Raw genomic sequence first — 288,358 nt, 5'->3', positions numbered from 1 at the left:
GAGCTCTCATTTCCTCCCGTTTAAATTTTATGAAGCCAGAATTTTGTTTTATTAAGTGATCTTTATCTCACTTATATCTCAAGGGTGTAATCTGCCTTTTACTGTAGTTTTAGTACAACCTGTAGTTCATGTAGTTCATGTACTGAACTAATCATGTTTTCAGCATGGGCAAGCTGAAAAACTAGTTCATGCATTTATTACTTCCAGGCTGGACGACTGTGATTCATTATTATCAGGATGTCCAAAAAACTCACTGAAAAGCCTTCAGTTAATCCAAAATGCTGCAGCAAGAGTCCTGACAGGAACTAGAAAGAGAGAGCAGATTTCTCCTGTTTTGGCTTCCTGTTAAATCCAGAATTCAAAATCCTGCTGCTCACATACAAGGTCTTAAATAATCAGGCCCCATCTTATCTTAATGACCTTGTAGTACCATATCACCCTATTAGAGCACTTCGCTCTCGCTCTGCAGGCCTACTTGTTGTTCCTAGAGTATTTAAAAGTAGAATGGGAGGGAGAGCCTTCAGTTTTCAGGCCCCTCTTCTGTGGAACCAGCTTCCAGTTTGGATTCAGGAGACAGACACTATCTCTACTTTTAAGATTAGGCTTAAGATTAAAGCTTATATCTACTTAAATTAAGCCTTTATTACAAATAAATCTTTATTTATACAAATATACAAAATGCAGAAAGACATTAAAAAACAGTTTGATTATAAAATAGACTGTATCCGATTCATATCACGATCAGCAGATATCCAAATTTATGATATCTGTATCTGATATAAAAAGTGGTATCATGCCATCTCTACTGTAGTATTTACAAAATGGTACATTTTAGGCTAGAATATCAAATAGGAACCTGTTAGTAGAGGACCAGAAGAGAAGGAACCAAGATTATTAAAAAAGAAGGAGATACAAAATGAATAGCCAGCCAGAGAAGAAGGAAGAGTTTCTCAGACAGGAAAGCGAAAGGTGGAGCAACAGAGTGAAACAGGGAAAAATAAAGAACATCACTCATCTTAAATAAAGAGAAGAGAATGTTTTGAAAACAAGTACACGGAGAATAAGGAGGAAAGCAGAGGAAGCATCTTAACATGCCAACGTAAATAAGTCCTTTAGAGATTAGTTTTGGCATGTGAATGCAAAAATAGAATTATTATGTAGTGTTTTAGCCATGTATCGCAATATTTCATACGTTTTTAAAGTTTAATATTCATTTTGAATTCAACAATTTCTTGTTTTCTACCAGTTTGTCACCACAGTCAACAACTTGTCAACTCCTCATATGGATTTTCTGTTTATTTTTCTCTTTTAATGGAGGATATGTGTTGTTCCCTTATGATCACCCGATAAAAATATGTCATTTTGTTTATACTTCAAATGTTTTGGTTTTATGCTTCTAAATGTGACTCTTTCTTATGGAGATTAAACACAAGCTTCTGTAAATGTATCTGACTGAAGCTGTAATAATTAAAAGCTGAATAATAAGTTTTCAACAAAAGAGTCAAAAGATTACCAAAACATGTTAAAACAGCCCAACTTTGTATAACAATAATATCCAAATATGGTACAGAAGGATCAAAATATATTATTTAGAAAATAAAAATCTTTTTTTGTCCTTGATCTCAGGAATTACTTATCTTTGTTTTTAACCATTATGTCCTGTATTGTTTTCTAAAAAATAATACTGCCATGTACTTTGCATTAACTGGTCATGACATAATTTCTTTGTTTGTTTAGGGGTTTTTTGTGATGTCTTTAATTTTGTCAGATTTTATGATACTTGCAGGCCCATGCTGAGATTAGCAGGAAATGATGAATCTACTGATTGATTATGTAAACTAATATTACCAGTTAATCCATCCATTCTTCCCTCCTTCCTTACTTCCTCACATAATTTGGCCTAATGTCTCTGTGTTTCCCCTCATTACAAACAAGTGTGACCTTCAATGTTTCATATTTAAAATAATTAAATCTGATAATGAATCACATTTCATTTGTTTCATAACACAGGTCTTAAAAAACTAGGCGTGGAGTCTCCACAGGTCTTCCTGGTGTCGAGCTTTGAGTTCCACCTGTATGATTTCTCTCTCTTACAAAAGACCTTAGAGAGAGAACTTCCTGCACACAAGAGAGATGCTCTGCTGTTTGCTACATCCAGCATCAGCTTGGAGATCATCAACAAGAAGAAAGCAGCTTTTCAGTCCAGAATAAAATACAACGCTCTTCTGTCTGCAGCTGCAGGAGGTGTTCCAATTCCTTTACTTCCTGCAACGATTGACCTCAGCATGATGGCTGCTGTTGTCACAGAGTATGTAAATGGGTTTGGTCTTGATAAACCATCACTGGAGACACTTGCTAAGAACACAGGTGTGCCATACTCTGATCTGTGTGATGTCATGAAATCCTCACTGGCTAAACAAGAAATAGATAAAGGTCACATTATGAAGGTGTTGACCTCCTTTGCAGAGACAGCTGTACTACAAGCAACAGGGGAAGCAGCCAAATGGATTCCAGTATTTGGAATCGCAGCAGGAATGAGCTTGTCTTTTTCCACAACCTACAAAGCTCTGAATTATTTCCTTGACATGCTTGCTGAGGATGCTCTGAAAGTCTTTGAAAGGGCTCTGAGTGGAAATAAGTAAATGGCAAAAAACAATCAACTTCAACTTAGACACAGCCTCAGCAGAGCTCATTTCCTTAACTTCCTTAATGTAACTTCTCCCAGCTTCATGTACTCAAATTTCCTTTCCTTCACATCAATACAAAAACAAAGCCGATCATATTAAAATTGAGTGATGACAACTGTTGAGTGGCCATGACCTTCAAAGTGAACTACATTCTTATTAGTAGCAGATGTAGTAGATAATCTTCATGTGGGTGTTTTTCATGTTTTAATGAAGAGTTTATGGTGTAATGTGATTTTTTTGTGTCTTGTTGACTTTAAATTATCGTGTTCACTTCCCTCCAGTGCTCACAGTGAGGAACACAAATAATAGAGATAGGAAAAGTAATGTATAGCACCATCATTCCTGTTTGTTATTAATAAAATGTTATTGATGAACATATATTTGGTTATTTTATTTCTCTCTTAATCAAACCATAGTTTCCATCAAAATCCAACTGATTTATATAGCACATTTAGAAACAGCAGGTTTGCCCAAAACTCTGTCCAAAAACAAAACAAGACATGAAAGAAAAGAAAACCACTTACACATTCACATTAAATGAAATGCAATAAAAAGAGCATATAAACCTACACTGGTCCAAACACTATTGATGACGTGTTTTCAAAAGAGACTTAAAAACAGGAAGCGGAGATGCCTGTCTAATATATAAAGGCACCCTTCCAGGGCTTAAATCTGGGACTCTCCACCATTTGACCTCAGAACTGAAGAAGCTTCTCGGATAAGAAGTGAAACTGTCAGGGTTTGCAAGGCAAGCCGTGTGGAGATGAGAGAAGGACCCAAGGACTGAACTTACAGAAACAGAGTAGAGCGACCAGAGTGACATGAGGAGCAAAGGAATCCAAAACCTAAGAACTAGAAGTACAAAATAGAAACACTAGTAAACATGAACCAAGTAGAAACCACAGATTAATAAAAAAATAATAATACAAAATCAAAACACTGGGTCACAGACCCAGGACCATGACAGTAACACCATCCAAGGGCTGGAAGCCAATGAAGGGAGGACAGGATGGGTGAGACATGTTCATGCCTGTGTACCAGTTAAGAGACGGCAGCAGCTTTTTGAACAAGCAGAAGACATGAGAGGGATGCTTGGCTGACTCCAGCATGAAGTGCATTGCAATTGTCGAGCCGAGTTGAGATTAAGCATGTATTATTTTCTTCAAGTAACGCGTTACTGCCCATCTCTGGTTGTCACACATGGAAATCAAATGTGTGATAAGCTGCAGGATTCAAACACAAGTGTAACTTATAAACACATGTTCATACTTTTATTACACAATCAGAGAGAAAGAAACAGAGAGAGAGTGCAGGACAGACAGACAGGTGACAGTCTCAGGTGTACACACTGCTACAAACAGGAGGATTTAGTATTTGTGTTATTACGAGTGCTGAACAAGAAGAGTTCCAGATGGTACAGTGGACACATGTGTGACTGCTGTGATTATTATTTTTATATATACACACAATACACTGTGCCCACAAATGAGTTGGTGCTATGTGTTTTGAGGGTCCAGCAGTATGTTTGGGTTAAAATTTTTAGGGTTGACGTAAGAACTTAGAGGGTTTTGCAGCATGCTTACACGTCACACTTGATAATGGTTAGAAGGATATTCTCTGGACCAAAGGGAGGAGGATGGCATGTTGTTGGTTAGATCCCCGTCTGCTGCTGTCTGCCTGCCAGATATCCAAGTTGCTCTCCGAGGCATCCATTGGATGTATAAATACATGTTCACAGGTGTGAATGGCTGCTTGTTCTTGTGTTCAAATTTCAACATGACATGTAATCGGATTGTTCTGTGTCTGAAGTTTTATACAGTTAAACTGTTAAACTGAAAGATTTAATTTTGTTGTGCCCAGCCTACTCTGGAGTTTTAAAGCTCCTTATTACCTGCCTGTGTTGAATCATATTGAAGATGCATGTGTAACATATGTGGACTTTGACAGTGTTTTAAAAGGGTCACGGTTAAAAATGTGCTAAAAGTGTGTTAAACTTTCAAAATAAAGTCTCCACAAATGTAGTTGCAATAAATATTACTGGATTTCCTATATAAACATCCACTGTCCTTCAGTGGGTTTCATTTCTGACAATTATGGTGTAAACACAATACCTATATTATCTTACAAAATAAAATCCCCCAAATCAACCAGTCTTTAGAAGATCTCTTTCCTTCACTGGCAAACAACCAATTACAGCACAAAAATAAACATCTCTAAGCATAAGGGTCTTCTAGGCCAAAACAACAAACAAAACCCTATCTAGCTTAAAAAACAACAACAACATTAAATGACTGTTTGCTTGTAGACAGAACAAAGTACAAAGGCTGAGCTCCCAGTTTAAACACAAAACAGGAGAAAAAGGTGTAAGACAAAAAAGGCAGAGAACCTCTACCTGCTTCCACTGTGAATCACTACAATTGCCTTTGTAAAGACACACCTTTACTCACACACCCAAAAACAACACACCAAGCTTCACAAGTTTACACAGTTTACGGGAAAAGGTGTGGCATTTTGAGATCTGCAGTAGCTGACGAGCTGCAACTCATCTCAGCTGTGGTAATAAGGCAGACCTGAAACACAAGAGGAAAAAAACCCTCACATTTGGAGATGCCCAGAGGTCAGTGACCATAACAGGCAAGCTGTAAACACTTGAGATGTTAAATATTATTCTGCACTCACTAGGGTGTAAAGCTAGTTCCTGGCTTTGCAGATTACGTAACAGGTCCACAGAAAACATTCGGGAGTCAGAGCTGTGATACTGAAATGAAAAATACAATGTTACATTTCTGATGTAACTGACTTGCTTTTACAATATCCAACACTGAGTCATGAATTATATTCTAAAAAACACACAAAAACATAAACCAATCTCAAACCCTTCACTCACTATTTGTCCCAGGTATCTAGTAGTTAGCTCAATTACATTGGAAATGCCATAGACGGACTAACGTGTCAGCACCGTGGCTGTGTTCCTCACACATCAAAGTGACTCAACACACTCAGAGCAGTTTCTGTTCTACACACCTGTGCTTATCACATTACATCAAACACTGCATTAAAATTATTTATGCTGGAAGATACAAAAAGTCTTTTTCATCATTTTATTAAATATGATAAATATAATTTTCAATGAAGACGCCACATCAAAAAGTGCTAGGTCCCTTTGCTACGGTTCGGAGCCGCGGACCTGTTTTATAAACGCGTGGAATAGTTTTCTACACGAGATCGCTGCAAAAAGGTGCAGCCTTACCTAATGTCCACCTACTGTTACTCATTTATATTAAGATTTAAACATCTAGTTTGTGTTGGTATCTGGTACTGTCATAGAGTAACGTATGGAATATGTTACAAAATACATTTTGGGCATGTATTCTGTAATCTGGTGGAATAGATTTTAAAAGTAACCTTCCCGACATTGGCTGTAATATTCTTTCTTAGACTTACAGAAACAATCAGAAAGGAAGGATGTGGGTAAGTGTTTCATTGTGAACAGCAGAGCATAACAATCTCCAACTTTTTGTTTTTAATTTTGTTATAGGTTGGTCAACCATGAACTCGCCCTGTAACAGGCACTTCTGCATTTTTACCACTAGGGGGACAACAATTCAATAAATTCACTCAATTACATTTACAGTGGTCATATGCTCCATATGGTGGTCACACAAATACCAATATCTAATGATCACGCACAGTGCTGTGATCTACAACACATCTCAGGCTCGTCCCTTATAATATGGCAATGTTTTAATGCTGCCTGTGGAATTTATTCACAATTTATGAGAGAGGATGCCACCAAGCCAATAAATGTTACAGTACACAAATACATTGTGGTTAATATGGTAAGTGGAAACACAGACAACATAAACACTGTCATCACAGACAATGGGCTGCACGTCAACAGCCTTTACTGTCACCAGACCATTACACCATGACTGTACTGAGTCAGGTGATCCGTATCAACCCAAATCCCTTTTCTGCTTTCTCTCTTCACTCTTTTCCCACTAATCCAATGGAATTGTCTACATAAAACAATTCATGCCATTTTAATCAGCATTGCCTGTTGTGTTGTTTTTCTTATATTATATATATATATATATATATATATATATATATATATATATATATAGTTATAAAGAGCTTGTGATTTGAAAACATTTGACTGTAAAATTGAAAGCTAAACAAATAAAAATAGCCAGAGTTCCTCCTCTGTTTTTAAAAGTCACATTTCAGGTAGAACCAGTCTTTCACCCTTGCAACAAACAGAACATTATTAGCTGGAAGCTAAAACTCACTGACTTAAAACTGAGTTCCATCTGAAAAAGGAGTTCATTCTTCTATGAAAGATCTGTGTAATTGCTATTTAATCACTCAGGAATTTACAGGAAAGCATTATCTGAGGTCTAGTCTATTCAGGAAGGAAGACATTTGAGTGAGTATCTGCTATTATTATGATTTATATATTATAGCAACAATCAGTGACAGTTCTTCAGCTAATTCACTGGCTGTAAGCATGTGATATCCAGAAGGTTCATGTTGTGTAATCAGAAAATTACAGTTCTGTGTTTTTCAGTCTGTTTCATTCATGGTGCCCACCTGTAATAAAGAGTAATAAAGCTCACTGTAATTTTGTGACCAGTCAGTCTTAAAGATTTGTAGTTGAGTTGTAATTTTTTTTTTTTTTAACATTTTCACTACTATTACATATTAACGAATATATTATATGTGAGATATGAAAGAAAGAGTCAGAAATTGAATGCATGGGACAATCGTTCATTTGATGATGTTACTTTAAGGTAGAATGGTTTCTTTTCTTTTTTATGAACCGTTTCCAGTGATGGGAATAACAGCCTTACTTTTTTCAGTAACGACTAATCTAACTAATTACTATTAACCGCCGTTACAACAAACAGACGGTTGAAGCTGTGTTCAGCTTACTGCACCTTATATCAGTTGCACGGAAGTAGCTGTAAGTAATCTGAGCGCTACAGCTTTAAGCAGCTGCGCGCTTCTGCGGGCGGCGATCACTTTTTGACACAACACCTGGAGCTCAGGAGGCAAAACAATCACTGCTGCTGTTTGACTGAGGAAGAAAAAAGTAGTCGTGGTAAACAATCACATGACCACTTAAAGACAAAGCAACAAGGTGACATATACCAGTTTATAAATTGTGTTGATAGGCCACGTAAAACCAGAGTCATGATAAACAAAATATACGCGGCGTTTTTTCCTGAATAGTTTCGCCAAGTTTACTGTCTAAGGACAGCGAGCACTCTCTGCTTATGAGCAAGAAAAAAAACAACAAAAAACAGCCCTTTCGTGCTGGTGGAAAAATGCACCATGTCGACCAATAAAAAAATGATATGGCGACATGACATTTGGCTGTTTAGGAGAGAGAGAGAGAGGGAGAGAGAGAGAGAGCAGAAAAAGGGAGAGCGAGAGTTTTGAGATGTGAGAGATTTGTGACGTTTAGCGTGTTTGTAGTGCAGGTATCAGGCTGTGATGTTTCCTTTATAGTGGACAGAAATTATTTTTTGGAGTGGCACAAATAATTTGTGTGACATCTTATTGAAGAACAGCTGATTGTTCTGTAAATAGTTTGAAATGGTTCTTTAAAAAAGGGTAAAAGGTAAATGACTGCAAATAACTTTGTTGTTTGCAAAACTTGTGTGTATGATTTTAAAATTGACAATTTATATTTGAATTTAAAGTTATGAAACATGATTCATTAAACATGTTTGTGGTTGTTACAGTAAAAAAATGTAACTTTTTCTACTCGGATTTAGTTTTTTTTGTCTGATTTTAGATCAATTGTGTTAATACAGTCTGTCAAGAAAGTCATGCTGAAAAGATTGAGACCAAACAAGGCAAAGTAAATAGTTTTTAAAGGTGAAATGTAGAGGAAACATCAAAAGTAGTTAAAATGGCCAATTATACCCTGGACCCCAGAAGTTTTTAAGTAACGCAATAGTTAATTTTCAAGTAATTAATTACTTTTAGAATCTTGTAATTCAGTTACTTTTTTGAAGAAGTAACTAGTAACTATAATTAATTAATTTTTCAAAGTAACTTGCCCAACACTGATCATTTCATTGTTGGATTGTAATGTATATACACCACTCAGAAATTAAGGAACAGTTGGAAAGCATCTCAGAGCTCAATGGGGGAAAAAATGACCAATAATCATCCCACAGATGTAATATTATCTACAGCTACTCTTAGTACCATTGATGTTAAGTTAGACTCTTTTTCTCCAATCGATCTTTCTGAGTTAACTTCAATAATTACTTCCTCCAAACCATCAACGTGTCTTTTAGACCCCATTCCTACAAAACTGCTCAAAGAAGTCCTGCCATTGATTAATTCTTCGATCTTAAATATGATCAACCTATCTCTAATAATCGGCTATGTACCACAGGCCTTCAAGGTGGCTGCAGTTAAACCTTTACTCAAAAAGCCATCTCTAGACCCAGCAGTCTTAGCTAATTATAGGCCAATCTCCAACCTTCCTTTATATCAAACATCCTTGAAAGAGTAGTTGTCAAACAGCTAACAGATCATCTGCAGAGGAATGGTTTATTTGAAGAGTTTCAGTCAGGTTTCAGAGTTCATCACAGCACAGAAACAGCTTTAGTGAAGGTTACAAATGATCTTCTTATGGCCTCTGACAGTGGACTCATCTCTGTGCTTGTCCTGCTAGACCTCAGTGCAGCGTTCGATACTGTCGACCATAATATCCTATTAGAGCGATTAGAACATGCTGTAGGTATTACAGGTACTGTGCCAGATGTCAGATGTGCATTTACATTGTGTGTATTTATATTGTGTATATACAAGATGGTGTATGAATAGTCCGGAGTAAAAAACAATATGAAAATGGTTTTAACAGTTTCTTCTATTTAAGGATCAGCATGGATGATCAAAATGCTGCAGTAAAAGAAGTTTTGAACAACAATGATGCTGCAGCAGTTGCAGAAATCCAGAAATATTTAGAAGAACAAAAGAATATTCCACTGAATATCGCCATCACAGGAGAAAGTGGTGCTGGTAAATCCACCTTTGTTAACGCCTTCAGAGGCATAAAAGTTGGAGATGAGGGAGCGGCCCTGACCGGTGTTGTAGAAACAACCTCAGAGGTCACAGCGTACCCCCATCCAAACTATCCCAAGGTTACTTTGTGGGATCTTCCAGGAATCGGCACCACCAGGTTTCCAGCTGATAAGTACCTGAAGCTTGTTGGATTTGAGATGTTTGACTTCTTCATCATCATCTCAGCTGATCGCTTCACAGAAAATGACGTAAAACTGGCTCAGGAGATTCAGAGGATGGAGAAGAAGTTCTACTTTGTTCGTTCAAAGGTTGACAACGATTTACGAGCTGACAGAAGAAAGAGAGACTTCAGTGAAGAGAGGACTCTTACAAAGATCAGAGAAGACTGCGTTCAAGGCGAGTTTACCTTTTTATTATTCATATTTTGAAAAGTGTAACTTTCATCAGCTTCATTAAATTTCCACTGTTGTCCACAAGTTTGTCATGGTCTGAAATCACTGACCCAGTACCTTGAGTTCTTTCTAATTTTTTTAATTTTCTGATTATTATTTGTTTGCCTTATTTGCCTCTTCTAAAGTCACTGGTAAATTTTTGGTTATATTATTCTTTTCTGTATTTTGCTGTTTAGCCCTGTTCTTAGTTTGTGGTTATTTTGAGTTCAGGTAAATCTTCTGATGTCAGTTCCACTGTATTAAGTTAATTCACATCTGTAGTTATCACACTACACTTTGTTTTATTTTGGTAGGTAGTTGTCTCTTGTGCTTTGTGTTTATTTTTACTTCCTTTCACCTTGTTTTCGTCATCGTTTGCACCTGTGTCTTGTTCCCATCATCCCTCAGTGTGTATTTGAGTCCAGTCTGTCCTCCGTTCCTTTTCATGGTTAAAGTGGGATTTGGCAGATGGGGAACACAAAGACTGGGTGTAGTGGTGCATTGTGGAGCAGAGAATCACTCAGAAATAACTCACATAATATTGCTTTTCTGTGAGCTACCAATAATAATCTGTTGTATCTGCATGAAAAGCTACAGATTTTGTATGTCATCTTTGCAACATGTTAACTTTTTGAAAGAGTTTGGGTTTTATCCAGCCACAGTGATGTGTGCAAGTAAAATCTCAGTTTTAAATCTAAGGAACTTGGAAAGAAAAGCATCTGGACTTCTTTCAATTTCTTGAAGATGCTTCACATCTTCCAGACGCCTTAACCCCGACTCACATCTTAGATCATTTGATCTTCGTGAGTCACATGATAAGTTGGGCAAGATCTCACAACGGGTTCAACCGAAACCTTGGCTGATTGTGATCCATACCAGTTTTCACACCTTGCCTCGTTTGATTAGGCAGATGATCAATAGTTGGTCAGCGACCCTCTAAGGGACATTCCCAATAAGGCTTAAAAATCTTGCACTCTCCACCATTTGCTCTTAGAACTAAAGACGCTTCTGGAAAGAAACAATTTCAAAAAACTTAAAGAAATCAAGACGCTTGTCTTCCCTCCTTAGAGTACCATGACCTGAATGACTGAGAACCTTCACAGACCTGTTTTGCCTCTTTCTTGTTTAAATCAATTTTTTTCATCAGTCTCTCTGCTTTATACCTCAGTGCAAAGAAGTGCATCACTATTTATTGATTAAATTGGTAAAGTTAAACTTTGAACTATTTTTTTTTAATCTTTTATAACACAGGTCTTCGGAGAGAAGGTTTTGAGGATCCACAGGTGTTCCTGGTGTCCAGCTTTGAGCTCTACCTGTACGACTTCTCTCTCTTACATGAGACCTTAGAGAGAGACCTTCCTGCACACAAGAGAGATGCTCTGCTGTTTGCCATGCCCAACATCAGCCTGGAGATCATCAAGAAGAAAAAAGAAGCTTTTCAGTCTAAAATAAAATGCTGGGCTGCTCTGTCTGCAGTTGGAGCAGCTGTTCCAGTTCCTGGACTTTCTGCCGCTGTTGATCTGAGCTTGATAGTTACAGTTGTCACAGGTTACGCAGCTGGATTTGAGCTGGATAAGTCATCTTTAGAGAGACTCGCTCACAAAGCAGGTTTGCGGTACACTGATCTGAGTGCTGTCATTAAATCAGAACTAGCTTCAGTGCAAATAACCAAAGAGCTCATCATGAAGGTTTTGAGCTCACTTGCAGGGCCAGTTACATCAATGGCAGCAGAGGAAGTGAGCAGATGGATTCCAGTAATTGGAACCATAACAGCTATGGGCCTCTCTTTTATTACAACCTACAAAGTTCTCAACTATTTCCTTAATGAGCTTGCTGATGATTCTGTGATGGTGTTTGAAAAGGCTCTGACTTTGATGCCCTCACCATGATATTATAAACTAAATGGTAATATCATTTAGTGACGCATTTAAAGTTGAAATGGACAAGCAAGCTTTGACCTTTTTATTATGACTAGAGTAATTTCTTGTATCTAAATAAAAACTACTGTCTTCATGTAATCAGTTTTATTGTTTTGTGGACATCAGATGATATGATGGCTACTGCTGAGAAATATTGTCGACATAAATGTGTTTAATCTACTTTCAAATCCATTCATCATAAATGTAACAAATAAAGTGTTTTTATGTGTCCATCTATAGAACGCTGCGTGTTATATTCTAAATCTGCCTGTTCTTTTTTTGTTTTGTTTTTTTAAATCTACCAGCAGAGAACGAACCTAAAGTATGTAATGCGAGGATGCAATCACTTCAAGATGGAGAAAGCATAAAGTTTGACTTGAAGTTACAATTACGAATCACTCAATATGATAAGGAGATTCTGCAGGCCATTGACCAATGTATTGTTAAATCCTCAGTTAACAACACTCGGTGTAGAAATGCTCAATCAACAATCATTTTATTCCATACAACACTTTTGCGCAATACATCCGGATGGGAGGGTCACAGCAGATCTCAATGTGTCTGACCATTTCTCACATTCTTATAGCTTCAGGAGGCCCCCACCTAGTAAAAGCTAAACATCCACATTCTTTCTCTCTAAGTTATGACCTTGGCTTCCTGTGCAGTAGGTTCTGTTTTTTTCTAATCAGACAAATAAGGCCACGATTCTCTGAAAACTGAGTTTCTTATAACACAGCAGTATCATGCATCATAAAACAACATCATTCATCCACAATAAATCAGCAGTCTAATAAATGTAATAGTTATCACATTCTTCTAAGTCAGGAGGCAAACTAAAACTACATAATACTTTCACAAATTAGGGGAATAAGGTGGCATAAGATAATATAATAATCTCACAGTGTAAAACTAAAATATTTGTAGTGACAAACAAAGATGTGTAATGAGGATTATTTATAGTGAATATGAAGTAATTAGTGCAATTTCTTTAACCATAGAGAATGACTAAATCCTTCAGGACAATCAGTGCACTGAACTCACTATGTTATCCATCTAACAGAGCCTCCACAAGTTCTCACTGTAATTTCCCCCTCATGAATGAATTTATGCTGCACTAACCCTTCAAGCTAAATTTGGATGACGACGTATTCGCGACGTGGAGGCTTGAAAATAGCCAAATCTTGTACCCAATCCTCGGTGAATTGGATGTGCGCCTCCAGACATTTATAATTGCGAAACTGGTTCGCTGTGTATGCGCTGACTACACAGACAAGGTACGAAAATATATCAGGCTAAGTCAATAGCGGTTGGTCTTCAGTCTCCACTGCCGTTATTTCATACGGGTCCACAATTCCACTGCACGCTATTTTTTGCAAGTACCGTCTCTTTGCATCCAGACGCAATCTGTCTCTGTACCGTCCTTTTCTTCTGAGCTGCTTCTATGGTTCGTAGCAATCTTCCTTCCAACAGAGTGTTTATTTTGATTCATGGCCTGCTAAAATGGTGCTGCCCTCCCACAATGTTTATTGGAACTCCTGGATGTTTTGGGTCGCTGGAAGGATCGCGACCCCGGAAGTGCCCCCACACCCGGTTCTCCCTTTTCTGGAGGTTTCCTTAAGCTTTTATTTTGGTATTTCCATTGATATCTAAATATCTGTTGGTGTGCTCCAGACATTTTCACTCAGGTAAATTCTAAATAAGTTTATATCACTCTCTATAGTCTACTTGGGCGCGCCCGGAACGGCGGCAACGCCCAGACTGCTGGCAATGACCGCCGCTCAAGCCACTGCTCAGGCCGCCGCTCAGGCAGTGAGGAGGGGTCATTTCACCCCTGATGGTCACACAATCTTTGTTGTATATCAAAGATTCAATGGAGAGCTACTTTGACAGCTGGGACAGTTACAGGAATTTTTTCCCTCCACCCTTTGTGTGTTCCTCACCTGAGTGCATGTTTCCAAACATATCGGTGGGATTTAACACGAAGAAAAGAAGGAGTAGGGGAACCAGGGCCGGTGTCCAGGTGCGACTGAGAAGGTCCCGAAGATTCGCTTTTTGGACCAATTCATCTACTGTCACCTTGTGTCGACGTTACACTTCAGTTCCCAGCCGGGAATCTATGGTCTGATGTTCACCTTGCGTCCCTCCTTCGACCACCGTTTTGATGGCAGAGGTGATGTACCACTATGGATACTAGCTTCAGCTAGCCCTGAAGTCACTGCCCGGCGTAACAGGTGTAGAGGTGCGCACAGGTGTTTAATTCGAGTGCCTCTGCAGTCAGCTGTTGACTGCACCAACCAAACGTCATCAATCAGGTTTGCCCTGCTCAACACTCGCTCAATCACAAACAAATCGTTTATTTTAAACAATCTTTTTATAAAGGAATCTCTCAACTTCATGTGTTTAACTGAGACGTGGCAACAAAACATGGATTATATACATCTGAAGGAAATTTGTTCGACTGGCTGCTCAGTCATCGGAACTCCACGTCTTTCGGGACGTGGCGGAGGTCTCGCTGTTGTGCACCAGGACAGATTCACATGCAGACTGATGAACTCGGATTCTTTTATCTCATTTGAACTTCAGATGATCAAGGTCTGCTCTTTGCACACCGTTTATTGTATTTTAATCTACCGACCTCCTGGCCCTGCCGGAGTCTTTTTAACTGAATTTAACGACCTCCTATCATCCATTATTAAATTAGAGAAGGTGGTAATGTTGGGAGATTTTAACCTTCATATCAATATGGCTGCTGACTTCATGACTATCACAGTCTTAACTTTAGGCAGCATGTTTCTGGCCCTACACATGTAAAGGGTCACACACTGGATCTTGTTTTCTCCTTGGGTTTAAATATAAATGACATTGGTGTGAAAGATGTCCAGGTTGACCATAGCTGTTATAGCCCGTCAACGACGTTGATTAGCTGCGTTTAAACTAATGTGAATCGCGTGATTGGCTGGACTTTGGGATAAGGTGGCATTGTTCTGATCCCATACAGGAGCAGCCAGTCACTGACTAACACTGAAGAACAGAATTGTTAAAGTTTCAATTTTAATTTCAATTCAGGTTAGATTTTTTTTCTTTGTTGTTGTTGTGCGCAACGCAGATTTTCTGTGCGCAGAGACCGTGTCAGCAGTACGCAATTGCGCATGCGCGCAGCTTAGAGGGAACATTGGTCCTGGGTCTTCCCCGGGGCCTCCTCCCGGTAGGACATGCCTGGAAAACCTCGCCCAGGAGGCTTCTGAGTGCTTCTTCGTTATCAAGTAAAACCCTGTGCCAGCTGTATGCACTCATGTTATTCTCAGAGCAGAAAAGGAATGGGCGTTCAACATAATCACCATCCCGCTGTATTTATCGCTTCCTTTTAGGCAGGGAAGTCTGTAGAGCAGCGCCAGTCATGCCTCTCTAATAACTCAGAGTCCCGAGTCAATTTTTGGAACTTTCTGTTTTTCTTTCCAGACGAAGCAGTAATTTCAGCAAGCAAACCAGCTTGTAAAAAACGATGTTTCCAAAATCGGCTCATGTGAAGTCAGCAATAAATTAACCACACTCAGTGGTGACATGAGCATATGAGCAAACATCACCATGTTTCTGTCTCCACATCATTAAGTGTAAAAAGCTTGTATCGCTCGTTATTGGTGTCATCTACTGTCACCTTGTGTCGACGTTACACTTCAGCCTATGTGAATAACAGAGAAAGTTGTGCTGGGGGAAATGGCTCCAATACACTACTATACATAAGCCAAATTTCAATTCAATTTTATTTATATAGCGCCAAATCACAACAAAAGTCACCTCAAGGCGCTTCATAGATACAGAGAAAAACCCAACATATGACCCCCTATGAGCAGCACTTTAAATTTAGCATTTAAATCAGCTGTGCTGGATCAAGGACACATCTAAAACCTTCGGGACCTGAGGCCTGGAGTTCCCCCACCTCTGTGTTAAAGGGATGGTTGGCTCAACAGAGCTCTGACTGTTTGTCAGCCTGGTTACAGAGCTGAAGAGAAACCTGGGGTTGTTCTTAGGGTTGTAGTGAGATGTTCTGGCTTTGTGGAGGGCTTTCTTATAAAGCAACAAACTATTTCTCCAGGCTAAATGATGATCCTCTAAATTTGTGACACGTCATTTCCTCTCCAGCTTACGAGTCATCTGCTTTAACTCAGTAACCAGTAGGTGGCAGACAGTCACTCTGACAAATAAGTGACTGGCCCAGTAATCCCTTACAAAAGTAACACAGGCCAGTTATGGTAACAGAAGCCGTCAGTAACACAGAACGGCTGTTTTGCTGTGTTTCAGAGCAATAAACCTCAGTGTGCACCTGGATGAACCTCGTCCTCCTTCAGTGTGTAACAGTGACAGTGAAACTAAGGCACAGCAGTGAATGTTTGGAGGGGGCTCGATGAACAGAGGGAGAGGTTGGTTAATGGAGGTGTGGAGAAGCTGCAGTTGGGGACGGTGAAACAGATTGACTCCTCTTCTAGTCTTAAATACTGCCTGCAGATTGGCCTGGATCTCCCACAGGTGAGTATAACAGGTGTAGTGACGAGGGCTCCGCCCAGAGGCGGGACCACAGGGACACCATGGAAAAATCCAGATGACTCAGCCGGCCCATGACCACTTCTCATTTGAGACTTTTTTTAACAGCAGATCCTTAAACGTAGTTACAGCACTTTCAGAAAGACACCTGCTGTGATGAGTCCTCATGTGTAATCCATTATTCTAAATGTAAAGGCTACTGTAACTGATTTTCAACATCTGGATGTTAAAATCATCTAATATTTTTATCAGAACTGAGCACTAAATGAGATAAAAGTATGACAATCAGAAACTCTAAGGCCCAGATGGACGATCGATAACAACAAGACAAATGTTTATTTTTTGCAAATTGTAATATTTTACCTACAAATTGATGTGAAATATGATGCCTGCAAAGACCTAAGTTGTGGATTTTAGCTAGAACAGCATAATTAATATCTGTGTTATTCCTCTGACCCTTTCTGTTGACAGGTCCTGAGGTGCTGAGGTGGATTCCTCCTGTGATTTAGCCCACTTACTTACAGAGACAGAGAGACGGATTTCCCTCTTTTCCACTGTCTCATCCACACTTTCACACACAGCTGGTGATGCTTAAGACCACGGATTCACATTTTTGGATTCTTATTTTCTTTTGAACCCCAGAAATGTTTGGCTCTACCCTTCAGATAAGTTTTTACTGTGTACAATAAGCTGCTGTGTCGGATGTTCTCCTCGTGTGAATGGTGTTTGGGATTTTCATGGAAATTCAACTTGTGTAATCTGATTTTTCTGGAATCGTTTCAAAGTCAGGTTATCAGGGTGCACCCGACATTGAGACCTGAGGACTAACACGTGGCCAAGTCTTTATGTTGGTAGTTTTATGTATTAAATGTTTTTGTCATTTTCTTTTTCATCATTGTGGCATAAAAACCTGTGGTTGTCAAATCTGTGGTTCGGTTCACTAAAGCTGGTTTGTTCTTTTAAATCTCTGTGTCTCATTTAAACACACGGCTGTGCTCCTGTAATCAAACCTGTTGGTCCATTAATATAATCTATTCAATAATTGTCACCACTGTGTGACAAGAATAAAACAAACCTGCAGCAGGAGAATAAAAACTGTTCAGGGTTCAAGGAAACTAGATGAAAACATGAGGAATGTTTAATTTTCCTGTAAACCTTTCCTCTATTTATTGTCCTTATATAGTTTGCTATTATTAACACACACAGCATCACAAATAATTGTTAAATTTAAAAACTGCAGTCACAGTTTCTCAGATTTCAGACCGGGCCACCAACTGCATTTTATTTTATTTTATCCACTTTATTCTACTGCTGACCATCATCCACCTTTTACCAGCTTGTCCTTCATTTGCTTTTTGTATTTCCAGCGTCTAAAATTTCTTCCCGTCTTGTTTTGTGTGTTTGCTCCTTGAATTCAGAGCTCTGACCTTCTGTCCTTCTCTCTGCTGCGATTCTGTCACAGCCACTTCTCTCTGACTGGGATTCATCAGTAAATCTGTGAAATACTGACATGTCTGAGTCCAGCTTTCGCTCACGGATGATGTGATGTTTCACTGCTATCATGGTCCTGCTCTGTGATAGAGCCAAGACTCATATTTCTGATGACTGTAAAATGACTGTAGGTTGATTTTTAGAACAAGTCACTGAAAGTCGCTCAGTTTAGTTTTAGATTATAATTATAGATCTGTATACATGTACCAAATAAATCATTGCGTTATGGAGTAAATGGGGACCTCTATATTACATTTACCTGTAATGATCCATTTTAATGAAGCTGAGAGTTCAGTGATTCACCAGGTTTACTTGAAGTATGCTGAAATACATTTTATTAAGAACAGACAGCAATAAGGAAGACAAACATTACTGTTCATAGTGTTGAAACTCATTACACAAAAAAATAAAAAATAAAAAAACAATAACACTATTCAGCAGCTCTTCTACATTTTACAAAGTTTATAATGTTGACACAGTTCATATCTGAGTAATGAGATCACATTTGTTCCTGTGTTGATGTGAGGAAGAGTTAACTTTCAGTGTGTGAAGCTGGGAGAAGTTAATCTGTTTCTGCTCTGATCAGAGGAAATGAGACCTGCTGACGCCTCTGACACACTGATCAGTTTCACCGCCTTTTATTTTTATAGCTCCAGAGCTTTTTCAAACACCCTCTGAGCATCTTCAGCGAGCTGATTGAGGATAACATTCAGAACTTTGTAAGTTGTGATGAAAGAGAGACCCATGGCTACTGGAATTCCAATAAACGGAATAAATCTGGATGCTTCCTCTGCTGCAGTTAATGCAGCTGTGTGTCCCACTTGGGTCATGACCTTCAAGAGGAGCTCTTCAGTTATTTGTGCTGCAGCCAGTGGTGAAATGATGACAGCACACAGATCAGCGTAGGGCACACCTGTTCTGGCAGAAAGTCTCTGCAGAGACGGGATATTGAGACTAAACGCACGAACATACTCTATGACAACATCAACCAGCAGAGCAGCATCAACATTAACAGAAAGACCAGGAACTGGAAGAGCTGCTCCAGCTGCAGACGCAGTGGCGTAGTATTTTATTTCGGACTGAAAAGCTTTTTTCTTCCTGATGATCTCTGAGTTGATGTTGAGCATGGCACACAGCAGAGCATCTCTCTTCTTCATAGGAAGTTCTCTCTCTAAGGTCTCTTGTAAAAGAGAGAAATCACACCAGCGCTGCTTAAAACTCGACACCAGGAAGACCCGTGGAGACTCGATGCCTTGTAGACCTGTGTGATAGAGAAACATGTTGACATGGTTAAATTTATAAAATAATATCATAGGATCCTGTGTGGAAGGAAGAGTCGTGGATCCAATATGCAGGACGAGAAGCTTTGATGCTGGATTTACAGGTCAGAAGATAAACTGCAGCAGAAACCTAAGAATCAGGGAACTCTCCAAACAGAGCTCACAGCTGGAGCAGATATGATGACAACATGACAAAGAACAGTGGGAGAAACAGTAACTACAGTAGTTATCTGAAGATACAGGAAGTAAACACACATATGAGACTGTCACATATGAGGAAATAACACACTGACTCTGACAAAGACACGTGAGCTTGACACCGGGACTGGGAATGAACAGACATGCAGACACATGACAGACTGGGTAGACAGGCGCTGTGTCCCATTTCAGGGTCTGCACGCTTGAAGTACGCATTTTAAGTGCGGTTACGTCACCGCCACGCGACGACGGCTGTCCCAATTTGAAGTGTACTTCAAATGCATACTCCAAATGCGCCGTCGATTTCCCCAAATATCAAGCGTGGTCCGGTGCACGCTTCGTGGTCCCATATATCCCACAATTCATAGCGCGACGGTGGGTGTGGATAATTTTGCCACAAAATACGGCAGAAGGGAGCGGCCGAAAAGTGAACTGTCAAAAGTAAGTACTGAATATGACGTCACTTATTTATGTGCGAATGTTTAATAATGAAGAACATTAAAACATTGCTGTTGGCCACATGTCGGCAAAGTTATGTGACACTAGTGACGTTTGTACTTTCAGCATTAACTTGGTTTTAAAGCCTCTACTTCTAAATATACATATAGTCGACCTTAATCTTACAGAGAATCTGATGATTTTATGGATAATTAAAGTCAGTCATATATCCACAAACACAACAAGCTGAAAGTCAGTGATATAGATTATATATATATATATATATATATATATATATCATAATAATCTGACAATACTATAATATTGGCCATATTATATTTACATTACCATAGTGAGATGACTTTAGTCTCATGAACAACATTAACTAATTATTATTTACTAGCTAATCTTAAATGACTGTGCAGTACAGAAATGAAGCCCTTGAATCATGTTTTACAGTCCTGTGGTCTCAGCCTCAGATACTCAACTAATCACAGTGATGTCATGACAAAAATGATTGACCAACAAAACAATTTTCTCCTTCATTTCTGTCAAACAAAGCTGTTGTAACGTGTCTCGCGGTTAGTATCATGGTTGCTAGGCAACCTGAACAGCGCGACGAAGCATATACCGTCCCATTTGACACGCCTCTCACTTCCGCACTTCTCGTACTTATAGTACGCACCGTATGTAGTATGCGTAGTGCGCGTACTTCAAGCGTGCAGACCTTGAAATGGGACACAGCAAAAGGATGAAACACAGAGAGAAGAACATGGGAACAGGAAAGGGAGAAACAAAGAGTAGGACTAGAGACGTACTAACAAGACAAGAGAGGGAACATGGAGACACAAGGACACACCTGAGGAGACCACGACCACAAAGGGAACAAACACCCACGGCAGGAAACTAGAAGCATGGATAACTGAACGAGGGAGCACGAGGAAATAATACCAAGCAAACAGACTAAACAATACAGAACACATAAATCTAGAAATAAATGAGGAACTCATACAAACTCAAAACACTGTGTCACTGACCCGGGAACCAAGACAAAGAATAAATAATTTAAAACTAGGATATGTTTAAAAAGTGAATCCAGGTCTCACTCAGCTGTGATCAGACACTCACTGTGAACGCAGTCGTCTCTGATTACTTTGAGAGTTCTCTCTTCACTGAAGTTTCTCTTTCTCCTCTCAGCATTTATATCGTTGTCGATCTTTGAGCGAACAAAGTAGAACTTTTTCTTCATCTTCTGAATCTCCTGAGCGAGTTTCACGTCATTGTCTGTGAAGCGAGTGGCTGAGATGATGATGAAAAAGTCAAACTTCTCAAATCCAACAAGCTTCAGGTACTTATCTGCCGGAAACTTGGTGGTGCCGATTCCAGGAAGATCCCACAAAGTAACATTGGAATAGTTGGGATGGGGGTACGGTGTGACCTCTGAGGTGGTTTGTTTCACACCAGTAGGAGCAGCTCCCTCCTCATCATCACTCACACCTCTGAAAGCATTAACAAAGGTGGATTTACCAGAACCAGATTCTCCTGTGATGGCGATATTTAGTGGAATATTATCTTGTTTTTCTAAATGTTGTTGAATCTTTGCAACTGCTGCAGCAGTGTCGTTGTGCTGCAGGTCTTCTTTATGTCCAGGAATTTCTTCTGATTCATTGAATCCTCTGGCTCCTCCGTGCTGATCCTAAATAATAGAAAAATTTGGAAAATTCAAACATTATGTTGGACTGAAGAATTTGTAAATATTACATTTCTTAAGTTTATTTTCTTTATAAAGATAACTTACTGCTGCCTCGTAGAGCGTTCCATTTTCAGTCATGCTAAGAAGCTGGTCTTCAGTGGTCTTCATGTTACTCCTCAGCTCTGAGGTCTGCTTAATGGCCAGGACCTCCAGTTTTTTGTACAGTACAACTTCGGGTGTGTTCTTGAAACTGAAAACAAAGTTCTCACTGAGGAGGGCGTTCCACAGGTCCTGAATTTTGGTTCTGAGCTGTGAGAGAGTGATCCCAGCAGACTTTGAAGCTTTAGAGAGGATGGTGTTCTTCACTTCTTGGAGGCTCTCGCTGTAAGCTGGATTAGGAGCAGCCGTGGGTGGATTGCCCTCCCACAGCTGCCCACAGTATTTCACATCTTCCTGAACATCAAAGTCAATGACATCACTGAAGCGCTCAGCATCACAAAGCTCCTCTTCAGCTGCTAGTTTGGTCATCTGGTCCAGATGTTCCTGCAGGCGTCTCTTTCCGTCCACGTTCTTCTCTGCTGCTGCAACATCTGGAACATCCTGAACAAACACACATCTGGGAGAAAGCTGAACTTTCTTCATCCTCATCAAAGCCTGAACAACAATCTGCAGAATATCTTGGATCTTCAACAGATCATCTCCAAAGATGCTGATCAGAGTCACGTTTCCCAGAGCAACGACAAATGTCACCAGTTCGTTGTCACGGTAACGAGTGGTGTTACCGTCCAGCTCAGGAGCCTGCAGACCTTCAGTGTCCACCACTAGAACATAGTCAAAGTCTGTCTTCATCTCCTCTGATACTCTGAGCAGCTGCATGAAGGAACCCTTGGTACTCCTGCCAGCACCTACTGCAGGCTGCAGTCCAAACATGGAGCTCAGCAGTGATGATTTCCCACTGCTCTGGAGGCCCAACACTGACAACACAAAAACTCTCTGGTCCCCCAGTTTCTGGATGACTTCCTCTAAGAGGCTGGAGATCCAAATGAAAGGCAGGTGACCTGCATCCCCGTCCATCAGCTCCACTGGGTGTCCTGATATCATCAGCTGTGCAGCCAGCTCAGGGTATTTACACCAGCCAGCGTCTCTGCTCTCTCCGGCTGTTGTTCTGTGGGCTTCATAGATGTGTCCCATCTCTCTGAACATGTGCTCCAAGCCGAAGGATGCAGACTGCAGTTTGTGGGACAAGGCCTGGAGCTCAGTTTGTTTCATTAATAACAGACCAGATTTGTCATGTTTGTTCTTCAGAGCTAAGACCTCCGACCACTTTTCATCATAACTTTGGAGAACAGAAGAAACGTTCTCTGTGGAGAGAGCATCCATGAAGATCTGAGTCCATTTCAGGAAATACTCTCTGTCTGTTGGTGGCAGTGCTGAGAGGCTGTTAGTGAACAGCTCCATCAGTTTACTGCAGCAAGCAGCACGTTGTTTCTGACGCATGTCCATCAGTTTCTGCTGCTTTTCACTGTCTCCTCTGAGATGTTTCAGTTCTTTGTGTATTTTGATCCACTGATGCCACAGATGGTTTTGATAAGGGAGGAATTCCTCTTTGATCTTTGAGATATCCAGGTTATCCTTTGTAATCAGCTGCATTATTTCCAGAGCAGCAGATCTGCCTCTCTGACAGGCTGGGTCACTTTCATCCACTCTGAGTCCAGAGAGCTCAGCCAGGGTTTCCAGCTGGAAGGATGGTTTCACACTGGAAGCTTCTAGAGAAGATAAAACTTCTCTAATTATCTTTTTCAGCTCTTCAGATACATCTGACTGGTTTCTGCCTTTGAGACCCATTTTGTATTTGCCCTTTTTAGTCCTGAGAGCATCACAGCTGTCATCAACACTGAGACAAATTAAAGGTTTATGAGACTTAAAGAGGGCGGCTATAAGTGATCTGCTTTCTTCATCTTTTTGCAGGGATGCAACAAGGAAAACGTTGATGGAGGATTTTTCAATCAGTATGTCGCGCTGTTTCTCAATCTGCAGAGCATCGCCGTGAAGATTACAGAAAGCCATGCAGTCCCTGAAGGCATCAGTGGGTTTCCCAGCAGGGCAGTACCAGGCTATCTCTGCCACACCATCCATCAGATGGCGAGACCTGGTGCTTCCTGGGCAGTTCCTGTGGAAGAAGGTGCTGTGGCGGTCGTTGATCAAAGCGTTCATCAGCTGAGATTTAGACACTGACAGAGAACCCAGGCGGAAAAATGACACCAAAGGTGTCTGAGCTTTGCAGACTGGAACACTCTTCATGGTGACGACGGGTGAGCCATCTTTGATCTGAGTCACCGTCCAGGTTTTTGTTATCTGTCTGAAAGTCCACAGAGGACACTCCATCTCCATTGTGACTGGGTCAGGGACCAGCAAAGGTAAAGCGTACTGACACTGAGAGAGCTTTGTGACCATCGTCTGTTTAAGGAAGCTGTCTGAGCAGTGAAACACGGCCATCTGAACATCCATTGGATGCACACGAGTCTGTTCTGTGTCGACGCTGCTGTTCAGAAAAACCTCCCAATCACTGTAATCCTTCTCAGGGATGTCAGTCACCGGCCTGGGCTTTGGCTCTGTCCCCTCAGCACTGTCTGCTCTTACAGGAATATATCTGGCCCTGCAGTCTAACATCATCAGCCTGCGGACAAACATGTGAGCCAGATGTTTCTCAGATGTGACATGGTGCTGTGTCACAGGTGGACGGATCTGAAGAAAATCCTCTGGTGAGAATTTCTGCTGCAGTTTGTCTTGAAGCTGAAGTCTATCAATCAGTGTCTCAGTTTGTCTTTGACATGGATACTTGGTGAGTTCATCAGAAACATTCACTGACTGCAGGAAACAAGCAAAGAAACAGTTTGTTAAGGACTGATACTGTCATAGAAACTATCTCTAAGATCTTTGGAAAAATTTGGACTTTCCTACCATGTTTCCACTCACGTCCTCACCTGAGGAACCTGCGAGATAAAAACAAACCAGGAGAACAGATCATGTGACTGGACTGAACCAATAAAACAGTAAAACAGGTAACATGAACGATACAGTCCTATACAGACTGAGTGAATCCAAACTGCTGTGCCGTGACAGACAGTCACTGTGTGGAGCACACAGGGCATCACTAGGTTTATGTATGCTGTATGAATCATTACTGTGAAAGTCAGACATGAATCTGAGTCACTTTCAATCAGTTTGACGCACATTGATACGTTTGTGTAACAGACGTGATATAGATACAGAAAAACTACGTGAAGGTTTACTGACAGTCAAACAGAGGACTTTGTGTTCTTTTCATTTACATTATAAACCCTCAGTGGTCACCAAGGTTATTATCGTTAACGAAAACTAACGAAATAACGAAAACTAGAAGTGAAAAAACATTTTCGTTAACGGAAATAAAAATAAAAACAAAAAAAGGAAAACTAACTAAAACTGGAATGAGTGTTCACAAAACGAACTAAAATTAACTGAATTTATAGCAAAAATGTGTTTAGTTTTCATTGATGTGTGCGTGTCATACAAGAGTCAAGGGTGAAAATGAAGTTTAGTTTCCAGATTTTTTTCTTGCTGTGTCTCATTATGCCAGCAGGTGGCAGCACGTTAGTCGAGTCGTCTGTGTTGCTGCTCCGTCCACGCGCAGAATCATGTCAGGAAAAGTTGGGAGCCAGAGTCCAATTTGGGATTACTTTGAATATGACTGTGTTTTGGATAAAGCAAGTGTCTTGTAGTGGAAACAGACAAATTATGAGGGACATTTCTAAAGGGAAAAAATCCCACAAACCTTAAAGTGCACTTGAAAAGCTCACACAAGAAGGCTAACCTAGCTTACCTTGAGAAGGTAAGGGAGCACACTCAACCCTCATCCCCAGAAAACAGAAGCTAACCCCAGGCAAGGCAGCGTGATGCATCCCGAGACAACAGGACGGGGATATCTACACAACTGTGTGAGTCAATTACCTTCAAAAAGTTTATCAATTCACTTGAACCAAAATTACGAACACCCGGTGCTGCGAGAGTTAATAGTCTCATTGGGGCCAAGATATACATTTTATAGTTGCCTGGTATCAATGATTGTTCATCTGCCTTTATTTATTTATTTAAAGAACCCATAGGTGGGAATGTGAGTTGTCTGTCTCTGCGTGTTAGCCCTGCGACAGACAGGCGACCTGGCCAGGGTGCAGTATGGTAGCTGGAATAGCAACATACCCAAGGATGAGCAGAATGATTGATATGATGAAACTGGGATTTTGTTACACTTAATTATTGCAAACACAACTAAAACTATAACTGAAACTAATCAAAACTAAACTGAAACTAAGGATTTTCAAAAAAATAAAAACTAAACTAAACTAGCAAACAATTGGTAAAAACTAATTAAAACTGATATAAAATTGAAAATCTGAAGTCAAAACTAAATAAAAATAAAAACTAATGAAAATTGCAAAACTATTAAAACCCTGGTGGTCACAATAAAAACACAATTATTCACTGATTATTGAAATGAAACCGTCCTGCAGACACACAGCATCCCCTCTCAGCTGTACCATCATTTCTGTCTCAGCAGCACAAAACAGCTGTTTGACCAACAAGGAGACAAAAATTCATCCAACAAGAGCTCCGATTATATTCAAGCTCTTTGGAAAAACTCCCGGAGGAAACATGACTGAGCTGGTTGGAGAATGAAGAGAGTGGAACGCTTTGAAAGCAAAATGAAGCTGCGAACAATCATCAAACTATTTTCTTCTCTGAAGATTCCCAATCAGGAGAAACACATTTACAATCACATCATCAGTAAAATAATAACAACAATAACAAAGCTGAGCGAGTCAATCTGTTCAAACCTTTGAGACTTTACTGAAGGTGTGAAATCAAACCTTGAGATTCTCCTGCAGACAGCATGTGTACAACAACATGTTCATAGAAACATATTTTCCTGCTGATCAGCTGAGAAGATTTTACCTTTGTTGGAGCGTTCCTCGTTCTCATCTTCTTCACCTTCATGGAGGAAGAAACAGAAAACAGGATCTTTGTCAGAGTTTTCTTTAATAACCAAACTTCATTCATGAATGTCTGATTTATTACTTCTAATGACCTTTGTCAGGTTTCAAAGACGAGACCTCAGATCTGATCTCAGCCTCTCCTCCACCTGCTGCTGTGCTGTGAAGGTTCTCCATCTCATCTGCTCCTCATCTTCACAAAGGATCCACACATCATGTTGTTTTGTTATCTATCAAAACAGAAAATAGAAATATTTAAAAGTAGAAAAAAGAGTCTGGGTCCTGAGAGCAGACATCTGAGATCTTCGTGAGCAGAAAGGTGGAAACGTCAGAGCTCATAGATGCTGAATGGACGTCAGATCTTATATCTGCTGCTGATACGACCGTGCTTCACATTTCCACCTCTGAATATGAACCTGACTGTAATGCAAATATTCAGGCTTTGGATAAACGTTGGATAAAGTTTCACATTTTCATTATTTAACTGTAACATCTGCTGGCATCAGCGACGGTTTATAAAGACATGAAATTCATATTGAGGATAACTGAGTTCATCTTGTTGGTGCAGCGCTCCACAGCAGTCCCAGTTACTCATGTGACACCATGAGGAAAGCAATTACCCACCTGGCTTATGTTGAAGAGACATCAGTGGTTAACAACAGTTTAACACAGTCAGGTAACTGAGTGATGATGAACCAAAGTCAGGGTGTTTTTTCTAATACTTATTTAATTTCTTTCATTTTTGTGCGGAACATTTAAAAGTTACACATGTATAAGTTTGAAATATTCAAAACCCCAAACAACAACAAAGTGATGATTATGTTTTCACGAGAAATGAACCACCTTTTAACAACATCACCAGCTATTTGTGCAGATTATGGCGTTTACCAGGCGCACTTAAATGCATCACAGTCGTTGCTTTTTACCGTACCAGACCGTAACATGAGTAACGTCTCAGCACCTTCTTTGCCTACAACTAAAACAAGGCTTAAACTGAAGAGTGTAACACTGATCTAAGTGTGTGTGTGTGTGTGTGTGTCTGTGTGTGTGTGTGTCAGCGCAGACATGAAAACCTCTTCCTCAGGTCAGAGCTGTCACATTTACTTTTATCTTTAAGTCAGAGTTTCATAACTGAACGGTTTAATGAAGCGTTTACGCACCACAGAAATACAAACTCTTACCTGCGTGTCTCTCGAGCTCTTCCTGGTTTTTAGTTTAGTTTCGGTTTCTAAGGACGGTCGTCAGAAGTGGAACTTCCTGTGGACCTCCAACCAATCAGAGCGTGATATTTTTACGGTACCGTGATCGTGTCCATGATGAAGCTGTCATCAGGACATCAGCAGCACATTGCTGACTAAGAAGTATATTGATAGATACATGTGAACTAAATTAAAAAGTCAGATTTAGAAAAAACCCTCACTGCTCAAAATAATAAAGTCACATTAAGTCTGCCTTAAATGAGTTGAGACAAATTTCGTGGTCAAAAACACGTTTCCTCACAGTGTTACTGGAGGCCAAGGTAATGCCATCCAGAGTAAGAATCTGGTTAGATACCATATTTCTAAGATTTTCAGCGCCGAGTACAATAACCTCAGTTTGATCTGAATTAAGAAGCAGAAAGTTAGCGGCCATCCAAGTCTTTATGTCTTTAAGACATTCCTGCAGTTTAACTCATTGGTGTGTGTTATCTGGCTTCATGGACAGATAGAGCTGGGTGTCATCTGCATAGCAGTGAAAATGTATGCTATGTCTTCTAATGATGCTGCCTAGGGGAAGCATGTATAATGTAAACAGAATTGGTCCTAGCACTGAACCCTGTGGAACTCCATAATTAACCTCAGTGTGTGAAGAGGACTCTCCATTTACATGCACAAACTGGAGTCTATTAGATAGATATGATACAAACCACTGCAGTGCAATACCTGTAATACCTACAGCATGTTCTAATCACTCTAATAGGATATTATGGTCGATAGTATCGAACGCTGCACTGAGGTCTAGCAGGACAAGCACAGAGATGAGTCCACTGTCAGAGGCCATAAGAAGATCATTTCTAACCTTCACTAAAGCTGTTTCTGTGCTGTGATAAGCTCTGAAACCTGACTGAAACTCTTCAAATAAGCCATTCCTCTGCAGATGATCTGTTAGCTGTTTGACAACTACTCTTTCAAGGATGTTTGATATGAAAGGAAGGTTGGAGATTGGCCTATAATTAGCTAAGACTGCTGGGTCTAGAGATGCTTTTTGAGTAAAGGTTTAACTACAGCCACCTTGAAGGCCTGTGGTACATAGCCGATTATTAGAGATAGGTTGATCATATTTAAGATCGAAGAATTAATTAATGGCAGGACTTCTTTGAGCAGTTTTGTAGGAATGGGGTCTAAAAGACACGTTGATGGTTTGGAGGAAATAATTATTGAAGTTAACTCAGAAATATCAGAGAGAAAGAGTCTAAAATATCAACAGTTATCAAATTTGGGATTTTTTTTCCCAGTAATGGTTACATTTTATTTATAAAGAAGTTCATGAAATCATTACTAGTGTGAGGAATTAGAGAAATTATTTTACTGCTATTGTTAATAATCATCATCATTACCATTGCATTAATAATACAATCTGCAGTATTGATATTGTATTCAGATGTTTAAACATATTGGTACCCAATTAGCCTTTATTACAGGTGCAGTTATAACCACTCTAAACTGTTGAGTTGAATCTATAATCTTAAATGCTTTTGAATGCTTGTTATAATCTGAAATGTGTACGTGCTGGCCTTCTGTCTGGTGGAAAAGGTTACAAGTTTCAGCTGGTGAAGGGAGAGGTGAAACTGAGTGCATTTCATGATGACACACACACATACTCACACATTAGATAGACTCATTTATAGGTGAGAGGTTAATCATGTTTGCTTGTAACTCTAAAATTGTCTCTGTAAAAGAGGAATAGTTTCTTGCTGTCTCTGCAAAAAGAGGAACAGTTTCTTGCAGGGTGTGGGTCTGGTTTTCCTGACAAGAAGTGAAAGTCAGAAGGCTGACAGGAAGCATCTGTCGTGGAGACGGAGACAATGTTATTTTAAACTGTGTTAAGTCATTGTGGTTTTGAAACCTATGTATGAACTGTATCTGAGTGACGTTGAAGGGGCGTCAGTAAATTTAAGCCCTGAAAGGTATAAAACACCTGCTTATGCTCTGTAAGTCGGGGATCGGCGCTGTCTGCGTACAGCGGCGGTCTTCCCCACACGTGTCATTAAAAATCATTGTTTGACTCCACCCGGCCGGACCAGTGTTGTTATTATGGAAGGTGATTACCTCCTGTATCCCTCCTCAATATTGAACCCAACATTTGGGAGGCTCGTCCGGTTATTGAGGAGAGAGGGTGAGTTGGAGGTGTAGACAGAGAAATCTGGGGTCCGAGGTGGTCAGACGGGCAGGCACGAATAACAGTGGTCAAAGTGAGTGGGCATAAGCCGGCTTATCCAAAGGTAAGGCACTACTACCTGTTGAATTATTTCCAAAATGTGCCAAATTGGACATGAAAAAAGTCTACTCACTGAAACTACTTTTTTTTTTTTTTTTTGTTTTTTTTTTGCCTGTCCCGTTTGGCTCTTTTGCCATCAGAATTATTGTCTAAAGGCGAAGAAAGATGCCCAACGGATTTTCTTTACCAAACTGGCCATCCCAGCTTTGCCGTAATGGTCCATTTGATTCACCTTTTATTATTTATTTTATTTTCACTTGCTGAATACGGGACAGACTTGACTGGGGGAAAGAAAAGGGAGAAAGAAGGAGGGAAAGAAAAACAGTTGAGAAGAGGGACGGGGGAGAAGGGCAAAAAACAAAAGCCAACAGAATAAGCAGAAAAAAAAAATACATATATCGATCACCTGGATCACCTGTTGAGAAAGAAAAAAGAAAACAAGCAGAAGAAAACGAGAATAATAGAATAAACAACATCACAATGATATATGGGAATATGACAGTAAATACTAAATATTAAACATTATTGTGCAGCACGTAAAATGGACAGCACAGTGTGCTTTGAGGTAGGAGCCAAAAAGGGTGTAGTTTGCGTGTGTGATCACCCGTGTGTACACCTGTGAGCATGGACGCGCTTGTTTTTTTTAAAAGGTTCCTTCATGTAATGATCTGCTAGAGGGTGTGGGGGGCCACTGCCCCGTCCTCCAGGGCATGAAGCAGGTATGGAGGAGATCAAAACTCCAGACATCCAGAGGCCCCCAGAACACAAGAGACCAAGGAAGACCAACAGAGGGGCAGCCGTGCCACTGTCCCAGAAAGAGCTGAGGAGAGTCCCAGATGAGGGGTCATTCAGCAGCCACGGAGCAGAAGCCAGGGGGGTTGCAGTGACGTGCCCGTGAGCTCCGCCGGCAGCCAGCTGTGCCTGAGTGACCGAGCCCCAGGCCGAGAGGCCGGGGGCACCCCACCTCCGAAGTGGCCCGAGCGAGCCCCAGGCTCCAGGCCCCGATAAGCAGCCGCCAAGGAGTGAGCCAGAGTGTACCTGGACACCCATCCCCGGACACAAAGAACCACCAACGCACCGATGTCTGAGGGAGTCCGCCCCCGGCAGGGGGAGTGGTGGGGGGAGATAGGCCTCCAAACCTTGGAGGGCCTGAGATGTCCTCAGAGAGGTGGCGTCTGATACCCAACCTGACATATAGACACAGACATACAGGCACACACAGATACAAACATCCATTCCCACCCTCATGCTCTCATATGCACTTACTCCACACTCAACCAACGTGGAGACAGACATAAAGAGACGCTGTACACACAATCACACTCCCCAAGCATACTCTACAAACTGGGTCTAGGTACCCTTGCCCCTGGAGGGGGGAACTGCACCCAGACCCAGGTGGTGCTACCCTTTTCCCTGCAGTGGGGAGAAGCAGACCGCCCCAACTCCGCAGCAGCAGGGAGGCCCCACATTCCGGACCCCAGTCGGACGGCCAACTCCTCCTCCTAGCCCCCCCGCTCCAGCAGGCCGCAGAGAACGAGGGTGAGAGAAGAATACCCAGGAGGGCATGGAGCTACCTGCCAGAGAGCAGCAGGTAAGCGCATAGTCCCTCCTGCTAGCCCTCAATGTCTACGTGTATTTAAAATTGAGAGGTGGGCAATGACGCCAGGGGTGAGGTGTACACCCTGATGGTAATTGGGATTCCGTGTAGCGTGCCCACCCCCAAGATCCTATATGTATGTGTAATGAGAGTGTGAGTAATGTGAATGTCTAAGTTGTGGGATAAAATTGAGGCAGAGGCAGCCAGAAGGGGACAGAGGGGGGGATTACCTCCTCTGCACCCTGGTGACACACCCCTACTCCAAGGCCCTGCATGTGTGGGTGGTTGTGGTGGAGCGGGAAGAGGGAGGCAGCTGGAGATGGGGAGGGAAGGAAGGGAGGGGCAAGTGACCCCTCCCTGGGGCCAGCTCCCCCGCTGACCCCAGTAGGCACCCCCATACTCCGCGACCCGCCAGGGAAGGGGGGCCCAGGCCCATCCGAACCGGGGCCCAGCGCAGCGGCGCCGCCCGGCCCCACAGAGCCCGGGGCAGTCCACCCAACCCCACCACAGAGAAAACTGCACCCACCCATCATCCACTCATCTTCCAGACTACATAAGACAACAGACGCCCAGGCTGAGATCTTCCTCCACCTCTCCTGTATCTCCCCCTCTTGCAGAGAGAGTTCCTGAAGAGAGGAAAGCTCCTGCAAGATGTGACAACCCCCCCCCCCCCACCAGTTGAAGAGCCCCCCAGGTGGCTCGACGCACCGGCGGCACCCTGCGCCAGGGCTGGGCCCCCATACACCCACCCGCCCACAACCCCGGCAACACACCAACCAGGACCCAAGCCCCCGAGGCCCGGCCAGGGCCCCAGGCCAGAGCCGGAGCGCCCCCAGAACCTCACGCCCGTCCCGGACCCACCCAGGGGCAGCCAGGCTACCAGGTCAGTAACCCCCGTCCGTCAGCACAGACCCTCCCCTAGCCCTGCTGCACGCACCCATGAGGAAACCGTCACCTAAGAGCCAACAGAGCCCCTAATTGGCCATGACCGCTACCCTGGGTTGAGCCCCCCAAGGAAGATGCTCCCGGGGAACCCCCTGACGCCCTAAGCCTGACCCTACCCCCACACCACACCAATCACAACAGTGAAGGCGAGACCAAAATATGACCCCCCACCCCCACTAGGTGATGGAGCTGATCAGAGGAGCCCAGAGCGATTGATCTGATGTGGTGGCAGAGGCTGTATCAAGACTAATGTAATCTAATAGATCATTTCTATATTGGTTAGAATTAAGATTGTTTTTATTTTTCCAGTTCATGAGGACTGTTTTCTTGGCTATGCATAGGGCAGTGAAAACCATATGGGCTATATTCTTTTCTGAAGTGACATTATCTAAGCTGCCCAACAAACACACTAAGGGGGAAGTTGGAATGTTACATTTCAGACACTTTGATAAGTCTTCACATATCTCGCACCAAAACTTCTGAACTGGTGGACAGAACCAAAGAGCGTGGATATAATTGTCCGGTGAATTGGTTTGGCAGTGTGAGCAGTTGTTGGTAGACGCAAAGCCCATCTTGAACATCTGATGACCTGTATAGTGCACTCTATGTAGTATTATGTATTGAATTAATTGAAGACTCGGATTTCTGATGAGATGAAATGTTTTTAAGCAAATCTGAGACCAGAAGTTTTGGTCTAAGTTAACTGATAAATCCGCTTCCCATTTTGCAATAGGAAGTGATATTGATTCATCTGTTTTAGAAAGCATTCTGTATATTTTGGATAGTAATTTGGGGGTTTTAAGAGTAAGAAATTGAACCACACTTGGTGGTGTTTGTAGTTCAACTTGACCCGGTTTAAATTTCTTTTTTATTATGGATTTAATTTGTTGATATTCTAAAAATCTTTTCTTGTTGATCCCATATTTTGTAACTAGTCTGTCAAATGAAATAAATTCTGTTCCTTCTAGTATATGTACTACATATTTGATTCCTTTACCACTCCAATCTGAAAAGTTTATCATATTATTGTTTTGTAATATGTCAGGATTGTTCCAGATAGGTGTACGTTTGCATGGGAATAATGAAGACTCTGTCAACTTCAGAAACTCCCACCATGCTGTCAGAGAAGAGCTGATGTTGATGCTTTTGAAGCATTCATGTCGTTGGATGTTTGAGCTGATAAATGGTAGATCTGAAATCTCTAGATTATTGCAAAGTGCTTGTTCTACATCTAGCCAAGGTTCGTCTAAGAGGGTATGTTTTAGCCATCCTGAGATAAACTGAAGCCTGTTGGCTAAGAAGTAGTGCTGAAAGTTAGGTAGTTCTAATCCTCCTTTATCCTTGGTCTTTTGTAGTGTTTTTAAGCTTATACGTGGGGGCTTATTTTTCCAAAGGAATTTGGACATATATGAATCTAGAGATCTGAACCAATCTTGCGGCGGTTTAGTTGGGATCATTGAGAATAAATAATTTATTTTTGGTAATACCATCATTTTTATAGCAGCAACCCTTCCCATGAGTGATATGGGTAGACATTTCCATCTAGCCAGATCACCTTCTACTTTCTTTAAAAGTGGCGTATGGTTTAATTTAGTTAGATCTGCAAGCTTGGGAGAAATATTAATACCTAAATATTTTATATTTCCCGATTGCAGTGGAGTAGAAGAGGAATTATGGAAGCAGCAATTAATCGGAAGGACTGTAGATTTTGACCAGTTAATTGAGTTATCTGATATTCTTGCAAAAGAGTTTATCAATTCAATCACCCCAGAGATATTGGTTTGTGAATTTTGGAGAAAGAGTAACACATCATCAGCATAAAGGCTGATTTTATGTTCCACGTTCTTGCATTTTATGCCCTTAATTGCTGAATTCTGTCTAATTGCTGCTGCTAGTGGTTCGATAAAAATTGCAAACAGTGAAGGGGAAAGTGGGCATCCCTGCCTGGTGCCCCTCAGGAGACATAAGCTGGAGGATGTCTGGTCATTTGTTCTGACACAAGCTGTTGGGGAATTATATAATATTTTTAACCAGTTGATGAAAGAAGATCCAAAACCAAATTTGTGTAAAGTTGCAAATAGAAATTTCCAGTTAACTCTGTCAAACGCTTTTTCTGCATCTAAGGAAAATATTGTAGTTTCAAGGTTTTTACTGTATGAGTAGTCTATCAAATTAAGTAATCTACGTGTATTTGTTGATGAGTGCCTACCTTTTATGAAACCAGTTTGGTCAGGATGAATTAAGAGGGGGGTTATTTTCTCTAGTCTCTTCGAGAGAGCTTTGCAGATTATTTTGAGGTCTACATTAATAAGGGATATTGGACGATAGCTTGAGGGATATACAGGGTCTTTGCCTGGTTTTAGCAGGAGATTAATGTTTGCAGAATTCATATTTGATGGAAGTCTGCCCTTTTCTTTGATTTCTAACAACGTTCTGTAAAAAACTGGTGCTAGAATCGTCCAGAATTCTTTGTAGAATTCTGCAGGAAAGCCGTCTGGACCTGGAGCCTTATTATTGGACATACTTATCAGGGCTTCCTGGAGTTCACCTGATGTCAGTGGCGAATCCAGTGCCATTGCTTGAGAGTCTAATAATTTTGGGAGAGTTATGTTGTCTAAAAACTGATCAATTTCCTTTTTAGATGGGTTTATTTGTGGTGAATACAACGTTTTATAGAAATCCCTGAAAATGTTGTTTATTTGTTTCGGTTCATATATTGTGTTCCCAGATGAATCTTGAACAGCACATATAGTTGTTTTTTCTTTATTTATTTTTAGCTGGTTTGCTAGAAATTGACCGGTACTCACTGAAATTACTGGTGGGTGTCTGTTTTGATTTTGATGAAAATCTCATGAGAGTTGAAAGTTGAAGTTTGAAAGGGTTAAAGTCCCTTAAAGAAAGGAAAAAAGGAAAACAGTGAACGGGTTAAAGTCCCTAAACGGTTAAAGTCCCAAGTAGGAAAGTAGGGAATTTGGTCATTTTATGGGTTTGAGTCCCAAATTGGTCAGACAGGTTGGACCTGGGTCAGTCATACACTTGTTTTGGGTGTTGATTGTTGTTTCAAAGTATTATAAATTTTTGAAGGATGGTGGTTGGACCACTAGGAGGCGCATTTCTCGGAGGTGACGCTCCCTCTTGGCCAAGGACGCTCGGCCTTGACCTATCGGCGAATAGGGATAGTACGGTTGGCAACCGGGGAGAACTTGGGAACCTCCAGAATAGCTAGGAGTTTGAGTCTCCTGACCATTTGGAATGGTAGTCTGCGCTTTTTTGGCCAGCAGAAGTTGGACTTCGGGCGTGTAACTTTAACTTAAAACTTCGGGGTAAGCCTTGGCTGTGAAATGCCAAAAATAGAGCTTCAGGCAAAGTTTGGGTTGGTTGACGCTTTTAAATTGAGTTAGGGATTTTAGAAATTAGACCAGAAACAGTTAGAGTCTGATACTGGTTAATTGAGCACAAAAAAGTTGGACCGTTAACTTAAATTTGTCGAAATTGTTTAGGCGCTAAAGCTGTGAGGCCTGACAGTGGTTGTAAATATAAGACATCTTTGTAATATAGAATAAGAGATCTCTGTGTGAAAGGAGTCTGAGTCTGTGCTGGAGCTATTTGTGACTGTGTGTGTGTGAATGGGAAAATGCAAATTAGTAAGCAGTGAACTGCTTAAACCACAGTTGGTTTTACAAATACTGCTGCAAACACTGTTGAATGCGTGGGTTTAAGACACCATTTATGTTTATTAGAGGGCTATAAATAAAGTTTTGAGTTGCCGTAGTGGATGTATAGTAATTGACTGAGTTTGGATATATATATATATATATATATATATATATATATATATTTATATATAAATATATTGAGTGCATTGTATATACTTAAGACTAACATATTACTTTCAGTAGTAACTTCTCTCCAGCAATAAATGCTGGTGTGTTTTATTTTTTAATTTTTTGTGTGTGCTGTGAGAATTAATAGAGGTTTCAATTTTTTTGACTTGCTCTTTCTGATTATGAAAGGCATGTCTAAAAGACTCTTAGGAAAGCGTATTTTGAGTTATATTCCTCAACTTCTGTCATAGTTTAAGTGTGTGAATGCTGTGAGAAGCAGGTTTTGAGTGATTGGGGGTGATTTGTACAAAAATAATAAGTAAGAAAAGCACTACGAAAGTTGATAGTAGAGTGGGTGAAAAGTGGAAGTTTGAGAGAAAAGGCGGTGTATGTGAGACGATTCCTGATGTCTGAAAGAGCTCTAGTTAAAAGTGTGCGTGAAATAAGGGTGCATTGTTTTTAGATCAAGACTTAGTAGAACTAAAGAGTTTGATTAGGCTGTAAAATAGGAAAGAGGAACAGAAAATATGGCTCTGAGCAGCTGCATGAGTGACAGGAAATGGTGTGTGACAGGAACTCTACATAAAATGAACTCACTGTGACAAGTGAGCACCCACAGAGAGAGAAACAGATGAGTTAAAAACTCTAGGAAGAATAAGCAAATGGAGGTTTTAAGAAAAGAAATGAAAAGGATATTAACTGTATGCTTTAGCGTGTCAAAGAGGTGGACTTCTCTCAACCTGGAATCTTGAGTACACCGGCAAAAGGATAGATTAACAGAATTGGGAGGAAATCAGGCCAGGTTTTGGCTTTAAATTTTACAGCTTGACCTCTCACTTTGTCCCCATCCTGAGAAGAAGCTTAAAGGACAGTCAATCGCCTAATGAAGACCGACAGAACATCATGGACTTGAAGAATTAACAGCAGGCAAAAGACAGTGCAACTGAATCATTAACACTGACGACGACTGACGACACCAGCAGCAGCATGTAAGAAAAGCAAGTGATGCAACATGTACTGTGAATTACAGGCTGGACAGTGGGATAAAGAACTGTGGGAAAGCACTGGACACTGATTTTCAGATTTGCCATGCTTGGAGCAATCTTGAAAGAGACGACTGAAAGTATCAACAGAGAAGCAGAAACCACGTAATGAAAACATGCACGGTGAACTGCAGGCTGGTAAGAGCAGTGTGACATGACTGTCTGAAGGCACTGAATGTGATATTTTGCCAGGCTGGGACTTGATCTTCTTTGGCTCTCGGAGGAGGCGGACGCACTTTTTCTCCTCTCCCTTATCTTCCCTGCTTAGTCTCGTATTACTTTTTCCCTGGAACAGTCTCTCACTGTCGTTCTCTAAAACCTAAAAGAGAATTATGGAATTATGGATTTGATCAACTGGTCTCTGAATGCTATTGACACCCTCTTCTCAACGAGAAGTCTGGGCTCGGGAGAGCCCGAGTGCCCTGGAGGGACTTTCCCTGCCGGTTACACGATGGACGGGTGGCAGAACTGGAGAGTCATGTGCCTGGCGGGACTGTCGATTGAGGACGCTGAAGATATCTACCTATTCGGAACCATGATAACAGGGTTCTTGCTGATCGGAGCTGGCATGGCCCTGACTTATCGGAGAATTGAGAGAGCGGAACCGGCTGTTCAAACCCCCCCAAGGCTGCCCGCTGGAATCGAAGCGACGGGACGAGTCGCGACCTCTCACAACGAACGCAGCATGGTTAACACCTTGGAGACGCTTACAGCTGCTGTGAAGGCTCAAAACAACACCATTGAGCGTATGGTGAGATACATCAGAGAGGGCCCTGCTCAAAATGACAACCTTGAGCGAAAGTTGGATCACATCACAGAACGGATCACTGCAGTTGTGAGGTCTCAGAATCAAAAGGATGATAACACCACGGATCAGAAGTTTGATACCATCATGGGGAGGCTCGCGGCTCTCCAACGGGAGATCGAGAGACCAGCATCAGAGTGTTAAAAGATCAGCTTTGAAAATTCTCGTGAGCTGAAAGAAAATCAACAAAATCAACAAATTCGGGATCAAAATGCAGACACCACCACGGCGCCAGCTGCACAGGCCCAAGGCTGAAGCCGGACAAAACACTCCCTGATAACGACTGTGTGATGACTATTCTCCCCATCCCATGCAAGGCCACCTGGGTTGGCTGGAAGACTGTTTACTTAGCCTGGCGGGGCGAAGGACACTGTCTCAGCTGAACTATCGACACGCATACACATACATATACTGATACTGATAAGCACTCACTGACGCATCACCCTCCCTACCCCGGATCCAACGCCACCTCCAACGCTTACCTCCCCTCTGATGTGGACATCGGGTCAGTTGGAGGTGCAGTCGAAAGATTGCAGCGGTCCCAGATCAGATGTCCACACTGGAACTCTTTCCCATGTTGCTTGTCTGTGTTTATTGTGCTATGGTGTGTTGATATCTGTGCATTCCTGTATTATCCTTTTGTGTTACACATTTCGATGTTTTTTTTCCTCGCTACCTAGCCTGACCTGTCTCCCCAATGTGATGTTTGTGTATTGTATGTACGGTCGGCAAGGTCTGTCATCTCGGTTGTGGGCAAAAGACCGGCAACTGACAAATAAAGGCTATCTCTCTCTCTCTCTCAAAATACTGAAAAGATCAACGGAGAAGAAACAGAGAAGCAGCAAACAGTTGAGATTGTGTTTGCTGGAGATTTCAAGACAACACAGGACACTGTGAAGAGAAGACGGAGACTGGTGAGAGGTGAAGCCCAGACAAGTTCGACTGCGAGAATACAGGGTATAATTGGGATGAAATTGAAGCCTGAACTCATGATGGTTTAGAGATGTCCCCCAGATCACAACAAAGAGGTAAACAGAAAATATAAAACACACATACACAAATTGTTACATGTGAAATTATTTTTGGAAAGAATCAGAAGTGAGATAGTTTGAATTCAGAACAGAAAGATGCATGAATTAAGCCTGATTATAACATACATATGCAATGAAGAAGCAGCTTACACTTCATTAACATGATCATATAACATAAAATGCAATGAAGAACATGCTTACATACATGACATAAGTTGGTATTTCTGACCAGAGAGAGAAAAAACGGATAGTTTAAACACTCATGATAATAATGAAAATGTCTCAGTTGTGTTATTTTCAGGGGCAAAGCAGACCTGGATCAATTTTCCACATGCAGCGGTCGGAAGAAAGTTATAGGTTAACATCACTGGACATGTTAAGGCAAGTTTCTGGTTGAATTGTTCACAGCACCTGAGTCCATGAACCTCACAAGCAAGCTCTGACCTATGGCTGAGGACCAGGAATGCTGTTATTTCAGGTGGGAAGTCAAAATTTGGGTTAGCAAATTGGGGAAGAGAAAACTGACTGCTTAAGTGGAGAATTGTGAAGGAGTCTGAAACACTGCAAAAAGCAACATATGCAATATCACATACACAAGCAGAAAATGCATTAACCTTACAAGGTCAAGCTCATGAAGATTAATGCATAGACATTGATTAAACCTGGCTAAGAACATAAACATACGCAATGAAAATCAGCTTGCTGCTTGTATGAGTGTTAAAATGGTGTGAATGTTTAATAAAATAAACTTAGAGCTTGAAGACGAGGAATAACTCAAAGAAGCTATATGACAGAGGGTGTCAGCCGGTGATCAGCTGATCACCAGCTGATCACGGGGCCGGGTTTAAAAGAGAGACGCCACCCACCTGTTCGCCGCTCAGACATCGTTCTCCTCATGTCAGAAGCTCCAACTCTTTGCCGACGTCAGTGTCCGTCTGATTCAGCAACCGTGAGTGTTTTTCCTCTCGATTCTTTTTCTCATCCCGGCTCCGCTCGCTCTCCGTCTGTAACGCCAGTCCGAAGCCATGCTTCGTGCACTGATCGTTACTTCCAACCCATCGCTAGCCTTCCCCGCGTTTGGGTCTAGCCAGCACGCCACACGGGCACGCCGACTTACCGTGTGTAGTCCGCCCGATCGTGACAGGATGTCTGAGCCGCGTATAGACCCAGCGGAATTCGAACAGCTGAAAGAAAGAAGTGATATATCTTCGCGGTGTGGTAGATCGGATGAGCACAAAAATGGAGTCCCTCACCGAAAATGTCCTCCAACTTTCCACTTCCGTCACCAAGCTGCAACGTCAGCCAGCGCCGGTGAGTGCGGAGCCCCGGATAGGACTACCAGATAAGTGGAACCGAGTTGATGGCCGGCCTGATGGGTTGCTTGCCACTTTAGACATGCTGTTTGAATGTCAGCCCACTAAATATGCCACCGCCCGTGCAAAAGTGGCAATGCTGACTTCTCTCTTGTCTGGCCAGGCTCAGGAATGGGCCGCGGCCCTCTACAACAATAAATCTGCGGCTTGCAATGATTATGCCCTGTTCGTGGAGGAATTAAAAAAGACATTTGTTCCCCCGAGCAGTGAAGTGGAAGTGGAGTCACAGCTGCTTCATTTACGCCAAGGCAGTCGACCTGTCTGTCACTTTGCCTCCCAATTCCTTACCCTGGCCGCTAAGCTGAAGTGGGGTGACGCCTCTCTACGTTCCATTTTTCTGGAGGGACTGGCTGGTTACATCCGAGATGAGATGACCGGCCGTGAGGCCCCCAAGACTCTGGATGAGGCCGTGGACCTCGCCCTGAAGATCGACCAACGAGTGATGTCGCGGCCTCGCCACACCCCCCGGGCCTTCAAACCTTTCCAGCCTCAGAGGGCCCCGTCTTCGCAGTCTCCTCCCCCCTCTGAAGGAGCCGCTGCTAGCTCAAGCAGTGCATCCAGCGAGGAGCCCATGCAGCTGGGTGGACTCCCTAAGGGAGAGAGAGAGAGACGCTGGCGTGAGGGCCTCTACTGTGGATCAGCTCGACACCGTTGTCCCCAGTGCCCACTACGTCCGGGAAACGAGGACGCCAGGTAGGCTGCAGGGGAGTCCCACCTGGCCCTTCACACTTCTCTGGCCCCTCTCGTTTTCTGTTACCAGTAACATTCCACCTGAAACACCGCCAGTTCTCTTCTGAAGCCCTCCTGGACACCGGAGCCGCTGAGAACTTCATCGACCAAACACTAGCCTCCCGACTACGCATTCCGTTAACTCCTGTTGATCGATTTCTCCCGGTGACCTCAGTAGACGGGCGACCCCTCCAACCCTACCCGATCCAGTTCCAGACCCAGCCGGTTCGCATGTCTATTGGGGATCATCAGGAGGAGATCCGGTTTCTTGTAGTCTCGGCCACTACCTCTCCTCTCATCCTTGGATACCCCTGGTTCCGTCAACACGACCCCCACATCTCCTGGTCTTCCTGCCAGATCCTGGATTGGAGTCCCCAGTGTCCGCGCCGCTGCCTTCTCTCTCGGACCAAAAAGGACCCGGAGTCAGAAGAGGCCTCACCCCCGGAGCCCACTGATCTGGATAAGATCCCTCCGGCTTACCATGACCTATCTGAGGTCTTCAGTAAGAGGCGAGCCTCTACTCTACCGCCTCATCACCCCTCACGGGCACTGGGAGTACCTAGTGATGCCCTTCGGCCTCTGCAACAGCCCTGCTGTCTTCCAACATCTAATCAACGACGTCTTGCGGGATATGCTAGGCCGGTGGGTGTTTGCTTATCTGGATGACATCTTGATTTACTCCCGCACCGAAGTGGACCATGTTCGCCATGTGAGGGCCGTGCTGAGCAGGCTGCTCGAGTACCAGCTGTTCTGCAAACTAGAGAAGTGTGCTTTCCATCAGCGGTCCACCTCCTTCCTAGGCTTCACCATCTGCTCTGATGGCCTGACCATGGACCCGCAAAAACTCCAAGCTGTGACCCAGTGGCCTCAGCCCTCCAGCCTTAAGCAGCTACAGAGCTTCCTGGGCTTTGCCAATTTCTATCGGCGTTTTATTCGGAATTTCAGCACCGTTGTCGCCCCACTGACATCCCTTACCAAACCAGCTAACCTGCCTAAGCCCTTCTGCCTCTCCCCAGGCGCAAAACGGGCATTCCGCGACCTCATCCACCGGTTCACTACGGCCCCCGTCCTGCTCCACCCTGATCCTGCCAGAGATTTTGTGGTGGAGGTGGATGCCTCCGATGTCGGCGCTGGCGCCGTCCTTTCTCAACATGGTCCGGATGGAAAACTTCACCCATGCTGCTATTTCTCAAGGAAGTTTTCGCCCACGCAGCAACGGTACGGAGTCAGGGACCGAGAACTCCTGGCCATCAAGTGGGCCTTAGGAGAGTGGTGGCATTGGCTCCTGGGGACGAAAGACCCTTTTCTGATCTGGACTGATCACCAGAACCTGATCCATATTCGGTCTGCCAAGCAGCTCAACCCAAGGCAGGCCCGTTGGGCCTTGTTCTTTGAGCCTTACAATTTCCACCTCGCCTACCGCCCTGGTTCCAAGAACGCCAAGGCAGACGCTCTCTCCAGACAGTTCGCCCAGGATGGCCTCACGTCAGACCCTGGACCTATCCTACCTTCTCAGTGCTTCGCTGCCCCCCTTCGGTGGCCCCTGGAGGACTCTATCCGGGATGCCCTGACCGCCGAACCGCCTCCGCCTGACACCCCTGCTGGGAGGCTCTATGTGCCTTCCCGGTGCCGTCAGGAGGCCTTGCTCTGGGCTCACTCCTCCCCGCTCTCTGGTCACCCGGGGCCTCACAGGACCCTGCAACTCCTCCGTCGTGCCTTCTGGTGGTCCTCCATGGCCCGGGACGTCCGTGACTTCGTTTCCGCCTGTGACACCTGTGCTCGGGCCAAGTCCTCCACTCAGCCTCCCACTGGCGACCTTCACCCTCTCCCTGTGCCGGGACGTCCCTGGTCCCATGTCGGCCTTGACTTTGTTACTGGCCTCCCGTCCGTGGGCGGTCTTGACACCATCCTCACCTTTGTAGACCGGTTTTCGAAGGCAGTGCACCTGGTCGCCCTGGCTGGCCTCCCTTCTGCCAAACGGACGGCCGAGCTCTTCTTGGACCATGTCGTCCGGCTTCACGGGTTCCCCAAGGACATTGTCTCCGACCGGGGGCCCCAGTTCACCGCCAGGTTCTGGAAAGCCTTTTGCTGCCTGATTGGAGCCTCTCCCAGCCTCTCGTCCGGCTATCACCCGCAGACCAATGGGCAGGTTGAACGGACCAATCAACAGCTGGGGCGCTTCTTGAGGTGCTTCGTCTCTGCCCAACCGTTGCTTTGGCCTCGTTACCTGCTGTGGGCTGAGCTGTCTCATAACCTTCACGTCTCTTCTGCCACCGGTCTCTCGCCCTTTGAAACCTGTTATGGTTTCCATCCTCCTATCTTCGGCCATCAGGAGGTGGAGGTCGACGTGCCTGCTGCTGAACAGTTGGTCCGCCGCTGTCGTCAGGCCTGGATCAAGGCGCGGGCGGCCATTTCCCGAGCCAACGCTCTGTACGCCAAGCAGCATCGTGGCCGCCATCGCCCGGGTCATCCTTTTCAGCCAGGGGATCGCGTCTGGCTCTCCACGAGGCACCTGAGGCTCCGCACCGAGTCCAGGAAGCTCACTCCCAGGTTCGTTGGTCCGTACGAGATCACTGCCCGGCTCAACCCCGTGACTTACCGTCTCCGGCTTCCGCCCGCCATGAAGGTCCATCCGGTTTTCCACATCTCGCAGCTTAAGCGGCGCGTTACTTCCTCGCTGGAGCCCCCCTCCCCGGCCCCGCCCCCGCCCAGGTTCGTCGATGGGGGTCCTGTCTACACTGTCCGGCGGATCTTGGATTCCCGTCCCCGGGGTCGGGGGGTCCAGTATCTGGTGGACTGGGCTGGCTACGGTCCTGAGGAGCGCTCCTGGGTGCCGTCCCGCTTCCTCTTGGATCCCTCCCTCATCTCGGATTTCCGTCGCCGCCGTCCTGGACCGTCGCGTGCCGGTCGTCGGGGGGGGGGGGGGGGGGGGTCCTGTCAGCCAGTGATCAGCTGATCACCAGCTGATCACGGGGCCGGGTTTAAAAGAGAGACGCCACCCACCTGTTCGCCGCTCAGACATCGTTCTCCTCATGTCAGAAGCTCCAACTCTTTGCCGACGTCAGTGTCCGTCTGATTTAGCAACCGTGAGTGTTTTTCCTCTCGATTCTTTTTCTCATCCCGGCTCCGCTCGCTCTCTGTCTGTAACGCCAGTCCGAAGCCACGCTTCGTGCACTGATCGTTACTAGATTAACTGCGTGTCTGTTCCAACCCATCGCTAGCCTTCCCCGCGTTTGGGTCTAGCCAGCACGCCACACGGGCACGCCGAATTACCGTGTGTAGTCCGCCCGATCGTGACAGGGGGAGTGAGTTATGGAAAAGAAAAGTGATTAAAGTAGTGTTTATAAGAGTGACTTAGGAGTGTTCTTGTACTGATTGATCAAAGCAAGTGATTCGTATAGAAAGAAAATGAAAGTAATTCAATAATGTGGTAATGTTTAAACATGTATTTCTCTTGTTACGGCAACTTCTTGAGATATGACTCAGTATACAAATTAGCTGGAGTGAGTGGTGACGGAGAAGCTTCCTGTGTGTCTGTGACTGAGGGTTTCAATTGAGGAAACAGAGCAGTGACTGAGGAGGATTACTTGGTGAAATATAATGGTAAAGTAACAGGTTACTGTTGTAAGGGGTTTTGTTTTATTGGGTTTATATCTTATGCTGAATCTAAGTATGTTAAAGTGCATAAAGGGGGCGATTGTTGTGTGCAAAATTTGTGGTTTTAACAAGATTTTCGGCGTATTGAGGAGGTGAAATTATGTCAGTTGACCTGGGAGTTTCAGGACCCTGGTGGCAGAACGTTGGTGTGTTTCAGATTTTTGAGGTTATTGTTGTAGTGATGGGTTGATTCTGTCAGTTAGGTTTGGGTTGTTTTTTGTTTTTAATAGAGGGAGTTTTATTAAACATGGACATGTCTAGAATGGGTTCCATTATTTTTGTAACAGTGCACTTAGAGAAAACCTGTCAGGTGATTTTGTTTTGTGTTTTGATGAGCTAATAATCAGCTCTCTTTTTCTCATTTTCGTTCTAAGCAGGCCTGCAACAGTGAATAGCAGCGCTGACAAATTCTCGGGAGAGCAAATATAAGGTGGGCTTTCCAGATTACAACTGGCTGAGGAGAAGGCTACCTGTGGGGACCTGATCAGGTCGTAAGTCCCTGTCTAAAAGGATTGTAGCGATTCAATCCAGTCCAAAAGTATAAAGAACTATTTTTCTAAAAACAAAATAAAACAAATGGATGAGCTCATGTTGCTGAGGGTGGAGAATCTGATTACTTGCACGGGAGTCTCCACTATCAGCAAAAAACCTGGTGTGAATGCGTGTGAGTGAATTTGTGTGACTGGACCAAAGTTGGGATGACTAACTTTTTTAATTTCCTAAGCTTGGGTGAAGCATTTTTAGTTTGACACATGAGATGTGTCAAAAAAGGGGCAATTTAAGGTTTAATTTTAGGACCATTTTATGGCTTTTGGAGTTTGTTGACAATCTAGATATGGTGAAACTGAAGCAGAAATTGTTAAAGGATTAAAGTGATCTGAATCCTGTTTAGAAGATAAAATGCCGGTGTTTTTAAGAAGCAGTGTACAAAACTTTAAGGGAAACTGTGGGAATAAAAGATATGGGGAAACTAGTGAAGATTGTAGGAGTAGAAAATGTTTGATTTCTTTTTTGATTTCTAGAAGAAGTGGTTATAATGTAGGCTTACACATACAGATATTACATAGATTTATATTTAGGATAGAGGAGAGAGCTTATACATAGAAATGATTTTTACACATTGCATTTTGGTGCTTATTAAAGAGTTGTGGCTCAGTCTATTGAAGGTTGTAAGCTTCACTGAGCGCGACGTCTCAGTTGATATATTGAGGGAGGCTTAGAGCATAAAGGGCGCACATGCTTACAAACACATAGAATCCATAAACCTGAAATTCATTTAGCTTATAACTGAATCTGGCTGAAAGAGGAGAAACATGTTGATATAATTCGGGCCATTAACAAAAGAGGGCCACTGTAGAAGTTAACTCTAGTGTATAGAGGAGTGAAATGAAATAAAGATGCTATATCAACAACAGGTCATAACACAGGAAATATGAGTTTTAAAATGAAGTTAGTTTTAACACACAGGAGTTGTTTCTGGGCAGCGCTTAGCTATGATGAAATTTATGCATGAGTAATTGCTTATATGTTTAAACTTAATTGATTAAAATGGTTGTTTTCTTTGATCTTTTAGTAGAATAGGCGCTTATAATGATTTTCTTGTGATTTTATTGTGAAAGGTGACTTTTAGGTCAGAGTGGAGGCACTTGCAGCAGCAACAGTTTTGTGTACAGGATGTTGATGATCAGATAAGGGAAAATAGAGCGAGCAACAAGAACCATATGCAGGGACGTGAAAGCAACGCTTTAAGAGCGTTAAAATGATGAGTACTGGGATGAGTAACGTTGAAGAATATGTATAAATAATAGTTAATAAGTCAAAAGATAATTAGGTTCATGCTTTTGATTAAAGAGTCCCAGACATAATAGGTTGAACCAAGTTTGAATAAAGAGAACAATTGATGAACATGATAAGTTAGGGAGGCGTAGGAAAAGGTGTTTTGTTCCTTTGCAGGAGATCTCGGCTACCACAGGGGGTGAGGATCCTGGAGGCCCGAGGCCTGACATACCACAAGAGAGGGACCCAGAAAAACCTAATCTCTTGCATGGAGTGTTCTCAAATAGGAGCTGGCGTTTTATTACTGGACCACATACATGACATGAGGTTGTTGTCTGATTGGCTGAGCCACAAGACTTCTTTAAACATATTGGTATCCAATTAGCCTTTATTACAGGTGCAGTTATAACCACTCTAAACTGTTGAGTTGAATCTATAATCTTAAATGCTTTTGAATGCTTGTTATAATCTGAAATGTGTACGTGCTGGCCTTCTGTCTGGTGGAAAAGGTTACAAGTTTCAGCTGGTGAAGGGAGAGGTGAAACTGAGTGCATTTCATGATGACACACACACACACTCACACATTAGATAGACTCATTTATAGGTGAAAGGTTAATCATGTTTGCTTGTAACTCTAAAATTGTCTCTGTAAAAGAGGAATAGTTTCTTGCTGTCTCTGCAAAAAGAGGAACAGTTTGGTTTTCCAGACAAGAAGTGAAAGTCAGAATGTTGACAGGAAGCATCTGCTGTGGAGATGGAGACAATGTTATTTTAAACTGTGTTAAGCCATTGTGGTTTTGAAACCTATGCATGAACTGTATCTGAGTGACGTTGAAGGGGCGTCAGTAAATTTAAGCCCTGAAAGGTATAAAACACCTGCTTATGCTCTGTAAGTCGGGGATCGGCGCTGTCTGCGTACAGCGGCGGTCTTCCCCACGTGTGTCATTAAAAATCATTGTTTGACTCCACCCGGCCGGACCAGTGTTGCTATTATGGAAGTTGATTACCTCCTGTATCCCTCCTCAATATTGAACCCAACACTAGTCAAAGCAGTGGTGGGGAACTCCAGGTACCAAGGCCCGGTGTCCTGGAGGTTTTAGATAACACGCCCTGGGTCAGCACACCTGAATCAAATGATGAGTTCATTAGCAGGCCTCTGGAGAACTTTAAGACATGTTGAGGAGGTCATTTAGCCATTTAAATCAGCTGTGTTGGATCAAGGACACATTTAAACCTTCAGGACCTGAGGCCTGGAGTTCCCCCACCTCTGTGCTAAAGGGATGGTTGGCTCAAAAGAGCTCTGACTTTTTGTCAGCCTGGCTACACAGCTGAAGAGAAACCTGGGGTTGTTCTTATTTTCTTCAATCAGTGATGAATAGTAAGCTGTTCTGGCTTTGCGGAGGGCTTTCTTATAAAGTAACAAACTATTTCTCCAGGCTAAATGATGATCCTCTAAATTTGTGACACACCATTTCCTCTCCAGATTACGAGGCATCTGCTTTAGGCTACGTGTTTGAGAATTATACCACGGGGTCAGGTACTTCTGATTAGAGACCTTAGTTTTCACTGGAGCTACAGTATCCAGAGTCGTACGTAGTGAGGAGGTGAAATTATTAACAAGATAATCGACCTCTGTTGGGGTAGCGTTCAGATAGCTGCTCTGCTCTGTTTTGGTACAGGGCATTGACGATGATAACAGTGGCTGGATTATATTCTTAAACTTAGTTACAGCGCTTTCAGAAAGACATCTACTTTGATAAAGTCTACTCTCCACTGCTGTGTAATCAATTATTGTAAATGTAAATGTTATCAGGAAATGATCAGACAGGAGAGGGTTTTCAGGAAACACTGTTAAATGTTCAGTTTCTATGCCATATGTTAAAACAAGATCTAGAGTGTGATTAAAGTGGTGGGTGGGTTCTTTTACATTTTGAGAGAACATAAACTCAACCTGGCTCAAGCTGCACCTGGGAGCCTCTCTGACAGCCAATGTTGCCTCTAAGCTGCGCGCTTGCACAATCGCGCACTGCTGGCACGGTCTCTGCACACAGTAAATGTGTGTTGCGCACAAAAAAAAAATCTAACTTGAATTGAAATTAAAATAAATACCTTAACAATTCTGTTTTGTAGAGTTGCGGGGCTCTCTCCCAGACCACAGACTCATAATACAAGTTTTTTTAAAAAACAAGAAAGTTGTGTTTTCAAAATTGGAGTTCAAGTTATTTTTCCTTCTAATAGTGTTAACATACTACACAAGTCATGAACAAGATTTTTTTTAATTTTCATTGTAAGTGGGCTAAAGCAGTTAATTAAAAGTAGTCTAACATAAATGTAAATGCTGTAGTTTGATTATTTTAATAACTTGGATGATTCGATGCTGGCGTGACCACAGTGCACACGTCTGCTGTTGCTCACAGTGGTCCAAGGGACGCTCAGGGAGTTTGTGTGTTGGCTCAGACACATGAAACATTAGAGGGAACATTGCTGCCAGCCTACACTGCCAAACATAGTGCACTGGCCTATATAGCAGGCGGACTGGGCACACCTGAGGATGCTCCTGGGCTACCTTAATTGCCCAAAGGCAGGGAAAACCCTTCCTTGGCGGATATAGTACTCCTGGCTCCAAACCCGGGAAAGTTGTCAGGAGGAATGATGGTTATTACCCTGCAGTTGGCTTGATATCTGCGATTTTGCGGGCTTTTGGACTCACTTTGGCCAAAGACTGTCAAAGGGACACCATTAAAAATGATGGACGACAGCGTGTGAGAACAGTGCCCAGAAAGTCTTGGAGTAGTGCCAGAATGTTATGTAACCTGAGCGACGGAGATTAAAAAAGGTACAAAGTGCAAGTAGGATAACTGATTAGGGCAAAGTATTGACAAACGTTTTACATTGATAAAGGGAGTAATATTGAGATTTGTAAAGTTAAGGGAAAACTTATTAGCTTGAATTTAAGACGGACAGGGAATGGAAAACTATCAAGCAGGAGGAGGAGGGGTCACTGACCCGATAAAAAGATGGGTCAGATGCGCCCTGGTTAGCTTTTTGGCGGCTGTTTGTCTGTTTGTTTTTGATCTGGATGTGCTTACGCCGAATACCCTGGGGGAGCTTTTTGCTTCTTCTGATGTTTTGCTGAATTTGATCTTTCAATAAACTGGCACAGAACTCTGCTCTTCGCCTGTGATCATTTTGTTTTTGATTTTTAATTGGAATGTGGACACAGAAATCAACTCCTAACCTGAGCGGTGCTTGGTCTCTAAAATTTGCGACTCTGCAATTAGGTTGATTCTGCCAGTTAGGTTTGGGTTGTTTTCTCCTTCTGAGAGAGGGACAGTGTTTTTCATACTTGGGACATGTCTGGAACTGGGCCTAATATTTTTGTAACAGTGCACTTAGAGAAAAGCTGTCAGGTGTCATCCCTCCGGTGATGATATTTTCTGTGTTGATGATTTAATAATCAGCTCTTTAAAGCAGGCCTCCAAGATTGGAATTAAAAGTGCTATGAAATATTTCATTGAGAGCAGGTACAAGGTGAGCTTCTTCAGATTACAATGGGCTAAGCAGAGGTACACCTGTCTGGGACACTGACCACATCCAATCAGTCTAAAAGGATTGTAGCGATTCAATCCATAACAAAATCATAAAGAATTGTTTTTATTTAATTTCTATTTTAGATCAGATTGCTGTCAGTGGATAATCAAATGAGTGCGCGGGTTTCCACTGTCAGCAACAATTGGTATAAATAGGGATGCACCGATACCACTTTTTTGGAAACGAGTACAAGTACTTGCATTTCAGTACTCGTGATACCGATACCGAGTACTTAATAAAAACATGATTTAAATTTGCAGGTAACAGCTTTACTCCTATAATTTAACAAAAAAAACAACAACAAGGGACTAGTTTGGAATTAAGAACATTTATTTAAAATGAAAAGCATGTTGTATGCAACATATTACAGAATAAATAATTATGAAAAAACAAAATTTTATTTTAAATTTGTTCGTCTGTTTCTCTGTTTAGAAGTCTCACTAGCACAGTCACAGCTGGGATGACATCAGAGGCTAGTGCGTCGTAGCTGCTCACTTTTTTAGTTAGTTCCTCAAAGGGGGCGAGGACGGCAACAGTCGTCTCCATAAGAGCCCATTGGTGAGCGGTGAGATAGTCAGGGAGTTCGTGCTCGGACACGCCCAGCACTCGCTTTTGCTCAATGAGGGACTGGAGCATGTAATACGTGCTGTTCCAGCGTGTCTGTACGTCCTGCTGCAGTCTCTTTATTGGCTGGTTGAGCTGTCCCTGACTGTCCTTGAGGCGGGAGTAGGCTAAGGCGGGTAAGCGTGGGTAAACTCTTTGTACTCGTTGTCGTGTTGGGATTTTGGTGCTTGATTAAATTACTTGTCTTAAATGCGCTACCTTTAGAGCCTCTGGACAATTTTGCTGAGCACAATTTGCAGTCCGCCTTTGTTTTCGCGTCTTCGTTCACTTTGAAATAGTTCCACACGGCTGATATGTCTCGCCTGCCCTTCTCTCAGCTCTGAGCTGCAGCCGGGGCCTGGGGGCGGGTACTCGGGGCCTGGAGGTGGGCACTCGGCGGTCCCCGGTATCGGGGGACTTTTAACGAGTACGAGTACTTTAGAAAATGTGGTATCGAGGCCGATACCCGATACCAGTATCGGTATCGGTGCATCCCTAGGTATAAATGCAAGTGACTGGACTGTGATGGACTGAAGGTTTGACTGACTTCAAATTGAGATTAAAACTTCACTTATTTTAGGATTAGAGACTTCATTTCTAGTGCCTAATTCACCCAAATAGTGCAAAAAGGGTGGATGGATGTCTTTTATTTGCAGGAGCAGGAGAATGACACAGACCCAAGAGGAGAGAGATTCTACGTTCACATGAGTGTGTGGACCTGCAGACTTAACCCTTTAGCTGCCACTTTTCTGTGTTACTGATTTTGTTTGAAGGACACTGTTTTTATTGGCTGCGTGTTGGTTATGGTATCACACTGTAATTTTGAGAAATGTTAGATGTTACACGGAGGAAAATGTGTATATATACTGTGTTGAAACGAGAGTCACTCCTTTCACAGCAGCAGGTTGCTGACGACATGATTTATAGCAGCACCTCTGGAATCTGTTTGATCCAGGCCTGACCTGCGAGGATACTCGACTGGCTAATGTTTGTTTTCATCTTATGGTCTCTGTGGAGGATTTAGCATCACACAGACAGACATGAGTGAAAATAAAGTAGGATGTGCAGTGATCGCAGGAAACCTTAGTGTTGAGCTCATAGAGTGAAAACAAGTGAGTGACTTACTTGAAGAACTAACTCAAACCCAGCAAACTCAAAGATCAGGAAAGGAGTAAAGGAATAAAGGTCAGACACAAATACTTTTAATCACCTTTCTTCACTGTGAGTACTGAAACCTGTTCCAGTCCTTCTGTGAGATGTACTGTAATACTATACTGTAGGTACTTGTTCTTTTGTGTTTAACAAAGCCATCGGTTAACAACTGATATTTTAAAGAGGATGTTAGTTCATGCAACATGATCTGTTCTGCTTTTTCAGGCAGCAACGCCCACTGTTTTATGAAAACACCTGTGCTTCAGGACATCTTCTTTGCAAACAATGTAGGAACTGTGTGCTCTCCCACACAACACAGAGACCAAAGACCAGGAAACACAACACGCAAATAAGATGAGTGAGATAAAACTGGTTCCACATCTCTGAGGCTGTTTGTTTAGCTGGGTTTGGTTTTCTATCTGTCCGGGTTCAGACCTGCATGGTCAGAGGACTGGAATGGACAGATTTTAACTGGGAAATATGAAAAGAGTGGATCTTTGTGTGCCTGGGTAGCCTTAGGTCGACAGTCACATAGCTGATTGTTGTTTCAATTTCAAATGGACCAGTAGAGTTGGGAGACGTGTTGACGCATGCTCAATCATAATGCTTAGCAATTGGCAGAAAGCAGATGCTGTTCATCTGCACATTGAGTGTTTCTTCCTCAGTCACTATGTGTCATAGACCTCTCTGAACTAAATATTTGTTGTAAATCTCTGGCTCTCATCCACAGCATGTCTTTTATCCCCTCTTCCTTTCCTCTTCAACCAGTCGCAGCACATTCAACTCAATTCAATCCAAATTTATTTATACAGCGCCAAATCACAGCAACAGTCGCCACAAGATGCTTCATATTGTAAGGTAGACCCTACAATAATACATACAGAGAAAAACCCAACAATCATATGACCCCCTATGAGCAGCACTTTGGCGACAGTGGGAAGGAAAAACTCCCTTTTAACAGGAAGAAACCTCCAGCAGAACCAGGCTCAGGGAGGGGCGGGGCCATCCCTTCCTTCTCTCACCTGGTTGGGGTGAGAGAAGGAAGACAGGATGAACAAACCGGAGCCATCAGATCTGTTTTGATTTCTTTGAGGCCAGCCACATCAGCTGTGATGAAGACAGGAAGGATCATTTTCATGTGTTATTCTTTCTCAAATATTTGGTTTACATCACATCAAAAATCAGCAGCACAATCTTTTACTTTCGTTACGTTTACTTCGTTACTTTGTCCTTGTTGCTTTGACCAGAGAAAATGAGATCTGCTGTAGACTGAACACAGGATCACATTATCATTTACTTACTAGTTCAGACCCAGAGCCTTTTTAAAAACCCTCTGAGCATCATCAGCAAGTGTGTCGAGGAAAGAATTCAGAGCTTTGTAGGTTACAGCAAAAGACAGACCGGCTGATGCTACAAGTCCGACTATTGGAATCCATCTAACACTTTCTTCTGCTGTCATAAATGCAGCTATGCATGCTAGTTGGGTCAACACCCTCGTGAGGAGCTCTGGAGTTATTTCTACTTCAGCCAGTGGTGACCTGACAACAGCACAAAGATCAGCATACGGCACATCTGTTCTCTCAGCAACAGATGTGCTGAGAGAACAGATGTTGCTGAGAGCTGCTGCTCGAAAGACAGGAAGGGCAAAACTATGAAACACCAACAACTTAACACCAGCATGCAAAAGGTAAAGAACAGGTGACTGAAGAGGTTCACTGGTTGGAATTTGAGTGAATTTAACTTTATAGACAGAACTCATTTAATCAAAGGTTTACCTGCGTGCTGAGCTGTTGGAGTGATGAAAAGTTCTGCATGAAGCAGTCAGTCTGATGATAGATGAGCTGGTGGAGGGTAAATATCTCTAACCACACCCTCTGAAAACAGCGGTGAAACTGGTTTGACCACAGAGCTGTGGTCATTTGTTTGAGCAGGGATCAGCTGATCATTGCTCAAACAAATGACCTTCTCATTTGTTTGTGTTTCTCTACATGCTGCTGAGTAAAGAAATGTTTATGTTTTTCATATTCTAGATTATGACCTGAACCAGTGATCTTTGTGTCTTTGTGTGGGTCACAGCACTGACTGTAAACCAGCTGATTTAAGTATAGATCACACTTGTATTCACAGCAGAGCACAAAGTCTTTACACACTGCTCCTTCTGCAGGAGAGAACTGTAAAGGAACTTTTAAATAAGTGCACGTATCGTATAATGTTTGTATCCCATGACAATAATATTTCATTAAGGCAAAATATATTTGGACAGATCTTTTACTGCATATGTGGTCTGATCCGTCACTCTTTCATATCTGCTCACATATATTAATGCCTCTCAGGACATTAATATATGTGAATCTATGAGAGCTACACTCTCTGATGACATCAGTATTTAATAGAATATTATTCTATAACCATGAACATCTTCTTCCATACGACTTCTGTCCATTGATTCTTTAATTCTTCTCACAGATTTATTACTTTTATCAGCTGGATCTGAAATGATCGTAGTCATTAGATGATATGAAAAATGAAATGATTCGACTGAAACAGCAGTTAAATAACCTTTAACATTAGAGTTGTAAGTCTGAGTGTTGAGAGAGCTTCAGGCTCCCATTTCCATGGCTTATCTCACTGATATAATGAATGAATACGTGAGTGTTTGCTGTATCAGGCACATCTTCTCAGACACTATATTACAGTATTATTGGACACTAACAGATACCCAAAGAAAACACAATTAGAAAATCTGTTCCAGCAGGTGAAAATAATTACAGCATCCTCATTTTAAGGACTTTGTTATTTCTGATAGAACTTCCTGATTTCCCAGCAGGCCTCTACAGTTCTGTTTGTATTTACTATTAGGATATAATGAGTTTCAGCCTTTTTGAGCTTCATTCCTGCTTTGATTTCATCACTTTCCCTGCTTGTGCTTCTAGGACTCACAGCCACTGCCGTTTGTTAGCATTTCCCTTTTGTCTGGTTGGTTCTGCAGCACCTGCTTGTTTGTGTGGAACTATAAGCCCCATAGGTGCTCAGCCCTGTTGTCCTCATCCACCTTTGTTGAGTCTCCCATCGGGACTTGGGTGCTTCCAGTCCATATTGTTAGGATGCCTGGGTCGTTGACCCAGGGCTTTTGAGTTTATTATATTATTTATAATTTCTAGTCTTTGGGTTTTCGTTAGAGTCATGTCTTATGGTTTGTCTCTGTGTAATCCTTGGTTGCTGTCTCCCCTGTCTGCTGTATCCCCGTGTCCAGTCAGTGTCTGCCCTGGTCCCACATCTCTGTTCCCTCTGCTGTAGTGCCTGCATGTGAGTCTGTGTCTTTTGTTCAGTCTGTGTTTTGTGTTTCCTGTTTTACTTTGAAGGTCTCTGTCTTATCTCAATGTGTTCAGTTTACGCTTCCTTGTCTCGTCAGTTCTGATTTGCCCCAGCTGTGTTTCCCTCCTGTTGTCCATTCCCTGATTGCTCCCTCTATGTATTTAAGCCCTGTGTTTCAGTTTGTCATTGTTGCGATCTACCCTTATCTTGCTGTGTGTTCTGTCTGTGTAGGTGTATTTTGTATTCTTAGTTTTGTTACCCTTTTGAGTTCAGCATTAAAGCTGTTTTGAGTTACTTTCTGTCTCCGGAGTCTGCACTTTGGGTCCTTCTCCTGCCTGCACACAGCCGTCACATAACAGAAGATCGCGACCAGAACATGGACCCCGCAGACTGTTCCACCTCGGATTTTGAGGCTGAGATGAAGGGGTTGGTTGATTTGCTGGACCGCATCGCTCAGGCCGATAGCTTACAGGCTATGGCTGTGGGACTGAGCGCGGTCGAGGCAATGATTACAACCAACCCCCGGCTTCATCAGTTCTCCGTGGACACATATCTGAGCCACACCATAGCCGCATGGAGGGAGCACGTCAGAGCCAGCGAGCTGGCTATCTTTCTCTCCACACCAACGCAGCAGCAGCAGACGGAGCTCGCTGTAAAGCAGCTGCATTTGCCACAGCAGGACAGTGTTTCTGCTGGAGGGTCTGGAGAACTGCTCCTGTGTGGTGAGCCGGAAGATTTGCAGCCCAGTCAGCTGGAGGCTTCGCGGCCCAGTTCGCCTGCTCCCCCTTCCCGCAGTAAACAGCGTTCACGCGTCGCCGGGTCCAGCTCCGGCTACTGCAGCAGCCTCTGCTTCAGCCTCTACGTCGCCTGGTCCTGCCTCACTCTGTCTAGCTTCGTCTGTACCTAAGGTCTCCATGGTGTCTGGTCCTGTCCGGCCTGCTCGTCCTGCACGTCTTGTCCGACCACTTTCCAGGCCGATGATTGGACGTCATTGCCGGCATGGCCGGCCTCCTGACCTGCTCGGTCGCCGCCGGTGCCTCCCGCCCAGCCGGCCTCCTGACCTGCCCGGTCGCCGCCGGTGCCTCCCGCCTGCCCGGCCCCCTAAACTGTTCTCTTGGCTCTTGGGCCGCCTGCCTCCGGGCCGCCCCCTTGAACTGCCCGGGTTTGGACTGTTGTGCCGTCAGCCTCCAGGCCAGCCTCCTGAACCTTTTCGAGACTGTTACCTGGGCCTCTGCGCCTTTTGAGTTCAGCATTAAAGCTGTTTTGAGTTACTTTCTGTCTCCGGAGTCTGCACTTTGGGTCCTTCTCCTGCCTGCACACTGTCGTCACATAACACATATGTGACACAGATGTTCTTCTACACTATCCCAGCCACTTGGTGGTGCCTCTCAGTGTACGCTGTCCTAGCTTGCATTTTACATCCTGTTTATTTGTCCTGGATAGTCTCCAGGGCACCTTTGCATCTTTGGTCCTGGTGCCTTGGTAGACTCCTGCCTCTGTGGATCAGAAAATCTGTGCTGTCTCTTTACTTGAGGTTAGCCACTTCTTCTATTTTCCATCCTTTTTGGAGCCTGGTCTTCCATGATAGTTCCTCCTGCAGTTCCTTATCACCATCTGTCTTCAGTGGACTGAGGCATTTTAGGAGCAGTAGATCTAAGTTAAGGTTAATGAGGGAGTCAGTTAATTAGGTTAACTCATAAAATTATATGAGTTAAAAAGGGGGAGCTGTTAAAGAATAAATATATATTCTTAGTGCTGATTATATTGTTTTATGTACTTTAATAATAAAGGCCTGTATAAAGAAAGGCCAGCTTTGACTCATAAACCAAGTGCTCAGCCAGACTAATATACAGGAAGTGCAGAGCTGCAGAGGCAATATATTAAGAACAGGAAACCAGACAGAAAAAGCAGAACTACATAACACACACACACACACATCAAGTCAGGTCAGGAGGAGTTGTGTAAAGGACCAAAATAACACCTATATGATACACATTTTGGCTTCTAATGCTAGAGATCTGCAAGTGGCTTTGGGCTGTGCATGTCTCTCTCTTCCGGAAGATGATTAAATAAATAATTATAAATTGACAACTGAGTCGGGTTTTTCTCTGTCAGTAAAAGAATACAAAGAACCAGATTTAATAGGAGCCATCTTCCTGATGTCTTTGTGGATGCTCCACGTTCCATCCAGTGTTGTGACTCAGACACTCTAATCCTCGCTCTCAGCTCTAAACATGCAGTGTGAGGTCTGAGTAAAGAGTTACAGGACAATGTTTTAGCACTGTGTTCACAGCTATCCACCCTTCATGGGTAAACACTCACTCTTTCAGTCTCTGCTGCTTATATTTGTATCGCTACACATTGTGTAACTATAATATTTACAGTTCTGAAAAAAAGATTTCCTCCAATTTTATTTAAATTACCAAGCTTTGTTAAAATTAAACTTTTCTCTAATCCAAATTTGGCAGAAATGATCTGTCAAACTGTTCTTATCGTTGTTATGGAAATACAAAATAAATCGATTAACACACAAACATGTTGTCTTTGTGAGGTTTTACTTTGACTACAGTCTGACAGAGGGCTACATGGCATTTTCCCTTTCTCTTTGGCTCTTGACGGAGGCGGTCACATCTTTCCTCTTCTCTCCTTCCCTTTATCTTTCCTGCTTAGCTTCTTTATCCCTGTCTAGTCCTGTCTAACTTTAAGCCTCAGAAAGTCTCTCTGTCTCATTCTTGCTCTCTAAAGCAAAGAAGAATTATGGTTTTGATCAACTTGATCCCTTATTGCAATTGACACTCTCTTCTCAACGAGAAGCCTGGGTTTGGGAGAGCCCCAGTGTCCTGGAGGGACGTTCCCTGCTGAATACACGATGGACGGGTGGCAGAAGTGGCGCATTGTGTGCTTGGCAGGACTGTCTATTGAGGACATAGAAGACATCTATTATTATTTATTAGTTATTAAAATATGACGTCACTTCAGAAGACCCTTATGAAGAGAACATCGAGGGAACAGTTTACCCTGCCCGGGATAGGGTTACCGGGGCCTCGCCCTGGAGCCAGGCCCGGTGAGGGTGCCCGAGGGCGAGCGTCTGGTGGCCGGGCCTTAGTCCATGGGGCCCGGCCGGGCACAGCCCGAAGAGGAGACATGGGCCCATCCTCCCGCAGGCCCACCACCCGCAGGAGGCGCCATAGGGGTCGGGCGCTGGAAGGTGCTCCTGCTGGGAGACTTCAATGCTCACGTGGACAACGACAGCGAGACCTGGAGGGGCGTGATTGGGAGAAACGGCCTCCGTGATCTGAACCCGAGTGGTGTTTTGTTATTGGACTTCTGTGCAAACCACAGTTTGGCCATAACGAACACCTTGTTCGAACGTAAGAGTGTCCATAAGTGCACATGGCACCAGGACGCTCTAGGCCGCAGGTCGATGATCGATTTTGTAATCGTATCACCAGACCTGCGACCATATGTTCTGGACACTCAGGCAAAGAGAGGGGCTGAGCTGTCAACTGATCACCACCTGGTGGTGTGTTGGATCAGGTGGCGGGGAAGGACGCTGGACAGACCCGGTGCACCTAAACGCGTAGTGAGGGTGTGCTGGGAACGTCTAGCAGAGGCCCCAGTCTGGGAGATCTTCAACGCACACCTCCGACAGAGCTTCAACAGCATTCCGAGGGAGGCGGGGGACATTGAGTCCGAATGGACCATGTTCAGCATCTCCATTGCCGAAGCTGCTGCATTGAGCTGCGGTCGCAAGGTGGTTGGTGCCTGTCGTGGTGGTCACCCCCGAACCAAATGGTGGACACCAGAGGTGAAGGGAGCCACCAGGCTGAAGAAGGAGTCCTATCGGGCTTGGTTAGCCTGTGGGACTCCGGAGGCAGCCGACAGGTATCGACAGGCCAAGCGGAACGCGGCTCGGGCAGTGGCTGAAGCAAAAACTCGGGTGTGGGAGGAGTTTGGAGAGGCCATGGAAAAAGACTTTCGGACTGCCTCGAAGAGATTCTGGCAAACCGTCAGGCGTCTCAGGAGGGGAAAGCGGTGCTCTACCTGCACTGTGTATAGTGCTGGCGGAGCGCTGCTGATGTCGACTGAGAAAATTGTCAGGCAGTGGAAGGAATACTTCGAGGACATCCTTAATCCCACTGACACGTCTTCTGAGGAGGAAGCAGAGTCTGGGGATGAGGGGAATGACCCGCCAATTACCAGGGGCGAGGTCACTGAGGCAGTTAGACAACTCCTTGGTGGCAGAGCCCCTGGTGTTGATGAGGTCTGCCCCGAGTTCCTGAAGGCTCTGGACGTTGTAGGGCTGTCCTGGTTGACACGCCTCTACAATGTTGCGTGGAGATCGGGGACAGTACCCGTGGACTGGCAGACCGGGGTGGTGGTCCCCATGTTTAAGAAGGGGGACCGGAGGGTGTGTTCCAACTACAGGGGGATCACACTCCTCAGCCTCCCTGGGAAAGTCTATGCCAGGGTGCTGGAAAGGAGAGTTCGTCCGCTAGTCGAACCTCGGATACAGGAGGAACAATGCGGTTTTCGTCCTGGTCGCGGAACACTGGACCAGCTCTTCATCCTCTCGAGGATACTTGAGGGTGCATGGGAGTTTGCCCAACCAGTCTACATGTGTTTTGTGGACTTGGAGAAGGCATTCGACCGTGTCCCTCGGGGTGTCCTGTGGGAGGTGTTGCGGGAGTATGGGGTGTCTGGGCCATTGCTATTGCTACATTGCTACTATTACATCACAGCGACACGACAACGGCTGTTCCAATCCGAAGGGTACTCCAAATGCGCCGTCAATTTCCCCAAATTTGAAGCGTGGTCCGGTGCACGCTTCGTGGTCCCATATATCCCAGACTTCATAGCGCGGCGGTGGGTGTGGATAATTTTGCCGCAAAATACGGCAGAAGTGGAGCGGCCGAAGAGTGAACTGTCAAAAGTAAGTACTGAATATGACGTCACTTATTTATGTGCGAATGTTTAATAATGAAGAACATTAAAACATTACTGTTGGCCACATGTCGGCAAAGTTATGTGACACTAGTGATGTTTGTACTTCCAGCATTAACTTGGTTTTAAAGCCTCTGCATATATATATATAGTCAACCTTAATCTTACAGAGAATGTGATGATTTTATGGATGATTAAAGTCAGTCTATTCTGCCCTCACTAGGGTGTAAAGCTGGTTTCTAGCTTGGCAGATAGCTAACAGGTCCACAATAAACATCCAGGAGTCAGCGGATACGTTTTAGATGTTTACTGTTGAAGCACTGTAAAACTGGTACAGATACAAAAATAAAATATTACATTTCTGCTGTAATTGCATTTTCTTTACAACATCAAACATTAAGCCATGCACTACAATGTATATAACACATAAACACAAGCATATCCAAACCCTTTCACTGGTTATTAGGCCCACGCGTTTAGTGATTAGCTTAATGCTAACATTACATGGGAAATCCCATAGACGGGCTAACGTGTTAGCATTGCAGCCATTTTTCCTCACAAAAGAAAGTTTTCCACACAAACCTCTAAACTGCTACACAAAACTATCGCGGGAAAGCTTACAAAACAGATAGCAACTACTTACAGGCATGTGCTCTGTCAGGCTCAGCAAGAAACAGTGAACAAAAAGTGGAACAGACAACAGTTTGGCTATAGGACTGTTTTTCACTGTGGTACTACAGCCAGTGTTGCCAACTCTTTAGTAAGGAAAATCGCTATTGGCTGTCCTAAAAGTCGCTAGAAGTCGCCAAATGACGTCATCGCCTAATTTGCATAATTGGTCATGCTAATGTAATTGTAACCTACGCTGTTGGAGAGAGAAATAACATCGTGGACGAGACATAAAGTGAGTAAAAAATGTCTTAAATGCAGTTCGAATTTATTTAGAACTACAAATTAAATTTCTTTTAGCAATTATTGTTTTTTAATGTCACAATTCAAACCCTGCTCCTTTATCCGGGCCTGGACCGGCAAAAGTGACCTGAAATTGGCACTCTGGTGGAGTTAATGTGTGTGTGTGTGTGTAAGTAGTTTTAAACCTTGTGATCCACAAAACAGCATAACAGTAAAAGAACTGACTGCGTTACAGTCAGTGCGGGAGCAGCGGCTTCGCTCATGCGCGATTCATTTGCCGTTTGGACGCACAGGTGTGAATGTCTGCTGCCCTGATAGCAGCAGGAAGACTATCCTCCGCCTGTGAGCGCTTTGGCACGGGTGAGGTGCCCAAGGCAGCACCGCTGCCTGTTGAGAGTAAGAGCGATACGCGACTTATTTATGATGTCAAAAAGTCGTCATAAATAAGTCTCTAGTAACACCAGAAAAAGTCGCCAGATTTGTCGCTAGTTGCTTTTTAGAAAAAATGTTGCTAAGGGGGTCTGAAAACTCGCTAAATATAGCGAGTCGCTAACTTGGCAACACTGACTACGGCAAGTCTGCTGGTACAAAAAACACACACCCAAATGATCATGCCTGCCTTAAAGGGGCAGCACACAGTCATATATCCACAAACACAACAAGCTGAAAGTCAGTGATGCTGCTCGGTTTGCAGTCCTGAATATCACGGCACAAGCAGGATTCACTGCACTGTTAATGTTAGCTATGTTATATTGCTGCCTCTGTTCGGTGGTGTCGAGCCAAACGGACTTTAACGTGTGTTTGAACGAGGTGACGGTTCACTCGTTAAGCTGAAAGAAAGATGCTTTAATCACAGCAGTCACACATGTGTCCACTGTACCATCTGGGAACTCTTCTTGTTTAGCACTCGTAATAACACAAACACTAAATCCTCCTGTTTGTAGCAGTGTATACACCTGAGACTGTCACCTGTGTGTCCTGCACTCTCTCTCTGTTTCTTTCTCTCTGATTGTGGAATAAAAGTATGAACATGTATTTATAAGTTACACTTGTGTTTGAATCCTGCAGCTTATCACACATTTGATTTCCATGTGTGACGACTGCAAGTGTCCAGAGTGAGGACAGACTGAGGGACCCACTGCTGCACATCATCTGTGAGGCTTTGCAGCCCTGATGATCCACCAGGACAAACTCAGCAGTGTGTGAGGAAGAGGAGGAGGAAGAGCCAGCAGCAGCTGACAGATGGAGAGAATAGACAGACTGTTCCCTGTTTGTGAAGGACTGCTAGGAAAGTTTAACATCACTAACTGTCTGTCCTGAATCAGTCTTATTAGGTAATGTTCAAATAATGTCATCATCCAGTGTTTTCAGTGTGGGAGAAAGTACTCAGGGCCTTCAAGTTACACACTATGAAAGGCAGCAACAAGTTTAATGTTCAGAAACCTAAAGTATGTATCAGCAGCAGAATGGAGCTAAAAATCAATGTTTGTTTCAGTTCTATGAAGCTTTGAGTATTTTGGATCAGTAGCACTGCTGTGTTTGTTGCATCATATTGCTGTAATTGTTTATATGCTTTATATATTCTGAGGTAAGTTGATCTATAGTGTTTGTCATGAAATCAATATCCTTAGTATCCTTATTTTCCTATTATATTGTTTTATGTACTTTAATAAAGGCTTGTAGAGCAAGGCCAGTTTTAACTCCCAAACTAAGTGCTCAGCCAGACTGAAAAACAGGAAGTTTTAGTGCACAGGCATATTAATAGATAAGACACAGAAAAGAGGAACTTTGCCATATAAGCAATGTTTGAAACTGTGTGATGTGTAAAGTACCAAAATAAAACCTATATGAGGCACAGTTTATGATTCTAATGTTAGAGCTCTTGCAACTGGCGTTTGGGCTGTGCAGGGGTTTCTCTCTCTTCCGGAAGATGATTGAAGAAGGAGAAATATAAATGTTTTAACACACTATGAGTCGGTTTTCTCTGTTCTATCACGGGGACAAAAGAATTGGGGTTAATATTGGGTGTTTCCGCCCGGTTTTTCCTGTAACAGAGAGAACAAATGTGGCCGAAGGTTGGATCTGATATGAGGTGAACAGAAGACCGGTCTAAAGAGATTTAAAGGTAGGCACGAACCTGTTCAAAAAGCAAATTTGTGCAGATTGGCTGAATTTTAAATTATCTGTTCACCGAGTTGATGATCTTAACTATCAAATTGGCTCAGTAGTGGTAAAACTAAATTCTTGAGAATAAAGTGAAGCTTTGAAGTAAGGATAATGAAACTGTGAGAAAAAGACAGTACTGAGATAAAAGTAACACGAGATGTTATGGTAAGAGAGAAAAGAGACCAATGTGTGTTTAGGAAAACACGAGTTTTCAGTGGTTGTTGATCAATGGTCATCAATTTGCATAATTAAGATTAAGGAACTGACCTCCCAGCCCATTGTTCCTTCAGTGGGCTGGTTTCAGTCATTATGCAAATGTACTGTTTATAAGATTGAAACCTGCAGTCAGCTGAGACTGAAGACGTCACCTGATGATGAAACGTTTCTCCCACAAAACGCTACGTCCAGAATCAACTTTTGGAGATAAGTGCTTAAAGTTTTAAAAGCATGTTGCGTGTTATCTTGTCCCTGTCACGGTCTGTGGGGCAGACCGAGTGGAGGTGGACCCAGGAGCAGACAGAGGCGAGGAGACGGAACTTGAGTTGCAAACCAAAAGCGAGCCTTTATTGTGGCTGAAACATGAATACAACTCAAACGAATCCAAACATGGGAGAGAGCTAACTGAAAACCTACACTGGGAAAAACTGAGGAAAGTGAGCCAACAGAGGAACTATGATAACTATGAATGCATGAAAGGAGGAAACATAGATGACGCAACAGTGAACACAGGAAGACTGAGGACTTAAATACACACGAGGTGATCAGGAGAAGTGGCGACACATGAGGACACAGCTGACTCGAATGAAACATAATGACAACACAGGGGAGAGTAACACTGGACACACTAACATGAGACACGGACCTTCAAAGTAAAACAGGAAGCATAACCACCACAGACTAGACACTGAACTAAACCTAAGAACAAACTCTTAACCAGGAAAACACAGGTTTGTTGCTTCAGCACCCCCCAAAATGAATCAAAGCACCAGTAGGGGTTTTAGATACGGGCGACACGGGCGGTTGCCCGGGGCGGCATCGTGGTGGGGGCGGCATCACCGGCATCTGCAAAAAATAAAAAATGCTCGTACTCATGCTGCCCCGACGTCAGCCAGCGCATATTGGGAATGGCATAAACACCGATCGGTTTTCTATCGCCCATTTGCTGGGAATAAGGGCGCCCTGCTGCTTGCGGCACAGGGAGGAGAGGGCGGGGCGGCGGGGGATTTTCTGACCGGCTGGAGCAGCATCTAATAACCAACTCGCAAAATAAAACAAAATAAAAACAAACCAACAAACACAAAAACACCAGACATCATGATACAAACTTATAATTTGCACCGATGTTTTTCCTCGGTGCGCCTGCTCGCTGCTGAAGTCAAAGTAAACTTTATTGTCATCTCCGCTACATACAGTCCAGAGACGAGACGACGAGGCTCCAGTTACAGCAGTGCAAGTAAACAAACAATATATATAAGAAGAGTAAGAAAATAAATATACACTTTAGGACTCGGGGTAAAGGGATCAATAACAATTTAAAATTTAAAATTTACAGTTTGATGATTTAAAGTCTCACACACAAGCCGTCGAAAGGGGAGTGGCCGGCTGCTTCCAAATAGAGCACATTTCATTGATAATGTTGTAAATCCAAGCCCATTATGTATTCATGATATGAATCCTGGGTTGTGTGAAATCTCAGAAATAAACCCTAGACAAAGTGAATCTGTGAACTAAGGTGTAGGTGTGTTAGGTTATGTTGTGGTGATCCTCGAGTTGGGGGATTTGTGTTCATACTGGAGTGCAAAATTAAAACCAATGGAAGATGGACAAGAAAAGTTCAAAGTCATCAGGTGTTCAGTTTAGAAAAAAGAGAAAAGAAGAGGAGGAGAAACAAAAGATGCAGGTAAGCAGATGTGTGATTGGATAATGGCAGGTCATCCTGAACCAATCAGAGTCAGAATACTTTATTAATCTCTAAGGAAATTATGTGGGTTACAGTTGCTCCAAGAAGAAATGGTAAAAATAGCAACAGTAACAGACTAAACTCCAAACAATACATTATGTTACAGATTTTAATATTAATTAGTCATTGTCAGTTGTTGATTTGTCCTGTTCTCATTGAATGATGAATTATGATGGCTGTTTGGTAGCTGTTTGCATACAATGCATACTCCGTCTCTCTTCATATGTGTGTGTACAACAATTTTATGTACAATCCTTAATATGTTTTGTCTGTGTGTGTGTGTGTGTGTGGGGGGGGGGGGGGGGGGGGGGGGGGGGGGGCGCCAGAGGGAGTGTTCGCCCAGGGCGCCAAACAGGCTAGGACCGCCACTGCAGAGCACCCCCCAAAAATGGGCTAAAATCCCCCAGGTGAAGACAAGAAAATATGGTTGAAATATGCTCTCTTTATAGTCCCTGTCATGACTCTCAGCAGCATTTTTGATCCATTAACATTAAACAATTATTGATGCAGCGGATTGAGATGAAACCTGGCACAGAGGTACAGCAGGTGTCCAGGAGGAGGATTGTGTTGAAAGTTGGACATCAACTATCAACAATGATTTTTAATGAATTTTTGAATATGCAACCAGACCTTCCCGATGGCTGTTGGGCTGTCCCAAAGCGTTGTATGCGAGGGCGTGCATGTGTGAGTGCGCGCGCGCGAGTACTTGTGCGCGGGTCTACGCTTTTGATCGGGAAATAAGGAGAAAAGGCGCTGCCGTAAATGCTCGTGTAGAAGCGCAAGAAAATTAATGCGGCGGAAAAGAGGCGGCTGGCTTGACTGCGGTCCTGCTTCCGGGAGCAAAGAAGTGAGTTTACAGGAGATAAACAGTCCTATCGCGTTACTATCGATCCGATACCAATACGAGTGTTGGCACTGGTACGATCGACGTTTGGATAACTCTGCCCACCACGAATACAAGGCTGCACTACTGCTGCATTCTGCACTCATCATCGCTCCAACATCGTCACACGCAGGTAAACCTCCACCACTGTATCAAACTTTCTGTCTGCAAAATTAAATTCACTCTTTTTTTTCACCTTTCCTTAATCTGAACACATCGGTGCTACAGTTTTTGTTGGGTTTCTTTGTTTTGTTTTTTGAGTTTGTGAGCTGTGAATCTCTGCAGTCATACTTGACTCTACATGGACGACTTCCGTGATCGGTCAAAGAAAACACCTGCACACCTGTTACGGATCTAGATGCACCTGAAGGATGAATATGACGCTTTTCACACAATAATGAGAGTGACGCGAACCATGGGGCTCTTATTACTGTAGCAAAATCTTGCGCGTTTGTTTTAATGTTTATAAATGTGTAGAGAAACACAAGTAAGCACTAACTGATTGTCCTTGGACTGACCCTGCACACGTAGGATTTCCAACTGTTAAATTATTAAATAAGGGACACACTGGCATACCAGAAGCACAATGCACAACCAGCTGAGCATAGTGTAAATATGCACTGTGACATTGCAGGTAACGGTCAATATATGTGACAATTGGTGGAATAAGGACGAACCAGTTTTGCTCATTTTACAGGATGTCCCAGTTAAAACGGGACAGTTGGAAACCCTAGTGTCATATCAAACATTCTGTTTCTTTTGAAATAACTTGAAAATATTTATTAATCAAGTGAAAATCTTCAGATTTCTGGTCAGCTCCCTCAGGAGGGGGGGGGGTTCACAGTACGCATACAGTACCTTTCCATCACCAGTGGCGGTCCTAGCCTGTTTGGCGCCCTGGGCGAACACTCCCTCTGGCGCCCCCCACACACACACACACACACACACACACAGACAAAACATATTAAGGATTGTACATAAAATTGTTGTACACACACATATGAAGAGAGACAGAGTATGCATTGTATGCAAACAGCTACCAAACAGCCATCATAATTCGTCATTCAATGAGAACAGGACAAATCAACAACTGACAATGACTAATTAATATTAAAACCTGTAACATAATGTATTGTTTGGAGTTTAGTCTGTTACTGTTGCTATTTTTACCATTTCTTCTTGGAGCAACTGTAACCCACATAATTTCCTTAGAGATTAATAAAGTATTCTGACTCTGATTGTTTCAGGATGACCTGCCATTATCCAATCACACATCTGCTTACCTGCATCTTTTGTTTCTCCTCCTCTTCTTTTCTCTTTTTTCTAAACTGAACACCTGATGGCTTTGAACTTTTCTTGTCCATCTTCCATTGGTTTTAATTTTGCACTCCAGTATGAACACAAATCCCCCAACTCGAGGATCACCACACATAATCTAACACACCTACACCTTAGTTCACAGATTCACTTTGTCTAGGGTTTATTTCTGAGATTTCACACAACCCAGGATTCATATCATGAATACATAATGAGCTTGGATTTACAACATTATCAATGAAATGTGCTCTATTTGGAAGCAGCCGGCCACTCCCCTTTCGACGGCTTGTGTGTGAGACTTTAAATCATCAAACTGTAAATTTTAAATTGTTATTGATCCCTTTACCCCGAGTCCTAAAGTGTAGATTTATTTTCTTACTCTTCTTATATATATTGTTTGTTTACTTGCACTGCTGTAACTGGAGCCTCGTCGTCTCGTCTCTGGACTGTATGTAGCGGAGATGACAATAAAGTTTACTTTGACTTCAGCAGCGAGCATGCGCACCGAGGAAAAACATCGGTGCAAATTATAAGTTTGTATCATGATGTCTGGTGTTTTTGTGTTTGTTGGTTTGTTTTTATTTTGTTTTATTTTGCGAGTTGGTTATTAGATGCTGCTCCAGCCGGTCAGAAAATCCCCCGCCGCCCCGCCCTCTCCTCCCTGTGCCGCAAGCAGCAGGGCGCCCTTATTCCCAGCAAATGGGCGATAGAAAACCGATCGGTGTTTATGCCATTCCCAATATGCGCTGGCTGACGTCGGGGCAGCATGAGTACGAGCATTTTTTATTTTTTGCAGATGCCGGTGATGCCGCCCCCACCACGATGCCGCCCCGGGCAACCGCCCGTGTCGCCCGTATCTAAAACCGCTACTGTCCATCACATCATGAGGCTCACACTTATGGAGGGCCAGGAGTGATGTAATAAATTAAATAGTTAATTAAATGTTTCAGTAATTAATCATTATAAAATTAAATGTATATAATTAAATTCATTAAATAACATTGGAAATAAATAATTTAAATGTTTTAAATGAAATGAATGAGCATTTAATTCATTAAATAAATTTAAATAATGAATTAATTCCAATTTTAATATGTTAATGAAACATAAAGGCGTATTTAATTAATTTTGTCACTCCTTGCAAGCCATACACACTGGGGTAACCACATGTATGAGGCCAAACACAGATTCATGGTCTCATGCTCTCTGGTCTCCATTTAAATATAAATATGAATGTAAAGTCTGAGTTAGGACTGAGTTTCTGCTCCACTGATCAGTTTCTGGAAGAAATCAAAGATCAGCTGTTTAAATTCAGAGTGTCATGTTTGATTTGTTTGATACTTTCTTTGCCTGTGAGTCTGAAAATGTGACAGAGCAGCTGGAAACAAAGACGAAGAAACTTTCAAGATTATATGATGATGATGGATTTATGATATCATCTGTATTCAGAGATGAGAGTGCAGTGATTCTAACTGCTTTTTCTTTTATTTAAGGGTCCACATGGAGGCTTCAGTTAAAAATGATCTGATGAACAATGACACTGCTGCTGCAGTAGAAAAGATTCAAAGATATTTAAAAGAACCAAATAATATTCCACTAAAAATCGCCATCACAGGAGAATCTAATACTGGTAAATCCACCTTTGTTAGTGCCTTGAGCATTGGTGATGAAGATGAGGGCGCTGCACCCACTGGTGTTGTGGAAACCACCTCAGAGGTCACAGAGTACCTCCATCCAAAGTATCCCAATGTTACTTTATGGGATCTTCCTGGAATCGGCACCACCAAGTTTCCTGCTGATAAGTACCTGAAGCTTGTTGGATTTGAGAACTTTGACTTCTTCATCATCATCTCAGCTGATCGCTTCAGAGAAAATGACGTGAAACTTGCAAAGGAGATTCAGAAGATGAAGAAAAAGTTCTACTTTGTTCGCTCAAAGATCGACAACAACATACGTGATGAGGAAAGAAACAAAGACTTCAGTAAAGAGGAGACTCTTAGAAAAATCAGAGACGACTCTGTTCAAGGTGAGTTTCTTATCTAATCACTTTTACTGAAGTAACATCACTTTGTGGATTTACTATTTAAAAATATTCAGAACTTAGTTTGATTTTTTCCCCTCATGTTAGCATGTATTTTCTGTAAAACAGGACTCAGATGTAGACACCAAGTCTCCACATGTTTTCCTGGTGTGCAGCTTTGAGCCTCACTATTATGAATTCTCTAAATTAGTGGGTCAGCGACCCTCTTAGGGACATTTCCAATAAGGCATAAAAATCTGGGACTCTCCATCAATTTGCCCTGAAAAAGCTTCTCAGATGAAACATCTTCAAGAAACCTAAAAACCCTTTTCTTACCAAGCTCCTTAGAGTACCATGACTGAGAACCTTCACAGAACTCTGTTTTACTTGTATTTGTTTAAATAAATTTTTATTTTCATTCTCTCTTCTTTATACCTCACTGCAAACAAGTGTGAACATCATTCTTTGTTTATTAAGTTAGCAAAGTTAAACTCTGAGCCTTTTTTGTTTTTTTATCTTTTATAACACAGGTCTTCAGAAAGAAGGTTTTGAGTCTCCACAGGTCTTCCTGGTGTCCAGCTTTGAGCCTCACATTTATGAATTCTCTGAATTACAAGAGACTTTAGAGAGAGAACTTCCTGCACACAAGAGAGATGCTCTGCTGCGTGCCGTGTCCAACATCAACCAGGAGATCATCAACAAGAAGAAAGAAGCTTTTCAGTCCAGAATAAAATACTACTTTACTCTGTCTGCAGCTGTAGCAGCTGTTCCAGTTCCTGAGCTGTCTGTTAATGTTGAAGACAGCATGATGCCTTCAGTTGTCAGAGATTATGTAACTGGGTTTGGTAACTGGATAAAAATGTTTATCTCAGTTGCAGGTAAAGCTGCATTAATGGCAGCAGAGAAAGTATCCAGAAGGATTTTTATAATTGTAACTGCAGCATCAATGAGCCTCTCTTTTACAACAACCTACTTCAGTTATTTCCTTAACCAGCTTGCTGATGGTGCTCAGAGGGTGTTTAACAGAGCTCTGGGAACATATCAGTGTGATACTATAAAGTAAAGTAGCTACTAGTTACATTTTAAGCTGCAGTGTTCAAACAAGCTTTGACTTTTTTTAAAAAAACAATTACAGAATCATTCACTGATTTCAATTTGACTGATTTCAGTGAACAGTAAGCATCCTTGTACAGCTGATCTGTGTATCAGATGCCTCAGCAGGACTCATTTCCTCTGATCAGAACAGAAGAGTAATTGTTTCCTGCTCATCACATTAATACAGAAACAAGTGTGATATTACTTTTCATAAACTGTGTACCGTGGAGAAGAGCTACTGAATTGATGCTGTGATGCTTTTTAATTATTTGGTTAATTTTTAATGTCAACATTTTGTTCAAATCAGATCAAATAATGAAATTGGTTTTGCTATATTATATCACCATGTCGTATCTTCCACCATAATAAATACTGAGTTATGCAGAATGTATGCTGTCATGTGATAAGCAGAGGTGTGTGGGACAGAAAGTGCTCTGTGGTGTTTGTGTTGACTGTATATCATAAGTGTCAAACTCTGGCCCGCGGGCCAAATTTGGCCCACAGCCTAATTACATTTGGCCCGCGAAGCCATACCAAATTACTATTAGAGCTGGCCTACTGGTATTATACAGCTAATGTATATATTGTTTAGTATTAAGCTTTGCTTGTTCCATATTCAGTTTTTCAGCAAAATGTGTTTCATTCTTGTATCTGGAGGAATAAATATATTTCAATAAATATTAATGTTAGCCCGCAACTTTGCTCCAGTTTTGAATTTTGGCCCACTGTGTATTTGAGTTTGACACCCCTGCTGTATATTGTGTTCACTGCCCTCCAGTGGTCGCAGTGAGGAGCTACAACAATAATAATACAGTTATGAACTCTGTTTATCAATATTCTCTTATTATTAATAAAGTGCAGCATTAGCATTATTTATGACCCTTAAAAAACAGATTCCAATGTACTAAACAACACATAACACCGGGTGAGTTATTATAGTCTCTGTATATGTGTAGTAGACAAAATATTAGAAACACTGGTGAGCACCTAAACACTGAGCTTCATCACGATTGGGTTAAAAGTAAAACACAAGTCCCCACACCAATTTCTTAATTTGTCAGAATGCATGTGGATAATACAAATCTATAACAGCTGAAAACTAAACTGAATGACTTTAAGAGTTTGGTCAGAAAATGATTTAAGTCATTTTTCACTGTTAAAAATTTGTCAACCTGCAGGGCCAGCACCCCTATACAGGAACCAATGTGGGTGGGAGGACTCGCCCAGCTCAAACTGCTGCAAGGCCATCCAGGTGTCTTTCCTGCCTCTGATATGGAAATGGTGGTCCTGAGAGCAGGTGCAGTTTATGTCTGCCACACCTGTTCCCTTCTAGATAATTTACCGGTTTAGCTGTTAATTACAGGGTTCATTTTAGTGGCCTGGACAGTCGGCCCCAAGAGACTTATATTTTAAAATGCTGGAGTAACATCTAAGAGCTATTTACACTACAACTAATACTATTAAGTTAAAAACTGAATGTTCACAATTTAGACCTTAATAGCAGGATATTTTATTAAAGCAGTTTAGCAAACCAGAATAAAAAATAATAATAAAGCAAAATGATTATAATAACTTGAATTATACTTAACTAACCTACTCTGAGCTAATGCTGATTTCAGGGCCGAGTACAATAACCTCAGTTTGATCTGAATTAAGAAGCAGAAAGTTAGTGGCCATCCAGGTCTTTATGTCTTTAAGACATTCCTGCAGTTTAACTCATTGGTGTGTGTTATCTGGCTTCATGGACAGATAGAGCTGGGTGTCATCTGCATAGCAGTGTAAATGTATGCTATGTCTTCTAATGATGCTGCCTAAGGGAAGCATGTATAATGTAAACAGAATTGGTCCTAGCACTGAACCCTGTGGAACTCCATAATTAACCTCAGTGTGTGAAGAGGACTCTCCATTTACATGCACAAACTGGAGTCTATTAGATAGATATGATACAAACCACTGCAGTGCAATACCTGTAATACCTACAGCATGTTCTAATCGCTCTAACAGGATATTATGGTCGACAGTATCGAACGCTGCACTAAGGTCAAGAAGGACAAGCACAGAGATGAGTCCACTGTCAGAGGCCATAAGAAGATCATTTGTAACCTTCACTAAAGCTGTTTCTGTGCTGTGATGAACTCTGAAACCTGACTGAAACTCTTCAAATAAACCATTCCTCTGCAGATGATCTGTTAGCTGTTTGACAACTACTCTTTCAAGGATTTTTGATATGAAAGGAAGGTTGGAGATTGGCCTATAATTAGCTAAGACTGCTGGGTCTAGAGATGCTTTTTGAGTAAAGGTTTAACTACAGCCAGCTTGAAGGCCTGTGGTACATAGCTGATTATTAGAGATAGGTTGATCATATTTAAGATTGAAGCATTAATTAATGGCAGGACTTCTTTGAGCAGTTTTGTAGGAATGGGGTCTAAAAGACACGTTGATGGTTTGGAGGAAGTAATTATTGAAGTTAACTCAGAAAGATCAGAGAGAAAGAGTCTAAAATATCAACAGTTATCAAATTTGGCTTTTTTATTTCAGTGATAGTTACATTTTATTTGTAAAGAAGTTCATGAAATCATTACTCGTCAAAGCAGCGGTGGGGAACTCCAGGTACCAAGGCCCGGTGTCCTGGTGGTTTTAGATAACACGCCCTGGGTCAGTACACCTGAATCAATTGATTAGTTCATTAGCAGGCCTCTGGAGAACTTTAAGACATGTTGAGGAGGTCATTTAGCCATTTAAATCAGCTGTGTTGGATCAAGGACACATCTAAAACCTTCGGGACCTGAGGCCTGGAGTTCCCCCACCTCTGTGTTAAAGGGATGGTTGGCTCAACAGAGCTCCGACTGTTTGTCAGCCTGGTTACAGAGCTGAAGAGAAACCTGGGGTTGTTCTTAGGGTTGTAGTGAGATGTTCTGGCTTTGTGGAGGGCTTTCTTATAAAGCAACAAACTATTTCTCCAGGCTAAATGATCATCCTCTAAATTTGTGACACGTCATTTCCTCTCCAGCTTACGAGTCATCTGCTTTAACTCAGTAACCAGTAGGTGGCAGACAGTCACTCTGACAAATAAGTGACTGGCCAAGTAATCCCTTACAAAAGTACCACAGGCCAGTTATGGTACCAGAAGCCGTCAGTAACACAGAACGGCTGTTTTGCTGTGTTTCAGTGCAATAAACCTCAGTGTGCACCTGGATGAACCTCGTCCTGCTTCAGTGTGTAACAGTGACAGTGAAACTAAGGCACAGCAGTGAATGTTTGGAGGGGGCTCAATGAACAGAGGGAGAGGTTGGTTAATGCAGGTATGGAGAAGCTGCAATTGGGGACGGTGAAACAGATTGATTCCTCTTCTAGTCTTAAATACTGCCTGCAGATTGGCCTGGATCTCCCACAGGTGAGTATAACAGGTGTAGTGACGAGGGCTCCGCCCAGAGGCGGGACCACAGGGACACCATGGAAAAATCCAGATGACTCAGCCGGCCCATGACCACTTCTCATTTGAGACTTTTTTTAACAGCAGATCCTTAAACTGAGTTACAGCACTTTCAGAAAGACACCTGCTGTGATGAGTCCTCATGTGTAATCCATTATTCTAAATGTAAAGGCTACTGTCACTGATTTTCAACATCTGGATGTTAAAATCATCTACAATGATTATTTTTATCAGAACTGAGCACTAAATGAGATAAAAGTATGACAATCAGAAACTCGAAGGCCCAGATGGACGATCGATAACAACAAATAAAACTGTTTTTTTAGTTTTCTGGCTTTCAAGTGAATTAAAACTACGTCTACATTTTTGGTGTTTGATGAGTGTAAGAATGCTGCCACTCCTCAGCCTCTGCTTCGAGGCTCCTAGCAGTCAGAGAACTTAAGCATAAGTTTGCTAAGACCACACAAAGGCAAATGTGTCCGACAGTTAAAGGTATAAGAATATGGAATTCTCTTGAAGATAATCTCAAGAGTTGTACAAACATGCACCGTTTTAAAATGTGTTACACACTTAAAAGGATAAATCAGTATGAAGAACATGAAAGTAATTTGGGCTAAATGTGGAAGAAAAAAATTTTCATTGCCATTTAATGCTGTATATTGCTGATTATATTGATTTGTTGTTTAGTTTTGCATTGTTAGTAAAGATACATGTTAGAGGGTTTGGTATTGGCGCCCTCTTGTAAGAATATTTGGATTGCAGATAGGTCAGGATCTTCACACTGTTGACCATCTCAACAGCAGATCCGTTGATGTGCAGTGGGGTGTGGGCCATTGAGCTCTTCCTGAAGTTACCAACCATCTCTTTAGTCTTCTGAACATTTAGAGACAGGTTGTTATTCTGACACCAGTCCACCAGGTGTTGTACCTCCTCTCTGTATTCAGACTCATCGTTGTTGGTGATGAGACCCACCACTGTTGTGTCATCTGCAAACTTGATGATGTGATTTGAGCTGTACTGTGCAGTACAGTCATGTGTTAGCAGGGTGAACAGCAGTGGGCTAAGCACACTGAGTGAGAAAGGTGAAGAGCAGATGAGATATCTGTGGAGCGGTTTTGGTGATAAGCAAACTGTAGCAGGTCCGGATTCAGTGGAAGCTGAGATTTCATGTGCCTCAGTACCAGCCTCTCAAAGCATTTAGTGATGATGGGCGTAAGTGTCACCAGCTGGTAGTCATTGAGGCAGGACACAGTGGACTTCTTTGGCACTGAGATGATTTTTGTGGTTTTGAGGCATGCAGGTACCACAGCTGAGCTCAGTGATGTGTTTAGGATGTCTGTGAGGATGCCTGCGAGCTGGTCAGCACACTCCCAAAGCACCCGGCCAGGTATGTTGTCAGGTCCTGCAGCCTTTTCGCGGGTTTAATCTGTGAAGTGTGATCCTGACGTCTGCTGTGGACAGACAGAGTACTTGGTCATTGGGGGAGGGGGGCATCTTCCTTGCTGGCTCTTTGTTCTCTGCTTCAAAATGTGCAAAGAAGTCATTTAGTTGGTCCGGCAGGGAGGGATCACTGCTGCATGCCGGAGGTGTTGGCTTGTAGCCCGTGATTGTTTGGATGCCCTGCCACATGCGCCGAGTGTCCTTTGTACTTGTGAAATGTGTGTTGATCTTATCTGCATACTGCCACTTTGCCTCTTTGGTGGCCCGTGATAGGTCTGCTCTGGCTGTAGTGTAAGCTTCTCTATTGTTGGACTTAAAGGCAGAGTCTCTGATTTTCATCAGGTTGCGTAGCTTTGCAGAGAACCAGGGTTTATGGTTTGTGTATCGAGTTTCGAAGTTTTCAGTGGGGGAAATGTTTCATCATCCCCAGTCATAATGTCATGCATACAGTGCCTTGCAATTAATATTAATGGAATATGGTGCTTGCAAATGCAGTCAACCCTTTTCACATTTGCAAACCTCAATTCAGAGTTTTACATCACAATGTTACCTCAAAAGCAATCTAATTAGTTAGATGACCTGTTGTAATGTCTAAGAATAATTTAGAATTAATAATCACAGAAGTCAATCTAATCCACCAGTTTAAGAGTGGACACTAGTTATCAAATCTGAGGAAAGGAACAGAACAACTTGTGAGCATAAAGAATAAACATGGACAACATTGTTTCAGTATCATAACCACATGGAGGCAGCTCACCAAATCATTAAGCACTTAAAGAAGCACTGTTCAGTAAAGAAAGTCTTAAATCACCTTCCTACTCTATGCACCTGGACAAAAAGTAAACTAGTAACAGAGCTGCTTTTACATTAAAGTTTCTAAATTTAAACAAACCCTCCTGCTATTATGCAGACTCACAGACTCACCCTAAACTAAAAGAATCAAGCATAAGGTAAACTAGAAACAAAGACTCTGGCAACTAAGGAACTCATGCTTACACATAAACAAGAGACCATGAAACACTCACTAAACACACAGCTAATGTGGAGAACACGACAACGAACAGAGAAAGACTGAAGACTTAAATACACAGGCAGTATAACAAGGAGATGAGAAACAAGCAGAAATGCAGCTGGGACTAATCAGACATGATGAGCCAGAGGAAGCAAAACTGAAAACACTGATGACAGCAAGAGACACACTAAGACACAGGGAACAGAGAGACTGAAAGACTTAGAGCTTTTTATTGTCATTGTGCAGTTTCTTGCAGTGGCCCACAGCTCATTTACGTTTTAGACCCCTGGTTTATAAGGTTGGGGAAACCTGCAGTCAGCTGATAATAATAATAATGGATTGCATTTATATAGCACTTTTCGAGGCCCTCAAAGCGCTTTACAATGCCACTATTCATTCAGTCTCACATTCACACACTGGTGGAGGCAGCTGAATGAAGTGTCTTGCCCAAGGACACAACGACCGAGACAGAGCTGAGACTGAAGAAGTCATTTCAGGGTAAGATTTTGTGTGGTGCGCAGACAAGAAATAATGAAGCGTCAACAGCTGATGTCATACTGTGACACAAAAAGACAGAAAGGGACAAAGGAAGCATCGCTCCATTTTTTAACTGCTTTGTGAGCTTCATGACGTGTCAGCAGAGTGAGCAGCAGATGGTTCTGACCTGAGGTGGTAGTGAATCCAAAGTGAGCAGGAGGGAAGGTGCCACAAGGGAAATCAATATTTTCCAGTGGAGGGATACCTACCTTCGTATGACACTGGGCTTAAATGCAGCCACACTGATTACTGCTGATGAGCAGCAGGTGGGTGAGAGTGGACCGGGCTCTGGCCTGGGACAGATCTGGAAAAACACAGCCAGGAAAAGATGACAACTGGAAGCAGCGTGTTTGGAGGCGAGGTCCTGCTCCTGAAATTCCGAAACATAATCTCCAACAGGAATAAGAATAAAAAGGGTTTCTTCTAGCTGAAAGATGAAAGCTGGAGAATGATGCTGTTTGTTCTTTAGGTTTTTGACCAGTTTAAAATAAGATGAAAACATGAGGAATGTTCCATCTATGGCGATAAACATTACAGTTCATATCTGCATTATGTGTTTTAGTTCCTGACTGAGACCGCTGGAGTCAAGTGAAGACTCATCACAATCTAGTCAAACAGAGCAGTTTCTGTTCTACACACCTCTACTTATCACATTACATCGTACGATGCTATGATGCTTGAAGAAACAACAAAACAACTAAATACAATTTTTCATCACAATTTATTAAATCAGATGACAGATATACTCAGATGAAGACGTTTACAGCAGCAATCATTTCATATATCACCTGAAGTACTGTCATTAATTACCAAAACAATAGAAAAGCTTGTATTTCTTTTCTGCACACAGTTCATATCTAAATAATAAGATCACATTTGTTCCTGTGCTGATGTGACGAAGAGGAAACTGAGTGTGTGAAGCTGGTAGAAGTTGCTCTGTTGTTTCTGCTCTGATCAGAGGAAATGAGATCTGATCAGCTACAGGACACTGGTTCAAATGTGCAGCTGAATCTTGATTGGGATTGAGAGTGGATTTAATGAATTTCATTAAGTGTTGCTAAGTTTCTTTGACCTTTACTTTTACAGACCCAGAGTCTTTTCAAACACAAACTGAGCATCATCAGTAAGCTGCTTGAGGATAAGTCAGAACTCTGTAAGTTAAAGTCAAAGAAAGGCCTGTTGCTGCTGGGATTTCAATTATTGGAATCCACCTGGATACTTTCTTTACAGCCATTAATGGATCTGTGTGTCCAAGTTGGGTCAGAACATTCTGGAGGAGCTTTTTAGTTATTTCTGCTGCAGCCAGTGGTGAAACGATGACGGCTCGTATATCAGTGTAGGGCACACGTGTTCTGGCTGATCATGTCTGGTTCGATGTTGGACAGCAGAGTGTCCCTCTTGTATTTAGGAAGGTCTCTGTCTAAGGTCTGCTGTAAGAGACTGAAGTCGTACAGGTGGAGCTGAAAGCTGGACACCAGGAAGACCTGTGGAGACTCAAAGCCTGATCCTCTGAGTCCTGCGTGATAGAGAAACATGTCGACATAGTTAAATATATAAAAATAAAAAATCAATTAAAATTTGAAAGTGAACATGTTGTCCATACAAGTGAACAAGTCAATCTACAAAGTTATCAAACTCAGCTGTAAGTGATCAGACACTCACCCTGAACGCACTTGTCTCTGATTACTTTGAGAGTCCTCTCTTTATTGAAGTATCTCGTTCTTCTCTCAGCTTGTATATCGTTGTCAATCTTTGAGCGAACAAAGTAGAACTTTTTCTCCATCTTCTGAATCTCCTTTGCGAGTTTCACGTCATTTTCCGTGAAGCGAGTGTCTGAGATGATGATGAAGAAGTCAAACTTCTCAAATTCAACAAGCTTCAGGTACTTATCAGCTGGAAAGCTGGTGGTGCCGATTCCAGGAAGATCCCACAACATAACATTGGGATAGTTTGGATGGGGGTACGCTGTGACCTCTGGGGTGATTTCTGCAACACCAGTAGAAGCAGCTCCCTCCTCATCATCACACAGTCCTCTGAGGGCGTTAACAAAGGTTGATTTACCAGCCCCAGACTCTCCTGTGATGGCGATATTTAGTGGAATATTATTTTGTTGTTTTAAATTTTCTTGAATCCTTGCAGCTGCTGCAGCAGTGTTGTTGTTCTGCAGGGCTTCTTTAACTCCAGGAATGTCTTCTGATTCAGTGAATCTTTTGAATTCCCCATGCTGCTCCTAAACAAAAATAACAAGGGAACATTTCATTTTTATTGGATTACAGAAGATGGCTCTATCTACTTCAATCTAACATTATAGTTTTTCAGATTAACAAAATTACATTATGGTGGCCTTTCAATCTTTGAAAACTGGAAACTGAAGCATAACAAATTAAACTAAACTCATAAATTGTTTATGAGTAATTACACTGAATTCGCGCAGAGCCATCACAGAGGGTCCAGGGTATAATTGACCACTTTGATTTTACCTCTATGTGTCACCTTTAAAATCTGTTTACCTCACTTTGTTTGGTATCATTCTTTTCATTTTTTTACATTTAACGTACTGTATTGATGTCACACAGTGGAAATTTGTATTTATCTTATATTGTTTTTAGTCTGATTTTTAGTGTTTGTTTATGAGAGTAGTTTTATTTGCATGGTTTTATTCTGTTTCTATTGCATGGTTTTTAGTGTTTTATGTGACATACAGTGGGGCAAAAAAGTATTTAGTCAGCCACCAATTGTGCAAGTTCCCCCACTTAAAATGATGACAGAGGTCAGTAATTTGCACCAGAGGTACACTTCAACTGTGAGACACAGGATGTGGAAAAAAAAAATCCATGAATTCACATGGTAGGATTTGTAAAGAATTTATTCGTAAATCAGGGTGGAAAATAAGTATTTGGTCAATAACAAAAATACAACTCGATACTTTGTAACATAACCTTTGTTGGCAATAACAGAGGTCAAACGTTTACTATAGGTCTTTACCAGGTTTGCACACACAGTAGCTGGTATTTTGGCCCATTCCTCCATGCAGATCTTCTCAAGAGCAGTGATGTTTTGGGGCTGTCGCCGAGCAACACGGACTTTCAACTCCCGCCACAGATTTTCTATGGGGTTGAGGTCTGGAGACTGGCTAGGCCACTCCAGGACTTTCAAATGCTTCTTACGGAGCCACTCCTTTGTTGCCCGGGCGGTGTGTTTTGGATCATTGTCATGTTGGAAGACCCAGCCTCGTTTCATCTTCAAAGTTCTCACTGATGGAAGGAGGTTTTGGCTCAAAATCTCACGATACTTGGCCCCATTCATTCTGTCCTTAACACGGATCAGTCGTCCTGTCCCCTTGGCAGAAAAACAGCCCCATAGCATGATGTTTCCACCCCCATGCTTCACAGTAGGTATGGTGTTCTTGGGATGCAACTCAGTATTCTTCTTCCTCCAAACACGACGAGTTGAGTTTATACCAAAAAGTTCTACTTTGGTTTCATCTGACCACATGACATTCTCCCAATCCTCTGCTGTATCATCCATGTGCTCTCTGGCAAACTTCAGACGGGCCTGGACATGCACTAGCTTCAGCAGCGGAACACGTCTGGCACTGCGGGATTTGATTCCCTGCCGTTGTAGTGTGTTACTGATGGTGACCTTTGTTACTTTGGTCCCAGCTCTCTGCAGGTCATTCACCAGGTCCCCCCGTGTGGTTCTGGGATCTTTGCTCACCGTTCTCATGATCATTTTGACCCCACGGGATGAGATCTTGCGTGGAGCCCCAGATCGAGGGAGATTATCAGTGGTCTTGTATGTCTTCCATTTTCTGATGATTGCTCCCACAGTTGATTTTTTTCACACCAAGCTGCTTGCCTATTGTAGATTCACTCTTCCCAGTCTGGTGCAGGTCTACAATTCTTTTCCTGGTGTCCTTCGAAAGCTCTTTGGTCTTGGCCATGGCGGAGTTTGGAGTCTGACTGGTTGAGGCTGTGGACAGGTGTCTTTTATACAGATGATGAGGTCAAACAGGTGCCATTCATACAGGTAACGAGTGGGGGACAGAAAAGCTTCTTACAGAAGACGTTACAGGTCTGTGAGAGCCAGGGATTTTCCTTGTTTGAGGTGACCAAATACTTATTTTCCACCCTGATTTACGAATAAATTCTTTACAAATCCTACCATGTGAATTCATGGATTTTTTTTTTCACATTCTGTCTCTCACAGTTGAAGTGTACCTCTGGTGCAAATTACTGACCTCTGTCATCATTTTAAGTGGGGGAACTTGCACAATCGGTAGCTGACTAAATACTTTTTTGCCCCACGGTAGTTTTTAAATCCACTGTGGACTGGCTACACATGGGACAAATTAGCTGATAGGGACCACCTGCTGAGGCATGGGTGTGTCCAGAGGTGGCCTATCAGCTGTGTAAAGACCTTTCAAAAGTAGGCTAGCTGAGCACTGAAGGCCCTCATTGTTTCGTCACACGAGACAAAACAACGACTACACCACACACTAACTGTACACTCCAAACTTGCTAAATGTCACAAATTTTTCACATCTCAAAACTCACTATCAATATCGCTCTCATCGCTGCCATTCTCAAAACTTTCCCTCTTCCTAAGAAATCAAATGCTGCATGTTGTCATATAATTTTCTGATTGGTTGACATGGGGTATTTTTCCACCAATAGGAAAGTATGTGTCTTGTTTGTTCGTTGTTTTTGTTTGTTTGTTTTTTCATTGCTCTGATTTAGTACAAAGTGTAGATTTTAAGCCTAGATTTTGTCAAACCTAAACACTAATTCCAGTGCTGGCGCCAGCTGCGGTCGCAAGGCTGGAGCCGAACAAAAAACACCCTGATAACGACTGTGTTTAGACTGTTCCCCCCCCCATTCCATGCAAGCCACTGGATTGGCTGGAGGACTGTTTACTTAGCCTGGCGGGGCGAAAGACACTGTCTCAGCTGAACTCTGGACACACACACACATACATATACACTGATATGCACACACTCATCCCCCCTCCCTTTCCAAACGCCTTCGACGCTTATTCCCTTCCGATGCTGACGGTGGATCAAGGAGACGAGCGCACGCAGGCCCGCATGTACTGTCTAAATCGGCTGTCTCTCACCCTTTACCCACCCCTGCTGCTTGTCATGTGTTTCTTTGGTGTTTTTAGATTTGTTTCATGTGCAGAGGTGTTTTTTTTCTGTTCTCAAGCCTTATGAAATCTCCCCTTGTGGGACTAATAAAGGTATATCAAATCAAATCTTAATCTTTGCCCTCTTCTGCTAACTTCTGATCGAGCTCTCTGCTTTTTTGTGCCAACTTGTTCTCAAATTGTGTTCTTCTCATCCAGCCAACATTTTTTTCCTGGATGACTTCGTCCAGTTTTCTTTTGATTCTAAAGGCCCTTTTCCATTAGTACCTACTTGGATCGGCTCGCCATGGACCGACTGGTTTTCCATTACAATCCAGTACTACCTGATGTGCATGGTTTTTGTCATAGCAACGCATCCTAGCATCCTGTGACGTAATTAATATGCGACACGAACATTACGACAAATGTAGACTTCGATGTAAAAAATATACCCTTGGCTCGATCTGTGACTTTTTGTCAGACTCGGATAACACAGCGTTGTTTTTTGTAGCCATTTCCTCCGTTGACAAGTTTCAAAAATGGCAGCTTTGACTTTCATGAACGAAAAGCTCTCATGACTCATCGAGTGACGCTACTGACCAGCCAATCGATGGCATGCAGTCTGATGACGTCACATTTTAGTTCCTGCTTGGATCGCTTGGAGCCCAGGTAGGACAGGGAATAAAAAAGTACCTGGTACCAGGAACTCTGGTTGTGCCGAGTCGATCTGAGTAGGTACTAATGGAAAAGTGGCTTTAGCTGCTCATCGTGAAACTTCTTAATTTCGATTTCAAATTGCACTCTCCACTGAGAGAGAATTTCTTTCTCTGTTTCAGCCTTAAAGTACTTTCTTTTTTTTCTTTTTTCCCCCTTTATGTCAATAACTTACCTCTGCACTATCAAGTTTTCCACTTTCAGTCATATTAAGAAGCTGGTCTTCAATGGTCCAAATATTACTCATCAGGTCCAGTTTTCTGTACACTACAACTTCAAGTGTGTTCTTGAAACTGAAAACAAAGTTCTCACTGAGGAGGGCGTTCCACAGGTCCTGAATTTTGGTTCTGAGCTGTGAGAGAGTGATCCCAGCAAACTTTGAAGCTTTAGAGAGGATGGTGTTCTTCACTTCTTGGAGGCTCTCGCTGTAAGCTGGATTAGGAGCAGCCATGGGGGGACTGCCCTCCCACAGCTGCCCACAGTATTTCACATCTTCCTGAACATCAAAGTCAATGACATCACTGAAGCGCTCAGCATCACAAAGCTCCTCTTCAGCTGCTAGTTTGGTCATCTGGTCCAGATGTTCCTGCAGGCGTCTCTTTCCGTCCACGTTCTTCTCTGCTGCTGCAACATCTGGAACATCCTGAACAAACACACATCTGGGAGAAAGCTGAACTTTCTTCATCCTCATCAAAGTCTGAACAACAATCTGCAGAACGTCTTGGATCTTCAACAGATCATCTCCAAAGATGCTGATCAGTGTCATGTCTCCCAGACCAACGACAAATGTTACCAGTTCGTTGTCACGGTAATGGGTGGTGTTACCGTCCAGCTCAGGAGCCTGCAGACCTTCAGTGTCCACCACTAGAACATAGTCAAAGTCTGTCTTCATGTCCTCTGATACTCTGAGCAGCTGCATGAAGGCACCCTTGGTACTCCTGCCAGCACCTACTGCAGGCTGCAGTCCAAACATGGAGCTCAGCAGTGATGATTTCCCACTGCTCTGGAGGCCCAACACTGACAACACAAAAACTCTCTGGTCCCCCAGTTTCTGGATAACTTCCTCTAAGAGGCTGGAGATCCATGTGAAAGGCAGGTGACCTGCATCCCCGTCCATCAGCTCCACTGGGTGTCCTGATATCATCAGCTGTGCAGCCAGCTCAGGGTATTTACACCAGCCAGCGTCTCTGCTCTCTCCGGCTGTTGTTCTGTGGGCTTCATAGATGTGTCCCATCTCTCTGAACATGTGCTCCAAGCCGAAGGATGCAGACTGCAGTTTGTGGGACAAGTCCTGGAGCTCAGTTTGTTTCATTAACAGACCAGATTTGTCATGTTTGTTCTTCAGAGCTAAGACCTCCGACCACTTTTCATCATAACTTTGGAGAACAGAAGAAACGTTCTCTGTGGAGAGAGCATCCATGAAGATCTGAGTCCATTTCAGGAAATACTCTGTCTGTTGGTGGCAGTGCTGAGAGGCTGTTAGTGAACAGCTCCATCAGTTTACTGCAGCAAGCAGCACGTTGTTTCTGACGCATGTCCATCAGTTTCTGCTGCTTTTCACTGTTTCCTCTGAGATGTTTCAGTTCTTTGTGTATTTTGCTCCACTGATGCCACAGATGGTTTTGATAAGGGAGGAATTCCTCTTTGATCTTTGAGATATCCAGGTTATCCTTTGTAATCAGCTGCATTATTTCCAGAGCAGCAGATCTGCCTCTCTGACAGGCTGGGTCACGTTCATCCACTCTGACTCCAGAGAGCTCAGCCAGGGTTTCAAGCTGGAAGCATGGTTTCACACTAGAAACTTCTAGAGAAGATAAAACTTCTCTAATGATCTTTTTCAGCTCTTCAGATACATCTGACTGGTTTCTGCCTTTGAGACCCATTTTGTATTTTCCCTTTTTAGTCCTGAGAGCATCACAGCTGTCATCAACACTGAGACAAATGAGAGGTTTATGAGACTTAAGGAGGGCGGCTATAAGTGATGCGCTTTCTTCATCTTTTTGCAGAGATGCAACAAGGAAAACGTTGATGGAGGATTTTTCAATCAGTATGTCGCGCTGTTTTTCAATCTGCAGAGCATCGCCGTGAAGATTACAGAAAGCCATGCAGTCCCTGAAGGCATCAGTGGGTTTCCCAGCAGGGCAGTACCAGGCTATCTCTGCCACACCATCCATCAGATGGCGAGACCTGGTGCTTCCTGGGCAGTTCCTGTGGAAGAAGGTGCTGTGGCGGTCGTTGATCAAAGCGTTCATCAGCTGAGATTTAGACACTGACAGAGAACCCAGGCGGAAAAATGACACCAAGGGTGTCTGAGCTTTGCAGACTGGAACACTCTTCGTGGTGACGATGGGTGAGCCATCTTTGATCTGAGTCGCCGTCCAGGTTTTTGTTATCTGTCTGAAAGTCCACAGAGGACACTCCATCTCCATTGTGACTGGGTCAGGGACCAGCAAAGGTAAAGCGTACTGACACTGAGAGAGCTTTGTGACCATCGTCTGTTTAAGGAAGCTGTCTGAGCAGTGAAACACGGCCATCTGAACATCCATTGGATGCACGTGAGTCTGTTCTGTGTCCACGCTGGTGTTCAGAAAAACCTCCCAATCACTGTAATCCTTCTCAGGGATGTCAGTCACCGGCCTGGGCTTTGGCTCTGTCCCCTCAGCACTGTCTGCTCTTACAGGAATATATCTGGCCCTGCAGTCTAACATCATCAGCCTGCGGACAAACATGTGAGCCAGATGTTTCTCAGATGTGACATGGTGCTGTGTCACAGGTGGACGGATCTGAAGAAAATCCTCTGGTGAGAATTTCTGCTGCAGTTTGTCTTGAAGCTGAAGTCTATCAATCAGGGTCTCAGTTTGTCTTTGACATGGATACTTGGTGAGTTCATCAGAAACATTCACTGACTGCAGGAAACAAAGAAACAGTTTGTTAAGGACTGATACTGTCATAGAAACTCTCTCTGAGATCTTTGGTATAAATTTGGAGTTTCCTACCATGTTTCCACTCACGTCCTCACCTGAGGAACCTGCGAGATAAAAACAAACCAGGAGAACAGATCATGTGACAGACAGTCACTGTGTGGAGCACGCAGGGCATCACTAGGTTTATGTAAATTGTTTTTAGTCAACTGAAAGATTTTCTAGATGATAATGGCATCTTTGAGGTTTTTCAATCAGGTTTGAAAACCCTTCACAGCACAGAATCTGCATTATTAAGGGTTTTTAATGACATCCTTCTGGCATGTGATTCTGGTAACCATGTTGTTCTTGTCTTGCTTGACCGAACTGCTGCCTTTGACACCGTAGACCACAATATTCTAATTTCTCGATTACATGATGTAGTGGGTATTGGTGGCACTGCACTTAATTGGTTTAGGTCTTATTTGTCAGATAGAACTTTCTCTGTCAGCCTTCTCGGTTACGAATCGTCTTCTGCTCCTCTGTCATGCGGCGTCCCACAGGGCTCAATTTTAGGGCCACTGCTCTTTTCACTGTATCTATTGCCTCTGGGTTCTATCCTTAGAAGGTATGGGATCTCATTTCATTGATATGCCGATGACTGCCAAATTTATTTGCCACTAAAGCACAAGGATGGCATCTTCAGAAAACCTCTCTTGACATGTCTAGATGACATTAAAGCTTGGTTGGCTCTAAACTTTTTAAATTTTAATGAAAAGAAAACAGAAGTGTTGGTGTTTGGACCCAGTGGCCCCTGTGAGTCCTCCTCTGTAGATTTGGGATCCCTGGAAGTCTATTTTAAACCTGTTGTTACTGGACAGTGATTTTAAATTGGACAACCAAATCAGAGCAGTGGTGAAGTCCAGTTTTTATCATTTAAGGCGACTGGCAAGAGTAAAATCTTTTCTTTCGAGGCAGCATCTTGAAACAGTGATCCATGCTTTTATTTCTTCCCGCCTGGACTGTAACTCACTTTATGTGGGGGTCAGTCAGTCGTTGCTCTCACGTCTGCAGCTGGTTCAAAATGCGGCTGCACGACTCCTAACAGGAACTCGTAAAAGAGAGCATATAACCCCCGTGCTAGCCTCTCTGCACTGGCTGCCTGTGTCTTTTAGAGTTAATTTTAAAATTCTCATGTTTGCTTTTAAATGCCTTCACAGTCTTGCCCCGCCTTACCTCTCTGAGCTTCATCTCCACACACCCTGTTGGTCTCTCAGGTCAGCTGACCAGCTGCTCCTGGAGGAAGCTCAGAGGGGGCGGGGCCTTCTCTATTGTGGCTCCAAAATTATGAAATAATTTGCCCGTGCACGTTAGAGAGGCCCTTCACTGTCCACTTTTAAATCACATCTTAAAACCCACTTTTATTCCTTGGCTTTTAACCTCAGTGAGACTTAGTTTCTCTTTTAATTGAAGTAGTTATTTAATTAATGATTTCACTCTTCTTTTATTTGGTTTTTATTTATATCTCATGTAATTTTATTTTACAGTTCCAATGTACAGCACTTTGTGTCAGCTGTGGTTGTTTTAAAGTGCTTTATAAATAAAGTTGATGATGATGATGATGATGTATGTTGTATGAATCATTACTGTGAAAGTCAGACAGGAATCTGAGTCACTTTCAATCAGTTTGACGCACATTGATAAGTTTGTGTAACAGACGTGATATAGATACAGAAAAACTACATGAAGGTTTACTGACAGTCAAACAGAGGACTTTGTGTTCTTTTCATTTACGTTATAAACCCTCAGCGGTCACAATAAAAACACAATTATTCACTGATTATTGAAATGAAACCGTCCCGCAGACACACAGCATCCCCTCTCAGCTGTACCATCATTTCTGTCTCAGCAGCACAAAACAGCTGTTTGACCAACAAGGAGACAAAAATTCATCCAACAAGAGCTCCGATTATATTCAAGCTCTTTGGAAAAACTCCCGGAGGAAACATGACTGAGCTGGTTGGAGAATGAAGAGAGAGGAACGCTTTGAAATCAAAATGAAGCTGCGAACAATCATCAAACTTATATTCACACATTTTTCTTCTCTGAAGATTCCCAATCAGAAGAAACACATTTACAATCACATCATCAGTAAAATAATAACAACAATAACAAAGCTGAGCGAGTAAATAAAAAAAATAAATGTGTTCAAACCTTTGAGACTTTATTGAGGGTGTGAAATCAAACCTTGAGATTCTCCTGTAGACAGCATGTGTACAACAACATGATCATAGAAACACATTTTCCTGCTGATCAGGTGAGAAGATTTTACCTTTGTTGGAGCGTTCCTCGTTCTCATCTTCTTCCCCTTCATGGAGGAAGAAACAGAAAACAGGATCTTTGTCAGAGTTTACTTTAATAACCAAACTTCATTCATGAATGTCTGATTTATTACTTCTAATGACCTTTGTCAAGTTTCAAAGACGAGACCTCAGATCTGATCTCAGCCTCTCCTCCACCTGCTGCTGTGCTGTGAAGGTTCTCCATCTCATCTGCTCCTCATCTTTACAAAGGATCCACACGTCATCTGTTTGTTTTGTTATCTATCAAAACAGAAAATAGAAATAAATAGAAATATTTAAAAGTAAAAAAAAGAGTCTGGGACCTGAGAGCAGACATCTGAGATCTTCGTGAGCAGAAAGGTGGAAACGTCAGAGCTCATAGATGCTGAATGGACGTCAGGTCTTATATCTGCTGCTGATACGACCGTGCTTCACATTTCCACCTCTGAATATGAACCTGACTGTAATGCAAATATTCAGGCTTTGGATAAACGTTGGATAAAGTTTCACATTTTCATTATTTAACTGTAACATCTGCTGTCATCAGCGACGGTTTATAAAGACATGAAATTCATATTGAGGATAACTGAGTTCATCTTGTTGGTGCAGCGCTCCACAGCAGTCCCAGTTACTCATGTGACACCGTGAGAAAAACAATTACCCACCACTGGCTTATGTTGAAGAGACATCAGTGGTTAACAACAGTTTAACACAGTCAGGTAACTGAGTGATGATGAACCAAAGTCAGGGTGTTTTTTCTAATACTTATTTAATTTCTTTCATTTTTGTGTGGAACGTTTAAAAGTTACACATCTAAAACTAAATGTGTATAAACCCCAAAACAACAACAAAGTGATGATTATGTTTTCACGAGAAATGAACCACCTTTTAACAACCTCACCAGCTGTTTGTGCAGATTATGGCGTTTACCAGGCGCACTTAAATGCATCACAGTCGTTGCTTTTTACCGTAACATGAGTAACGTCTCAGCACCTTCTTTGCCTATAACTAAAACAAGGCTTAAACTGAAGAGTGTAACACTGATGTAAGTGTGTGTGTGTGTGTGTGTGTGTGTGTGTGTGTGTGTGTGTGTGTGTGTGTGTGTGTGTGTGTCAGCGCAGACATGAAATCCTCTTCCTCGGGTCAGAGCTGTCACATTAACTTTTATCTTTAAGTCAGAGTTTCATAACTGGACGGTTTAATGAAGCGTTTACACACCTCAGAAATACAAACTCTTACCTGCGTGTCTCTCGAGCTCTTCCTGGTTTTTAGTTTAGTTTCGGTTTCTAAGGACGGTCGTCAGAAGCGGAACTTCCTGTGGACCTCCAACCAATCAGAGCGTGACCTAACCCCACAGAGCGTGATGTTTTTACGGTACCGTGATCGTGTCCACTTCAAAGTTTTTATAGTTTATAGGTTATTATAAATTTAAACTGTAAACTAAGACTAAATGTCAAAACTATTCAGTTAACTAAAATTAAAAATAATGTTTTTTAAAAACTAAAATAAAGTATTTTAGTTTTTATTGTTTGGTAGAAATTTATTCAAACTTGCTGGGTGAAGCTTTCATGGATGTGTTTATACCTGTGCGATTTTCCTAAATATTGCCTCTGATATATGCCCTCCATGCTTTAATAATTTAAAGGACGAAAACTAAAGAACCAAGAAAATCCACAGTGGAAACTCACTCAAACTAAACTGAATTAACAACAAAAAGTGAAACAAAAATAAAAGTGACTTAGAAAGTACAATAATGATGGTCCACCTGCCTGGGCAGAGGCTGTGTGGAGGGATGTTTAGGCTTCACAGGGATGGTGTGTGGGAGAAGGCTTATCTTTCTAACTTTTCCCCTGAAGAGCTGCTTTTATCCTTCTTACTTTGAGTACATTTCAGAGCCTGTACTTTTTTACTTTTACTCGAGTAAAGAAGTTGGTCCTGTTCCTCTAGAGCAATGGTTACCAAACTTTTTTTGCAGGCCCCCCTTTGTTTTACAAGAAAAATGCCCCCCCGCGCACACGCACAAACACATCCTCCAACCACAAACACCCATATTTTGCTCCATTGCAGTTTATTTCACACATCAAACATTTAGTAAACAATTAAGTAAATATCAGTGATGAATATTAAAATAAAATAAACTGAATAAAAGTCTGTTTATAAAGGCAGAGATGCAGAAATGCCTGCATGCAGCCCAGAGCCACGGTCAGTGTCTGAATGAGTCTCACAGGCCTGGATGTGAGCGTGAAGCCATTTATAATAATTATAAATTATAATTATTATAATTCTCTGATCTGCTGCTCACCACAAACAAGCACACACAGATATTTTGGACTTGAGTTTTACAGCTTTTCCTACTGATAAAAACGTCCCTTATGGCCCTTCATACTACACACAGTAATTCAGCTAAAAACAATGAAATGACAAAGTTTGTTCTTTTCTTTCTGCTATAGAATTTATTTATTTTTTTACAGACTCCAAAAAAGAAAAGTAAGAAAAACTGGATAGTCTGGGCAGTGAGCTAGCAGAACATTTTCTGTCATTTCATTTCTTACAGTTTCAGTCCAGAGAGTCGTGCTGACAGATTTCTTTTTTCCTCATCTTGTAGAAAAACAGTTCGGTCTGTGACTTCTTCACACTGACAGAACGTTTCACTGGTCCGGCCAACTTAAGGTCAAAGTGGACCGTATTTGGCCTGTAATGTAAAAAAAAGTTTGAGACCCCTAATTTAGACAATATATAATGTAGAAGAATTACAGAAATGATGTGATGCTGTTTTTGTAGTTCTTTGTTAACATCAGCACTTTGGTCTAATCAGCTGAAATGATGAGACTGGAGTTATTATTTTGTAGCTTTCAGCATAATAACCTCCTTTGATGCAGACTGTATGGTGTAAGGTAACATGTAGAAGTGCGTAGCACAGATTGTGATGAGTGGTCACTGCCCTCCAGTGGTCACAGTGAGGAACTGCAACACAAATGATATATGTATGATTTATAACTTTTATCTCCATCATTGTTGATAACATTTTATTGGTACACATTTATTTTCTATGAGTTTGTCTTAAAACATTCAGATGCTCCATGTCATTCATGGTGAATAATAAATACTCAGCAGAACGTACAGGAGAGGACTTGATGCACAGACTGGATCGATCATGCTGTATTCAGCAGTTCAACAGAGCTCTGACTGTTTGTCAGCCTGGTTACAGAGCTGAAGAGAAACCTGGGGTTGTTCTTAGGGTTGTAGTGAGATGTTCTGGCTTTGTGGAGGGCTTTCTTATAAAGCAACAAACTATTTCTCCAGGCTAAATGATCATCCTCTAAATTTGTGACACGTCATTTCCTCTCCAGCTTACGAGTCATCTGCTTTAACTCAGTAACCAGTAGGTGGCAGACAGTCACTCTGACAAATAAGTGACTGGCCAAGTAATCCCTTACAAAAGTACCACAGGCCATTTATGGTAACAGAAGGCGTCAGTAACACAGAACGGCTGTTTTTCTGTGTTTCAGAGCAATAAACCTCAGCGTGCACCTGGATGAACCTCGTCCTCCTTCAGTGTAACAGTGACAGTAAAACTAAGGCACAGCAGTGAATGTTTGGAGGGGGCTCGATGAACAGAGGGAGAGGTTGGTTAATGGAGGTATGGAGAAGCTGCAATTGGGGACGGTGAAACAGATTGATTCCTCTTCTAGTCTTAAATACTGCCTGCAGATTGGCCTGGATCTCCCACAGGTGAGTATAACAGGTGTAGTGACGAGGGCTCCGCCCAGAGGCGGGACCACAGGGACACCATGGAAAAATCCAGATGACTCAGCCGGCCCATGACCACTTCTCATTTGAGACTTTTTTTAACAGCAGATCCTTAAACGTAGTTACAGCACTTTCAGAAAGACACCTGCTGTGATGAGTCCTCATGTGTAATCCATTATTCTAAATGTAAAGGCTACTGTAACTGATTTTCAACATCTGGATGTTAAAATCATCTAATATTTTTATCAGAACTGAGCACTAAATGAGATAAAAGTATGACAATCAGAAACTCGAAGGCCCAGATGGACGATCGATGACAACAAATAAAACTGTTTTTTTTTTAGTTTTCTGGCTTTCAAGTGAATTAAAACTACGTCTACATTTTTGGTGTTTGATGAGTGTAAGAATGCTGCCACTCCTCAGCCTCTGCTTCGTGTGTGTGTGTGTGTGTGTGTGTGTGTAACCTCCGCCCAAACTCAGGTACAACCAGTCGAACTTAAAACACAACAAAACGAACATTCTTTGGTTTTGACTCATCACAGCAGCAAACACACATGTTTGCTGCTCTTGCAGGTGCAGCTCTGTTATCAACACACGGCCCTCCTCTCTGTTTCCAACAACACCTGCAGTTAAAAAAAGAGTAAAAACAAACTGGTTGGTTCAGGTTGCAGCATTTTCATTGGTCGCTCTCTGAGGATCTGCCCTCACCTGTACTGCACCTCTATAACAACCAGGTGAGAACAAACTGAAGCAGCGATCGCTGTTGTTGCTGATCCAGCTGTGTGTGTGTCAACAGTACGACGAATCCAGTGAGTACCTGCTGTTAGCTTAGTTAAGGGACAGGTTTGCTGTCCTATCAGAACAAGAATGAGAATAAGCACAAATTATTTTTTCAAGTCAAGGAAAAGGAAAACTTTCAGGCTTTTTACTGTTTTACCTTTAATCACTTACTGCCCACATGTGCTGTGTCCGTGTGCCGTCAGTAACATTACTGATAATCAATAGTACATGTCTGCATTCCAAAATAAAAGTCTTTATGTTTTTCTTTCTGTCAGGATGAGCATGGAGGATCCAGATGATTCGTGCCCAGAAGAAATTCCTGGAGTTAAAGAAGCCCTGAAGAACAACGACACGGCCGGAGCAGCAAAAAGGATTAAAGAATATTTAGAAAAGCAAACCAACGTCTCGTTAAATATCGCCATCACAGGAGAAAGTGGGGCAGGTAAATCCACCTTTATTAATGCCTTCAGGGGGATAAAGAACAGAGACGAGGGAGCTGCTCCTACTGGTGTCACAGAAACGACGTCAGAGGTCACACCGTACCCCCATCCAGATAATCCCAACGTCACTTTATGGGATCTTCCTGGAATCGGAACCAAAGACTTCCCAGCGAGGAAGTACCTGAAGCTTGTTGGGTTTGACAAGTATGACTTCTTCCTCATCATCTCAGACACTCGCTTCAGAGAAAATGACGTGAAACTCGCTCAGAAAATTCAGAAGATGAAGAAAAATTTCTACTTTGTTCGCTCAAAGATCGACAACGATATCCGAGCCGAGGAAAGTGTTTCCAACTCCAGCAAAGAGAAAACTCTCACAAAAATCAGAGACGACTGCATTCAACGTGAGTGAGGTCGAGTTTTCAAAATAATTTAAATCTAGTTTTTAATCGTTTTTTATTTGTATGAATCTGATGGTGTTGACATGTTTCCTCTGTGACGCAGGACTCAAAGACTTGGGCATCGAGTCTCCACGAGTCTTCCTAATGTCGAGTTTTCAGCTCCACAAGTACGACTTCTCTCTCTTACAAGAGACCTTAGAGAGAGAGCTTCCCAAAGATAAGAGGGACACTCTGCTGTATGTCATGCCCAACGTCAACCCCGACGTCATCAGCAAGAAGAAAAAAGCTTTAAAGGTACACTTATACCTCTTGGCCACTCTGTCTGCAGCTGCTGCAGCTGTTCCCGTTCCTGGGCTTGCTGTTGCTGTTGATGTTGCTGTGCTCATTGGTGCTGTCACACATTTTGTACATGCGTTTGGTCTCGATGTCCAATCTCTGAAGAGACTCGCTATCAGAACAGCTGTGTCATACACTGAGCTGCGTGATGTCATCATTTCACCAGTGGCTGCGAAGGAAATTACTAAGGAGCTCTTCCTGAAGGTGTTCGCCCAACTTGGAGGAGCAGCTGGATTAATTGGAGCAGAGGAAGTATCCAGATTCATTCCGATAGTGGGAATCCCGGTAGCCATGAGCCTCTCCTTCGTCACGACCTACAGAGTTCTGAACTTTATCCTCAACCAGCTCGCTGAAGACGCTCAGAAGGTGTTAACGAAGGCTCTGGTCTGAGCGTGAAAGTAAAAGGCAAAGAAACTCAGTGAAACTATGATTCACACATGAAACTCAGTAAACCAGTCTCCTTGTACAGCTGGTCAGCTTCACACACTCAAACTTTTCTCATCATCACATAAATACAGAAACAAACATCATCATATTATTCAGATATGAGCTGTGTAAAGTGTAGAAGTCTGAGTCATTGTCATGTTTTTTCCTTTGTGTAAGTGCTTCCTCAGGACATCAGGAGATACGATGACCCACCTTCAACTAGTTGCGGCAGATGGCTGCACTTCCTGCGTCTCCTTCCTGTTAAAGGCGGTTTTTCCTTCCCTCTGTCACCAGGTCATAGAGTGATGTCTGATTGTTGGGGTTTTCTCTGATTTGTAGGGACTTAACTGAACTTAATTTATCTGAGCTGTTTCTACCTTTACTCAAACATGTCTTGTTGTTTGAATAAATTGTGATGAAACTGGTTGTTTTGCTCTATTATATTTCCACATCATAAACACTGAGTTAAACAGACTGTTTGATGTAATGTGAGAATCAGGGGTTGTTTGGATGTTTTTACTTGGTGTTGACTGTGGATTGTGATGAGTGGTCACTGCCCTCTGGTGGTCAAGGTGAGAAACTACAATACAAATAATAACAGTATGAATTATATTACTTATCACCATCACACCTGTTTATTATTAATAAAATGTTATTGATAAATAAACATCAGCGTTAGTGTGTAGGTCAGTCACTATATCATTTATAACTTACCTCAGCACTTCAGTCATCTGGTACTCTTCTACACCACCCAGAGGCTGTCTCCTCCTATTCAGCTTCCACCTGACTCCACCTTACAGTCTCCCGTCTTTTTCAGAGTGCACCTTCTGCATAAGACGTCGTCCACCTGTGTGCATGTACAGGGTGCAGGGTGGACGCAATATTAGATACCTTGACTCTGTGATGTAGATTTACGTTATGCACAAAACAGAATAAGGATTAATGGTGGAGAATACTAACGCATCTAGGAGATAACAGAACAGACTGCAGCCATCAGATGTATCCTGAGTCCTTCGATGACAGCCTCATCACCTGTAACAAAGACTGGAAGGATGAACTTTAACTGGCTGTGACGTCAGCGAAATGCATCGCATAGACACGAGGTGGCGCCATTTCACTACCAAATACGGTCAGTTTGTTTTGGAGCCACAAACAGCAGCAGGAGAGGAAACAGGAGACGCACTGCAGTGAACATTCACACAGAGAAGAAGAAATCTAAACACGCACGCTGATCAGTGATCAATCGTTTACTGGGTTGTGATCAGTTACAGGGATGGAAAATAATCACAGGTGATGTTGTGAATATCTGAGTGACATTAATATCACAGGTCTGTCAGTAAACTCGGCCTCATCTGTTTGATTCATATTATTATCTCCAGTTTTTTCCACCTGCTCTTCATCTCTGTGAAGCTGAATCTTTGGATTTAAATGAAATTTGGCAGAACTGCAGTTTTATCTATAATCTACAAGTTGGCCAGATGGTGACTGAGTGATGATGATGAATTTTAAAGATACACTCCATGCCCCACATTGATCATCTTCATCTTCCTCAGTTCCCTGAAGCTCTGCTCGTTGTTTACCCGTTGCCATGGTGAATCTGTCACCTACATGCGTTTCTGTGAAACTGGAAACTCGGAGTTAAAAGTGAGAGTCGCTGATTGTTGTCTCAGATATTATCCTGTAAATACAGAGAAATAAAGTTCAGCTTTGCTCTCAAACTCCCAGAAAACCTGCAGCTGACGTCTGACATCATCAGTTTCTGTTCAAAGTTAGAAAACAACAGAGAGCGAGGCAAACTTCCTGCAAAAACCTCAAATGTTTTGAAGTTTATTTACTTATTAACTGTTATTTTGAATGAAATTTATTTCATTAAATAAAGTATAACATGTTATATTATGTAAAATTGTATTAAAAATACAGAAAGAAAGAAACTTGGATTCTTCTGGATGTTTGATTTGGTATCCAGTATTTATTTGTACATTTACCTGTTTTCCACTGATAATGCTGTTAATAAATAACTAGTAAAAATCCCAGAAATGCTTTTTAGATTTCCTCTGTGTGGGATCATTGTTCTGTTGATTGTTTGGTCCCAGTTTGGTCCCAGTTGTAGCTGTGGAACAGACGACCTCACAGATGAGTAAGTACTACTTTGATGTACACAGGATTTATGACTCACAAATCATCAGGCCTGGTGCTGCAAACATCTGCACGCTGGTCTCGTCTGTCCAAAGAAGATCGTTCTTGCTGTGTTTGATGAAGGATGAATTTCATGATTCCCTGATATGTAAAAACCTCAGAATAGAGGAAAGGTGTACTTTATTCTTACTATTCCTGTAACAAACCACTGTCACTGGTGTTACTGTAACAGTGCGGTGTATGGGGCACATGTGAGAACAACACACAATGCAAATATTGTGGGTTCTCCTTCCAAATCTAGGCCGGGTTTATTTAGCTCATAACTCTAAAGTTGTTGTTTGTTTGTTTTAAGGCAACAGATTAGCATTTTTAAATAAAGCCAGCAAATCAAATGTTACAGTTTCCCACAAAAAAGAGAAATTCTTTGTGTCAGACGTGACCTTTGTGGGGGCGGGTAAATTGCGTGGGGAGAACATCCCCATGCGACTGGTGACGGCTTTGCTGATCAAACCATCAGATAAGGAAGCTCCGTGTGAGCGCGAAGATCAGAGGAGCTTTTCACAGTCAGCGAGCCTGAGAGAACGTGGCTTTGACTGCGCCTGCTTTGAGGTTTTGTTCTTTGTGGTGCCATCACCGTCTTCTTACCCACACAGAGCGAGGAACTGTTAAAGAGCCGCCGCTCTGTCAGAAAAACATCGGCTCAGGGAGAACGCTCTGCAAGGTATGCATGCTCTACACTTTACTGTTTCACTGCATTGTGATTTTAGTGTGTCTGTTTTCACTGTGTTGCAGCTAAAGAAACGTTTGTTTAGATGCAACACAAAATTAATTTTAAAGTTTTAAAGAAATGATCAGACGTTAAAGGACGAACTGCCTTTCACAGATATTATTTCATATTTGGAGAACTGCCAGTTCTGCAAAAACATGAAACCCTGTTTGTTCCCAGTTTGCATTTTTAGAAAGGTGTTATCTTTTCTTTACTGCCTTTCTCATTAATAACAGCCTCACTGAGGTTAGTGAGAACTGAAAGAGGTAAAGTGAGAGCGATATCAGCCTGTCGCATTTGTTCCTCACAGGTTTTTAAAGAAGTTCAAGTTCTTGTTTGTGTCTTTATCGCTGCGCTGCAGGGTCCATTTACTCAGAACTTAAATGTGTTTCCTCAAAGCTGTGACAACACCATCCATGTCCTGCCTCCCTCATTTCAGAAACAGAATGAAACATATCAGGTAATCACGTAATTAAGACGATCGTGGGGTCAAATACAGATTAATCTGACTGCTTCCTAAGGTTTACCCAGAATGCACTGTGATTTATCAGAAACAGATCAAACATCAGGACACTTATGTTGGTTTCTGCTCCTCTGTGTCACAGATATATAACCACTGCAGTTTATTTATACCGACGCTCACGGCCTGTCGGTGAAAACCGTCTGTAGCTCTGGACTCTTGTGGCTCCAACACTTTAGTTTTTAAACAGAGCTTCAATGTGTTTCTCAGCTTTGAACATTTCATCTGATGGATTTGTGACATTGTTAAAAAATGCTGGAATTTTTTTTCAATGCTTAAATCTCTGTTTATAGTAACTATTGTCCTTAATGTAAATATGTAAGAAAAATTGTGTATGTTTCTGTTCCGTGTCCTGTGTACTGTTTGTAGTATATTTGTCTTTTTGGCTGCTGTTACAACCAAATTTCCCCTTGTGGGACAATTAAAGGATTATTCTATTCTATTCTATTCTAAATCTGAACCCATGTGCTGTGGATTTCAGAGCCTGGAACTCAGAAAACATCCACAGTATGAAAGGGAAGTGTAGCAATGTTTCATTAAAACAATAATAATAATGCTTCATTAAAAAAACGAGTTAATGTATCTAAAAAAAAAAGATTCTGAGGGGTTCAGTGGGAGGAGCCCTGACCTTGTTTTTTTGTGTCATCTATCATAATTATAAGAAGCACGAATGCCGTGTGAGACAAAAGCAAACGAGGAACATCAAGTTGTCCTGATGCTTCCTCCTCTCGTACGGATCCATCACGCTCTCATTTCATGTGAAATAATTGACGCCTTCTCGCTCGCCCAAACTCTTTCCATCCCTCGTTTCTATCTGCTTTGATGGTTTTTCCACAGCTGCTGTGACTCAAATCTCTAAACCCCAAACTCAACTTTCAAACCTCACCAATGCACCAAAACTGTCTTATTGGCAAACCACACATTAGGAGATCGCACACAGTCAGTCAGACTAATGACGGCGCTGCAGAGGCTTCATTGTTAACACAGCTACAAACACATGAAGTAAAAGCAGAGCTGGACCTCAGATTGCAGACGAGTCACACCTGCAGCTAATTTACAGCCACTAATTAACCCAACATGCAAGTCTGTGGCCTGCAGGTGGAAACGAGAGCACCGGCACACTCACCCCACACTTAAATATTATTATCATCATGTCCATGTAAAGCTTCATGTGTTAATAAGAGCATTTTAATTTGATGGGAAGCATGAAAAGGTGTGAAATACGTGAGCCGGCGTCCCAGTGACTGCAGGGCCGTGGAGAGACGCCAGGCTGTGGGTCTGACCTCCGGACCCACAGGAGTCTCCTCAGATCAATAAATTAAAATTTAACAAAGAAACAACACATAATATTAATTATTAATGCTGCTTAAAAGCTTTTACTTTGAAGGTCAGCTCTCGCTGTTTCCTGCTGTTTTCATTATAAACAGCTGAACAAGCAGAATTATTATCATGTTGGATTTTTTTAGTTAAATTTAAACAGAGATTTTTTGATTTAGTTGCTTTATAAGTTTTAGTTTTCATTTCATGTAATTTCTGGGATTAATAATAATAATAATAATAATAATAATAATAATAATAATAATAATAAGTATGCTTATTCTTCTTATTATTATTCTTATTATTATTATTATTATTCTTATTCTTATTATTGTTGTTGTTGTTGTTGTTGTTGTTATGTGGGCTTATTTTTGTTACAGGCATGTTTAACTCAAACACTACTGTTCGTGGACAAAAACTAAAAATTAAACTTTCCCTGTTTAATTTTCTGTATTTTAGCAGCTTTGTAATCACACGTTGTTCAAAGACACGTTGAACGAGCTCGTGTGGGAAACTTCAAAGCCTGCAGACGGATCCTTGCACAGACCCACGTTCATGAATGCATCAAATATGAGACATTTAAATCTCACACTTTGCGTGTCCTCTGCTTTTTATATGGGTTAGGACTGTCTGTACGCACTGCCCTCCATCTTCCTCCCTTCATCCTCCTCTGCCTCCCACCCTCGCTGGTTTATATCAGCTCAGATCAGAAAAACTGTGAACAGTTCTGAGTCGTCGTGTTTAAGAAGTGACGTTTGAAGTCTTAGATGATTTAATTCTGCGAAAGGATTTCAAATGAGGATAATGAGGTACTTTAATCTCATTAAGGTGACACACTGTCTGTAGGTCACGGCCCACGTGTGGCCCGGTTTGATCTCAAGTAAAAATGCTTTATTAAAAAAAAAAAAAAAAACTTCAAAATTTATTTAATTTTTTACTAAAAATAGTTTAAAGATTTCTCCTGGAAAAAGCAGAAAATTTAACAGCGAGGTGATAAAATCTAGATTCCGTAAATCTGAAACTGTTACATTTTATCCACACGTTTAGTTCATCACGTTAGTTCTGAAAAACGTGGATGTTCCTCTGATTCTCAACAATAACAATAATAAACCTGATCTTGTTTTTTATGTTAGTAATGATTCAAACGAGCTCTGAAACAGTTTCACAGCCACAGATGTGACGACCTCACAGCCACAAACTGAAATGAAGTATAAAAACAGTAGTAAAACCCAGTCTGTGAAGATTCTGACTATTTAGATTTGACATCATTATATTTGGTTTGTCTGCATCTAGACCGATTTTAACTTCTCATCCGACAGCATAGTTTTATTGAAAAATAAATAAATTAGCGAGTGAATGAAATGTTATCCAGTGGGCTGGACTGGAGGTTAGAGCTCGCCGGTTTCTTCAGAAATCAGAATCTGATTCAGAGAATCTTCGTTTGTGTTTGAACAATGCAAAAAAACTCTGAAATATCAGCTTAAAGTGCAGTTCTGCAGACACAAAGCCTCTGCACTCCCTTTTTTGTGATTTTCTCACTTCAGTTTGGCTCTTAGTGTTTGTTTTTTGACCTCATTACATCTGAGATGCCCTCTGATAACAATCGGATCATTTTCTGAGTGAAGCATGAAGCACAGCGTACCTGTGCAGGCGTCGCCTCGGGCTGAAAGTGGGTCATTCATAACCAGAGGAACAGCTGACACAGAACGATGGTTTATTTTCTGAAACCACCAGAAAAGGTGTGTGGAGTCTCAACCTCCGGTGTGTGCAGGGTGCACGCTGTGCCGGGTTGATGTGTTGGTGCTGAACTCTTCATATCTTCTTTCATCAGACAGCGCAGTGGTCTGTCAGAGGTCAAACCTGCTTTCCTTTGGTGTCATCACACAGAACCTTCGGTTGATTAATTTTGGCTTTTTCACCACAGATTTCTACATCTGGAAGTAAAACTGCAGCTTTAGATCAGGACAGAAATCACAGTAATTCAGCTGTTTGTGAGAATCACATCACAAAGTTTTCAACACAACTGATGTTACAAAGTTTTCCTTCAAATCAAAGGATTTGATTAAAATTAAAATTGGTTCAGTAATAAAAATTATTATTACAATATGATTCGTCACACGATCCCACATTTAGAAATCAGGCGGTGTGTAAACTCCTGAAACTTTTGCATCTGAGTCTCAGACTCGTTCTGCTGAGTTTGCTGTTAAACGGATGAGACTCATCCAGAGAATCGTTATGTGGCACAGAGCAGACAGGAACACAAAAACCACCAAAGACACTGTGCTGAAGTTTAAGGTCGGCAGAAACAGGAAGCTATTAGAGGCACAGACCAAAACACCCACATGTGACTGCGAGACCTTCACTGACTGGTGGAAGCAGACGCCACGGCTTCAGCTCATGCAGCACGTCAGACACGTCACGCTGGAGAGATCCTCGATGTAAACATGACTGACCCGAAGACACGAGAAAGGTCGGCTCCAGGACGGCGTCTGGATGGGAACCCAGGCAGCGCAGCAGCTGGACAGCTTTCAGGAAACATTCACAATTTATGTGTTTTAATTCTTTATAAACAAGCGTTTTTTACAATGTACAACTTCTGGTTTCTGTGAGGTGGAACATTAAATAACACGTCAGATCTACTGGGAACAATGGAGGCCGGAGATCCTCTCTGAAGTCTCTTTTCTCATTGCTCAACCTGAACAACATCACATGATCAAAGCTTCACTCATCATGTTTCTTTTCTTCTCCAGGTCGCAAACATGACGGAGAGTCCTGCAAACGCGACATTCGGTGACTATGACAACGGTACTGAGACATATATCGATGACGACGGCTTCTGCGTCATGGATCCTGACGCCACTGAGGTCATCACCCAGACTTTGATCCACTCCATCATCTGCGGCTTCGGCCTGATCGGCAACGTCCTGGTGATGGTGACTTACATCTTCTACAAGAGAACCAAGACCATGACGGACGTCTACCTCTTCAACATGGCCGTGGCCGACCTGATCTTCGTGGCTACGCTTCCGTTCGTCATATACAACGAGCAGCACGATTGGTCGATGGGCAAGGCGGCCTGTAAGGTGCTCCGGTCGTCCTACAGCATTAACCTCTACAGCGGCATGCTGCTGCTCGCCTGCATCAGCTGCGATCGGTACATCGCGATCGTTCGGGCGACGCGCTCCTTTGGGGCGCGCTCCCGTGCCCTCGTCTACAGCCGCCTGATCTGCTCGGCGGTTTGGGTGTTTGCAGTGGCGTTAACTCTCCCCACGCTCATCTACACCAAACCCTCTCAAGATAACTCCCCGGGGTCTGACCGCGTCACCGTGATGTGTCAGATGTCTTTCAACGAGACTGAAACTGCGGCGCTCGTGAAGCTGCTGGTACCCAGCCTCCAGATGGCCGTTGGCTTCCTGCTGCCGCTGTGCGTGATGGCGTTCTGCTACTCCTGCATCATCTGCACGCTGCTCAGGACGCAGAGCAACCAGCGGCACAAGGCCGTCCGGGTGGTGTTGGCGGTCGTCGTGGTCTTCATCGTCTGCCATCTTCCGTACAACGTGACCCTGCTGATCCACACGCTGTCTCTGTTCAAGCAGAGGAGCTGCGACGTCGAGAACCTGAAACTCAAATTTCTCAACATCTGCAGGACCGTCGCTTACCTGCACTGCTGTCTCAACCCCTTCCTCTACGCCTTCGTCGGGGTCAAGTTCAGGAACCACTTCCGCCAGATCATGCTGGACCTCTGGTGCTTCAGCAAAAGGTACATCTACACCGCTCGCTCATCACGTGGCACGTCCGAGATCTGCATGTCGGGGCTGAAGTCGGAGGGCTCCAACAACATGTCGTCATTCAGCGCGTAACACTTCAGCTGTAAAGGGAAATCAGTCCATCGCTCATCGCTCTCAAGCTTTGCTGTGAAACTGTGCTTTGATCATAGAGACTGTGAGATCGACTGCATCCAGTTTATATGACACAAAACATCAAGTCCAACAACTGTCCTCAGAAACACAGGTGACCACAGCAGCTTATTATCCATCAAACTAAAAACACAGCAGCAGAATCTTTGACTTCACGTATTGTTCTTGTGATTTAGAAGTATCTGTGTCGTGCAGGTTGCAGCTGTACTCTTTGCTAATGAAGTTTGATGCTATAAGCCGCATCTCTAACCGAACTAAACATAATGTACTTTTTTAACGGGCAGGTTTGGATGTTTGGGGCATCGAGGTCGGTGTAAACACACAATCCTGCAGTCTGAGAACGAAGCGCCCTGTTGGAATAATTTGGTATTACAGTCGAGGCGTTTATTCCTGTTCTCGTGTCGCCAGCAGGAGCTTCTTTTCTGTGTGTGATGATTAAATCTGCTGTTTTTAAAGATAAGAAGCTAAACTTCCTCATTTTCTGGATCTTCCCATAACTGTCACTTGAACCTCATCTTCTTTTCTTGAAGCATGCTGTACACCTGCCCTGCTGTTTTTAAGATTTGGCATTTTGTAGACCTGTGTTTTGTTTTGTTTTTGCATTATCTGAATAAAACTGTATGAAAATATCAGGGTTTTAATCAATATTAATTATTAATTTAACAAAAGTTTGCAGACTAAAATTTATTTTTAAGATATTGTGTGCGTGGGTTCTCTGTGATATCATCGTACAGTTCTGAGTATCATGTCTGAGAGGAAGTGGGTAACCCGAGCAGAGCAGCGGGCCGAGCGCGGGCCTCTGGGGAACGCCACAGCTAAACTGGGCTTTGGAGAAACAGGAAGATGGGAAAACTAGATCGAGATCAGATTAACAGTGAAAGGAGAAGTGTGGCAGCAGATTGTGACACCGTGTGCGGTTGCCAACCATGACTTTCTCAGATGTGCTGATAAGCAGAGGTTTCACAGCTACAGACATGAGCACAGATAGCGTGCTCAATAATCCAGCTAAAGAAACCCCAGAGGGTCGATTCTGATCTTCTGATTGGAGCGTGAATGTTTCATCACTCATTCAAGTGACTTTAGTTTCCGCCTTACAAACTCTAAGGCTGAGTCTTATCAGTGTGAGTTCATGTTGTACCTCAGATGTCATCGTTTGTGCCACGTAAAGGCCTCAGGACAGGAAATGACACGTGAAACTGTCATTAATGGAGAAATTATGATCACTGGAGCTGAAACTGTGTCTCTAATACACTAAATTAGTTTCAGTCAAACTCTGTCGTTTGTAGTTCCTCTGCAAAGTTTCCATAGTGATAAAAACACTGAGGACAAAGCTGCCGTACTGACCAGAAAAATGTGTAAAACCTTTAAAAAGTATCACAAAGTGTTAGACTGCGTGTTTGAACAGCTGTACCTCAGACATAAAGCAGTCTATCAAACGCTGGCTGACCTAAAACTGAAACTCCAAACTGTGTCAGTCGCTGCTCCAGAAACCTATAACAACAAGATCAGTCCACACTGGGCAGCGCTCTGCTGGAAGCTGCTGCATCAGCATCAACTGTGAACACATCACAGGCAAATGTGCACTAGTAACACTGTTGAATTATAACTGTTAAAGCTTTACCCATAGCTCTCAATCACACGGTCACATAACTACATCCAGGCTTTGTTTGTTCGATCCAGACAAAGGTGACTGCGTCTGTATGACCTGTAAATACTATATAATAAATCACGTGTGGGAGCCACAAAAACCCTGAATCTCAAATAAAAGCTCATAAAAATATTTCTACGACCATCAAACAACAATTAAAAGAGCATTAATTCACAAACTGTACGGAAACAAAAAACAACCGAAGCTCAGATTTACTGGAGCGAACGTCACAAATCAGACGACGCTTTCATCACGCTCCGAACCGCAGACGTTTCACGTTCGATAAACTACAACATAAAACTGCTACGACCCTTCTGTGAAGCCTCCACCTCGGACACCAACGCAGAGCCGTTCACATCAAATCGCCGTTTCCAGCCCAGTTAGAGAGTCGTACACTGTTGTAAACTTTACAGCACGTTTTTCTGATGTAAATGACGTTACTGTGATTCTACTGTCAGCCATGCAAATCAGCCAATAGAAGCCGAAGTTCAGCCTATTTAATCAACTCTGGGGCACAACGTCAACCATCCCATCATACTGAGTGTTGGTAATTCTTCAAAACATATTCTATCAACAAACATTTAGGCCTGTAAATAAAGTTAAATCATTTCTGCTGTTCAACAGAAATTTCTACTCACAGATGTGTCACAATGTGCCAAACGCCGGCCGTGTCCTCATTAAACCCACTGATGATGCTCATTTGTGGATTCCTGGAGTTTATTGTCCACTGTGCATATTTTCAAAGAGTTTATAACCAATATAACACAAACGAATTAGGTGATAAAAATATTCTTACTTCTTTTTGCTCCAGCCTCGGTAACTTTGACACAGTAACCACAGTAACCTAGCTTTACTTTGATACCAAGATGTTTACACAGAGTCTGTAACTGCAGAGAAATACATGACTGGAGCACATGTTTGTTTTGCCACTGCTTTGCTTCTAACAAGCAGACACATGCACTGTAGAAAAATGCAGCTGCAGCCACTGCGGGCTGTCCACTTACATGCATGCATACACACGACCACCAGGGGGCAGGATAGGCGCATTACTGCATGCCTAGCTTTGTTGGTAGTTTCATGGATGTGAGGAGCGTCTCTGCAGGGAACGGCAGCGGTCTCTGCGGTCAGGAGTCACAGCATCAGCTGATTTATGAGCATCCATCTCTCGTCAGCCCCGGGCTCATTCCAGATGACTCGCTTTATGTTTTTCAGTTATTATGGATGAGCTGAGATAGATGGATTCCTCAGGGCCTCAGAGAGGTCTCTCCTTTTCATGAGGGACGTCAGAACATCTGGTACCTGATAACAAAAGCACTGGTTTCTCTCTTACAGCTGATTGATTCTCCCAGGAGTCGTCACTGACGCATCGTGAGGGCTCATTTGGTTATCTGTGAGCTTTAACTGGAGCTGCACTGGTCCCAGTTAGTAAATCTATACCTGGTTAAATGAGACAAATCACAGCTAATAACACTTTGAGCTCCTTTGCTGGTTGATTAGAAGTTAAATTTGGAGACGTGCAACATTTCTTACACGGATTACAAAAGTGCCAAAGTACCTTAAACCTGTATTTTTCTCTCATGTCCAGCAGGGGGCGACTGTGCTGTCAACAAAAATGCGATTTTTGAAGTCTTTCAAAGGTTTTTTTGGACATTGGCTGTTTTTCACTCTTTTCCAGATGTTGTTCACTTGTATCTGAACGTTTTCAGAGGAGCGTTTTTGAGCTATGAATCATTCCAGTGTTGTGTCGTCACAGCTGAGCAAAGAGCTGCATCTTTGGCCTCTTTGTCATCAGCAGCCTGTCCCACAAACACATTTATTCACCGTTCTTTAGTCGGATTTCTAAAAAATCCCAAAGATAACACAGTGAAACAGCATAAAGGGACATTTTTCCTGAAGAACTGAACACTTGTGGAGAAAAGGCCTGAGAACAATTATCTACAGCTGACAAATCTGAAAGTACGTTCTTTAGAAAAGAGCAAAAGATCCAGCAGAAACCTGACGGAGGCCCTGAGAGATGATCTGGACCTTCAGCCAATCTTCTGTTCACTGAAGCCTGGGTTAGTGAACCCTAACCCCTGACCCCTAACCCTAGCTTCATCAGAAACTCTCTCAGTGACCCTGGTCCTTATGTTTCAGGAGGTCCAACACTTTGAGGTCTGCTGTGTGTACACCACAGTGGACGCTGTCATGGTGTCAAATCTTTAAGAAAGTAAAAAAAAAAGAGTCTTATCATCTGCGTATGAATATTTTTTCACTTTTAGATCTCTGAGAGCGATTTCAACAGATTAGTAAAAGACCCCAAACTCTTTGAGCCTCAACCGTGGTGTCACACAGAGGTGTGTGAAGACGAGACGAAGACAAATATCCACCAACAAAGTACCAAAGGAAACAGAATATCACACACAGGGGGAAACAGGCACGACTTCAGCGAAACAAACTGAAGTTTTGACAAAGAGCTGAAGAAACGACACTGAAGACTAGACACAGGTGAGGGCCAAGAACAGCACGGCTGGGCACAGAAACACAAAGCGTGAAGTAAAACCTCAAACGAGACGAGAAAAACCAAGTGAACAAACAGCCGCGAGCACTGAAACAGCCAAGAAGTCCAAACAGAAACTCGATCGCATCAATCAGGAGTGCAGAACTCAAACCCTGAGACCAGGAGACACGTCCAGGTCTTTGTATGCTAACACGCTGTCATGGAGGCAACCGTGGGGCAACACCCCCCCTCACTGAGCGCCTGACATCAGCCCGTCAGCGCCGACAGGCCTCAGAGATACGGTCGCAGATGAACTCCATCGATGAAAACCGACATGCATTTGTTTTGACTCCTCGTGCATCCAAGTGTCTCTCAGTGGTTTTGCTGATTTAGAGTTTTATTTTCTCCCAGGCTCTGAAGAAAGCTGCAGACAGGTCGTTTATCTTTCTTTCTTAAGAGATGCAGACAGATGGTTCTTTTTGGCGTCACGGTCGGTGTTTGTGTGCCTGTGAACATACATTCCTCCAGTGTGTGCTTGGCCCATTTTATGCCTGAAGGAGGGCCGATTAGGGGGTCCTGGAGGCGAGGAGAGGATTATCACGCTGGGTCAGACTGTACCCCGCTGGCGTCCACCGAGGAATGCGGGCAAATCAACCAGCGGGCCGATCAGTCAGTCACGCACCGAGTCATCCCATCTGCCAGTCGGTCATCTGCCAGCGAGGCGCTCGGCCAGTCCTCACATGCTTGGCTCTCTATCAGCAACCGTTACTCTGCCCAGCACTCACACGTCTGAAATAATCTAACCTGGAGAACACTGACGATTAAACCTCTTATCTGTGTCTGCGTTTCAGGATACACTCTGCTTAGGCAATCACACTTTACAGACCTGGGAAAGCAGTTTGGTATTTTCATAAGGGGGGAAAGAGTCCCCCTGGTGGGAGGGGGGTCATATGTAGCACTCTATTTGGCGTCGAGTTACAGCTGTAAATGTAATTTGTGTAACTTAAACGCTGGAAGCTGAAAAGAGCAAAGCTGAGAATGAAATCAGAGACTGAGGAGGAAAGAGGAACAACCTTCACTTTCACACAGACTAATGCAGCAACGCCACACAGGCTTCAACCCTTTCAGCATCTATTCTCAACGTGCAGGGCAGTGTGGTGGAGGTCATCCGGAGCCACTCGTGTCTGCAGGAGATGTGATGAAAGTGGGTCCGAGTTCAGGGACTGAGAGCAGCAGCAGCCAGCGGGGCAGCAGGTAGTGCTGGCTGTGCTTTAGCATGTGCAACAGAGACAAATATCAGCTCATCATGACCCAATGAGCAGTTTAGGAAATCTTTTTACACCAAATGATGAAATGTTCCTGAACCTACACAGTGAGCAAAGTTCTCAAGTCCTCAGACAGCTCTGTGCTCAGTGCAGCACACTCACACTACTACTGGCTTCAGGTGTGATTGCTTCATTGCCAGCACCTGTTTGCTGCCACAGGTGAGTTCAAACGAGCATCAAACGCTTGACATAAGACAATTCACCAACAATATTGAAAAGATGCCAATAATTTTGTCCGGCTTCTGTGTGAAACGCTTCAAATGTGACTTTTGTTCTTTTGGGGTTTTTTGATCAAATGCAAATAAACTAAATAAAGTGGAAACCAAAACATTTGTAACTGTAACAATATTCTGGGAGAAATGGTGCTTTTTCTGGAAAGATTTCAGGGCTGCTGATTATTTCAGCTGTGACATAAATAACATTGTTAAACTTTGCCATCCCAACCCCTCCAGTGCCTTGAACTAGACCAGGGGTAGGCAACTCCAGGCCTCGAGTGCCGGTGTCCTGCAGGTTTTAGATCTCACCCTGTGTCAACACATCTGAATCAAATGATTAGTTCATTACTAGCCCCCTGGAAAACTTCAAGACATGTTGAGGAGGTAATTTAGCCATTTAAATCAGCCGTGTTTGATCAAGGACATGTCTAAACCCTGCAGGACACCGGCACTCGAGGCCTGGAGTTTCCCACCCCTGATCTAGACTTTGATGCTCCTGTTGTCATTAGCACAGGAATCATTATGTCATGCACGATGCTTCCAGTGTTAAGACGACACTTTTATTTGATACGATGCCTGAACACATCTGCAGTTGCTTGTTAGGATTACCTTTTCTGCTGCTGATGTCGCCTCTGTGCAGGATGCATATTTGTGGTCCCATCTGTTACCAGTTATAAATAAAACTGAAGTCTTTGTGCGTGTAAAGCAGCCACACTTATCTACGTGAGGATCCTCTCAGATTCACGAGTCTAAATATGAAAGGCTGCAGTTTGACATAAGGAGGTGCTTGCTTCACTTTTTTAAAGCGCTTGAGGCGAGCGTTCAGGACAAAAACACGAGGAGTTTCACAAACATGTCGGAGATCATCGAGCAGCTGGAAGGAATAAATGAGTCAAACATGCTGCGTGTTTTCTGAGTATCAGCCACTGAATGAATGAAGTCCAGTCCAAAGCACTCTGGACACAAAGAACAGGAATGAATCATGCTGAATGAAAAGATGCTTTGTTAGCAGTTAGCTGCTGATGCTAACATCACAGTAGATGCAAACAGAGACGTTGAGGACATCAGGCTGAAGCTCCACAGAGACCTCCTGAGGGGCAGTTGCTGCACATGAGGCCAATAAGCTCTCTGCCAGGTTTGATGAGCACAACGTTTCCACCGAGCATGCAAACATTTCCTCATCACTGTCGCTCTGGATCGCCATCGTTAACGCTGGCAGACAAACACGCGAGCATTTAGAGTGAAGCTTGTTTGTGAACTTTACAGTCTTAGTCAAATCTGCCCGACCCTGCATTCAGCACTGCAGCACAGGAGACTAATAATCTGTGCACTGAAGTCAGAACATCTGAACATTTACAGAAACTTTAATCCCCTGAGATTAAAATCAAGGATGAGAACTTTTCTGTGGGGCTCACAGCAGATTTGCTCCCTGTCTGATGAGTTCTTGGTTTTAAACCTGGATCCTGTAAAAAGCCCGGACACAGAGTCTGGGTGAGTCTGTGAGTGGCTACGGGACGGGCTCCCACAGCAGATGCAGCCTATAGATTCCAACATCTGCTCGTGATTATAATCTGTTCACTCAGGCTCCTGGCTCTGAACCAGCACCTAAAGATGTGTCCAGTTTGTTGTGACCACAGAGACGAGTCAGGCGGGCAGATAGGACCGGAGCACACGCCCACTCATGGCGTCTGCATCAATCACAGCGCGAGTCTGAACCCAACCACCAGTTTCATCCAGGTTCACGCCGTGTGCAGGGAGACGACGCTGCACATCAGCGCGTCCTCGCAGGCGTGAGCTGATAATTCCACGTGGGCTCAGAAAACGACCAGCTGTGATCAAAAGGTTCAGAAGAAACCTCCATAAAAACATAACTGATGTAAATTCGTTCACTCTCACATTCAAGGTGATATACTCGAGCAGCTCTGGACTGTTTCCTGCAGTCCTGCTGTTTATTCTTGTACTCGTCTCTCTGTGACGGAGGCTCGACCGCCTCCCATGAGTCAAACCGTTGAGTTTGAGTTTCGTTTTCAGGAAGTGGGACAGGTCACAGGTCGAGAGATGTGATGAGTGATTCATGTGGGGAGTGATTGTGTTGGTTGGTTGCTTTCCTTTGTTTTTACTGGTGCATTATGGGTAGCCTCAGTCTCTAACTGAGCATGCTCCAGTGACAGGCCAGCACCTCATGGTCAGGTTTCAGGTTTTTGACTTTTATAGACGTATTTTCCAGTTTTGTGATTACACTTCATGCACATGGTATCAGGATGATTTTCATGTGTTTTTGTAAACCTGAAACGTTTGATCTACTTCAAGGCAGCAGAAGCAAACTCCAACAAAGACGTGGTATAACTAATGGCATCATGACATCAATAGACTAAAAGTAATAAACCAGAATAAAGTGAACATGCAGGCAGGAAATGGGCGTGTCGCTCATGTCAACAAGGGGAGAGCCGAGAGCCCAGCTGAGAGTGTGGAGCTTTTGAAAAGCTGTTGAAAAGATAAACACTCAGCTGCCGTCCATCAGCACAGACCTGCTCACAGTTTGTTTGTCTGGACTCTGGCAGGACGCTCACAGGAAGCTGCGAGCTCTCAGAAAGCTCCCCTCCTGTGCCTCCAGCAGGACTAAGATTACGTCTGCGTGACATAAAGCGCCTGTAATTCTTAATAACTCGGTGAAGCACATTAAACTGTTGATTAGCTGCATCTCTTGTGATTTCAGCAGTTGCTTTATGCAAACACCTGCCCTGTAAACTCTCTGCCTTATGTGTCAGAGCCAAAAACGCTAGCGGGAATCCATCTCATGACACTTCCTACCCGCCGGGGGTCACAAGCCATCGCCGCAGTCCTTTGAGTGCTGGGATGCAAAACCCATTTTCCCTCAGCAGGACACCACTTCTCTGGCTTTCATCCGCCCCGCTCTGGAAATGAGAATGACGTTCTATTAGCGAGGGGAAAGAATCCCCCACCTTGGCGAGCGAGAGGTGCATCGCTGAGGGCCAATTGCCTAAATGAAATTCCAGTATGTGATGAGTGGGAAGCAGGCGGCTCGCCGGGTAGCCAGGACTGTGCAGCTGCAGACTCGTGTCCTTTCCAAACCCTGAAATTTAGCCCCAGTGCTCTGCATCAAACTCTACACACACTGCATGCAGATCCAGATCTCAGGGTTAGATTTTGTAGGCCTGCATTGCTTTGCTGAGTGTGTGTGTGAGATATGCTGGTCTAATCTCGCCCGTCCACAACACTTACGTAATCAGATTTTCCACCTCTCTCTGAATCGCTCAGTCTGGACCTTTCATGTTAAACTCTGCAGCAGACGAGGAAACAACCAGACACATGTGTGTATTCCTGTTTGGATCTCCAAGTGAGCCAGGTCCCTTGTTGTCAGGGCGATAATGTGTTTTCCTGCCAGGCTAAAAGATGGAGGCTCTTTTATCTGTGCAGCACTGGAAACCTCATTTCCCAGTCCGGTTTTCCTTCCAGAGGCTCCGTCCACTCCAGTCCGGCTGCCAGAGCCGAGTCTGTGGGGAGCAGAGCTCATTTACTTCCAACCACATGTGGCCGTCAGTCTGAAGCTGCTAATATTACTCACCTTACAAACATCCCTCACAGCTGCTTTCTGCTTGTCTGCACGTAGTTTAGATGCTGTTGTTGCTCTTGGCAAAAGCTGGCAGTTAGTGTGCTAACATGCTAATGTTTAAAGGCACAGCATGCTCAGTCTTCATGTTTGCAGGTGTGTTGCTGATTTGCTCTCATCCACAGAGCTGCCAGAGCGACCAGCGATCACTGAAGGTCAGTGACATGGTGAACGGTAGCAACAGGTGGAGCAACTGTTAGCAACACAGAGTAGGCGTGTCCCTGCTGAGGTGAGCGACTGCAGCAAAGGATGGGTCTGATTAACCTGACTCAGTGGAGCACAGGTTAGAAGGTTATTTACTGAACCGGAGCCTGGAGGTAGCAAAGAGCAGAACAGCTCCTGTGAGGTTTTAGGTTGTTTGCAGATTGCTGCAGTTTCCATGTTTGCATGAAACATGCAGGCCTGCGTGACTGAGGCCTTTTAACCTGCAGACGAGTTTTCGTTCAGATGTTCGGGCCGAGACGTCCTCTTCCATCTGCTGCATGAATTGGCCGTTGATTCTGGAGCCTGGGTGGGAGATGATGCTCACATTTGGAGAGTCACACCAATAAACCGAACTCAGCTCAGCTCCACTTTCAGCCCTTTATGAGCTTATTGGTGCGACCCTCCACAACAGTCCCAGTTTTTCATGTGGCTGTTGGGACAAAGGATTGCTGGGTCCGCTCTGGAGCGTCTGCAGCAGATATCTCAGCCAAGACTTCCTGTTTTGTCTGCTGGTCACAGTTTCCAAAAGCAGATTGATTTCAAAGAGTGAAATGCACTTCAGCAGTTAGAAAAGGACAAATGAAAAACTGATGGTCATCGATGATTCTGAGATTAGACCAGGTGGGGACTACACTAAAGGGTTAACTACTGTTAGCCCCAAATCTACTGACAGGTTTCATTTTATATGCAGATGACAGTTTAACCTCAGCAGGAAGTTTATGTGAGGACAGATCTGCAGAGTTCCTGTTCCACGTGAGAGTCATGGTCAAGATGAATTTCAAAAAGTTCCTAAAAGGCTAAATATTCACAGGTATGGACGGAGGTGGGAATCACCATACATCCCACGATACGATATTATCACAATACTTAACGCACGATACGATATTATTGCAATTTTTTAAAATATTTTGCGATATTCAGATTCTGTACATAAAGGTAAACTTTATCAATATTCATTTTCTCTAATATCAAAGTCTCACACTCAGTCTTTCTCTCATTTCAGTTTGATTGTTGACAAACTGAACGGTTTGTATTACAGTCTAGTCCAACTTAACTGAATCAACCATCTGGTACAATTATAGCTATTCTGAACTATGCAGTTTATGAAAACTATGCAGCCCCTTCAGCAACTGAAGAATTTGAAAGGAAATTAAAACAAAATATAATTTTACATTAAATAAAGTAAAGTTTTAAACTTCATTAAAATAAAACATGTCTTAAATTAAAATAAGTAAACTGTCATGTTTATTGCTGCCAAAAACAAGTTAAACACATTTGGACAGTGAAGGAATGTCAGGATTCTTGCTCAGAAAAAGGATCAACATGCTCTGAAGTCAGAGCACAAAAACCTTTTTGTAACAAAATATCGATTTCTGCTGTCCCTGTATCCATACATTATTAGCAAACAAAATATCACCATGCTACACAGTATCCATTTTTTCCCCGCCCCTAGTATGGACGGAGGTGGACTCACCGTACTGATAGTCGACGTCTGCAGACACATCGTCTCGTCCTGGGATAGGTTTCAGCCCCACCAAGGATAAGTGGGATGGATGGGTCTAAAACTGTAATGGGACCCATCCAGTCATGACTGACTGACCAACTAACAAACCAAACAGGAAGTGCAGGAACTTGAGAGTAATTAGAGTCAAATGCAAACTTGTAGGCTCTGTAGTTTGGACCTGATCAAGTATCTGCTTTAAACCAGAACACTAAAGCAGACGAGTCATGTTCAGTGAAACAAGTCATTTTGTGATGAGCAAATAAAAAAGTCCTCTCATTAATGACGAGCTGACAAAGAACAGGCACCAACATGTGACTGTAACTCAAATGTGGCTTTTTTATTTATTATTACTGTTGAGAGGCATACATTACAGTGCAAACCATTCTTTGGCAAAGGTACAATACAACTGTCATGACAGGCACGAGGTTGTCCACGATGACCGCTGGTTAGGACAGTGTAGGTAACACATGTTCTGCAGGGCAGCGCGCTCCACTGACACTGGGAACCTTTTCAAGGGGAAATAAAAAAGAGGGACCCACAAATACACACATTTATCAACACACACAGACGGTAACGCAAAGCGCTCACAGAGCTTCGGGACGCGAGCCAAAGCTCGTAGCTGTGAGCGAGACGTGGGGACACGAACAGTAACATGGTGCTGCAGGAGGAGGAGACACCACTGTAAACACAGTTCGTCCAGTATGAGGTGATACTGTTTACCAGTGTGACTGTGGGCGCTCTTTACTGTCACCGATCAGCCCCTCAGCTCGCAGGATGTTACCACTGAAGAAGAAAACACAGGAAAGGAAAACCGCACACGCTCCGACACAATCGCAGGAAAAACAGGAAGACGAGATCGGGAATTGTGTTACACGGAGCGAGTCAGTGCACGGAGAGTACGCGGAGTACAGTACGTGTGAAAGGCAGTAAATCGGTCTGACAAACAGCCCCCCCCGACCCTGAGCGCCCCTCCCCCAACATCACTTCCTCTCTCATATGGCTTCAATTATGAAGGAATGAGGGTCAGAGGCCCACGCCACACATGCTCGGCTACATGGCGTCATCCTCCATATCTCAGAGCATTCCTAACCTATATAAACACCCAACGGGGGGGGGCATGAACAAAAACTGGAAGAGCGAGGAGGGGGGGCTGCTGGACAAAGGAATGCAAGCGTGTCCTTGGACAGAGCTGCTCGCAGTCCTCGAACGCTGTCGTCGGCGCCAGCGGAGCCTCAGGCTGTGCCCCCCCCACCCACCCCCCCACTTTATTCTTTTAAACTGGATCTAAACAACTTTTAGACAAACTGTCCATAAATACACAAACTGGCAGCAATATTTCTGCTACTTATTAGAGCACCGAGTCTGTTATGGACAGCAGCCAGCTTTCATTTCAGCTGTTCATCGTTAGTCACCCTCAGTGTTACTTTTAAATGTGCAGCTTTATAGCTGTAATCATGAGAAAGTTTCTCTGTTTTACATATCAGGGCAAAATAAAGTCTGTAAAATGAGGTAAATACGACCTGGAATAAGCGACACATTAATTCATCATGCAGACGGCGTGTATGCGAGTTCACCGGAAGTGACGGTTTCCTGTGTGACGTCTCAGTCGGTCTCTCCACTGTGAGGTTTCAGCATCTTTGGAGTTCATGGTCCAGCTGTTAGGTTGGTGGACAAACATCTGCCCTCTGTTCAGCTTCCAAACGACCCACGCTTGTCTTCTTCTGCTTGTCGTGACCTTTAACCTTTCACATGCTAGCTGCGTTTGAGCCGGAACTCTTGGGTCTGACCTCACGGTGAGTTTTCTAGGACGTCCACTCCTGTGAAGATCCAGACCTGCAAACTGACACAGCTCCTGCTTTTATAGAGGCGCTGATGATGATGATGATGATTAATCAATGCATCTGATTGGCAGCTCCTCGCTGACTCCTGCAGAAGCATTAAGGGTGACTCGGTTTTTCACATTGTTTCTGCATTTTGCATTAGCGTCTGCAGAATAGATGATAACAGGTTGTGTTAACCTCATTTAGACACCTGATAAGAATCGAATTGTTTATATTTGATATTAGCGACACGACTGTGGCTGCGTTTCTGCAGGTGAGCAACGTTTCAGCTGCTTAATAAACAGACGCTGGTTTGTTTGGCTTTTGTGCTAAAACTTGTTCAGATCCAGTCAAATATTAGTTTCATTGAAATTACTGAGCTCATCTTCCCACGACTGCAGAAGCACCGGTCCGAACATGAGCAGGTCAAAGTGAGAATACTGAACCAGGACAACATTCAGACATAAAATCATACTTTTGGCTTTAAAACACTGAGGAAAATACTGGAAGAAAGTCCGCAGCACGTGAACACAGTGGTACAAACAGGGTTTCTTTCAAAGGCGCCGGAGCGAGAGCCGGCCGAGCGTGCGGCACACACGGCGAGGGAGTCGTCAGTGGACCGACGAGCAGATCAGTAGACATTTGTTTTGCATTACAAACATTTTTGTAGGGCTTCACATTTTCTTCATATGCAACAATTTATACAAGAAGGGAAAAGAAGAGAATAACATGATAAAAAGCACCGCGGGTTAAAGATGCAGGAACTCTACTCATAAGTACAACAGTCGTCTCAACTGTGACGTAGCGTTAAGGACATACTGAGTGTATATAGGCTGCTTTGCATATACGACAAAATACTTTGAAGGTTTAGTGATTAAACTGGGATAAAATCGGGGGTAGCACCAGTTTTCGGCATCTCTAACCTGAGAATATTGTGTGAGACAAGAAATGGCGACCGCCTTTCCATCTACTTCCCTGTCCTGCGATTTATCGTCGAGCGGGAGGAGCAGGACGGCAAACGGCGGCTGGTCGCGGCTCTTCAGGAGCCTCGGTGCAGGGAGGAAGGAGAGGCCGGCCCGTCTCACGCCCGCTCGTCCGCTCATCCATCCGGCGGGTCAGAAATAAATCCACGTAGTGACAGCGGCTCGTCGCCAGAGGATTTCAAAGCGAGCCTGGCGCCGCTGGGTGCAACAAACAGGAAACAAAATAAAATCCGTCCCCGGGTCGAAGAAAACGAAAAACTGAGACGAGGCTGTTGGGTCTGTCGAGGTCATTGGCGGCGGTGGAGCCGCGCGATTTCACGAGTCTCGTGTCCTCTCCATGCGTCTGATTGCGAGCGTGTGACGTTCAGACGCCAGAGGGCGTGTTTGCGGGGGTCCTGAGGGTCGTTACGGGCGGCGGGCGGCCGCCGTCGGCTGCTCGAGGCACACCGGGCAGCAGCTGCCTTTTAGCTTGACGGGCCGTTTGCACTCGGTCGCTGGGCAGGACTCCACGAAGCAGGTCACCTGGGCGTCCTGTCGGGAAAACACAACAAGGGCGACAAGTCAAGACGTCGTTACATCGTTACGTGTGAGATCTGAGGCCAAAAACACCAAAACAGGAAAGAAAACTTAAACTGTTAAATAAGAAGTGACATCATGTAGCTCAGGTGCTCAACAGCCAATCACACGGCTGCAGACCAGGGCAGGTAGACATGATCACGTTCAAACCCAGGTTTGATTTTGGGTTCTGTGTGTTTGCTTGTGACAATAACACTGACACCATGTGACTCAGACGGTCGCTCCGCCTCCTGCGCCAGGACCACCTGACCTGGGACTGACCTGCCCGTCATGCAGGATCACGACCCTGCTTGGATTCACAGTTTGCTGTGTCGTCGTGCGTGACGACCACAGGCTGCTGTCTGCTTCTGCCTGCCGAGCTCAATTACTGCAAACATCCCTCTGAATGCAGAGAGGTGTGGAAGAGGAGAGCAAAAGATGGCAACACAGCGGCGTGGAGGCGAGGCCTGCAGGAGGTGGGAAGGTCTGGCATCGGAGCGCCATCGCCAGCAGCAACACAGTCAGACACGAAAACTGAACATAGACGAGACGCTTCCAGACTCTCAGAAACATTTAAACGGCGTCTGACAGAGGACGTGTTCACGTGTTAACCCACAGCCCCGCCCGCTACACTCACTCTGCATTCACATGTGGCGCATGGGTCCTTTTTCCACCGCTCGCCGTCCGCTCGCTCGCGGCCTTCGCTGTCAGTGCAGTCAGTGGTGCTCAAACGGGCTTCAAGTCTTTTAATCTGCAGAAACATGAGAACGACACATTTTAAAAGTCAGACACACACCTCACCTCCCCAAACACACTGACACCTGCAGCTGACCAGAGGGCGGAGCCAGCACACCGACCTCGGCACGCCGACCCCTTCTTGAGGAATTAACTGCTCTGAGCAGCGAGACATGGCAACGTTTTTAAGACGGTTAGAAGTTTCAGACACTTTGATCACAAACGTCACAATCTGGATTTAAAGGACAAAGAACAGCTGCAAACATCTGTCTGTGGATGCAGACACACCTGCTTCCGTAAGCTGGTGATGGTCTTCTGCATGTCGGAGACAAAATCCTGGAAGTCGTTGATGGAGGGCTCAGTGCTCTTCCTGGAAGTCGCAGAGACATTTCCCAGACTGCCCGGGGTTTCCTCCACTGAGCTGCACACACACACAGACTGAAGATGTTAACAGTTAACAGTTTATAGGACAAAGATGCACAAATGAGTGTTTTACTTATTCTACACCTCAAATATCTGTTATCGAGTTGTTGTCAGGACAGCATTCCTCGCCACATCGCAGGTCACCTGACTCACACATCTGTAAGTGTATGTCGCAGGTTTCTGAGGCCTACAAGTGTTTTTATTTTTGCTGTAAAACAAGAATTTTCTGGCCTAAAAACTGATGCCAGACCTTCCCACGCTGCAGGAACGCTGTGAGATTACACAGGGGGCAGCAGTGAGTCAGCTATGTTCAAACTTTACAGCACATATAAACATGTTTACAGTAGGGCTGCCACAAACGATTATTTTGATAGTCGACTAGTCAGATCATCATCCATTGGACGTAAAACGTACAGCTTATTGCACCAGCAGCATCTGCTCTTATATAACTATCATTAGCTTACAGCTTTAAGTGTTTCAGGTATGTGCTAACTAAAAATAAAGACAAGATGATAGTTTATTAAACTTTAATGAAATTTGCAGATTGTTTCGGTGAAGTTTAATAAACTCCTTGCTATCTAAAATATAACAGGACACCGGAGTAAATTCTCGAGCATCTCACACTTCTGATAATCAGCTGTCTGCTTGACGTTTATTCAGCTGTGTAAAAACTATAACTTTAATCTCAGCCAAACCGATTTACTCAGGAACAAATAAAATACTAAAAAAAAGCCAAACAATAACATTTTTAAGGTATCTAAGTGACTTATATATCATGTTTAACCTGAGTAGGGAAAGACGGCGGTGGGTTTGCCGGGAGTCCGGTGTTCTCACGGCTCTAGTTAGCCTAGCCCCCGGCTAGCTATCGAGCTAGTGGCTAACAGACGTCTCCGAAAACGTCGGAGCGCTTTTGAAAATATGTGGTGTCTTGATAAACTGAGCAAATATTTGAGGTTTACACAGCTACATTCTCGCCTGAAAATATATTAAATATTTATTTTGTGACCCAGAAAGAATAATAAGAGTAATATTAAAACTAACTAGCTGCCGCCATTGTTGGAAACTGAGCTGGGCCGCGCTATGAATTCTGGGACGCAGCTTCTTCTTCTTCGGGGTTTAACGGCAGCTGGCATCCTTGTACATGCAGTGCTGCCATCTTCTGTTTCAGTCCGTTATTACACTCTTAAATCCTACTACTTATTCCTGCGTCTTTTGGGATCTTACAAAGCTTCAAACGACGCGTCGACTATTAAATCAGTCGTCGACGATTTTGATAGTCGACGTAATCGTGACTAGTCGACTAATCGTGGCAGCCCTAGTTTACAGCCTGATACACAAACTGGTTGGTCTCCATGGATACTTCCTAAAGGTTTGCATGATTAGGGGCGTGGCCTGCTAGCTGTCTGCTGGACTCAGGTAACCAGAGTCCCTGAACTGGACCTCTGGACGACGTCTGTGCTGTTGGAGCAGTTGAAGTTTACAGGTGTTGTTACCTGTTCTCCTGGGAGCTGCTGGCAGGTTTGTACTCTTTGTAGCTGTGCTCGGCTGACCGGCGTCCCCTGAAGTGGTACGACAGGGCGTTGAACTGGCCCTTAGTTCTGCAGTCTGGTGGGTTAAACACAACACACTGAAAATCAGTAGAAGAAGAAAACAGAGTCGCTGAGGCCGACAGGAGCGTTTATGACCTGACTGCAGTGCTTTCAGGCTGAAGTGTTGGAATCAACCACAGGAGCACACGGTACCCTCATCTCTTAGCGCGAGTCGTTTAAATCTTCTCTGACGTGCTTCGTCTTGCACTCTATCGGCTCCTTTAGACTCTGCTGTGCAGACGACTCACCCATTTATCCAGCTGTGAGGGAGACGGCCGCGACCCCCCTAACGATCCTGCTTTTGTCATCCTGGAGGATGAAAACTGACAAACCCGTCTCCACTGTCACAGTGACGCAGCTTCCAGGTTTACGCGCCGCGTCTTTATGTAAACGCTCAAATCTCAGCTGCGGTTGATTCACAGACTGCGTGTAGAAGACGAGAACAACAACACTTCCTCTCTCGTGCCGACACAAACATGAACACACACGTGTCTGTTAGCACACGCAGTTATAAAGCTGCACAGGATGTTCTCTGTTTATAGTTTCTGCTCTGCTCGTGTAGTCAGAGAGCAGACTCATCACCAGCGTCTGCTTAAAGAAGAAAACATGTTTCCATCCTGTGATTGAACTCCTGACTAAACCTTTACATCACTGAGATCTCTCCCACCACAGTAAAAGCCTCTTTTTAATAATGGAGGTTTGTTTTCATGCACCAGTATAAATAATAAACTGGGATCAGATTTGTGCAACGAATTCACACTACAGACCAAAAATAAACTTTAAAGGTTGAAGCAGAGACGGCGACCTCTGTGACCTCAGAGCCACTTTGTCTCAGCGAAGATCAGAAAAACAACCAAACATCGTCCTGAAAGCTCCTCTCGCCCTCACAGGTCTGCAGGCTGCAGGGCTCCTCGCTGCAGCTGTTCAACACATCTGGGAAACACTCGAATGCTAATATTCAACCAGTGATTTATTCAAGCTTAAAGTAAATGTTTGTGTTTTGAAAACAACAAGCGTCTGCTGAGGTTTCCTGGTCGTCGTGATCTGAGCTGTCAGTAAACTGCAGAATAAACCGAGCGAGCTGATGCGGCGTCTGCTGACTCTCACCTTCGCAGCAGTCCTGCCACATGCGCAGGTCGATCTGAGGGACGTCGTCACAGCTGACGTAGCCGTGAGGCAGCTCGGCCACCCTGAACACGTCGCGCTGTACGCGCGTGATGTTGTCGCCGTTATCGCACAGCACCCGGGCGAGGGACGCCTGCTTCAGCTGGGTCAGCTGGGCAGGCGTGAACACGCCGGGGTTCTCGTACCAGAACCTGAACACGACAGGAAGGAGAGAAATAGCATTCATCTGTTGCGGTCACGTGACGCTCGGTGACAGTTCGGTACTGAAAGGTTAACCTACCTGTCGCCGTCACGCACGCGTTTGAACTGAGTGGCGAGGAGACACATGAGGGTGGGGCCCAGCCTGCTGCCGGGGACCAGATCTTCAGCCATGAGGGCGGGGAACAGGTCGATGTTCAGCGGCGTGCCGTACAGCCTGCAACACGAGGAAACAGAAACACGCTGAGCTCATAACTTAACTCACACTGAGCCTGTCTGAGGCCACGCCCACCTCTGCAGCTTCTCTCTGACCAACGGATTCTTAATCTCGTTCTTCAGGTCATCAAAGCTCCGAGCAGACGTCAGGTTACAGAAGGTCCTGTAGTCGTTATACGGCGGGATGCCGTGGTCCCTCCCTCGCTGTATATTCATGGCGGCCAGGTCCAGAGCCACGGCGTGGGCCATGGAGAACAGCCGCTCCGTCAGCTCGGTGTTCAGAAGCTGCGTGGTGACGCGCATTTTACCGGCGACGCCGAAGAGCCCGCGAAGCAGCGGGTCGATGCCGCCCTCGTTCACGATGCGGAACGGCGAGAAGAAGGCCCGGTGCAGCGAGATGTGGCCCTGCGGGATCGGCTGGAAGTCCTCGTCTAACCTGTACAGGATCGGGTTGATGAGGGTGTGGCCAAAGCGGAACGCGGCGGTGGCAAAGGCGTTGAAGACGCCGGCGTTCACGTTGGGGTCGTAGCCCCCGTACGGCCCCATCATCTTCACGCCGACCTCGCCTAAGATCTGAGAGAAGAGGAGGGTTAGTCTGCTGTGACATCATCAGCGTTTCATTGGCTTCGTGCAACTTTTACATTAAACAGCTGAATGACGTGAGCCCCTCCCCCTCTCTGCGTCCCGGGCTGTCACACTCATCCTCTGCTCACCTGATGATCAGCTGAGCAGCGCGGGCGCCGTTACCTTGGGCAGCCAGTGGCTGTAGGTGATGTGCTGCATCTGGGCGCCGACGATCTTCCGGGCCTCGTGGTAGATGGTGTCCCCGTCCCAGTGGGGGTTCAGCCTCAGCAGCTCTGTAGCGATGCGGTTGTGCTCCCTGAACCACGCGGTGTGCATGGCGGTCAAACCCAGCTGCTCGTTGGCTCGGTGGTCTCCGGCGAGGAAGCACGGGATGGGACTCTCGTTCTCGTCCCTCATGCACTCGGTTGGCGGCCCGCTGGCGAACGGCAGGAGCGGCTTGCCCGTCCGCTGTATGATGCCCTGCCGCAGGAGACCCCTCTGGCTCGCCAAGTCGCGGACTTCCTCCGATTCGTGCCGCGAGCTGCCGTAGACGTTGGAGGCGTCGATGTAGGAGGTCAGCTGGTTGATTTGCTCTCTCGGGTAAACGCTGTTCATCAGCAGAGACGTCATCCCGCTGCCGCACACCGGGCTGGACCGGACGAAGAACATGCAGCGGGCGCCGCTCCGCAGCTGCCGCTGGTCGTTGGGCGGGAACTGGATGGGGAAGCAGGGCGGGTCGTTGGTGCACACCTGAGCGCACAGCTGGCCGTCGGAGAACCGGGACTGGCTCAGAGCCGCCACCGTGGAGTCCAGGTCGTGGTCCAGGAACTGACCCCACTGCATCAGCATGTGCGTGTAGCGGTCGTCGGGGGTGATGGTCTCCGATCCGATCATGGTGGTGGACACCAGCCGCGGCAGCGGCAGCTTGTAGCCATTATGGACGCGGTCGGTGGCGCCTCGCGGAAGGTTGAAGCCGTTGTCGTAGACGGACTTCAGCAGCCGCTCGAAGGCGGTGAGCGAGGCGCCCCACATCGGGTGCTGCAGGTTGTTGCAGGTGCCGTCGTGGCTGCGGTACTTCTGGTGGAAACAGATGTCCGAGCAGTTGTTGATGCGGCGGTGGGCCGTGCAGCCGGACAGGTTGGCGATCATTTCCAGGAAGCGGGGGGACACCAGGTCGTTGTAGCGAAACGCTGCGGAAAGGAAACACACGCTTAGACGTCCGTCACAGAGTAATCACAGCAGCCCGGCTATTACACTTGGCCCCGCCCCCTCTGTTAACGCCAACACCTCCCAAACCAAAGCCTAAGATGGCACGGTGGATATGGCCATTTTCTATATACAGTCTATCACTCCCAGCTTCAGCCCACAGCGCCTCCTGGAGACGCCGCGGGTTAGAGACCTGCTCACATCCATCAGGTAATCCACAGGATCAGGCCCCTCCCACAGAGGCCACAGGGCGCCCTCCATCAGCTATGAGAGCACAGCACATTCAGATGTGTTAGCAGTGCAGCGTTGCACTTGACAGCAAGTATCAAGCGTGTGTGAGGTGAGACTTCCTCTGTGAACGTTCCCACACATCACTGCTGCGTGTTTGTTTACGGGGAGTTCAAAGGAGAGTGTGGGAGCCGGTGTTTCCCTCCACATCTGACCCACGTTCAACTGAACCACCACTCACAACCACCAGCACTTTATAGCCTCTGCAGAAATTATCCTCATATCTCACTGATCTTAACTGCACTACTGTATAGCTCTGTGTAAATAATCATTCTGAACATACGATAGTTTTTAATCCTACAACTGTAACATCCTATAACCTGCATAGTTCACATTTCTGTATAGTTTTTATTTCACATTTATATCCTGTTCACAGCCTGTACATACACCTATATACCTATACATACTAGTTATAGAATATTCATAACATACTTCATACGTGTACATTATAACATACCATAATAGACCCATTTCTGTAATATACTTACATATCTATATTATTGCTAATATATATATTGTAATTAGGGATGCAACGATACCAATTTTTTCAAACCGATACGATACCGATACTTGAATCTGAGTACTTGCCGATACTTCTACCACACACACACACACACACACACACACACACAATTAATTGGAAGACAGGTTTTATTTTATTCTCTGCCGATAAAAAATAAAATTGTAATAAAAATGACCACAAAAAAAATTTCAAGTGAAAAATAAGCACTTCTGTTAAATTATTGCCTAGCTACAGCAGCCTCCAGTTTCTCTTTTTTTTATCTGGAGCTGCCAGTCTCACTCGCCTAACCCTGTGCCTGTTTAGCGCGGGATGTCCCCCTAGTGGCCAATCTAAAAAACTACAACAGAAATGACAAGCCACCCTCTGATTAATGAAATAAGTTGGTATCGGTTCATGGTATCGGTTAACATTTACGAGTATGAGTACACACACATTTTACAGTATCGGCCCCGATACCCGATACCAGTATCGGTATCGGTGCATCCCTAATTGTAATATATCTATATCACTAAAGCACTTCTGGATGGATGCAAACTGCATTTCGTTGCCCTGTACCTGTGCATGTGCAATGACAATAAAGTTGAATTCTATTCGAATTCTATTCACGGACGTTTGTTCAGTCAAACTCGCCGTCTGCTGTTTCCCTGTGAACCTGAAACTGTCACTATTGGTCTCACTACATTTACACCACATGAGGCGTCAACTACACCCAGCCTTTGTTATCATTTCAAGGATGAAAATATCCCAAAGTGAAAAAAATGTAAGAGCAAAAACAGGAAGTGAAAATCATAAATAAATAATCATAAATAATAAAACATAATCTGGCAAAGAGAAAACTGCAGATTTATGAGGGAAACACTGACACATTTCAATATGACAAAAAAATGAACAAAACTTTTTAGAAGAACTTGCAGATTCAGGAGAATTAAAGCCAGAAATTTAATTTCAAACTAAGAAAAACTCGACTTCCCGTCACTCTGATGGTGAAATGTAGATCAGCTGCGGCTCGTCGAGCACGGACGGCGAACGCTTCGATCGCGTCTCATATTCATATCTCAGAGCTCGCGTGCGTTCTGTTCACACCCAGCATTTGACCTTCGTGCTGTTAAAATTAACGCCCCAGAACAACGACTGCTTCATGAGCCACGAACTAAAACACCCCCCCCACATGCTTTTGCACATAAACATCCAAATCCCCCCGTGCTCCCCCCACACGCAGGTATAATTGACCCAGTGTGAACACAAACCACGTAGGTGAGGCGCTGCGACCAAGCGAGGACTAATGAAAGTGTTTACGGCAGCGAGAGATTCATAGACAGAATTAAATCTAAACCACAAGACTCCACTCAGGACACTGTGTGGAAGCTGTTTACTGAACAGCAGCTTCATTCTGTCTGAAACTGCACATGTGCCCAAAATATCAGCACAGCAGAGATGACCAATCAGTTTAAACCGATCAGCGAGCGCGCTCAGTGTTCACGAGGGTGTGAGGCAGCGTGTCGAGTCTCACCGGTGCCGTTGGTGTCCACCATGAGACCCTGGTTGACGTGGTTCTGGATGAGCAGCAGCGTCTGCTCGAAGATCTCTCCGGCCCGCGCCTGCTCCACGGTGTAGGGGTCCCGCGGGTACCGGAAGAGAGCCAGCAACTCCCCGGGGGTGCGAGGCTGACTGCAGGGCGAGGGGGGAGAGGGAACAATAAATATGACAGATCACAGAGACAAGGACAGGTTAAACAAAAGCAGGAGGAAAGATCGTTCCAGTCTTTCGGGATTTTCCGTTAGAGCTCGAGGGCTAGAACATCAGGCGGGAATTTCTCCGGTTGGAGAGTTTAAACATGCAGCAGCGTCTGCGTCACTGCGCAGCCGAGTCGCCGCCATCATTTCACTCTTTGTCATTCCTGCTTCCTCCCAAACATCAGCTCGGTGGTTTTCTTGCACTGAGCCGCGGGCTGTTGAAACTCGGCGAGCAGGACTTCCTAACCTGGTCACATGACCCCAGGACACCTCACCGGTACACGACATGTTCTCATCCTGACTAGGGCTGGGTATCGTCACTGATTTCTAGAATCGATTCAATTCCGATTCCCAAGGTCCGGATTCGATTCGATCCACGATTCGATTTAATTCAATTCGATTCGATTTGAATCTGGGAAATTTTGACAGTCAGAAATATTATAATTCAGATCAGTACATTTACATATTTTTGTATCTATAAAAAGGAAGCTGACACATTATCAAAGGTGTGAGCATCACAGCAGAGGCCTTTGTGTCAAAGTAGCTGAAGATAAAACAAAGAAAAACATGAAGGTGAATTTTCCTGGCCTGGATTTTATACAAATATTCTGCAGTACATCAAAAATGAAAGAAAACCATTAATCAACATATGAAGTTACAGCGGTTTTATTAGAGACACGGCTAAGTGTTTTGCATTTTGCATAATTTTAAAAAGTTTAAATTTGTTCAGTATTGAACAGCAGAAATTAGGTTTTCTTTTCGGAAGTAAAAGAAAGAAGTATGTAAACGGGAAAAAAACGTCGGCTGACAGCGCTGTAAACAACGGTAGTCTTGTGCGTAACAAGCAAGCGAATAATGCAGAAAACAGTACAGAGAGAGGGGGGGGAGAGAGAGCTGTGCATCGTGTTAGAAGCAAAACAGCAAAAGTCAGTGAATCCATGACGATGTTTATGTGACGCGTAGTTTGGATCTTCTTTTGCTGCTGGTTCGGTCAATATTGTTTGGAGAGACATCAAACTAACAGCTTTAGAATCAGCGCATAAAGGGCGTGAACACAAAGCGCGGACCCGCCGACAGATCAGAATCAGCGAGCCGTCGGCTTTCAGCCCCGACTGTGAGAAAGTCACATCTAACTGATTCTGATCGGCGGGTCGGCGCTTTGTGTTTACGTCTCTGTGCAGAAGCCGTGTTCCTGCTCTCATTTACTGTCTTAGCTGTTTGGTGGTTGTTGAAATTTTGTGAGGTTTAACCTGAGATTCTGGCATTTCGGGCAAAATAAATTTATATTAAAAAATCGATTCAGAATTTTAATGAATTGATTTTACGTTATCCAAGCCAGAATCGATTTTAATCGATGAATCGATTATAAAAACCCACCCCTAATCCTGACCCATCATACGTCTCTCCGTTACACTCAATCCCATGATGCACTGCAGCAATAACGACAAACACGGCAGCCACGTCTTAAAGACCTACGAAAGACTGTCAGTCAGGTTTAAGCACCAAACCAACACATCTGTCCACGTCTGAACCAATCACAGCAGATGGCCCCGCCCCTCCCTGAGCCTGGTTCTGCTGGAGATTTCTTCCTGTTAAAAGGGAGTTTTTCCTTCCCACTGTCACCAAAGTGCTGCTCATATGATTGTTGGGTGTTTCTCTGCGTGTGTTATTGTAGGGTCGACCTTACAATAGAAAGCACCTTGAGCGACTGTTGTTGTGATTCGGCGTATAAATAAAGTTGAATTGAATCTGTCTTCCTGTCGCTACATCAGCATTCCCCCAGACAGACGCACGCGGTTTCATAATAATAATCAAAGAGTGATGACGGTGTGACGGGATCAAAGATGGTTACCGCCATCACAGCGAGCTGGAAACCCCCTGAGCTGAGGAACCACATCACTCAGCAGGATGGAAACGCTCAGACCACGGGCGTTACGGAGGTGACATCATCACCTGTCGACAGGTACAAATCAAAATGGACACGTTGCGCTGTTAGCACAAGAACCAACGCAGCACGATGTAAAAACCACAGCTGATCGCATGTTAAACTGTCATGTGATCAGCTGTGGTTCACGCCTGATTATCGTTTCTGTGTTGAAACAGAACTAAACGGCGGCTGTATCAGGTATCAGGTTATCACGATGCTGCCTGGAGTTTTGCACCGAGCTGAAACCTCAGATCGTTCGTTAATATTAATGCGCCGCTGAAACAGGACTAATGTTGGAAACAAACACGGCGCAGAGCTCACGACGAAGATCAGGCTCGGCTGCTGTGGAAGAGCGACACACGTGGTGGCGTAGGAAAGGAGACACTTCAGAGCCTTCCAGGTTTTTATCCTCGAGGCCGTTGTGAGGGTCAGAGTCTCATATCGCGTGTTTGTCATATCCTACCCGTCAAAGAGACGCCTCCTCGTCGACTCGATGGCGCTGTCCACAGTACGGATGGCCTGCTCTATGGACGTGCTGACAAAGGTGTCGCCCTCCCTGCTGACGGCGGGCACTGTAGAGACACAGGTGGAACATCAGCAAGCACGAGCAGAGTTTTTAATAAAGAGGTCGGCGTCATCCCTAACACAAGCCCCGCCCACCTCCTCCACAGTGATGCACAAAGGCCTGTTGAGATAAAAACAATGAATCATGCAGAGCTGCTCCAGTAGAGCCACAAAATAAAAGTATGGAGGCATATCCGAGGAGGCCGTGAGGCCGACTGCGGTCTAAACCCAACAGGAAGTCCATCTTTCACACATTTAAGTAACGGCCGTAAGCAGCTCCAGTTCTTTATTTCTCTGAAATCCTGTGAGCTCCTCCCTCCTGAGTGATTTCTGGCGCTCCTTCGTCTCCGTGTGCCACTGAAAACATCCAGCAGCTGATGCAGTTTACGGTTCGGCTGCAGAGCGCTGACCTCCAAAAGTCTCAGCAGGAAACAGCAACACACTCAGAGACCCGACAGCGCGGCTCCATCGGCCGAGCAGCAGATCACACACCGAGCAGCGCCGCAGACCTTCGGTCCCGGCGGCGCCCTGATATCACTGCTTACCTGTCACGGTTAGCACCATGCTAGCCACCTGGTAGCCGATGGGGTTGCGTGCGACACACTCGTAGCGTCCAGCGTCAGCCGTGCCCACGTCCTTCACTTCCAGGTAACCGTCGGGGCTGATGTGGAACTTTCCACTTTCTGTCACCTGAACGCCATCCTGAGAGACAGACAGAGGTCAGAGGTCACGGTGCTGAGAGCTGGTGCATGCTTGTGTAAGGACACAGGCGTCTGGTTTGAGCGTTAGGTCCCTCTCAGTCTGATGGACCTGACCTCCTGACCTCTGCACCTGCACTGAGGTCGCCTCTTTACCCGCTCACCTTGTTCCAGGTGAGGACCGGCTGCGGCTGGCCCTGAGCGCTGCAGGGAATCTGCACGTCCTGCCCGGACTCCACCGTCAGGTCCCTCGGGGCATTCGTGAAAACAGGCGTCACTGAGTGAGTAACACACACACACACACAAACACACACACACACACAAGTTAATGAGCGGGCAGTAACACACATGAAGAGCATTTTGTAATCAATCACAGACGACATCAAACATTTTACTGTCAGTGTTTGTTTCACCAGAGCTGCTGCTTCCCCTCACAGAAACATCAGCTTAATGTGAAGCTCAAAGCAAGACAGACACACACACATACACACATACACACACGCACACACACACGCGCGCACACACACACACACACACACACACACAAGCGCACACGCACGCACACACACGCGCGCACGCGCGCACGCACGCACACACGCGCGCGCACACACACAGACACACACACACACACGCACACACACACACACACACATACACACACGCACACACACACGCGCGCACACACACACACACACACACACACACACACACACACACACACAAGCGCACACGCACGCACACACACGCGCGCACGCACGCACACACGCGCGCACACACACACATACACACACACACACGCGCACACACACACACACACACATACACACACACACACACGCACGCACACACAAGCGCACACGCACGCACACACACGCGCGCACGCACGCACACACGCGCGCACACACACAGACACACACACACACACAGACACACACACACACATAAATACAAACAGATTTCTGACTGAAACCTCACTGTCAGAGTCTTGGCCCCGCCCCCTGCGGTTCCTGTGCAGAGTGAGCAGCACAAACACAAAGACTCATCGACATCTAAACACCTGAAAGTCTTTGTGCCTGAGGATGAAGAACTCTGTGTGTGCGCGTTCACCCGACCCACACTCGCCGGCGTGCTGCTAACGGCTGAATTTGAGGTTGTTTGGTTGAGCGATGGTCTAATTTTTACAGGTCACCTCTGCAGGCATCCCCCCGGTGGTCGTTGACAGTACTGCAGGTCTTTTCCAATATTTATGTTTTATATTTATAATATATATTTTTGCAAACAGATATTCTTAATTCTAATAAATTCTAATAATAAATTCTAATAAAAAGCACTATACAAATACAGGCCATTTACCATTTTAATAAAACATGAATGTGTTTTAAAACGTGTTTAAAAACTGTACACGGCTTGATCCTACAGGATAAACTTCCCGTCGCTTTCATGATTCACGTGCCGTGTTTTAGAAAAACGTTTTTTTTTTAAAAACTCCGGTTCGGTCTCCAGGTTGGAGCCGGTCGTCCGGCGTCCTGAGTGCTTCTGACCCATGAGGTTATCTTTGCTCTTTATGCACGGTTGACGCGTTAGCGGTCAGGACGTGCAGGGATCGATCTGAGAGCTGCGGTCGCACAGAGATTTACTCCGAGGCAGAGTTTTAGAGGCCGACTCCTGCACCGCTGCATCCCGACAGCCTTTTCCTGTTCGTGCTCGTGTCACTTCACGCTCGCTACGTGGGCTTCTCCATGAAACAGCTGTGCGCTCACACAGTGCCCCAGTGTGCAACCATTACGCAACTGGTACTTTGCAGCGTGTTAACAGGCATTACAACATGGAAAAACATGGCGTCACCTCAGGATTACAGGCTGCCGAGTTTTCCTGTGCCACGCCAGGCCTGTCATTGCAGAACACACACACACACACACACACACACACACACACACACACACACACACACACACACACCTTCCAATGAGCTGTGACTTAAACGCTGCACACCACTCCCACCCTCCCCTCCACCTCCACAAACAAACAGCCTGTGATTGGCAGCCATATTTCATCTAAGCACCACCTGCTCTTAGAGCCTAGAGCTCCGCCCCCCTCCTCACCTCTCTGCTGGATGCTGAGCTGCACAGCGGTGCGCGTGGTGCCCACGGGGTTGACCGCCTGGCACTCGTACTGGCCCTCATCGTGGGCCGCCACCCGAGTGATGCGCAGCGTGCCGGAGGGCAGGATCACGTGACGGCGGTCCGAGGGTAACGGGCTGCCCCCTCGAGTCCAGGCGATCACGGGCTGAGGATAGCCAGTCGCCTCGCAGGGGAAATCCACCGTGTGGCCTTCCAGGGCTAGCTGGTCCTGCGGCGTGACGGTGAACTGAGGGATCGCTGCAGGCAGAGCAGGAAATGACGTTTTAATTGGTCATCAAAGGCACACAGCACCCAAACCTGTCATCGATCGACTTACCTTGTACGATGATGTGCGCCGTAGCGTGTATGGTATCGACATTATTGGAGGCGAAGCACGTGTACTGTCCTCCGTCAGCCTGCTCCACGTTCTGGATGTAGAGCCCTCCGGAGGGGGTGATGGTGACGCGGGCGTCGTTGGGCAGGGGCGTGCGGTCACCCTTCGTCCAGGACACCCGAGGCTGCGGCTGGCCCGTGGCGCTGCACTCCAGGGTCACGCTCTCCCCCACCAGGACCTCCGTGTTCTGGGGCTGGATCACAAAACTGGGCCGTGCTGGAGGAGCAGACATGGGAACGGTGGTGACCTCACTTTCTCTAAAATAAAGATCTGAGGATGTGAAGCGGCAGCTCGTGCTGGGATCGATGATGCCACTCTGAAACCATCCCCGTGTGTCACGGCACGCAGCAGTGCCCTGCCCTTATTTGGCAGTGATTACAGTGGAGTCAGAGTGTGTACACAGACCTGAGGTTTACAGCCACACAGAGACAGGAAATGCACAACAGCTGCTCCCACAGGCTGGCCGTGACCTTCAGCTCAGATTTTAGCTCTCATGTGGTTTCAGCCTTTTCCCAAAGCTTTGCAACTTTAATACCAGTTTAGCTAGCTGTAGTTTCCGTTGTCATGGAAACATGACAGATAATCTGATGCAGGTTAAATAAGTCAGCCATGAACTCCAGACTTGCTGTTGCTGCCACATCCATACAGGAAACCTGGTTATTCTACACACGGCTTCTTCCTTTTGCTCCTTTTCACAATAAAAGCCCCTCACATATACAGAAGTGCACTGACGTTTTTCACACTGGTTCTGGGATGAAAGTGAAACGATATCTTTGATTCTTCTGGTTACCAGATGTGAAACTCACTGATGTTTCATAAAGCGTTTAGAAACCAGCCTCAGCATCAATCATGACCATAAAATGCATGAACGAATAAACAGAAATGAAAAAAAACAGGACTGCATCCCATAATGCATTGCATCCACAGCTTTAGCTGCACAGAGTGCATGAAAAACATGGCACCTACATTTCACTGACATCAGTGTGAAGATGATACGCAAACAGTAACTTTAATTAGTCTGGAGCGTTGACAGGAAGTAACTAGTAATAAGTAATGAACTGGTTCCTGTTTGTTAAATCAGACTGTATGTGTGGCTGAGAGTTTGTAGCTGTGAATGTTTCTGTAACGCCTGACCTGCTGACCTCTGACCTCTCGGTGCAAACACCACAATCACAACGCTCCCTTTCACCGTCTTTAAACGTCTCAATGGGATATCGTTATATTTCATGGCTGTCACAGTGAACGGGCTCGGGAGCGCACACTTACACGGAGCTCCGAAGTATCGCAGCGTGACCTCGGACGTTTTGACCTCTCCGGCCACATTTTTGGCCATGCACTGGTACACTCCCTGATCCGTCTCCCTGGTGTTCTGGATCATCAGCGTCCCGTCCTCCAGCAGGTTCAGACGGCTGTCGTCGCGCATGTTTAGCGCATTGCTGCGAGGAAGACGCACCGATAAAAAGCAGAGCTCGTAAATGCGTGCGATGCGTTTCGATGTTAACCCACCCACCCGTCCTTAGTTCAGGATGTTTAGCCTTACTTGTTCCTGAGCCAGATAATCTGTGGTTTAGGGTTGCCTTCGGCTCTACAGGTGAAGTAGACGGTGTTTCCTGACGTCACGTCCACATCGTGAGGCTCCGACGTGATCCTGGGAACCTCTGCAGGAGAAGATCAGACAGGAAACAGATGTAATGTATAAGCAAGCACACAGCATCACGTCTCTTCATATGGATTTCTTAGACTCGAGCTTCTGCTGAGTCTGTCTCGTCTTTTTGAACCTGCTCAATAATATCAGGGCGAAAATCCAGATCCAGAGGGAGGTCAGACGGGGACGATGCAAACTTCATGAGGCTTTTTGTTCAAAGATCATCGTCATTCTGACCCACAGAGCGGAGAATGATCCTACAGCAGCTGCACATGGAGACCAGTGGAGGAGTCCCCCAGGGTTCAATATTAGGGCCTCATTTTTTCCTGTTTTCTGGTTGGTAGGAGACTTTGTGCTGATTTTGAAGCACAAACAGACACAAAGCTCCCAAACACAAGCGGGATGATATATGAACGTCCAGATCTGAAAAGTGAAGTTAAAGCTGCACTTTATTCACAGACCACCAGGGGGCGACCCTCGTGGTTACAGATATGCTGGTTTGGGGATTCATTTCGTCAATTTTGGTCATTATTTAGGTCATAAAGGAGACTATTTTGGAAACCCTCCTCCACACACTTCACACCGCCCTCTTGTTTATCTCCACCAACAGGAGGCGAGTGTCCACACCAGGAACAGCTCGTGTGAGGAGATGGCACTTCACCTCCAGCCACTGCTTTGTTTTGACATCTCCTCCACCCACCGTGCAGGGTTTCGCTTGGCCAGCGGGGGAGGAGGGCGTGGAAAGGCTTCCACCATGTTTTCAGGCAGACATTCCAGACAGGGCATGCCGAGCAGGCCCGGGCACGTTTGGGGGCCATCGAATTAGCTGCTGAGGTTTAAATGTGGCGGAGACACAAGCAGCTGCCAGCCGGCTCAGCGTGCAGCCATGGCCGCAGGATACGCAGAACTGAGACGGCGTGATTTACAGCTGCTCATAAAACCGGGTGAACATCAGGACACAGACGAGCGAGGAAAAGCAGTTCAACCTGAGCTGAAGCAGCCTCTCTGTGACACAGCTCAACAGATTTTCTTCTTCTTTTGTTTTACGGCTGCAATGAAACTTTACAGAGTTCACTTGTTAACTGATGAAACAACTTTAAATAAAATATAAATAAATATACTAACATGATGGTTTCACACCAGACTAAACACTTCTCAAGCTGCACACACACACACACACACACACACACGCACGCACACACACACACGCACACACACACACACGCACACACACACACACACACACACACACACACACACACACACACACACACACACACACACACACACACACACACAGCTATCAGCCCATCTCAGCAGCTGCTGGTGGGCTGACGCAGGCCCACAGACACGTTGAGCTCGCTTCGCCCTCAGACTGTTTGTGGTGTGTGAAGAATGGAAGTGGGGGCTGCAGACACAAAGAGAGGATACACCTGTGTGTGTCTCAGCTTACCTGCAGGGAGGGGGGCTGGGGGGCTGTCTGAGAGTTTGCAGAGTTTGGCTATAAAAATAAGTGGATGTGTGTAACGCATGACTTCCTGTTAGGCTCCAAAGTCTTGACGCTTTCTGCTTCCTTTGGCCAGCAGAGACGAGAGGAGACGTTCAGGAAACCAGGAATAAAAGCTGCACGTCCAGCTGCTGTTACACAGCTGTAACTTCTCCACTTTATAGCCAGTCGATGGGGGGAGACTGTTTCTATAACTCATTATTAGGGGCGTGGCCTCTGACAGGTGGGCCATTTACGACGTGTAAAACTGAACACACAGCTGACTCTGTCATCAATGCCAGTAAAGCTACGCTCGGTGATGTTCTCAGTACCGCAGTTGAGCTCCTCAGCGGTGAGCGTCGCCACCGATCTGCCCTGCAGGCGGCTCGGGTAGTCGCAGGTGGCAGCAGCCTGAGCGTTGCCCGACTCGGCGTACTGCTTCAGCAGGTCGGCCAGCCACAGCAGCTCGCAGTCACAGTTCAAGGAGTTGGAGTCCAGTCGCCTGCACACACAGAAACACAGAGACAAGTGGGCATGTGTGGATAGACGGAGCCCGCAGTCTGGATGAGCAGTAAACCCTCCCTCACACTGGACACGCCCCCTTCCTGACGTGAGCACAGGTTTTACAGGGACGAGGCTTTCGAATATTTATTTGAATCTAAATCTTCACAAATGACTGAGACTCATTCATAAGTAATAAAGGAAACCTGGTTATTGCTGTGGAGCCTCCTCCACCTGCTCATGATTACTGAGCCCAAACTCCTCCGCTCTGAGCCAGCTGCAGTACCTCTAGCATCCAGCAGGGGCTCCAGCAGTGAGTCAGTCTGCTTAAATTTTAATAAGGCTTAAAGTTTGCAAACTGGGGGCGTGGCCTCTTTGACTGACAGGTGGTTGGTGACACAGGTGTCTGCTAACAGGACCTCTGAGCAGTGTCTGTGCTGTTGGAGCAGTTTAACGATGTCATGTGACCAATAACATCGCTGCTGTACTAACAGCAGCTCCAGTTTCACTGTTTGGACACAGATACATGTCTGCTTGCATCATCTGGTCACCTCTGGCTCCACAAAAGCAACATGGCGGCAGCGCTGTAAACGGCATGCGGCACAACGTGACGTCTGCAATCAAAGAGCTGCAGCCTGTTTGGTAACTAAACCAAACAGGAAGTCTCTGTTTGGTAATCAGAGTCCTCTGAGACACACAAACATGCTGTGATGACATCGTTATTACCCAGGAAAATATGCAGAGCGGTAGGCGGGGCTGTGTGACCACGTAAGAATGCCTGTTCCTAATGACATCATGTAGATCCTGTGGCTCAGGAGGATTCACAGAAATGTGTTTATTATGAACACTTACTCGTGAGCCGGAGAGACACGACAGAAAATAAAGAAAAGAACAAACTCTAAAGACTTCGTATTCTCTTAAATGGAGTCATTTATATGAGCGACGTCTCAGATGGACTCAGATCTGCTGCAGCTCAACGGGAGGAAAAGCTGTGGGAGGGCCGAGCGCTGCAGGCGAGCGCTGCAGGCGAGCGCTGCAGGCGAGCGCTGCAGGCGAGCGCTGCAGGCGAGCGCTGCAGGCGAGCGCTGCAGGCGAGCGTGAGAACAGCGCGCTGCAGGCGAGCATGAGAACAGCTCGCTGCAGTTTCATGGCATCTAACTGATAAACACGCCTGTTTGATAGTGAGCACAGACTCTCGCATGTGTTTGTGAGCTTGTCTTTTCCACTTACAGTCGCTTCATGGCCTGAAGATGAGAGAAGGTTCCCGGCACCAGCTGGGTGATCCTGTTGTTGTGCAGAAACCTGAGAGAGGCAGAAAAACATCACAGTCGTCAAGCAGGAATCTGTCGTTTCAGTGAGGAAACACTCTGAGGGATCACACAGTCCCAAAATCGATCTGCTCGACTAATAACAGGACATATTTGACTTTAATAGCATCTTTTGGGATGGGAGAAGAAATATGATCGTTTTCCCAGATGATGACTCGCGCTGACTAACACGCAGGCACGAAAACATTTTCCTGTTTACACGAGTCTCGGGCCAAACACATTTCCCCCGACTTTTGGCTTTTTAATAACACAAAATGACATTAATCTTCCATCCCGCCCTCAGGAACGCCATTCACAGAATCCTGCTCTCCATCTCTCTCTCGATGCTTTGACCGCAGAGAAATTTCCCAACCATGACCGGAGTGTGCACCTGGGACTTCCACCCTCAGCTTTTTTCCCCGTGCAGCAGGTGTCCTTCCTCTCCTTTACTCAGTAGACTGGGAGGAGTGGAAACCCTGCTGGCTCATAAACAGTGAAAGAGATCAGGACACCTGCTGCCGATCGCTCGTCACGCCTGAAAGTCGGCACACGTCTGTGCGCCGCGTTTACACTGTAAGGAGGTGCTTACAGTGTGCACAGCACAGGCAGTGCACTGCTGCAGGATAGTTAAACTGGGATGTATCCCATAATACTGATGGTCAAAGCTGGTCAGGGAAAAATAATCACACTTGATTTGCCTCAAAACTGCTGAAGAAATACTGAAAGCCAAAGTCGAGGTCCTGAAACTGTGTGTGTGTGGAGGGGGAGGGGCTTAGCACCCTGCAGCACACACATGCAGGGAGCGACAGTGCTACCAACCCTGCACGACGTCCTGCAGCCTCTGACATCAGTGAAATGTCTGAGCGCTCTTCCAGCCCACATTCCTTCAGCTGAAGGATGTTCGAGCGCTTCCTGGCATGTATCTGCTTCAAATTCAGATCTGGGCTCCGCGAGCCTCTCCGTTCTTTCTTTCCGAGCCATTCCTTCCATTCCCCGCCAACTACATCATGCTAGTTATTGCTTTCTGGTTTCTATCAACTGTCACAGTAAATCCAGTCGCACCGGTGGCTCTATTATTCTACGGATCTTAAAATTACAGTTCGGAAAAGCTTTTGGTGAATGCTCAGGCAGGATGAACTTACAGTCGCTCCAGCTTTGGTAGATGAGTGAAGGACTCTGGTTCCAAAGACTCGATGTTGTTGAAGTGCAGGTACCTGCAGAAGAGAGCAGAATGTAGACAAAGCAGAGTAAAACTGGATTATGTGATCTTATTGTCGAGCTTCACCAGCTCTTATCTTAAAGCTACAGGGCCAGATTTACTTTTGCAACCATGAAGATGCTACAGAGGGACAAACGCCACCGACGCTCGTTTGTAAATCACAGAAGTACTTTTTAAAGCTGAAGCAGTCTTTAGTAAATCTGGCCCTACAGCAGGGGGCTCGAGGGCCGGGGTCCTGCAGGTTTTAGTTCCCAGCCTGGGTCAACACACCAGAGTCACATGATCAGTTCATTACCAGCCTCTAGAGACGAGGTCATTTAACTGAGCTGTGTTGGATCGAGACGTCTGAAACCTGCAGGACAGCGGCCCTCGAGGCCTGCAGTTGGACACCCCCGTTGTCTGCGTGACTCTATCATTGATTCTGAGTGAAAAGCAGGGACGCTGATTGTTTACTGGAAAGCAAACAGAAGGAAGCTCATATACAAGAGCGGGGTAAACAAATCCAACAGCTGTGAGGTTCAGCCGGGCGAGGGTCAGAGCAGCGGAGCAGACGTTTAGAACAGAAACACCTCCAGACATCCGTCAGCTGATTCCAGAACGAGCGCACCGACGGTATCGTCACGCTTTCAGAACCATCCCAGTGTGGCTGCTACGGGAACCAAACAAACGCAGACGAGCTGGAAATATTTAACTCAGGGAAACGTTTCCTCGAACGTGACGCGAAAGCCTGTCAGCTCTGCCGAAGCCTCCGACACTCAGAGAGGGAGGAGCTTACTGTCGCTGTCTGAGGCGCGACTCGTTTCACTTTTATACAAAGAACCAAACGCAGAGTGAGGAGAAACTCAGACACAGGTCAGTGCTGAAAGCAGGTTATCACTGCTCATTCAAGCTATCGTTGTACTGCGTCCGAGTCACCTGATGTCCCAGTGTTGGTTTGTGGATCATCACAATTCATGTTTGTCGAGGTTTCAAGTGCACAGTCACACTGCTGTGATGTCATAGTTGTGCAACTGTTTACGTCCACTCAGCAAAAAAATTTAAAAAACGGGGCGCTCAGGGTGGGGGGTGATGATGCAAAACTATGACATCACTACAGCGTGATATCCAACATTACGATGATGACGATCCAGGCACCCTCGCGTACACGGGGACATCAGTAACTCTCCGTCTGAGCACGCTCAGCTACAGCGATGACATAAAACGGTGGAGTTACCGATGATGTTATGGGCGTTTTAAAATGTCATTTTTCTAGATTTGACTGAAAAACCGTCACCGATACGCGACTCCCATCACGCCTGCCGACGGGCTGATGTCATCGGTGATCAGCTATGATAACTCGTGAATCCGCGGCTCTCTGGGCTGTGACGCGTTCGGCCCTGAGGTTTCTTCGCTCCGGTGTCGTCACAGGTCCGATTCCCTGACAAACCGCAGGCACGCTGATGAACTCGAACAGCGGTGTTGGGCCACTCTTCGGGTTTTGGCATGCGTCGCCCGATGATGCAGGACCATTAAAACTCAAAGCCCACATATACGCTGCAGTGAAACTCAAAGCAGATGTTGGAGTGCACTTGGTGAATTGGCCGTTTGTTCTCTGTTGCAGCGAAGAAGAGTGAGTCACAGACTCCTCACAGATTACTGAGTTTCTCAGCAGATGGAGCAGCAGAAGCCTAACAGCAGATCATCGGCACATTTACAACCTCGTGTACAGCCACACATACGTCTGTCGGACATGCAGGTTTACGGCGCTCGACGTGTTTCTGACAGGCAGGATTTGCATCACACAGATTAAACACACACGATGCAGATTTCACACAAAGAAACAGCAAGTTTACAGCGAATCAGAGCAGGAGCTGTTTCTGCAGAAGCGAGTCAGGCTTCGGCGCGCAGACACGCTGCTCCACAGCAGCCGTGCTGGACGTCCCAGCAGCGCAGGTGAGTTCATGCTGCAAGCTTCACAGGAGGGAGGGGCGCAGCGTCGCCGCCATCCTGACCGCACGGCATGAAGCCAGTGTTTCCCCCACTCGTGTCCAGGTTTCACAGTACATGTGGTTGTTAATGCTCAGATCAGCTGATCTGAAGAACGCACACTGAGTCGGGATCTGAGTTTGTGATCCGGCTTCAGTAAACCTAACGACGTTCACCCTCGAGGGCCAACGGAGGAACTGTGACGAGTGCATGTGAAACAGGCGGAGTCCATCCTTCGGTTTGTGTTAGAGGTGGGGGGGCAGCTGTGGGGGAAACACTGGTGACTCATGCAGAAAGGGTCACGGGAGGCAAGCGCAGCTGCGAGGGGGCTGCAGTCACGGCATGCACGGTGGCAGCAGAAAGGTGGATGAAGGGTGGGCGTAGCACACTGTGGGGGAAACATGACACCTGCAAAGTCTGCAGTCATGACACAAGAACATGCTCACAGATAATACGTCACATGACGGAGACTTTGCCAGGCTTTATGGAGTGTTTGTTTTTCAGGAAGGGGGGAGGGGGTGGAGGCATTTACAGCTGGAGAAGAGAAGGAGGAGGAGGAGGAGGAGGAGCGGTGCTGCGAGCAGAAGGAAAAGGTGGAAGAGGAAGTAGGTCACTTACAGTTGCTCAAGAGAGACAAGCCCCTTAAATGCTTGTCTGTCAATTGATTGGATTTCATTCTTGTACAAATAGCTGGAAGGAGAGATAATCAGCATCATTAGTAACACACACACACACACACACACACAGAAAGGATAAACGTTTGCTGTCTGTAGAAGTATTCAGACGTGTCTCGGGGGCAGAGCCCGTCCTGCTTCACATGGACAGGTGTGGTCAGCAGGTGAGTGTTTGGGGCAGCAAACGCTTCAAGCTTCAGGTGAGACGATCGTGTTTTTAAGACAGCATTACGACTTTTCACCTGAAAACTTAAAAACACGAACTCGTGGAGAATTTTACAGGCAGGGGAAGTGGAGCTGTGCTGGTTCTCACAGCTTCCTGTCAGGTCTCCTGTTCCTGTGCTGCACGACCTTTGACATGTGCATGTTTTTTCTCCGTGGCACATGTGAAAGAAATGCGACGAAAAATAAGAGCTAATGACTGCCTGACCTTTCACCTCCCTCCTCAGTCCACTCGTGACGAGCTGTTCTTTGCACGTCTGCCTGACTCACGGTGTCGGTCAGTCTCCCCGTGCTGCGTTCATCGGACTTTTGTTGTTGTAGTGATCGTTTTCATGGAAGCAGAACCACAGCACGGCTGCTCCCTTTAGCTCGACAGCTGAGTTTATCACAGTAATAAAATCAGGAAGAATTTGTTCTCCCGCAGGAAAACCTTCATTCTTCACTGGAATTTACGGGAGGATTCATGGGAACGCCATCTCAGGCCATAATCTCGGTGAGGATCTCTGCTCACGCCCACACAGGGGGGAGGGGCCAGGGGGGAGGACAGAGGGGAGGACACAGAGGGGAGGACACAGTGTGGAGGACACAGAGGGAAGGATACAGTTTGGAGGACACAGAGGGGGGGACAGAAGGAAGGAAAACAGAAGGGAGGACACAGTGGGGAGGACACAGAGAGGAGGACACTGAGGGGAGGAAACAGTGTGGAGGACAGAAGGGAGGACACAGAGGGGAGGACACTGTGGAGGACACAGAGGGGAGGACACAGTGTGGAGGACACAGAGGAGGGCAGAAGGAAGGACACAGAGGGAAGGACACAGAGGGGGACACAGAGGGGAGGACACAGTGTGGAGGACACAGAGGAGGGCAGAAGGAAGGACACAGAGGGAAGGACACAGAGGGGAGGACACAGTGTGGAGGACACAGAGGAGGAGAGAAGGGAGGACACAGAGGGAAGGACACAGTGTGGAGGACACAGAGAGGAGGACACAGTGTGGAGGACACAGAGGAGGAGAGAAGGGAGGACACAGAGGGAAGGACACAGTGTGGAGGACACAGAGGGGAGGACACAGAGAGGAGGACACAGAGGGGAGGACAGAAGGGAGGACACAGAGGGGAGGACACAGAGGAGGACAGAAGGGAGGACACAGAGGAGGACAGAAGGGAGGACACAGAGGGGAGGACACAGTGGGGAGGACACAGAGGGGAGGACACAGAGGAGGACAGAAGGGAGGACACAGAGGGGAGGACAGAAGGAAGGACACAGAGGGGAGGTCAGAAGGAAGGACACAGAGAGGAGGACACAGTGTGGAGGACACAGAGGAGGAGAGAAGGGAGGACACAGTGTGGAGGACACAGAGGGGAGGACACAGAGAGGAGGACACAGAGGGGAGGACAGAAGGGAGGACACAGAGGGGAGGACACAGAGGAGGACAGAAGGGAGGACACAGAGGGAAGGACACAGTGTGGAGGACACAGAGAGGAGGACACAGTGTGGAGGACACAGAGGAGGAGAGAAGGGAGGACACAGAGGGAAGGACACAGTGTGGAGGACACAGAGAGGAGGACACAGAGGGGAGGACAGAAGGGAGGACACAGAGGGGAGGACACAGAGGAGGACAGAAGGGAGGACACAGAGGAGGACAGAAGGGAGGACACAGAGGGGAGGACACAGAGGAGGAGAGAAGGGAGGACACAGAGGGAAGGACACAGTGTGGAGGACACAGAGAGGAGGACACAGTGTGGAGGACACAGAGGAGGAGAGAAGGGAGGACACAGAGGGAAGGACACAGTGTGGAGGACACAGAGAGGAGGACACAGAGGGGAGGACAGAAGGGAGGACACAGAGGGGAGGACACAGAGGAGGACAGAAGGGAGGACACAGAGGAGGACAGAAGGGAGGACACAGAGGGGAGGACACAGAGGGGAGGACACAGAGGAGGACAGAAGGGAGGACACAGAGGGAAGGACACAGTGTGGAGGACACAGAGAGGAGGACACAGTGTGGAGGACACAGAGGAGGAGAGAAGGGAGGACACAGAGGGAAGGACACAGTGTGGAGGACACAGAGAGGAGGACACAGAGGGGAGGACAGAAGGGAGGACACAGAGGGGAGGACACAGAGGAGGACAGAAGGGAGGACACAGAGGAGGACAGAAGGGAGGACACAGAGGGGAGGACACAGTGGGGGGGACACAGAGGGGAGGACACAGAGGAGGACAGAAGGGAGGACACAGAGGGGAGGACAGAAGGAAGGACACAGAGGGGAGGACAGAAGGAAGGACACAGAGAGGAGGACACAGTGTGGAGGACACAGAGGAGGAGAGAAGGGAGGACACAGTGTGGAGGACACAGAGGGGAGGACACAGAGAGGAGGACACAGAGGGGAGGACAGAAGGGAGGACACAGAGGGGAGGACACAGAGGAGGACAGAAGGGAGGACACAGAAGGGAGGACACAGAGGGGAGGACACAGAGGGGAGGACACAGAGGGAAGGACACAGAGGGGAGGACACAGTGTGGAGGACACAGAGGAGGACAGAAGGGAGGACACAGAGGAGGACAGAAGGGAGGACACAGAGGGGAGGACACAGTGGGGAGGACACAGAGGGGAGGACACAGAGGAGGACAGAAGGGAGGACACAGAAGGGAGGACACAGAGGGGAGGACAGAAGGAAGGACACAGAGGGGAGGACAGAAGTAAGGACAAAGAGGGGAGGACACAGTGTGGAGGACACAGAGGGAAGGATACAGTGTGGAGGACACAGAGGGGAGGACAGAAGGAAGGACACAGAGAGGAGGACACAGTGTGGAGGACACAGAGGAGGACAGAAGGGAGGACACAGAGGGAAGGACACAGTGTGGAGGACAGAGAGGAGGACACAGTGTGGAGGACACAGAGGAGGACAGAAGGGAGGACACAGAGGGAAGGACACAGAGGGGAGGACACAGTGTGGAGGACATAGAGGGGAGGACAGATGGAAGGACACAGTGTGGAGGACACAGAGGGGAGGACACAGAGGGAAGGACACAGAGAGAAGGACAGAAGGGAGGACACAGAGGGGAGGACAGAAGGGAGGACACAGAGGGGAGGACACAGAGGGGAGGACCAGTACCCTGTCAGACTCCAGCTGTCCGCCTGCTCCTCCATCACAGACTCACAGTCCTGGTTATGCTAACAGCTAATGAGCACGTGTTACATCGCTAAGTAAGGACCGCTGGCAGTGCGGCGGCGGTGGGAGCGTGCGCGGTTGCCTCATGAGTTTAATAGCAGAACATGAATGAGGGCCCACCCTGCTGCCCCCCCCATTCTCTGCACTCAGCTTTGCTCTCATGTGCTCTGCTGCACGAAGCAGTAAAACGCCTCCTAAACACTAAAGTGGACAACACACTACCTCCCCCTCCAAGCACCTCGCTACCTACTGACACCCATCGAGGTGCGCACCAACCTCTAAAGTCATCATCAGCAGCAGCAGCGTGAGCTCCTCTATGAAAACACAGGTTTTGGCAGGTCTTGCTGTGTTAACACACAATCCTCTCATGAGTGGACGTCCCATAAAAATTCACCCTGAGGTCAGACCTCAGACTCTCTCTAAAACAACATGGCAGCGTAAGCTTGCACGACCTGAAGAAGAGTGGACCAAAGCCTGCCCACAGTGATGACAGAGACCGATCACTGCAGGTTACGGTCGGGACCGGACTCCACAGGTTCTCCACAGGTTCTCCACATATGCATAATAAAGAAAACAAAATGAAGAACTAAAGAGAGAGCTTACAGGACGGAGCTGAAGAAGTACTAAATAAAGAGGAGTGCTGGGGGGAGGTGCTGTACTGAGGTTGTAAGGAAGTGAAGAGGTGAGAAGTGTGTGTGTGTGTGTGTGGGGGGGGGGGGCATCTTCAAAGGGTCAGTGCTTCACCTCCACTGTGCTTTAAAGTGAGCTCTGTAATCAAAGCAGCTGAGGATTTCATTACAACATGAAAGTGTGTGTGTGTGTGTGAGTCTGTGTGTGAGCGTGTGTGTGTATGTGTGAGCGTGCGTGCGTGTGTGTGTGTGTGTGTGTGTGAGTGTCAGTGAGTGTGTGTGTGTGTGTGTGTGTGAGTGTGAGTGAGTGTGTGTGTGTGTGTGAGCGTGTGTGTGAGTGTGTGTGTGTGAGCGTGTGTGTGTGTGTGTGTGTGTGTGTGAGCGTGTGTGAGCGTGTGTGTGTGTGTGTGTGAGTGTGAGTGAGCGTGTGTGTGTGTCTGTGTGTGTGTGTGTGAGTGTGAGTGTCTGTGTGAGCGTGTGTGTGTGAGCGTGTGTGTGTGTGTGAGCGTGTGTGTGTGTGTGTGTGTGGAGGGGGGCATGTATTTCAGGAATGTGTATGTTTGCTCTCTGGCTTACTGAGTAGAAACGGCTGTTGGGGGGGGTTCTACATGTTTCAGGTCACTTGGGCTCCATCATCTCCATGACTACAGCGCGGTCAGCAGGGCTGATCTGGGATCAGAGCAGGGGAACTAAAGATGGCGTTACGTTTCCGATGTTTGGCGCTGACACTCGAGTTGAGCTCTCGGCTGCGAGCTCAGCTGAGGCCGCGGGACGATCGCGCGCGTGACTCACAAAGCCAAGCCCGAGGCTTTACACGCCTGCTGTTCTCCGTGCCTGCAGGTCACCGCGTCCAGACACATAAGTACAGAGGATCAGACAAAAGGAGGCCTTTCATTCGCACAATTTCCGTAACGCAGCCTCAGCCGTCCGCGGCTTCTGAAGCGCCCGGCGAGGCTTGTTCCAGCACGAGCGTCTTTCTGCTGACTGAGCGAAAAGCTTCTGAGAACAGTCTGACACAGCAAACACAGGAAGTGACGGCTGAACTCACAGATATTTGAGGTTTTCCAGGTCTTCGAACGCCCCCCTGGGGATCCTCCGGATGTGATTGTTGTTGAGGAGGCTGAGGGGAAACAAACAAACAGGATAATTTTCTGCTTCAGTGTCAGTGCCTGTACTGTGCTAGCTTAGCAAAGAGCCACAGCAGGTCAGAGGTACAAAGCGAGCTCAGGTGAGACGTTAAATTTCTCGAGCCGACCTGCACGCGTACGAAAGGAGCAGAACGAAGCATGACTGTCAACCTTTCCGCTTCGTCCTCACGCTGAGCTCGTGCGTCTGGCTGGAGAACACTTACAGGGTGTTGAGGTTCTTTAGCCGCCTGAAGGAACCCAGCTGTAAATCCTTGATTTTGTTGAACCTCAGGTCTCTGCAAATAAAAGAAAGCATGTTCATAATCAGGAACACGAGCCGAGCGTAACATTTATTTATCCATTTAGACCAGTTTGTTCTGGGAGATTTATATTAAAAAAGACAAGACTGGACTTTACATAAAACATCTAAACAGCACATTTCTGTTGCGCCGTCTTCGTTTTGTTTTTTTGCCATTTTTGCAGGTTATGTAGTCCTGTGTTGACTGTCTGTCATATGTAGCACCACGGTCTTGCTTCACTGCACATGGCTGAATGACAATAAAGCCACTTGACTTGAGTTCAGACAGACAGGAAACCTGCTGATGTCCACGAGTTTAAGACTCGGCTGTCAGTGCCAGCAGAGGGTTTTTAACCAAGTATGACGTGAACATTTTTACTTATTTAAGTTGTCAGATTACTTCTGAGCCCCTGAGATGAAGGAACTGTTAAACATGTGATCCTCACATTTGTAAACAAATGAATTAAAGCTGAATCTGAGCTGTTTCATTCAAATTCACTGAGACAAAACCAAGTCTGTCCAAGTGTTTATGGACCTGAGTGTAAACATCCGTTTATGTGCATAGCATGAAAAGGATCCAGAAATTACATAATATCACTCATTTTATTTATTTGTGTCATTTATTTTTCTTTTTACAATTTATTTTTATGCATCTGTGTAAAATAAGTTAATAAATACAGAAACAAATGCTTCTATTTGTCTGCCTGGACTTTATTCATTCATTTATTTCACTGAATAATTGAATAAATAATCATGCACTGGCATGAATAAAGATCAATAATAATAACGTGACCTTGATCTTTGTTTTAAATGCTGCTTTTAATAATGAGTTTTGCCAAATGACGATCAGAGAAAATGCACGAGGAAAATCAATCAATCAATAAAAAGCTAAATGAATAAGCAGCACTTCTATGAAGGCTCAAAATCAGCAAACCTATGAATGCAAAGCTGTGCTGCATTAATCAAACATGCAGGAGAGCAGGATGTAAGTACTGGATAAAAGCTGAACAGTGACCATAAAGTCCACCGCAGAGCCGCCACGCTCTCATCCTGAGGCACGTCTGGGCGTCTTACTCATGTGGCAGGAATGCTCTTATCGAGCTTTAATCACGAGGGCCGATTTAAAGCACATCAGCCCCAAAGATAACGAGCAGATGGCTTCGTAATGAGCTCAGGCACTAATCAGCCTTAATAAGAGCGAGCGTGCCGTCGGTGCGACGAGCTGAAAACACGCCGTTCCTCCAGCTTGGTGAAATCTGAACGTTGTGTTTTTGGCTCTGAGACATCTGAGCCGTGATGTTCTTTCAGCGCCACAGAGACACGAGCGTCAGGACGGATCCACGAGGCTGAATCGTCACTGAGCTGAGAGTCGAGACAGGAAAACATCAACGCTCCTGCTCCTCTAGAAGAACTCCTCCCCGGCAGAACTCCCAGCATTCTTCGTATCCGCCGACCTGGCAGAGGAAGTCATGGAAGTCAAACTGACAGACATGCCCGACAGCCCCCCCAACTCTAAAGACTCTTCCTATGAAATCCAAAAACCTGAAAATTCACAAGCTTAAACTTGAACTCTGATCCGTTCCACTGAAGAAATCTACACAGGTGCATTCTGGGTAAACTGAAGGCTCCTGTCAGCATTCCTGTTCACAAATTCCTTCGTGCCAATATTTAAAGGACCCGCTCCAGAGAGCTGGGACTGGGCCGGGTGCAGGACCTCCCGTCTGGTCTCTGACTTCACCTATTTAACTGAACTACACCTGGCTGTTTGCAGCATCCTCCATCTCCGCTGTTTAATGAGGGCTGAGCGCTGCTTTACATCCTACCAGGGCAGAAATAAGGAAATATACCACGTCTAATAATCCCAGAAATTATTCAGTTCTTTTATAGTTAATGTGTGAATATTAGACAATCACCTGTAGTCTAACCAAACACCTGCTGTTGTTGTGCTGTGATGCATGTGAGTAAATGTAATGGAGACTTGAGGACAGGCATCGTCTCAAACCAAAGGTTTGCTCTGCAGTTCAAAGACAGAGCCGTGAGGGTCCACGAGGAAAGAGCAGGTACGGTACCCACAGAGCGCTCTGTCCAGACACGCCGAGGCCTACACCGCCCCCGGCTGTGAGGACGAGGAGGAGGGGGAGTTACGTGCTGGATCAGGCAGCTCTCCTTATAATGAACTTCTGTTAGAAGGTCTGAAAAGCCCGTGTCGTACATGCGACCCCGCCCTCAGAGCTGCCGATGGCTGTGAGGTCGTTAACTGGACCGGATTTAACGCGTCCTGCTCGGTGGCGGTGTTATTCTGGCTCAGTGCGAGTCGCTTTCATGGCTGGCATGACTGCGGCTCTTTGTGGAGAAGGCTAAATAAGGTCAGCAGAGCTTTGTCTGCGGGGTGTGTTTAAAGCATCAGCTGTCGAGGCTCAGCTGACCAGAATGTCCTGGAAGGACGGGATGCGGTGAAATTGGCCCCCAGGGCCCGACGAGCGCTCCGATGCAGCGGGAGGAGACGGACTGAAAGCTGGCTGTCCTACAGCTGGATCGTGTGTTTGTGTCAGAGCTCGTTCTGTCTGCAGATCTGTTAATGAAACCCTCGTGAGCGCCAAAGCCTGACGCTGCCCATCCATCATAACCACAACCACATCTAATCCCTGCTCGGAGAGGGGAGGCAGCTTTGCGACGTGCACGTCGACGCTGCTTCTGCAAGCACGAAAGCAAAAAACCTCAATTGTCTCAACACAATCAAACAGGATGTAATAACTCGCCCGAGGAGCACGGCGGTCTCTGGAGCCGCTCGATAGTTTAGAAAGAGGAGAAACCGGAGAAAAGCAGGGGAGGCGAGTGAGTCAGTCCACAAAGGGGAAATTACAGTGCGGAGCACGCTCAGTAAACAGTGTTTGTAGACGTCCACGCAGCGCTGCAGGCCGGCCCGAAATCCACACGCAGCATTTTAATGCTATTTGTGGCAGAGCTGATTTAATGAGTCAGATAACAGCCATTACGGTCCCGCGCCTCGAGGAACCGGCAGACAGCAAGGCTAACTCCCACACAACAGCACGCCTGAGAACGGCGTCCCAGGTCACAGATGAAGGGAAATGAACAACAATGGGAGCAAAGGCAGGGAGGCGTGGAAAAAGATCGACATTTCCCACACAGAGGCTCACTCAGACACTCAGGTACACAAACACAAGTGCAGGGAGGCAAAACCTGATCTCATCCACTGCTGAACTTCTAAGTTTGCTCCCGTCAAACGACCTGAGACACTCAAACAGATCCACGTATGCTACCCTGCACACAGTCTGTCCCCTCACATCACACCAACTCTGAGGGAACGACTAACGAGCAAAACAGCAGGAACGAGGAAGAAACACCGACAGACTCGGCCAATCACCGCAGCTGATATGTTCATCCACCCGTCCTCTAACAAGCCTCTGAAAGTCGCTCCTCTGACCCTGACCATCGTCAGCTCTGCTCGGTTCATTCTGAGCGCGCTCAGCAATCAGAGGAGATTCTGAGATGACCTCCAGCAGGTCTGCGGTGACCCTGGATGGGTTGGTATGGAAACCGAGCCAGTTTCATGGACTAATCAGAATTTTTCTTTGAGATTTGTGAATCATTTCCACGATGATGCGACTCACAGTTCTCTGCCACAGCAACAGGAAGTCATTGTGTTTGCTGTGATGCGTTTGACATATAAACAGTCAAAGACACGCAGGAAGTGAAGCACGGTGTTCCTGCGAAGAAAGGAAATCAGTTCACAGCTTCACAAAGACCACGAACAGATGAGACCAGGGCCTGCAGCAGGTGGAGGTCTGGCACTGCAGCCAGGTGAAGCCGCTGAGCCGCACAGGTGAGTAAATGTGAGCCTCCGACGTTCTCGCCCGTCTGGCTGCACATCAGCTGCAGGAGCAGAAGCCGAGCGGTGTGAACGAGGCCAACGTGGCCGGCGTCCAGATCACAAACACGAGGCAAAGCCAATTATCATGCAGGACTTGGTGGGCGCACAAACCCAGACAAAAGCAACCGGTCCTGTGTGAAAGTGCAGCTGCTGCACGCACCTGTAATCTGACCCCAGATCAGGTCACTCGAGCAACCTGCAGCTCGTCTGGCACCGACTCGCAGACCTGCTGGCTTTTTATCTGACGCTGAGCTGGGAGGATTTCAGGTTTCTATGAATGTGGCGTGAGCAGGGCGGTGAGCGGAGCTGGCTCCCTCCCAGCTCCTCCAGCATCTGAGGGCCACGTGTGCGCCTCACCGTGCTCGGCGGGCTCTTCGGCTTTGCATGCCGAGCTGCCAGCGGCCTGTGCGAACCACCGAGTTAAACGAGTACATAACGGCCTCCTCGCAGAGCAGGAGCTCCAAACACGGCCGTGACATTTATCTGGAAAACATCCTGCGTGGAGACGACTAGTAAGGCTGGATGTTGAGTTCAGCCTCTATGTGTTACCTGTAGCAGGAGGCCACGCCCCCATTATTTTAAATACCTGAAAGAATCACTGCGGCCTTCAGACTCCAGTCACAAAAACAAGAATGTGACCTGTCACAACATGTGAGCTGCCATGTTTGCCATGTTGGTTTGTGTAGTTACAAAAAGATGTAATGTGATTACAGTTACAGCTACCTCCAGAGAACTCAAAGCTAAAGCTGGGAGTAAAACACGTCCTGCACACGTGCACTGACCGACACGCTCCCCGCACAATCCACAAACGGCCTGCGTGTTCCAAAACAGCCAATCACAGACGTGCACCATACACTGATGAGCCGCGTGGCTGCAGGTGGGGGCCCAGCGGAGAGCCCGGGCTGTGCAAATGTTTGTTCAAATTAACCAAAAATCCAGTAAAAACAAACTCCAATAATAACAGGAAGTTCAAAACTGCTTTCTAAGTTTCAGGGCGGAGTCCTGCAGCGCGGTGAGAGGCGAGGTTAAACCCTCAGCGACTGCAGGTTTGTGCCCCGACACGAGACCCAAGGAGTCGGTTTGTATCTCGGCCGGTCGGCCTGAGCGAGCAAAGCTTTGGGCATTTCTGGCTCCGCATTCCACCTGCCGACACCGAGCCTCACAAACCCTGACTGCAGCACATTCCAGCGGCCGCGCCGCTGCCCGTCACGCAGGCAGATATCGGGCCTCCGTTTGGGGAGAGGACACTACCAGTGTCTCAACCCCGTGACACGAATGCACGCCGAGCTGACTCACAGCGCACATCCCCGTGTGAGCCACTAATACCGAAAACAACCAGTTTATACCCCATGTTGGCAAAACAGGACCTTTCGTCCCACTGCTGCAAATCCCTGAGAAGATGCAGAGACCGTGAGTCACAGTTTGGCCTCAAACAGGCGTCCACAGAGGACACAGCTGACAAATACACACAAACCTCCATGTGTGGAGGCCCGAGAGCCAAACAGGAACGCTGCGGGCTCAAAACCAGGTCTTTGTGTCGTGACCCAGATTCAACAAGACGTTTCATACAGAGATCATCTTTCCTCTCCATAAACCAGCACTTAGTATTTGTCTCAGTTATCTTTGTCTAATATTAAATGTGAAAAAGTCCGGATGATGCAGACGCTCACAGCGCTGCACGCTCTGACGTGGCTGTGACATCATCGAATCAGGCGGGCCTAAACAAACAAAGTCAGCTCTGCCTGATATTTACATGACATCATCAACTTCAGCTTCTGTGACTCTAACATTATCATCCTCCAGCTGAGCCCACACCTTCACACCAAGCAGACCAATCGGTGCCGGGCGGAGCTCGTGGAGAGCGACGTCATCATAACAGTCACTCACATAAACACGCGTGACAGCACGTGATGTTTAGACTTTAATCACAAATGTCTGAACAGAGCTAAAATACCAAGGTAGTAAAAGTTGAGCAGGACAGGCGCGGGCTGACGTGAAGCATCATCTCCCACCTCTGTGATATTATCACTTTAAATTCCTCCCACGGCACGCCGCCAGCTGGACTCGGGCGCCGTTCCTGTGGAGCCACAGACGGAGGTCAGAAAGAATCTGCAGCAGCTGTGAGCTCGTCCTGAAACCACCTCACAGCTCACGGTAGGAACTGTGAAAGAGTTTCAGATGAAGAGCTCGCCGCCTCACACACGGCGGCGACGATGACCGGTGCTGAGCATTGAAGCTGCACACGGGAGCTGCATTTACACCTCGACCAGCAGGCGCGACTTCCTGCTGAGATCGGCGCTTGAACAGGCCTTTCATCGGTGGCCTCACGGGGGCATTCATCCTCCTCCATCCTCCTCTGGGGTCTGTGGGCAGCGCCGCCGAGGGCTGACGGGCAGGGAACGGCTAATTCTGGCACGCCTGGCTGAGTTGCCCCCTTTGTCCTGGATGAAGCTATTTATAGTCCGGCTATGACGCGCCCGCTTAAAGACAAAGGGACACATGTTTGGGACGGACAGATGTGGAGCTGTGTGTTCTCCCGCTGAGCCGAGCCGCTGCGACATGCTGACCAGCGCACGCCGGAGAATTTCCGCCCTTTCAAGGCAGCGGAAGAAAAACATGAACAACAAAAAGCTCCAAAGACAATCAGAGAAGGAAGGGGAGGTCACTGAGACGCACTACGCCACGGCGAGGACGCTGTGGGCGTGAGGGCCTCGGTTTGGGAGAGATCAGCTGATCCAGGCTGGGAGTCGGTGCTGACGAGGCCCGCCACAGGGTCAGAGTTCACTGTGGAGAAACGAGCCAACACGGGGAAGGGCAACAGCCGCTCACAATCGTCCTCATCTTTCTTTTACTCATCCTCGCCGCTCTAACGTGTCTCTGAAACGCCACGAGGGGCCGCACGCACACGCAGCATCGTGACAGCATCAGTGGTTCTCCTCCAAACACGCCAAAGCGAGCAGATCCAGATGTGCGAGGCGAGGCTTCAGTTTTAAAAGCAGAGCGAGAGTTTGCGCCCCCTCCACTGAAACTCTCTCAGGTCTTTGTCTCTCCGCCCTCTCCATCCTTCTGTGGTTCCTTCTCCTCGGACGCTCCATCAGATGTTGTGCTCCTGGCTGAGGCTGTAAGACAGCCGTGCTCGATGCAGAGATTCTGAGACCACCATCAGCTCCTTCCTGTTTCCCGATGCCCGGCCACAATGGCCGTCAGAGCGTGGAAAAACGTCCGTGCTCTGTGCAGTCTGCTTCCAGCGTGGCTCTTCTTCTCCACACTCGGGCTGAGGGACGGCCGTCCTCAACCGAACAGCGAGGAGCTGCTCGGTATGGCAAAACGTCTGATTCAGGTGCAGAGACCATGATTATAAACAAACAAATAAACAATCAATAAACAATAAACAAGGAAGAACTGAACTCTCACAGAACAGCTGGGCAGGGAACAGCTGGGCAGGGAACGGTCCCCCCCCAGAGGACTTTTTAGCCCAATACTCTGACGCCAAACCTTCCTACCCGGCCTGAAGGTCGGGCTCAGCGTCAGATACGAGCTCAGGCCTCAACAAACCCCAGAATGAAAGCACAGCACAATAATCACATCTATGACTCACATGTTTACATTTCCAATAAAAAACTGAAGCAAAGATCTTTGACGTCACAGCTAAAAACGACCACGCCCACCCGGACATCAGCTGACCCCCACCCTCACTGTGTTTATCTTTCTCATATTTATTTTATATTTACAGTGAATGAAGCGTCAGAGCTGTTCTACTCAGAAAAACTATCAATCACATAACTGCAGTTTTTGGAAACGTCGCTGGGCCAAACCAAAGACAAATATGATGAACACAAACGTGTGAGACCCCTGATTGGCTCCGGTGTACAAATGCAAACACACAAGAAGCAAAAAGCAACACCAGGATCTGCTGATGTGTCCCTAAAACACCAGCTGGGACAGTTTAGGGGGACACAAGCCCAAGAATCTAACTTCAGCTTCATACCAGCTCGGTTGGACCTCTTTCAAAGACCTGCAGGCTTCCTGTGACCTCACAGATCGACTTTTAAGGTGGATCCACCGGATTCCTCCTGAGCTCAGCTGAAAACTTTCCTCTTCTCCAGCTCCAGACCCTAAAAGCGCCTCTCCTGCACTCTCTGATCCCCAGAACCTGCAGCAGCACGGCTCGGTGTGCACACGTCCCCCTCCACCCTCACTAACACTAACTCGGACCGTGTCTCGGGCCTCCCCCTCCGCAGGCTTGCGGATCGAGCCGCTCTCCGCCGGGAGAAAGTACTCACAGGATGGTGGTCTGCGGAGAGACCGCCGGCACCGTCTCCAGGTTCAGATGCATACATCTCACCGTGGTCCGGAAACACAGGCAGCGGCTCGGACAGCACAGGCCGAACCGCCGAACCGCGCAGAGCAGCAGCAGAGAGGAGAGCAGCGCAGCCCGCAGCGCCATTTCTAACCGAGCAGAGCCGAGCGACCAGCTGCCCCCTCACACACACACACACACACACACACACTCAGAGAGGAGGAGGAGGAGAGGCAGCACACACACACGCACACACACACGCAGGCTGGAAGCTCGCAGCCCGGCTGTTCTTCTCTGAGCGGAGCTCCTGAAACAATGAAGGAAACTTTCTGAAGTTTCACCGACCAATGATTCTGAGCAGGACGAAGCTGCAGTTCCTCTGCCCACCGGCAGGGGCAGCAGGGAGTCCGCCCCGTGCACTCACATGTTAGAACTTCACAGCAGAAACAAACACAGTCCTCCCGCTTTCTTCTAAAGGAGATCATATGCAGCAGGACCATCGCTCAGCGAGCTCACGTCTCCAACATCCCTGCAACTTTTATATTGTAGCAACTTTTATAATGTAGTAACTTTTATTGTAGCAACTTTTATATTGTAGTAACTTTTATTGTAGCAACTTTTATATTGTAGTAACTTTTGTTGTAACAACTTTTATATTGTAGTAACTTTTATTGTAGCAACTTTTATATTGTAGTAACTTTTATTGTAGCAACTTTTATATTGTAGTAACTTTTTAAACCAACACTGTGTGCACGAAAAGACTTCAGCATGTGGAGACAGTCATTCATAATCATAACTGTATTTGTACAACATGCACACACAGAGCTGCAGAGGAAACACGAACAACAAGGCAGCAGGTCAGCAGGTCAGGTGTTGAAGACACTTCTCTGCTGCTGATCTTCTGGACAAAAGTCTCCACTCGGGTCTCATCTGTCCAAAGGATGTTGTTCTGGTGCAGCTTTGCAAACCCAGGCTGTGCTGCCATGCTCTTATTAAAGGAAAAGGCGTTCTCCTGCAGGGTCAGGTTTTCTCATTGTGCTGTCATGAACTTTGACCTTTAACCTGTTGACTGAGGCCTGTAGAGTCAGAGGGGCTCTCAGGGTTTTTCTTCCTGGTTTGATCTATGAGTTAATTTGCTGGGACGTCCACTCCCGAGGCTGAAATGATGATGATGATGATAAAGGATGTTTGAACATTTTATTTTATGATATTAATTACAGTTATGATTGAAAATAAGGCGTCAAATCTGTCCACAGTTCGTGGACGCCCGCTCTGTCGACCATAAACAACACATTCATGGGGCGACCGTAGCTCAGGAGGGTTGGGAAGCGTATCTGTAACCGGAAGGTCACCGGTTCGATCCCCGGGCTCTCTGTCCTGGTCGTTGTGTCCATGGGCAAGACACTTCACCTACCGCCTACTGGTGTTGGCCAGAGGGGCCGATGGCGCAATATGGCAGCCTCGCTTCTGTCAGTCTGTCCCAGGGCAGCTGTGGCTACAACTGTAGCTGCCTCCACCAGTGTGTGAATGTGAGAGTGAATGAATAGTGGCATTGTAAAGCGCTTTGGGTGCCTTGAAAAGCGCTATATAAATCCAATCCATTATTATTATTATGTCATTTCTGTTATCGACACAGTGAAGCAGCCACATGTTAAACGTTTGGCTTTGCTGACATCTGCTGGAAGATTCACGAATTACACCACATACCAGCAAGTAATGACGTCACGATCTCCAGTTATTATTAAGGGTGTGTTTTAAATGTTTTTATTGAGCTAATATTAATTATTTTCTGATTTCCACTCATAAATCCGCTCGTCCAGATTATGCATGTTCATATTAAACGTGACTAAAGTTCCTAATAATGAGCTCAGTGTCTGCGCAGTGATCTCTGTGCTCCTACAGCCGAACAAATTTATTATTTTTCTTTCTAATCAGTGTTTTTTCTGTTCAGTTTTTATTAGTTTCAGTTTTACTGTCTTTCATTCTTCGTTTCTTATTTAGTGGCGACTCAAACAAGTCACAGTAAGAAGACGACGTGGAGGGTCCTTCAGGACCTTAAAGCCTGCGACTGAGGGCGTACTTACCCTGTAATTTAAATGTCAACTTATTTCATCTGAAATGACAGCATAATTATATTTACCAACAAATACTTTAACAAGCGTACACTAGAAAAAGGAGGTATAGTTCAGGTTTGTACAGGAAACAAAGAAATACTGTGATTTAAGTGTATAAGTAATTTTATGTAGTACCATCTTTTCTGTGGTTTCCAGCCAAGAGACAAATTATAGTGTAAGTAATTTTAGTGCTTTGCGTCTCCTTACCTGTAAAATACCCAGAAGTTAGACAAGGTTCAGATGCTTCATAATAAGCCCTGTGATGAAAAAAGTACAGCATACATATGATATGTTGTTGTTTTTTGGCTAAATTACCAGGAAATTACAGAGTACTTAAAACCTGTTACAGAAGGATTTGTGTCTCTTTTCCTGTAAAACACCTGAAGTTAAGGGTAACTTAGAATTGCTCATGCACCACGTAAATGTACCTACAGTATCATTTTTTCCTTCCCATCATGCCTTCTGTCTGCCCACTTTTTAACTAAACCCAGAGTTTGGCTAAAACATGACCAATCATTATTTCCACAGTTTGGTCACAAGCACAGTGTCGCCACCAGCTCCAACCTGGCCCAGGAGCTGGAGAAGAACTCCCAGACCAGCTTCACCTACAGCAGCAACAAACCGCAGGGCTGTCAGTTCAGACACGAGCCATGAAGGACGTGGCGGCACGACTTCACAGCAACAGCAGATCTTTATTTCTAGAAAATCCATAGCTTGTGTTTGAATTTCCTCTTTTTTGTTTCAAAAGTTTCCTTTGCTTTTTATTTCCTGTAAGTGAAACGTCTCGGTTTAGTTCCAGTCCAGTTTCAGTCTCTAGAATAACCTCGCAGCAGGAGCGTGGTTTCTCCGGGCTCCGTGAACTTCCCATCAAACATTAAAACAAACGTGTCTGTTTGTGTCTGTGAGTCCAGAAACACTGATCAGGTTTCAACTGCAAAGATGAAACACTGAAGGCAGCTGAGGGTTTTATCAGGCTTCTGATCCTTTCTGCTAACATGTTTATCTCCAGTAAAGAAGCCCCACCAGCCTGACAATCACACTTTATGTTTCTGAGGGGCAGCCAGTCTTATCCAGTCCGAGCTGTCAGGTGGAGCTATTAGCCTGCAGCTAATGTGAAACAATGAAACTCAATTTACTGTGACAGTTTGAAACAGCCCTCACTGTCAGCTGCAGGCTGACAGGAGCCAAACTATCCATCCACCCATCTCCACTTATCCAGGGCCAATTCTTTGGGAAGCAGATGAAGCGCAGAAGCCCAGACCTCCCTCTCCCAACCAAACTTATCGGGGGGAACAGTCAGGTGTCTGTCCTGGGTCGACCCCGGGTCCTCCTCCTGGTGGGTCACACCAGAACACCTGAACCAACTCAGCTGGCTCCTCAGCAGGTAAGTAGTAATAAAAGGCAAAATTACTGCATGAATGATTCACCTGGATACGTGATGGTCAAAAAACAACAACAACAAAAAAGAGATAGTTTCCTGAAAGTATGTCTAACAGTAATAACTGTCATGTGATCATGCTACCTCAAACTATCAAATCAAAGTCCTAAAGTAGCCCATAGTGTGGATATCATCCATCCATCACTTCTTCTGCTCCAGCTCAGAGTCATGGGGGCCTGTCTTAGCTATCATAGGGCAACAGGTGAGGTACACCCCAGACAGGTGGGTGTGGCCAGCAGCTGAAATTTAGCAATAAATCAATGCAATATTGTGTAGTATAGTGTAGTAAAATGGGGACTGTTCAAAAACAAACATACATATTACTAAACAAATGTTAAAATTCAGAGCTAAACGTTATGATTATTTACGCTAAATAATAATATTAATCCATTTTATTTATAGCACCTTTAAGACCCTCAAGGTCACCTTACAATAGCACAGAACAGTAGCAACAGTACAATATAAAAAAACATAAATAAAATTTAGACATAAGATAAATAAGAAAAAAACAAGCATGAACGTTAGGGTAGGTAAAAAATGGACTAAGACAGAATCAGCTGTATGCAATCCTGAATAAATGGTTTTGAGATGTGATTTAAAAGTAGAGAGTTTGTGGTCCGGAGATCTGGTGGAAGTGCATCCAAAGTCTCGGGCAGAACAACTAAAGGCTCTGAGTCCCAGGATAGTCAGGCGAGAGTGGAACAGACAGAACGAGGGGGCGAGTACGTATGGAGGCGATCAGATAAATATGGAGGAGCGAGGTTATGAAGCGCTTTGAAAGTAAGAAGCAGGATCTGACACGGAGGTGAACTGGAAGCCAATGCAGCTGTTTAAGAACAGCTGTTATATGTTCAGTGGATGTAATTCTGGAAACAACACGAGCAGCTGTATTTTGAACTAACTGCAGTTTATGGAGAGATTCATGAGGTAGAGCATAAAATATAAAATAATAGATAAACACTATATTTAGCTGGTTGGATGCCCCCTCAGAGGAGGGGTCGCCTTATCTTAATGACCTTGTAGTACCATATCACCCTATTAGAGCACTTCGCTCTCGCTCTGCAGGCCTTCTGTGGAACCAGCTTCCAGTTTGTACTGGAAATACGTTTGAACTAGCTGCGATGCTACAGGCTCAGGCTGCTGGGGACTTCCCATGATGCACCTGTCTCACATCTTTTCACTGTGGTTACACACCAGTGCTGCATGTCACTGATGTTTGTACTCTCTCTTTGTTCACTTCTTCTTCCACTCACTTCCCAACCAAAGCAGACGTCTGCTCTGTAGGAAGTCACTTCCTGTTAAAAGGGAGTTCTTCTTTCCCACTGTTGCCAAGTGCTGCTCAGATTGTTGGGGTCATCTCACAAGAAAAAGCATTCTCAGACGATAGCTGATATGAGCCGGTGTTATATCAATGAAACACAGCTGAAATAAACCTGAACAACGAAGCCAACAGTGAGTTGGTCCACACAGACTCCCATGTTAAAACTTAAACACATTGCTCTGGTACCTACAGATAATTTCCCCTTCATAACACCTGTACGGGGGGGACTGTTTTTATAACCTACCTGTTTGCATTATTAGGGGTGTGGCTTCTGACTGACAGGTGGACAGAGACACAAGCAGCTCTCTGCTAAGTTTCACCTAAGCTAACTGTCCCTGAACTGGACCTCTTGAACATGTTTGTGTTGTTGGAGCCTTTCAGCGCATTTTTAATGACATCATCTGACCAATAACATGGCTGCTGTGAGGTCACTGTACTAACAGACCATTCATGAGGTCTCAGCTTCAGCTTTGGTGACATTCTTGGATTTTAATTGGATGTTACTGACCATGGAATGTCACCTCTCTGGTGGGGAAGGAGCCTGAGTTAGTGCGTGAGGTTGAGAGGTATCGGCTAGATATAGTCGGGCTCACCTCTACACATGGCTTGGGCTCTGGAACCAGTCTCCTGGAGAGGGGCTGGACTCTGTCTCAGTCTGGAGTTGCCCCTGTTGAGAGGCGGCGGGCTGGGGTGGGTATTCTAATGTCCCCTCGGCTTGCTGCCGGTACGTTGGGGTTCTTCCCGGTGGATGAGAGGGTTTGTTCCCTGCACCTTAGGGTCAGGGCACGGGTCCTGACTGTCATCTGCGCTTGGCCAAGTGGCAGTTCAGAGTACCCAGCCTTCTTAGAGTCCCTGGGTAGGGTGCTGGAAGGTGCTCCACCTGGAGACTCTGTTGTCTCCACCTGGGAGACTTCAATGCTCATGTGGGTAATGACAGCGAGACCTGGAGGGGCGTGATTGGGAGGAACGGCCTCCCTGATCTGAACCCGAGCGGTGTTTTGTTATTGGACTTCTGTGCAAACCACAGTTTGGCCATAACGAACACCTTGTTCGAACATAAGAGTGTCCATAAATGCACGTGGCACCAGGATGCTCTAAGCCGCAGGTCGATGATCGATTTTGTAATCGTAACACCAGACCTGCGACCATATGTTCTGGACACTCGGGTAAAGAGAGGGGCTGAGCTGTCAACTGATCACTACCTGGTGGTGAGTTGGATCAGGTAGCGGGGGAGGACGCTGGACAGACCCGGTGCTCCTAAACGTGTAGTGAGGGTGTGCTGGGAACGTCTAGCAGAGCAGTCCGCGAGATCTTCAAAGCCCACCTCCGGCAGAGCTTCAACAGCATTCCGAGGGAGGCGGGGGACATTGAGTCCGAATGGACCATGTTCAGCACCTCCATTGCCGAAGCTGCTGCATTGAGCTGTGGCTGCAAAGTAGTTGGTGCCTGCCGTGGTGGTAATCCCTGAACCAAATGGTGGACACCAGAGGTGAAGGGAGCCACCAGGCTGAAGTAGGAGTCCTATCGGGCTTGGTTAGCCTGTGGGTCTTTGGAGGCAGCTGATAGGTACCGACAGGCCAAGCGCAATGCGGCGCGGGCAGTGGCTAAAGCAAAAACTCGGATGTGGGAGGAGTTTGGCGAGGCCATGGAAAAAGACTTTCGGACTGTCTCGAAGAGATTTTGGCAAACTGTCAGGCGTCTCAGGAGGGGAAAGCGGTGCTCTACCTGCACTGTGTATAGTGCTGACGGAGCGCTGCTGACGTCGACTGAGAAAATTGTCAGGCGGTGGAAATAATACTTCGAGGACCTCCTTAATCCCACTGACACGTCTTCCGAGGAGGAAGCAGAGTCTGGGGATGAGGGGGATGACCCACCAATTTCCGGGGGCGAGGTCACTGAATCCCCTCAAGGATACTTTAGGGTGCATGGGAGTTTGCCCAACCAGTCTACATGTGTTTTGTGGACTTGGAAAAGGCATTCGACCGTGTCCCTCGGAGTGCCCTGTGGGAGGTGTTGCGGGAGTATGGGGTGTCTGGCCCATTGCTACGGGCCATTTGATCCCTGTACAACCGTTGCAAGAGCTTGGTTCGCATTGCCGGCAATAAGTCGGTTTCTGTTCATAATTTTTATGGACAGGATTTCTAGGCGCAGCCAAGTTGCGGAGGGCTTTCACTTTGGTGGCCTCAGAATCTCTTCTCTGCTTTTCGCAGATGATGTGGTTCTGTTGGTTTCATTAGGTGATGGCCTCCAGCTCGCACTGGAACGGTTCAAGCCGAGTGTGAAGCAGCAGGAATGAAGATCAGCACCTCCAAACGGACGCTGCACCGGTCCGTCGTGGTGAAGAGAGAGCTGAGTGTAAAAGCAAAGCTCTCAATTTACCGGTTGATCTACATCCCTACCCTCACCTATGGCCACGAGCTGTGGGTAGTGAAAGAATGAGTGGCGGAAATGAGCTTCCTCCGAAGGGTGGCTGGCCTCTCCCTTAGAGATAGGGTGAGAAGTTCGGCCATCCGGGAGGGGCTCAGAGTAGAGCCGCTGCTGCTCCACATCGAAAGGAGCCAGCTGAAGTGGTTCGGGCATCTGATAAGGATGCCCCCTGGGCGCCTCCTGGGTGAGGTGTTCCAGGCATGTCCCACCGGGAGGAGGCCCCGGGGCAGACCCAGGACACGCTGGAGAGATTACATCTCTTGGCTGGTCTGGGAACGCCTTGGTGTTCCCCTGGATAAGCTGGAGGAGGTGGCTGGGGAGAGGGGGAGTTCTGGGCTTCTCTGCTTAGGCTGCTGCCCCTGCGACCCGGCCCCGGATAAAGCGGATGAAGATGGATGGATGGATGTTACTGAGCACTGATTAGCAGGTATGTGTGTCTGTGTGAAGCTAGCGTGTCCAGATATGGTCTAAAAACAAAAACAACAACCTGTGGTGAAAACACACAGGAGATGATTCGACTTTATTCATAAAAGTTTACGACATCATTTCCTGGCGACCGTCGCGAGCTGTAACCCGCTGAAGTGCTGCAGCGTCACACGAAGAACACAAAGAAATAGTTTCCAGGCCTCTGGCAACACATTTGTCTTTATTCTGAGTTTAAGATGTGTCAACATCCAGCATGACAAAAATTGTACAAAGTTCACAATTTATAAATGAAATATCACAGCAACTTGTGATCTCACACATTTATAGCAAAATTAAAATGTCAACAAATCCATGCTGTGTAGTACAAAAATAAATCAAACTTCAGTTCCACAGAGAGCACAATAGTTTATACAAAATCCTGTCTTTGTTGATGGTCACTGAACTCAACCTCCAACTAAATCAGCTGGCTCCGACTAAATAATAAACTCTGATGAATTCACAATAGTTTCTATGAAAGGTTCTAAATATGCGACGACCTCTTTGCGTTCCCTATAGATAGTCACAGATACTCTTTTTCAGGCTTGTTATTTATGTCCCAACGTCAGATGAGCAGCCGGTTTGTGCTTTAAAGTCCCTCCTCCATGTTCACTGGCAATGAGAATTAATTCAAAAACTGGTACTAGCTATTACTCTACTGAAGCGTTACTATATTGGCAAAAAGCTGCAGACACGATGCTGTGGAAAAAGGCGTACGCAGTCATGGATGATGGGAAGCAGAGTCCCGACAGAGGACGGTAAAGTACAATAGATGAGATTCGGTCAGGTGAACGACGACGAGCACCGTTGGCATTCGCTCTCGAGAAGGCAAATCCTGAACGTGAGCGCTAACGACTAGGACGACTAGGAGAAGGGAGGGGCGCGCACAGCGGCGTGGCCCCGCGAAGGTCAGGCTCCGGCACGCCTTCGCCGCTTCCGCTTATTTTTTATTCAAACCTCGAACTGATTGACTATTTAACCATTTGTACAGTGATTAGATATAAAGTGCTGCGGGGGATAACTTCATCTTCCTAAAACAGAGCAAAAATGACTGAATGTTTTTACACTCGATAGTAGCCTACAGCTAACTGCTATGGTTTGAACCAAGTCCCTGTTCTTCCTCTCTCAGTGGTACGAAATCCGATCGTGTGCCAGAGAGGTCACCTGGGAAATTGCACGCCGCCGTACGTAAGGATAATATCTTCAAGGACAAGTGCAAATAGTCTACTGGCACATAAGTGGGGACAGTGACCCTGTAAGTCCCGCTGTCATACTCTATAAATACTCTTTACAAAACCCTCGGAAACCCTCGCTTCAGGCTCTCGGGTACTGCTTTTAGCTTCTGTAAGAACATCAAAACATGGAAACGAAGGTGTCCCTGTGCAAAGTCGTACAGAAAAAAAGTGGAACTCATATACTTCTGCTCCTAAAACTCCACGTCCAGGTTCCCTCCTCCTTTTTTAAAAAGACTTTTTGTATTAAAAGATTTGTATAAAAATCAATATTTTACATTACAGGCTATTTAAAAAGATTCCTGTTACCCCGCTATGCTTATAAACAAGAGATTGCATATACCCAACCAACGTTTTTCCTTTGCAGATTGCATCGCCTCCCTGCTAGAAACCATAGTTCTGATATTGCAGAGACGTTTCCCACACGAGTCTCCAAATTGAGCAGATTTGATAGCAGAGAGCTCTCTGTAGGTCTTTTCTACTAATTAACGATGAGCATGTGAACATGACGCGTTCCCCTAGGACTCAATTGGCTCTCCTAGGTAACGGGATTTCCACCATCGGGTTTCCGTGTAATGATGTTTCCAATAGAACTGTTCATACATACATTCATACAAACATCAGGTCAGTTTCCTCTCCGGGTTCGTTTACAGCACCGATTTTAAAAATGCCCCCACCTGCAGCTGCACGTCTTTTCTTTAAAACAAAGCACAAACTTTTCTCGAGCATTGGCAGAAAATAAAGCGATCCGCAAAGCCAGTTCTTGTTCTGGAACAATCTACACGCAAGAAGAAGAAGACGAAGAAGAAGAAGGAGGAAAAAAACATTGAAAAGTCCAGAATCGTCCACTGCGCGAGGAGAAAAATCCTCCTCCGTCGCTGCGTTTCGCTTCCACCGTCCACCTTTTTTTTCATCTCGAATGCTTCGTGGCCACGCGTTAAAAAGAGCTCACGTTCCGTTAGCGTTAGCTTACTGTTCAGAAATATACACTAAAAATGTGCATACATGAGCAGCTAGAAACATACATGACACTATGTGAGCTCATATGAAAACGTACAAAATGTGAATGTCCTCAAAAACCAATTGTCTCCCTCACAGCGAGACCCAGAAAGAAAAGAGAGAACGAGAAGCTCTTCCTACGCTTAGAGCCTCGCAATTTTTTCAGAGAACAGAATTTAGAATATATAACACTTTAGTGCGCCGGACCGAGGAGATCAAACCATCGCTGCCTGCTTGTACGCGGATTCTGATTCGCCGCCCACACCTGCGGCGGGAACAAAAAGTCTCCCTTTGCTGATTGGCTGATTACACCTGGATCCCTTGGACGGCTTGCTTGATGTTTTCCAACAGCGCTTTGTTCTCGGGGCTCTGGTACTGCTCCTGGTTTGTGTACATGTCCGTCAGAGTGGTGACGTAGGCGTCAAAGTTCTGCTCGCTGATTGGCTCCTGCAGGAAAACAAACAGCACCACATGGACACCGTCAGAGGCAAAAAATCATCAATCACTACAAACTCCATGTTAGAGTAAAACGCTGTTAACTCCAGGGCCGGAGTCCTGCAGGTTTTAGATCTCACCCTGGGTCAGCACGCCATCACCAGGCCTCTGGAGAACTTCAGGACATGCTGAGGAGGTCGTTTATCCATTTAAACCAGGACACATCTAAAACCTGCAGGAGTTCCCCACCCCTGTACTAAAGCATCACTGGTACACGAACACAAACAGAAGGAACACGTGAAGTACGGAAGCAAAGAAATGCCAAAACCACTCAACGCATCACAGACAGCTGCACTGCTGGACCTCCTCGAACATACGGACCAGGATCCAGCTCTCCATCAGACCTGTTCCTCTGGTCTTCAGTCCAGTTCTTGTGTCATGTTCATACCTCAGCCCTTCCCTTCATTCAGACTGGCTTCTTCCGTTTCTCACTGAGATCATGTCTGATCAATCCAGATCATCTCTCAGGCCCTCTGTCAGGTTTCTGCTTGTTCCTCTCGTTCTTAAACGGATCATCAGCTAACTGCTCTTTAGACGTGGACTCGGGGGATGCCGCGTCAGTCCTCGAAACCTCTGATCAGCCTGAGGTTTGTGCTGAGGAGGGGGCGGGGACACCTACGGTGGTCAAACCAGGTGGGGGAAAGCCACCAGCCTCTCTTCCACGGTTTGAGCCCTTCTCTGTCGAATCCAGTAATCCCAGTGTTAGTGCACGCTTAAAGGTACGTTTGGCTCGTCTTGAACTTGAGGCCAAAGAAAGGGAAACAAAGGAACGTAAGGATGAGCTTGCGTTCAAGCTAAAGTGTCGGCAGCTAGAAGCTGAGACATCTATTAGGTTGCGTCAGCTGGAGTTGCAAGCTAACAAATTGTCTCCTGAGCCTTCTGCTCCACCTTCAGTGAAGGATGAAGATAACGATAGAATCACCTTGTTGGTACAAAAATACTGTTTTAGAGTCGGCTAAAGAAGCAGGAACAAGTGTTTGTGTGACAGGCTGCTGGTAACAAAGTTAGGTTAGTGTTAGTTAATGTTTCAGAAAAAAAGAAAAAGAAATAAAACAGAGTCCTCTGATGATGGTTGGGCAGAAGATGCTTCAGAACTGTTGCTCATGAGCACTTCAAAAATGACAAGAGAGTCCTGCTCTCATAAACAATAAGTGGTGGCCCAAGACTTTTGCACAGTGCTGTAACTTCCTGTTCTTTGTAAAGCATGACAGCATGAAGACGTCAACCTTGTCATCGTTGCGTTGGAGGACACATCGCTGGATGAAGCTCTCGGCCAGTTTAGCGTCTGCACTCATGCTTTAATGACATCATCTCCTCGCGTCAGCATCACGAGGATCAGGTGACGCTGAGGTCGAGAGGTGGCAGAGGATGATGATGGTGGAGTCCAACACTGGGTCCTCCAAAGTCTGCGTGCAGTGAGAATTCAGAGAAACTCGGGACCGGTCTCTGCAGGAACTTTTCCTGTAGGTCCGTCACATGAGAAAGCTCTGTGGTTTAATAAGTGAACAGCTCAAAGATTAGCGGCGGACTTTGTGAATCCTTTCAGACGTTTCTTTCATGATGGAAAAAGCTGTTTGGGAGACTCGTCCATTGTTGTAGCTCACATGGCTGAGAGACAGACACCGTTTCAGACTTCCTAAACTCTGAGACGCGATGAGCACTCTGACAGGTTTGGAGTAAAACACAACCTGTGACTCATCATTGAGTTTCTCCCCCAGAACAGTTCGGCTGCATCGGCGCATCTCAATCGGACACCGGAAGCTAGAGTTCATAAATCTGACAAATCAACCAGTTCAAACTCGGCAGCCAAATGTTTCTGAAACCAACATTAAGGATTTAGTGCTGATAAAGAGTCACATTAAGGTGTTTAATCACCTTTCTTTGCTTCCATAAGAACAGAAGTGCAGCAGAGTGCGTGAATCGCTGCTCACTTACTTGCTGGTGCATCTGTAAGCAGCTGTTAGTCCTCAGAGGCGGCTCTTTGTGCGTCAGTGGTTTCTGGAAGGAAAAGAGGGACAATCTCCTTTAAAATCCCTTTGAGAAACCAGTCTCACAATCAAACACTAGATGGCAGTATTTAACTGAGAAACAACACGAGCTGGTCTTCATTGGTTATTCTGCTGCAGTGCTGTGGACATTTTTCACCAGAGGAAATGTTTAAATGTAAAAGTTGATTTTATAAAATGCTCCAGCTTCACTCGTTCCTCTGTGTTCATTAAATAAAAGGATATGAGAGCAGTGCGATTACCATGAAACAAACAGATGAACATATATATAAACGTGCACTTTAATTCCTCCTAAACAGTTAAACTAACAATAAAAGACAAAAACCTCAATATTTCAGTTCATGGAGACGCTGAGAGAAACTACCACTCCCCTTCGCTGTTTGGAGAGACAAGCAGCGTCCCACACTTCAGGCTAAGCAGCATGCACATTGGGCTGAGCTTAAATACACAGATAATGCTACGGTCAGCTTTAATCTGCAACTTGCTGGCTTGCCGTTCCTGGTGGCCCTTACCATATGAGGGAGCTGGACATTAGCTAAACTGTTAATCAGTGACTGGCTGAGGTTGGCCAGCTCATGCAGGAGAGATTCATTTTGCTGTTCAATCACCTTGTTTTCCTCTTCTATGGACTTCAAGTTGGACTCCATTGTTGTGATCTGCAGAGAGGGACGGTGCAGAGTTAGCGCACAGCGTCACGGGCAGCTACGCGCCACTGCAGGATCGGCTCCTACGAGGTGTGACCAGAAAGTTCTGCAAATCCACCTCGACAGGGGCTGAAAAACAAGCCGCAATTCCCCCAATGTCCACAGGAGGCGCAGTACCATTTACGCGTTCATGCTACTTTCTGCACGTTTGAGGCTCGAGCTGCAGCGAAGGATCTACAGGTAGGAGGCCCAGAGGTGCACAAGGAGACGACCTTGAAGGGAAGGCTAAACGTTAATCAGGCGTGTAATGTTGGCGTTACGCCGGGATTTGGTGAGGACACCTAAACAGTCCAGCCTGAGGGAGCCTTTTGCTTCTCTTTAATTTGGCCTCCAGTTCAGCGGTTTACTGATATCTGCACATGCAGGGGGAGGAGCTTCAAATAAAATATGCTGAAGTTCAAATTACACCTTTAGTTGGAGGCAGCATTACAGGAGGAGGAGCTCGAGGAGCTGATCCACTTCCCCAGAACCTTTTTAGCCCCGCCTCGTGACCTCATAATCTCCATAACAACGTTTGGCTTTTGAGCTCTGAGGGGCGGAGCTGCAGAACTTTACAATCACACCTGTACAGACAGGAAGTGACTCACCTGTGTTCTGAGTTTGATCATGTCTGCTTCCACTTGTGAATTCGATTCACTTAAGTCTTTGATTTCTTCATCCAGCTGTTTGATCTCCTCGTCGTGCTCCAGCCCTGCACACAAGGACGGACTCTCAATCACGCGAGCACCTTCTGTGTGGAACAATTAAAAAGTGTGCCGGACGCTCGGCGTGCGACCGCCTCCACCTACGCCGCACCAGCTCGTTTAAGCTAATTAAGACTCAACAACCTCACAGACACATTACAGCAAACCCAGCCCTGTTCCTCGGCTCCCCTCATTATTCACACCCCGCTCTCACACAGACACACTCCTGATTGGTCCATTATGTGGAATTGGAAGTCTCTTCAGTAAATCGCTCCATGGCCGTGTTCCTGATTGGCTGTATTGTGTGTGTGAGTGGTAGCTGCCGTTACCGTTGCTGGCACGCTGCTGCTTTATTGTTAGCATTTCCACTCCGGAGAGCCTGGCTTTCCTCATGGCGGAGGTGGCACGCGGACAACCTGACAGACTGGAGGCAGCGACAAGAACAGGAAGCATTGTTTCAGTATATGATGGCGCCACAGACACACACACAGCGAGCCAACGCTCTCCACAGATGGAAACACAAACCCCCCCTCCCCCGACCCAGTGTGTTCTTCCTAAAGAAGAGACGCTCGTGCTGGTGTGGCAAACTTCAACCAAGCAGCAGCCTGCAGTTCCTGCAGCGTCCAGCAGGGGCGCCAGAAATAAACATGTTTACAGCCCACAGTGCTGTCATATTTAATATACTGTCAATCAATCAATCAATCAATCTTTATTGGCAGAATTTACGTCCATAGTTAAAAAAACAACACAACATATAAACCTTAAAAAATTATAAAATATTTTTAAAGACATAATATACATAAAATAAATCAATAAATACACAAACAGTTTAACTGGTGCTTCCTCAGACTGTCGATCTGTGAGCTGCTAACCCTGTTAGCAGAGCCGTGCAGCATCCAAACACCCACAGCTACAAACGTCTGACTGACACGACCCCCTGTAGGTGTCCTACCAAGGATGCTCATTGCATCACTATATGCAACGTGCAGTTTCTGCACTGTCTGTAAGATACAAGGGAGCAGCATGTAGCAGTGTGCAATACGCTTTAAACAAAGCTACTGTAACTGGAACCGAACAGAAGCTGAGTTCGGACATAGAGCTTCCAGCGCTGTCTGTATATGTCATATAATACGGGTGGGGGAAAAATGGATACTGTGTAGCATGGTGATATTTTGTTTGCTAATAATGTATGGATACAGGGACAGCAGAAATCGATATTTTGTTACAAAAAGGTTTTTGTGCTCTGACTTCAGAGCATGTTGATCCTTTTTCTGAGCAAGAATCCTGACATTCCTTCACTGTCCAAATGTGTTTAATAAACATGACAGTTTACTTATTTTAATTTAAGACATGTTTTATTTTAATGAAGTTTAAAACTTTTTTATTTAATGTAAAATTATATTTTGTTTTAATTTACTTTCAAATTCTTCAGTTGCTGAAGGGGCTGCATAGTTTTCATAAACTGCATAGTTCAGAATAGCTATAATTGTACCAGATGGTTGATTCAGTTAAGTTGGACTAGACTGTAATACAAACCGTTCAGTTTGTCAACAATAAAACTGAAATGAGAGAAAGACTGAGTGTGAGACTTTGATATTAGAGAAAATGAATATTGATAAAGTTTACCTTTATGTACAGAATCTGAATATCACAAAATATTTTTAAAAATTGCAATAATATCGTATCGTGCGTTAAGTATTGTGATAATATCGTATCGTGGGATGTACGGTGATTCCCACCTCTATCATATAAGTTTAATTGGTTTCCATGCAAAAGCTAAAGGAAGTGCTAAAAGCGTCCTGCAGTCAGACATGTAACCCCCGTGAGTGACGCTCAGGCTAAAAGCTCTCCATCCAAGCTTGTGTCCTGAAACACGTTTGCTTATTCACTGTGAGCTCTTTCTGCACACACAGAAGCTCGACCGCTGAGTTTTTGACTCATTCAGCAGTCGAGCTGTGGAGATGAAACTGTGTTCGTCTGTGGCAGAAGTTCCCACAGGTTGCTCGGCCGTCCCCCTTCTGTCCGGTTCATCCTGAATCAGCTCGATGGGCTTTGTGTTTGCAGACTGTGCAGCTCTTCCATCGTCTGAAGCCTCCATCTGGTCCTAATGTTTTGTCTGTAGGACGCAGCCCTGCCTGACCCGCCTGTCTGCCTGCCTGTGTTTCCATCCACACTGCAGATAGCACCGCCCTAATAACACATCACAGTCCTGCCTTTGTTTATACATTTATGTACGTTCTTCTCCTTAAAGCTCCGCCCACACACCCCTGACTCACCTCCGATGCGTCAGGAAGCTCCCGCTGACGTGACCCGAGCCGTCGCAGCCCGGCGTCGGGCAGGACATGCCCTCCGTCTTCCCGGACTTCCACGTGAACTGAATGCCATTCAGGTATCCGTCCTTTTGCCTCTTGGCTGCAATGGGGCATCCGGACGCGCTTCTGTGGGACGCGTACTTCCCTGTCACATGACCCTGACCGTCACATCCCGGGACCGGACACCTGAGGGGGGGGAATCACATTTTCATCATACAGGAGATAACGTCCTCTCTGTGACCTGTGAGCCGGAGCTCGTGCTTCCTCAGCGGCGAATTGCTGAACAGCTGATGTTATTTTTCTGTTTTGCGTCTTTGCTTTTGCTCTGATTTAAACAAAGATACGATCATCTTATTTTAAAGCTGTCCCAGTGGCAGCTCTTATCGCGGGGGGGGGGGGACAGTGTCAGCGCATCAACACCTGCGCTAATCAGATGCATCGAGGCAGTAAATTATTCCAAATGTCACAGCACGCACAGCGGATTACGGCTAAAGCCGAGGACGTATCAGTTCTGTCTGCTTTTAGTTCAACCTCATGGAAAACAGATAGAGGAGGTTCAGCGGCTTCCTGCACGGAGAGGAATTTATTTCATTCATCTTCTGTCAGCCCAAAGCTTCCCCTGAAGTGATGGGACAGTCCTCGCACATGCAGGACAGTCTGAACTCGTCAGGCTGAGCTGCTTCACTAGTTTCCTTCTGAGGAGAAATATCTGGGCGTATCTCGTTTCCCCGCCCCTTCATTCATTCCTCACATAAACTCTCCATCACGCCGTCTCAGTGAGCCTCACCGATAAGCGTGCATAAAGCAGGAAGACGCTCTCGTTTGCAGCAGCTTGTCTTCCTCTTTCGGCACGCCCTGTAACCGCGGAGCATCCTAACACGGTCAGCGTGAGCCGACTGTCCTCGCCATCCGGCAGAATGAGGAGCGTCGGAGTATTGTTTGTGCTCTGCACCACCAGAGAAATCAATGCAGCTGCAGAGCTGAGGCCAGAGAAGCACATCACGGATTCGGCTAAAGTCAATCAATCTCTCTGCCTCCGTCTCTTTGTCTTTCCCACCTGTGCGTCTGCAGGAGACTGCAGCACCTCCCTCAGCCTCCTGTGAACTCACACAGCTCTCCGACTTTCTTCTTCACTCTCCGGCACAAACTTTGCCCTCCGAGGACATCCGTCCTGTCTGAGCTCATACTGACTCCGGCTCACAGCCGTGCACGGCTCCTTTGCATCATTTAAAAGTCGTACATCACATCACGTGTCACGCGGGAAATATGTGGCGAGCAGAGCTGGTCAGGAGGAGGAGTTATCACGGGGGAGACAGAAGACAGATGATGAGTGTCTGTACTGCACCTGATAGGCTCCTGGTCCTCCTTGTTCTCTTTGCTGTGGATGATCTTTATCCCGCTTTTCCTGGCACGCGGACACCCTGAAAGACTGTAGATAAATGACAGCGTTACGGAGAGGAGAGCGATCTGCAGGATTAATACGTGCACGGCGCGGCGGCGCTTTACCTTCTGTGTGACGCGTAGTTGCCAGTGATATGTCCCGAACCGTCGCACCCTGGTGTCGGGCACCTGGGGCACAAAACGCAAAAAGGGCTCAGGGCCTACGGCATCTCAGCTGCAACACGCCACATTCATCTACAGGAAAGAGCTGCGAGGTCTGCTTAAGACGGATCTGATTCATTCATTTATGAAATCCCAGTGTTGCAACGACAATATTTATAATGTTTACCGTTTATTAAAGTATCCTGAAACGCAACGAACTCTAACTGCTGGATTGGTGGACCGAGGCGGTTTCTCGCAAGTCAAGTAGTCACAAAAGTATGACATCACAACAATGTGATTGGTCACTTGCAATGTTGAACCTGGAACATTTATTATGATGATGTGGGAACAACAGCGAGGTTATCAGATCGTGCGCTTCAGTGTCAGAAACTGCAGTTCCTCTAACGTCCACCGGAGGCTCTAAGAGCCAGCCAATCCCCATCCTTTCATAACGGCCACAGCTTTTTAAATCATATCATCTGACCATAACACAGCTGCTGGGAGGTTACCGTAGTAACTGAGCCGCCAACAAGTCCGAGCTGCAGTTTAGGTGAAATTCTGGGATGTTACTGATCAGCTCACCGGTACAAATATCATCACTTTGAACCTTGAGGGTGGAGCAGCTGCACGTGCAGATGTGAGGACGTTACTGTGTCCCACACACTGATCTTAATCCGGAGGCTTCTTTAACAATATTTACGTCTTTTTTTTGCCATAAAATCTCTAAAATATGCGGCGAGCTCCTGCCGCTGTCGTCACGTCCTCACACACACGTTTCTCCATCACTGTGGGATTTAAATCACATGCACGTCTTTCCCACTCGGCCCTCTTCAGTCCCCTCAGCTCTTTCACTCTGCCTGCAAACCTCTTTGTGTGAGCTCGACATACAAATCAAACGTGTGAGTGAATCATGTCACGCCTTACTTGAGCTCTTGCGCGTTGTTGGCCAGCATGCTTCGAATGCTTTTGTCAGCTAAAGGACAACCTGAGAGACTGGAAGATACAGCAGTGGAGCGTTAGTCACACAAGGATCAGGGAGGGAAAACTCCAACACTCCCACTACTGAAACACAACACAAGCAGCCTGCACTCACACTCCCGCTCCACAGCATGCACAGAAAACACACGATAGCAACCAGGAAATGTAATAAAGCCATGATGCACGTGCAGGGAGCTGAGCTTTAACGTTAACCCTCTGAGTATTTGCGCCCGTGGCCAAAGGTTGGGTGCAGCGGCTCAAACGGGGCTGAAAGGCGTTTCTGGAAACTTTGCCGGGATCGTGAGTTTCGATGCAGGGAATCCAAAAGTGCGAGGCTTCGCTCGCTCCGTGCACTCGACCCACACTCAGCATTTCTGCTTCCACCTGCCGTCTCTGATTGCTTAGTCTGCATCACTGTGGGAAAGGCCTGGAGGAGCGAATAACACCAGCTTAGACGGCTTTACGCACGGCCCGTCGAGGCTTCATCCCGGGGTTTAGCTTAGGAAAACGTAGCCGATCTTTAATTAATTTCTAGTCTCTTCTTATTCCCGTGTTTCAGCCCCGCTTCAGCGTGACCGGTCAAATAGTCAAAGGGCTAACAGATCAGAGAGAGAGAGGAGAGAGAGAGCCTACAGGTGTCTGACAGCATAGTCGAGGTAAGCTGAAAACAATAAAGAGAAATAGACTTAGAATCCACCAGGAGAAAAGGAAGTCACACCTTCGATGTGAGGCGAAATTGCTCGTCAAGTGACCACTTCCATCACACCCCGGTGTGGGACATCTGCCACCGGAAAAATAGACAGATTTATAAGCCCAAAGGGAAGGAGAAGGAGAAGTGAAAATTAGAGAAAAAGCGGGGGAGGGGGGGTCGTTTCTGGTGTGTTCGGTTTTCATTGTTTCCAGTTTAGCTTCACTGTCTCTGCTTCACACTCCTGACATCTCCACACTGACAGCGTCCGTAAAGCGTCTACCGCAGGATTTACCAGGTCTGAGATCAGCGTGGACACACGGGTGACGCTGGGAAGTAAAAGTCAGAGCAAAGCCAGCAGCGCCGCACGGGGGGGAGGAGGAAGGGAGGTGGTAGGCCGAGAGGAGGATGGAGGGAGAAACAAGGTGGAGGGGAAGCAGAGCATGAGTGGGGAGAGGCAGGTGGGGTCAGGTGGGAGGAGGAGGAGGGGGAGGGCGCTTACGTTATCAGGTCCTTCTTCGTCTCCTTGCACTGCAGGTATTTGGGCTTGGGGCTCGGCATGTTGACGTCTGTGGTGTAGGAGCGGTCGTCCAGGAGGTCGTGGAAGGGGTCGAGGTCGTCCGGCTGTGGGACGGGGGCGTGGAGAGGAAGACACGGGGGGGGGAAAAGGTTTTTAGTGGTTTTACACTTTCATTAAAGGAACAGTTCACCTCAAATCACATCGACATCTTTTCCAGCTGCGCATTTTCAAATATGATGGAACAAACTTCTGCACGGAAATTTAAACAGATACAGAAATAAATATAAATATATAATATAAATATAATAAATGTGCGAGAAGTTTTTAGATCAACTTCATTTATCCAGCAGCCAAAACATTTTAAAACCACATAAAAGAAATTAAATATAAGAAATAAAGTAAACAAACAAGTATAATAATTATGGAATAATTTAAATAGAGTTAATGATGTTTTATTGTTATTTGTGTTTTTACTGATCTATATTTAGTTATGGATTTATTTCCTGTTACATTTCTTTATGCATCTGCTTTTAAATAAACAGGAACATGAAAACAAAGGTAATGATTTTCACATTTGATAAAATATTCACTGACATTATGAATATATTTATTGCATTTCTTTCATTTTGGCCGTTCCTGTCCTCCGTAGCCTCGAGGCACAAACAAACTCTTTGTATATTTTTTGTGTGTTTGGAAAATAAACTGGAAACAATTAAAGAAGCAAATAAAAACACAGATATCAATAAATTATATATTTATAAATTATTTAATTCCTGTATTTATTTTGGATCATTTTTTATCTTTTTATTCCGTTGTTTTGGCAGTTTCGATCCTCCGTACTTTCTCTGAGCTTCACTCTTGCACAAACTTCGCCGTGTGATCGCAGCCTTCGTGAGCAGTTTCAAATATATGAATTCATTTTGAAGCAGCCGCACACGTTCGTCTGAGGAGCGCCTCTCCTCTCGTAAACTCGTCTCTCAGCGGGCGTGAAATCTTAAAATGTAGGAGACGTCTGATAAAACACAACAAACCAAAGTGAGTGTAGGACGCGCTCGATGTGGTCACGTGTGGGTCGAACGATCATCGCTGTCAGTCTGACAGGAAGTAAGCCCTGAGAGGAAGCGCTGCCTCCCTCGTGCCTTTGCACACATTCATGGTGAGAACGCTCAGGGAGTCGGCCCCCTCGTGATGCAGCTTTCGGCCACTAGATGGCACTGCGGTGAAGCGCCAGCACGCCGCAGCCTGCCTTCTGTGGGCCTTTGTCTGCAGTGCTTGCGGCCGGGGCTCGACAGCCGTGGATGCAAATCCTCTTTTCCTTCCCTCAGTGCTTGCAGTGTACGTACAGTAATGCCCATAAAGAGACAGGTCCAGATACAGCCCAAATTATCCAGCACTCAAGCTGTCTCAGGGTGCGCGACGCTGGGTCGGGCCAGCCAGTTTCGCCAATTAAAGGGAGCGCAGGCTGCGAGGCGGCCACGCGGGGGAACGACGCAGGCATAGATGCAGAAAGTAGGCTAGCATCTACACACTCCCAAAGAGACACACACACACACTCTTATGAATATTCACACACAGCAAAAGAGGCACATGTACTGTACATGCATGCGCCCGTCGCAGCAGTGGTGCATTGATTTCCTGCAGTTCTTTGATGAGATGAGCTATTCCGATTCCCTCCCAAGGTGCTACTTTGCATAATTCATTTTTGGAGAGGAGCGAAATGTAAAAACAGAAAGCCAGCGTGCAGCGAGCACGACGCAAACAGAGACGGTAACTCCGCGCACGGCGGCGCTGACATCAATTAACATGCAGATTCATTAGGTTTCCCTCAAAAATCCCCCTCGTACGACTTTCTAATGATTCCAAATATAACAGCGAGTCAGACGGCGAGGTAAGAAACCTCGAAGACGATCAGACGGCAGTGCAAATGTTTGACTTGGAGACGGAGTGTTGAATCAATGGCTTGGAGGGAGATAATTTGGGCTGAGCCTCGCTGAGCAGACAGCGTAAGTGACGCATGCCAACTGTGTGGTCTATCAGCTTCCAGAGACACACGCCTGCTTGTAATTATCAGCAGCAGCGTCACGGCCGCCCGCGGTCCGCCGCTCCCCTCCCTCACCCTCCTGCTCATCCGTCACGAACACTCAAAGATGGAGACAGACGTGATCTCGGCGACCTTTAGGCCGTGACCCCTTTACCTCTTTCTCGTCCTCGTCTATGTGTTTGATCTTGGTGTAGTCTACGGGCAGGTCCCAGCAGTCTGCCGCGTCCCCCATGCCGTAGCAGCGGGAGCCCAGCAGGGCGGCCTGCCTCTGGGGGGACATGGGCTCAAGGGGCGTTAGCACCGAGTCGCCTGCGCCGCCGCTGCAAAGACGCTTGCTCACGCTCAGGTCCAACGTACCGTTCTCATCGACATCTAGACCGGGACTCTGGAGGGTGCGCGGGGTCGGCGTGCGCGTGCGTTTAAAGTCGGGAGGATGAAAAGGCGGGGATGGAGAGAAAGGGATAAAAGAGAGAGAGAGAGCGTCAAACAGCAGTCAAACATTTTCAGGCTCGACGGTCGGAGACGGCGAAACACTGAGGAGGAAGAAAAGTTTGCAGCTGCAGTTCAAACATCTGAAACAGCTCCAGTTGTGTTTTTGCCCGAGTCTGCGTGGGAAGAAACATTAGCAGAGCAACAGATTCAGGAGAGGGTCAAAAAGCCGAGGAGGTCGTCAGCGCATCCCTCTTCCTTTCTGTCTCCGTCTCTCTTCCCTTCCATCCCACCACTCTGCAGTGTGTTTGTGTGCGTTTGTGTGTCGGTGTGAGTCTAATGTGAGCGGACATCGCGGGGGGAGCAGAGGCTGAGGGTTAGGGAGGGGTGATGAGCAGCGGCGGTTGCAACAACGCCCAAAAATAGAGACAGAACTGGACTGGAACGAAGACTCGGACCTGGAGACTGCAACAAACCGGCTGCAGGCTCGTTTATCCGAGGAGGAAACATCACACGGGGAACAACAGAGAGTAAATCATGCACGAGTCCCGTCTCCTAAAAATCCCCAAACAGCTGAAATACGAGCCCAGCTTCTCCCTGCAGGACGCGTCTGTGCAGCTCGTGTTTGTCTCTGTGGGTCGTGTGGAAAATATGTTTCTTAGTTTCTGCAGATTTATCAGCTTACAGAGAAAACCTGAGGGATCCACACCTGTGTGCAAAAGTAACTGCCCCCTGAACCTCACTACAATGGTGCAGTCAGTGTCTGTGATGACGTCACTGTGGAGGACCCACTCTGTGCACCACAGTCTGAATCCAGACGCCGTGTTTGAGGCCGTGTGTTCTGGATCCTCGTTGAGGACATGAACTGATCTGCAGCCTGCTTCACTTCGTCTCACGGCGATCAGGCTGGTGTGGAGCTCAACTCAACAAATATGCAAAACACTAAGAAATCGTGAAAGACGACTTTTCCACTGTGTCTGTTACACAAACAGGAAAAACAACGAGAATAATCCAACAAGGGAACGAACACAGTCCCCACAGGGAACCTGAAGCTCGTTCTCTGGGATTAAAGTCCTCTGGATGCTGCACACACACAGCCCAGCTTCCCTGACTCACTCAGTCTGTTTCATGAATTTTGTGTTTTGTTGGGAGTAAAACCTGTCAGATAAAACATGAAGGCTCTGTGCAGGTTTCACGCAGCCCTACAGCTGCAGTCTCCTCCGCCCTCCACAGGGGGCTCCACACAACCTCGCTCATGTCCGAGGCGTCGTAACTGAACGCCATCACCCGTCGGGCTGCTTCTCCGTTCTTTGCTGTGATCCCAGAACACGGAGCATCCCGGGACAAAGGCTTTTAAACTAGAACCGGATCTGGATGAAAGTCTTGTGGATTGTAAGTAAGAGTGAAAGTTTACTGGTTTTACTGGTTGCACCTTTGTGCTGCTGTGGTTACAAACAAAGAGTGCGAGGCACGGCCGCGGCGCCACGTGGCTCGCCGTGCGTGCAGCTGACTTGTCGCCCTTGTGAGCGTGCTCAGCACATCGCCCTCTCCTTGTCAGCTGTTGCACTGTGTGTCACTGCCCAATTAACGTGACCCACCCCTTCATATCGAGTTAACGAGGATGAGATGTAGAGAGGGCCGCCTTCCTGATCCGCCCAACCCCCCTGTGACCCCTGGCCTCTGTTGCCATGGCAATGCCGGGTGTAAAGGGGCCAGGTCGCTGACTAGTTCTGGCCACATTATTTCCGCCCTCTAATTCCAGTTCTTAAAATAAAACCAGCGGCGCTGCTCGCTCTGCTCGCTGGTTCTCTCAGACCTCTGCGAGCGTCAAACGGCGATTATTATGCACAATAATAACGTGACACGTTTCCAGCTGACTTCAACGTCCCTGTGATTGGCTGCCCCTCATCAACAGAGCTGAATAGCAGATCTCTATGACATCACAGAGAGCCAAAGGAAGTCTGCAGCCCAAGCCTCCGGCCCACAGAGCTGTCATGTCGACCACAGGACGAGCACGAACACGACGTGTTATAGATGCAATCTCAGTCGGCATGGCAACACGAGGCTGGTCCACGTCCTTCTACATGCAGATGTGCACAAACGTGCTTTTCCTGCCTGAGCCAAAGAGCTGGCACAGAGACTAAGGTGCGAGGTGCTACCAGGAGAGTGATTGGCAGATGCAGATCAAGTTCAACCAGGAAACAGAGGACCGCCCACTCTGGGTTGGGGAGGAGTCGCTGCCCCAAATAAAGGGATTCAACTTCTCTGGTTCTTATTAATAAGTTGGGAGAGAGGAGCGCTGTGCTGGTCTGTTGTGGTGAAGCTTTCCTGGTACTGTTCCTACAGACGTGATAGATGGAGGACAGGAGCAGCAGGGTCACTCAGGAGGAACTAGAGTAGAAAACAGTCGGGGGTTCATCTGACCAGGAAACCTCCGGGTAGCTTCTATCTGAGGTGTGTCGCATGTTGTACTGGAAAGCAGACGCAGGACACGGGCATGCCTCCGAGGAGCTGGAGGAGGTGGCCGCTCGCAGGGTGTCTCTGTTTACAGCACTGCCCTGTGACCTGCATAAGTGGTTAGCAGTGACCTTTTGTAAAACCTGCGCTTGTGTAATAATGAGCTGTAAAAGGCGCCGAAAGCTCCGCCTCTGACTGGCTGAACAGTGTGGAGGTGCCTCGGTCAGGCTGGAGCTCAGTGCTGTACGACGTGAGGAGGAGGAGGAGGAGGAGGAGGAGGAGGTGGTGTTTGTGCGAAGCTTCATAAAGAACCGTCCACACCACAGTCCTGTGCGATCTCCTCTGTGACATTTACAAATCTGCCACCTTTCCTTTATTCTCACTTCTGTCCTTCGCCGCCGTGCTCTCTGCTGTCAGCATTAGCATTAAGCCAGCATTAGCCCGCCGCTGTGCGCTCCGTCTCCGGCCTCCATTTTCCGGCTCAGCGTCCGGGCGCAGATAATACGGGAACACCGTCACCTTATCTCCTCAGAAATGACACACTGGACTCACGGCGTGTCGAACGGGGCCTCGAACTGCGCCTATCTGATCCCCAGACGGAAAATAAAACACTGCCCGCTGAGCTGAGTGTGAGACACAGGCTGTGTGTGTGTGTGTGTGTGTGTGTGTGTGTGTGTGTGTGAGTGTGTGTGTGTGTGCATGCGTGTGTGTGTGTGTGAGTGTGTGTGTGTGTGTGTGAGTGTGTGTGTGTGTGTGTGAGTGTGTGTGTGTGTGCGTGCGTGTGTGTGTGTGTGAGTGTGTGTGTGTGTGTGTGAGTGTGTGTGTGTGTGTGTGTGTGTGTGTGTGTGTGAGTGTGTGTGTGTGTGTGTGTGTGAGTGTGTGTGTGTGAGTGTGTGTGTGTGTGTGTGAGTGTGTGTGTGTGTGCGTGTGTGTGAGTGTGTGTGTGTGAGTGTGTGTGTGAGTGTGTGAGTGTGTGTGTGTGAGTGTGTGTGTGCGTGTGTCTGTGTTTGTGTTTGTGTGTGTGTGTGTGTGTGTCTGTGTGTGTGTGTGTCTTTGTCAGCGTTGGTGTGACTGACGCACAGATAATCTGCGGGTGCACGTCGGTCTCGAGCCGTCGCAGAAGTTCGCATCACTCCGGGAGCATGTTAGCAGCAGCGCTTAGGGTCTTTTATTTTGAAAATTGTATTGATTCTCTAAGCTGTTCCTGTGTCTGACTTCCTGCCTTCATCTTCTACTTCCATGCGCGGCAGTGTGAAATCAGCGGGCGGACGCCTCAGTAAGACTGCTGACCTCACAGGTGCATTTAAAGGACCTCGTGGCGGCGCCCTACCTGCGAGCACAGGTCCTGCGGCTTCCCCGCCATGTCGTGGGGCATCTCCCGGCAGCGCGTGGACAGGTTGAGGATGGCGGTGGCGGCCATGTGGGCGGCCTCCATGTCGTGGCTGTAGTCGAAGCTGCTCTTGCTGCAGGTGCTGCTGGCGCTGCTGCCCCCGCCGCCGCCTCCCGCGCCCCCTCTGCCGCCGCCGCCGCCACAGCTCAGGCTGCTGCCACTGCTGCTGGGGGCGTAGGTGCTGGTGGTGCTGCTGGCCGAGCTGGAGTTCTTGCAGTAACGTTTGGCTGCGGATGCATACGAGAAATTCAACAGGAGAAGAAGAAGCAGAAGTTTTTGCAGAAATACGAACAAAAGTGTTGCAGATGTCACAAACTCACAGGGTTCACTGTTTCTTACAGTTTCTTTCTCAGCAGAGCGAAGAAGTTACTGAGAAGTTTGTGCAGAGTTAGTCGCTCTGAAGGTTTCAGCACCGTCCACATTTCAGGAACTCTCAAAAATATAAAGTGAAACTTTGCTGATTTTTATTTCACTAATCTTCACTTTGGCAAATTTTCACATGTGCTGCATTCTTGCTAATTAGCAGCAGGGGGCAGGATGTGATTGGAGCCTCCAGGTCAGCTGACCTCTGAGCTCGGTGAACTGTTCCTGATGAGTTTGTGTCTCGGTCGCTGCTCTGAGGTCTGAATAAAACATGAAGGTTATTCTGCTGCTAAAGTCTGAGCAGGAAGCAGGAGAAGGCGGGGCTACACTGAGTCTCAAGGTTGTTACTAAGTAACGTTACTGGGTATCGTCACTGATTTCTAGAATCGATTCGATTCAATTCGATTTGAATCTGGGAAATTTTGCCTCAGACAGTCAGAAATATTATAATTCAGATCAGAACATTTACATATTTTTGTATCTATAAAAAGGAAGCTGACACTCGCAAGACTTTATCAAAGGTGTGAGCATCACAGCAGATGCCTTTGTGTCAAAGTAGCTGAAGATAAAACACATGAAGGTGATTTTCCTGGTCTGGATTTTATAAAAATATTCTGCAGTAGATCAAAAATGAAAGAAAACCATTAATCAACACATGAACATTACCTCTGAAGTTACAGCGGTTTTATTACAGACGCTTATTAATAAACATTTTGCATTTTGCATAATTCTAAAAAGTTTAAATTTGTTCAGTATTGAACGGCAGAAATGAGGCTTTCTCAAAAAACAGCGTTTTGTTGTAAACAACTTGTGCGTAACAAGCAAGCGAATAATGCAGAAAACAGATTTTTAGACGGGAAACTGTTCTTGAAGTACAGAGAGAGAGAGAGAGAGAGAGAGAGAGAGCTGTGCATGAAGTGTGATTTTATCCTGGTGGAAGCAAAACAGCAAAACTAGAAGGGAATTCATGACCATGTTTATGTGAAGCGTAGTTTGGATCTTCTTTTGCTGCTGGTTCGGTCAATATTGTTCGGAGAGAGATAAAACCTGCAGCTTCAGAATCGGCGCAAAAAGGGCGTGAACACAAAGCGCCGACCCGCCGAAACATCAGAATCAGCGAGGTGGCGGCTTTCAACCCGACTGGGTCTGCGCTGTGTTTACGTCTTTGTGCAGAATCCGTGTTCCTGCTCTCAGTTACTGTTTTACTGTTTGGTGGTTGTTGAAATTTTGAGGTTTAACCTGAGATTCTGTCGTTTCGGGCAAAATAAATTTATATTAAAAAATCGATTCAGGATTTTAATGAATCCATATCATGTTATCCAGGACAGAATCGATGTTAATCGGTAAATCGATTATAAAAACCCACCCTAGTTGTTACACTGTAACAGTGAAGAGTGTGTATTATTTAAAAACGTGCAGTTTTTACTGGTTTTCAGTGTTTTTACTAACAAACTGAACCAAATGAATAGAAAATGAATTTCTGTCTATTTTGAATCTTTTTCTCTTTGAAAACTCATTTCAGTAACTTTTAAAATTCGTCTTTACTTATTATGTTAAACGTGGTCCCGACGTCTCTCCCTAAGGAACATTGGCGTGTTAGAAAACGCGTCACACAAACACAAAGAGTTTGTCGTACCGTCGTAGCCTTTGGGCGACGTGTCCCTCTGTCCGTGCACTTTGGGAGCGATGGCCCGTTTCCCGTACACGTGGTGGTTGTTGCCGCCGTCGAAGGCGCTGTAGTCAAAGCTGGTCTTGGAGTACTTCTCCAGCTCCTTGGCCAGGTTGGAGCGGGGCGTGCTGGTGGAAACATTGTTCTTGTAACCATACTGTGGATAGTCCAGTTGTTTGACAAAGCACATTGGCCTGGAAAATAAATGACGAGGGGGTGGAAGTTGGACCGAGGCATTCAACATTGCCCACGGGGGGAGGAGAGGAAACTTGGGGTTCGGCTACAAATGGGCAGACTGAGGGAAAGATGGGAATACCGGAGGGTTAGAGGGTGGAGGGTGGGGCTGGATGATGGAGACGTGTGCCTTTTATGTGCCACAGCATGGATGTTTCTGCTCTCTCAAAAACATAATCCCACTAAGTATTTTTCAAGCGTAGACAATAAAAACAGCTAAATTAAATTTAAGCTTTTATTTCTCTTGCATACTTCTGATATGCTTTCATCATCTGATATGTGTTTATGGCCTCGATCGGAGACCGAGAAGAAATGAAATGCAAGATCTTAAACTGCTGATGTTCAGTTAGATATAAATATAAAACGTACAATTACTTGTGACTTTTTCATCACAGCATTTTCATGACTATCACAGAAGCGCTCGTTCAAAAAGCTCTGCCTTCGCTCTGATAAATGAGGCCAATTTTGTTAAATGTTATAAAGCGTCCATGACGAGCAGAGCGATGAACATGCGGTCTCTTGGATGTGTTCTCAGGGGACGGGAGAACACGAGCATGAAACAAAAAAGGGGAAGACGTCAAGTCTCAATTAGAGGATGCACGTGAAGAAAGAACATAACGTTCCAACATGACAAGAGCATTTTATTCTGCTTAAACCAGAACAAAGCCACGTCCCGCCTGCCGCTGCATTCACAACACGCTGTGCTGAATTCTGGGGTGTGGAGTGAATACTACCTTAGGACTCGGTCGGACGCCTGGTTGGACTTGGGCCCGTCGCAGCTCTGGTGCTTCTCCTTGGCTTTGGCCAGCTTCTCGGCGGCAGCGATGGGACACCCTGACAGACTGCAAAGAGAGAGCGGGTGGTGGAGGACGCGTTTTGATAGGTGAAAGTGTTACAACGAACGCACACGCCGCGAAGCGTCGGGCTCGTTAGAGCGCCTGTCAGAGCGTCAGCCGGGCTGAAAACAGCTCGAGCACATCTGCCTGTCAGACAGTCGACTGCGGCGTCTACCGTAGTTCAGAAAGTGTTAAAAAGTGAGGAAAATTAATGAATTTGCATTTTAAGTAACAACACAGTCAGTAACAGCTTGTGTGTTTCTGGTTGAACAGCTTAAAATCATTCTCAGAATAGAAATTCCCATATGGACAAACGTGCTCGTTTCCATCAAACACCTGCTGACAGGAAACGCAGCGCAACTTCCTCCTGACAAATAACTGACCAAATGTGACAAAAGTTCATGTTGTTATCCTTAACCCCGATTATTCTCCATCCAGGCTGTCAGCTGCAGCGCTGGAAAAATGATCTGTGACAATGGCCCGGAGCCAGCGTGGAGCACCTGCCATCAGGGTGCATCAGATGGGGAAGTGTGAAGGAGCACCCGATGGAGGCGTCTATCAGCTCTTTCTGCTCCACGTCTGCACCGCGCGCCTGTTTTGCGCTGCCGCCGTGTCACCGAGCGCGGCGGGGAGGCGTTCTGGTCCTCCCAGGTCTGCACCTCTCCCGTCACCCCGGCTGAGTGGCAGAGAGGTGCTAATGGCTGTTGCTACGCCCGACTCCCTGAGCATCTGCTGTGGGTGACACTCCTCTTTCACTGTCACCTCGCCCCGTCTGACAGGCACGAGCGCCCTGCTATTTTGGTTTCTCCCTCCAAACCTGCACCTGACGAATGCCATTTTTTCCCGCCGCGAGCATATAAATGATTTATGCTGCCGAGCCGCTGCATTCGGAGCAGGCTCAACTAAAATATGGCAGCTGGACTACTTTAATTACGTCCCGCGATCCAGGCAGGGCTATCTGTGGAAGACCAAAACTGCTATAATCAAAAATAACTAAGTAACGACTCAAAGAGCCTCTGAGGTTTTCATTGTGCAACTTGAATATTTTTGAGGACCTTCAGTCAGCGCCCTGTCGTGGCCCCATTACAATCAGCATTATTATAATTAATGATACCACAGCAACATTTAATCTAAAGTCTGAAGGGTTTTTCTCTAACAGCATTGGTATGATGGGATGTCTGTGACGCAGACGAGCAGAAACCAACGTTTCACTGCAGGAAATTTCAAAAAGTGCATTCTGTGTAAATTTTAAAGATTCATAGCTCTTATAATGCACCTATTAACTCTGATAAAGTGGTGAAACTGTTGTCATGTTGTCATGTAACTGCTTACATTCACTGTCCAGTCAGAACTTCACAGATGTGAAACAGGAATTGATGCTTGCAGACTGACTCAGGTGAGTGCAGCGTGTCTGCAACTCGTCTGTGTTTGTAAGTAAAACCTTCGCCAGTCTCTTTGAGTCGGGCTGCTGTTGTTTGGAGGCAGGCTGCCTCCCAGCAGAGGCTGAGGGTGTTGCATGGTAAGGCCTGTGCGTCTCATTGGTCAAAAAGATTAAACACAAACACCAGGCAACGACCAATTTTAACTGATTGCAATTAAGTTGCTGTCCAATTTTCACTGTAGTGTGACTACAGGTAGCCAGCAAAAAACCCCACATCAGACTAAGTTTTACGTATTTAAAGACATATCAGCTTTTTTGATTAACTCATTTATTTTTCAATATGGCAGTGTTGGTCCTCCATATGTTTTCCACATAAACATAATGTGAGAGGACAGAAAAAATAACGAGTTTAAGGATAATTAAATCAAGCAAAAAGGACACGAAGGGTGCAAACAGAATCCATCGAACATGTATGAAAAAAAGAAATAAGACCAAAAGTAAAATAGCCGAAATAAGTCCACAGTAAAATAACTAAAATAAGTCCCAAAGTAAAATAACTGAAATAAGTCCCACAGTAAAATAACTGAAATAAGTCCCAAAGTAAAAAAGAAACATGAAAAAGTCGAACAGTAAAATAACTAAAATAAGTCCCAGAGTAAAATAACTGAAATAAGTCGAACAGTAAGATAACTGAAATAAGTCCCACAGTAAAATAACCAAAATAAGTCCCACAGTAAAATAACCAAAATAAGTCCCACAGTAAAATAACTGAAATAAGTCCCACAGTAAAATAACTGAAATAAGTCCCACAGTAAAATAACTAAAATAAGTCCCAGAGTAAAATAACTGAAATAAGTCCCAAAGTAAAATAACTGAAATAAGTCCCACAGTAAAATAACCAAAATAAGTCCCACAATAAAATAACTGAAATAAGTCCCACAGTAAAATAACTGAAATAAGTCCCACAGTAAAATCACCGAAATAAGTCCCAAAGTAAAATAACCGAAATAAGTCCCACAGTAAAAAAAACAAAAATGAAATAAGTCCCACAGTAAAAAAAAACATGAAAAAGTTGAACAGTAAAATAACTAAAATAAGTCCCAGAGTAAAATAACTGAAATAAGTCCCAGAGTAAAATAACTGAAATAAGTCCCAGAGTAAAATAACCAAAATAAGTCCCACAGTAAAATACCTGAAATAAGTCCCACAGTAAAATAACTGAAATAAGTCCCACAGTAAAATCACCGAAATAAGTCCCACAGTAAAATAACTGAAATAAGTCCCACAGTAAAATCACCGAAATAAGTCCCAAAGTAAAATAACCGAATTAAGTCCCAAAGTAAAAAAAACAAAAACGAAATACGTCCCACAGTAAAAAAAAACAAAACAAAAACGAAATAAGTCCCACAGTAAAAAAAACAAAAACGAAATACGTCCCATAGTACAAAAACATGAAGTAAGTCCAACAGTAACATAACCGAAATAAGGAGGGGTGCAGGCGCTGGGTCCGGGCTGAGCTCTTACCTTCGGTGGGAGTTTCTGTTGCTATTGACATGGCCGCGTCCCGTGCAGCCAGGCGTAGGACACTTAAGAACATTCTCATACATTGCCACAACTTTGCACAGACAGGAGATAGGAGTGAAAGACAGGGAAGGTTAGGAGCCCCTTAAAATCAGCCATGAGCTCTATTAGAGTGTGAGGATTGGCATTATAAACATCATTAAGAAATGAGCCTGAGTGAACCCAAATGACCTCTTCTTCATTTTAATGAACACTAGTTTGAAAGGGCAGGCGAGGTTTCCCACCATATTGCTTCCACTTATCCAGCTCTTTCAAATTAGTATTCATGGAACGGGGCAGTCATGAATAAAAAGATGTCATTTGAGTTTAGCAGGACAAAGCCAGCAAGAAATGGAGGGAAATTTTTGGACATGCAAAGAGCAGCGCGACCAACAGCCAGCACTCATGCACAACAACACATGCTGCCTTAAAATCAATGAAGAAGCAGACAGAGGGGCGCAGCGCCGTGATGGAGTGCGCTCTGTTATCACGTGCTCGTCGTTAGAGTAAGAGTGCAGTCTTCAATACCGTTTACCATTAAAACAGTCCATAACTGCCTCGCATCCCCTCGGCAACCGGCCATTTAGATTAATGATCTATGGATGTCCAAGAGGAGCGCCAGAGCACCGCGGGCGGGGGCGCGAGGAAGGGGTCGGCATGACACCGCTGACGTGCGGGGCCAAACCCCATCGGCACCAGCTTCATCATTATCACCCCCTTAAACTTTAACCCCTCATCATCCTCCTTCCCTTACATACTAATTGGTGTTGGGTGCAGGTAATTGGACAAAGCCCGCCGCCTCAGCTCGCCAAAAGCCAATACATTATGCATTTCCCAGGTTTTTCCTGCCCTCTGCGAGGACGCACGCACAATGCCGAGGAATTAAAGGCAGAATTGGTGAGCGCAGATATTAACCGCAGCAGGATGTGGCTGCGCTAGCGTCGCGTGCACCAAAGGTAAATCACTTTAAAGACCAAAACACGACTCCCTGATGAAATATTTTAATATTCCACAAGAACGGAGCTACAATGGGCAAGCAGGAACGGGAATTAATGAATTTGAGATCTAATTTAATCGTCATTTTTCACAAGGAAAGGAAGAGTGTGGCTGCACTGTGTGATTTCCCAATTAAATGAAGCCACTGCATTAATAATACATCGTCCATTCAGTACAGCAAATGTGTTAACAGGGGGGAGAGGCTCGCCCGCCGCTGAATCCGCCCTGCAGGCAGTCACATGTGTGGCATGTATTTGTCTTTACAGGAGTCTCTGTGCACGGCCGCTTCTACGTCAGCCATGACGCGACCGATAACACTGAAAGCTCCTGATGACGTCTCTGCACAGCAACGGTCCTGAGGGAATGACATCTGTTTGCTCAGGTGCACGGGCGCACAGGTAGCACGCCCTGACGCCCTAAAGCTTGTTTCACACCCGCACTGGGTATATTTGTAACCAGCACGCCAAAATCAGGCTTCTCCAACATTCTGGACAGCAGGTGCTGCGCAAAAAGACACAGAGCTCGAGCCCCGAGCTGTTTGTTGCATCCTGTTTCATTTCAGGATTGACGGCAAATTAAATATAATCTCATGGTTTTGTCTCGAAGCAGGTAAAGCACTCATGAGCGCCACCTGCTGCACTCCTGGCTGATGGGCGGCCAGTTTCGGTACAAAAACAGGAAGTGGGACGGCCCCCCGAACGCCTGAATCATCCGTGGTATCTTCTTCTCCAAAAGTTAGCCGGACGTGAGAAAGAAGGAGGAGGAGGAACACGGATATCATATCCCCAAATCTCCAGTGACAATCAATTCAAGACCTTTCCAAATTCCATTTCGGGGCTCTCGATCCCGCTCAAGGTCAGCTGCCCTGAGCGACTTCACATTTCTGGGAGATGATTACATCTCAGGTTGGAGACCTTGTGCGGGCGGCACTCCACGGAACAAGAGACATCTGTGACACTGTGCTGGTCTTTACAAGCCTGCCCTTAATGGTAACTAATTTTCCTCTTTTATTTTGATTGCAGTCCGGGTCACAGCGGATCATAACTTGATTTTCACGCTGCGTTTAATGAAACGTGTAAAGGGGGCTTTTATTGAGAAGTTTGCACAAGGTGAATGAGACTAAATAGCCGGGGTGAGTTCTCTAAAGGGAAACGTCACTATTCATTCAAGGCTAATGTTTATTGCCACTTCACTTGATCTGTGGCTCGGAGATATGACACTGCCTTTCTATCCAGCGAAACTTAATTGAGCAAGGAATACAAATAAATGAAGAGGGTTTGTGGCGTGGACGGCTGCAGCGCGCACCAAGGTCTGTGAGCTTTTCAGACTTTAGAGAAAACTGAAGGACTCGGAAAATAATTAAAAAGGTACACAAATAAAGGAAAGACCTTTTCTTTCAGCCACATATACACTGATGAAGCATGCAACCCACATCTCGATCGCTGTCAGTCAATGCAGCTGACTCCAGTCGCTGCATTGCAGCTATTAGTGCATTATCACAGCCTCATTTCCACCTCATCACCACGGCACATTAGGCAGGCAATCGGCAAGCAAACCCACGGCCCCGTGCAAAAGGTCACAAAAGAAGTGCTGCCGTGACCCGTGTAATCCCCGAGGCATCAGACACTCACAGCACCGCACGCACGAGCATGCCTGAGCAACAACATCGCTGCTGAGCGCTTACTTTCAGGTGGCACCCGGTCTTTGTGCGGGCAGCCCGAAAGGCTCCGGTGGTGCGGGTACAGGCCCGTCACGTGACCCGTGCCGTCGCAGCCCGGCGTCGGACACCGGCTCTCCTTCTTGTCCACACGTGAAGCGTCTGTGAGGGGAAAGATGTGGAGGTTATTAGCACCCAAGCGGCAGCTGACTGTACGTTACAACTCCTCTCTGGACTCCAGCAGGGCTGCTTTGCATGATTCACGCTTCAAAATAATCCCCCTGTGGTTCATCCTCTGTTTGAAACAAGCTATTTTAGCTCCTCCCTCTTTAACACGGCTTTTTTCTGATTGGCTGCCCCTATAAAGGGCAGATGGGTGGGGCTTCTATTACATCTTTGTGACCTCATATTGAGCCAAGAATAGAAAAAAATTGTGATTGACTGACTGTTTACATCAGTCGGCAGCTTGAGCTTATTATTAGAAACTTTGGTGATATTTAATATGAACACCCGCCGCTGGAACACGTCATGTATGACAGAGTATAACAGCGATGGTATTTAGACTCTACATGTATCGGCCTGCCCCGTCTCCTGCCATTGATGAAACCTCTACTGAGGACCTGTTCACTGCATCCATGGAAACAGTGACATTAAATTAACAGCATGAAACGAATAAAACTATTCTGAGATGAAGAGCAGCTTCTGCCTCGTGTTTAGTAACGTTAACGGTACTTTTACGATTGCACGTGTTTCTTCTGATGTCATGAAATGAGGTCAGAACAACTTCATGCTAACACATCTGTTTTTGTTTCACATCGTGCATTCTTCACTAACTTTGGGCTAAATGGCACCTTATCACCTTTACTCACCTTTACCCATCGGCCAGCTGTCTGACCCTGATGGTTGAATGAGGTGATTATGAAGTTAAACAACACAGCTTAAAGTTTAAATCTTAAAATCCAAAGTAAAGGACTATTTTTATGGAGTTGCACGACGTCACGTTCACCGCGTTTCATTCTTTGTAAGCTAACCACAGACAGTTCAGTCCTTCAAACATTTCAGGGTAAATATCTGTGAGTATGGACTCTCAGGTTAACGCAGACGGATGAAATTTTGGATGTGTGATCTCTGACCGACCATAGAAACAGTTTTACGGGTCAGCAACAGAACTTTAGTTTGCAGGTTCTTATATACGAGGCTCATGTCAGCTGAATACCTTCACACATATTATACGTTGTGGTCAGATGAAGTATGACAGCACGCACCAAATCCAAACGAACTTTTTCTGAAAGGAAAAGTTTCTGTTCATCAAACATTTGTGATGTTGTTCTCCCTCTCCCCTTTTGGGAGAGACCATTTGGCCTTTGGTGCAGGGGTGCAGGGACGGCCATGGACCAGGACCACTGACATTTATGTATCACAAGTTCTCTTCTTGAGAGCTTATCCACGCATTTATTACATCCAGATTGGACGACTGTAACTGCCTCTACTTGGGCCTCCAACACTCTTCTCTTTGCTGGCTTCAGTTAGTTCAAAATGCAGCTGCGCGTCTTTTAACAGGTACGAGAATCCATGAACACATAACTCCAATTTTAGCCAAACTACATTGGCTCCCTGTTAAATATCGTATAGATTTTAAAATTCTTTTGTTCACTTTTAATATTCTGAATAATTTAGCGCCCAGCTATCTCTCTGAACTACTCCACTCATACAATCCCAACAGAGCACTTAGATCGTCCAATCACAGGCTCTTAGCACAACCTAGGACTCGAATGAAGTCGAGAGGTGACCGGGCCTTTGCATCCGTGGCACCCAGACTCTGGAATAACCTCCCTGTTCATATTCGTACTGCCGAGTCGATCCAGTCTTTTAAATCACGTCTTAAAACTTATTTTTTTACTTTGGCTTTTGATTCTAGTTGGCTGTTCTAGCTTGTTGTGTTGTTACCTATTGTTTGTTGTCCTCTTTTATTGTTTGTTTTAACTGTCTTATGCTTTTACTGACTGTGAAGCACTATGGTCAACACTGTTGTTTTAATATGTGCTACATAAATAAATTTTGATTTGATTTGATATTCACCACAATTATGTAAACATGAATGAATGTACATTTGAAGCTCCATTTTATATGTATGAATATTCATTTATAATGATAAAGTGAAACTGACACTTTCTGAATTTCCAGGCTGTGTTTGTATGAAGCAGAGATTCTGATTGAGTTTGTTTACTGTGAAATATTAGAACTTTTACATGTTTGACCTTCAACAGAAAGAACTTAGGCTCCTTTAAAGCCGCATCATGCTTTTCTTCATTAAAACCAGCTCACAGCTGCACGTGACAGTTTGCTGGGTGCACGCACGTGTCCTCAAACACACAGCGGAGACGATTGTGTTTCCCTTTCCAAAACCTGGATCTCTTGTTTCCTTCAAACTCAGGTTACCACCAAAAAGCAGCGATGCCAAGTTGTGCCAACTGGCATTGTTTCTGGAAATGCAACCATCCAGCTTTAAAATCCTCTGACCCCCGTGTGCAAAGTCAAGCTGAAGTGCAGTAAATATGCGATATTCGAAAGTGAAAACAGGTTTGTGCATTTTCATGGCAGAGTTTTGGAGCCGTGTCAGATTGCAGAATGAATTTGGAGTCGTTGGATTGACAGAAACCTTTATCAGGAGCGTGTTTTAGAAGAGTAGGCAGTGGAGGGGTAATTATCTCACAGCACAGAAAGAGAGACCACTGATTAAAGTTTCAAAGGCCCGTGTAACTCAGAAGCTCCGACTAAAACACGGAGCGATGAACCAAAATAAAGCCCTGAGATGCAGAGTAAGAGAAGCTTGGGGTTCTGTATATGAGTGGGGGAGGACTGCTACACTGTTGTGGTGAGGAGAGAGCCGAGCGTGATGGTGAGCTTTCGATTCATTGGCCAGTCTACATTCCTATCCTCACCCGTCACCAGCAGATGTGGGTAATGACCGGAAGAATAAAATAAAGGATACAATCTATAGACATGAGCTTTGACTGAAAAGTGTCAGGCCTCAGCCTCAAATGGAGACCAGGACTCGGAGTTATGGCTGTAAAAGAATATTTTATACACGGTTATATAATTTGGGGGGGCGGCTGTGGCTCAAGAGGTAGAAAAGGCCTTCCAGTAATCGGAAGGTCGACTGATTCATCTCGATCCTGACGCCAAAGTGTCCAGATACAGAACCCCAAATTTGTTCCGATGCATCCATGTGGCTTGCAGCGTAAAAGCACTTTGAGTGCTCACTGAGAGCAGAAAAACTCTATATAAATACCAGTCCAATTACCATTCACCATAAAAAATAGACATCTGATTGGGAAAATTGTGGGAAAATAGCAGTGCTACCAGCAGCTGTCTGTCTGAGGCCTCGAATGCGTGTTGGGTTGACACCAGAAAAGAGGTTAGACCCAGAGCTGCTGGGGGTTAACGGAGCAAACTGTGTGGCAAAGTCGGAACGACTGTCTGGTGCAGCTGCGGGATTCAGAAATAATGCTGCTGGTGCAGAGAGTGCAGTGAACGGGCTCCTGTAAGTAGATGGAGATCAGCTGAACCTCTGAAGGTAAATACTCCTGAGTCTGAACATTTACCTGGCTGACTAAGTCTTCCAGGCTGCAACAGTAGGTAATAACACACATTAGCAAGCTCAGTGGTTGAAGTTTAAGTCTAAAAACATCTTTAGAAACCTGAATTCCCTGAACTTTTGCTCTTCTCAAGATTTATTTTATGCCTGTAATAACTGGAGGCCCATTGTGCCTCATGAGGTGAGGTTTCCAACCAGTAGAAGATCCTGAGACAGGAGCTAGACCCCAGGAACTAGATCTGGATGGATGGATGGATGGATGGAGGAATGGCTGAAAAGGATGGGTGCCTGGTTGGATGGATGAAGGAAGGGATGGTTGGATGGATGGATGGATGGATGGATGGAGGGAGGGAGGGATGGCTGAAAAGGATGGGTGCCTGGTTGGATGGATGAAAGGAAGGGATGGTTGGATGGATGGATGGATGGATGGAGGGAGGGAGGGATGGCTGAAAAGGATGGGTGCCTGGTTGGATGGATGAAGGAAGGGATGGTTGGATGGATGGATGGATGGATGGATGGAGGGAGGGAGGGATGGCTGAAAAGGATGGGTGCCTGGTTGGATGGATGAAAGGAAGGGATGGTTGGATGGATGGATGGATGGATGTGTGGATGTGGCAAAGTGGAAGGAGTTCATAAAAGGCAAAATGAAGAGGGGACATGAAGGCACACCTACTCATTCATTCACTAATGAGTCACCAAACCAAATCTCGTCTCTCATTCATCAGAACAAAACTCCTCGTTATCCTCGATGGCCGTCGTCCATCTATGTCACATTACAGGGGCCCATGAATACGGCACATACTGCTCCGTCATGTCTGGCTCTCGTGTCTGGCACCAGGGTAATATCACGTTGATAACACCGAGGCTTCTTTTTAATGGCTTCTTATTACATTGGCTGTTAATGTTTGTATGTTGGAAAAAATCCCCACTTCCATACGCCTGATCGCACGTGTACAGACGTGATGCTCGTGCCTGCCTCCACTCCTCTTGCAGGGAGTGGAGGCAGCCAAGTGGAAGGCATATTAGAAAGCAGTGGATATTGATTGTGGCTGCGGACGGTCTGCGCTTTGCATAGCAAATGGCCCCCATTACCATACCATCTCTGGATAATTAATGTGCAGTCAGTAGGCCCGTCGTTCGTTATCGGTCATTCTGATACTGTTCAATTTTCATCTCAACCTCATGCTTCTCTCTTCCCCGTCCCGCCCTCTTCCTCGCCATGCTCTACTTTATAAATCACGCACAAGAACCCTGGTCAACGAGTGTCTGCTACTATCTCGCCTGAGGGAAGATGCTATCGTGACGCAGCCGTCTTGCGTCCTCTCATTATTCCAACATTAGCCAGACACAGAGGCCACAGAAGGCCCTTGAAATTAGCATTTGTGTGGCATTTAAGTCGCAATATAAACCTGCTGTGAGATGTGTGGCATTTAAGGTGTGATACCATCCTGCTGTGAATTAGCATGCTCTTATTTGTTGCTCTCATCTGATATCTTCCTTATGGGAGGGAGCAATTTAACCTTGTTAGGCCCATATATTGTTGTTGTAAAGGATATGATAAGAAGAATAATTAAGAGTTAAACAAAGGAATTTGCAATCAGACCGCTGCGTGAATGCCAATGTAATTTTTCTGAGACTTTACTTTGTGCGCAGTGCACAGCATAACAATTAGAACCGAGGGTGTTCTGCAGTGTTTGTACTGCAGGATTAGCTTGATATTTGTCGGTATCAATCTGAATGGTAGCTCATTGCTACTCTCAACAAATTTAAAGAGTTCCCTGCAGAATGAATCCTTTCTGCAGACAGAAGGCCTCTATTTTGTGGTTTCTCCTCCCAAGTGTTTGCACAGGTTTAAAAATAGGCAGCTTTACCCCAAGCTGCATCACAGGGATGAGATTTTCGGTCCTAACAGGCCGTGCAGATTGCCATTACTTATGCCTGACAAGCCTACCCTCTGATGTTTCCATGCTGGCCTATTTTAACAACATAAGCTGCTGCTGCCGCTCCCGCTGCTACCGAGATGCGAATTTCCAAATTGGCTGAAAAAGCTTGTCCTGGGGTTACAGCGAGGTTCCCAGAATGCATGTGGGCTGCCTGGCCTCCAGCACAGGATAGATAAAATACAGAGTTGTCAGGAAAACATTTTACCTGAGCTTGTTAAGGTCTTAACATCCGCCACGTCACCGGGGACTAGGGTTAGGGTTCAGGTTGGATTTTATTTTAGCCACATGCTAAAATTTCTGAAGCTAAAGATGTTCCATTAAGGTGTTCCAATCTGGCAAAAATTGCACAAAGCCCAATGCTAATCCAAACTTTGGTTGGGTTCCCGATGACCTGGTGGAACATGCTGCGATCCTCCCATTTCCATGATACTTTTTGTTTACCAAGCTGGTCGAGCTGATTAACTGTCCTAATTCTCTAAAATGAGCTACGCTGTGAAAATGTGGAGGAATCTACCAATCGAACAGCTCATACTGAAAACTGTTCAGACACTCGGATTTCTTTTACAAAATGAGAAACCACACTGAACCAGCTTAAATGCTGCTGTTGTCGTATGGTGTGCATCCGTGTTTGAGAGAATGGCTCACCTTTATGGTAGAAAGGCTTCTTCATACCGTCGGGAAGCCGGGCTTTACGCTCAACGCCGTAGCCGTGCCGCGGGCCGTGATCGTCATGGCCATACCTCACCCCGTCTCTTCTGGCAGCCTCGGCAGCCATTTTATCCCTCATTGCCTTGGCGCGTTCGGACTCTAGTGCAATAGCCTTCTCCAGCAGGGACAGATTCCCCTTTGTCATGTCAAACACTTCTTCTGATCGGTCTGAGGTCACAGAGGCCGTGTCCTCATCGAAGTCCCGGTGGTGAGTGTGGTACCGGTCATCGTGTGCACAACTGGAGAAGGCCTTGGAGCGTGGGCTCAGCTGCTCCTCGAGCTTCATGAGATTGTCCATGTCGGAATAGTTCCTATCGAGCATTCGTCTGTCGTCCTGGCTGTTGTGGAAGTCCCCGTAGCCGTGATGCTGGGGCTGTTGATTGGGATCCTCGCATGAGAAGTGATTTTGCTGGGACGGTGCGTTTCGGTCGATGGACTTTGTTTCGCTGAGTTTCCGAGCGAGGTCGAAGCACTGGTTCCGTAGACACTCCAGACTGCTCAAACACACCTCCTCATCGCTGTTTTCTATTTGTCCATTACTGGTGGTCTTAATTTGTCCATTACCACCGTTGTGCGCATTTACCCCATTGTTCGTGCAGTCAATCGCATCCCCGTTGTTGGCCGTGCCGTCCTCGAACTCCTGTCCGTCCAAGTTGTCGGACAGCACGGCGCCGTGACCCTGTGCCAGCAGTTTGAGGGAGTCCACCGTTTCCCGAACCACGTCGCTGTCGACGTCCAAACTCAGATCGCCCCTCTGAGGTTCATCCCCTTCTTCTTCTTCCTCCTCTTCCTCCTCCTCTTCGTCTTCCTCCTCCTCTTCCTCTTCATCCTCCTCCTCCTCTTCCTCCTCATCTTCCTCCTCTTCCTCCTCCTCTTCATCCTCAGCACTGTTAGAGGAGTTGCTGTTCATCTCAGACTCCGTCATGGCACGGTTTGCAGCGTCTTCTGCGATCTTGCCCAGGTTCAGGAGCGACTTGGCCACAAGTTCGTCGTAGTTTTCGTACTCATCGTTGTTGTTGTCGTCTTTCTCCGCCGTCGGGCCGGATTTGGAAGTGCTGCTGCCTCCGCCTCCACCGCCATCGCCCTCGGCCCCCTCACCGCTGCTCATCTGATCGTCCTCTGTTGGAAAGAAAGAACAAGCGTCTTGTAATTTCATTTCCGTCATTCTATTTTACTGCTAAATCAGATTTCTGGGCTTGGTCCATCTAAATTGGATAAGGAACTCTTTGCTTCCCCTAATAATTTACTTTGAGAGTCTTAACAGCAGCTTGTGTTCTGAATTGTGAATCAGCACAGGAAGTTAAATGCAGTGGTTTGGGAAAATTCCAGAGAAAGATGCTCTGCTAAATGAGACTCTATCAAACAAGTTCTAGGTTACCCCTTTCCCTACCTCTCTTAATTTACAGGTCCTCTGATTATCCTTTAACACCCACCACATCACCAGTGAGCTGCTTAGGGTTAAGGTTAGGTTTTCATCTCTGCCTTTATCTGTTTTTTTCATCTGTTAGCCCAAATGGAAACCTTATTAGAAGAAGACACCTTGTTTCAAAGGTGGCGTTGGCTACTTTTTCAAACTGTGCTTACTAAGCATTAACTTAGCCGTCCAACTCACTCCAAATGATTCCCTGGTGAAAGTTAGCCCTTCACAGGTGGGAAGACTTATTTTAAAATATGTATCTGTTATAATGATTATTTTCTTTGTTATTTGGCTCAAAAATGACATATACCAACCTACCAACCCTTTGCCATACAGGGTTACGGTTGGCGGCTTCCATTCGTGACCTCAGAGTATTAACAGGATGATGACATCGCTTGATAATTCTATAAATTGTCAGTCTGTAGTGTGAAAACCAAAAGTGAACCTAAAATAATTGCATTACTGTGAACATTTCTCACAGGAAAGTCTAAAATCTGAGAGATAAAATGTTCCCTGTGCACCACCATAAACCCCAAACAGCAGCTATTCATCGCGCGCCTGTAAAGTTCCTTTTTTCATTCAATCAACAACATCTTTAGAATTCCTTTCAGTGCCTAATTGATTCTGACAGACTGCGAAAGGTTACTGAACCTCTTCTGTCAGTAATTTCAAGCACTCACTCCTGGAGCACTTCCAATCTCTCCTTTCACATTTCCGCCCCGAGCCGCCAAGAGCACATCGCTCACATTGGCGTCACATTTGCCACTTACATTCCTGCAGAGAAAATGAACCCACAGGCTCACACACACATATCTAATGAGAGATTTCATCAGTTTTGGTGCAAAGGAGCAAGGCAAAAAAATAATATTAATAATAATAACAATAATTATAGAAAACAATATAACATAATGGAAAAAGCATGTAATTAGTGATGCAGACTGTTTCATTAGTGATGAAATATTAATTACTGCTGGGTTCAAAGACTTAATTGTAATCAAAACAATGATATGAATTTTGTTTTTTTTCCAAGGAGCTACAAAGGATGAGATCTACATTTTCATACACAAAATATTATGCATCAACTGTGCAACTTGAAGAACCTACTGACAGTTTTTATGAAGACTACGTGAAATCAGCTGTAAACAACTTCTACAATGGTTGCATGACGTTGATATCTCCATCACTGAGATCCTGCGTTTGGCGTGATGATGCTGGATGTTTTTAGCTGACGGATTTATGTCCAAACGTCTTTGCTCACCTCGTTTCAGACCAACAGCCTAAAACCCGGTGACTGCAATCACAGCCACAAAATGGTGACTGGTTCATTCTGGATTTTAGACGTCAGGTAAAGGTGAGAGGTAACCATGACTTTCTACACACTTACGAGCTAACGAGAGCAGCACAGCATCGCCGCTTCGGAGCAAGAAGAGGGAGCAGTCACGAATGACCGGCCTTTGACAGTGCAAGGCTTCTTATTCTGCACCAGAGGTTTCATTTTTGATTGGATGGAAACAGTCTGAAGAGCAATCAAGGTGCACAAAAGGGACGTGAAAGAGATTAAACGGGAAACAGAGTAGTGGTGTTGGGTGACGCTCCAGAACAGCGCCCGTATTTGCCCAGCGACGGAAAGAGGTTTCTGCTTTCCTTCTGCAGACGTAAATGCAGGAAGTCCTTCCACGCCAATAAAAATCATGATGATTATAGAGAAGGGTTTGGCAACAACAGCACACGGCAGCATGCAAAGCACTTATCAAAAATACACGGTAATCAGGCAGTAGCCACAGAGCGCGAGGGAGAGGCTGCTGACAGGCTGACGAGGCGGTGGCAACAGTCCACGGTCTCATTGTTAAGGATAAGACCTCGGCTGTGGGCTCTAATGAACACCAGTCTGCAGAGATGTTTTCACATGGCTGCCGAGATGCCACATCAACACGTTGGGTGGGTAGAGCTGCGCGCCAAGCAGGGTTAACACACTCCTCTCTCTGAGCTTCACTCTTAATTGGACTTGAAGGCACTGTCAGGTCCAATCGTGATGCGGGGGTGCAAAGCTGAATCTGCTGGAGAGAAACCTGCCAGATCTGGTGTTGGGCACGCCAGGCAGGGGGGGGGGAGACGAGATAACATATGGGGCAGGAGTTTCTCAAATCCCAGTCCCAAACCAGGGGCGCTGTTTTTGTATTTTATCCAAATGAAAGGCAACATTCAGCTGAACCTGGAGCTCAGAAGCTTTTCAAACGAGAAAATAATCGTTTTCCAAAATAATCCGGCTGCCGTTTGAGTAATTTAACATGATTTAGTTCCTTTTAGCTTCTGTCCTAACGATGAAGGTCAAACAATTTCAATGGGGAATAACTGAAAAAAGGCGACTCCATCAATTTAGATCATTTATCCATAATTAGAAGAAGCAATTAATATTATTATTCTTTTAAAAAGGAGCTCTCTGAAAAAAAATCAATAAACCAACAGATAATTTGGTCTCAGAGCAGCTGCAGTAAAGGCTCTGAAAATAATATGCAAGGAAAATGTGCAAATGAATGAATGACATTAACAAAGCATATTAGAGAAATAACTAATCACTGTAGGAATAACAGGCTGTGTGGATCAGACAGTCGGTGCACATCTCTTATTCCAATGCAGAGGTCTGCGTTGGAGCTTCACCGGCCAACACTACGGCATCACAGCTAGGGCAGGGCGATATGGCCTAAAATCCATGTGCGGTATAATTTGAAGCACGTGCGGTAACGATATATATCGCGATATATTCTTTTCTTCTGTATAACATATTTTCCACACTTAAAATCTTTCAATTTTCTCAAAAATCGAGAGTGTGCCTTATGTATGAATTCTGGTTGTGCTTACTGACCTCGAACCGATTTGGGCAGAAATCTGTTAAAAATGTTTTAGTACAACTTTGGTAAGCTGCACTGCTTGATGGATGTCAGAGCATTACGGCTGCCGTAGTGAGGAGCTTCACGGAGTAATCTGGGTCCTAAACTCCGTCCGCTTCAGGTCCCAAAGTCAAACGAACACTGAGAGTTAAAAATGGTCTGAATTCTTTCATCTTTAATTAAATGATCAGCGTTGCTGCTTTACCAGGTGTAACAATTAAGTTTTACATCCATGAAAACAGAATTTATTAAATTTAACAGAGTTACAAGTTAGCAGGAAGTTAGCTCGCTAGTTTCCACCTAAACATGACATACCATGTTCTGACAGAGATTTTTGAAACTAATTCAAACGTACAACTCTGCTATCACTTCCAACATAAATGAAGACAGAAAACTAAACAGCAGTGACGTTTGCAGGGTTACTGAAGTTGGACTAGCTGGTATATAATGTTGTGCTATGTGATTGCTGGCGACACAGCTATGTTAGCGTAACATTAGCACAGTGAAGCTGGAGGATGAACGCCAACTTTTTTTCCACTCAATAAAAGTTAACGTGAGGGATTCTGGTGGTCAGGGACAAATGCAATCGCATAGCAGGATGCTATACACGGGGCAAACTTCAGTCAGGAGAACAACTGAGATTATTCATCCACAATACGAGGTTAGTTATTAATATACTGCAACAACATGGGAACAGAGCAGCTGCAGAGAATTCAACATTAATGAATCAATGTTACGGAAGTGGAGGAAGCGCAGTTTTTGGCTTTCCCCATATTTCAAAAGTGCTTCATCTCTTTGCCATGACTGTCGCCATAATTTGCAGATGATAATAGTTTTAGCTGCTTCGATGCTTTTGACCAAAACAGGCGCAGCTTGATGACATCATCAACATGCGCTATCGCGATAGAGCGATATAGTCAAAATCTCTATCGTTGGCCAAATTTATATCGTTTCTATCGTATATCGTGTATATTGCCTACCCCTAAAAACCACGAACAGAACAAGTGCTGCACTAAAAACAATAGAAACAGCAAATGGAACCATTTTTATGAGTAGAAAATATAAACTGTTACCCAACAAATATACTCTTATTTCTGTGTTTGGCAGTGAATTTGGTTAGCTGAGCACAGCAACCGCTGCTAGTCTGGCTTTGACAGCACTTCCTGAGATGTTCACCATGATTCAGGAACAACTTATCCTCCACAAACTCAACACAGTTGTGCACTGGTTGGATTTTAAACAGCTTTTTCAGCTTTTGAGTTGAAATGCAAAGACAGCATCTTCACCTGCATTTTTTCTGATGGCCAGCAGAGGGCGGTTTGTCCGACTGTATAGAAGTCTACATGAAAGCGAGCCTGCTGCCGGCCTCACATCTCAGCTCAGTAAACACTGCTCTGATACGTTTCTGGTCTCAGTCGCTGGTTTAAAGTCTTACTGAGTAAAACACGATGCTTATTTTGTAGTTCATGTCTTAACTGAGTGGAAAAAAGGAACAATAAAGGCATTTCAGGAGGACGCTGCTAATAAAGCTACACAATGACACAGTGAATTCATGTTTACTATTATATTTACCAAATAACACAGTTTGTGTCTCGGTCATATTGTTTTATTTTGTTGTGTTTATCCACGACACCTTAAAGGCCGGTCGTGAAAATATTGTGTGACATGAAACCATCTGTGGGGCACAAAAGGCTGGGCCGCTGCTGCAGGGTGTGTTTCCACTGTGACGTTTCTATAACCAGACGGACTAGCCTACATTTTGACAGGCTTGATAACTGTGTGGATACTTTATGTCATGGAGTCTGTGGGCTGCATCTGTGAATCACTGATGAGTTTCTTCCAGTCACCCCTCCCATATCCACTAACAGCAGTACTGGCACCAGTGTTTTAGGGGTGGAAATGCACAGAACCAGATCAAAATGTCATTCTCCATGGAGTCCGAGGACTCACCTCCTCTGAGGCAGCGTGTGTGAAAACGAGAACTGGCACAACCTCCCACCTCAAACACAACGATGGGAGTTGTGCAGCAGTGAGCTGCTGTCTGTGGGGCCGGCTGGACCTGCACAGCCGCTGCTTCAGTGGAAAGTGACATTAAAACCTTCACTGAAGGTACTCTTACCCATTATGCTTAACACGTCAATAATTAATCATCAATAACAATAACAGGTGGAAATGACGGTGCTCTCACCTTGCCCTTGATTCTGCTCTCCTTCCTCCTCCTCTCCGTCTTCATAATCCACCTCTTCTACTCCTTCCTCCTCCTCCTCCTCCGCCTCCACCACCCTCCCTTCATCACCCTCCTCTTCTTCTTCCTGCTCCACCTCTACCTCCTCCTCCTCTGCTTCCTCTTCCCCCTCTCCATCCCCTGTCTCCACCTCCCCGTCCTCGTGCTCCATTTGCTCTACATTATAGTCCATGTAGGCTTCTACCTCCTCCTCTTCCTCCTCCTCCACTTCCCCCTCCTCTTCCTCATCCTCTACAGCTCCTTCCTCCTCCTCTTCCTCCCGGTCATCCATCTCCTCGGTTCCGTCCGTCTCGTAGCACTCCTCCATTGTGGAGTTGTCCATGTCATCAAGGTAGGTGCTCCTCTTTGGGGACGTTTCCAGGGTTTGTCTGTCTATGCTCTTCCTCTTCTTGGCCAGAGGGCAGCCGTACACACTGCAGAGGAGAGATAAGAGGGCAGCCGTTAGCCGTTAGCACCACCTGCCCATAAACGTTCAGTCTGGTTTGTGCCCGGGCCTGTGCTGCGACGCTGTGGTTATATAGTACATCGCTCAGGAGCAAAGAAATATTCAGAAGATCAAACTTTGCCCAAACGGCCTTAATTAGACACGCACTCATTAACTGATAAACAACAAAACGCAAAGACGTCGACTCTCTATCTGTGCAGGGAAACAAAAAGCAGAAGATCTGGTTTAGTTTCCACATTCATTGATATTCAGGTACCATCAGTTTGCTCTTCCGGCAGGAGAAAATCACTGTGCATGCCCTGCAAACGCTTTGTTCCAAACTGATATGTCCTTGTTCCCAAGTGAAGCAAAACACATCTGCCTGTCTGGAATTGACTGTAAGGGGAAACAGACAACCTGTAGCCTGATTAATTGAATCTTGCCGAGGCACCTCGGGTTTTAATGTATTCTCCGGCTCCCCCCGGCAGCAGGGGGACAGATCCTAATCTGATAATCTGATAATCTGTGTATTTGCTCCGGCTATTGATCACAGGGGCTTAATCCATTTGATTCATCAAACCTCGGAGAGTCCCGACTCCTACCGGGCCCCCCCAGCCGCCCGTGTGTGCGACCGTTCGTGTGTGTCGTGGCTGCGCGTGCACATTTGGCACGTTGGAACAAAAGCACCACACAGTCAGAATTATGATGAGTTCTGCTGAGTGTTTTGGCCATCAAATAAACCCCCTGTCCAGGCCCGAGTGCGAGAGAGCTAAACACGCTTTGGGCATGTTCACTCGGCTGTGAAATATCCCTGGCTCCCATTTTTACAACCTCTGGATGTTTCCCCAGGTTCTGCGCTACTTAGAGTGGGACCTGATGTGAACGAATGGCACAGGCGGCACGCGAGGGGAGAAAATGGCAGCTGTTAGTCACTGTGAGCTACTTTTGTGCTGGGAAAAACTCATCGCAGTGGTCAGACGGTCTCAGGTACCCCTTTTTGTTTCCTCTCTTCCTCTGCTTCATCCAATATCCTCTCCCTCGTGCTCTCTCTTTCTTTCTTTCGCCCATCAGTCAGTCAGCTGGCAGGCTCAATCTCGCCCAGCCCTGAGATTCCTTAATGGTCTGACCCCCTGCACCCCCCGCAACCAGGGGGCTCATTTCATTAATCTAAGCCCACATGGAAACTCATTCCCTGCCTGACAACCTCTCCCCCAGGGCAGCGAGAAGGTCTGCAGGACAGTGAGGGAGGGGGCGGTGGCGTGCTGCAGCACAGTGATCAATAGTGCTTGTGACCAAACATCTCAAAAGCACATTAAAATGCCACTCATCCCAGCCCCTCTGTTCCAGCGCCCTCTCCAAATAAATCAAGGGCCGGTCCCAGCAGGTTAGCGGCTGCCAAGGCAGGAGGGCTGGCAGGAGGGGGGGATAGGTGAGTGGGAGGAGTGGGGGGAGTGGGGGAGCAGTGTGAAAAGCAGATAAACACCTCACCCCTCCTCCCTCCCTCTGTCTTCTGGTCCTGCAGTTCCACCTTTATTTTAGCAGTGAAGCAGTCCTGCAGGCGACCAGTGCAGCACCGTGTGCAGGATACCGTCGGCCTGCGTGTTCTCTATGTCATGTATGTTGTCCTGCAGCTGAGAGAGCATCTAAAAACTGTTCGCCCAAGTGTCAGTGTAGACACAATAAAGCAGCCTTTGACGTGCTGAAACTACAAGTGCCCACCTTATCCACTCAAAGCAGCGCCCCTGACAGCAGCCCCGCCCCTCCCCAAAACACAGCAGACGGTTGGCTACCTTAGGCCTCAGTCACATACACGTCCGATTGGTGAATGGTTGGTGAGTGGTTGGTGAATGGCTGGTGAGTGGTTGGTGAATGGTTGGTAAATGGTTGGTGAGTGGTTGGTGAGTGGTTGGTGAATGGTTGGTGAGTGGTTGGTGAATGGTTGGTGAATGGCTGGTGAATGGTTGGTGAATGGTTGGTGAATGGTTGGTGAATGGCTGGTGAATGGCTGGTGAATGGTTGGTGAATGGTTGGTGAATGGTTGGTGAGTGGTTGCTCGAGGTCACTGGCTGTTGCCAAGTGAACTGGGTTGCAAAGAGTGTGCAGCACCAAAAACCTCGATGTTATTGCTTTGGTTGCTCACACACTGCTGCTGTTGACATGCACATTTTGCATGGAAGATGCAGACTGATCTGCAAACACTCGACTCATGCTCTCTGAGTTGTAGTGAAGTTCGAAAAAGTGCAACGCAAACCAGAAACTGAGATGTTCTCCTTCAAAGTAAAAGTCTAGCGTCACCGCTGACACTAAACATTTTCAATAGGTGCGTCTTTTACTTTGAAGGTAAATGGTCACTGTTTCCAGTTTGCATCAATCTTTTCACAGCGTTTTTTAGGAAACTACAGGCGACCACAGCAGAGGATTTGCAGCCTATTTCACCTCCAGCAACCAGGCAGGGAATATATATTTTTCCCTAGCGACTGGCGGTTACCATGGGATTACTGACTGGTCTCTAGGCTTGCATTATCGGTGTCTCGCCATCTATTTCACAGGTACCACCAGGAACCAGCCGCAGCCAGTTGGTTCATTTTCTCCTAGCAAGCGGCAGCTATCAGTCAGTGCTTAGGCCTGAGTGACCGAGGCTTTAGCTAGCTCTCTGTATTCATCTAAAGCCTCTGAAGCTACCAGTGTTGGTTTTTGTGGAGCTGCGGTCGTTTGGTGACGTCCTGATTAGTCGGCTCCATTTCTAAGCTTATGTTAGCCAGCGTCGCTCAGTGTTGGGAGGCACTGCAGCGAGGCTCTCGGGGAACGAGCAGGAGCCTTTTATCTCCTGGATTTTCAGACAAACAAAAGTTGGGCAACGTCTCGTATTTTAGACCGCGTTATCCTGTGTTCACAAATTGGCAATAAAAAAAGCGTTTAATACCTGAAAATGCTGCACGGAGCACGTTTGACTTGGTGTTTGCTGTCAAGCATTCAGCGCCGGCTCAGTGGCTGACAGGTATTAATGTGACTACACCTGAATCAAAACAATGCTGTTGAATTGCTATAATTGCTCTGCAACATCAGCTAATGGATAGCAAATAATAACTGCTGGCTTGTGTATTTTTCATTGTAGTTTTAAAAGGAGTCGAGTACGCTTCATTATTTCGGGTCAGGCTTGTACAAACAGGGATGCCTTTTAGCAGAGCGTGAACAAGCTTTAAAACCTGACGCTGCTGAAAGTTCCACCTACGGTCCAACAGACATTTGGATGCCATTAAAGAGCTCCGGCTCGGTGAGAGCAGCCACACAGATTCTTATGTAAATGACTTTTAATCACGCTGCCGTTGAGGAGCGCTGCGTACAGAGCGCCCGGCTCTCAGGTGTCCTCTCGTCCCTGAGCCGTCAGCTTGTTGTGACACGGTGAAAGGTGTGTTTGCCCTACGATGACTAAGCCACAGGAAGCCTCCGCAGCTCGGCCATCCCACGTTCCCTGGCTCCATTGCTGTGTGACCTTGGCTGCGACGTTCGTCATCACAGGCACTGCATCCCACTCGCTTCACTTGGCAATTAAAATTCCAGAAATAATTAAAAAGAAATTCTGCAGGCACTGTGCAGACAAAGGACGGCGATGAGAAAATACTGCACCATCCTGAGTTTGCTTTTGCTTTTGTCCCCCCGGCAGCATCACAAAGTCCTCCAAGAAGAGTGAGCCGTACGAGAGGTAGTAATCAAAGAAGAAAAGAGCCTCAGATCACAAAAAGACCACTTCATATTTCATGGAGTGGGCATCCTTGGCATTAGAAGATGGAACAAATTCTATTACAGTGTGAACAAGTGGCCTTTTAATGCAGAAAAGAAACCTTTTGGATACGGAGAGGGCCCCATTCCCTGCGATTTAATGTGAGGCGGGGGGAGGGTGGCGGCGGGAGAGGGAGAGCTCCTGTTTGGCTAATTTTGGGCGACAGTTGAGCGACTGCTGGAATGCGACAGCGTTCCACGGTGCCTTTATTAGCAGTCATATTAGCGGCTGTTCGCAGCAGGGGCAAAAGCTTTAGCCAGTCATTAGCATCACACACTATTTGTCTCCGTGACGCACGGATGAGGCAGCTGCTGCTGCTTTTTCCCCCTCTCCCTCGTCATCTCCTCCTGTCACCAAACATTCCCACCTCAAATCTCTGTCTGTTTTCAGCCCGGCTCCTTTCTCGGCTCATATTTTAGAATAACATTACAGGTCGGCATCCTTCATCCTCATTTGGAGTCACAGACGGTTCTAAAAAGGTTACCGAACTTCAGTGTCGTGACCTACAGGGACCAACACTTTTGATGTCTGTCATCCCGCTGTTCTTTAAAGAACACAGCACTGTGACTGGGAATTTTCTGGAACATTAGGCAACATCCATTCTGCCAGCAAACATTCCCAAAACATCCCGGGAGTCTAAATTGTGAAGTGGCTCAATGCAGACACTCTGTGGAAAGGGAACGTCTCCTAAATGTTTCTAGAACGTCCAAAAGTCCACTGAGTGTCTGCCTCCACATCGTGAGCAGAAATGCTCCGAGAACATTTTGGAAATGAACGAAAGGTTCTCCAAACATCCTGGGGAACCTGAGAGGGAACTTTACGACTGGTTCCCTGAAAATCCCGAGAACAACTTGACTGTCACCTCGTTGTGATGAAACAAGCACACACTCAGACCCCATCAGGTCTTTTAAATGCTCCCAAATATCTCCTGTGTAATCCTTACAGAAAAAACAAACACATGCAGCGTCATCTTTGTTGTGTTCATGTGCACATAGCTGACCTTTGACACTGCAGCGTTGTACTGAGACAATATTAAATGTTCTTCAGGGATTTTCTCATTTTACCAACAGGCGTCCATCCTGAAGGTGTCCTCTGTGTTACGCTGTCATGTGACCCATGAATAAACAGACCTGAACTTCCTCTTAAACGCACATTAAACGAGCAGCTTAGATCCATACGTGAACATCCTGATTAAGTCCTCGATGAAACCTCTCAGCGTCACTCATCGGGAACCATATGGGAACATTATCGAAACAAATGTCACATAAGAACGATTTCACGAGAGCCATATGTGAATGTCTGAGATGTTCTCACGTGTCCAACGTGGAAGCTGATGTCCTCTGTGTAATGTCACCAATAAAGAAATTTAATATGGAAGTTTTTGAAGACCATTTCCGCTCTCATGGGAATGATGGATCCATGTGGGAACACCGCCTGAACATCCCAAATTCACCATCCATGTTACGTTGAGACTAACAAACAAAGCAACTGGAAAGTTGAGCCTCATATGTGCACATGCTCAGTACGTTACTAATGAAATGTTCTCATGGAACCACTTGGAATATTCTCTAAACATCCCAAATGTCATCCATGTAGTTTAAAACAGGAAAAACAGAACCCCCTCTACAGGGAACGTCTGCACAGGACCGACCTGGACCAGTGGGGAACCATGAGGGAACGTTCTTTGTAGGTCCCACATGTCGTGTGTAGTGCTGCACTGAGCATTTCCAATAGCTATAAGAAGATTCTTATTAAGTCCTGAACAAAATGTTCCCAAAGGGCCAATGAGGAACCACGTGGGAACCTGAAACACACTAAATGTAATGTAAAGGAACTAACATGTAGATGTTCTCTTAACGCCACGCAGAGCTCTTTAAAGAGCAGCATAGAACATGTTCTTGATGTTCAGTATCTTTGAGAACCGTTAAAGAAACACTCAGCATCGTCGCTCCGTGGATTTCCTCCCATATTTCCACCTCCTTTCCCATTTTCTCATTCTTCGCAGCCTCTCTGTCTGCCTCCACAGAGCACAGCAGAGATGGAGGGAATGCACCACCTCTAACTGTGCTCCCTATCCAGCAGGAGGATCTATAGACATGTGTGGCAGAGCCCTGTCTCCATGGTGATACCCTCCAGAAATCCATGAGGGATTCACCATCCTCACCGCCAGCCAGCGAGGAGAAAGGAAAAATGAGAGGGAGGCAGACGGGGAGCAAAATGGGAGGCTATAGGAGGGAGGCAGAGGATGTATGTTTGTGTGCATGTTTGCATGCATGTCCTCCCGTCTGTGTGTGTGTGCAGAAATATGGGAGTCTATGGCAGCAGAGTTGAAAAGAGAAGAAGAGTTGTGTGTGTGTGAGTGTGAAAGAGGAGAGAGGATCATTTCAGAGCTGTCAGGCTTCTCCCGCGAGCAGCCGAGAACAAAAGGCAGCGTCTCGGTGCAGGAGGCTCAGCGCATGGCAGACGCTGCAATTTGGGGCGTTTTCTGGCGGCTCAGGCTCCAGCTTGGATATCAGCTGCTATCACCCATTCACACCCCAACACACACACACAGATTCAGCAGAATAACTGTCAGACTGTCCTAAAGCTCATGAAAAATTACTTCGGAGCAGCGGTCTTGGAATAATCCTCGCTGTCAGGGAAACTTACATGATGTTTGTAGGTGTTACGGTTCCATGTCCACTTGGATTTACGCACACGCGTTAATAATGAAAGCATCATTTAACTGTAATCTTTTCGTGTTTCGTTTCTCCAGGAAGCATTAGCATGCCACAGTCCCGTTTCTTCAGCTGGTAATTTAAATGATTTCAGACAGCGGGCGCGGCGGCGGAGAGGCTGAGAGGCAGCGGGCCCCCAAAGACTCGCTCATGTCTGCTTGCTGCTGCAGCTCTAACGTGCAGCCTGCAGCTACTTAACCCAACTTTTAGTCAAATACTCCACTTGCTCTGCCTCGACTCTTGCCGTTAACTCTTGCTCTTGTTTTTATCCGAGCCTCGGCTGGTGTCCTTACTCCCCGCTGCCTGTCGAGTCTCCTCCTTTATCCTGAGCCCGGCGAGAGCCCGGGAGCTCAGCTCGGCTGAGACGCACAACAGTGGCGAGAAATCAGCCTCATGATCATGATCATGATCATGATCCTCATGATCTGACTGCATTAGATGTAGATTCAACTTTGGTCAGGTTTGTGACATAAATCTGTGTCCAAGGCCCAAAGTCAAGCATGCTTTCAGTGGCTGTTTGGCTCTGGGTGGGTGTTTGCTGCTTGTCCACAGTCCTGTTTGTGGTCTTCATGGACAGATGCTTTCTGCATGCGGTCAAGTGTGAAGCAGCTGGTCCAAAAATTTGCACCTCCAAGTTTAAGGCCATGGTTCTCTACTGGGAGATGGTGGACTGATGGACTGAGTCCTTTTGTGTTATCAGCCTGAGCATCGCTTGAGCGAGGAGCATCTCCGTGTCTTTATTATGGAGCTTTTATGGGGCTGTGATGGGACGAGACGGGTTTTTCTCGTTGTACCGCATGAAATGCTGAAAGAGTCGAAGGAGGAAATTTATAGCTTCAGAGCTGCAATGGTTGTTCTTTGTCCTGTTGGGTTACGTTAAACTAATGCCTACCACACACTGGAAGACATCTAAAGACATCTAAAGAGTCAGTTTTTAATCAGCGAGTAGAGGATTTTGCAGAGATGTAGGATCTTACTGGGTCACTTTTTGCAGCTAAAGTCCCTTTAAGATGATTTCCCTTCATGCTTCTGGTGGAAATTCAGAAGCAGCTTTTGTGTCTGCTGTGGTTTGTTCTGGAAAAACGAAAAGAAAAAGAAGATGCTGCAGAAGCTCTGTGGGGAAACAGAAGAGCTCCTGTTGGTCGTCGGTGATGTTCGTGTGGGTGATTTTGACCATTTGTATAAATCTGAACAGATGGAAATTAATATCTATTCAATTCAATTCAATTTTATTTATATAGCGCCAAATCACAACAAATGTCGCCTCAAGACGCTTCATAGATACAGAGAAAAGCCCAACAATCATATGACCCCCTATGAGCAGCACTTTGGCGACAGTGGGAAGGAAAAACTCCCTTTTAACAGGAAGAAACCTCCAGCAGAACCAGGCTCAGGGAGGGGCGGGGCCATCTGCTGTGATTGGTTGGGGTGAGAGAAGGAAGACAGGATAAAGACATGCTGTGGAAACCATCAGCTCTGTGACCAGCCTACACCAAAGCACGGAGGTGACTGCAGTGCCGTGACTTTAGCACAACTGTCGGGTTTTCCTCGCTGTGAACATTTAAATTGCTTAAAAAGTCTTTTGGACTGAAGCTGAAACAACTACAACGACGTGATTTTCACTTACTGTGTACCTCATTGTGAGTAAATAACTAAATACTCTGAGCACAAATGCAGTATTTTAATATTAGATCATGAAGTATTTGTGTTTCGACTCCGAGGTCGGAGATTTGGTCGATTATTGATCTGTGTTTATCGTACAAGCTACTCTGCATAATGTTCCAGCAGAGCTGGAGGCAGGGAGCTCATCGGGCAGCAGAATCAGGGGGTGTAATGTGGCTATCTGTCATGCTGCAGCTAAAATCACTCCTGGATTAGCCAGGTAAGGAGTCTCTCCACAAGCGTAATGACTTCAATCAATCACCCTCAACTCAGAGGAGCGCACAGGGAAGCCGGCGAGTTAGCTGCTGGCCTATCAGCCATTTTGGAAAGGAGCTCCTTCTCGTGGTTAGCCCGTTTATTCGCATGAGCAGATTTGCTCCTTATACTGGATATACTGCTAAAACCTGCAGCACGAAGCTGTCTTTTTAAATCAAAGTGCACATCTTCATGTCCCATTTCTCCAGATTTCCATCTCCAGCAGGAAGCAGCAGGCTTTCTGCAGAGCGCCACGGAGCAGCTGGAGAACAGAACGTATGGATGCACCGACGCACGGCTGCTTTCGCTCTTTTCGTGAGATTTGTTGACAATAACAAGAAACACCAGCCTCATCTTCTACCGAATACTGGCGTTCAGAATAAAGCGTCTGCCCTTTGTGTGTTTCATTGTGATTCCCACTCTGTGCCATGTTTACTAAGCCCCGTCTCTGCAGCAGTGGAGGAGGAGGAGGCTTTTTGACATTGATGTAATTTAGTTGGCAGCTGCTCTAAGCGAAGGGCTGGCCGGAGGAGGCAGGCAGGGGGGAAGGGAGGGCTGGTGGTGGGTTCAGGGGTTAGGGGTCAGGATGTGCCCGGGCCTGAAGCTGGCCCTGAGCAGCTGCCTGCCCCCCGCCTCCCCTCTTCATGCCCATCATGTCCCCCTGGCACGCTCGGCGCTCACCGCACATGATCTGTTATTCCCTTTGATGTCTTTCCTCAGGGATGCGGTTATTAAAAAAGAAGAAAAAAGAGGATGAAAAAGCATAAACACCACCTGTTTATCTGACGCCGGGTGATGTCAGAAAGGTAGTCTGCAGGCTTGTCATAATATGCACAGGAGGCAAATAAGGGGAATAAACAAATGTCATCAAAAAGGAAGTCGCATGTGTGTGCCACTGTACATTTAGCAGCCCCGGCTTTGAAATGCTTTCAAAGGCTTTTTTAAAATGCATTAAAGGTTCATACGAGGAAACAACAGACAGCAGAAAAATGCACAGTTGTTCTCTCACACAGGAATTCAGGCCTACGACACCCCAGGGGGTCGTCTGCAGTATCCTGGGCTGATAAATTCAACTTATCTCACAAAACGAGAAATTACAGTTTAACAACTGAGTAAACATGAAGAGCTGAAAGCTGCCTAAAAGTAAAGGACACACAACGGAAACAGTGACAGAAATGGTGAACTCGCTAAAAGCAGTGCTGCTAATATCAGTCGTAACTGTTGACCAACACTAGAGGACTGAAACAACCAGCTAACATTATGATTTAAGCCCCTCCATTCTTCCTCCAATGACCAGAATTAAAACAACTTAATGATCCTGTCTCATCATTTTCAGCTGTATCCTCACATTTCTGCACAATTAAAGAATCGTATCAGACTGATGACATGGAGCAAATAAAAACTGCATTATTGGCAAACTGCACATAACGCATTCAAAGTAAAAGCAATTATTTATAATAGTAGTAATAATATGATTATAATAATAGTAATGCAGCACGGTGGCACGGTGGTTAGCACTGTTGCCGCACAGCAAGAAGGTCCTGAGTTCAATTCCACCATCAGGTCTTTCTATGTGGAGTTTGCATGTTCTCCCCGTGTTTGCGTGGGTTCCCTCCGGGTACTCCGGCTTCCTCCCACCGTCCAAAGACATGCAGCTTGTGGGGATAGGTTAATCGGAAAATCCAAATTGTCACTAGGTGTGAATGTGAGTGTGAATGGTTGTCTGTCTCTGTGTGTTGGCCCTGCGACAGACTGGCGACCTGTCCAGGGTGTACCCCGCCTCTCGCCCTATGACAGCTGGGATAGGCTCCAGCGCCCCCCGCGACCCTGAAAAGGATAAGCGGAAGCAAATGGATGGATGGATAATAATAGTAATTATTCTACAAATGTTCCACATCAGTGTTACATGGATCAATATTACTGCTGCAGATGTTTAAGGCTGATCGGATTTTAAATACTTTATACACTTTTTAATTTCCAATGATGCACCAAACTCCACAAAGTCATATGGTTGTCGTGGCTCAGATAAAAACAGCTGTTAATGAGGTTTTCCTTCAAATATATTAATAACAATAAAGCCACAGCAGAGCTAAAAGGCTTTGAGCTCTGTGACATGGCTAACTGTTCATATCTACGGGGGATTAAGACAATAATGGTCACACTTTGTACAGTCACCTGTTTCAGTGACTTGATGTCAAGCGGAGTTCATCCTGCTTCCAGAGACTGCAACACTGCCTGCTAGAATAGCTAACAGCTAATAACAGTGGGATAGTTAGCTAAAACATACTGACAAACCTTTGAAAATGATGATTTAACAAAGTGAAAGCTGGTAAATGTTGTGACTGTTCACATGTGGTAAACTAAATATATACTAACTGGTGAAGTAAAGCTGAATCAAATCTAGTTTAAAATGAATTTTGACATGAAGGCGTTCACTGAGTGAAACAGGACTCACTGCTCTGACGTGCAGTAGGCACAGGAACAGGAAACCTAATAATGCGCTGTTTACACCATAGCTCCTCTGGTTGCACGTGACAGCGACTGTCTGACCGTCATCATACTGCGGGAACGATAACAATTGTGTCGCAGCCAAACCGAATGAACCCCGAGGCTCCACATGAAGCCTAAAGTGTAGAAGCTAATGACAGAGCTGACAGATCCGACCGACTCCGCTCTTTCACCCTCAGCCCACACTGTCTTTCTGGTGATATAAAGCTTTCCCATTAAATATGGAAATTTCTGTTTCGGTGACAGATACTTCACAGAGGGGGGCTGATGGCAGAGACGGTGTTTTTTTGGAAGGGGAAGTGGCAGATTTTGATTAATGCGACCTTATCTGGTTCTGCACATGGAGGCAGAGGGGTTCCTGAGCTTGGCGGGGGTGGATGGCTGCCTCTTTCTCTCTTCACAGTCGCTCTGCTTCTGTCTTCTCTCCATTTTGCGGTGAGCTCGCTCTTCCTCTATCTTTGCTTTAATGTCTTGTAGTTGCGCTGTCCTTTAGCTTCACGCGGCCTTCCGATAATTCTGTCTGATTCCTTTCGTCCCCTCTTCACCTCTTCACTCTCTTCATCTCCGTACCGATCCCACTTAGCATTTCCCTGTTTCTGTTAAAGCTGCTCATCTCTCTGCTGCTCCATTGTATCTTCAATTTCCATATCTGTTTCTCTTCCTGCCAGGCAGAGAGCGAGGTGCAGTGTTGCTGCTTCCCCTGTCGCTCCATCACCACCTGGCCCACTTCCAATGCTTTTAGTGAGAGCTATCTGTCAAGTTATGAATAATACAGGCCCAAGGCTGGCGTTAGCTTGCTAGCTAGCTATGTGGAATCCAAATGAGGTCTACAGCAGGAAGAGAGCACTTGACTTTTAGCTCGCTACCACGCTCCCCCTACCAAGACAGGCAATTACTCAGCCCACAGCCCCAGCTGCAGTCGTGGCAATCATAAACGCAACCCCTCACATCCCCCGTCTGCACGCACACACTTTGCATGTATAAGCAGGCGCGCGCTCCATCCTGCACATTGTCTATGCAGAGAGAGAAAGTCCATATATGACAGGAAATCCATAGCTGCTCAGGCGGTGAAAAGAAAAACTGAAATTGTGAAAATCTCCAAATATATTTTGGCAGTGTTTTCACACAGGATGATGATGATGATGATGATGATGATGATGATGATGATGATGAAATCAGGGCGCTGGCTTTAAGCGGAAAACTCGTGGCCGCCTACAAACGGTAACGCCGCAGGAGCAGATGTTTGATGAGGCAAATTTAAAGTGCCAAGTGACACCAAAGGAACTCATTTAGGAGCCACGGAGATCTATTAATCAGCCGCGGCGTTACTTCATCATGCCTTATCTGCAGATTAACAGGAGACACATCGTCCACCTTTATCGCACCTGTTCCAGAGTTATGGCAGAAGGCTGAGAGGGCTATCAGGTATGTGACACGTGTACGCTCGTATAATTAGCTCAGCACCACGGCATCCTAAGGTGACAGCGTTAACCCATCCATCATTGCTTCTAATCACTCATTGGTGGAGTGTGGGCTGTAATTACAGAGCGCTAGGCAACGGCAGGCTTCACAGGTAAAAATAGTCATGCAGGATGAGAGACTTGTGCATGAGTTTGGCGTGTGGGAAAATGTGTGTGTATACATGCCTGTGACTACGGAGGTAATGAGATCTAGTTAGTGATGCTCCAGAGTGTCTTATTAACAAATAATAACAGCACTCCTTTGTTTTTACCTCTCCTCCCATCTATTATTCACACCTCACAGATTCACTCATGATTCATTTATACGAGCATCTTGTGCAACCTAGAAACTAAATGTCACCCAAAAACATCGCCGTCAGACGTAGCTGTGGGCACGCGTTTCCGTGTGCTCGTCGCTCGCTCGCGGCGTGCAGGTTTGACTGCGTGAAATTGGTCCTGCGTCACATAGAAGCAGCGTTTCCAGCGAAAAATTTGGACTCGTGCAATCTGCCTCCACTTGTGCATGCACACATAAGTGCAAATGATAGAGTGCTATTGAAACAGATGAGTCGGATCTTGCCGGATCAGTAACGAGGGCTGTAGTGAGGCCATTCTGCCATTCAACCCCCCTGTTGTGAAATCAGCATGACGCCCTGTGTACTTTAGCTGGATTCTCTTTCCGCTCAAATTGCCAGGTTGGAGAGCGGCACTCAGCTGGGAATGCTGCTCTACATGTGAAGTAGGTTGTGCGTGTGCGTGTGTGATCGCATTAAGAGTGGCGATGTAGATGTGGATGCGAATGTGTGTCAGGGAGCTGCCCCTCGCCTCTGTCCCCTCTCTTTCTTCAGGTGAAGAGGCTGTTCTGAAGGCTCTGATCCAGTCGAGGGCCCTTAAAGCCGGGATGGAAGCACTTTACCCAGATAGAGGTAAACCTACAGTACACCATCTGACTCCTAGTGGACCATCAGACCATCAGGAGGAATAAGTGGTTTGGCACAAAGCAGCAACCTCTGGGGGTGAAAAGTGAAGCTGCAGTTCCTCTAATGGCCACTTGAAGCTGTCTTTCAAATATAATCAGTCCCTGTAGACTCCCATGTTAAAATGTCCAACCTTACAGCAGAAATAAACACGTCTACATACAAACACTGGTTTGTTCCTTTTGGAGTATTTTCAAAGCATCTGATCAATATAATATCTGACTGACATGGCTGCTGTGCAGCTAATTATACTGAGAGACGGTCCAACAAGTCCGAGCTCCGGTTTCGCTGAGTGAATTTTTGTCTGGATGTTACTGCGGACTGATTAGATTAGTATCTGTGGATGGAGCTGAAAGTAGGACTCCACCCTCTGATCCAAATATGGTCACTTATGGCTCAAAACCCAGAACTTGTCACTAACCACGTAACCTGTCCAAAGACTGCTCTGCAACTGCCTGCCAAACAGTGGTCACCAGTTTGTATTCTCCACTCATTTGGCAAAAACCTCTTTCCTTTGGTAGCTACGGTTGCCGTGGTCACCACCAGTTTGCATGGAATTTGAACACAAAAATTAATTATCTCAAGTGAAACTCTGAAAAGCTTTTATTTTGAAGGCGAACCGTCTCGTTTTCAGTTTGCGTGACTTTTTGGTGTTTCGCTGCCACTCAGCAAGTGTTTGCAGACAAGTCTGCATCTTCCAAGCAAACTACGACCACAGTACTCTGCTAGTGAGCGCAGAAATCAACCACTCACAACTGCGTCCAACGTAGATGACGGCGTCATCATCATCATCATCAACTTTATTTATAAAGCACTTTAAAACAACCACAGCTGACACAAAGTGCTGTACATTGGAACTGTAAAATAAAATTACATGAGATATAAGTAAAAACCAAATAAAATAAGAGTGAAATCATTAATTAAATAACTACTTCAATTAAAAGAGAAACTAAGTCTCGCTGAGGTTAAAAGCCAAGGAATAAAAGTGGGTTTTAAGACGTGATTTAAAAGTGGACAGTGAAGGGGCCTCTCTAACGTGCACGGGCAAATTATTCCATAATTTTGGAGCCACAATAGAGAAGGCCCCGCCCCCTCTGAGCTTCCTCCTGGATCTCGGTACCTCCAGGAGCAGCTGGTCAGCTGACCTGAGAGACCAACAGGGTGTGTGGAGATGAAGAAGCTCAGAGAGGTAAGGCGGGGCAAGACTGTGGAGGCATTTAAAAACAAACATAAGAAGTTTAAAATTAACTCTAAAAGACACAGGCAGCCAGTGCAGAGAGGCTAGCACGGGGGTTATATGCTCTCTTTTTCGAGTTCCTGTTAGGAGTCGTGCAGCCGCATTTTGAACCAGCTGCAGACGTGAGAGCAGCGACTGACTGACCCCCACATAAAGTGAGTTACAGTCCAGGCGGGAAGAAATAAAAGCATGGATCACTGTTTCAAGATGCTGCCTCGAAAGAAAAGATTTTACTCTTGCCAGTCGCCTTAAATGATAAAAACTGGACTTCACCACTGCTCTGATTTGGTTGTCCAATTTAAAATCACTGTCCAACTTAAAACCAAGGTCAGTAACAACAGGTTTAAAATAGACTTCCAGGGATCCCAAATCTACAGAGGAGGACTCACAGGGGCCACTGGGTCCAAACACTTCTGTTTTCTTTTCATTAAAATTTAAAAAGTTTAGAGCCAACCAAGCTTTAACGTCATCTAGACATGTCAAGAGAGGTTTTATGTAGATGCCATCCTTGTGCTTTACTGGCAAATAAATTTGGCAGTCATCGGCATAACAATGAAATGAGATCCCATACCTTCTAAGGATAGAACCCAGAGGCAATAGATACAGTAAAAAGAGCAGTGGCCCTAAAATTGAGCCCTGTGGGACGCCGCATGACAGAGGAGCAGAAGACGATTCGTAACCGAGAAGGCTGACAGAGAAAGTTCTATTTGACAAATAAGACCTAAACCAATTAAGTGCAGTTCCACCAATACCCACTACATCATGTAATCGAGAAATTAGAATATTGTGATCTACGGTGTCAAAGGCAGCAGTTAGGTCAAGCAAGACAAGAACAACATGGTTACGTGACACGATACGTGAGAAACCATGAGAATTAGCTGAATCTAAATGTTATGGTTAAGGTGGGTATTTGTAACTTAGAATTTCCTGTTAGAGAATTTCACATTGTAGATTCAGCAGCTTGTAGGCTATTTTCAGACGGCCTACATAACAAAATGTGTCAAACAGTGAGACGAGATGAGGGCGAGTAGTTTCCAGATGTTACTCAGGGACAGTTTTGGTGTGACGGGGTTGAACAGCTGCAGCTAGCTGTCTGATTGGCCTGTACTGCTACTGACTATCACTACAAAGAAGTCATTGATTTAGTGCAGGACAAAGTCAGTACTGCTTTAGTGTAACACATCAGGTTAGCATTTCATTTTGCTTTGATTATTTTCATCAAGGTCGTTCATAATGAAATAATCAGGTTGGGAAGTTGGATGAAACAGCTGACCTCGAGCCTATTAGAGCGCCTGCAAATGGACAGTGAAAGTCATTAACCCCGCCCTTCAAATATTGGACGTTCAATGTTTGGCTGTGGTTTTCACCTGGTGGGAAAACAGGCTTCATTCAATTCGTCCTTCACTTAGAAATCAGCCCACAAGCTGCTGGAGGCACCGAAGGAACGTCTCACTTGTGAAGTGCTCGTGATAACCGATGTGTTTTTAATCACAAAGGAAGAGGATATTTGTGGAAGCAGATCATTCTTTGGGTCTTTTCTCTACGTTGCGAGTAAATGAGGTTCTTCAGAGGGACGCTGCAGATTTATTCTCTGCTTTGCAGCGATCCGTCACTCTTTCTGTGCACTTCCTGCTGTTGTTGAGCTCCTCCACTGTAGATACCCGAAGACTCATTGTGCCACTCTGCCGGCCGCTCGCTGCTCTCATATCAGTCTGAGTGCTTTGAGAGCATGACATAGTGGAGAGAGCAGAGACGGCTGTGTGCGAGGGAGAGGGAGTAAATAGCATCCCAACTGCAGAGATGGCATTTAAGTGTCTCTCCCTTTGCACTCCAATAGTACTGCAGACCCATTACCTCAGCGCGAGCCTTTGTGTGTCTACCAGCATCCGTGCGTGTGCCTCAAATGTATTTCCGAGCCATTCCTCCAATCATCTCCGTGCTCCCACGCGACTCACCCGCTACCTTTCCGTTCTGATCTTTTTCTCATTCATCATGCTTCCCCTCCTGTCCTCCTGCCAGAGGTCTCTGCTAAGGTGTAATTTAGCTCCTGCTGCTCTCTAATTTCTACCTTAGTCAGGGTGGGCGTGGCTGCCCCCCCTGACACCATGGATACAATCTGTCAATCATTCCCCACAGCCAGGAAATTGCGTTCAAAGCGAGAGTAATTATTAAGTCTGCCCTGTGTGGGTTGAATTGAACACCCTCTCCGTTTGGCACACAGAGAAATATGTCCTCAGAGGCAAGGCCAGGTGGATTAGCGAGGCTTTTATTGCTGCTTAGAACAAGGTGAGCGCTCTCTCATCTCACCTTTTGTTTCGCCTAATCTCTTTGCCTTTCCCTTCCTACCGTCCTCATTCTTCGCTCATCAATATCAAAACGGCCTGTTCTACGAGAACGTTTAAAAGAACGAGGGCTGGAAAACAACACTTCTTGATGTTTATGCCCAATTTACTGCAGGTATCTCTGTGAAAACAATGGCAGAAGCCAGAGGTGAAAGCATGAAAGAAAGTCTCCCTAAAGTGAGAGCGTTCAGTGAATCCTGTTTGTTCAAGTCCTTGAAAAGCTGAAATCAAACCCGGTGAGCAGGATGTTGTAACAGTCTGTCTCCTGGCTGCTGCTTACCTTTCTGTTTCCACACAAAAATGTTGATTTATTTCCAAGCCTCGCGTTCGGGAACCACATGCCTTTGTTTGCCAGCGTACGGCTGAATAAACGCTACGATTATGTGGATTCTAGTGCTCAAACCACAGAGTTTAAATAGCATCAAGGACAGCAATTCCCAAGATGCCTTGCGCCAACATTTGCTGATAACTTCCCCTTGTCATTTTTAATTACCGCCAGCATCTTCTTCAGTCACCTGTATCAGTGTTGACTAACCATAGAAACCTTGTTAGAAAAGACCCGTTAACCTCTGCTCGTGAGCAGATACGTCTGCGTTAACAAGGTGTCCTGCTGCTGCTGCTCAATGACTCCACTTCTGACCTCCAACCTTTATGTACAGGACGTATTCTTCATTAACGGCGTCCTGCTGAAGGCTGGCACTGCACTCAGAGTGCAGCTTTTACACGAGCTTCAGCCTCAGAGGTGGGCTACCATTACAACCTATTTCTGCCACAGAGTGTAATTAAAAGCCAGGTTAGGGTTTGGGTATGTGACGCTTCAGAGTCTGAAAGCTGAAGCCAATGTCCAGCAGGGATGACTCGTCAGATTGTATAAAACGAACCTGCTGCTCATGGATCTGTGAGCTCAATAAACATTAAAGACTCCTTGCATTTATGGTTCATTTCTAGTCTTATTGAATATGACATGATGTTCATTTAGGAAATTATGATCCCATTACAGTCAAAAAGGACCGGAAGGTCTTCAAAAAGCTAAGATGGCAACAGCCAGAACACTCAAAACAGGATCTCACGAACCAACATTGTGGCGGCTTCATCTATATTTCATACGCAGTGTATGACTGCTATACCTGCCATGGGGAACTCCCACTGTCTGGACTTCCTGCTCCATAGAGGGCACTCTCGACCTCAGCCAGAATAAATGACGCTTTATTGAGCGGTTGAGTTGAAATTGATCAGAGATGATACTCAAAGCACAGTCTCCGGGTTGAAAGTCATGGTGCCTGATAGCAACAAGCCCAATAAGCCTGTATTTCTATACAAACACGTGATAAACACAAATAGATGGACTGATGGGACTTTTTATTTCAATACGACAAATATTTTGAGCTCACAGGAAACCAGTTTGGCCTCTTTCACAGTCTACAAGTTAGGTGATTCGTTGTTTGTTTGAAATCTGTTTAGCTCCCTGTTGAAGCTGTTTTTTAAATAAATGTGACAGTGCCATGGGAATACAATTATTAAACTGTACTTCAGAACTTTTGGGATTTTTAATACACCGTGTCTATATCAGTCAGTATAACTGGGAGTACAGGCTTCCACAAATACAATGACAACCAGAACAGGTCTGAAATAAGAAATAAACCAGGACCAACATTAACACACCACAACATACACCTACAGACTCAACCCGAGCAGATGGTGGGACTGGGAACTCGATTCCACAAGAACCAAAAGGTAACCAACAAGGGAAATGCTTCCAAGGCAATGTGCGCCCAGGTTCTCAAACATGCCTAAGTAGAAATACTGATTATGAATCACTCAAAGGAGCCCTCAAACAGCAAATCAATCTAAACACAGATCAAAACCTACTCCAAAGAATATTATTCACAAAACTAAAAACCACTTCAAGTGTGCACGCAGAAAAACAAATACAATTCCATTTCAACAAACCAGACAGGGTTCAAAGATCCCGGACAAGCCCCCAATCATCCCAGATTAAGTGCCGTACAGGGACCTCCAAAGATTTAATGAATTAAAAACACTCAAGGACCTCAGAAATTATTCATTGTATCAAGGTAAGATTTTGCATATATTGTGTTAAAAATGCTAAAAATTAAAATGAGCTGATTTTGAGCAGGTCAGGTGGGAATGTCAACCAGAACCGCCTCCAAGTCAACTCAGTGGCTTGATTGTTACTTCTAAGCTTGGCTTAGCATTAACACTCAGTGTTTTCTTTAGGAAATAGTTAGCTCAGAGTGCTAATAATAATAATAGAGGCTTACTCTAGACATATATTTTACATTTGTCTTTAATTTTGTGTTTGATATAATGAAAAGAAAACATATCATCTTCCACTCACTTAAAATTCAGACATCACCGTGACTGAGATAGACAAACTTGTCTTGACGGCAAAGATTGATAATATTTGCTCAATTTTGTAACCACATCATTACACTGTGCTAAAATTTCCTATGCAAAACTCAAACGTTGCTAATCCAACAGCACAGATGTGTATTTGTCTGCATGCATGCAAACGCACTCTCTCTACGTCGTTGTGAACCTAAGCCCTGTGCGTGCATGTCTGCAGAGTCTTATGGCATTTGCAGGGCCTCTGAGGGTATTCAAACATTCAAAGGCTGAGAGAGGTGGAGGATACGGATGGTGCGCCAGCATCTAAAAGGCGGGGGGAGAAAAAGGATGGAGCGAAGGGGCTAATTAACATATTAATGACCCCACCTTCCTACAGCTTCTGTCGGATAGTCCAAACACTTTGATAAGTATGCAAATGAGAGCCGCACCATCTGAAGAGGGAATTAGCTCTGCCAGAGAGAAAAGGGAGGGGGCAAGGGAGGGAGGAAGGAAGGCAGGGAAGGAGGCAGGAAAGGATAGAGTGTTAGGAAGGGGAAGAGGAGGAAGGAGAGCCGGGCATGCTGATGAACTGATATCTCCATGTTTATTTTAGCTGTCTTTAATTATCTTCTGTGCACAGCGTGCCTTGGTGTGTTATAAAACCACGAGCGGTGAAAGAAAAGACTTCCATTCTTGCTGCTCTTGGATCGATGCAGCGGCGCCCGTCAGCCCCGCGGCGATGTGCAGAATGGCTGCAGGGGCTCGAGCCCGTGGGCGGCTCGGAGCGACGACCCCGAGCAAAAAAGGGTGGGTCAGTGTAACGCAGCCTATGCTGGAGCTATAAGGACGAGGGAGACGTGTGGGTGAGACAAAGAGAGGAGAGTGGATCTGTGCCGTGTCGATCGCTTCCTGTTTGGCCTCGTTTCAGCTCTAACGCTGACGATCTAAAGCCCTCTTCCTCGGCCAGGCGGTGACCACCTCATCTCTTTTGTGAGGGAGCAGGAGTCTGACAGGGGAAAAATGAGGAGCTTTAGCTGTTATCCTCCTTACTTAACTGTTCTCAACACTTCAGAGATAAAGCACAGAGGGACTGACAGCAGAAATCTCTGTGTTCAAAGTGAAATCGAGCAAATCTGGATTTGATTTCCTTGATGTATTTATATTTTTTGCACTGAGTTTCTCAGGATTTTGCAGCTTCAGTTCCATTTTTGGATGAAGAACTGAACACAACATAAAAATATCTGCACGAATCTTGGCCTTTGTTTCAAATCAGGGGAATTCTTAACACCATAATTAGCAGAAGCCTGTGCTGTCCTAGTTATGTAAGACGGCTCTTTTTGTCTTTTTGAAATTGGATTACCGCAGGAGGAACCATTTATTTCAAAAATGGGGGGGCTGGGGGTAATTTTTATATCTCACAGTCTCCGGCAGAAAGCTGTCCTCCGCCGTCGAGCCCATGCGCAGTTCTTATACACCCCAATAAACATGATTAGCATGGCAGACTGTAAATATGCAAATGACAGAGGAGATGTGGAGCGAATGTTTATGCTGTGAGCTTTCCCGTCTGCACAAACTCGCCTCCCCGTCTATCTCACGGTGAGCTTTATGGAGACGGGGTCCTCTCTTAAAGCCACCTTTGCTTTTTTCTTTCATAAAAGAAATTCATCCATGTAATTGGAGCTTTAAACGTGAAAGGAAGCCTTTTCCTTCAGTGTCTTTGCTGCTTTAGCTGCGCACAGATGAAGGCAGCTGCAATGGCCGCATGCTGAAAGCACCCTCTCTAAACAGCTTCTTCCCACATGAATCTGAATTATGCTCTATATGTGTGCCTTTCTGCTGCACTCTGACTTCAATTAGCCATCCTGCACATCTATGATTACTGTGCCAGTTGATGGTGACTGAAAAGCCAGACGTGATGTCTGTAACCAAGAGAGTCAGAGACCCCACTGGTGTACTGCGGCTGAGACCTGAGATCCCACTGCCTCAAATGATTTACATTCTGTATAATCTATGAAAGCGACTTAAATAAAGTTAATCTGAGTGGATGAAATGTGCGCTACAGCACAGCTGCTGCTGTATTTATCGTGCCAGTTATTCACCAAAGCGGATATTTTCTTCTCTTTTAACCTTAACATCTTTATTGTCACTCCATTACAGCACCTTTGCATGATTCACAGTCCAAAATAATCCTTTTGTACGTCGCACCGGTGCAGCTCCTCAGATCGTCCTCTGTACGAAACAAGCTGTTTTGGCTCCTTTCTTCTGATTGGCTGCCCCTCCTAAACAAAGGTGGGAGGGGCTTCTTTGCACAAGATGACCATATTAAGAATATCCCCTGTCTATGACATCACCTCGATCTAAAAGTAGAAAAAACTGTGACAATCTGTTCAGGGATTACTGATTATTAGAAACATGGGCCATGTGCATGTCACTCCTCCAAAATCTGAACAGGTCCATTCATCATATGCAAGCCTGATATCGATAACATTACCTAGACACTGTTAATGCACTCGATCGTGGTTATTTATGGATCAGCCGCATTAAACCTGGAGCGGTTCTTAAAATATATTGAATTCATAGATTTTTATGGTTTTAAATCAAGTTTGTTTCTGTTTTTATAACAATTCTCTAACAATGATATAATAACAAAGGATGGCAGATCAGGATATAAACAATAAATATTAAATATTTATAATATAATAATAATAATAATAATAATTTATATAATATATATATATATATAAATATATATATATATAAATATATATAAATATATTATATATATATATATATATATATATATATATATATATTTTATATATATAATATAATATATTTATATATATAATATAATATAATTAAATATTAAAGTATAAATATTTTAAAAAGAAAGAATGAAAATTATGTAAAATCAGCCTTTAAAGTATTATCAGTAGTAGTGCCGCTCAAACATAGACAGGTCTCAGACCGTGGTATCGGTCCCCGGTATCGGGGGAATTTTAACGAGTACTTTAGAAAATGTGGTATCGAGGCCGATACCCGATACCGGTATCGGTGCATCCCTATTGTAGATAATAGATAAATATTAAAGTATGAATATTTTAGAAAAGAAAGAATGAAAATGATGTAAAATCAGCCTTTAAAGTATTATCAGTAAAATCAGGTTTGTGTTGGTTTTTGGGATTTTTACACATAAATTAACAGTTTTCATCTTATAAATTATTAGTTTTTCATATTAATCTCTTTACAAAGCACTACATTTGTCTCTCACTGCATTTGTAACTGTGATCATGTAGTGTCCGTGCTGAATAGGATTTTAAACACGCATACGCAGAGCCGAACGGCCCATGTCAAGCCTGTTCGCCCTGAAGACTATCAGCTCTCCGGGGAGAGAGGCCATCGAGCAGCATTATCGACATTATAGACGCCTCAGCCTGGAGATAGGCTTCCCATCGATCCCCTGATTAATTACTATCTGCAGGCAGCAGCACAGTGAGGGATGGAGGAGGAGGAGGAGGTGAGAATGATAGAAAAAGGGGAGAAAGACTGAAAGAGGGGGGGAGAGAGCAGGGAGAGTACACCTTGGACTATCTATGAATATCAGCTAAAGGCTACGCAGTAATCTTCCAGGTGGAATATTATTTATTGATATATAGGTAGGCAGGAACCCTTATCTTACCCCCCGAACACACAGCCAAGGACAAAGTGAAACTCACACATTACTGTGGTGGAAACAACTCGCAAAGACGAGTAGAGGACACTGAAGCATCCACACTTTCAACCAGGTGACACAACATGGCTAATAGAGAAAAACAAGCATGCCACATGTTTATTCGAGCCTCTGTGCGCACTGTCAGCACCTCCTCGTCTTAGCCTCCACCGTCTAACCAGAAGAGTCCGTATCGGTTAAGAGCTAGCCTGCACAGTGTATCCACAGCTTTGTTAGGAGCTGTTCAGGTATTTCACAGAGTGACACGGCCCGAATGCAGGCGCATAAGCTTATTGACTTACGTTACAGCAGGTCGACGGTCTCAGGGGGACGAGGAGTGACCCCGAAGCCTTTAACTGGAGTTCATTAATGGTAACCGCTTGTCCTGACCAGTCGCCCTCGTCAGGGGAAGGAAAATAAACAACCAAAACCTGCACTTCCTCTAATGTCCACTCGAAAACTGAGGCCATTATTGGGTTGTGGCCTCTCTGACTAACAGCTAGGCTTCACCTGAACTGGACCTCTGAACCATGTATGGAGCATTTTAATGACATTAACCACCAACAGTGTGGCTGCTGTGGTGTTGTTAGCGCTGGGTATCGATTCGATTCCGACTCACAAGGTCCTATTCGATTTGATCGTAACGTTACTAACAGACCGCCCAGGAAGTCTCGTCTTCGCAGAAGTGCCTTAAATGTGCCTTACTTTTAATGGCCACAAGGGGGCAATACACGTGGTTGCCCACACCTTTAAATTGCCCTTTAACCTCCTAGGACCTGCGTCCACATATGTGGACATCACATTTTGGGTTATTTAGACCAAAATACTCAATTTTGCTCTACAAGCACCTGATATTCACTTACGAGGACATTATGCTGCTACTGTTCTATCAGAATTTTAATCGAATATCCTCATATGTGGCTCTTATTTTTCTTAAAAACAAAAATAAGGTAAAAAAAAAAAATCTGGTAATTCTTTGTTTTTACATTCATCGGGCCCCAATCAGCCCAAATATCAAAGAGAAATTAAAAATGCTGCCGTGGAAGAGTTCGGGTCTTAGGAGGTTAAAGTTAACGTCACTTACAACCTTATGGAAGTCAAATAATTTGCTGTAACGAGCACATAAACCTCATTTAAACCAGGAAGACCTGGCCATGAAGGCACAACATTAAATCATATAAAACATGAATAACATAATACTTTATAAAAAGCTCTCAACTCTCCCTGAGAGACATAAGCCTCCGGCTTTAGAGAGCTTATTGGTGACCAGAAAGGTTCAAAGGTTATGCAAAGGTTCAAAATAAGAAAATGTTCAGAGAAAGTTCCGGGTACCCAACAAGGAGCCGACTGTGATCAGCATAAATCACAGGAACAGGTTTGTGCTGCTGTCTCGTCAGCTGAATGAGAAGCTTGACTCTGGACAGCCAGCTGAGTAAAGTATGGTGTCATCTGCATAAAGGTGCACTTTAGCTGTAAACATATTCTGTGCTACATAAGTTATTAATGATAGTGCAAATGAACCTGAACCACGGTGGACTCCTCTGAAACTCTTCAGGAAACCTGACATCTGCAGCTTCCAGCAGCATCACCAAGTCTGCCTAACAGCAGCTCGACAAATACAACAACACAATTATTCTTCTGGTCCATTAATATTGTGATTTGTTCCCAACATAGCTGTTGGTACCATGACCCAGTCGAACGTCAGACTTTCGTCAGTTTCACCTAAGATATTAATATCAGCCAAACATTTAAGCTAAGAGATTATTTCAGATTAACAGGGTGATAATTGTTTAAGCCTGGAGGGTCACAGCCTTTCACAAGATGCCTGATGTTAGTCTGGAGACTGTCAGGTGAGTAATGTACATCGTGTAAATATAAAGCAAACAAGATGTTTTTTACAATCCAACATTTTATTTTCTAGCAGCACTTTGCAGCACGAAGCTTTAACAGCTTAAATGTGGCTCCAGTCACGTTACCTTACTTAAAGCAGGTAAATTAAGCTAATTAGTATCCTGAAGTAGTTCCTGACACAGTGGATGGTTTTAGAAATGACGGCACCTCCTAAAACTGTTCTGAGGGGAAACTTTTCCAGTGACAAAGAGAATAAAGTTCTACCTTCCACCCACTCCACTCACCCAGCGAGAACTTTGAGGGCTGTAGGCGTAGAAAGAGAGAAGGAACTGTGCTGAATGCTTAATGCATTGATAATCGACTATCATCGAAATAACATTGAGAACATGAGAGAAAAACAGACAAGAAATCCTCTTATTTAATATTTCATGTGTGGAGTTGGTGGTGCATGTTTTTGTTCTGCTGTTATCAGAGGATCCAACGGGAGGAGCTCACACAGAGAGGCAGGAATACAGAAAGAATCCCGAGTATGGGATCATCATGGAAAACAGGCAGGTTTGTGTGTGTGTGTGTGCGTGCGTGTTCATTCCCACTGACCTGAAAAGCTCTGTTAATGCTGGATCCACAGGCACTGGAAGAGAAACACAGAGAGATTATGAAACATGTGAAATCCGCCTGAACGGCCACAACTGCGACTCTGCATCAGTTTCCTGTGACATCATCAGGGAAACTCGGAGCTGGAGGGAACGTCATCGTCTATACTTGTGTCTGAGGACGTGTGTGATCTGTCTGCAGCTTATTACTCTCGTCTGAATGTTTGGATCAACAATATGGAAACGATGCAGTGTCACAAAGTCAGACCAGGACGACTACATGACACACTGAAATGTAACACCCGTTAAACTGATAAATATTATATCATATTTGATAAACTAAAAAAACTGAAACTAATAATAACAAAGCTTTTAAGATAAACATTAAAAACTACAGTTTAATGTTAAACTGTCTCTAAATCTAAATATTACAACGTTTGGAAACTGAAAAGAAATTGATTCAAATCTATGATTTAAAATTAAAAGAATTATTGCAGGAAAAATCTCAACATGGTGACAAATATGATTATAAAGACCAAAGATTCAATATACTTTATAATATAAGAGTCGAAATTTAATTTGTAATTTCTCTGTGGCAGCATTTTATTTTGATATAATATTTTTATATGATATGATATATACACATTTGGGTTTTGTGCTAGTAAACAGTAAAACGCTGTCATGTTTGCAGACGATACACGTTTATTTTGCTGCATTCAGAGGCAGCTGGAGCAGAAAGGTTTGGTGTGACGATAAGAAATAATCTTTAAACTTTCATGACAACAAAACTGGTTCGATTATTTATATTTAACATCTGTGATTTTAAAAAGTGCAAAATGTTCGAGTGTCACGAGTGATCATAAATGAACAAATAAATATGTTGAAAGGAAAAAAGTAACATTGTGAGAGCTGAGCCATCACAATGAGAACAATTTAGATACAATGTGTCTTTGGTTGGAATATTTCACTTTAATTTCATGGGACAAAAAGCATGTAGATGATGGAAGCTCCGAAAGTAACAACAACAACAACAACAACAATGATAATAATAATAATAATAATAATAAAATGGATTATTCCTAAAAACCAAGTCTAAAGACCTGAACCCGAAGTCACCAAGATCCCATAATTTCCTTGTACATGAACAGTGGCAATAAAGTGCTATTCTATTCTATTCTATTCTAGCGTTTGGGATCCTGTCCTTTGGTGCACAGACGTGACCCTTGACCCAGCAGACTCGCTGCAGGACTGTTAGACGTCCGTTTGAGATGGTTTGTATGTCACTGATTGCCAAAACTAAACTTTTCTAAATGCTGCTCGTCTAACAGCCGGGACTAGCTTCACAGATGAGAGCTGTAGAAGGATCCGGGCTTAAACATCACTGGGATTAGCGAACAAAGGTCAAAGGTCAGTCCCATGTTATACTGCAGATCCTCTCTGTTTAAATGAAGGGAACGATGATCTCAGTGACACATCTTTGGTTTCGCCTGAACTTCAACCACACGGCTAACGAGCTGCTTGATCCTCGTGATGGAGGAGCAGCGGTCGCCGCTTTCATCCTCGCCTGGTCAAAGATGTCGGGCACTCAGAGTGGATAAAATATGAATGTAGCATCTTAGATGTTTCAGAGTGGACCGAGCCTCGGTTCGGTTTTATTTTCCAGAGGAGAGTCGCTGACAGCTGCCGTTTCTTTGGTTTAAATAAAGTTCAATCACCTGTTTTCACTTCGCAGGGCTTCGTAGGAGTGGATATCGCTGCGGTAGATATTTCATTGTGAACAAAGCTCTTAAAATGTGGATTTCTGTTTCTGTCAGATATAAAACGAGCGACAGAGGAGCAGAGAGCCGCGAGAAAAGCCAACTCGAGTGTGACAGTCTGGGATTTGTGCAGTAGCGTGTGTGCGCTGTGTGTATTTGTGTTGGGGGAGTGAAGGTCACCCTGAATGGTGTGTGCGTCCATGTGCGTGTGTGTGCGGATACCTTTGGAGCGTGTGCGATGGCGCTTATCATCTGCATCCACCTCCATCTGCAGAGAGGCACAAACAAGCTGTTAAACACACAACAGACACGTCGCAAAATTAGCTTTCATTTGGATCCATGTTCGCTCAGGTGCTCGGGACTTTTCTGCAGCTTGTCAAACATTTCAATTCACACCTGACATCGGAAAGAACATTTCACGAGACGACCGACGGCAGCGTTTGTGTAAATGATTAAAATCCTTCAGTAAGATTCGAGTTGTCGCCCTGCGCTGGTAACAGAGACCTAAAAACCTCATGAAAGCAAACAGCCAAACCCACGGGCGTAACGCCAATGCTGTGCTTCGCTTTTCCTCAGGAACTCTTTGGGAACTGTATTAATTTCCAAAGTCTGACCACAACAGATGACGGAGTTTGTGAGCTGACTCCAAAGAAGCTTCATGGTCACTCTTTATCCTCCATCTGCCCCTCGGTGCCAGCTTTTATACATAAACATGTGACTGTTCAATCAGTCAGGTTACAGATTTATTGACCTCATCAAACATCAAACTTCGTTTCCTGGGATAAATATTCCACCTTCCTTTCACATGGAGCCCTGCTGTGGGGCTGAACAACAGTATTTCCTGGTCACACAGCTGTGCTGAAGGAGGAAGCAGTTTGTGTATCAGGCCAGTTTAACATGAGGACTCCCATCACTGCTGGAGCCCCTGGTGGGCGTTAGAGGAACTGCAGGTTTTATTTCTTTATTTTGGCCGGCCCTCAAAGATTGGTGAGGAGCAGTGTTGGTCAAGTTACTTGAAAAAAGTAATCAGTAACTAATTACTGATTACTTCCCCAAAAAAGTAATCCAGTTACTTTACTGATTACTTATTTTCAAAGTAATTAATTACTTAGTTACTTAGTTACTTTTTAAAAACACGATTTACAACCTGAATAGGTGATAAAGTGATAGATCTTTCAGCCCAATTCTACTTTTTCTACATAATCATCATACAAAATGTAATCAAATGGAAAAGTCTCTTTTTAAAACTTGTTTTATTAGTTTTAATCTTTTAACTTTATGCATCAAGCAAACATTTAATTATCTGCAACATTCTCTGACTGGAAGAAATTAGTTTAACATTTAAACCTATTTTCTGCACATTCCAGCACATAAAATAAAATATTTTTTGTGCTTACACTCAGTCTTTCAAATAGATGCAAGTAAAACACAGCAGAAAATAAATAAAGTCAAAGACTAGCGGTCCTGTTGCTCTATTTTCACCTGTAAAGCAGGAGTGGGGTAGGCGGAGGGTTACCCTGGTGCAGGTGTGCAGCGGTCAGTGGAAGAATCCGCGAGTTTCTCTGTGAGTTTCCCATTACGTCGTAGCTACTCGGTGCTTGTTTGGAAGTTTAGGGGTTTTTTCGCTGTAAAAAGAAGTTTTCTTCCCACGCACAACGGACACTAATGTTTTTGTCACTTTTTATGGAATCAAACTCAAAGTAAGGTCAGTACTTCCACGCTTTAAACGCTGCACGCTCATACTCTCTCTGCACTCGATATATGATCCATTGTTGATCTGCACACAGCTGTTGTCACGAACGTCACACTCGCTTACGTCACTGTCATGAGACATTCTCGCAAAAAATCACGGTTTTAGTAACGCAGTAACGCAGCGTTCCTACGGGAAAGTAACGGTAATCTAATTACCGTTTTTGTAATAGTAATCCCTTACTTTACTCGTTACTTGAAAAAAGTAATCGGATTACCCCATGCCCATCTCTGGTGAGGAGTTCATCCATCCAGGAGGGGCTCAGAAAGCTGACGAATTGGCGCTTCTGTCAGGACAGAATATTTCACTTGGATCACTGAAACCCAAACACTGAGCTGCACAATAAAAGCACTTCCTGTCCGCACCATTAAAAGCTCCTCCTGCTGATTTGAAGTGATTGTTGGGAATCATCTAATTATTAACACGAGCCATGCGAGCACACAGCCAGCACACGAAGGAACAAAGACTTTTACGTCTCCATGAAAGGTGCAGATACCGCAGCATCCGCCCTGAAAGAGCCGACACGAGGTATAAAAACCCACAAGGTGACTTTTCATCCAGTCTGAGGTGGATTACACATGTTGGAGCGATAGCATCGCCGCTGCTCGTTGTTCCAGAGAAGCTTTGATAAAACAGAAGAGCACTGGGCATTTTAGTCTCATTTTAATCTCCCGCTCTCACACACACCAACAACACGCGCTCAGCCGGTCCCTCCTTACTGCACTAATAAGATTTACGAGGTATCCTCGCTTTTCATCATTTTATTTTTCTCCCGTCGAAACATTTATGGGCGTTCGTAAAGAAACACACCATTAGAGCTGAGGGGCTCTACAGTAAAGTAAGTGTGGTGTTAATAAATCACGTTTAATAAAAAGAGACATCCAAACAGGGCCTCCGTCACAGCCCAAACCTGCCAGGCAGGCATGAATATTTAGGGACATCTGGAAATAAAGCAGGGACGCTCCGAGGTGTTGGGATTTATGACGGCTCGTTGAGAGGATAAACCTGCCTCAGAGGGATGTGCAGGTCTGACATACACGAGCCCCAGCGGCATCGTGGGTGGGACAAACATTGCTGCGTGGCTACAAGAATTTGATTTAAAACTTTGGACTTTGGATTATTCTTCACGGTTTTCGCTTCACTTCATCGGCGGAGATAGCAGCTTCCAGCAGGATGTTAGCCCGACACACGTCAGCACGGTTCAGTCGGGAGGCCCTGCAACATAAAGCACCTTTAAAAATCCAAATCTCTCAGCTGCCTCCAACATCCTGTGAACTGATTGGTAAGCGACGGCTGGCCTTTCCATGCGTGCAGAGGAGATACGAGCTGTGGACTAAAGTCCGGCTTGTTTATGCACACATGCTAACAGAGCCTATCTGACGCTGTCAGACGCTCTCTGAGGGTTTGAAGCGAGACCCGAGTCGCCGCCGAACACGAGCGGATCCGGGAAGCCTCGTCGTTTACTTCCCTCGAGCTTCCTCGGGAGACTTGGACCCGGGAAGCGCGCACGCCTCTGCAGCTCGCCATATGTTGGCGAGTCATGCGTATTCCGTCTGGCTTTTTCTCTCTCTTAGCACCCCATGGGAAAATGTCACGGCTGTAATGAAGGTTAGCCTGCTTATTGAGGATTAGTTGGAGGCCCACTCCTTCTCTGTCTGTGTCTCAATTAGAGCTGGGATCAATGGCATTAAAGGCCCAGATGAATGACCACTGAGTCATGCTGATCCCTGCTCCAAACGTTCACACTGCTTAGTTAAGGAAACACCTCGAACGATGAGAAAACTCTGCATGTGGGATTATTTGTGCACAGCGAGCAGATTTAACCCAACTAACTGTGTCAAAATGAAAACTGTCCACTGAACGTTCGGTAAATGTTTAAGTTAATGAATTTTCCTTTTTTTCATAAACTCATCGTTCATCGTTAAGAACTGTGATTCAAAGCAGGACTTAGTCGTCTTTGGACCGGAGACACGAGGGAGACAAACGACTGTAACCAACAAACGTTTGATCCTGTTGTCTTTGAAGCAGTTTGGTGCTTTAACACATCCATGAAACAGGAATCAGACTCTCAGTCATCAGTGTGTGACTGGATGAAGTGGAAACAAATCTGTTGCTACATCCACAGAAACTCACATCAACTGTTTCCAATCAGACTCCAGAAGCTCACAGGCCTCAAACTCGCAGCAACTTTGCTTCGATATGAGAACAAAACCAGAACATAGCTGCTGACGACCCGTCTGTGATTATTAACGAGGCCGTGAGGAACCTCCATCAGTCAGACTGAGACTGTTTGCAGACAGGTTGCATTCAGCAGGTGACCTTGGCCAAGGTTGCTCGGATACAATCAGTCCCCGGCATCGCCGGGCAACCGCTGATTCATGTCCCGTTTGGAAGAAGGTTAGTGCTCCGCCGCCCCGCCCCCCACAGTTTGTACGCTTCATCCATTACAAAATAATAAAACAATATGTTCAATCTAAAATATGAGTAACCTGCAGAGTTACGCAGTCATGGTGTGCACCATGTTTGGTGACGTTTGCATCAAGACATCGAAACTAAAATGATATTTTTCAAAAACAAAGTTATTACAGGTCGTTAAAGTTTAACAGTTTTTTATTTTTCTACACTGACAACAATAAACGGCTTCATCAGCTTTCACAGGCTCAGCAGGATTCCTGCTATTAATTATTATTATTATTAATTAATTATTATAAAAGTTTCAGCAGAATTTAGTCTGAAGCCACAAATGTTTGTTAAAAAAAACAGAAACACAAAATCTCAGCTTGAACATTAATGTTGCAGTCGGCCAATCACGTTTCAGACTGGTGTAGGACTCAGTGGCGCCTAGATGAACCCTCTGATGAGCGCCGCGTGTTCGTGCAAACATGACAAACACGTGTTCAGCAGCGCTGCGAGGCACAGCTCAGACTGTTTTTTATTCTCCGGGATCTTTATGACGTCACAGAGATGGCCCTTACATGGTCATCCCAGACACAGAAGCCACACCTACCTTCTGTTTATTTGTGAGAGAGTGCCAATCAGAATAAAATGCTTTAAAGGGGGAGGAGCTAAAGCAGTTTCAGACAGAGGATGAGGTGAGGCGGTTAAAGAAGGATTATTACGAGGAGAGAATCATGCAAAGCTGCTCACTGATGAAACCACGGAGCTGGAAGCAGCAGAGTCCAGTTCAGAGAGGCTGAACTTTTGATGCACAACCTTAATGTTAATGAAGCTAACGGAGTAATTCACTCTTCATTTCACGCATGACGTCCTCGCGGCTTTATTTGGTAGAATCCAAACAGAGCACAATCCTTTTAGCGCGTCCTTATTTGGAAGTTCTTCACGTGTTTTCTGATTTGCATCCATGAATTTTAGCCTGGGCTGCACAAACACACGAAGCAGGTCACGAACGGCAGCGAGACTCTTAATTCAGCTCACATACAGGAAACAGCAGCAGCGTCGATCAGCGTCGAGATCAGTGCAAAAATAAAATGCATCAAAAAAGGTTTCAGGGAGGAGAAACGGGGTTAGCGTTGGAATATGCACAGAGACACAGAACAAGCATTTTGTGTGTTTATGATCTAGGTGGTGATGGGGGAGGGGGGGAGGGGGAGGAGGGGGTGGGGCTCAGACATCTGTCACAACAGTTCACATCGTCATTGCTTCCCTTTGTTTTACCCTTGAAGTTTTGGGAGAATGCGTTTCAGGCATATGGCGCCCAACCCTACCCTCACACACACACAGACACACACACAGACACACACACAGACACACAGACACACACACACACACACACACACACATTGATATTCTGTGCAGCGTAGCAGCAGGGGGGAGCCACCAAAACCGTGCTGGCATTATCGAATTTCACTGCAAATAGGTATTTACGGCGTGCATCATCCAGTGGCAGTAAACACGTGTGCCAAACCGACGCTAAGTGCATCTGAATTAGTGTGAAGGGCCGCCGAGATAGCATCTGAGTGGGCGTTCGGTGTGTGTGTGTGTGTGTGTGAGGCTGAAATCTGGGGAGTGATTCCTAACTAGGAATGAAAATGGTTTTGGTGGGTGACAGCAGCTGTGCAGGGCGCTGAAACGCTGCGATCGCAATATAATAAAACAATTTATGAGCTGGTCCGCCGATGACAGCGCGCTGGAACGGTGTGGATGTGAAACTAACCTGATTTCTTTAACGACTAAGCGGATCTCATGTTTTATCCTTCATAAAACTCTGATTTTATTCAGCCTCGCCATCCGGACGCTTGGAAAACATTCCATCTTTGAGCCTCGCGTTTGATCGTTACATAAAAGCAGCTGTAAACATCTGGGCTTCTATAGTCACCTGACCCTGAGACTTAGCCATAAAGGATGGACACACCACCGGGACATGTTTGTGCCATGTTTTGGTGGAGCCAGAGGTGACCACGTCTATGCAACAGGGTGCAGATATAAGCTAACACTAGCACTAAAATGTACCTGTGCAGTTCTTTCTGCTGTCCTGCAGGGGGCGACTCTTCTGTCTGACTGTATGGAAAATAAGCTTCCTGCTCACTTTCCTGATGACTTCATGGGTTGTATCCCAATTCAGGGTCTGCAGCCTCAACGATCCTCGAGGGCCGCGTACTTAAAGACCGCTAAGGCCGGAAGTGCGAGGCTTGTGAAATGGGACGGTGTAGCCTCCGTTGCGCTGCCCAGGTTGCCTAGCAACCATGATACTAACAGCTGGAAACGTTTCATACGGCTTTGTTTGACAGAAATGAAGGAGAAAATCTTTTGTTCGTTTGTTCGTTTGTTTCTACATGAGCTTTGATCATTCTCTGATTAAGCTCAGCTATTGAACGGCGTATATTTTAAAGTAAAGGCTTTAAAACCAAGTTAGTACAAACGTCACTAATGTCACATAACTTTGCCGACATGTGGCCAACAGGAATGTTTTAATGATCTTCGTTATTAAACATTTGCACATAAATAAGTGACATAATATTCAGTACTTACTTAAAGTTTACTCTTCGGGCGCCCCTCATCTGCCGTTTTTTTTCGGCAAAATTATCCACACCCACCGCCGCGCTATGCATTCTGGGATATGTTGGGCCACGAAGTCTACACCGCCACGTCCTTAAAATTCAGTGAAATGAAGGACGCATTTGAGGGCCGCATTTCGAGCAGCATTCGAATTGGGACAGCCTTCGTCGCGTCGCTGTGACGTAATTGGCCTTAAAATGCGGCCTTTAAGGCTGCAGACCCTGAATTGGGATACAGCCATGGTCTCAGGTGCTTTCCCAGGAAGCAGGACAGGATTCAGAGCAGGTGATCGATAAGCTGATAAATTAAAGTAAAAAAATCTGGTTCCTAAATGTTTGGCTGAAGCTTTTATTGGACGACGTGATCGCTGAATCTGCTTTTGATATCCAGGCAGCGATCGAAGCTGAAGCTCCAGAACCTGCAGTTTGGTTTCCAACACGTTTTTGTGTGAGCAAATAAATAAATCAGTACAAAGAGTCATAAAAGCTCATTGTTGCCATGATTTCAGGAGGAAAACCAACATGATCCTGCAGACGCGCTGTACCTGAAGCGTTGTGGGCGTGACACAGCTCGTTGGCCCCGACCTCTGCTTCCAGCGTGACCTTCTGACGTTCGGCGAGGGAGGAGCGGCTCACCACGTCTCCTCCAAACTCATTTTCTGCACAGAGGGAGGAAGGAGAACACGCATCATTAAAATCATTCCCAGAACAATCCCATTCACACACAGAGCCGTGACAGCGTCTGAAATTTCCTCTCCTCCTTTGACTCCGGGCTCATGAATAGTCATATAGCGTCAGCTATGCGGCGCACGCCAAAGCCAACGCTGATTTCCGCCATAACGACGGCCGCTTGTCGTGTGCGATAGGCTTGGCAACATGGGGTAATTAGCTAGATCTATCATCTGCTGCAGGAAGTGGGGACAAATATAGCTAATGATCCGTGCCTGCCTCCATGATTCCTCTCCTCGGCTCTCCATCCTCTGCTGAGCTCGAGGAAGAGGAGGCAGAGAGGGGGGTCCCCGCTCTGTCGATGGGAAAAAAATGACCCGAGATGGAGAAAGGGAAGAAGACGGAGGAGACGGAGGTGTGAGGGAACATGTCAACCCTCCCTCCGCCTGTCAATGCTCCTCCATCCACTGCAGCTAATTGAGAAAACGTATGGAAGGAGAACAGATGAGGTGTCGATGGTGTGTAGAGTGAAGGCCCCCATAGGGAGCGCAGCAGACGGCCGTAACACACACACACACACACACACACACACACACACACACACACACACACACGCTGAAAGCAGAGTGAATCCAAACAATAGCTGCTCCCTGAGGACTAACAGCCGTACACTGAGTGTGTCTGCGTTATGTAAAAGGAGTGCTGGTGCTTAAGCGGACTTTACTTTGAACCAGCAGGGGGTCTCTTTCTACCCCCATCCACACACACACACACACAAACACACACACACACACACACACACCTCTGCTTTCCACTTTCTTTGCAGCGTTTCTTCTTTGTAGTTTGAACGGTGCGTGCGGAGGCAGCGTGGGTGGGGGCTGTAAGGGGATCGCACAAACAACTTTGAAAGTGGCTATTAACAGGAAACCCTAATGTGAAACAATGGGACACTCTAACTATATTTTCATTTTACGAGCGCGGCCCCACTGCCTTTGTTTCATGAAAAAAACACGTCAGAGGCTGCCGGTTCGTATTTGATTACAGCCTCCGGGGCATTTCATTCAGAAAACGTGGGAATAAAACAAAGTCGGAGCGGATTCGGACGTGGGTGGCTGCAGAAATGTAAAACCTGCAGATAAAACAGCAGCTCGAGAGGTAAAAGAATCAACCGTTTGCTTCCTGTTTCTGAGCACCTTTTTAGGCGAACTCGTCTATCTGTCGGACGACTGTGCAAAAATGTAAAACTGTAAATTAATTTTCTCGCACATGTTTATTCCTCTTTATAGTCACGACTGTGCAGCCGGACAACGAGACAAACGCTGCGAACCAACCGACTTTTACAGACCTCGACTTCATGAAACATTTGTGAGTCCAAATGAAACAAACTCTTTCAGCTTCAATGAAATGATCTCCGAATTCATGAGTTAAAAGATTTACGAGAGCTTAGCAGGAAATTACTGAAACATTTATGCTTTTGCTTGAATTCTGGACGTAAACAGTAGGGGTGGGGGGAAAAATGGATACTGTGTAGCATGGTGATATTTTGTTTGCTAATAATGTATGGATACAGGGACAGCAGAAATCGATATTTTGTTACAAAAAAGGTTTTTGTGCTCTGACTTCAGAGCATGTTGATCCTTTTTCTGAGCAAGAATCCTGACATTCCTTCACTGTCCAAATGTGTTTAACTTGTTTTTGGCAGCAATAAACATGACAGTTTACTTATTTTAATTTAAGACAGCACGAGGTCGTTAATCTGCTGCTGCACGGTTTGGAATAAATCTACAGCGCCAGGTTTGAAAAAGCTGCACAGAAACATCAGCAATAATCAGGTCTCACCCAAAGTTTCCATTTCTGTTTAACCCTTTAAGACCTACCATAGAACCAAGTCCGCCAGAGCTTATATTATATGTTTACATGCTGTGGAGCCATTTTTGGGAGCATTTCAAGTTGATATACATCAATACAACCATTACAGGCTAAATTTTAATAATATGTCTGCATTAAGTGCATAGTAATTACATAAATTGCAAAAAAAAAAAGTGTAACAAACTACAAAAAAATTGAAAATCGTTTTTGTTTTTTTAACATATATTTCTAGTTAGAGAAATTTAAGAGGCTTATCCCTCAAAACTGTAAATACAAAAAAGTTGCACAAAATAGTTTCCCACCACAGGAAATTTATTTTGAGTGTCTTCATAGTTTTATTTTTGAAATACACCAATTTTTATACACTGCAGGAAAAACGGAAATAAATATTATAATGCAAATTTGCAAATTTGCAAAAAAGCAGCATATGCATCAAAATAAACTATTTCCAGCAGTGCAATATGACTCCTAAGCATCCCAGAAACCACACAGAAAGTCATAAAGTCAAACATAACTTTTAAAAACACCAGTATAGGCTCATGAGGCCCTGATGGTAAAAAAACTACATTTCCGCAAAATGACGTCACTTCCGGTTTCGGGCAGGTCATGGCGGACATGCGATAGTTCGCGCTGACGTCTATTCCAACGTAGGAAGTGTTATGAACAGCTGATCGGATCAGCAAAGCGTGTTTCTGGAATATTATGTTTTTGTTGCTGCAAGTGCTTTTTATGCAGTTTTTGCAAAGCTATATGTGGAAGGAAACTGTGACCGAGGACAAGCTGATGGCATAAGATGTAAGTACAACTCCTCCGGTTTCATATGCAAAAAAAATTATTGCGCTAGCTCACGTGATTGCAGAGCTACCGGGATTTAAAAATAGTTACGCAAAACGGAGCGTGCCCGCTCCGACTGGCTTTAAAGGGTTAAACATTCTGATATTATCTTCACATCATCATCCAAACATTTCATGTTTTATTATTTTTTACCTGTTTAGCATCTCTCTGTTAAACGTCTTTACTTGCAATAATATCAATAACTACAGCAGTTCAGCTCCTGTATTTGAGGTCAGCAGCAGTCACAGGACAGAGTAAACCTCTGGAGTCAAACATCTGGAGAGGGCAGCAAATAACCAACATCCACACAGCCAGCACCGTGCAGAACATTTATCAAGCTCTAAACCATGAAGAAAAAACTGTAGTTTTCTTGTAATTCACTCCACAGGAAGTCATGAGACTGGTTCAGTCGCTCTGTTGGCCAGAAAGTTTGGTCAAGAAGTTGGACCTTAGCTCAACTTCCTGGAATGTTTACCAATGAGCTTTGGTGACATACGTCCATAAATACATACTGGGAAAGATTCTCAGAGTCCTCAAGCAAACATCACAAACAAACCCAGATCCAGATCCTGCAGGATCCAGCTCAGACACCTGCTAATCACTGCTCAGTAACATCCACATAAAATCCCAGAACTGATCTTAACCTCACAGCAGCCAAGTTATTTTCAGGTGATGTCATTAAAAATGGTCCCAAATGCTCCAACAGCACAAACAGTTAGCAGGCAGCTAGCTGCTACAGCCATCACCATCCACCTGTCAGTCAAAGAGGCCACGCCCCCAATAATGCAAGCTTTACGTTTTAATAAAATGTAAACAGGCACCAAAAGCAGTTTCTGTATCAGGCTGTAAACATGTTTAGTTTAACATGGTGGGCATGGACTGGCTGGTGGAGCCTCCGGTGGACGTCAGAGGAACTGCAGGTAGTTTCATCAAGCTTAACGTGAGTAATCAGCACAAGTTTCATGTAGCGTCTCCTAACTGTGGACAAATTCATCAAGCTTTGCGAATTATTTCAAGTAAATTTCTCCTCCTTTTACCCCATTAAATACCCAAACACACACACACACACACACACACCCACACACACACACACTCCTGGGTCTTTATAATCAGAGTGCAAGTGATGGGTCTGTCCTCTGATCAAGGTCTTCATGTGGAGGCTGATGACAAATCACAGCTCTGTGACTCCTCATCAGCGCGAAGTGTGTGTGTGTGTCTGTGTGTGCACGCGTGTGCGTGTGGGAAAAGAAGACCGACAAAGGCGTGTATGTGCAGCAGAAACGATGCAGCGCGGCTGTTGGTGTCGATGTTGTTCCGGTCGTGCAGTCGGTTTGCTAATCTGCACGTTTCAGCACAAGGACAGCGACAGGCAGCAAAGCGGAGGAGGAATCGGCCTTCAGCTCGAATGGGAACACACACACACACACACACACACACACACACACACACAGTCGCACACTGGGATGTGCACACAGCTATTCTTGTTCCCCTCCTTTGTTACAAAGGAAGAATATATGACCAAGGACTGTTAGACTGTGTGTGTGTGTGTGTGTGTGTGTGTGTGTGTGTGTGTGTGTGTGTGTGTGTGTGTGTGTGTGTATTCCTAAGAGAAAAAGAAGAGACCATGCCTGCCCTTTTCTGGGCTTCTATATCTATCAAAGCCACAGTACACACTGTAAATAGGCTGGAAGATTGGCTGCACACACACACACACACACACACACACACACACACACACACACACACACACACACACACACTCACTCACTGTAATGATACCCTATTGTATGGTGATGTACACTGCAGTATGGGAAATGGGCTGTGACACAAACTACACACATCACACCCAAAGAAATCACACCAGTCACACAGAAACACACACATATAAGCACATATTACAGCAGAGACACATGCTTTATTCATGTGATGTGTAAGCACGCGCACGCACGCACACACACACACACACACACACTCACTCACAGCCTCTGAGAGCGACTGGGGCTGCCTGACCTACATTCTCGATATGTATACAGGCTGAGAGGAGATGAAATCTCTCTGTTTCTTCCTCTATGTTCTGTATCCTCTATTCTCACACACACACACACACACACAGACACACACACAGACACACACACACACACACACACAGACACACACACACAGGCTGCAGATGCATCCTCAGCCATGTGTGTCCTGATTCTTCATCTTTGCTGCTTTAGATAACAGAAGCTCCTCAGAGTCACAGGTAAGACCGTCTCCTGTTGGTCACACGTCGGTGGGTGATGGAGGATCTGACGCTGCTTTTATCACCATGATATGAAGAAATGTTCCAAAATTATGAGTCAAAAACAGAGATAATCTTTATTAAACACAATAAGTTGTTTACATCTCTGCAGTTTCTTTGAGTCTGAGTTTATATTTTCTTTACAGTATTTTTGTCTTTTGCCTTCTTGTCTCTCTGCTGCTGGAACACCTGAATTTCACCAATGAGGGAAAATAAAGGATATTTCTACTCTACTTTACTGTGTTCTATTCTAACTTATTCACTCATATGTGTCCATTGCAGTAGGCTTTATGCCATGAAGGACGAGGACAGTTACCTGCCTTCATTTTAGATGTAAGCTCACCGCTGTATGTTTAGCTAATCGACTCCATCAGTCTGTTTCTGTCTCTGCATTTATTCTTTTATCGAGCTGTTTCCACCCCGTGGTGCTGAGTGTGTTCAAACTCTGATGTGATCACATCCTCACAACTCCAAAGCTGTTTGTTCATGTTGAGAATGAGACTGATGTGAGATACCAGGTGTACATTACAAGTTTGGGCTAAACGCCTTCTCGTAGCCACATATGCTTTGCATTCTGGGATGTGGCGGGGTATCAGTGTGGGCTAGCAGCTAGCTGTGAAACAAGCGTAATGCTCAGGAACACAGCAGCTTCTTCCTGTTTAGGTTTATCCAGGCTGAAGACACGAAGAGCCGGCGGTTCTTTATGTGCGTGAACAAAAACGGAGATAACCAGAAATGTCCGTCAACCCAGCAACACATACAAACGTGGAAATAAGAACAACAGCTGATCAATCATCGCTGTACCAACGAGTCATTTTTAACCAATCAGGATTCGGGCTCTGCACAGGGTAATCACTCTTCCAACAGAGAATTCCAACACTTCCTGTCGGATCGCTTTCTAATAACCTCCTACACAGTCAGACCTCTTTTTACGAGGCGAGGTGTCGCCCCCTGCTGGACACGAGAAAGAACGCACTTCTGTGTTAGCGTCAGTGTTAGCGTCTGTGTTAGCGTCTGTGTTAGCGTCAGTGTTAGCGTCAGTGTTAGCGTCACTTTTCCGTCCTGGAGTCGAGTCGATTGTTATTTATGATTTCTAAGGAAGAAAAACAGCAAATCGAGCAGCTGTTTTATCATTTATGAATAATCGCCTTGAACAGTGATGTTTGAACTATAAACCAGCTGTAAGTGTGCAGAAGGTGTGCGATCACCAGTCAATGAGAAGCTAAATCAAATATGGCGCTATATCGAGGCTTTCCATATACCAGCTTCCAATCTCTGCTGCTTTTCTATTCTCCAGCTCGGTCACAGAGAGACGATTTATCTCTTTGTATAGTTTCTAATAATGAGCCCAAAGGCAGCAGCCTGATCTAAACACTCAGTTTATCACCATGTTTTCTATTCTTGGAGCTCTGTGATGTCACAGAGACTTACAAACCCCACCCACCTGCTGTTCAGAGCCACCGTAGGACAGCCAATCCAAAAGAAGCTGGCTTAAAGGAGGAGGAGCTACACGGGCTTGTTTCATACAGAATGAAGGGAGTGGCTATGAAATAAAGAAGGCTTATTATGAACTGTGACTCGTGAAAAGCCTTTCTAAAAGAGTGTGAAGCTAGAAAACAGATCACCCCTTACTCATTACTGCAGTAGGCAAACCGCAGCGTGTCTCTAACCTGCAGACGTAACACAGGTTAGCACATGTAACACAAATGAAAACAATGAAGAATTTCATGTCTCACGAGTGAAAATAAGAGCCTTTAAAACATTTTATGACCTGCCTTTTTAAAAAATCTAATTCAATACTTTATGAGGATCCACAGGAATAAAATATTTACATCCCCAAAAGCAGTGCAGACATGAGCTTCTTCAGAGAAAGGTGAGACGGGGAGGACGGCGTGCAGGCAGAGGGCGAGATAACTCGGTGATGAGAAGTGGAATTAACGTATGCCTGCGTACAAATATGTGTTTATTGGAGATGGGATCGGTCTGATAATGAAGCCAGCTGGCGCCTTTTCTCTTCTTCACGCCGCTCGCTGGAAATCAATGGACCGCAAACACGCGGGGATAAAACCAGCAGCACGCATCTCCTCTCTGACTGAAAGGCACCCGAACCTTCTAACGCCACGTCGGCGCCGCTTGCTCATCCGGCTGTGCAGAGAGCAGATCCACCTCCGGAGCGTCTGCGGGAGCTCCCCCTCCCTCCCCTCATGCCCCGACAGCACAGAGGTTAGTGATTCAAAAGGTTCTCGGTGTAAAAAAAGACCTGATCCACTATATCCCCAAACTAAACCACCCAAACCCTCTAAATCCCAGCGAGGCGTTACACTGACCACACTGTCAAAACATTGATACAGCACAAACCAACAAATCCTGCGACCCTGCATCCCGCCTGCTTTAATATTACAGCCTTTCCCCAACAAATCCTGCTGCAGGTGAAGAGCAGCGAGGACGACACGTTACACATTTGTCTCAAACTTTTTCATCACAGCTTCTCATATCCAGTCACCCCACGTAAAATTAACCAATCAGCTGATTGTTGCTGATATTTAACCTTCAAAATGTGAATATTTTCAGAGACGCTCTGAGTACACAGAGGTGGGAAAAGCTGGTCAAAGTCCACGAAAACAGAGCAGACCCATGTTTCTCCAAACGAGCAGCACTACTTCACTATTTCATCCAGCAATGGGGGTGTGGCCTGGCCTGACAGCCAATGAAATCTGCCCTCTTATTGACTGTATGACTTTATGAGTCGTTATCGTCACTAAAGCACAAAGATTCAGTTCAAGTTACAAACTCATAGAAAATAAAAAAGATGAAATTTTTATGTGTTGCATCACAATTTTGAGCCGTCGGCACGGAACCACAGAAATCCACAGAAATCCACAGAAATCCACTCAAGTCTGTGGAAACTTAAAGCTTAAAAGCTCTAAAGCCAAACTCACATTTCTGATTATTCAATGGAGAAAACTTTAAGAAGTGCATTCTGGGTAAACTCGGGGTTTGAGTCCCCACGTGGGCTGGGAGCAGAAGTGCATTCTGGGTAAACTCTCGGGGTTTGAGTCCCCACGTGGGCTTGCAGCAGAAGTGCATTCTGGGTAAACTCGGGGTTTGAATCCCCACGTGGGCTCAGAGCAGAAGTGCATTCTGGGTAAACTTTCGGGGTTTGAGTCCCCACGTGGACTCGGAGCAGAAGTGCATTCTGGGTAAACTCGGGGTTTGAGTCCCCACGTGGACTCAGAGCAGAAGTGCATTCTGGGTAAACTCGGGGTTTGAGTCCCCACGTGGACTCAGAGCAGAAGTGCATTCTGGGTAAACTTTCGGGGTTTGAGTCCCCACGTGGACTCGGAGCAGAAGTGCATTCTGGGTAAACTCGGGGTTTGAGTCCCCACGTGGACTCGGAGCAGAAGTGCATTCTGGGTAAACTCGGGGTTTGAATCCCCACGTGGGCTCAGAGCAGAAGTGCATTCTGGGTAAACTTTCGGGGTTTGAGTCCCCACGTGGACTCGGAGCAGAAGTGCATTCTGGGTAAACTCGGGGTTTGAGTCCCCACGTGGACTCGGAGCAGAAGTGCATTCTGGGTAAACTCGGGGTTTGAGTCCCCACGTGGACTCAGAGCAGAAGTGCATTCTGGGTAAACTCGGGGTTTGAATCCCCACGTGGGCTCAGAGCAGAAGTGCATTCTGGGTAAACTTTCGGGGTTTGAGTCCCCACGTGGACTCGGAGCAGAAGTGCATTCTGGGTAAACTCGGGGTTTGAGTCCCCACGTGGACTCGGAGCAGAAGTGCATTCTGGGTAAACTCGGGGTTTGAATCCCCACGTGGGCTCGGAGCAGAAGTGCATTCTGGGTAAACTCTCGGGCTCAGTGGTACCGGGATCATCTTTAAACATTTTTTTCATCCCTGAGAGTTTTTCGTTGCGGGAAAATAACGGCCTCGCCAACTGTGAGCCGAAGCTGAAACTGTTCATTTTATATTCACGTGAAAGTAAAATTCTGCTTCATCAGATACACCGAAAAAATGAAAACAGCATGACGCAGCACATTCGTTTACATATGAATGCCTTTTTAAAGCCGACTCGCAGCAGAAACAATGATTGTGGAAATAGCCGACACCTCCAGGATCCTTCCGGAGGCTGTCGGACTATTACAGAAACGTCCTTGTTAAAGCAGAGTGCAGGAGCGAGCTCCTCCCCCCGCCGTCCCCCGCCGCCCCTCTCCTCTCTAATCTTATTGAGGCTGCGGGCCTCTCACACCGGGCACACAGGCAGAGAAACACAGACTCACCTGCATCAAATCAGCACATATCTGATTGGAACTGTTGGCTGATCTCCTGCTACAACAGCTAAAAAATGAATCTGCCTGTCGGTCTGAATCTCTCCCACAAAATATCTTTGGACACAGCGGTGCCGCCGGAGACTCCGAGGTTCAAGGGTGAGAGGAGCTGTCAGGCAGTGAAGTGGACTGGCTCTTTATGACTTCCCTGCACCTATCAAAGAGGAAGAGCACGCCAAGGTAAAAGCAGTTTTCTGACCCACTTTTCTCTTCAAGGACGCCAGAGATGGAACTGACCGCGTGCCTGACCTGCCGAGGCTTCACAAACACAGGCGGCGAGCCGCGTGGCGTCCACGCCGGCGGTCTGGGAGGAAAATAAAGCAACGCGGCAACACGCGCGCCGTGCTCGTTATTAGCTGCATCCCTCCTAAAAAGACACAAATGCACACACGCAGCTAAAAGTGCACTCCTCCATCCTCCTTCTCTGGGGAGGCGCCTCCCCTGTAAGGGCGCAGAGTGGGGGAAATAACATCGGGCGAACAGCCGCCGCAATTACCCACAGTGGGGTAATCACCAGCACAATGCAATATGGGCTGGCTGCCTGGGAGAGAGAGCGAAATACTCAGGTGAGGAAAGAAGCCAGACAGCAATCAGCCCAGCAGGACGAGGGAGAGAGGGAGAGAGGGAGGAGAGCAAAGGGCCATTCTTTAATTTCCAAGGGAGAGCCAGGGCCTTAATTACTTGATGAGTCTCCTCTCTTTCTCTTCTTCTCTGTGGCTGTTAGAAAAAAGCAGAGAGGGAGCGCGTATAGCGGCCTATTATGGGACTGGGAAGACTCCAATCACCTCTCAGCACAGACAGCGAGCGGCGAGAACAACATAGCGGTGATGGAGAGAGGGAGAGGTGATTTACGCCTTTAGAAGTGTTAACACCATCTCTCATCCCCGGCAGCTATAGAACACCAAGGTCGAGGAGGGAGACTTGAAATAGCCGCAGGAAAACAGGAGGCTGAGCGGCGCCTCCGCCTATAGAAAACACAGTGTTCACACCGGCGGAGAGGCGGAGACTCTCCCCGCGTCCCCGGGGCTCGACGACGTCTGTTACACGTGCAAAGCTAAATAATCACAAAGCATTAACGACCCGTAACGTCTGCAGACACACGGCCGCCCTCTGATCCAAACCACAGATCAGTCGGCCGTGTGGGGAGCGCTCGCTGCAGGTTGCTAGGTGAAACTGGTGCAATCACGTATTGCATGAAAACCTCATTCGCCAACTAACTGCTGAGAGATTGGGGACAAGTTGATGACTGCAGCTGGTTGTCTTTTCCTGGGTCAAACTAAATCAAACTAAATGGCCTCAAAGGAAAAACGAAACTGCCCGCACATCACAGGCACGAAGAACAATGGAGCGCTCCCACCCAACGACGAGACGCTGACACGTCCGTGAGCCGCTGTGCATCAGCAGCAACTGCTTGCTAACCCCTCACAAACATTCACTGGTCCTCAACCAGCAAACCCAAATCTGCATTTGACCCCACAGAGCGGCTGGTGGTCCCTGATAGGTCCCAGGGCCCGTGTGATTGGAGCTTAATCAGCAGATTACATTTAGACGTCTGCCTGACAAAAAGCCAGAAACCCAGCTGACATCATTCCTCATGATGAGCTCCAGATCCATAAACGTTTTTCAGGATGGCTCCATTATCTGGTTCCTCGGTGACACGTTTCACAGTTAGAGCTTTACTCAGACACGATTCCTTCAGCGTTTCTTTGGCTTTTCCGTGCTGCCTTCCTTCTTCTTAATCAGCCAACATGCATGCTGTTATTGGGCTCCATATCAAATTGGATGAAATGCAATCAAAGCCCACTCCCACTTAAGAAGAAGGAACAGGCTCTGGCTGTCTGCAGGCGCCCATCTGATGTGTTCACTGTTAGGTCCCGTGTACAGTGTCTTTCTAAGCAGTTTGCAGCCATCGGCCCGGGACACCAGCAGGTCCAAACGTCCAGGCGTGATGTCTCTTCTCGGCTCGGTGACTCAGCCTTACAGTGGTTTGTTTCAGACTTAAGAACTACACGTTATCACTAATGTTTCAGCCCATTAATCTATGCAGGAGGTGTCCTTGGGCAGTGGTGCAGTCTTCATCTATTACATGTGCAGGGTGAAGAAAGGGCTCGACAATAACGGAGCAGCTTTCAGTGCTAAAGCTCCAGTTAATGAAAACAAGATGAACACAAAGATCTACATCAGATGATTTACAGTCATAACCGTCAGTCAGTGTCCTAAACAGGAAGTTACATCGCCATGCATCACGCCACTGGTGCTAAAAGTAACATTATTATTCTTTGACTCTGTGGGATTAAAATGTGTTACTTATTCATCAAAGCTGTAGTTTAGCATCCATTTAAAGCTCGTACACTTCTACACTGATGACTCTCAAACATACCTACATTATTACAGTATCTGCCTGCAGGAGGTCAAATACTGGAGTCACGTGGCCAGAGGAGACCTCGGCGTCACGCTGGCGTGTTGGTGGCATCGGACACAAATGCATTATTTGGTTACATTTTATGACCAATTATCATCGATTTCCTGCAAACATAACATCTGCTTTGACTTGTAGCAATAAGTTTTCCATGAACACTCAGCAACACCTGCAGTATAAAGTGTAACGAAGCGTCCCGATCAGTCCATGAAGCGCTGCTGCACATTTGGAGCGCGGCAGCTTTGTGTCTTCTGTGCACTTTAACATTAAATGTGATTTTATTTCGTAATGTCACATTGTCTACAACAACGGTCCAGACTGATCGATAGGAACATCTTCCTAGCTGCACTTTGTGCTCAGAAATCTGAACGATGTCAGACGCCGGCCGCGGTGGGCGAGCTGCATGTGTCCACCTGTCATTGGAGGCTGAATGCTTGTTCACAGGGCCAGTTTATATGATCTTTCCTCAACACACAAAGACCACTGTGAAGACCCCGTTTGCACGATTGTGCAGTGAAATGATTTCTTTGAAGATTAGGGATCATTTATCTGGTCAGAGGGGAGTTTAACCTGAAGCTACGCGAACCCGATGCCGGGCCGACGCTCTCCGGCTAATGAAGCGGCTCCTTTTGTGTGGCGTTTTCCAACCTTCGCTGCTTCTCCTCAGTCGTATCGGATCTCCGGGACTGATTGATAAGGACGCGAGAGCAGGATGAGCGCGCTCGCCTCGGCGTTGCAGGTATACAAACACGTGGACTAAATCAACGTGTTTGTGCGCGTTTGATTGCGCCCTGGTCTCAATGCACTGATGAGCTCTATTGTTCTCTTCTGTTTTCTCCCATCTTCTACCCTCTCTCCATCCTTCCTCTGCCCTCCCACCCCCTGCCTGACTGCCAGCGTCTACCCAGAATACCAATGATGCAGTCTGCAGATAGATAGGGCTGTCTGTCACATGACCCTATATGTCCTGAGGCTTTACCCCAGGATGACAGCAGGCGTAGCGCGTGCACGCACACACTCCCACACAAAGGTACTCCCAGTACGGCGTGCCGTATCTCAGCACAGGCACCGAAGCATGGCAGCACACACAAAATATTCAGAGCTATACACTCGCTCGGGCAAGCTAATGGGCACGCACACACCGAATCACCGCAGGGGAGAGAGGCAGAGAGCGAGCGAGCGGACACCCCGTCACCGCTCACACATGCCGTCTCTCTATCTGCCTCTCTCGCCATCACACACACAGCGCTGCAGGCGAGACAGAAAAACACTGAATATCCCCCCAATTCCATCCATCTCCACCAACACACACACACACACGCTCCTGTGGGAAGGCACCCCACCCCTGTTTCTCACACAAACACATTCGTCACTGACAAGGCTCTACACAGTCACCGGGTATCCTGTGGCACCAAAAATAGCAGCCCCTAATAGGACGGGATAGAAACGGTCCCCTCGCTCTCTGCTCAAATCAGCTCCGCGTTTCCAGTGTGGGATTCGAAGGCGTCGGGCTACACGAAGCAGAATTTGTTTCGATTTGAATGAATCACACGGTAATTTAAAAACGGCTCCCCCAAAGCCAGAGAGCATCCTCCGAGGGGGACGGCGGCGGGCTGCACCCTCCACCCCGAGTCTGCAGGAGTCACCGCACGTATAAGACAGCAAGGCCGCTTCATCGCTGGTATTAGTCACTAACACCTGCGCGTGACTCACGTGTTTCCTGTTTTTATGCACATGAGCTGGATGCATTTCCTGTTAGCAGAACCTCTGCCTCCAATTAAGTCAAATTTCACTGTTAGATTATGTTAAATTACTGCACCTGCTCTTTTTACTGCGTGTTTACTGTAAGACAAGAAACGCTGTCACTGATGTTTCCATATGAAACTGAGTGCATTCATTTATTTGTTGATTTAACCTCCTCAGACCTGAACTCTTCCACGGCAGCATTTTTAATTTCTCTTTGATATTTGGTCACATTGGGGCCCGATGAATGTAAAAACAAAGAATTACCAGATTTATTTACCTTATTCTTGTTTTTCAGAAAAATCAGAGCCACATGTGAAGATATTCGTTTAAATCTGATAGAACAGTAGCAGCATGATGTCCTCGTAAGTGGATATCAGTCCCTCGTAGAGCAAAATTGAGTATTTTAGTCTAAATAACCCAAAATGTGACGTCCACATATGTGGACGCAGGTCCTGGGAGGTTAAATAAAATACTGTTAAACTACAGTACAGTAGATTTACCAGCATTGTAGTTTTAAATACTAATTACCAGTGTTGGTCAAGTTACTTGAAAAAAGTAATCAGTAACTAATTACTGATTACTTCCCCAAAAAAGTAATCCCATTACTTTACTGATTACTTATTTTCAAAAGTAATTAATTACTTAGTTACTTAGTTACTTTTTAAAAACACGATTTACAACCTGAATAGGTGATAAAGTGATAGATCTTTCAGCCCAATTCTACTTTTTCTACATAATCATCATACAAAATGTAATCAAATGGAAAAGTCTCTTTTTAAAACTTGTTTTATTAGTTTTAATCTTTTAACTTTATGCATCAAACAAAAATTTAATTATCTGCAACATTCTCTGACTGGAAGAAATTAGTTTAACATTTAAACCTATTTTCTGCACATTCCAGCACATAAAATAAAATATTTTGTGTGTTTACACTCAGTCTTTCAAATAGATGCAAGTAAAACACAGCAGAAAATAAATAAAGTCAAAGACTAGCGGTCCTGTTGCTCTATTTTCACCTGTAAAGCAGGAGTGGGGTAGGCGGAGGGTTACCCTGGTGCAGGTGTGCAGCGGTCAGTGGAAGAATCCGCGAGTTTCTCTGTGAGTTTCCCATTACGTCGTAGCTACTCGGAGCTTGTTTGGAAGTTTAGGGGTTTTTTCGCTGTAAAAAGAAGTTTTCTTCCCACGCACAACGGACACTAATGTTTTTATCACTTTTTATGGAATCAAACTCAAAGTAAGGTCAGTACTTCCACGCTTTAAACGCTGCACGCTCATACTCTCTCTGCACTCGATATATGATCCATTGTTGATCTGCACACAGCTGTTGTCACCAACGTCGCACTCGCTTACGTCACTGTCATGAGACATTCTCGCAAAAAATCACGGTTTTAGTAACGCAGTAACGCAGCGTTCCTACGGGAAAGTAACCGTAATCTAATTACCTTTTTTGCAATAGTAATCCCTTACTTTACTCGTTACTTGAAAAAAGTAATCTGCTAATTACTGGCAGACGTGGAGAAAAGCTGCTGTAACATATGTGTATAAACTGCAGTATATAAGAGCTGCACGCTAACATACAGAAACAGAAAAACTTCACAGGATTGTGAATAATTAAGTAGAAATCTGTGACGGTTATTTTAAAATGTTTGCGTGACTGAGACAAATCTGCAGGTTCAGCCTCCTCGACCAGGAACTCTGCAGCGATTAATCGTCTTCAGAGTTTACAGAAAAACGTGCATTAAATACGCGTTTGATCGAGTAGCATTCCTGCAACAGCTGCACGCATTAAACAGAAGGATCGCAGCAAAGCTGATCTCGTGCCGTCGTTCCAGAGCATCAAGAAGAAGAATGGAAGGTGTGGCTGGTTAATAACAGCACAGACTGTCAGCTGATGGTTTGCACGGTGCTATAAAGACTGTATATGTGTGTAGATCACAGTGTGAGCAGGAGTAACAAAGCAAATGTAGCTGCTGCAACTTTACAGTCAGTTAACAGCAGAACGTCTCACGATGTGCCTCGTTGTGGTCACGTTACACTCTCAACACCGCAGCAGTGCACATAACTGCAGCCTGTTTTCACCCTGTGTCACTACGAGAAACACTGAAAATAATTCAAACCAAAATTAATCAGAAAAGAAAAGAAATGTAACAACAAATACAACAAATTAATATGATTTAAATACAAATCACACAATTACATCACAAATACTGATTTATGTCAGTTTGATGTCTGTTTTAAATATTTAGATCTTTTTATTCTTTATCTCGACTGCGACAGCTCTGATCCTCCGTACTAATGTGGGGATATTTACTCAGACATGATAGACGTGCACTGCTCACGTGCACGTGAAAACGGCGAGGAGAAACCCTGCAGCACGCTGTCGAGCTGTACTGTTTATTTTAATCTCATTAATAATGAGAGACCATGATAATGACGTCATTAATGATCTGTGATTGTGGACGTTACACATCAAAGAATAAAACGACTTCATCAAAGAGCAGCAACGAGACAAAAAACTCCAGAGCAAAGCGGCGTCCGAGTCTCCGACCTCAAAGCTCAGCTGTGCGTGGAGCTGACGCCGGCAGCAGCCGTAAAGCTGCGACCGATCCCCGACGAGTCGCCGACAAACACACGACTCTCAGAAAAGAAACGGGCGATTAACGCGCCGCTTGCAAATGAATCTGATTGGAGATCGTCCCAGAGTCGCACCGGCGACGTGGAGCTCGTTTCAGTAATTATCAGCTTGGCGCTCGGCGTGCCAGCACGCACTGAAAAACACTACAGCGAGCTGCAAACACGAGCGGCGCATGAGCGGCTGCGCGTATACGTCGCCGTGTTGGGGCTCGTCTTTTCTTTCCCTCGTATGTCTCCTAACACCTGTTGTGAAATATGTATATGTGCGTTTCTGGATCCTTGTCAGGAAACTTGTTATGTTGATATCACACTGCGCGCCGCAGCGACATCAAGGTGACAGCTCGAGAAAAGGTGGGATGTTTTTATGCAAATGGCGCCTGAGCGGAGCTGCAACCAGAAAAAGACTCGCGAGCTGCGCAGGTACGCGGCGAGCGTTGGAGGTTCTGAGGTGGGTTTCTGCATATGTGTGCGTGAGTGGGGGGAGCAGGGCTGCACATGTGTGAGTGGGCTCAGGTGGATTGTGAACTCCACAGATGGACACTCGGAGCAGCTTCGCGCCCTGCAGCAAACACACACACTCACACTCCCACGCACGGCTGTAACATTAACCTCGTGTAACTGTAGCCGAGAGAAAGCCGTAAAAAACCCTCCTCAGCACCTCGAATCACGTATCGACACGCTGATCCAATAATTCAGCTGTCCAAACACCAGGAAAGTCGAATCGGCCTCCAGATTCTAACGTTTCGTCTGCGTCCTGAAGATGCCTCTGCAGAGAGGTTTCCTTCATTTTAACTCTGCAAACAAGACGATCGGGAAATATTATACAGTCGAAATGAAACCTGCTGCCATCAGAAATAGAAACGTGCTTCACTCTATTTGACTTGTTTATTGTTGCTGATCATGAAACAGAAGAATATGATATAGAAACGTAACTATGACACACAGAGCTAAGTTTAGACTTTAATTATAATACGGTCGTTTTCCTTTTGCAGTGATGCTCTGAGATGCAGGCAAAGCAGCAGCACAGAGGTGAGGATGGGACGGAGGCAGGGCAGGAGGTGGGCTGCACCACCACCTGCCGACTTCACCGCCTCAAACACCAGCTTGATTTCACGTCATGAGTGGTGATGAGCTGGGCCTGCAGCTGTGCGGGTTACAGCCAATGATCAGGGACCAGCAGGTCCTTTTGTTGCTTCTGCAGTGAGTTCCTCTTCACTCATGTCTGCAGAGTTGTGCTGTAACATCCTGACAATTAACCCGACACGCATGTCTTTGGATAGTGGGAGGAGCCTGTGCAGGAGAACATGCAAAAGTCAACATGAAAGACCTCGTGTGACGAGGAGGTTTAACCAAACTATCAGCGTCTGAGAGCAGCGTCCTGCCAGGTGTTTGACCTCTACGTGTCGCATAGAAGCGTTTATATTATTTATGCTTCCTGGAGACCTCCTCGCTGTCTCTGTCTGTCAGTCAGTCAGGCAGGTGAGCGTCACACCTGGCCTGAAAGCAGCTCCTCTCTGCAGCATCTTGTGCTGCCTTCTGATCTGGGGGTTGAATCTGTGTCCAGAAATAGCGCGTTCCTAACAGTCACATGGCGTGATCTAAATGTGTCGAGGGGGTGAAAATAGCAGCTCGGTGCGACATGACTAAAACATTAAAGACCCGAGCGAAGGAGAGGCCGCGCGCCTCATTCACGGCTTTCTGTTTTCGACCTTTACACGGCGCCGTTTGTCGCTCCGGCTCCTCGTTTCGTGCCTTCGTTCACCTCTTTGTGCCACTGTGTGCTAAGAGTCTCTCCCCTCACAGGCTCGTCTTCCATCCCGGCTGGAGGTTGAAGGGATGAAGGGCTGGCGGAGGCGGGGGGTTGGTGTAGACGGAGGCTGTGTGGAGCTGCTCGCTCCCCGAGGAGCCTCTTCTGCCAGCCCAGTGCCACAGATCAGCAGTCAGCCAGCCAGCCGTGCACTGACCTCATCCCTCTCCCTCTCTCTCCTCTATTTCTGTCTCCTTCTATCTCGCTCTGCCTCCCTGCCAGAGGCACTCGCTGTCCCCGTGTCTCCTTCCTACGCCAACTGCCTGTCCTGCTACCAACGGTGCATGTCTGTCTGGCAACCTCTCCGCCCGCCTTTCTGTCTGTCTCTCCTCCAGCCGGTCTTTCTATTATTCCTGCAGTCCTCCTGTCTGCCTGCCTGTCCATCTGCCTGTCTGCCTGCCAGCCTCCTTCTCCAGCCAATACCTCCACAGCGGAAAGCGTCCAGGCTGTCGGCCGCTCTGCCAATCTGCCCGACTATCTGCCCGTCTATTCGTCATCTGTTTGTGTCTCTGTTTGTTTGCCCGCTCGTCTATCTGCCTGTTTACCTGTCTGCCTCTCCATCTGTCTGCTGTCTGTCTCGCTGCACGGCTGTCTGCGTCCAGGTAAAGAGGCAAACGCAGCCCTGCTGCCGCTCTGTAGCGGCCTGTGAAATCATTCTGCAAAAATCTGATCTAAAGCGTAAAAAAGAGAAACAGAGGACACAACAAATGACAGGAAAACATCAGACTCGGCACAAAGCCTGAAGCATCTGCAGTCTGAAGGTGAAGCAGAGCATCTGTCGGGCTGATGATGGGCTCAGTGTGGTTCTGATAATCCTCGAGCACCACCAGGCCCAGAAACATCCACCCACCACCAGGTGAGAGCTTCATCAGAGACGTCACTCTGGATCAAATCAGCTCTCCATCGTTCTGGCTGGATGCTGTGAACTCTGTTTATGGTTAAAACACGAACACATGAAATATTCTCATTGTTATAAACATGTTTTCATCCACACAGGCCGCCGTGACTTTGGCTCTGCACCCCACCCAGGTAGGTTCAACTGTGTGGACTGTGCGTTATGCTGCTCCCAGTGCTGCTGGCTACGAACGATGATGGAAACCAGTTTAACCAGAGTGAAAATCCAACACGTTCTCACTCCCAAAGCGTAACATTTTACGCTAGGTGACAAATCGTCAACATATTACGTTTTCGGCTACCCACCACGTTCCTGAATGACGACCTTGGAAAAATGAGGAAATATGAGAACTGTATGGACTCAATCTACACATGTTCGCTCTTTTTCTTCAAATCGCTTAGAAACACGCTATTTAACGTCATTAAAGTCATGGTTAAGCTCAGGAATAAGGTTTAGGGCTGGAACGTCTATTACCGCGGGAGCGTCATTGCACTGGATTTCGGCCATAACCCGCCGCGTACCATAAGAACGCCGAAGGTCTCCTTTCGCGTTCCTCAGGAACGCCGCGGGACGTGACAAAACGTCGGCATGTTACGCCTCGGGAGTGAGAACGGGCTGCTCCCAGTGCTGCTGGCTACGAACGATGATGGAAACCAGTTTAACCAGAGTGAAAATCACCCTCTCCTCCTCTGTGGCAAACCAAAGGTCACGACCCCAATAAACAGTAGAAGAAGACTCCATGATGGTGGTGGACGACATTTTATTATGAAAGGATAGTTTGATCCTCTAACTTCCTGTCACCGCTGCAGGTTACAGTGAATGTTTTTCTGCTGCTGTTGGATTGAAATGAAGTGTCTGTGTTTCAGATTTATTTTTTCATCCTGCTGATAAAGTCAACTTTTATCAGCTCTATGTTTAGCAGGAAGTTTCCCACAGGAATAAATAATACCACTGTTTAATAAAAAATGCAAAAACTTTGTTTTTATTATAGAACGTAAATAAAAATGGTTGATGAAATGATGAAATGATTGGAGAGCACCAGCTGACACTGATGAACTGATGGGTTGCAAAGCGGCTTGCAGGATTGATTATCCATCATTAGCTGTTTCATTCCAGCTCACATTTATAATCTGGATTATATTATAGAAGACAATTATTTTTAAGTGGTGTCTTTATCTCAGAGATGAGTGTAAATAACCGTTATTGGTTCATCAGAGCGCCCTCCAGATGAAGCTCCGCCGGTTTGGGCGCAGTGGGATTAAATATTAAGAGAGCGGGCTCTTTGTGCTCGGCTCAGTCTTTTCCTGCTTTAATCTCATATTCACAGACGACGAGCACCTTCCTGCTCCTGTTGTCGACTGTAAATCTCAGTGAGTGATGCACCACAGTTTGTGAGGGTTTCTTTCTTGGCAGACGACGACTTTTCATTCACTGTCTTTCCAAACGAGACGCCCGGAGCGCTCCTCTGTCTTCAGACGCTTGCTCATCAGGCCAACTTCCTGCTAATAGTCCTCCACGCTCTCATTCACAGCTCTGTGCTTTAAAAAAAACAGAAAAGGCTGTCCTGTCTTTTCTCGCTATCCTTTCTGCGCCTCGCTCTCCCATGTCCTCTCCTATTCTTGTCTCAACGGGAGAGCGAGAGAGCGTTTGACTGGCTCCTCTCGACCAAAGGCTGCGCCGCGCGTTCGCTCGGCAGTCAAGGACGAGTCTAATAGAGGTAGAACAAAAGAAGAGGGGCGAGGGAGGCGAGCAGAGAAACAAGCCTGCTGTGGCGCAGGGCTCTTTGAAATCAGTGGAAAATAATAAAGGTGTGCAATTCCCCGACGTTTGGCCCGCACCTCTGTCCACAGGTGGGGAGGGCAGGGGAAGGAAACACAAGTTTACATCTCGCACGGCGCCACGGGAGGCTTCAAATGAGCGCTGCATCTCCTCCTGCACAACCACAGCCACGTGCATTATGTTCATTCACTGCAGGGTCAACAAGATGCTTCACATCCCATCCACCTCCAATTTTTCCTGCATGTAATCTTCTCTCATTTCACGAGAGATCGCTTCTACACGGCGTTCAGGCTGATTCTGCCTCACCGCGTTCTCTTTGTCTCCACCCGTGCGCTACAAATAAAGTAAAAACAATAGAGTACAAGCGTTTCCTGTCTCGCTGTTCTCTCGCCGTTTGTGTTTACGCTCACTCCCACATGAAGCACATTTAAATGCCTCTGCAGCGAGATGGCTAATCCCTGTTGTGGATTGGCCCAGTTAGCGGTTCCCGGCTTTTGGAGGGGAACGCGGGGATGAGGCGGGAGGGTGCAGTGGGTAAACCCGGCCCATGTTTCTGCAGCACTGATAGATGTTATCTGTGTCAGCCTTTGTTTCTTCCTCCCTCTCCTCCTCCTGTTTCTCCCTCCACAGCCTGTCTCCTGCTCCTCTTCTTCTTATTATTTTTGCCGCGCTCCTCTCCTCCCTCCTCCTTCGATCCGGTGCCCAGATGCAGAGACGGCAGCTGTGTTGTGTTTTAAAGTGTGCCCGGTTGAAACCGCTGCGCCTGGCATCTGCTGTTGGCAGAAAATAATAATAACCAACCCCCACTATAGGCATGCGTCTCTCTCTCTGCTCTCGCTGCCTTTTAATCCTCTGAAACGAGATGAAACACAGCGGCCGTGCTTTTGGGGATGAAAGGGTTAACCTGCTGCAGAGCTCCTCTTCCAGCAAGCTCACTAATAACCACCAATTACTGAGCTGTACACGAGAAAAGAAAAAACAAAAAGGGCCCTCTATGTTAGTCAGGGCTTGTTAGCCTCTGGGCATGTGGCTAGCTAGCTAGCTAACTAGTCTCTCTCCTGGAGTAGCCTAAATGAGCTCCCTGCAGATTTCTAATTCCAGTGTTTGCTAGACATGATGCACAGGAGCCTCCTGATCAAGCTAACAAGCTAAACGTGCCGGGTGGCAGTCTGGCAGCGCTTCTCGTAGCTGTCAACAAAGAGACTGACAACGTCGTCAGCTAGCTAGGGATCTCATTTAAGCCAGCTAATCAGACACAGCCGTGCTTCGTGCTAAGGTGGCGTCCTCCCTGCTAAGGTGGCGTCCTCCCGAGGGCAAAGCTTCGGAGACGAGGGGAGCGCATCCAGCTCTGCCACCCAAACACAGGCCGATGGAGAAGCGGGCGGGCGGGCGGGCTGCGTTAGCTGGCCGGGGCTGCAATTAGGTGCCCAGAGCTCAACGCCCACACGCCTCAAATGAGACGCCATCTCTCCATCCCCGCCCTCCCTCAGCTTCTGCAAACAGGCTCCCGGGCGCCTGGAAGCTGCTGCACACACACACACACACCTATATATATATTTTCCATGTGCAGCATATACATGTATCATCAAGCTACCAACAGGAGACGAGCTCGCCCACGCAGATTTATGCAAAAACACATAAAGACATGAAAGCAGACAACGAGGGAACATTTAAATACAAATACTCTTTTGTACACTTTTTATAGAGTTAGAGCTCAACAAGTCCCTCAAAGCTACACCTGCTTACACCTAAAGCCGCCTGTCCTCGTCCCCGGGGCGTCAATTAGAGCCAAAGCCACTGACGCGGTTCGTTTACGCACGAGGCGTCCTCTGGCTCCGAGCGGCCAAGGTTGAGGTTTACTGCAGTGAAGACCTCACCTCAGAAACCTGACCGATGTGGCAAAAGCAGTGTGCAGTGGACGGCAGGTGTTATCGTAATGTTTCAGCTCTGAAGGCTGTTATTGGTGTGAGCTTCTACCGTTTTGTGAGTTTGTACATATTCTGCAAACAGAAGACGATTTTCCCGTGAACGCTTTTACTGTTTATGTGATTCTGTCGAACAGTGGGACCATGTGAAGACTGCCACATTTGAAAGTCGGCTGCAGTGACATGTAGTACAGGATATACTGACTCACACACATCGCAAAGGTAAAACATGCAGTTCAGCTGTATGTGAATCAGTAATCGGGCTCAGGTGAGCCTCTAAATGTGCTTTGCTGTTGTATCTTTAAGAACTGCACCAAATATATTCCAATTCGGCCGAGGACGAAAATAGAAGCCAAATCAGTCCGAGGCACAGTGTGGAGAAAAAGCGAGCTCGCAATCTCCACTGCAGCCTGTCTCCTCATCTCCCCCGGTCCGTGAGAGCAGAACACACTGGTGCACTGGCTTTTGACCACGGCAATTTTAATCAGTCTTTTTCACACTTCATTGGGAATTCATCGCCGCCTTCCCCCTTCAAACATTGTTTGGGAGAGTTATCAGCAGCAGGCAGCATATCCGGTAATTATACATGCAAGGTATCGCTGGGAGCGGGCTGAATATTTCAGCCAAATGCATGTGCTGCTGAGAGGCACTGGAGGGTACAGCTGCTTCACAAAGCCGGGTCTGCAGCGAGCGGCCGCCATTGAAGAACGCCGTCTGAGCGTCACGTCCAGAGAGCGGTCCTCAGCTCGGCTGAAAGTTTACCGCAACACAGTTTGCATCGCAACGAGGCGGCGCGTCACGCGTGTTGTTCTTTAACGTAAATGATGAATTAAAGCAGATTGCGGCGCCGCAGAGCCGAGGAGCAGATGGAGAGTGTGAGAGCTTCGGCACGTTGCAGAGTCGCGGCACTACGAGAGACTAGATGGCGAAACATTTTCGATGGTGATTGTTTACTGTGTGAGTAAGAGGCCAGCTGTTAATAAGCCCTAAACACACAGCCAGAGAAACACACACACAGAAACCACCAGTCAGACACTAGAGGGTCCTCTGGGGAACATAGCAGCAGAGGCACAACAGTGACTCATCCAAACGGTCACGGCACACACACACACATCCTCGTGGCGGCCGGGCTGTCAGATAGCATCAGCAGCCAGCCTATGGAGCGCTGCTGACAGGTGTGGCCCGCCAGTCACGCACGCACACACGAGCCAGCCTCGTCCTCCAACCCCTCGCCTGACAGGGAACCTCATGCGATAATGTACCCCATTCTGTGACAAAGGGAGCGCGTGCGCCCTGTCGCGTGTGTGTTCGTGGCTTTATCTGCGTGCATACAGTAGGCTGGAGCACGCCAAGGCCAATCGGTGCAACGCTAACGCGCCGCCATGCTACTGCAGCTGAATTGAGAGCGGAGAGGCATGGAGACGGCTCGGATCGATCGAGTAACACACAGCCTGGCTAATTCTCTGTATCGTGTGTGGGCTGCACAGCGCATATAGAGCCGTGTGTTTTTCACAGTGGGGATGGGCTTTCTGACAATGATCTCGCTACATGTGTGTACCGACGGTGTGAAGCACGTCCGTGCAGGAGGGAACAGATCAGCCCGAGTGCAGCTTTATGTGTCACGGCTACACAAACGTAGCATTATTAGGATAAAGGCTCCACGTTTGGAGCTCGAGCCAGAACCACGACCTGTTTCCTGAGCAGTTTGGAGCCTCGAACAGTAGAAACAAGTAGAAACATCATGCAAAAATAATAATAATAACAATGATCCCTCAGGAGACTACAACCTCCCTCTCCCAGGTACATTTGAGTCATGCTACTGGCACCACCTCCACCTCCCAAAACAGGCTTTTGTCAAAGGCTGTGCATTAAAGGTGTCATTTTAGCCTCACTGCTGCTGCTATCCTCAGCGCGTGCAGCCACAAGTGACTGTATGAGAGCGTCACGCAGATGCACATACCTGCTAACTAGTGCTCAGTAACATCCACATCAAACCAGCAGCGATATTATTGGTCAGTAATCACATTCAAATGTACTTAAAATGCTCTGAAACTGCACAAACACGTCCAGAGGTCCAGCTAGCAGCCACAACCGCCTGTGTCGTCATCCGCCTGTCGGTCACAGAGGCCACGCCCCTAACAGTGCAAACTCAAACAGCTGTTATGAAGGTCAAAAAATAGTTTTTGCATCAGGCTTCAAACACGTTAATTTTAACTGGAGCCCCTGCTGGACGTCAGAGGAACTGCAGCTTCATTTTTGCGCTCTGAAGGTTGATGCTAACTTTTCTTCTGTTTGCAAAAAAAAAAAAAAAAAAAAGCTCCGCAGCCTCGCTTCAGCTACACTTTTACAGGTAAGATGAGTGTTAAAGATGTGGAGGTGAGATGGCGCATTATGCAGAAAGTCTGCCGCAGGTACGACGCAGCCTCGCTCAGCCTTCAGCACATAACACAGACACCTGCGTGCAGTCCTACCTGTATCACTGCTCATTGCTCACTCCTAATTACAGGCCATATGTTTGCAGCGTGAAACAATCTTATTCTTACTCGATGAGTACGCGAACGCACTCAGAAGCACGCGCGCCGCATTCAAAAACACGGCAACAGATGGACCGCAAAACACACGCAAACAATAGCCACCCACACCCGGGCACATTAATGCACGTCAGTCACTGCACGCACACACACACACACACACACGCACACACACACACACACATGCACACACACACACACACACACACGCAGACGTATACAGCCCACTCTGTTGCCTCTGAGCGGTCTAGGCAGATCAAATAATCATGCTTTCCATCTGTTTCCATTTCTCTACATTAGCTTTGTGAAGGCGCCCTACAGACCCTGTTAAGAAGCGCCGCAGCCATGGGTAAAATAATGATTCCTCTCTCAGCCCCCCCACTCCTCATTATCTCCATCCAAAGCCGATTCAATGACAGCGAGGAGATACGGCCCTGCTGCATGTTATACTGCTCCGTAATGCCACCGTGCTGTGATATTACGCCGGGTTTGCGGCGCAGAGGGCTTTTAATAGCATCTGAATGGTTATTTTGATGGGACATAGCGTGGGTCACAGAATCAGCTGTGCCTGAAATATGTCCTCCCGATGCTTGTAGCACGGCGCTCCATATCCTGGATAAACCTGCGCCGTGTCTCTAAATAATGTGCTGGGCCGAATCGGCCTACAGTCAGGACATAAAGCACAAACACTGGGATGAATAAGTGAAAATGATAATATCACCATCGTCCTCGTGCACTGAGGTGGGAAGCTGAGATGCAGCCTGTGAGAGAGTGTGCCATCTCGCCACTGAGCCCAGGAAGGAGGGAGGGAGGGTGGGGGGATGTTTGGTCTCTGTTATGCAAGATGGAAATGAGTTTGCCACGCTTTGCTGTAGCCAAGCTATTTTGGAACGGCTCACATCGGAAAACGCTGGGCCGAGCAGGAAAATTAGGTCACTTACACGAGCGGGGCAGCGGCGGCGAGGGGTTAAGACTAAAGGAGCGATGCGCCTAGCGGTATTTATCCAGGGCGGGGGGGACGCAGGAGCTTGACAGAGGCAAAGCGAACGGGAGCGTTTTAGCCGAGACCCGGCGACGACCCGAACGCGCCGCGGCTTCACGTTCCTCCTGCGTTTTGTAGCAGAACACACTACACGCCGTGACTCCTGTCTGTATGCAGAGGCCGGCGCCGGCACACACGCTCTGATTTATTATGCATGGGACTGTGGGGCGCACTCGGTGAGGGAGAATGAGAAACGATGGCATCCCCCTTGTTAGCAGTAAATATGTGATCCATCCCCCTCGTTAACCACTGAACTGAGATGAAGAAATGAAGGCAAAACTCGCCCCTCCAACCCCCCCATCACACCCCTTCACAGTTATATTTGAACTAATCATCCGGCAGGACGGAGAAAATCCTGTTACAGAGACCGATAACAATGAGCAGAGATGCAGAGCAGCCAGAGGAGAGGAGAGACGGGAGAGGGAGAGATAAAGGGAATGACAGAAGGAGCAGAGGAAGGACATGAGGAGGAACTCTGTGTGTGTCTGTGTGTGTCTGTGTGTGTGTGTGCGTCAGGAGGAAGGCCCAGCGGTGCCTCGTCAGCGGTTTCAGGGGGTTGTGTCTGGGGAGGCCTGCAGGTGGCAGGTGGATATGCCCTAGTTTAGTTTGAGCAGCACCTCGTCTGCTAACACGCTCACAGCCTGTATATAAAAGATGGCAGACACTACCGCAAACCCCTTTGACCAGCTGTCTCCAACCTTTTTTCGCCACGGACCGGTTTATGCCCGACAATATTTTCACGGACCGGCCTTTAAGGTGTCGCGGATAAATACAACGGTACCGAAAAAAATAAAATTTATTCATAACACACGTGAAAAGACCCAGGAAAACCGAGTAAACGATAAAAACGATAACAAAATAACGCTGAAAACCGATAAAAACCCTGAAAACTATACATTTCACACCCGAGCCTCAACTCTCGCGGCCCGGTACCAGTCCGAGGCCCGGGGGTTGGGGACCGCTGCCTTTGACCACCTGATTTTGGCAACAAGGCGTGTCGTGCCCACAGATGCCACAGACTCCAACTGACGACATCGTTCACCACTACAAATTTCGTATAATATTTCGTAAAAGTCATAAAATCACTTTTACGAAATATTATATCGTAGTGAGCGTGTGTGTCACGGACACTTTGTTTTATGGGGACATTCAGAGTTCGACTCCCGGCTTGTAGTTTGAAAGACAGACGCAGGTACCTGCTAATTAGTGCTCAATAACATCCAATTAAAATCCTCAAATCTCACTCAGCAAACTGGAGCTCCGCCTTCTTGGGCGGTTTGTTAGTACAGGAACCTCACAGCAGCCATGGTATCGGTCAGATGATGTCATTAAAAATGCTCCAAAGGCACAAACACGTCCCAGAGGTCCAGCTCAGGGGAAGCTAGCAAACAGCTAGCAGCTACAACCGCCTGTGTCTGCACCTGTCAAAGAGGCCACGCCCCTAATAACGTAAACTTTAAGCCTTAATTCAGTGTAAACAGCTGTTATGAAAGGGGAAATGATATATAGCCACCATTTTCTGTATCAGGCTGTTAACGTGTTTATTGTAACACGGGGACTGACGCCCTGCTGGACATTAGAGGAACTGCAGGTTTCAGTTGAGGCTTATTCTGATCTTTTCTCTTATTCTCCTGAAACAGTGAAATTAAACATAACACATGTGAGTTTAGTTACAGCAGCAGAGGCAGACGAACTGTTCTTACCCCGATGTCTCGGTCCTGAGATTGCTCTGTGTGATTCATATATTGATAACCGAGCAACACGTCACAAAAACCAGCAACAAAAACACAATTTCAGGACTCCAAACGAGGCGATTGATTCAGCTCAAAGGCGCGACACAAACCCAGATTAGCCCGACGAGTTCGGAGCTCTGTTTGTTTGCCTGACACAATCCCGTCTGCGTCGGAGTTTGATTTTCGGAGCGAGGCGTGAGCGCTAAGTGGTCACAACTGAAGCCAAATCATTGTTTCCCCAAACAAAAGCTGCATGTTCACGAAACACAGCTATTGATCTGCGCCGTGTTGCCCAGACTACGCCACACCGTCAATATTTATGCACCCGTGTCTGTTTATGTTCCAACTGTTGCATATTTGCATGTGTGTGTGCACGCGTGCCCCTCCCCCGCCACCGGTCTGCACATTCAGTCCTCGTGCGAGCGCTTGTGCGCGTCAGACGGGCCGTCAGTCCTAAAGAGGGCCGCGGCGCTGTCACGCCATGACACCTCTCATTTGCTGCTGCTCCTGTGAAGCGGAGCTGAAGGCAGAGGTCAGGCCACCCTCGCAGAGACGCGCCACTCAGAGCACATCATGTCCGCCCGCCGCCGTGCTGCAGCACCGGGGCATCAGCACGCACGAATCAATCACAAATACATTTGCATACACACACACACACACACACACTAAACATTTATCTGTGCAACAAAATAGCATCATGCTTCCTTCATGCTTCCTTCTCTCCTTCCTCTTTCATGCATCCATCCTCCCTTCCTCCTTCCTGCATATTTAATTCCTTCCTTCCCTTAATGCATACTTCTTCCTTCCTTTCCTCCTTCCTCTCTGTATACTTCACATCATTAGTTCCTTCCCTCCTTCTTTCTGTCCTTCCTTCATCTTGTATGTCTTCTGCTGTCCATCCTTCTATTCTTCCTAACATTATGCATACATGCTTCCTTTCTCCCGAATCCTTAATACCTTCCTTCCTTGCAGACTTTTGTTCTTCCTTCCTACAAGCTTCTCTTCTTTCTTTGTGTATTTCTTTGCTCTGTGATTTCCTTTCTTCCAGGATCTCCTTTACTTCCTGTATATTTCCTTTCTTCTTCCACACTTCCTGCCTTGCTTCCCTCCTTCCACAATTCCTTCCTACCTGAAAGCTTCCTTGCTTATGTCCTTTTATATTTCCTTCTTTCCTCCCTGTATCTATCCTTCCTATGCTGTATCCTTCCATTTCCCTGTCTGTTTACTTCTTTACTTTCTTTTGCATGCTTCCTTCCCAGTTTCTCTATACTTCCTTCCTTTCTGTAAACATCCTTCCTTCCTTAATGTATCCTTTCTTCCTTTTCCCCCTGATGCTTCCCTCTTCACTTCCTTCCTTCCTTAATCAGTCACAGATGTATTTCCTTTCCTTCGCCTGCCTCCACAGATCACTTATCCTCAGTTAAGACAACATCGTGCCTCAAATGTAGAAAACAAAGTGAGGATGATGAAGGCGGGCTGTCTGTGACCTGCGCTGGATGCTGATTGGTTATTGGTCTGTAGTTGCACACGTGCTGATTACATTAACACTTAAAAAAGGAGGAAGCAGGAGCACAGCGGCGCGTGAGCCCGAATTATTCCTGCAAAGCTACTCGGAGCAATCAGCTCGTCTCCCGACACCTCCTCCTCCTCCTCCTCCTCGCTCCTGCAGGCCGTCCATTCGTCTCGACCGGTGTCACATGCCGTCATCAATTACCCATTAGACAGTGTAATATTCACCCAATATTGCCCGCGTGTGACTGGGAGATTTTAGAGTGATCAAAACCGACAAATCTGATTTACAGCGCTGGCATAAATAAGGAGCGCGTGCCCTCCCTGATTGCCCTGCTGAATAATGGATGCCTGTTTGGTAATCATTTTCCAATATCTCGCCACGTTCCCATGGACTGCCCTGACACTTCCTTTTTTAGCTTCTCCTCCTTCCTTTCTTCCTTTTTTCAATTCCTGCCTCCTTTTACTTCTATATGTCCTTTCTCTGTACATCCTTCCTTCCTTCTTTTCTGCCTTCCTCATTTCCTTCTTTTTTCTAGATTTTTCTCTATGTTTCCTTAATTCCTTCCTTCCTGTATCCATTCATTTTCTTTGTTTGTATACTTTAATCCTTCCTCCGTATATCCTTTTTCCTTAATGTCCTTCAATATCCATATTTCCTTCCTTTGTTATTGTATCATACATCCTTCCTTCCCTTCGTTCTTTATTTATGTATGCTTTCTTCTTTCCTTTCCTTAAGCTTATCTCTCCTTCTTTGTATATGTTCTTCCTTCATAATTCCTATTTCCTTGTTTCCTTCCTATATGTCTCGTTCCTGTGTAACATCCTGACTTCCTGCCTTCATGTACACTTCCTTCCTTCTGTTCTGGTTTGTGTGCTTTTGGTCTCCTTCCTTCCTTGGTTCCTTCCACCCTCCCCATGCGGCCTCCCTCGCAGCAGTGATGTAACCGCTCTGACCCGAAGACTCTGGCGTCTTGCTTGACTTTTCGGTAATGACGCTCTGGCAGCAGCGTCATTAGCGAGGAGGCGGGTGTTGCTGTGATTGAAACATTTCCTTTAATGATTCATCGTTTCATTGTTTAGAGAGAAACGAAATGTCAACAGGTGCCAGCGTGGCCGCTGATTCGCCTGGAAAAGATCTGCAAACTAAGCCGGAGCTGAAATAAATGCGTTTCCACGGCGAGGCGGGTAAAACGGGCAGATAGACACACAAACCGAGTGGCATCAACTTTGAACTGCGGCACACAGAGATTCAATTACTCCCCCCGCCCGCCGTCCCGTCCTATCGCTGACGCTAAACGTGGTGCTAAAGCTAATTGTAATTGCATGACAAAGACTCTAGCAGTCTGGAGGTCAGCGCTTTGATGATATCATAGCGGCGCTCTAAACAGCTGCTCCTCACCTCTTTGTAATATTCTTCAAGGCACCGTCGTGGCTCTAATGGGAAAAGGCCAAAGCAGGTTATGAAAATCCTTATTTACAGCTCGCTGCCGGGCTGTGTGAAGTAGGTCACAGCGGCTCCTGAAATGGAACCAGCTCGGCTCACGCCGTTTAATTCTTTCCTTTTGAATGCTCGCCGCCGTGCAACGGCACAAACACGGTGTTTGCGCTGGGTAAGAGCATCCGACCCCCCGTTAGCGTGTCTGCAGCCTGTGGGAAAGTCCGGTTCTGACCCGCCGGAGCAACAACAACACTGGAGGTGACTCCAGCTGTTCATCGCGCTCGCGTTCGACTCACGTTATTATAACTTAGACGTGAGAAATGCACGTTTAACACACGCAGCGCGTCCGCTGATGTGTGAACACGGGAACAAGCAGCTGTAACCGTGACGCCGCCGCCGCGGCCTGCTGATCAGGCAGGTTAACGCGGCGCTCCCGCAGCCTCATCAGGCACGCCGTCGCACGCTCGCACATCTCTTACAGCACGTCAGCCGGTCGGGGTAGGTGTGGGGCCGGCGTCGTCCCCCGAGGTGATGGATGCCTGTGGCAGGCTGTTATGCCACAAGGTGAAAATGTCCATTAATCAGCCGCACTTCCTTCACTGCCTCGGCGTTCCCATTACCAGCGCACTCCAAGCAGCCTGATTGGTTTTTAATTGGCCTGCCCGCCAGGAGATAGATCGCGTTTTCCCCGAGGAACGGCACGAAGGTGTGTGTGTGTCTCTGCAGGGATACCCACACTGAAACTCCCTGCACTCTGTTTTCTGTGGACCTTTTTCACACGGGGGGACGGACGACCACATCCAGGTGGTAACCGCCACGTGTAATACGATTTTTTATCCACTAACAAGCGGTTTAACCTTTTGCTGTCGGACTTCAGTCCTGACACGACAGCTAACAGTTACACGAGTGCTGATATTCTAATTACACATCCAAAACCTCCCATTTCCTCATTTCCTCCTTTACCAAAACATGCCTTCTTCCCGTTTCCTTTACGCCTCCTTACTTCCTGTCCAGTATCCTTCCCTACCCCCCATTTTCTTTGTTTATGTGTCCTTTCTTCCTAACTTCCTGTATACTTCCTTCTTTCCTACCTTACTTCTTATAAGCTTTCTTCCATCTTGTATGCTTTTCCTTCCCATTTCCTTCCTGTAAGCCGTACCTCCTTCCTGCTCTACAGCATTCTTCCTTCTTTCCTTCCTTTCTCCTCCCCTTTATATCATTGCTCCCTGCATGCTTCCTTTCTTCGCTTCCTTGATATATCCTTTTTTCCTCACTTTCTGTGTTACTTCCTTCTCTTTCAGTCTTCTGTAACCTTCCTGTGTACTTCCTCTTTCCCTCGGTGTTCTTCCTGTTTACTTCTCTGCATGTCTCCTTGTTTCATTCACTCTTTCCTGTATAACTGTAGATGTTTTGCACACAGTTAGATTTGCATGTAAACGACGGGGCAGAGGAGGGAGGTGTTGGAGCAGCGACTTTGTGATCATAATAACCTTCGATATGAATTGTTGGCTCGTGTCACCTCGTCCCGTCACCATCACGTTGAATACAGCAGCCTGGAAACGCTGCTGATGTTTTACAGTATCTGCTGCAACTCGTGAATCCAGCTCCGACTGATGAGCGGCATAATTAATCAGCCGCCGCAGGAGTGCGCGTGCGAAGGACGCGCGAGCGGCCACATCCTACACCGAGTAGATGTCGGCATCGACGACGTGTCGGCTCGAATCGATCAATCTCCCCTCTGCCCGAGCCCGTCACGGAGACTGATTGGAAGACCGCATTGATTCCCACAAAGACACGCGCAGCGAGCTCGGAACGATCCGAACGAAAATCCACATCGTGATTAAAGGTTTGAGCCGAGATCGGCCGCTGCCGAACCTGCGACTCATCCCGAGGAACGAGAGCGCCGGCGGTGCAGACCAGGGTCACCTGATCCACACGCTCTTTCATCAGTAAACTCACACACATGCACGGCCGACATCATCGTTTCCACTCCCAGATTTTGCCGAGTGTGGACGCAGACGTTCCACAATTTCATCGTTTGCACATAAAAATTTCAATTATGAAGAAACAAACAGAGCGTGAGGTGAGAACAAAGGACGCCGATACGCAGCTACTACAGCACCTCAAACACCTGTAACAACAATACTAATGATGATGATGATGATGATCCCGATCAGCTTCAGGATGAAGGAAATGATCAATTCGACATTTGAATAAGAAATAAATCAGCTGTTTTGTTTTTCACGGTAAGCTGAATAAAAAAACAGATATTTTAACTGTTAACTTTATAAACAGGAGTGTGTGTGGGAGTCCACGGGTCCACAGTGAGTGGAACGCTGACGCTGTGCCGTCACACTGATTATTTTCTTCTACAGGAATCTTCAGCATGTGTTGCATAATCAGGTTCATGTTAAAGGAACAGACGTGCTGCAGACGACGTGAAACTGCGTCTCCCAGAAACGATTCACAGACGAGAATCATCGAGAATCGTTTTTCCAAACTTCATTTTTAATTTCGGACGCCGTTTCCCCGCTCTCGCTCACAGCAGCGGCAGCTCGTGCTGCAGTCGCCTCGTTCGGAGCGTTTCACATTCCCGCAGCCGTCAGCTGGCCTACGCCGCTGATCCATCTCTGCAACGGCACATTGCACATGCATCTCTGCCTTTAAATACACTTTACGTCGTTTTATGATATGAAACAATAAAAGCATCAAACACAGAAACGCTGCCTCATTGTGAGTCGTTCATCAAACTCTCACTTTGTTTATTCTGCGATTTCGTTTGAGCGTAGAAACAGCGCGAGATGATAACAGAGATTATCTGCGTCGCTAACGTGTCACGGTTTCATTTTTCTGCTTCCTGTATGAGAAAAACGTTATTTATCTCAGTAGGACACGCCTCACACGCCTGCAGAAACATGCGCGTCACAGATGAACCGACAAATTAAAAAACCACCCGACGTGAACCTTCAACCACAGAGCGCGTTTCTCTTGAATCCATCGATCGCGCTCGCCAATAATCGGGTTTTCACCCTCCCTTTAACGAGCGGCTCTGATTGCGGGTTGACTGTCCACAGGGGGCGCTCTGACATCGCCGTCAGTGAGCTGGAGTGAATACGAATGGTTTTTTCACTACAATAGAAACCTGCAAATAGAATCTTTTCTACTGTCTCGAGCTCTCCTGTCAACAACGTCCACACAGTGAGCTCGAGAGCGCCCCCTGTGGAACAGGAAGTGAGCAGAGCTCTGATTGTACTAGAGGTTTTGTGGCTTTAATTCCTGCCTCACTCCCCTCGAAAGAGGCGCCGCCTCCTAGTGGGGAGAGGTGGTATAACACGCTGAAAGAAACGGGTTTTTAAATTTTTTAGTATTTTGCAAACGCCTAAGGAGGGCGAGTCGAGCGCGTCCTCGCTCGTGTCTCTAAATGCACGTCAGCGTGCGACCACACAGTCATGCTCTGTGTTACCGCGCGCCGCAGTTCTGCTAAGCCTGCATGTTCGTGTGGGATCCAGCCATTCAACATGGAAGCTAATATTAGCACGCAGCTGCCCCCACACCCCCACCCTGGCGGCTGCATGAAGGGGATCCCCGGGAGGCTTTTTCCTGCTCGTTCATTAGGCTGCCGAGCAGTAAAGACCCCCACCCATGTCCTCGCCGACGCCGTGACTCGTTACACTGAGTCCACGTTCAGCATCAACACCTGACTTCCTCTCTGACGAGCCTCCCCGGCTTCTTTCACTTTCACACCACACAGAGGAGGAGATGGGAGGGGGGAGGAGGGGGTTCCCGCAGTGTTGGTCTCAGTCAGACCAGGTAGCGTGCTTTCCCTCTATAATTTAATCACATTCAGCTGTCTCGCTGTCCTCGGCTCGCTCTGCAAAGCGCATCAGCCACGCGCTCTCTCTCTAACAAGCACGCCGTCTCCTTCCTGCCGCCGTTTCAGGAACATCCCGGAGAACACGGCTTCACCTCAGCTCGCCGAGCGGCTCGGCTCAGAGATTCTTACTGTAACTGTAGTTTCACAGGTTTGAGATGACTTCACACTAAAGTCAGGACTGAGACTGCTCCGGGCTTTTTAGGGGATTTATTAAGTTTTTATTCCATTTTGTGCAGAAAACAAAAAAACAAAGAAAGAAATCTTCACTGAACTTATTTAGAGTCTCTCAGGTTGGCATCACTTTACCTCTGAATCACAGATTAACTCAACTCAATCTCAGATTTGAGGAACACAAAGGATAAACCTGCTGAACTACTGACACCGGCCGATAAATGAATCCCTGCCTGCACACACTTTCACTTTGAAAACACCGACGTGTCAGACGACTCGGTCTGGACTCCTCTCCAGATGTGTCCGAGCGACGCCTCCATCCTGCGCTCACAAACACTCACCGTGGAAGCAGCAGAGCTTTGTTTGTCATGACAGAATGAAACGTGTTGCAGTGCATCTGTGTGAGTGTGTGCAGACACACATCAACATCTGCATCAGGAGGACGAGCAGAGCGAAGGGACAGCATGTGCTGGAAGTTTGAGCTGAACTTCAGATCGCCTCGCTCAGCCTCGTCCATGAAGACGTCAGAGTGACAGCACATGTGCGTGCGAATCAAAGCGCTCGAGAACAGAAACATGGAGGAAATCTTGCAATAATCCAGCATTCAGCAGCATAAAGATGAGACACGTTTCCAGCAAACACAGCGCGAGCGTGCAGAGCAGCACTCAGCACCAAACTTCCACAACAAACTTGTGAAGCATGCAAGTTTCTTCACGATACCTGACGCAACAACAGCCGACTGCAGCAACATGACAGAAACAAAGCCCGACGATACGACACCGGAGCGACCGCGAGGCTCTGATTCAGCCGAAACGCTCACTGTGCCGGGCAGCCGATCGACATCGCACCGTCACGTCTACGGGCAGAAACACGAGAAGCCGTTAACGGGCAGGAGTTACCTTCCAGCTGCAGTCTTCTCAGTAAACTTTTCCTCCTGCTCTCCCGGCTTCAGCCTCTCCTTTATTTCTCTCACTGCAAAGTTGCGCTCTCCTCCTGCATGCAAATCATTTTTACGACTTGAGAGATGTGACCGGCAATGAGGGAAGGAGGTGGAGAGAGCGCGGAGAGCGAGAAAGGATGACAGAGGGGTGGAGGAGTGGAGATAATGGTTGGAAGGCAGACGACCAATGGGGCCCAGAGCCTGATGGAAAAAAGGAATCAGGACACACCAATGAGGAGAGAGAGAGAGAGAAGCAGGTATGGCAAGAGCGCGGTCGGGAGGAGACGGCGTAACGCAGACCGAGAGAGACACTGAGGGAGAGAGAGAGCGAGCAGAGCAATAAGAGAGAGAGAGGGAGGGCGGGAGAGGGAGAGGAGAGGGAGAGAGGCGAGGATCCCAGGCGAAATGGAGAGAAACGCTCAAAAAAACCATGGAAGGAAGAGGCTGACTTACCCGGGCGCTGCTAGTGGTATCCTTCACACGCCGCCTCGCAGACTCACACACACACACAGAAGCGGCGATAGAGGCGCACGCCGCTCCGCCGTCGCTGAGACCGACCAACAGAAAAACAACAAAGGAGAGAGAGGACTTCCAGAGCGGCTGGTGTACCCTGAAGGAGTGTGTGTGTGTGTGTGTGTGCGTGTGTGTGTGCGTGTGTGCGTGTGTGCGTGTGTGTGTGTGTGTGTGTGTGTGTGTGTGTGTGTGTGTGCGTGTGTGTGTGCGTGTGTGCGTGTGTGTGTGTGTGTGTGTGTGTGTGCGTGTGTGCGTGTGTGTGTGTGTGTGTGCGTGTGTGTGTGTGTGTGTGTCTGTGTGTGTGTGTGTGTGTGCGTGTGTGTGTGCGTGTGTGCGTGTGTGTGTGTGCGTGTGTGTGTGTGTGTGTGTGTGTGCGTGTGTGTGTGTGTGTGTGCGTGTGTGTGTGCGTGTGTGCGTGTGTGTGTGTGTGTGTGTGTGTGTGTGTGTGCGTGTGTGTGTGTGTGTGTGCGTGTGTGTGTGTGTGTGTGTGCGTGTGTGTGTGCGTGTGTGCGTGTGTGTGTGTGTGTGTGTGTGTGCGTGTGTGCGTGTGTGTGTGTGTGTGTGTGTGTGTGTGTGTGCGTGTGTGTGTGCGTGTGTGCGTGTGTGTGTGTGTGTGTGCGTGTGTGTGTGTGTGTGTGTGTGTGAGGAAGCTCGGAGGAGATGCGGGGACCACTGAAGGAAGCTGAAAGCTCGTCTCTCTGCATGTATGTCCTCCAACACTCTCTCTGCCCCCCACATACATTTATTCAGGGCTGCAGACGGTCTGCTCCCAGAGCGAGAGCTTCCCACGGGCCCTGCACGGGCACACATGAAGGGAGGGGGAGGGGGAGGAAGAGGAGGAGGGGAGGGGGAGCACAGATACACGTTTGTGCCCTAAAAACGCTGGAATGAGCTCCACTCGTGGTTCACTGCTCGTCTGACTGGAGACACAAACAGGAAGCAAACTTAAAGGAAGTCTCTGCCTCATCGCTGGCTTGCCGTTAATTAATCCTCCTCTTCCTCCTCCTCCTCCTCCTCCACCCATCACAGGCTCCGAGGCTGGCTGAGCAGCAGAATTAAGAGAGGAGAAGAAGATGAATGAGCGTGGAAGCGGGCGAGCTGCAGCCGTGTGGAGTGCACAATAACCGGGGTGACAGTCATGTGTGGGAATAACAACACACTGATTTCCATATTTACACAGATATGCAAACACACACAATGTTAATTTGATCCCTGAGACGTCGTCATAATTAGAGTATAAATTAGCTTCGTTTCTTACTGGACAAGAGGTGCTAATTCATTCGCTCGGCCCGCTGGGGCGGCTGCATCGGGCCTCGCAGACGCTGCACACGAGCAATAACGTTTCCAAATACATTCGTGTTTGCACATAAATATTCAGAGCATATATGAAGCTCCAACAGTAAACACATCAGAAGCATCCAGCAGCATTTTACTCAACCAACAAGCTCTCTGCCTGCAGCAGCGCAGCAGGCACCGTAAGTACTCAGGGGGGCTGGGACCGCCGCTGCCCCCGGGGTGCTCCATATTACCTATGCTAATGCCAATCAGGCACAATTACTCCAGCAATCAGGCAGACCGAGGCGCTGACCCGGCAGCCCAGCATCGCTGCGCTGTGATGTTTGAATCCTGCCGTGAATCTGCTGCTCACGGAGCCTCGGCACCGAGGATCGCTTTGCTCAAACAAGAAATCCGCTGAACCGGAGGCAAGACGGCGAGTCTCGCCCAGAACGTCCCTCCATAAAGATGGAAACAGGAAGCAGTGACGGATACGTCTCTCTTTTAGGCTTTGACTGGATTGTAATTTGTTGGTAATTATTCCATAACGAGGGATAACTCAGCTGCGGGGTCAGTGACAGATTAGCCGTGATTCTTCACGGGATCTTTGAATCTTAAACATCTGCAAACCAGATGTTGGTTCAGATTCAGTGTGAGGTAATAAAGATGGAGAGCCAGCCTGACTGTGATGACATCATGAATCAGACAGGTACAGGAAGACGGGTATCCTGTTTTCCTTCTCTCTCCCCAACCAATCACAGCAGATGGCCCCGCCCCTCCCTGAGCCTGGTTCTGCTGGAGGTTTCTTCCTGTTAAAAGGGAGTTTTTCCTCCCCACTGTCACCAAAGTGCTGCTCATAGGGGGTCATATGACTGTTGGGTGTTTCTCTGTGTGTATCAATGTCGGGTCGACCTTACAGTATAAATCACCTTGAGGCGACTGTTGTTGTGATTTGGCGCTGTGTAAATAAAATTGAATAAAGAACATTTTCAAAATCTTCAAATCAGTTTAAATTACATGTAAATATATTCTACATACATTTTTAGTGACTGTTTCATATAAAATATTTGTAATCATGTTAAACTCATTTCAGTGTCAATTATCATTCAGGTCCGGCTCTCAGGAAACATCGGCACAAACAGCTGAAACTGTTCTTACAAAAAGTTCAACTTTATTTTATTTTTTGACTCTTTTTGCATGAAAACGACTGAAACTCATAATTAACGACGTGAACACTTCAGAATGTGTCACAGGCGGAGAGAACAGCGCCGGCGCCACAATCAGAGCCTGAGTATGTTTCAGACTTCAGGTGACCCTCGAGCACTGAGACGGGACCACAGTGGGATTTATCTCCTGCCGTGAAACAGGAAGTCGGACAACACCTGAAGGCCATCCACGCCAGACCGACTGAGACACCAAACAAAGCGCACACTGAACACAAACGACTGACTTCTGTTCAACTTCATCACATTAGAGACGATGATACAAACGGCTGCCCTGAAGGCCCCGCATTAACAACTCCATGTGTATCCTGATGTTAGCCTAAACCTGCTTGTTGCTAACGGTTTCATATGCACTGATGAAACAGACTGTATGATGTCATAAATATGGATTGAAGACAGACGCCTAAACCAGCAATCCTTCCCACGAACACCAGGGGGCGATGTCTGTGGACGCGTGTGAGGAGGACACAGACCCGATGACTGTATGAGCTCGGCCTCTTGTTTCAGCTCATGCTGAATAAAACGTGAAGTTTGGCCATGCCAAGGCTCAGACTCATTGGTTCCTGACCTGTGATTGACAGCTCATTAACCAATAGGTGAGCGCTTTCTGTTTGAGTGCCTCTGACGGCCCAAACCAACCACAGCTCACATTTATTATTGGGAGTCTAATAATGAAGTGACGTGCTTCACTGGAAGGACAGAGACTTTCTGTCCAAAGCTGACAGACACAGGACAGATGTGTGTCCAACAGCTGGGACGTCCACAGTCCACTGCTAACATTTGCTCGTGCAAAGAAGCACTGCAGGTACACAAACTGTAAAATCCACCAAATCAGAGCGTGTTTGTTTTCAGCTGTTTAATGAGCCGCTCTCGTCGCTCTCAGAGCTCATTCCCTCGTCACTTTGATTTAATTCAGACCGTAATGCCTCAGAGCAAAGGTTCATGGGGAAAATGTGCACCCTGAGTAATTCATGTTTGTGTCTTTACTTTCATAAATCTCTTTGTCACTGGACATCAGCATAACTGATGCTCGCTGACTGTCACTTTAATGAGCTCTCGCGGGAACACTCTGGCTCCCAGGTTGACTTTTCTGCACCTCATCATATCTAATATTGTCACAAATGAGAGTTATTATGACAAGGTTTTGTTTAAAGACATGCGACAGCACGGTTTCAGCTCCCAGCTCGTCACACGTCCACACGCCAGACGAGCGTCATTCATCAGTGTGGAGAGCGATTTGGACTCAAACCACAACTGCTGGTGAAACCTCACCAAGTGTCTTTTAGAGCAGTAAAGCAGCCACATGCTAGTTTGTAGCAGCACCCTTAGACTGAGCCTTTCAGTGCACAAACCTAACCAAGTAAATCTAAGAACATCATCCTCACCACTTCTGCATCCCTGCATAACACTTACCGAGTGCTCCTCAGTCCTTCAGTCCAACCACATCGGCTTCATTCATGGGCTGTCAGGAAGCATCGCACAATGATGTTCAATGACATCCAATCAAAATCACAGAATTTCACTGTGCACCAAAACTGGAGGTCAGCCTTCTAGTTCGATAACCTCCCGGCCAGACAGCTAACAGCTACAGCTGCCTGTGCCACCATGCACCTGCCAATCAAACAGGCCACACCCCTAAAAATGCATTCAAACAGGTGAGTCCTGACTCACTGCTGGAGCTTCAGCTATGCGGCTGATTTTCTGTCAGCTGAGGATGAATTTAATACGAGGCTCAGCAGAAATGCCTTGAAAAGCAGAAGTGAAGGTTAATAATCACACTCATCATGTTGCAAATCATTTTTCAAGTTCAAGGTTTTCTTCTCAGACGTAGAAACCACTGAAGAAGAGTCTACTTAACATAAATACCGTCTTAAATTCATCTCCTCACCTGCAATGAAAAGCGCTTGAACTATTTAGAGGCCATTTTTTAAAATCACTTATTCGCCGACTGCAGCGCATATACATCTGTAAATTTTAAAGAAAAAAACTTCCCGAGTGAAAGAAAATGAAGGGAACCCCGGCGCTGCAGCAGGGATGGAGGGAGGCTGCTGAGGTTAGAGGTGCAGCTGCTGCAGAGTGGAAGCAAGTGAGCGCCAGGCAGCCAAAGGAGGGGGAGGAAGACAATCTGTGTGTTTGGGGACTTGAGATGATAGCGTGGGAGAAGGTGAAGGCTTGTTGTTCGCTGGGACCGAGGGAGAGGAGCGGGTGGGGTTGGGGGGGAGGCGAAGAGGAGGAGGAAGAAGAAAAGAATGAGCCGAGAGAGAAATGTAGGGAGGAGAGGTTGTATTGGTGGTGTACTGGGAGTAAGAAAGAGGAGGAATAACAAGCTTCAGCCTACTTATGTACAGTACAGAGTGTGTGTGTGTGTGTGTGTGTGTGTGTGTGTGTGTGTGTGTGTGTGTGTGATACTCGGGTCTTTGGAACAGGATGACAAATGTGCCAGACATGAAAGACCAGAGCACACACAAACCCACAGGGAGCCTCTTTACCTGCGCGCGCGCACACACACACACACACACACACACACACACACACACACACAGCAGTAGCTTCAGGGGATAAACACACACACACACACACACAGCAGTAGCTTCAGGGGATAAACACACACACACACACAGTGTGTATTGCTGTGTTCGTAAGACTAGATTCGGCTCCTCATTGTTAAACCAGCACAGGGCTTTACAATCACACCTCCCCTCATTACCCACAGTCATAGACAAAAATCTGCTAATCAATATTTCCTCAAACTGAAATCAGATTCATACCTGTGAGGTGACGTGTGCTGCTCACCGAGACAAATCCACGGAGGTGTGTCACCTGATTCAGCAGGAAGTCCCCTCAGCTTAGAGGGGATTTTTTCATCTTTACCATAAAGTAAAATCCACACAAACACTGCACATTTACACTTTTACAATTCAATATAAAACATATGATATCCTGTAAGAATGTCTGTTGCACCTTATATTTCAGCTCAGTAAATATGTGATGGGTAATACACAGTATTACACATTTTCCATCACTAAATGTGTTACATCTTACTTTCGTGTTACTTAATTGCTAGCTGGACAAAGTCATTCGTTACATTACTCGTTACATTATTTTCTCGGTAAAATGTCCTGAAACTTATTGTAATAATCACCACTGAACGATATAAGCTAAGGCTACAGCCCCACACACGCACACATCCCCACCCTAACGAGGACACAGGTGATCCTTCTCTTAGCATTTAGGTGTGAACACAAAGAAAAGATGAAACCAACACAAAGACACTTTGAAGGCGTCGTCATGGTGATTCTGCTGCAGCAGTCTGTTACCTGTTGACGTGCACGCTCTGGCTGCGGGGCTGGAGTCTGCGTACGCTCAGCTTTGACGTCACTCTGGGCTCTTAGCTAGTTAGCTACTTAGCGTTAGCATGCTGTGCATCTGTTAGCAATAGCTGTGTCCCAAAACGTCGGCTGCATCCTCCGGAGGCCGATTACGTCACAGCCAGGCGACGAAGGCTGTCCCAATTCGTCGACTCCTTCAAATGCGGCCAACAAATGCGTCCTTCATTTCCCCGAATTTGAAGGATGGGTCGGGTGTGTCCTTCGTGGCCCACCATATCCCAGAATTCATAGCGCGGCCCAGCCAAATTTCAGCTGCCAACAATGGCGGCCGCTACTGAGTTTTAAAATTACTCTTATTATTCTTTCTGGGCTACAAAATAAACTTTTAACATATTTTAAGGCGATAAAGTAGCTGTGTAACTTACAAATATCTGCTTGGTTTATCAAGACATCGCATATTTGCAAAAGTGTTTTCGGAGACGTCTGTCACCCACCAGCTTGATAGCAAGCCGGGGGGTTCAATGGTCACTCCAGCCGGCGAGAGCAGACTCCCGGCTTCATCGTTTTCAGACCCCCGCTCTTTCGCTACTCAGGTTAAACATGATATAAAAGTAACTCGGATAAAAATGTAATTGTTTGCCTTTTTTCTGTGTTTTATTTGTTCTGGAGTAAATCGGTTTGGCTGAGATCAAAGTTATTAGATTATTAGATTGAATAAAACTTTATTAATCCATCGAGTGGGTTCCTCCGGAATTTTTTCACAGCTGAATAAACGTTAAACAGAAAACTGATTAAACAGAAGTGTGACACGGTCGAGAATTTACGCCAGTGCCCTGTTATATTTTAGATAGCAAGGAGCAGACGGACGAGTTTATTAAACTCCACCGAGACAGCGGTGACGCAAATCTGAAGGCTAGACCGTCCAATTTCACAGCCTCGCACTTCCGGCCTTCTCGGTCTTTGAAGGAAGTCCTCCGAAGGATGCAGCCGATGTTTTGGGACACAGCTAATGAGCCCACATTATCTTAGCAGCTGGGCTGCAGAGAACCAATGCTAGCAAGGATATAAGGTGTACAGCCTGACTCCAAAAATGAGTCCCCGAGAAACACGAAGCAATAAGTCTGAATAATAATAAATAATATTAATAATAAAATGTTCACTGAAATATATGAAATCAAAAGTTTATTTATAGAAATAATTAACCATCAAGTATAACCAGACTGGATTAAATGTAATGTTTTATTACATTTACAGACTAATGCAGAAACATTTCATGGAGCATTCATTTTTTTCAGTGCATAAAATATCACATAATTATCTTAGAAACAACCAAGTAACAATATCAGCCAGGGTCTTTAGCAGATGAAATGATTTTGATAAATGCTACAAACTATAGAATCAAAACATCAGTAACATGACAATTATATGTCTTTTTACATTACACCATTGTTCCCATGTTTGACCAAACTGTAAGATAAAGCGATGCTCACACAGATGATAATATTCAGTCTTTCCTCTACACTCATCTAGGCAGGACACTCAGGTATATTTACAGCTAAACTATATTTGGTTATTCATTTTAGCTTTTCTCTCTTTTATTTTTTATTTGTTCAACACAGTCATCCTGTAGTTTACCACTGGACAATCCCTGACTCTTATTTTGAAAGTTTACCCTCTGAGAATCCCTTCAGTGTTTTCACACAGGCAGCTGGACCAGGGCCACTCTGACTCTTATGCTCCACGAGCCTCCCTGTTGAGAAACTTTGCATAGAGCTGTGGCGTCTGGGGAAAAAGCTCCTGACTGAGTCCTGCGAGACAAACTGGTTCAAGGAGAGGGGGCCGGACTGAGAGCAATCGGACAAGTCAGAGCTGGGAAACCTCAACAAAAAGCTGGAAGTTTCAGTCGCTCCTGTAGCCGGACCTGGGTGTGGATCTCCTGGGAGCAGAGCCTGAGACTGATCCAGAACTCGCTGGAGAGAATACATCTAATCTGATCCAGGATGGCCTCAGGACTCCCCGGAAGAGGTGACGAGGAGGAGGAGGAGGTCTGGAATACCTTCCAAGTGTACTGAAACCACAACCTCAGATAGGAAAAGAGGATGCACGCGTGGATTGCAGATCCGGTATGTTAGAACGGCAGCGATGCTGTTCCTCTTATTCGTGCAGTGCAAACAGGCCTTTACTCTGAGAACTGAAACCCAAAATACCAACAGATCCCACAAACACACACCCACAGCTACGACAACACACACTCGCACGAGCAGTTTGCAAACAAAGTGACTACACGCAGCCATGACGGCGGGTACGTACACAAACACGCTCAGAGGCACGTGCTGATGGAAATTCAAAAGCATCGGCGTGAGAACAAAAGCATGGCAAGAGGGCATACATAAACATTACACGTGCATGCATTATGCACAAACACACAGCCCATTTACCTCGCTCGCAGAGGTAAGAGCACGCATCATTTCACCCCCCCCACTCCCTCTCTCCAGTCCCCAAATCCGTGGCATATGACCTTCTGTGGGACAGATAAAGAATGTGCTTATCAGTCATGCAAATGAGGCTGAATTCATTTTCCACAACAGATGGCCCCATAGATAATGATGATGGAGGAGAGAAAATTAAATGTCTCTCGCTCGGTGACCATGGCAACCGCGCCTCTGCGGCGTAATATCAATAATAAGTGTGCCGCATAATAAGGTTGTCAGTCCTGTGAATCAAAACCTCCCATGATGGGATAGGCTACAGGGGGTACGGTGGGGGGGTGAAGTGTCTTAGAAAGTTTGGCTGACTCCGTAGGGTGCAGCGGGGGCGCGGGCGGAACCGCCGCCGCGCTCACGTTAAAAGGAACCACGACTATATCAGCTTGTTGGCTTTTGCTCCCAACGTCCTGTCCGTATGTTAAAGATGCACACTGGTTTCATACCAGTGCTACTGTTTCTAACAGGCCTGAAACATGGCGTGCTTCCCGTGCACACGAGGAGGAGTAAGGAGCGAGACCCCCCGCAGCCTCTCCACGAGAGCCGCGGCTCTCCCCTCTCCCTGATGATGGAGATGGAGCAGCATTGGTAAAGCTTGAAACACTTTAGCTCACATCCATGACCAGTGAGAACCAGTTTGTTTAGTGTTAGGAGATGATGATGGGTTGAATTCAGACGCAGCCTTTTACAGCCGCGGCTCAACCCTGTTTCTGTTTCCTTTGATGGTTGGTTGTCATAGTTTCCTTCTGGCTGGACTCAGATTAAAGGTTCATTTATAAAGTGAACAGGCGGCTGTTTCACCATCAAGCAGCTAAGATGTTGCAGAGAGCGTGCAAAAGTTAGCGCTGCTGGCATCACGATGTTTGAGTCACGTCCTGCTTGTGTCTTTGTGTAAACACGCTGTCGGTGTTTCCTGTTGTTCCTGGACGTTTATTTCTCCTCACAGACACGATTGTTCCTGCCTGTATCGAGCAGCTGGTCCAACACTGGTTGGAGATCACATCACAACCCAAGTTATTCTGTTTGCCTAAACGTGTTTCCTTTAAAATGTTTCCTCAGAGACAGAGACCAGTCTGCAACCACGCTGCCAGCTGCCATCTGCATTAAGACGGTGTTATAACTGCAATCAGTCTGCAATCAGTCTGTGACCGAATGAGATCAAGGTGGCATTTCCATGCAGTCTGTTTGTGATGATAAAGGGATTAATGGAAACTCAGATATGTGTCAGAAATCCTTCCACAAATAGAGACAACCAGAGTAAAAGCAGAATAAAAGCAGCTGCGTCGAGCCGCTGCAGCAGGGAGACACGGTGCAGAGATTTGTGCTCAGTGCAGACTGACTCAGACGGACTGAAACATGTCGGCAGTCTGTGTTTCTTAGTTAGACGGCAGATATTTGCAAACCTTCGCCGATCTCTCTGAGAGTGACTCCAGTCAGTCTGAGTCAGACTGCAACTGTTTGCCTCCTGCAGGAGACCCGAGCAAAGGCTGAGTGTTGCACGCTCAACCTCCTGGCTGTACGTCTGTGAAGGTTCATGTCATCCAGGTCATCGTAGTCTAAGGAGCTTTGGAGGAGTTTGCTGTCGTGTTTTTGCTCTGGAGTCGCTGTAACTCAGATCCTCTGCTGTGTTATATTTGAGCTTTATTGAGCTTAAACATGAGGAGTCTGAGCCACTTTTACACAATTACTAATGATAATTCACAGGCCTGGCTGTAACCTGTGACTTTATTTTGGTGGTTTAAAGCACATTGGCGTCACCGTGTGTCTGATTCTTTCACTTCTGAGCTCTCTGACGCTCCAGCAGCATCTCTGTGCTTCACACATGTAATACGCCGTTATTATTCACTCATTTTCGGTGACGTGGTCGTCGCTTTCTTACTGAAAGCTCATGAGTTCTCGAGTCTGTGCAGCCAGCAGGTCTTCAGATTAGCGTAGCTTAGCATAATGACTGGAAACAAAGGGAAACTGCTAGCCAGGTTGTGCTTCAAATCCAAACAAAGCACCTGTTTCAGCAGGTGTTACCTTTGCTTTTAGAGCTCCTCGAGTGCTCGTGAACTTTCGCCTGACTGCGCAGACGTGCCATCTTCCTGCATCACAGTCTATGAACACTGCCTGTGATTGGCTGACAGGCCGAGGCGGCCGTCGTGTGTTGTCTGTTGGGATTCGAGAGTAAACCAGCAGCTCTGCTTGTGACATATATCAGCTGAAATTAGAACGATAGAGATTGGGCCTTGGACTTTTATAGTAAATGTCTGAAATATGAATTGATCCCAGCTCTCATTACTAAACTTAATAGCTACACACTCGTGGGAAGATTGAAAAGTCTGAGCGATAAGGCTCTCAGATCAGCGTTTATCCTTTAGAGCAGATCCTCTTCTAGTATTCTGCATTTCTGTGCTCCGCGCTCCACTTTGCAGCTTTGTGCTCCACTTTTTAATTGAAACGCAGGTTTGACAGAGCCGGCGCTTATTTAACTTTAAACGTATGGAATTCAGACCAATGCTGCTGTTTCTGTGCCGTTGAGCCGGAGCGGAGATCTCGTGAAGAACGCCGTTAAATCTGTGAGAAGCGTCTCATTCTGCAGCACGTACGTTTGCAGAGAGACGTGGAGCTCGGCTCTCGTTTGCATCGCAGCCTAATTACAGATCTGATTTATTTGCTCCGTTATTAAAACTCGAGCCTGAGCGTTCCCGATGAAAACAGAGATTATGGTGAGTGCGGGACGGGATCTGGGATGGAAATGTCATTCCTGAGAAGTGGGAAAGACGGGAATTGTTCAAAACTGGTGCAGGGATCTTCAGAAACGATGTGATTCTGAATTTCCATGAAGTGACCTTGGGGGCTGTTTCCTACATCATCTTTCTTTATTGACCAGTTGCTCAATCACATATGGTTGAGTACTCCTGCTCCCCCTCGCTTCAGCAAACACCTGCTCAAAGCACAAACACCACACGCCTGCTCCACTGCACACGAGTGTGCCTCACACACACACAGCCAATGACCCACCGCTGCAGGACTGCTCCTCCTGGATGTCTCCTGATTCTGGGAATTCTTCCTTCGACGTCTAACGTCTAAGACGGCGCGTCAGGCAAACGCTCAAATTCACAAGACGTCAGATTTTAAAGAAATAAACTCTGTGTTTTGTTGTTGAACGGTTAGAAGATGATGTTCTTATAAGTTGAGCACTTCCGACCTAACTGTGAAAAGTAACATTACTCGTATTCAGTGTTGGGAAGGTTACTTTTAAAATGTATTCCATTACAGATTACAGATTACATGCCCCAAAATGTATTCTGTAACGTATTCCGTTACGTTACTCAATGAGAGTAACGTATTCTGAATACTTTGGATTACTTAATATATTATCATGCTGTTTACAACTACATGAATGTACTATTGCTGTGATTTATTACTGTTACTGAAGGTCCGCGGCTCCGAACCGTAGTAAAGGGACCTCTGGCTAATACGGTGGGTTCTGTGTCGGCTCGTAGCTGAAAACTAGCTTTACTTTGTTGTCTGGGTCAACTTTGCTAGCAGAGACAGAGAGAGGCGTTGAAAGGCTGCTCCAACAGAACTTATTGTTTCAGAGGAAAACACGAACACGGTGTACAGTCGAGTCTTAATAGCTTACTTACAGCTGGGCTCGTCAGGCTCTCTTCTTGGCTGCAGTGGTTATTATTATATTTACATGCTTCCAGCTCCCGTTTCTGCTCGATGACAGCTCGTACTTTTCCTTTTTCTCCCTCCCTCGCTCACAGACACATAACGTGTATGGCAGTCCATTCTCCCTGCAGCACGGACTACACTGCCCATGATGCTACATTCTTTAGAGCTATACCTGTAGCATTCTGCCTGTTAGCTTAGCACAACAACAACAAAAAGGCCTCTCTCACCCAGGAAACACGCAGAGAGAGAGCGTCACCCTGTAACCATGGCAACCGTAACGCTGCCTGGAACAACAGAACGTAGCTGTCAAACAAAACCCAAACAGTCCTGACCCGCCACAATATGAAACAGGGAAGTACCGCCGTGTAATCCATTTATTTCAACAAAGTAACTGTATTCTAAATACCACCTTTTTAAACGGTAACTGTAACGGAATACAGTTACTCATATTTTGTATTTTAAATACGTAACGGCGGTACATGTATGGTAAATGAGTTTAACTTCACAAACATCACTTCATCTGTTTCATGTAAAGCTCTCAGTTTTTTCCTTCTGAATTTAACATTTTTATATTTATTCAAACTTTTAAACGTTAATCTGTGAAATTTAGAAATGCTTTTTCTCCCTGGAATCTCACCCCCGCCTTACCCACTCCCTCATCTCCTTTTTAACGCTCGTTCGTGAACAACACGCTGCTGTGGGCTCAGTTTCCTGTGCTGATGTCACTCTGCAGTCTGAAAAAAAGCCTGCAGCTCTGTGAAGGATGTTTAGATCTGCTGACCATCATGAAGCCAGGTACAAGCTCATCACCATCATCATCATCATCACAGTCACAAATCCTGTAACGCTCGTGTTTATCAGGCAGTACATGAGCTCCGCCGCTCCTCTTTGTAATAAAACCACCAAACAACAAGTGTGATTCAGAGCAGCATCATCTGTCTGATTAATGTGAACCCAGCTCTGCTGTGCTGCCGGAGAAATTATTATTTAACCTTTATTTAACGAGGAAAACGACTCTTGAGATTAAAAACCTCATTTACAAGACTGTCCTGGCCGAGATATGCAGCGGTTCAATCAGCGCTGGTCACACCGACACGAACACACTGAGTAAGCGACAGAGCCACGAGGACAAGGAAAACATCTGGATTTTGATTCAAAGCTCGGGAGACTCAGAGTTGTGAGCGCAGCCTGCAGGTCAGTTAGAGTGACGCTGGGTTCAGTCGGTGGCAGAAACTAAAGGTTTGATGTGTTTTTCAGAGGATTCAGCTGATGATGGGAGGAGCTGCACAAAGACTGGACAACAGAGGCAGAAGCAGAACGACTCAGTGGGGGGTAAGAGCGATAAGATTATTGATGAATGTCAGCGGTCCAGGGTGGACGGTAACAGGACAAACATGTTCGTAAAAGGTCTGTTTGTAGTTCAGTCTCAACTTTTTACCTCCTGCTGCTCAGTGTGAGGGTTTCAGAGCCCAAACATTTGAGCCTTTAGCTTTACTGATGCAGGCGAGCAGGTCGGAGGTTTGTGCACCTGCGAGCATCAGTTTACTTTTGTCAGCATTCGGCAGACGTTTGCAGTCACACAGGTCACACAGGAGCTGCACCAGCTCAGCCTCTGCTGCAGCACCACACCTGTCCTGGAGCACAGGTAATGTGCACGTCCCCCTGCTCTGGTTAAAGTACAGCTGTCAGTCTGAGACCCAGAACAACCAGCTGCAGCTGTTTCATCCATGCGTTCATTGTTCGTGAATGCAGATGCATTTAAAACAGCCTGCAGTCTGACTGCAAACAGGAAGCAGACAGTCCTTCCTGCAGATTCTTTACATTCATATACAGATGTGTGTTTACACAGATTACCGAGTGAAACTGAGCTGAGTGCAGGAAGCCTTTAAACAAATGCACATTACACCATTTAGTGGCCTCACTGCTGCCCTAAACTACACCCACCGTGATTTAAAGCTCCAGCCTCGTGCTGAGGCCCAGCAGTGCTTTCAGACTCTTTACGACCTTATAAAGGTGATATTACAGACTTTATTGTAGAGTTTTCAAAGACGTCTAAAGGTTCTGGTCTGGTCCAGTTCCCCGTCTGAGAGTTTGGTTTTGCACGTGCTCGTTTTTTCATCTTCCAGCTGTTGTAAGAGTTCGGCTGAAGAATCCGAGAGTCCGGCTGGTGATCCGACAACTTTTGCTGGCAGATAAACGAAGAGCGTCGGGGACATTTTGATTGTGACTGTCGTATGAAACACTCAGTCTTCGGCTCTCTGTCGGGACTTTGGTCTCCTCTGGCTTTTGTTTGAGTTCGCAGATGTTCAGGAGAGCTCAGCAATAAGAGAGAAATGAAAGGAGAGCTGGATTCGCTGCAATAGGACGAAGCCGGTTTTGTAATATGGCCTCAGTTGTATTCTGCCTGTGGCGAGGAGCGCTTGCAGTAATCAAACGCAAACTTTCCAGCTAATGATTCACTTCAGCTGCTGCCATTACACACCCACCTCCATCTTTAATAGATACTCGCTGGAGGCTTCTTTTTGTCTTCCTCCAAATATAAACCCAAGGATGGAGGGGAAAGACGGCATGACTCATCAGATGATTGTCTTTGCTCGGGGCTGCAGGTCTTCAGCTGTTACACATCTCAGTGTTAGGACTTCAGACAGAAGCAGGCGTCAGAAAGCTAAGGCAGGAAACTGAAAGTGATACCAGCACGCCTGCAATGATCCGGAAATTTGAGTCCTTTCAACCTGAGTTAGTGTTGCAGTTCCTCTTCACATCGGTGTAAACTGTGGCTGCGTCCTGCTTCAGCTCCGGCGGTGTAGTAGCGTGGGAGCGTCACCGCAAACACGACATTTGAAACTCTGAAACTATAAAATGCATTTAAATGTGGGAACTCATCTATGAACATTTATTTATATGTAATAAAACCTCACTACAGCTTTAAGTAATTGAGCAATCTACCAATGTAATTATTATTA

The 288,358-nt window shown here is 45.8% G+C and overlaps 9 protein-coding genes and 2 pseudogenes across 22 annotated transcripts in view; 5 read left to right on the top strand and 6 right to left on the bottom strand.

The window, feature by feature from the left end:
• LOC102779203 (interferon-inducible GTPase 5-like) overlaps window positions 1-2,642 on the top strand; it is a 3,438-nt gene extending 796 nt beyond the window's left edge. Inside the window, exon 2 of the mRNA XM_087833263.1 lies at window positions 2,011-2,642. Coding sequence (XP_087689389.1) covers window positions 2,011-2,642 — 632 coding nt within the window. The remainder of the gene's footprint in view (window positions 1-2,010) is intronic.
• Window positions 2,643-9,595: 6,953 nt separating this feature from the next.
• LOC148097114 (interferon-inducible GTPase 5-like) lies at window positions 9,596-12,054 on the top strand. The gene is made up of 2 exons (XM_087833262.1): window positions 9,596-10,130; window positions 11,417-12,054. Exons 1-2 carry the CDS (start codon window positions 9,596-9,598, stop codon window positions 12,052-12,054), a joined length of 1,173 nt encoding a protein of 390 aa, XP_087689388.1.
• Window positions 12,055-18,500: 6,446 nt separating this feature from the next.
• LOC102792019 (interferon-induced very large GTPase 1-like) lies at window positions 18,501-26,930 on the bottom strand. The gene is made up of 6 exons (XM_087832739.1): window positions 26,849-26,930; window positions 26,716-26,796; window positions 24,685-24,716; window positions 21,829-24,591; window positions 21,159-21,726; window positions 18,501-19,375 (listed from the first exon to the last, which is right to left on the bottom strand). The coding sequence occupies exons 1-6, from the start codon at window positions 26,928-26,930 to the stop codon at window positions 18,759-18,761; spliced, it is 4,143 nt and encodes a 1,380-aa protein (XP_087688865.1). The 3' UTR covers window positions 18,501-18,758.
• Window positions 26,931-66,542: 39,612 nt separating this feature from the next.
• LOC118455933 (interferon-gamma-inducible GTPase 10-like) lies at window positions 66,543-70,936 on the top strand. The gene is made up of 3 exons (XM_087833261.1): window positions 66,543-66,669; window positions 69,347-69,879; window positions 70,404-70,936. Exons 2-3 carry the CDS (start codon window positions 69,354-69,356, stop codon window positions 70,934-70,936), a joined length of 1,059 nt encoding a protein of 352 aa, XP_087689387.1. The 5' UTR covers window positions 66,543-66,669; window positions 69,347-69,353.
• Window positions 70,937-75,067: 4,131 nt separating this feature from the next.
• LOC148097113 (uncharacterized) lies at window positions 75,068-76,180 on the bottom strand (annotated as a pseudogene).
• A 1,928-nt stretch (window positions 76,181-78,108) lies between these two features.
• LOC148097112 (interferon-gamma-inducible GTPase 10-like) lies at window positions 78,109-82,842 on the bottom strand. Its single transcript, XM_087833260.1, has 3 exons — window positions 82,807-82,842; window positions 79,053-79,620; window positions 78,109-78,906 (listed from the first exon to the last, which is right to left on the bottom strand). Exons 1-3 carry the CDS (start codon window positions 82,840-82,842, stop codon window positions 78,722-78,724), a joined length of 789 nt encoding a protein of 262 aa, XP_087689386.1. The 3' UTR covers window positions 78,109-78,721.
• Window positions 82,843-83,252: 410 nt separating this feature from the next.
• LOC148097111 (interferon-induced very large GTPase 1-like) lies at window positions 83,253-88,515 on the bottom strand (annotated as a pseudogene). Its single transcript, XR_015716982.1, has 3 exons — window positions 88,461-88,515; window positions 86,225-86,256; window positions 83,253-86,134 (listed from the first exon to the last, which is right to left on the bottom strand). The product of XR_015716982.1 is annotated as an interferon-induced very large GTPase 1-like (transcript).
• A 4,394-nt stretch (window positions 88,516-92,909) lies between these two features.
• LOC102795966 (interferon-inducible GTPase 5-like) lies at window positions 92,910-94,877 on the top strand. 2 transcript variants are annotated; one of them, XM_087832742.1, is made up of 3 exons: window positions 92,910-93,029; window positions 93,276-93,841; window positions 93,942-94,877. In XM_087832742.1, the coding sequence occupies exons 2-3, from the start codon at window positions 93,277-93,279 to the stop codon at window positions 94,562-94,564; spliced, it is 1,188 nt and encodes a 395-aa protein (XP_087688868.1). In that variant the 5' UTR covers window positions 92,910-93,029; window position 93,276; the 3' UTR covers window positions 94,565-94,877. The 2 variants fall into 2 exon arrangements, with proteins under 2 accessions (XP_087688868.1, XP_087688867.1); XM_087832741.1 differs by lacking the exon at window positions 92,910-93,029 and having other exon boundaries at window positions 93,229-93,841.
• Window positions 94,878-102,098: 7,221 nt separating this feature from the next.
• Window positions 102,099-103,199, top strand: ccr6b (chemokine (C-C motif) receptor 6b). The gene has a single exon (XM_035911979.2). The coding sequence runs from the start codon at window positions 102,099-102,101 to the stop codon at window positions 103,197-103,199; it is 1,101 nt and encodes a 366-aa protein (XP_035767872.2).
• Window positions 103,200-115,519: 12,320 nt separating this feature from the next.
• On the bottom strand, window positions 115,520-154,710 carry pxdn (peroxidasin). Of its 2 annotated transcripts, XM_087832827.1 has the most exons (23): window positions 154,341-154,710; window positions 146,092-146,163; window positions 145,789-145,860; window positions 140,665-140,736; window positions 138,005-138,076; window positions 136,786-136,857; window positions 135,387-135,556; window positions 133,464-133,581; window positions 133,190-133,359; window positions 131,867-132,139; window positions 131,512-131,787; window positions 129,574-129,686; window positions 129,257-129,413; window positions 128,611-128,719; window positions 125,998-126,155; window positions 122,654-123,660; window positions 121,983-122,479; window positions 121,773-121,907; window positions 121,475-121,683; window positions 120,272-120,383; window positions 118,644-118,776; window positions 118,258-118,371; window positions 115,520-117,596 (listed from the first exon to the last, which is right to left on the bottom strand). In XM_087832827.1, exons 1-23 carry the CDS (start codon window positions 154,502-154,504, stop codon window positions 117,471-117,473), a joined length of 4,401 nt encoding a protein of 1,466 aa, XP_087688953.1. In that variant the 5' UTR covers window positions 154,505-154,710; the 3' UTR covers window positions 115,520-117,470. The 2 variants fall into 2 exon arrangements, with proteins under 2 accessions (XP_087688953.1, XP_087688954.1); XM_087832828.1 differs by lacking the exon at window positions 140,665-140,736.
• A 7,573-nt stretch (window positions 154,711-162,283) lies between these two features.
• Window positions 162,284-278,764, bottom strand: myt1lb (myelin transcription factor 1-like, b). Of its 11 annotated transcripts, XM_087832697.1 has the most exons (25): window positions 278,686-278,760; window positions 273,360-273,453; window positions 272,866-273,107; window positions 237,023-237,136; window positions 229,935-229,980; window positions 227,960-227,993; window positions 202,034-202,503; window positions 195,478-196,659; window positions 189,319-189,453; window positions 186,603-186,693; window positions 183,596-183,703; window positions 182,595-182,821; window positions 180,536-180,822; window positions 176,474-176,704; window positions 174,261-174,382; window positions 173,789-173,851; window positions 173,017-173,085; window positions 172,057-172,119; window positions 171,896-171,979; window positions 170,515-170,736; window positions 168,568-168,662; window positions 168,143-168,246; window positions 167,364-167,507; window positions 166,781-166,843; window positions 162,284-164,797 (listed from the first exon to the last, which is right to left on the bottom strand). In XM_087832697.1, the coding sequence occupies exons 5-25, from the start codon at window positions 229,978-229,980 to the stop codon at window positions 164,657-164,659; spliced, it is 3,981 nt and encodes a 1,326-aa protein (XP_087688823.1). In that variant the 5' UTR covers window positions 237,023-237,136; window positions 272,866-273,107; window positions 273,360-273,453; window positions 278,686-278,760; the 3' UTR covers window positions 162,284-164,656. The 11 variants fall into 11 exon arrangements, with proteins under 11 accessions (XP_087688823.1, XP_087688825.1, XP_087688824.1 ...); XM_087832699.1 differs by lacking the exons at window positions 272,866-273,107; window positions 273,360-273,453 and having other exon boundaries at window positions 278,686-278,764; XM_087832698.1 differs by lacking the exons at window positions 272,866-273,107; window positions 278,686-278,760 and having other exon boundaries at window positions 273,360-273,544.
• Between the last annotated feature and the right edge of the window lie 9,594 nt (window positions 278,765-288,358).

The sequence above is a fragment of the Neolamprologus brichardi genome, chromosome 19 (genome assembly GCF_056152115.1).
Source record: "Neolamprologus brichardi isolate AB-2024 chromosome 19, ASM5615211v1, whole genome shotgun sequence".
Classification (NCBI taxonomy): Eukaryota; Metazoa; Chordata; class Actinopteri; order Cichliformes; family Cichlidae; genus Neolamprologus; species Neolamprologus brichardi.
This window is presented reverse-complemented; position numbering and strand designations above follow the sequence as displayed.

Coding starts and splice junctions, on each gene's coding strand:
- pxdn (XM_087832827.1), bottom strand. CDS start 154,504: ATGGCGCTGCGGGCTGCGCTGCTCTCCTCTCTGCTGCTGCTCTGCGCG. Junction 133,582..135,386: donor CGCTGAGGAGCTCAACTGCG/GTACTGAGAACA, acceptor CTTCTCCTGCAG/AGGTTCCCAGGATCACGTCG. Junction 128,720..129,256: donor CATGGTGCTAACCGTGACAG/GTAAGCAGTGAT, acceptor GTGTCTCTACAG/TGCCCGCCGTCAGCAGGGAG.
- ccr6b (XM_035911979.2), top strand. CDS start 102,099: ATGACGGAGAGTCCTGCAAACGCGACATTCGGTGACTATGACAACGGT.
- LOC102792019 (XM_087832739.1), bottom strand. CDS start 26,930: ATGGAGAACCTTCACAGCACAGCAGCAGGTGGAGGAGAGGCTGAGATC. Junction 26,797..26,848: donor GTCTTTGAAACCTGACAAAG/GTCATTAGAAGT, acceptor TGGTTATTAAAG/AAAACTCTGACAAAGATCCT. Junction 24,592..24,684: donor AGGACGTGAGTGGAAACATG/GTAGGAAAGTCC, acceptor TGTTTCCTGCAG/TCAGTGAATGTTTCTGATGA.
- LOC148097112 (XM_087833260.1), bottom strand. CDS start 82,842: ATGGAAAACCAGTCGGTCCATGGCGAGCCGATCCAA. Junction 79,621..82,806: donor TCCATGGCGAGCCGATCCAA/GTAGGTACTAAT, acceptor ATTTTTGTTTAG/GAGCAGCATGGGGAATTCAA. Junction 78,907..79,052: donor CAGAGACAAGTGCGTTCAGG/GTGAGTGTCTGA, acceptor TCTATCACGCAG/GACTCAGAGGATCAGGCTTT.
- myt1lb (XM_087832699.1), bottom strand. CDS start 229,980: ATGGAGGTGGATGCAGATGATAAGCGCCATCGCACACGCTCCAAAG. Junction 202,504..227,959: donor GCATTAACAGAGCTTTTCAG/GTCAGTGGGAAT, acceptor TCTCCTCTGCAG/TGTGTACGGCTGCCCTCTGG. Junction 171,980..172,056: donor AACTACGCGTCACACAGAAG/GTAAAGCGCCGC, acceptor ATTTATCTACAG/TCTTTCAGGGTGTCCGCGTG.
- LOC102795966 (XM_087832741.1), top strand. CDS start 93,229: ATGTCTGCATTCCAAAATAAAAGTCTTTATGTTTTTCTTTCTGTCAGG. Junction 93,842..93,941: donor CAGAGACGACTGCATTCAAC/GTGAGTGAGGTC, acceptor TCTGTGACGCAG/GACTCAAAGACTTGGGCATC.
- LOC118455933 (XM_087833261.1), top strand. CDS start 69,354: ATGGAGGCTTCAGTTAAAAATGATCTGATGAACAATGACACTGCTGCT. Junction 69,880..70,403: donor CAGAGACGACTCTGTTCAAG/GTGAGTTTCTTA, acceptor TTTATAACACAG/GTCTTCAGAAAGAAGGTTTT.
- LOC148097114 (XM_087833262.1), top strand. CDS start 9,596: ATGGATGATCAAAATGCTGCAGTAAAAGAAGTTTTGAACAACAATGAT. Junction 10,131..11,416: donor CAGAGAAGACTGCGTTCAAG/GCGAGTTTACCT, acceptor TTTATAACACAG/GTCTTCGGAGAGAAGGTTTT.